The sequence below is a fragment of the Odontesthes bonariensis genome, chromosome 2 (genome assembly GCF_027942865.1).
Source record: "Odontesthes bonariensis isolate fOdoBon6 chromosome 2, fOdoBon6.hap1, whole genome shotgun sequence".
Classification (NCBI taxonomy): domain Eukaryota; kingdom Metazoa; phylum Chordata; class Actinopteri; order Atheriniformes; family Atherinopsidae; genus Odontesthes; species Odontesthes bonariensis.
The window spans coordinates 6,870,129-7,117,140 of NC_134507.1; the positions used below are offsets into that span (position 1 = coordinate 6,870,129).

The following is a 247,012-nucleotide window of genomic DNA, read 5'->3' on the forward strand; positions in this document are numbered from 1 at the left end:
ACCATATCGGTGACACTCAGATTTGACAATCAGGAGACCAGACCTGCATAGCATGTCACTGACAAACTGGCTGTTTGTCAATGGCACGCTGTGACACGCTGGCCCAGTGAGTGGAACGGCTGCCTATAATTTACAACCCGGGCCCTGAGGTCACGCTGGATGAAATACTGCTTCCATTCAGAGGTAAGAATGGCCTGTATTGTTAGGCTTATTAATCTCTGCTTCAGTATACATGTCATTGTCTGTGGTATCAAATGGTCAGATTCAGATCAGATTCCCCTTTATTGTCTTGTATGTTCATGGGGTTTTCCCCATGTTTTTGGTTTTGTGTTTTTTATCATACTTAGTCACGTCTTAGTTTAAGTCCATGTTTAGTTAAGTTTGCCATTGCTTTTTTTCTCACTTCCCATGGCAGGTCATTAGTTCACTCACTTCACCTGCCCATCGTTCTCCAGCTGCACTCATTTGTCAATCACTCAGTTCACTATTTAGTTTCCATGCTCCCCTTTCATTTTGTGAATTTGTTCTCCGTCTTCACCTTTCATGAAGACGGAGCCACAGCTAAGTACCTTTCTAGTTATTCTAAGCCATAGCCATAGTCTGTTTTGTTTAACCCTTGTCATGTTTTGTTTTCGTCACAGTTTAGTTTTTGGTATCCGGCTCAGCTTTTTGTTTAACCTTTTTTTGTGAATAAACCAAGTTTTGTTTTCTACTTCTGGAGTTCGCATCCTTGTCCTGTCATAAAGAACAAAACAAAAATGGTTTTCCACCATGACATTCTAAGCAACCCTGGAAAATATATTCCAGTTCTGCTTGGAATATGCAAGTATAGCCTGGGAAGCCAGCTGGTGGAGCCGCAGAGAGAAAACAAGCCATGCATGTTGTGTTGGAGATGCCAGAAGGGCTAAGAGGACACAATGTGATGTGTGACAACTTCTTCTCCTCTCATGAGCTTGGTCAGGCACTCCTGAAGAAGAAAATCCCAATGGTTGGCACTTTGAGGCGGAACGAAACCTTAACTGCCACCAACAAGTTTGCTTTCACTCACGACATCACAGTTATCTCATACATGCAAAAGAAGAACGAGAATGTCATCCCTCATGAGCACATTACATATGGCTGCAGAGGTGAGGAAGAGCTCAGGAAGACAGAAAACCAGCCATCATCCTTAACTAAAATGCCAACAAAGGAGGATTGAACAACCTCAGGCACAAACAGCTGCAAGAGAAGATCCGCCTGCCTGCCTCTTGCAATATTCCACAATATCATTGATATATGGAATTAGCTGAACCCTACCTGGAGGGCCATCAAGAGGTTCTTTTTGGAGGAGCTTGGAAAGACTCTTGTGACTATTTGCATGCAAAAGCGACAATACCTTCCCCACATAGCATCTTCAGCAGCATTGGTAAGGTTAGTGCAGCAATCTGAGCCTGTCCCTGACCAAGAACTCACACGAGAATCAAAACAGGGACAACCTGCTGTGTGTGTGGGAAACACATGTGACACGTAAACTTTCCTGCCACCGCTTTAAATGCAGAGACCAGTTTAAGTATTTTATGATTGAAAGTTTTGTGTTCAAAGTGGTAAATGTAGAGTAAATATTAATAATTCAGATTTCTTACGATATAGCAGCGAGGACAGCGTTGAATGATTAACTATGATTATATTATTAATTCCAACAGTTCCAGAATGCTAATGCCATCTTCAAATCCAAAGAAATATATTCAAATCATTATGGCTTTTATGCTTTATGTAAAACAGGACATGATACTATGTAATGGTAGACTTTTTTATCCAAAAAGGAGTGGGAAATACACTCTCCCTGCTCTCTGAAACACGTATTAAGGATTAATTATACATTTATTAATGTGACACAGAATATTTAGACATTCTAAACAGGTCTATTGTTTAAAATTTGGTACAGACATTTTCTATGAGGGAATTGTTGTGGACCGTACTGTGAAGGCATGAAATATGAACAGTTAAGAGTTAAGTGAAGTCACCCAGAGGCATTCACAGACACTTTCAGGGCAGAAGGCAGAAAGGGGAAACTTGACTACTGCAGCTATGAATCTGTCAAGTGTCTTTCTCAATTGTATGAAAGTGTATTGGATAAGATAGCCATCTTGGTCTCCAAGAAATAAATAAATGAAGTGAAATTAATATTTGAACTGCACAGGAAGTCCCTGTCCTGTGTAACTGAAACACAGGCTGCTGTTTGCCCCTGTCTGTTGTGCACTGCCTGCTCTTTCATCCATTGTTTCCCCACTTTCAGCACTGACATGTCGATAGAGCAGAGAAAGAGAAGCTGCCCCTGGTCGGCTGTAATTGACGGCTAGTGGTCACGTACAGGGACCACTGTACGTGACTTTTTTTTTCTTTCTGTCAAAACTTCTCCATGCTCTGCCACTGAGATTGTCTGAATTATTCTGACATAACTCAATAGATTGGGCAGTCCGAGGCTTTCGTTAATCCATACTGTCAAACTTAATTTTCATTTGATTTAGTTTCACGAGGAAAGATTAATGCAAATCTCATGACATCTACTTTGCAATTGTCCAAGATTTAAACAGTAATCTTCAAAAATGTCCATCTTCTTTATAAAAGACAAAGGTTGTTGAGCCTTAATGTTTCTGACTGAACTTTTTTGTTTGACTTTTCAGTCTAAAAAGTGTGGCTTTTCATAGCATAATGCTTAAACATCAGCTACAGTATAGTATGCAGCTGTACAAGCTGGTGTTTTCTTTTAAACTCACTGATGATGTCAGCATGCATACTTTGGTAAGCAAAACTTCATTATGGATCATAAGGTTTGTCATGTTCATCTATGTTAACCGTGTTAGCATGCTGCTATTTGCCATTTAGCTCAACAAGCACTGTACAGCTAAAAGAGATGAATTTTTTTTTATTTCATTGGTTTTTGCCACTGACTCGAAATCAGAAAGTTTATGAAATGCATTGATTTAAATATTTTATCTTAATGTAGAAGTCAAAAGAAATTATTTTCAAATGCGAACACCCTAAAATAATTTGGGACAACGGTCAAGTAAGAGAAGTTTTCAGAATATGCCTCTGCATTTTGGAAGATTCTTATTCAATTAGCAGATCAATTGGTGACAAGTAAGGGGGCCAGGATTAGACATAAAAGGAACATCCACCTGAGGTTTAGCCATTCCTAACAAGGATGGGCGATGGCACACCACTTTTTGCCTTTCCAAAAAAACATTTCTCCATTGCAAAGAACTTTGGTCTGTCAGCGTGTACATTGCATACCATTGTGCACAAATTCATGGAAGTCATTGCACAAATCTTTCTGGGGAAAAATCAATTTATAAAAGTGAAGGACGAAAATCACTGCTGAATGTGTGTGACCTTCGAAATAGTCCCATTGGCTCCGGAGTAGCTTGGAAAACCATTTTCATTCAACACAGTCCAATGCTGCATCTGAAACTGACTTCCAGTGGAACAAAGGCCGTTTCTCAACTCTGCTCAGCAGCGCCACTGAGTTCTCTGGGCACAAGTTTGCATCAGGAGCCTCTGCCAAAGATGAGGGAGACGATCCAGGCTGTTGTCAGAGAAATGTGCAAAATGGGGGCTCATGAGCTGGATAACTAGCATATGTGTGAAAATACTACTGATGGAGAGGTGTATACCAGAATCTTTGAGAGACATTTATGCTACCATCTTTTTCTACGAGGTCGATAGTTATTTCAGCAGGACAATGCCAGAGCTCCTTCTGCTCAAATTTATAACAGCGCGGCTTCATAGACACAGCGTGGGTGTGTGCTTGACTGGCCTGCCTGCAGTCCAAATGCATTATGATTAGGGGAGAATCAGACAACAACAACTTTGAGTTTTTATCTATTGAGTGTTTAAAGCATTTGATTTGTCGTGTAACATCATTTTTACTAATGTACTTTTTTTTAGGAACACTCTATCATAAGTAAGTCACAAGTATTACACCAACAGATGCTAAGATATTAGGATTCAACAGTAACTGACTTATTGTGAGAAAACTTTTGTATCACATCACTCTTTTAAACCACAGCAATTTATTCTTGCTTATTAGGAACAACTCAGTGCTTTAAAAAAAAGGTGTTTTCTCATGTTGTAAAATATAACACATTTGTAATTAGAATTAATTAGAAGGTTAAATTAGACCAATCTGGTGACAATGAATAATACTGAGGCTATGAAATGAAAGCATTTTGCTGTGAGCTACTAATTTTTTTTTCCATTTAGTTTTGGTTAATTTTGTTGTGTTGCCATGGGTCTCCAATCATCAGGCCTTAAGGAATTTTTTACCGGACTGCAGGTTGTCCAGTAAAGGAAGAAACTAAGCAAAAAGAACCCTTGAAATAAGCAAACAATGCTAATCAAATCAAATTAAAGTACTTTATTAATCCCGCAAGGGGAAATTCTTTTGATGCAAACAGTAAGCACACATAAACCTCGGAGTGTTGATAGACTCAGATCTGACTTTCAGCAGCCACATCAAAGCTGTCACCAAGGCAGCTTTTTACCACCTCAGAAACATCAACAGAATTAAAGGTTTCCTCTCCCAAAAAGACCAGGAGAAACTCATCCATGCATTCATCTCCAGTAGACTCGATTACTGTAATGCTCTTTTAACTGGACTTCCCAAAAAGAGCATTAAACATCTGCAGCTCATCCAGAACGCTGCTGCTAGAGTTTTAACCCGGACTAAGAGATCTGAACACATCACACCAGTTTTAATATCTTTACACTGGCTTCCAGTCAGTCACAGAATAGATTTTAAAAGCCTGCTGATGGTTTACAAATCCCAGAACGGTTTAGGCCCAAAATACATCTGTGATATGTTCAGAGAATATAAACCCAGCAGAGCTCTTAGATCCAAGGACTCAGGTCAGCTGGTTCAGTCCAGAGTCCAGACTAAACATGGAGAAGCAGCATTTAGCTGTTATGCTGCTAACAAGTGGAACAAACTGCCAGTGGAGATTAAACTTTCAGCAAATGTAGACATTTTTAAATCCAGGTTAAAGACATTTCTGTTCTCATGTGTCTATGCATGAAATATCTTTTAACTTATCTAGACTGTTGCCTGTTTTTAAATTCATTTAAATGATTTTATTTGTTTCTTTTTATATTCTTTTATGTATTTTTAATGCTTCTTGCACTCCCTGCTGCAATGCTTTTATTTTATGTAAAGCACTTTGAACTGTTTGTACATGAAATGTGCTATATAAATAAATTTGATGATGATGATAAACCAAGTTATACTATAGACAACAAAAATAGAGAATAAGACGAAGAAATATATACATAATGGAAAAATAATCTAAAGAAATATGCATTCACAGAATAAAGTAATGTGATTATGAAACTGTAAAGCAATATGATTGGTGCAAACCAATATAAAACTGTGCAAATCAATAATAAACAACAAAATAAATGGTAATTGTTGTGTAATGATATTGAACATTTGGTGCCTTGGTGACATTGAATGGTTTGACACCCTTTTCACTAAAACAGCTTTCCTGCAGTACCAGAGGCCAAAGTTTGAAGACCCTCATTCAGGACGCAAATCTTTTTTTTGTGACAGCGCCCTTTAAAGGTTTGGATGGCAGGTACCAGGGGCTAGTTTAGGACCGTGGGCTCAGGAACAGAAAAAGGGCAGTTTTCATTACAGCAATTCCAGGCCCCTAGTTTTAGACCGTTATTCCACCCAAAAATACCATTTTCTCCCTCACAGCTCAACTTGCAGTTCTTTTTAGAGTTGTAATTTGGGCAGTTTCTGTAAGTAGATATCTATCTAACACTATGTATATTTTATACACATCAGAGGTAGCAGCTATTTGGCATTAAATTACTGATGTAATAGAACGTATACACTAGAGATATTGAAACGAGAGAATGGGTAAAAATGAACATAAAATTCATCACACAGGCATCAGCTGTTATATAGAGAAACAGTAAATGGGAGGAAATTGTTTTCCTGAAATGTTCTTTATGAGAGCAGAGTTTCCGGAGTCTGTTGAAGAAAAGAATGTGTCATGTAGGGGATGTGATGGATTGTCCATGATTGAGAGCTGCTGGTTCAGTGACCTCTAACTGTCCCCAGGTTAAGCCCAATGATTTTACCAGCCTTTCATCGGACTTTATTGATCCTGCTGGTGTCCCTGGCACTGATGCTTCCCAAACAGGCCGCAACATAGCAGATGACACAAGATCAAATCATATGCTGTGGCTTTTTCAGTAGACCTCAACCGGATATTTGAACACGAGATTTTTTTTTTTTTTTTTGATGAATAAATATTTATCAATCGATTTTCTGAAACAGCTTTTTTCCTGTTAATTCAAATTCAAATTCAATTCAAAAATACTTTATTTATCCCAGAGGGAAATTAAATGTTGATTTAACTCAATTAAATCGAGGAGTTATTATAGATGCTGATGGCTGTGGGCAGGAAAGATCTCAGGGTTGCAGGGAAGGCGAAGACAGAAGGCGAAGCTTCTGATACTGGACGAGATGAGAGAGCACACCCTGCATGCATCGCCAGTCCATCACAGAACAAAAGTTTCTGGCGTCAGCTCTTCATCAACACATAGGCTTTTGCTTAGAAAAAAAAAAAAAGAATTCCATTCACATATAGAAACAAACACAAGGGGGCAGATTATAACAAAACAAATTAGTCTGCACACTAGCCTCTGGTGATTTCTATTAAAGATAGACCTGCTCACCCTCCTGCAGTGAGAGGAATTATATGATAGCAACAGAAAGTTCTCAATTTAAAGATAACAAGGTTCGAACACATTTTGTTCAATTTGAAAAGGCTAAATGTTTCATCTAACATTCCAAATAAACACCAATACATGTATGGTGAAAACAGCTGTTATAATGTATAGTTATCAGACTGTCCCGGGCAAGTGAAATACCACAATCAATGGCTTTATAAACCTAGAAATGACCTTGATCGAGTGAGATCTGAAAACATTCTGTCGATACGTGATCCGTTTGTTGACCTTTGGAGACCTTTTTTTTGTTGTAGAGGAAGTTTTTCTGCCATTTTGAAGGCTTGAAATGAAACACCTTTTCATAAACATGCTTTTTATGGTTTTGTAACAAAAACAATTGTTTTGCCCTTTTTGGTTTAGATGGGCGGAACAGAGACGGACCCGCTCAGGTACTCCCGGATAGGTCGGAGTGTAAGTTGTAATGTAGCCTGCTTTTTAAATAGTAAGCTACGACAACAGCTCCACTCTGGGTCAAAAAAACATTGTTAACCAACAACTTTTTTTAACATATTAAAATCAATTTTGTGGGCAACATTAATTTCTTATTAGTATATTGAAGCTAATTATATAGTGACAGCTGCTGGCAGTGCTTGTGTAGGTGGATAGTTCTGTGCAATTAAAATAAATTAGTAGTTCACACAGATTTTTATCAGGTTTTACGTCAGTGTTGGTGAGAGAGATGCTAATTCCAAAATATTTTCAACCAAAAACAGCAACTTTGTGCTGTCCATCACCTCAGATTTGGTGTGTAATATTTAATATCCTGCCAGCGTTGGTGCATGTGAATATCTGACGCATCAGTTGGAAGCACTGCTGCATTCATGCGGCGTCCGAAATCTCTCAGCAGCTGCGTGGCCTCATGCTTTTGGAGGTGAATAAGTGGACATTCTGAACACAGCCTTTTTAACAACCACTTTTCTAACCTGTGATTATGTCCGTTTTTTTCCACACAATGTTTGCAGGAATGTCAAAAAAATTTTAAAACATTTGTGACTGATTTGTGGGGGGTTTTTCTCCTTAATTTTACAGCTTTTCACATGTGTGTGGTTTCAGAAACCCATCTCGTAACTAAACTAACTTGCCTGCTTGAATGTTTCTTCCAAAGATCACAGCTGACAAGATATTAATTAGAGGAGGGTTGTGAAGAGGATTTACTCCTAAATGGGTTTTTTTTTTTTTTTTTTTTTTTGCACGAAGGAGCAGCACAGGCTAAGCTATCAATGGATATGAGATCATGAGATTTCGGCTCACAATTTGAACTAAGTTAACTGATTAAGGATTAGCTCTTTAGCTGGGAGGAAATTTCATGACAAAGGGTAGATGATCAGTTCTGAAACTGAGAATATCCTCATTTTAAGTGAAATGATAATGCCATAGGGAGCTAGTTATGTAAAAAGTGTGGCACTGCAAGTTCCACTGTAAACTGTCTACTCTCCTGTGGGACCAGTAAAGATGTTTGTATTCATCCTCAGGAAAAAGTTTGGATAAATGGCTGGATGGCTTGCATTGCTTTCTTTTTTTTTCAAACAGGCCATTAAGGGCCTGGCTTTTGTGGTGTTGTAACACTATTCATAAATTATGCAAATTCATCCACAGTCTCTCCATTGTGAAGCCCATCCCAGAAGGGTCAGGGTTACGCAACACCCTGCATATTCTTCCTGAGTTCTTTTGAAATACGAAAAAAGGAGGCAATAAACCTTTGAACTCAAACCGCAAGAGGGGTTTGTGATCCTGTTCTTTTTTTTTTTATCTACAGACAGCTCTGAAAAAGAAAAAAAATCTTAAAAGAATAAGTTAGTATTTTTCAGATTTCAATCACGATGGTTATGGCAGATGTGGCCTAAAGGTAGTGTAGCTTCTGCATACAGTAGTTCTGCATTGCATCATTATCTTCAGATTGCTTGGCCACTATTTCCGAGTAGATATGTACAGATGTGGGCGTTTTTCAATCAGGAAGCGTTCTTCAATCACAAGATGAGGTTCGCAGATTAGAATGGAAGCACAAATCAACTAACATTAAGGACAAACCGTGGCTACTTAACAGAGTAGAGAGTCGCGAATGTTCCCCCGCGAGGGCAGGCACAAGTTGTCTGCTGTGTGTGGCTCCCACTGGCAGACAGACACCACAGAGGGGAGGATGTGAAGAAGCACAGACTCTGTGCCAGTTATTTCTCAGGGTGACCATTGTACATGCGAATAAAGCTGAGATCACAGCACAGATGTTTTTAACGTAAGTGAGGGGTGGTTTTGTCAGAGGATGCTGCACTTAAAAACATCAGGATTTTGCTGGTGCATAGCTTGAGCCACACAATGGATGAAAAGGGACCAGACCCCAGTGAACAGTGGGCCACTATTCATTCTCAATTTCAGAGTCGTTTCATGTGAATGAGAGCAGCTTTCCGGGAATCTGGCCGTATTAGAAGGCAGTAAATGTGAACACACACTGTGCTGCTGCTGCCATGTTTTGCTACATCTGGTTTACTTGAGATGGTAACAAGCTCTGTTTATACACAGCGAAACTGGTTTGAGGTGGGAATGTGTATTACTATCTTGCCACTCTGCAAAGTCTGTCTTCACGTTCACAAAGAAATTACAACTCTTATCTGTATAGTTTTGCAAAGACTATCCATGACGGAAGAGCTTATTCTGAATAATCTTCTCTTAAGAACTAGTTATTGCAAAGAGTGATTCTAGCCAATTGTGTCTTGGGATTGAAGAACATCCATCACGTTTCCTTTCTACAGAGAACCAGCACTCGTTTTTTCTTCAGCCCCAGCTGATTATAAATCATTACCTGTCCGTCAGTAGCCTTCATGTAAAGTGGTGCATCATACTGATTAGTTACTCAGAAGTCACTCGTTACTTTACCATTACCTAATCATTCTGTGTACCTTTAAGTAAACTGAAATCCCCTTTAAAGCGTTTGTTTGTAGAAATCCAAAGATCGTGCGTGACTCCTAAATCCTTCATTAAGTGTTTCAGAGCAGGCTTTCTGCATATTAAGGCAAGATAGATTTTAGACTTTTTAATGCCTCTCGTGATTATATTTAAGACCAACTTCATTATCACACAAATTACCACAAAAGCGTGTACTACTCAGATTTAGGCTTTGCACTGTGTGACTGGTACTCTGTTCCAGAGTGCAGACAACATTACCTTCACTTTTAGTGGAGCTGTGGAGCCGAATGTTGTTCTGGGATTCTGTTGCTGTGGTTATTGCTACAGTTTGCCTTCTTCTAACACAGACTTGAACCTTGAACTGTTTCAAGTAGCACAAAAACCTGGAAATCGCCTGCCACTCATCCTTATGTTTGCACTTCCCAATGATGTCGATGGGTTGCGATGAACATCACACCAAAACAGAATCTTGTTTAGTTGCTTGCTTTGCTTTTTGAAAATTGCTGAAAATCGTAAATCTTTTTGTTATCTGTGGCATTTCAAGACTTTTTAAGAAAAAAATGGATTCATTCATTTCAGTTTAAAATATGGCAATGTTTTTTATTTAAAAAAATAAGACACAAAACGATCTTTCTCTCTTTTTTCATGCATGACTTTCAAAGAATGCAGGGTTTTTTATGCTTCCCATACTCCTATGAGCCAGAAATAACAGATGTGAGGAGACATAATGACAGTGCTGATGTTCCACCTGTGTTGTTTTTAATGCACAAAGCTATCCAATTAGTTTTTATTGCTCAAACGTAATAAGAAAAAAACTGAAAGCACAGTAAACTGCAGCTATAAGAAGAAAAGTTTCCGACTGAAGTAAAAAAAGTGTAAAAGGTACTGGGTCATACAAGGGATGAACCAGTCTCCTGTCTGACAATCATGTGTATAACTGTCCCAGCAAACCCCTTCAGCCTTTAACTATGTTTATTTATTTTTTTTACCCTTTTGTGACAGTTGCACAAAGTGCTGGGTGACAATATGTCTATATGCAGTCGTTTCCTTGTCCATATGGGTGAAAACAAATGAATAGAGTGCCTGTGACAGTGACATGAACCTGCATGAGACCGCATTGAATAGTGGTCTTGACAATGGACTCTTTTGACTCAGAAAGGTTGAGCTGACATGGTCATAACAGTGCTTTCCAGATATAAAACTGGCAATATTTTTACTCTGGCACCTGGGCAGTTACAATTGTTGTGGCTGGGCGGCCTCAACAGATAACCAGGAATAAGTGGTACAAGTAACCTATCAAATCATTATCATTTTTTTTTAAAAGAGAAAAATTTCTATCAGCAACTGTTTGATAATAAACTTGTTATGGCTATATAGATATGTATGTTTTTTCATTTTTCTAACAATTCATTACAGACACAGATTGTTTTCTTCTTCTCAGTCAAATTTGCTCACAAAAAGTTGAACATAAAATGTCTGCTCCTCCCCTCAATGCCCGTAGGCTGCTTTATGTCAAATTTTCCTGCCGCTATACCTTTATCTAATCGATCCGTTCCTTTAATATGCTGAAGGTGAACCTGCCCCTTTTGCTGATCTGATCATGAAGAATGTACCGCAACAGAACCACAAGCATATATGTGTGTGCAAACTGAGCAATGAGAGCGGAATAGCAATGTCTAACATTTTCAATTCAATCTCAAGTAAATTCATTCTGTTTGTATTGCACCGATGCCTAATACAACTCATCTCCACGTACTTTACAAAGTATGCTGTTTCAATACAAAACCAATTTGATGCAGACAAATTACATCAAATGAATTGTGTAATCCAATTCAACAGATCCTATCAAATATCCACTTTGATTCAACCCTCCGTCCTGACCTCTCACAGGGTCACACTTCTTTACCTCAACACGAGTGACCTTTCAGTAACAGTGTGTGTCCCTCCCTGATGAACTTTTTTTCTTCATTTGAACCGCTTGTTCGTTTGAATCTAATCTTCGTTTAAACTCACAAAGAGAACTAAGAACAATGTCAAGCTGCAATCTCTACTCTTGTGAGTTAGCAACACAGCATAGCATCGGCTGATGGAAAAAAAAGAAATTCCAATATCCCCAAGTCCCATATGCACAGAACAGCTTCTCTTATACCAAATTATGCCAAACTGACAGAGAGGCAAGGTGTTTAACTTGGGTGAGCACGGCTTTCTGTAGATCAATTGTAGCTGCTAAGGAGACAGTTTCTTATTTCACAGCAATCAGGGAGGATTTCACACCAGTCACCGTAGCTTGAAAAGCAGAATTGAATTTTTGGCAAATATCATAAATGTGCACCACTCACTGGGGAGTGATGGGAGTCTCTTCTCTTCAGCCGCTCCTCTTTGTGCTGTTGCCTGATAAGACATGTGTAAATGTCCTGCCTCCTGCAGGTTTCATTAAGTGGCAATTTCAGCATGCTAAATTTGAATAATTGCTAGCTTCTGTGTCGCTAAATTTGCAAGTCATTTTGGATTATTGTGGATAATTTTTTATCTTATTGCATCTTAATTAAACAGAGGATGTGTCTGAAACACGTTGTAAATATGCTGTGCGCTGTTTAGCTAATGCTGATGGGTTATATGAAACGGCAATATTTTATATGAGTCTGATGCCTGGGTTATGAAATCCTATAAGATGTGATGCTGATATCCTGTTTTTGCTTTTCAGCTTCTTTTCATCCTCCCTTCTGTCTGTCTGGCTTATTTACCGGCTTGATCTGTCACCAGGCTGCAAGATTAGTAACCACCCCAAAGGGTATGTTCACGGACTTCTGGGGGACTAAGTCGGTGTGATCGCTTCCTCTCAAGTCTGTCCTATCCCTTTGAACGCATTTTATCTTCACATCTCTTTTCTCCCCTGCAAAATTAACACTCACGGGTTCCTTTGACATAAATTAGCTATAGGAAGGTGCTTAAGTAACTGGTGAAGCATACTTAATTTGCTATACATTAATGGTCTGAAAATAAGAGGCTCATCAAGCCTTTGAGTAGGCTGATAGTAAGCTTAAACCAATGTAATCCAGACAGTGATGAGTGGCGACACTGACATATTAGTGGAGTCAAAATGTCACCTTCCCCCTGAAGTACTGCAGCTGATCATCCATAAAAAAAAATGCAGATAAAGAAGATTAATGAAGGAAAGAGGCACTGAGCAACATCTAATTCCGTCTGATAATCTAGATGATTGAGAGAGCAATGTGGATTGGTTCAGTTCCCTTTGTGCTATGCCTGGAAATAGCACTCGTGTGACACTTGGCTCCTGTGGGCTCAGGATGCTGCAAGCCAGCATTAAAATATGATGCTTGCTGTCATGGCTGTGCACTCTGTTGTTGTTGTTTTATTTTTTGTTGTTTTTTTTTTTTTGTTGTGGAGGAATCAGAGCAGGGACTCATGGTTCTACACCCAAAGGAGAGTAGATTTCATATTCCACAGTGAAATGCCTTCTGGCACTGTTCCGCCAGTCCTTGATTTGAGTAGACAGGAGCTGCTGGGGAGGATGAGGGATAAAAGAAGCTGAGGGAAAAAAGTGACAGGAGCCGCAAGAACAGAAACAGAGTCTATGCTGTGTCAGCACTCTAACATATGGGAAATGGAACACTCAGTGTGGGGTTATACTAAAGCGGAAGATGCACGTCTTGCTAAGTTAACACCATGAAAACTCATTTATGGCTTCATATGATTAAAGTGTATTTCCTTTTGCATTTGAAGCAGAGTTGTGTGTGGAACTTATGAGCAGTCACGGTCTTCCCTGCAGTAGACTGTGGTCTCTTAATTTGGAGAGTCAGAGTTTAACTGTGCTGGAGTTTAGCCCTTTATTGGCAAAGGCTTGTTGCTCAAGAGGCCTGACTCTGACTCGCTGACCCCATGGCCTCACTAAGTGTCAGCAAGAAACTGGCAGAGCTGCCGTTAAGAGACCTCATCGCGCAAAGCCCCACTAACTTGCTGACTTTGCAGACGAAGAGGCAGAACTGCAGAACCGGTGACTTTGGCTTTGAATATATTTCTTTTAAAACTTGATTCTGCTCTTCTTGCATGACTACTGAAGACAAGGACAGTGTTCCAATTAACTGCCCAAGCCAAGCTGTATCCATAGCTCGATTCAACATTACATATTAATAGATCTCCATCAACTGAATGAGGAAGAACTTGCAGTCATAGTCAATGTGTAATTAAGGCCATGACTTCCACATATACAGTTTTCAGGACATATATACGTTAATAAGGATTACACCCATTATGACCTGGAGTAACATGTCGTTTTACCCTTCAAGCCTGGAGTGACACACATGTCACATCAATATTTAGATTTTATTTTATTTTTTTAAGTATTAAAATGGGGCCCTAGTCAGTAATCTACAGTAAAACATGAAGGCCTAATCTCTGAATAGGTTTTTGTCATGTTCCTTCAGAGGCTGAAAATAAAAAGTTTAAGTAGATAGTTTAAATTTTTCCAGAAAACGCTCAAGTTTTAGACAGCTGTTTAAAACAAAGCCTTAGATCTGAATGGGTATAACTGCTAGAATGCCCTGTTAACAATAAAAAGCAGCACTTCCTAAATGTTTCAGTGTGTGGCCCTTTATAAGGGGGCAAAGTTAGATTTGTTACCTTGAACAGTGTTTTCCTTTTATATGTAAAAAAAAAAAACTGACTTGGGTAATGCAATAACACCGTAGGTTTATGTTATGACCGCCAGACTCCCCAGAATGGTAACTTTTTGGGGAATTTTTTCTGGCTTGGTGATTTCAGTTCAATTAAACTCAGTTTATTTATATAGAGCCAAATCCCAACAAATGTCATCTCAAGGCACTTCAATTATACAGTCCAATTCAAGTTAATTAGAGTCCATTTCATTGTAATCATAATCCAATCAAATCCAATTAATTAAATGAAAAATCTGTCCAATTTCTTTCCGGGCTAAGGAAACGAACAGATTGGACCAAAACTTGCACGGAGTGCAAACCATCAGATTGCACCCCGTCCGAAGCATGCATGAGGCGACTGTGGAGAGAAACGACTCCCTTTTAACTGGAAGAAACCTCTGGCAGAACCAGACTCAGGGAGGGTGGCCATCCACTTGGACCTGCTGGGGTTTGAGAAACAGAAAAGAGGAGATAACAAACATTATAACACCATTCAAAGGATACCTGTTGAGACAGAAAAACACAAGTTAATGACACCAATAATGCCAAATGTACATAATGTCATATGAGGAAATAAAAGGGGGAAAAAAGAGAGCAAAGTGAGGAAAGGTGTGCCTGGGTCAATAGCAGCTTAACTATGGGATGTTTCAGGATCACCTGAGTGATGCCTAACTATAAGTTTTCTCAAAAAGTAAAAGTTTTAAGCCTAATCTTAAAGTTAGAGACTGTGTCTGCTTCCCAGACATATGCTGACAGCTGGTTCCACCAGAGAGGGGCCTGATAAGTGAAGGCTCTGCCTCCCATTATTCTTTTAGAAACTCTGGGAACCACAAGTAAACCTGCAGTTTGAGAGCAAAGTGCTCTGTTGGGGAAATATGTAACAATGAGATTTTTCATATATGATGGACCTCGGTCATTAAGAGCTTTATATGTGAGGAGATTGTATCCGGAATCCATCTTTCAGAGTCGGCAGAGTTTACTCAACGGTCTCCACCCCCCTCTAACCCTTGAATTGTCATTTGTTTCTTGAAACGAAGCAATTCAAAATACATAAATGTCAACTCTGGAAACATTAAGATTGCCCTATACTCTTCACAGTCTTATGACCATCAGCCATTGGATTCTATCAGATTGATATCTTGGGGAGTTTGGAGGCCGGGACTGCTGTTGCCTTGTTGGGATTGTGCTGTGTTAGCAAAAAATGATTTAGTAAGTGGCAACTGTCAACAAAAACAGAAATGTGAATGCCAGGCTGCAGTACATTGCACTGTAGATGTGTCACTCCTGTCACCCGCCAGAAGTCGCAGTGCTGTGGTTGATCAGTGTGTGTTTCCATGAATTCTAAAGACAACATTTTATCCAGTGAGCTGGGTTGAAAAGGGCCATTAAGTTGAACCAAGACCTCTATGAAACTTCCACCCTTCCACGCATTCTCGATGTGAGCTTTATCCTGTTCAGGGTTTCGCTGTAGATTGAAACCGATCCCAAGTGTCATTGGTCCATCGCAGGATTTGTGCTTATAAATTGGCACCTGAGAGTATGGAGCAAGTCAATTTTGATGGATTTGAAGTTTTCATGTCCCTCAGTTATGAATCAAATGAATTGTTCTGGTTCCATGTAGGTAACAAACGACTATGGAAACAGGAGCATTCAGTTGCACAAATAAATTTATATTTTCACTATAAAGATCAAATTTCAAAAAAGGGATCTTAGATGGAGTTTGTTAAAAGTGGCTGTGAAAAACTGCACCAGTACTGATGTTCTGTCTCCTCCTGAAAAGCAAGAAGTCAACGATCAGAGAACTGGAAGGAGCATCAGCATGTGGAAGTTGTATTTCCTTTTGCTTCCTCTCACACATGACTGCACTGGTAGTTTTTTTTTCAGCGAGCTATGCATTTGGGGCCCTGATCTTGCCCTAGCTTTTTTTTTTTTTTTTTTTCAGATCCTTTTTTTTCTCAAAACCTCAAAGAATTAATCAGCGTTTTTTATAATTCGGCTGCTAATAAGTCGACATGTCTCCTCCTCCCTTTGACCTGAATGCAGGAACAGTCTTCCTCCCTCTTTAGTTAAGATTGCCATGGGAACAGATCAAACACATGCCCTCTGTACCCGAGGCAATGAAAAAATAAATCAACAAACAAATTAATGAATAATCACAAAGGGGGAAAAAACAAGGAGCCTTTAAAATAAGTGTGAGAAACGCATTTATCTGCGCAGTGTTTCTCAGACTTTTGTCTTTGTGGTAATCCTACGTGTATTTTTGGAAACATTTTGGGTCCTTGATCTCATTACATTTATGTTCGTTGTTCTCTTTTTTAAGATTGATATAAAAAGGCTTGAGTGGGTTGACTTTTGATTAGAAGGTTTTGTGTTGGTTATATAGCGTGCATCATTCCCTACAGGCGAGTTGCATTTACACCAACAATATAAGACTAAAAATACCTCATTGTTGTGTTATGTCCTTGCTGGAAGTGTTAATTTTCTTTCTTTCTTTCTTTCTTTTTTTGATTCTGCAGTATTCATGAGTTAAGAAGAAGAAAACAACTCATGTTTAAATTTGAGTTGCATACTGATTCATTGACCCGAGCTGTTTGTGGCTTATGTCTCTGCTGAGCCATGTCAATCAACTTTAATTGTGAATTTAGTTCTGCGTCTAATGTTGACTCGGAGGTCATTAATTCAGATCAAGGACACCTCAGTAATGGACTTGTGCTCTGCACATACAGTGGCTGTTAGTTTGCAAACAGCTTAGCAAGCAGCAAGTGTTCCCTTTGCTTTGATTCGATGCTAAGTGCTTCATCAATCACAATCTCAGACAGATCATTAGAGGCTTCTAGGATGACAAGACCAGCCAAAGCATCTACAGCAGATTGCTTCAGACCTCCCCTCAAACCTTTAATTACAACCAAGGTTGGCAGTTATCAGAGACATACAGTGATAAGTGACTCACTCAATATCAGCCATTAGTGAAGATAACTTGTTAGAGTCAGAGTTTAAAGTGACTTGCATCACAGTTGGCTCAAAGCAGCTATTTTGAATGACAGACACTCAGGACGATGCATTCGACCATTTACCCGCTGTACAGTGCAGTGCTTTATAATAAATTAACTGTAATTGATCGGATTTATGTGGTAGGAGAAATGTAGGCGGGTCTGTCAACGTGCTCTTAAACTGGCTACCTACCGGAAAAAAATGAGAAATAGCAGCGATGCTTTGATTTTACTCTTAGAGCGTTTTTTGGTTCGGTTCATTTTCACACTGCACTTTTAAAAAGACGCCTGGACAATGTAACGCAGTTACAACAGCTGCTCGACTGCTGCGGTATTGCCCGAAATGAGTACTGACCAGGAATGAAAAAAAGCTTGAGGAGGAAGAAAAGACAGCTCATCGATTGGCCAGGACCGAAAGCAGAAAACTATCCCCTTCACAAAAAAACAAAAAAACAATGAAGTAACACCAAATTTATGCAGTTTTGGGGCTTCTGTTTTTACTTTGGTGTTCAAACCTAACTGATTTTTCACAAGAAGCTGTCCAGTATGAGCAGTTTCCCGCCATAAGTGAAACGCACCACAGCTCAAATGAGCTTTCATACCTGCCCAAACGAAGCAGGCTATCTAAGGGAAACAAACTCAGGTCTGGTGTGAAAGTTCCCTAGTTAACTGTTAATAATGCCATTATGAGACATTTCAAGTTATTTTCTGCAAATAAGATGATGCAAGTGTTAATAGTAGCCTCCTGAGTATTAATAGTTTTCTTTTAATTACATTCCAAAGCACTTGTAACATTCTTCTTCAGAATTAGTTACTTAAAATTGTTTATAAATGTCCATCCATCCATTTTCTATACCAACCTTATCCTGTCGAGGGTCATGGAGGGTCTGGAGCCTATGCCAACAGCCATTGGGTGGGTACACACCCTGGAAGGGTCCACGGTCCATCACAGGACCACATAGAGACAAACGAGACAAAACAACCATGCGCACTCACGTGTTACACACTACAAGACCTCACAACCATTCTCTCTAGCACTGATGTACGTTGGTTAAAGTAAGCATAACATTAGTTGTTGTTTTACTGCAATTCCACCTTGCACTTAGTTTTAACCCTTGTGTTTTTCCATGCAGTTAGTTTTACCATACATGTGATTTAATAAGCTAAAGACAATTGCATTAGCCTGTAGTCGTGGCTTCAAAGTGGTATTATGCCATAGACTTGATTATGCAAACAGGCATATTTTTGTGCCTTTCTTAATCACTGCCAGATTTTGTTGCAAAAATAGCAGCACCTTTGTTTGACGATTCATGCTGGAGGGCTGCACTGGGACTGAGACGAGTCCTGCGGGACCCAGCGCGACTCTCACAGGAGCAGGTGGTATTGGTCAGAAATCCAGCTGGAGCTGCTTGGAACCACATTGAGAGTCCCATCTCAAGGCCTTAACACGTTCTTTTTTGTGTATTTATTATCAGTTTCACACATATTACAGCTGCCTGTCATCTGGCTTGAAAATCACAATATGTAAGAGTTGATAGATGCAAAACACTTTTTGTTCCCGCCATCATCAGATACATCGCTGCTACATCCAGCCACAAACACGGAAGAAAATTGGGTCAAATAATTGTAGATACATTATTAAAAATCAGTGTTTCTGAATGCCTTATAATTTTAAAAGATACAATGATGCTATTACTACTATTTTCTGTATATAGTCTTGTATATAGTAATGAATGCCATTATTAGTGTCTCGTAAGGGCTTCTAAGAGTATTATAACCCATGAACTCCGTCTTTCGTATAAAAAAAACCATAATATAAAGTGTTACTGTTAAGCTTAGCTTCAGTTTCATAAGATCACACTTTTCAATTTATTTTCATGTAGATTTAATTTCCCCAGAATGACATGCAGCGACATCTAGCGCCACCATTGGGTCAAAATACAAGTTTCTCTATATCGTCTGTGTTACTTTTTATGAGTGAAAATGTTTGAATGCTGAACAAGTTAATGTGATAATGATTGGTACTATGGTCACTATTTTACTCTGACACCACTGTGCTATAAGCTGACTTACTGCTAACAGAGCTGTAGCCAAGGATAAAGGGGTAAGACCAAAAGGCACAATGATTTGCTAAACAGAAAGATTATCTCATTATATTGACAAGTCAGTGTTATTTTATCATTTTATTATCAACTATATATTAAAAACAAGACAAGACCGGATTATCTCACAGAAGTTTGTGTTATTTCTTGACATGCCTACTGAAATCCATAATAGAGCGAAAAGGTTGGCTCACATGCATTTCAGTGAAATTAAAGGATAAAAATAACTGTATCCTTAAAAGACCCTTTTTTAATAAACTGCATCTCCTCAGAGTCCACGATCAGACTGCTGCAGATGCACTGTGCAGCTCCCAGCGAGCAGACTCAGTCAACTTTACCTTGAAAAAATAAAAGCTTTAAATAAGAATTTGTTCACCGTGTACTCATATTGTCGGCCTAACGTGCCCTTTTGTCCTTGCTGCCCACCTGCCTAATGAAAATACTGTGCCGTGCCAATGCAACACCTTGGGGATGGTCGGTAATGTGAATGTTTATGTGTCTGTTGTGCCGTAGGACAGTTTATCTTCCAGATGAGTGGCGGGGTGATACATATCAGAGAAGACAGACATCAGCCAGAATCACAGGGTAGCTATCCCAGTCCCTTCACCTTTGTGTGCACCGACCGGCAGAGGGGAACCCAGAAAGAACATGTCTAGACATATTTTCCTCACACGATTCCCTCGTGAGTTACTCTGGAGTCCAAGTGCCCCCTGCTGAGCAGAAGGTAGAAAAGTCCCTGAGCAAAATGAGTTTCAGGGTGATTTCATTTCAGCTTGAGCTTTGTCATCAGACAAAGTTTGTCTACACATATCATTTTCCAGTCTAATTATAATCCAAAACTTCAGGTAACCCATGAACCACACTTTATATTCAGCATATTTCTAAATTGCCCACAGCTTTACACCCTCCTCCCATGTTCAGTTCTAGATATGGGTCCAGTGTAGCATCAATGACTGTTTGCCTCAGGAGTGTAGTAGAGCTTATTCCAACAGACAGAGCAGGGAGATCACATGAATATCAGATCCCAGTGGAGCTGTAGCTTTGGCTGCTCTTTAAATCCAATCAATGAAAGAAACATGACCCGTGTCTATTTGTTGTGTGGAGGACAACAATCTGTTTCTGGGAAAACTGCATGCTGTGTGCAATTCAGGAAAGAGATAATGTGCAGAAAAGCAGCTATACGGATACACTAACATTTTTAGATAATTCACAGCACTGTTACATATAATTCAAAGACCACATTTAACTCCGGAGCAAATTGTTGAACACCGCAGCGGCGAAATGCGACAGAAGTTCTGTGGATACGAGCGTGCTGACTGTGGAGGTTTGACTGATTTAGCTGCAGGCACAGGCTACCTTCAATGTCCAAAGCTATTAGTAATTCCTGTACAGCTAAAGTGCTGCTCCAGGGTAGCCATTTCCTTTGATTTGGTTTGTTACACCACAGAAAGCAAATCAAAGGCTTATCCTAATGCCTCTGCTTACTTTAGGGTTGGGGAGGGGGGGTTGAGGTGCATCTGATGGTCATAATGAAACAGAGAGAAATGGAAACTTCAAAACAGAACAATTTATTATCAAGAACAAGAATATCAAACCAGAGAGGGAGAGAAAAGTTCATCAGTTTCGTTAACTTGTTTTCACTGCAGTTTGACAACTTAAATGCTTCCAGCACAGAAGAAAAAAGACTTAAGCTTTGAGGTTCCATTTGATTTTACGGTCAACTTTACAGTTTTCCCACCTTTTTTTTTTTTCTTTGCCTTATCATGTAAATAGAGAGCTGTTCTGCTGAAACCAAAGATCACAACAGTTGTTAATAAGAGGCCATTCAAACTGTTTTTGTCACGTAGGTAAAGTGCTGTATGTTTTTGTCTTCATGAAAGACAAGATAGTGGCTCGATAGAGTTCTGTTAGTCTCTTATTGCCAGCTGAAGGTGCGCTTCACCAGCCTGAAGAAGGTTCGGTTGTGCTCCTGTAGGTATGAGCGGAGCTGCTGCAGAACGGTGCTGTTGACGGCAGGGTGGGGACGTCCTTTGGACTCGTGCAGACAGCGCTCTCGTCCGTCACTTCGGATACAGTAGAACCCCTTGGTCTGGTTAAAGTAGAAGTTGGAGGATACTATCCTTGGAGGCAAGTTCAGAAAGTGCTCCACCTTCTGAAGCTCTGGCAAAGGATCATGGATCAGAGCGTCCCCATCCACTATGTGTATCTGTTCCAAGGGGAAGTGGTTCAGCCAGTTACGCATATGGATGTCATACAGGCTCCTCTGAATAGCCTTGTACCGGATATTCAGGGCTCCATTGCGCACAAGCAGGTTCTCAATGGCTTGAACTGGCTTGTGGCTCTCCAGCCGGTTGAAGTACACCTGGGTGTAGTCGGAGATGACCCGCTCAGCAGGGTCTCGCAAGATCAGTAGCAGTTTTATCGATGAGTTCATGGCACAAATGCGTTCTGGTGCAAGAGCTGATGTAAAGTAACCTGGAGTTTTCTCGATTGTGATCTGGTGAGGGTAAGAGTAGGGCATCAGGTCACGGTACCACTCAAGGCCCTTGGCATAATTTTCATCCCAGTCAAAGTAGTGCACCTCGGTGGCAGCAGCAGCGACTTCAGGGTGGATGTCTAGCATCTCCAACAGTGCTCTCGTGCCCCCTTTGCGTACCCCAATGATGATACTATGTGGGGTTCGTTTGCTTGTTCCTGGGGGCGGAGAGGTCACATCTTGAGAGACATTGACTGGTAGTCCAGAATCAATGTCCATCGGGTCAAGTGTTATGCCAAAGCCTTCCTGAACAAACTCAGGTGGGGCAGCATATGTCTGGAGGATGAGAAGAAACGCTGACGCCAGGAAACAAGCCATGGCAAAGGACTAAAAAGTGGAGACTGGCAGAGAAGTGAGACAGTGGCTTAGCTGTGGATGACACAAGTCTTTGTGAGCTCAGTGGTAGCAAGGGCAGTGAGAAATGCAGTCTTTGTCTGCCATTGAAATTTAACTGGAGGAGGAAAAATCATCAGCAGTCCACAGTACATCTGTAGAGAGGAACAAAGACAGAAAAAGAAGAATAGACTTTCAAATTTCAGGCATATAAAGCAAAGTGAATGTCACTATTATTCTGAAATGGCACTTTTCTCATGCCTCTGAAAAAGAAATCCAGCCATAAATACAATCCATATCTGTTATAAGTGTATCATCTCAAAAGGATAATCTCAATTCATCTGTCTTTAAGTCTCTTCTCACCCCTCTCCTTCCCATCTGCTTTTTCTTCTCACTCTATCAAGTCTCTTTCAATTGATTCTGTAATTTCTCTTTCTGAAACACACTTTGCCAGACAGCTCATCAGAAAATGTGTCTGAGAGAAATGCAAGTGTGGCTGAAGGCCAAAAGAAAAGTTTCCACAGCTAGGTGACTTTGATTTTTCTATTCATACCGAGAAAGATCAATAGCAACGCAATGAAATTCAGCAAACAGAGAAAGTGAAGGATTTGGGGTGTTAAATATGACTTATAATAATTCTGAAGAGCCTTTCAAAGCCCTGGGAAAATTCTAAATCACCACCTTGGCTTTTTGACTTTCAATATAGTTCTCCCTTTCTTTCAAATAGACCTGTCACAGGGTTTGCATTCGCAAAACCAACATCTGATAGAATATGTTCGCTAGCTGTGAAGCAAGCAGCCGTGAGTTGAAAGAGCAGGACACATTTTTTTCTTTAAATGTCATGGAATTCATTAAAAAAACAAAAGTCCTCAGATACTTACCCAAGGAAAACCGGCTGAGAGAGCTGCTGCTTGCACTGTGCTAGTCAAAACAACAGGGCTCAGCTATGCAAACACCCAGCTTCAACAGCAAAGGTCACGGTAAGGTAATCTAAATTTTCCCTTTCTGGGAGGACACTGCCACGCACACAAGCAGTGTTCTGGATGCACGTAGTAGACAGACAGTGTGCTCACTAGAACTCTCTCATTCCTCTGAAGGTAGGTTACAAAGGGGTTACAGATCGTCCACATTCATTTTCAAAACTGTCATCCTTAAACACATGGATGGGTGTTAACCTACTAGGGTATTTGCCCTGCAACTTTGAGTACAAGATCCTTGCTAATTTTCAGCAGATGACTGTATATACTTTGGTTTTTATTGATAGGAAAGGGTATACTTTTTTAAAAAAAGTCATTCATTCTTTTCTTGGCAATCTTCTTCATGATTGTCTTTCGAAAACATAAGAATGCTTATTCTATATTTAAAGTTTAAATATCCGAAGAAGCACATTCCATTTTTTCGAATATGTACGGTAAAATACCGAGGTACAAAATAATACCAAAAGTGCCTAAATTTGTCAAGTGCTGCCATTTGCATTTACATCAAGAATGTGTAGCCATACTAGGCATCAACCTACCAAATAAGATAAAAAGAATATACCGTAAACTTTTTCATCTTCTAAGACTTACTGCACTAAAGCAAATTTCAAGATTATGGAAACAAAGTAAACAACCAGAGGTTCAGCTATGGTATAAAACAATAGAAAGTGTTCTGGAAATGGAAAAAAATATATTAATTTGTAGAAATTGCTCAGAAAAATGGAAGGAAATGTATCCAGACAATATGTGCAATAAAATGCGCTTATATTTTGAAAACAGAACAACAATATAGGCTACCAAATCTTTTATGAAGATGTCCACAAAGTTTATGTATACCCCTACACACCAACTCACTATACCGGCACATACATATTATTCAATACAACACCTACACACACACACACACACACACACCTACAGGTGCGCCACTAAATATTTTCATTTTCTTTTTTTAAATTTTTTTTTCTATGTCATGTCCCCCCCCCTCTCTCTCTCTCTCTCTCTATCTCTTACTTTTTCTCTCTCTCTCTCTGCCCCATTTTCTTGTATGCTTATGTGTTTGTCTATGCGTCAACTGTCTAGTGTCATTTGTGTATCTTTGTGGGAAAAAAAAAAAAAAAGTTTATATGGTGGCATGTTGAAATATAATGGAAAATAACTGTAGTCGTGTATGGGCATACACTGTGAACTGGAGGAAGAGAAAGAAGAAAGGGAAAAAAATTAAAAATTAAAAAAAAAAATATATATATATATATATATATATATATATATATATATATATATTGATGATGATGATGAAATTGTATATGTTGTACAACTCTACCAATAAACAAAGTAACAAAAAAAAAAGAATGTGTAGCCTAAACTTGGCTTAAGTGTTCGTATACTTGCCTCTGTACAGCACATGCCAGATAACTCAGACCACACAGAGCTCTGCACAAAGCTCTGTAAATAGAGAAGATGAAGACAATAATGAAGTTTACTATTTAGTTGAAGTTGAGATTAAAGCAGAGGAACATACATTTCCAGAACTGCAGATGGGGATGCTGTGGCTAAGGAGTGAATGTCTTCAACCGGAGGAGAGTTTGACTCCCCAACTTCTGAGTGTGCAAGCTGAAAATATATATCCTGAGGCAAGTACCCCACGTTCCCCCCTAACGTGTTTCTCATTTGTAAGTCGCTTTGAATAAAAGTTTCTGTCAAATGAATGCAATTTTATGCCATTTATTTCCTGTAAATCAAGGATGTCAGATATTCTGCCATATTTTTCCCTGCACAGCCTCTGCTGGTCACCTCCTGCATATCAATCATTTCTGAAGACGTGCACAACCAACGAATGCAGGATGTGTGAGGTGGCCATCAAACATGTATTTAGAAGCAGATAAATGTGCAGCCTGAGTAACAATGATCAGTCTAAGAACTGTGGCCTGCGTGCTAAGAAAGTGTAACATAAGGTTCACCTTGGCTAATCATCATGTCAGTGTGGGAGCATCAGTTATTGTCTCCCCATGATTGCGGCTTCAGATATTCGTGCATTAATTCTCACTGAAGCTCCAAAGCCCCAAAGATGGTATTCAGGACGTCCATATATCTGTCTGCACATGAATACTTAAAGAAGATCAGCAATTTGTGAAGCATGAATAGAAAATCTTCGCTAAAATCTGTGTACTTCTGTGTTGCTTTTAGTGACCCAGTGTAATTATTTATTCTCTGCTTGTGGAAAAACTCTGCCTTGAGTGCAAATTATTAGTCACAAGTCGTTCCTCTAATCAAGCAAACGTGAAGTGTGTAAATGCCAACGTGCCCAGCACATTTCTATCATATCATCACTCTTCCTTCTCTCGCCATGGAGAGTCTTTCAACCATACAAAGGTGATGACACATGCCCCAGACTTCACACTTGAATTGGGGGGTTGATTGTGGTACGGTTCTTGTATGTGCTGAGTGCAGGAGGGACGACCTGCCCTACAGGGCCTGGGGTCGTGCAAGGAGGCACTTATATGCTGCGACAGGCACGCCTGCCTGTCAGCGTTTCCCAGGCAGAGAGATGCCAAGTCCAATGCCTACAGCCTGGCAGCCAGACGAGCTTTCTGTCTCATCCAATCCCCCCCCCCAACCACCCACCCACCCACACCGCTCTCAGCACAGCACCACCTGGAAGGAGTCGTTGTTTCACATGGGTCTTATTGCTTTATTCAGCATGAGAAGCATATCTTTCCAGCTTTCCACTTGGCCCCCGGCAGCCATGTCATATGCTACTTAACCATGAAAATGTCCATCGAATACTGTGGGACCAATGGAATGTTACACAGCTCAGGTTGGCAGAGAAGAACTACGGCCCCACTGAGAGCAGGATAAAGCATTGTCATGTTATGGCTCACTGCAGCTCTACGCCATGTGACTTAAGATTTCATTCTCAGCTCTGGGCACTTTTTTTTTGCTTGTGGAGTTAGCATGTTTTACTTGTACATGTCCTTCAGGGACTATAGAGGTGCACAGTCATAATCCTACTCATGAGCAAGAAAGAGCAGTCAGGTCAGATGAACCAAGCTGAAATTCAGATAGCACGGACACTGTTTTATAAAAAATTCACTGCATTGCCACATTTCCCCTTAACTCTTGCTTGCAGTATTTCCCAATGCAGTAACACAAACTGAACTTTAAGCTGGCAATATGATGGTCCTGTGGGCTAAAAAGATTTTGCCCCCATTCTGATTTCATAAGGTAATTGTCATGTGATCAGTCAAGGTTCGTTTTTGGTGCCACAGCAGCCCCCTAGCTTGCTGTTATAATAACTACAAATTCACCTAGGTATAGGATACACTAGTATAGGATACTCCGTTTTGGCAGAATTCCAGAAAAACAGGAATTATGTTTTGCGAATGTGGAAACAATAAAAACTGAAAAAAAGCTTTCTCTTCCAGTTTGTTAAAAGTTAATGTGCCACCTTGAGGTGATTTCTTTTTTGATATTGGGTGCACACGAATGGAAATATTATTGTCAATCTGATCTGGAAAATACTGAAATGACATGTTTATATGTTTATGGATTTGGCAGACGCTTTTATCCAAAGCGACTTAGGGGACATGCATCTCTTTTATTGCGACTTTTTAAAAATATCAATGACAATTTGCTTCACTACTGAACAGAAGCCTGACTATAGTATGATTGGATCCGTAAAATGAGCAAAGTAATACCTCCTGCATTACAGATAGTCCCCCATTCTCTTTCAAAATGGCTGGAAATCTTTAATTAGACTGAAAACGAGAAGGACAAGTTTGGAACAGTAAAGAGGGACCACACTTCGACTAAATCAGTTTTTATACAAGTATTAGCTCCGTTCCACTCATGCACAGATGTTTCCCTGCCTGGGATTTTATCCATCACTTTGTTTGACACTGATTAATGGACATTGAATTCAGTACCGTCAAAAGCCCATTGCTGAGAAAACCAAATCAAACCTATCCCGCATTCCTACTGAACCCAAGTTGTGGAGCCTCAACACTCACGAGAACCGCACTTGCCAATCTATTATATTGTCTTTGAAGTCGTCTGGCACCGGACGCCTCGGCGAGAGATCAGCACGAATAATTTTATCCCACCAGGCTAAGAGGCCACACAGGTTCCCAGCACCACAGGAGGCCACGCTCCCACTAATTAACCCAAACAGCCGCCTCTGTAGAACAATCCCTCATTCATATTCAGCAGCATCCCCCTGAAATTAACTAAGGCAGCTAGCAGGTATTGTACAGGGCAGCTTTGTTTTTGTTAATGTGTGCTCATTAAAGATGTTAGTACAACATTATTATTACAGCAATAAAGTTTGATTACAAAGGGTATCTTTATTAAATGGATCAAGTTAGAATGTTATTCATCATTGTTCGATTTGTTCTTTTGATTGTGGTCCTTTACACATATACATATACTGTATGTTACCTGAGACCATTGCTCTGCTTTGAGCCTTGTTAAAGGCAAAAATATAACCTGAAACAGAGCTGAGCAGCGTCTCTCGATTCTCTGCTGTTTCTCCATCTCAGCCGGTTGTTCACGGCTTCACAGCATTGTTAGAAAGTCTTTTGTCAGATACTCTGACCCGTTCCATTAAAAAAAAAAAATCTCTTGGGACACAGAAATGCACACGCACCTTCACTCTACACTTTCCCTTTTTTCTCCCACTTCTTTTTCTCAGCCATTCCCTCAAACAGACCTTCAACAACCAGCACAATATACTTCCCACCCACACACATTCAACTGCTTCTCTGAAACTTCACTCCCACATACGGCGCAGGACTGACTTTAAATTATGGATGAATTTTTGGTTCACAGTGGGATTCCTGGCTCGCTTTATTAACTTCCGTTACCACAACTTAGAGCTTCATAGGCCAGATATTGTCTTTTCATCTCTCGTTATCCTTGACGATCCACTGATCTTTAACACCAAGGCAGTCCAGAAGCCAACAGTTCTAACAGAAAAGAAAACCAGTTTTGTACATCAGGTATAGTCAAGAACAAATCCTTCAAGTATCCAATGCTTCATTAAATAATGGGAAGAATTACTGATGTGCATTTACTTGATTGATGGTGAATGTTGGTGTAAGAAAAACGGAGTTTAGTTGTAAGTAACAGTGAAGAAATAAGCAAGACATTCCCTGAAAAAGGGAGTTTTCTGGATAGCACCACATTTTGCATTTGTTCATTTTGATCCATCACAGCAAGGGAAGTTTGTTTTTTTCTTAGTCTAGAACTTCTCTGAAACGTGTTCTGGCAACATATTGAAACGAGTACATGCAAAAAAAGAAAAAAAAAGAATATATATAAATCTTGCATCTTCATTTATATTTAGACTGTTGTAACAAGGTTTAAGTTGTAGAGTTCCACTTGCTTTGTGTATGGGTACAGTGGGGAAGTTGCGCCCCCTCTCGGTGTGGCTGGTTATATGCTGCTGGCTCCGGTAATCCGCGCCAGTCTGTGAAAGCTGCGTCAGAGGTGAGTCGCGATTTTCAGCACAGAGCATAGAACGATACATCCTAACGCTAAATGCTAACGTGACGCTCTATTGCAGTGTGCTGTGTGAAGCTAAACCAACTGCACTGATGCAAACTTATGTTCCCACGCAGGAAATAAAGTGTCCACTGTCCAGAAACTCCTTGTCTTCATTAAAAATACACAACGCAGACAGAGTCAAGGAGTAATTTGGTCTGTCCTAACACCGTGGAGTGACGCAAGAATCGGTTACACTGTGTCTCTACTCTTTTAGATACAGGGTTAGACATTGTTGTGTTTGTTCTGTAACCTGCTCTGTGCGGCATAAATGAGATAGAGAAATTAAATGATCAACTGTAAGTGAAACGAAAATTAATTTAGAGAGTTTCCATTCAGGCGGGTCAAGATCTCTCTAGTGGATAAATAAATAAAAATAAAAAAATAAATGAAGATGAGTTTAATGCAGAGCTAGTGTATACGTATTGTGGAGTTTATTCATCTGAACCAGGAGAAAATAATAAAGTGGCAGCTCTATAAGTCACTGCAATACCAACAAAACCAGCAACAGGGTAATTCTCTCCTCTGGGGCCACCTGGTGGATAAATATCTGAAACTAATTTCATATAGTATCAACACCTCCTGTGTTCACCATTACATCAATGCTGCCATAACAACAAGACTGACACAAGCGATACCTTCACACCCCACTGAAACCCTACAGTGGTCTCTCTGAAATGTGTTGAAATGAACTGCATAAAAAAATGAATATGTTGCAAAAATCCACTAAAATGGTTTGGACAAAATATGGCGAATTGACTTTAATGACTTTAGCCAAAATCTTAAGACAACAAACCCCCAGACTGCACAGAACAATATTGGAATAGTGACAAAAAAGACCAATGTAGAACTTCAAATCAGATGCAAGCTAGTACCAACAGCAAAACGCCATCGGTTTAAAAGTGAATATAGGTGCTTTCAGACTGCAGGAACCTTTTCATAGTTCTGAGAACTATTGGAGAAAGTCGCTCCTTTTCTGTGTTCGTGCTGCAGCAATTGCAGCTAATAATAATCCACAGAAATTCTTTGTGAGGCCTTTTTAGATCTTATCGTCAGCCTCTAAAAGCCTAAATAAGGCACAGGAATACATCAACAGTGAAGGGTTTGTCAAATCAATATGCAACGGAGGAATTAGAGCGAGATCTGGACTCTTCTAGTTTCACAATAGAGATTCAGATATCCTCGATCACTATGCTTTTGGGTCTAAAAGATGGTCGTATGCCTTGGTTGGCCTTTCAAGACCAAGAGTAAATAATATGCTTGCATTACATGAAAATGTCGTGCATGCTCAAAAATGATAAAAACGTATTCTTTTTTACGGGCTTCAATAGTGGTGCATGCTCAAAAATGATAAAAAGTTATTCCTTTTTCCGGGCTTCAACGGTGGTACATGCTCTCAAGTGTGATATAGTATTAGATCTCCCAAAATGCTTCTTAGGAACAAATGTGTCCCAATATGCTCCAATGACTTCCACTTTGCTTTAAGTTGCAGTTATTTACGGTCAGACATGAAGAAAACATGGTTAAGGTTAGATATCAATAGAATTATGGTTCAGAATAAAACGCACATGGTTTGGACTAAATATTAATAAATACATGATTGGGGGGTTTTTACTGCCAGTTCTCACTCACTGGGCGACTTGGGCGAAAATTAATTTTACACATCTGGCACCTCAGCAGAATTTCACATAATAACACTGATAACAGATCAGTTTTTCCTTGTACTGGGAGGAAATTACAGGGCAGCTCTTGGTAAGCAATATTTGGCTATTTGTGGAGTGCATGAGTAAGACAATGACCAAATCCCCACCCACATGTCAGCACAGGCATTTATTAACAGACCTGCGGAGGGTGCAATTTGTCATTTGCAAGTACACACAGACACATGTGGCCTCGGACGCTAATTACAGTGTTTCCACTGTGATCTTCTATACGCTAAGTTAAACTTTCCCTCTATAGCAATCTTTTCAGCTCTTTTTCCCCCGCTCCTGCAGAATGTTTCAGTGTGCAAAGCAGGCTCTTCCAATTACCAATCCTTCTGCCCACTGCCATCTGTCCACACATCGAGCATGAGCCACCCAACTTGATGAGAGCTTGTGCCTCATAAACAAATATATGCTTATGCTATACTGGCCAAATTTGAATAAACAAACCGACAAACATCATGTAACACCATTCTACATGACACTAAGGATGAGAATACTCCGAAATTACAATGCTGAACAGTGCCAGTGGCAACAACCCTTCAGTTACCGAGCCAAAATCCATCACTGTTCACTCACCCCTGCTTCAACAGCCTCTGCTACTCCACTGCATACTTTGGCCCAGGCCTCCTCCCCTCCAGCGCTGACATTTGTCAGTGCTCAGAGATTTATTTCAAGCATCAGCTGACTTTGTCTGGAATCCCAGAAGGCATTTTCGCAGATAACATGGGCCGAGTTGCTCATCGCCCTTGGATGCGTGGTGGCAACCTATCTCAGGGACGCTGACTTACTCAGGAAAGCGTTCCGCGGTCTGTCAGGACCAACAACAGACCATGAGAAGGAATTCAATCAGAGAGTGGCCTGATGAGCCTCATTCAGCCTGCCACTTCTGATAAAGCACCTATGCTTTCCACAGCATCAAGATCCCCTCAGTGCAAAAGCCTCCTCATCACCAAAGATAAAGCTAATTTTGCTTTGCCAGTTTAATGCCACTGTAATTCTTCTCGTGCTTCTCCCATCACACCTTCCCAAGCTCTCACAATGAGTCTGATCTTCTCTGTGTAAAGTAATTATTTTACGGTTTATCACAGAGGGAACACAGCGAAATGCCGACGTAATCAAAACAAACGTACTAACCTCATTCTCCAACCCCCCGCCTTCACTGCAGGTCTAAGTCTGTGGAATGCCGATGCGTTTCTCCAGTCTCGCAGGCATCCTGAAAACTCCAATATGCACATGCATTATGGATGAATTGCTTCATCAAATAAAAAGCAGGGCATCTTGTAATGAACTGTGAGGATACTTTTAATCTTTGATGAGGCCGACGTGTTGAATAGTTTAATGAGAAAAACTAAAGGGAAGGCCTGCTGAGTGCTGACAAAGATATCACTGCTCTGATGAGTAAATGGGAGAAAAACGAACAATGTTTAGAGATTTAACTCTCTCGCACTGATGTTTATTAAATGGCATCAATCTTTTAGTTTATAAGCAGCATTAAGAAACACACGAGTAATCAAACCTTGGCCGTGAATTATGCACGAGGTCTATTCCAGAGTATACATGTAATACATTTTAACTAAGGTATGCTAACACTATGGGCATGATATTTACTTTGAGGATGTCAGCTTTGATATCTTCTGCTTATTTCCCTAAATTACGGCCAGTATGTGCAGTCCTCCTTAACTTGGAAAACCACTCACGCTCTGGCACAAAAGCATCCTATTGGAGGGCTCACAGCACAGATCTGCCAGCGTTTTCCCGCCATCACAAATATGTATTCAACACTGCAGAAGTCAGCGTTTAGTATTTGGACCTTCTGTGATGTGCCATTGGCTGCCAAGTGCTGCAGTTAGCAAGCTAATAATAATGCTTTCACCCTAAAGCCGTTTCCCACAGGAGCATCCCGTGTTTGCTCCCCTCCCTGCTGCAAGAGTGGGATATTACTTGCATGCATTCAGTAAATACACAAGAGTGAGAACCCATTGTAGCCACTAGAAGCTAAGCATGCTAAAACAGAAATAGGACTCCAGCCAGAGACTGTGACAATGCTCTCCTGAAGTTCGACCAACATGACTTGAATGACAAATTAGCATCAGAGCAAGGATTAGCTTTATTTTTCTGTGCAGTGCATGCGAATGACAAATCAGTCAAGCGTAACTGCGAGATGCGGAGATGAGAGATGGCTGAGACTGACAGTGACGGCCGCACATTTCCGGGACGTCGTTTAGCCACAGCCGTCGACCTTGGACTGGAACTTTCACAGTATCAAGCTACCTCATCTGCATAAGTAATTCAAGTTGTCGCTTCACATGCTGGTCATCGATTGTAACATAATCAGAGGGATCCGACCCCGTGGGCTGTGGAAGACTCAGTCATTTATCAGTGCTAAGTTTAAAACTCGCTAAGTCATTGCTTTAATGAAAGTGTCTGTATCAAACAATCAACTTCTGATTAAAGGAGAGGTGCACAGTTATTCATGTATGCCTCAAACCAACCCATATGAACCTGGAAGCAGATTAACCTGCTGTAATCATTGTTCATACTGGATATAAAGAGACTTTCTACCTTAGTGTGCTTTTAGTGTGAGGGGGTGGCCACCCACTGCAGTCTACTTTCAACATAAAAACAGGTTTCAAAGTTTATTGGAAGTTAATGCGATTCTTACTGGTTACAGAACTTTAAGTGCACATTTTCATGCTTTTAGCCTCCATCCAGTACAGTTAATTTGAGGTGATCAAAATAATTGCACTTTTTTGGACACCGCAGATACTAAAGTTTATGTGGGTCATACTAAAAGGTGGAAAAAGCAATCCAACTGTTATTAGTAACTTAGAGAAATGTTGTGTTCAGCTGGCTTTTATTAGCAGTTCTACTTATTGTTCCCTCTCTCTTGACACATGAACTGCAGCGGCTGCAAGTCTCCGTCCTGCTGCTGTTAATATTCTGCATTATCAAACTACAAAGTAGCTTCCTTTCATAATACTAGCCGATAATAAGATCAACGCAATACCCTACGCAACTAATATATTTTGAAGGTTGGTTGGATCAGATTGAATCTTTCATTCAAGGGCTCCTGATCTTCAGTGGACCAAGTGGCACAGAGTAAATAAACTGTTGAGATGTAAAGGTCCATCACCACTATCCACCTGCATATAGATAACAGTAGGTTATCGGGGCATGGTCCGTTGAGTACGCTGCTTCATTGGAAGGAGGGTCAGGAATTGTTTGCAGGACCCGATACGGCTCAATGCCGCTGATCCTCCTCTACTGGATTAATTGGATAAACAAACTTTTTTTTTTCTGCTTTATCTGCTGTAATTTACACAGATCAGCAGGCAGGTTGACTCTCTGCACATAAAAAAAAAAGAGTTACGGGCTAATTACAGGCTGTGAGGTGTGTAAACACACACTTTATCAAATCACCTTATTTGGTGCCAATATAGACGAATAAGTTAGAATATCTAATCAGAATGTTTTCATCTGGACTGAAGTGATACTTTTCCAGGAAAGAATACAAATAAATGGGAATGTGAGATTGGAGCGGACAACTGGCAAAAGCGGTGGAGAATATCCACCATCTGCACAAAAGTAAATTGGCACCTTTCTAAAGTTATAGAACCTGCGAACCTATCATCTATAATGCGATGTGAACATATTATAAGGTATCTAAGAAAAAGAGCCATTTTTTCCCATCAGTTAATCTTTTCCTAAATAGAACAACTGAAAACCTTCAGTACGTAACTGAAATGGTGTCCCATTAATTTCCTGTTAACCAAAACAGAAATGTTCCTTTAAAATGACCATCAGTTGTACACACACCGCCCAGCATCATTCGCTGTTTGATTGTAACTGTGCCCACTGGCACCTTGCACGCAAATAAAATCAGTCACCTCTGTGCTCATCTTTGAGAAACAGCCTTGTAATTTCCTTCTTGCAGGGCAAACTAGATCGAAACAGAAGTGTTTATCTATAATAACAATCTCCAGCTCCATTAGCTCTCGCCAAGGTTTTGCCTCTCTGGCAGGGAGTGCTTCGGAGCCTTGACTGGGCAGAGACGAAGAGGATGTAAATCATCGTAGTTCCACGTCACTGTGCTGTGTTGTGCACTCTATCATTATTTGCAGCATTTGCCTTTGCTTAGCTCCGTGCCACTGCACCACGGAGCATCAAGCTGCTTTTTGCTGTAACTTTTTCTCTTGCCCGACAATAGAGTAAAAACTCTAGTGCCAGCTGGACTTCACATCTGCTTTGAAATCGAGATATCACTGGCAGCGAGGCTCTGTTCTCAGACATTTCCAAGGAAGCCAATCCCCAAGTATGAACTCTTTTTCTAGTGAAGAAGTTTGACTGCAGTCCTGCACCACAATTCATGTTTTCAGCCTCCCTAGCAAGTTGGGATCTACCATTATTTTATATTACTCGAGCATTTCCCAAACTGAGATGAGGTACGGCTTTAACTGACTTGAATTCATGTGACAAGAATACCAGAGTGGTGAGGAAAGGGACATGTAAAGAATTCAGACTCATTTAAATAGCTGAAAAGAACCTGTCTGTGATTTAATGGCACCACCCAAGCATGTGCAGCTCCTGGTCTGTGACAGAATCAGGTTAAGAAGATGGAGGGAATAAAACATTTCATTTCAGCGGGGTGACTTTCAGAGCAGAGAGGAGCTTTGTCTCAGCTGCTGTGATGCTAAACCCACAAGCTAATGTCAGTACCCTGGGAAATCTAATGAGTGTGTACTAATATTTTTTTATTTCTCTCCCCAAAAGAGCTCGAGCACTCTGTATCCTCTCTTTGGAAAAAAAGAAAAGAAAAAAACATCTCGATGCATAGCCCAGTCAAAAGATTAATCAACTTCAAGTACGACACAAGTCCCACCAGAACTACATAACAAATTACAGAGTGAGGAGTTCTCACTGTCAATTTCATCAGCACCCTCTTGTTGCACCATTATTCATGAATAAGTCATCAGCAGCCCTCACTCCCCCCCTTTGGGCTCATTGCTCGTTCCGCCGCCTCCATGGCCCTGTAAAAGCAACAGAAGTGTTTATAGGAGATAAGAGGCAAAGGAGGTCGTAGGCCCAATAACTCCTTTTATCGCCCCACGTTCTGCAGCAGGCGCCATTTTATGGGTGAACTTGCTGAAGACAAATTCTTAATTAGAGAAGTTTGTGGACCCAGCAGCAGGACCTAATGGGAGAATAAAAAGAATCAGAGAGAGGGCATCTTCAGAATCACTTACGGGCCTGCTTTGTTACTGTGCCGTGTAGCAAAGATGAGAAAACAGCCATGGCGAGCAGTATCAGTGAAAAAGGTCCTTCTTTAATGTTTGTTTAGGTGCTGTGTTTGTCTAGACAAGTCTGAGTCCTTTTGCAATGAGTTCAGGTTATTGATTTTCTTTGGGGCTTATCTTTATTAAAGAAGTCTTTGTCAATGGAATTACCGCCTCTGCCATCAAGGTGAGCGGATTCTATTTCCCAATATTGTAAAGTCCGGCCCAAGAGACTTTAAATGGCTTAGGTTAATGGGAAATGCAATGTTTTGCTCTGTGCTTATCTTATTAGTCTAGTGTTTTAAAAAGACAATATAAACCTTTAACTTCTAATACTTTTAAAGTGTACGCTTCAGATGGATGTCATGAATATTTTACTCCCGTGCTTGACCCTGTTCTTAAAGAAAATAGCTGTCCAACTGACCTCCAGAAGTCATGTGGTTTGTTAAGATGCTCCTTTGCGAAACTAAGCCGTGTTGCTCCTGTTCCTTCTGGAAAGACTTTCTCCTTACAGTCCTTCAAAATAAGCCATATTTGTTTAGTCTTTTCTAGTTGTACTGTCAAGAGCTTTAACATTCAACATGCTAACTGAGGCCCGTAGAGTCTGAGATGTAGCTCCAGGGAAGATTGGAAACTGTCTGGAATGTGGAATGATGGACTCCAAAATGTCTGGATCCAGCCTTCTAACCCTGCCCAGATTGATGAGCAGCAACAATTATTTCCTTAAGATCGTTGCAGATGTCTTTCCTTCTTGGCATATTAACACACACTTGACTGCTCCAGACCTGCCACTTTATTACCTGCATGTGAGTATAACTTTATTTCAGCTTTTAAAAGACTTTCTGATCATTTTGTTCTGCTATCATAAAGTGATACCTTTGATAAATGTGGGCAGTGAGGGATGGAAGGCTACTATAACTCTACTTTTAATTAGCCAACTTGGCAGGCATGTTTAACCAGACCAGAGCAGATAATGACAAGAACCCTGTGTTCCAAGTCGCCTGCATACAAAGTGAAACTAAAAAGGGGAGAAAATTAATTACTCACTTTCCCAGACTCGGGGAGGGGGATCTTGTCCTTGATTGCATAATTCTAAAACTCCATAATTATCCCAACTCCATAGCAACAATGAAGCACGGGTAAACACATGTGAACTGCAGTTTCTTCAGCAGATTCCTTCTTCGGCAATTGTTGGGCATGGGGGTTGGGGGTGCTTGCGTACACTAATTCTGTTTAAAAGCATGGAAAGAAGTGCTATAGTCGCTGAAGTTAGCCCTGCAGAATCGACAACTAAATTTAGCAAACTGTGGAACATTAATCCAGACGTGTGGATCAGTCCTCCCCCTTCCTTGCTCATCAGCTCCTGCTGTAAAGCCTTGATTAACCATCTTTCATATCATTTAGATGGAGGATTGTTTTGGGGTTTGCCTGATTATGTCTGTCTCAAGCACAGACCATGCTTCTGTTGGTATTTAACAAAGATTAGCTTTAAATTGATGATTAACCTTTGTAATCCTCCGCACATATTGAAAATGGCTTGCTTGTCTTTACCACAGCCACACAAAAGAGATGCCGCATTATCGTTCGGCGAAAATTCAGGCTCAGAAAGCAAATGAGGCAGTGTTATCTGCCTGGTGCTTGGCAGGATAATGAAGACAAATCTTCAGGCTAGAGAGCCATCTCATAATGAATCCGAGCAGATGAATTCTTTTGACTTCTTAGTGTACATCTTTTAATAACACTTTGGTGTGACCCTGACAAGCAATTGCAGGCCTTATCTTAGAAAGAGGCAGACTTTACTCATGGGAATGGGTTGTTGACATTGTTTAGATTGCTGTATTAGGGAGTAATCAGACATTAAATGAGTCATTTCTCCATATTTAACTCCAACTGGGGAGAAAATGGTTTAATTTGCAAGGCAATGAGTTTCTCCATGTGGAGTGCTCCTTGCATTAAATCACTGGCAACTGCAACGGCAACCGCATCTGTTGCTCCAGAAAACTTCTCAGAGCCACAGCAAGAATTCAGTTTAAAGTGTTTTTTCACCTGAACACAGAAATCAAGCATACCTCACATCAAAATAGTGGAGAGCAAGGAGCCTTAGGGCAAAAAAGCATGAGCATTCACTTATGTAACATTTTCCAATATGAACCTTGGTGGCCATTATCTCCTACTTCCATAATGTTCCATAAAAAAAGCAGCTAATTTCAGAAGAAAAACATTTAAAGACATCCGGAAGGTCTGGATAACTAACGCTGAAGACCACTGTAAAAGATTAAAGTCTGGCTGCTTGAAAGAAAAATGTAAAGAAATGAGGGGTGGCTTAAGATTATTGCACAGTATACTGTATGTTTAGCCAATGAAGCTGATTATGACAGAACACAAAGTTGGGGTCATGACTTAGAAAATGCCTTAAATGTGGGTGTTACTACAGAAGAATATACAATTTTTTTGAGCATTCATGCTTTGGAATCATTGAACCTTTTATCATCAACTGTCAACTGACCCCAAGAGCAATAAACCAAATAACCTGGGCACACGTTCAGAACAATCTTGGACTGCCGAGCAGATGACAGCTCACACACAGTTTATTTAGAGGATTTAATATAAAGAGAGGGCCGTGTGACAAAAAGTCACTCTGAAGGTGAGGCCCAAAGTCTGTTCGGTTTCATCAGGTTGTGGCAGGCTCGAGTTATTCTGATAAAGAGGGCAGCTTTTATTACACACTGACTCTCCAAACCGAGAGGAAATTCTGATATATGATCAAAAAAGTAAGCAAAAAGACCCCCCAAACTATCTGCACAAGGAAGACTTGATTATTGAATACTCTGTACTCAATAATCAATTTTTTAGGATCCCAGCGCAAAACTAAAACATGAATTGTGTTAGCAAACTGCCCACAGCAAAATGATCTGAAATACTAAAATACTAATTCCCTCAAAAACATGAGCATATGTTCAGCAGAGTGCCAATAAAACATTTACTTGACACTAAAGCGAAGCCTTGTAACCAGATTAATTCACATATTCATCAAAAACATGCACGAGATGCAATGATAACTGCCTCCTTATCTAAACATATTGGTAAAGTGATAAATAAATCCTTTTTTAAGCATTTCAGGCTGTAAAAAGCAAAAATGAAAATAATCATCATTATCCTCTTACAACACAAATCATGGCTTGCATATTTATTAACTGTTTAAACCATAAACACTTAATAGCAAACAGCTGCTACCTACATAGTATATATTATGAAAACAACAAATTATCTAATTACATGATTAGAATTAGTGGACAAACTTCACATGAAGTGAAAGGAAAACGCACAAACATCTAAAGAAAAGATGGAAAAATTGAACAGTAGCTAATCTGAGTGAGTCTTAGATTATCATTATGCATGCTGGTTGTGTAATCATATGCCCAGATACGACCACACATCGTCACAGCCAGTTTGGTATAAAATATGTTGATCTCCAAATGGATATTTTGGTAAAATGTGACAACAAAAAGAAGCAGGACAAACTTTGAGCATAAAGGTTCAGAAACTAATACAGCAAAAAAAAAAAAAAAAAGACAAATACACTATAAATGAAAAAGGGTCATTTAAAAAAAATGTATTTATAATATTTATTTATTTGTAAACTATTATAAATCTTTTTTTTTTTAAAGAGAAGATCCTGATTCTGCTAACTGATGCTTCATATACATGACAGTTTGTTCATGCGTGAGTTATAAAACCATCTTATTTAAGGTGGAGCTGCAGTGGAGGAATTAGTCCAAAGTCCAAGACCTACATGGGACTGTTTGTCTGTTTATTCATTAAGTTTAGATGGTTTTGCAACAAAGGCTGCAGTTCAGCTCCTGGTTGAGTCTTACACTGTTCTTTTAGATTAACTCTCACTGGCTGTTTTGTCAGGTTTAGGTTAAATTAGTTAGGTTAATAAAAACATAGGGGGGAGGCAACATTCAGGGTACCCAGGGCAGGTTTTGATGCAATCTATTGGTATTAATCTTTTTTTTTTTAATTGGCATGAAATTTAGACTAATTTGTATATTAATATAATTTAATATAATATATAATATCATTTCCTTGGTTTATGATTAAATTCTAATGTACTGGATTATGATTGGTTTGAATTGGACTGTATCATTGAAGAGCCTTGAGATGACATTTGTTGTGATTCAGTGCTATATAAATAAATGCTGAACAGAACTGAATTCCTGCCAATTGCTAAACATCTTTTGGAGTGCAGAGAATCTAATCCCCAAGACATTTATTTTTCAAATGGTTTGCATTCTCCCACACACTTGTCACCTTTGCATTGATTTGTTAGCAGAAGTTTGACGTGGTAGTCAGAAGAAGAAAAAAAAACTTTTTCAAGATAAATCAATTATAAAGTGGCACAGTGCTGAAATACAACCTCTATTCTTGCCCATAATTGGAGAATGTTTAAGGTGTCATTTTATGGTTGCTATATCTTGAGAATGATATTTGAGATCAAAACATTAAGTCATTAACCCCCTAACCCTTGTTTCTTTAAATAGGTGAAGGAAAGGATGATGATTTGGCTGAAAACACAGCCTTTCATGTTAACCCCAGACAAAGAAAGCATCCGATATGTTATAGTGTTGCCAAGTGCACAAAGCAGCAATTTGTGACTTGCGAGTCAGCCCTATTAGCAGACGGAGCAAATATGAACCATTTTTATTTGATTCAGTGTATTGATACCAGAACTAAGAGAAGGGGCCACAAACATTTTTGTCTTTTTAACAGGACGCAATAGTTTTTATGCAATATGAGGTCACCAACAATAGGGCGAAGCAATTACATTTTGTAAATCCTGTTTTTATATTAGCAAAACCACCTTTGAGAACAGCTGAAACACTGACTGCTCCAATTCAGACCTACATGTAATTCCACAATTCTTTGTGCCACTCCTTTGCCTTAAAGCCAATATGAAAGGGAGCAACAACAAAAAAAAAAACCTTAGGCAGATGAATAACATCTTTCAAAGTTCAATTTCAAGTTTGAGATGAGCAGAATTCCCCTTGGAGGTGGGGAAAAAGAGAGGTGCTCATCGGGGCGTTCTCCCTCCAAAAGGCCAAGATGAACAGCCACATTCAGCACCATGGACAGCTCACTGCACAGCCTCAAGAGACTGTTGCTCAATCGTTCTTCAACAAGCATGAGTGAGACATCATTAATACTGGTCAGACAGCTTTCTCTGTAGCCTACGGTGTCTTTGGTTTTTTGTGAAATACCCACTGTTAACTGTGTATTATCTTGCAAAAGATATTTGGATAATTGAAGCTTACTTCCGTTCAAAGCTTAACAAGGAATGAAAGGTTTGATCTGAGGAACTCTGCAAGGACATTTTTTTTTTATCCCCCGTGCCTAAATTGGTAATCAAAGAACAGTTTGTCCATACGTCCTTCATTAGATGCTTCTCACAATACACCTCAGTCAAAGTCTCTACAAGATCAAATTTCATATTTGGTCAAAGATAGACCTTCAATTGCAGAACAAATGTCAAGAGTAGCGTAGGGGTCCGAGTCGGGAGAACCAGCCAATGCTTGACATTTGGTTCTAATGACTGTTTAGCTGCTCCTTTAGATGGAAAATAGGAAAATGGCTTCAACTATCTTGCAACGATTTAATGGTAACAGACAAAAACATAAATATATTTTGGGCAATGGGGGAAAAGGGCACATTATCCCTTTTTTGTCACAAGGGAAAATATAGAATCTCGTTCTGATTACTTTGAAATTTCTTAATTATTAATTAAAAAATGCTGTGTAGTATAGAAATCCTTTCGTTCAAATGTTCTGCTATTTGGCCCCCAAACACATTTCACACCCAAAAAAATCTGTATCCATCTATCCTTATGTATATATATACATGATAAAAGATGTATGATACGCAAAACCATAAATGAGGGATGGGGCTGGCATCTGCCTTCTTATCCGTGGCATGCAGAGAATAAAAGTAATGAATAAATAACTTAGCCTGTCATCAAGAGGAATGATAAATCTACGTCCTAACACTAGGCTATGATGGCAGGCGGCGTTATGCTTTCTTGAACCTCTTGAGGAAAAAGTGGCTCATAACATCTGTCCCCGAGAAGGTGTAACCGCTCTTTTCCGCCACCTTTTGCACCACCTCCAACCATGTCCCATTATTTCAGAAAGGGTGTAAATTAAGCAGCAAACAACCAGTTGAATGGCCCTGTCATCAGATCCTTTGTGCCTTTAACGAGACAAAGGTTGAGTTCAGACACCGAGACTTTTTCTTAACGAGGACACAGCTCCTGAGTGCTTGGCAAAGGCAGTTTCTGTGCAACCTTTTTATACTGTACTGTTGATGGACATGCTGAGTATCGACCGCTGATTTGTAACAAAAATGTGGTTCAAGGTGGGTCTTTGCTCCCTGGATCACTGCTGAAAGCGTACTCATGAATTATGGAATGTAGCACAGATATGCAAATCTGAGCATTAGCCTAGTTATGCCCCTGTACTGTAAGTTACAGTGACTTATCAATTATGAATGAACCGGGGATTGGAGTGAAGAGGTCCTAGCAGTCAGCTTCACGGCCCTCTCCCAGTTGCTCACTTTCAAATCATGAAATAACATGAATAGCAAGGGAAGCAGCTCTGCAAGTCCGAAGACTTGGGAACATTAGAGCTTGCTTCCATGCTCAATTGCCAAGCTACTTAAAATAACAATGCCTTCCAAAAGGATTTACAAGCCTGGAAGATACGTAGGGAATAAGCATGAAGTTGTTGCTAATCCTCTAATTTTGCTCCCAGAAGGTTGATATGAAATGCTAGATCGGTAATCAGTCCACGGGCCAGGCAGGCAGGGGGTCCAGCAAACTTTGTTAACACACACAAAGAACAGCTTCTGTGTGACATTACCATCAAAATGCGGAATGAGCGATAGTACTCAGGTGACCTAATCACAGTGGTGGAAATTTCCAAACTAAAGAGGCCAGCACAAGTGAGAATCTGCAAGGTCAAACAGCTCAGTTTTTATATCCTCCACATACTCCAGTCAGAATGCAAGCATGACGGCTTGCCCCGAGGTCCCGAGATGAACAGAACGATCATTAACTGGATCAAAGTCAACCATCAAACGCATGCCAGATGACAACTTCTGTTTAACTGGGGGCACAAGAAATAATGACACCTGGTGGTTCTTGTGAACCCCGTAGCTATGGTAACAAAAGGAAAACACTTTCTCGAACAGCTGCAATGAGAGCGGGCCTTTATGCAAGTGTCAGTGTATGTCAGAAGAACAATATACAGCTTTCTACAGTAGCCCAGAACATACGTGCCAAACACTAGAATAAAGACTTTTCATGGTTTTTTGGACACCTTAGATTCTCCTATATGCAAGCAAGGGGAGGATGAGACAATATGTCTTCAGTTGGTTATAATTTGAAACTTTACCTGCAAAACTTGACTAATCTTATCATATATATATATATATATATATATATATATATTTATATATGTGTGTGTATGTGTGTGTTTTTCCCATGGTCAGTTTCATGTTAGTAACCCAACTAAAACATTGTCCTCAGCCATACTGACAATGAAAACATTTGAACAAATTCTCTACATAAAACAGCTGTTTTACTCGTTCGGACAAGGCTGAATTGATGGTCAGAATAGAATCATAGAATCATAGTCCCATGATCCTTTGCATTACTGATTCAAAAACGGTCCACATTCGAAGTGACAGACTCTGTAGTCTGCTGCAGTATAATTATATTAAGATTTATGAACCACACACCGCGCCAGCTAACCGTGGAAATTAAACCACAGCGCTGTTTGTCAACCCCTCTGCATATCAGTGAAAATAATTCATCTATATTCTTGAAACAGTCAGTACCGTCAGAGGCGCAGTTGAGTTGAGCTACAGTTACAGCTTGACCATTTAATTGGTCTGTCCTTGTCCCAGTCTACATGGATGGGGGTAAAATCAATTTATCGACTGAAGTATGTTCAACACAGAACACGGTGAGGGACATTTATCATATTATCGTTATTCTACATCCTGAGCCTAGAAACAACCAATTATACAGAATCTTATACGCTCTGCCGGTGTGCTTATTTTTTTAACATGTGTTTTTCTCCAAACCTTCCAGGAATACAGAAAACAATGCAAAGCTCCTAAAGCGGGAGGTTTGACCAGTAAGAGTATGACAATTAACACTCTAATTTATGGGTACGATTGAAAAAGATTCCAGAGATTACCAAATTAGATTAATGTTTGAGATTAATCTGTGATTGATTGTAATTATCTGAAAAGTGTCACACGATTGATTGCGATAACATTTATTTTAATAATTCAAAAGCTCAAAGATCTGTGTGAGCAGTGAATAACTTTCAGATGACACGAGCATGGCTCATCAATAAACAGGGGTCTTATTAAACTTAACTTGGCTTGTTAACATAAATGCTGCTTTTCATTCATTAGCAGCTGCACCTCACTCGATGCTGTTTTTTTCATGTTGCACAAAGTCCGTCACCACTGACACTCAACATGCAACTTCAACATTCAAAACACCAATAGAGAGATCAAAGATCAAAGCTAATGACTAACAAGAGCCACAAGCTGCACACCTGTCTATCTGACAGCTGTACAGCCGTGTTGTAAAAAAAACTACACATTTGAGTCTAATCTGAGCTATTTTGGGCACCACTGGGGCTCAGTTAAAGCACTGGCAAGTGTTATATGTTTATGAACTGAGCCTAACTTGAGTAAATGGAATGTATGCATTGGCAAGCTGTGGGTTATGACAACTGTTTTTGGACCACATCTGGCTCAAAGGCCCAAACAAATGTGGACTTTTGGCCATGTATGGTGGCGATATGGCTGAACCTGGGCAGCCACACTCACTCTGAACCAGCACCGTCATTCAAGGCCAAATATGAGCTGTAAGAAAATAGCAGGTACAGACCATTTTTGGCCAAAATATCTTTGCTATCTGATAAGAAACAGTATATTCCTGTAATTCCTACAATATATTTTGATTTCAGTGGGATTTTAAAACAGAATTTAAGGACTTGGAAATGCACATTTTACAGAAAATGCTGATCCTCTCATGAAAGCTATTTAGTCTCTCATCTCTTGAGGGAAATTCAACCAACCCCCACACGCCGAAAATAAAAAACAGAACAACTCTGGAATTCATTAGTATTTTAAACAAATCTCTGATATGCCTCGGATAATAGTTTTCATCCTTCAATTCAGAAAACATAATCTCATCAAATATTAATCCACTTCTCCTGTTACTTTTGATTTGGAGAACTTGTGGGGAAATAAATGCACTTTTGTTTTGTTACTCCTCTCTTCCTCCCTCCTCTTTGCCCAAGCGGGGACAACTGGATAAACCACATCAAACACAAACCTAATAACAAGAAACTGTTTCCCCTCCTCAGCCTCTTTTTCGTTTGCAATCATTCCCATATGAAACTCTCCTCACATTGTTGTGTAGTGTACACTGACCCTCTGCATTTGTTCGGTCATACATCACAGAGACACCTCAAGGTTTCTCTGGGGGATTTAGAAATCATAGAACCGCTCAAAAACCGCCACCGTATTTTTGCAGCCAGACTCGGAAGCGCTCTTCCACTGTCAGAATGATCTCCCAAACCATCCAGCTCCGCTTTTTCATCTCTCAAACCCAACTTCTGCTCGTGTATTTTGGTTTCCGGGCAAGAAAGCCAAAACAGTATTCGACGTGATTTCAACGATAGAGACACAGTGACCCCATTTAAGTTGATGAGTCAGGTATAGAAATAATGAGGGGGAACCCGCTTTCATGTTGACCTTTTGCCCATTGTTGTCAGTCTGTATCCCACTTTTCTGACCAATTTAGTTCCTCACTAAACCATGTATTTTAAATATATATATATATATATATATTTATATATAAATAAACTTTTAACACTTCTGCCTTTGATTAAAAAGTGCAAACCTATTCATATATTTAGCTCCTATTCAGAAGATTCTCCATATCTCGTGCATCAAATATCTTTAAAAAAATTTATTGATTAAAATGTAAAAGTGTTCCAACAAGAGGATGTTGGTGGAGCTTATAACTAAAAACTGCAAAAAAAAATTGAACCCATTTTAAATACAAACCTGTCAGAACCTACTTTTAGCCAAGGAATAGGATGGAGCTGCAGCTGATAAACAGCGCCTTATGTTTCCTTTGAATGTCATTACAGAACTTATTCCAGGCAAATTCCGACTAATGCCTCTGAGAAATTGTGCAGCTAAAGGCTCGGGCTTACACAAAGCCAACACCCCCACGCTCATAATCAAAGGTGAATTCCACAGCCTGTGGCAATTTGCATCCTGTGACGATTGAAGCAGCTGGAACTTTGCCTGGCTTGGTCTGATGGCAGATATAGGAGACGTGATGCTGGGGGTGGAATGGGGTGGGGGTGAAACAACGCTACATCAAGTCTACATTTCACCAAGAGCAGGAGAGTGGCAATTATCATCAGCTGCTCTTGTCTGATGGGGTCTACTGTGACTTTAGCATCATAATAGTCTTTTTTTTTCCCCCTCCCATACATGTACCAGCGTTCAGATCTAAATCTAGAACTTAAGTGGGTGAAAAAGGAAAAACTTTTAGATGAGCTGATTTTTCTGTCACACTGCAAAGAACAATGTGCCCCAGGGAGCTTCCGGAGCTAATTTATTGGATGAAGCATTTTAATTAGTTTGATCAATACTCCATTACAGAGGATTTAAATGCGAACTGCAGGGAGAAGACAAAGCGCTCGGTTTGAGTGAGTGATCTTGTTCCAAAATATGAGATTCGGCTCCCTGCAAGACGGTAACTGGATTAATTCCTGCAAATTAACTGTTTAAATCAATTGCGCATGAATTCAGAACAAAACATCTTTTTTTTTTTTTTTTTTTTTTTTTTTTTTGCCAGACTGTCTGGAAGTGTTGGATAAAAGCCGCCGCGTCTCTCGGAAGGGGCGCATTTCACCCAGGCAAAAGTAGAGAAATTGTGGTTACCTCGCACGGAGGGTTCGGCGGGGGTCTCAGCGAGCCTCGTGGGTTTGGGTCGATCTCAGGAGCGGAGGATGCATGATGCTGAGGCTTGGAGCGCACTCCTGCGCACCTCCTGCGCACACAGATGAAGAAAAGCGTCCGTCTCTCCTCGCACCCGCGCGCTCATCACTGATTCATTTGAAAGCAGACACCAGCAGGAGGGACGGAGTCCCTGTTTATTCACAGTAGATAACTCGACTCCGGCTCCGGCTCACGCACATGAGCCTGTGTAGAAACGCAGGCAGAGTTGTGCCCAAGCTGCTGCTTTGCGTAGCAGACAGCAGGGAAGCGGGGAGGAGCCGTCTGCCGTCAGATGATCAGGGCAAGGTGCTCAGCTTCCAAAGAGCTGCGGCTCACACTTCAACACAGAATTGAAATATTTACTGTCAGCCAGATATACTCCTTACCCTGTCATAAATCATTAGCTGTTGTTTTATCATTATACTTCAGCCTACTACAATAATAATTAGCCCATGCGCATTAAACCAAGCCATCAAGCTATTATATAAATGCTGTAACTACAAATTATACAGACACTTGTGTTGGAATCAGACCAAAGTCTCCAAAGTCCATCAAGCCATCTGCACCAAGTGTCACGGTTACCTCAGAGATGTTAAAGCGACAAAACTCAACTCAGCCTCATTTATTTTTGGACTTTTCAAGCACAAGTGTTTCATGAAGCGCCTTGATGAGTGAAGGAAAACTTAAAAAAAGACGCACAAAATGTGAAAGTCAAGAACACTGATAAAAGCTGTATGCAAACGGGAGTAAAAATGAGCATGAATAGCAAAATAAAAACAAAAGAGTTTTTTTTTAAAAAAGACAAAGACAAAAATAGAAAAGACAAGGACAAAAGTGTTTAATAAAAAAATAGAAGAAGAATGATAGAAAAAGAAGAAAATGAATTACAAAATATGCTTATTCAAGGAGAAATGTTTCCAGCTTAGTTTAGGTACACGTGTCAGTGCCATTTAAATGGACCGTGGTCCCTGTCCCATTATATGCACAGGAACAGGACTGAGTCACGGTGAGAGTCACTGTGAGAAAACTTTCTAAACTATCTGCCTTCTTACTTTCTCTGTGGGAGATCATCCTACATGCAGGCATAGCTGAATTATTTGTGCAGACATTGTTTTTAAGTTATGGTGTCTTGGTTATGGGGATTTTGTTTCTGATGCTGCAGTCATAAAATCTGCATTTTACTAGAGCAGAGCAACACTTTGGCTTTAAGTAACCTTAAAGAAAGACTCTGTCATCACAGACAAGAAAGGCTTTAAGTAAGCTCAAGTTGATATGTAGTCTTAATGGCCGGATTTTCAGTCACACCTTTTAATGCATGTAGCTGCCTGGAAACTGGGAAATATGTGAGAGCAGTACCATTGGGAAGCTGGCTCTATTTATATACAGTTGTGCTTTACTGTTTTAGCAAAAACAAAAATAATGGAATTTTAGAGTATGTACTGAGTACAAATGTGCACTTATGTGTGGTGGTGTATGAGGGATGGTCGCCTTCAAACAGCCTATGTGTTGATGGTACAGGAAGAACTCTGCTGTCACAGACTTGGTCAAACACAGAAACCTTTTATCGCCAACCAGGTCCGTGTCCGAATTACAGATTGATGCATCAAATCTGGAGAGATCTTCAAAGCCCAAAAGTCCACTGCAATCTCTCCGGCACTGTGAGTGCTTCTCCCCTTATGTTGGGTAAAACCTTCCCATATTTGGTAACCCTGTAAAAGCTGCGCGTTCCCGTCAACAGCCACAATAGTCAGTATATATACATAGCTTGTGACCCTTGAGGCACTTAATTGAGGAATGTGTTATTCTCCAAATGTTTAAGTGTGTGACCATTGTTCATCTCCTATCTGGACACATTGAACCTGATGCCATTCTGAACCTCTGTGAAGTAAAGTCAGATGAGTCAAATTAAGTATCAGACACTACTGTCTCTAAGACAAACATGTATAACAGTGCCTGATTAGTTTCCTCAAATTTCATTGTTAAATAATACTGGGTGCCTTTTTTGTGCCAAACAAATCTTTTTTAGTTTTAAGGCAAAGTCAATGTAATAGGATGACATCATGATGTCATCCTATTTCACTCTAGGTCGACTGCAGTCAACAAGCCAAATACCGGCAGACACCAATGCTTGGCAGGCTGCACAGTTGCCTCACAGCATGAAAGTTCCTGGCTCAAATCCCAGCTGGTGTCCTTCTGTGTGGAGTTTTTATGTTCTCCCCTTGCATGAGTGGGTTCTTTCTCTGCGGGTACTTCGGTTTCCTCCCGCCGTCCAAAAACTTACATGTTAGAGTGAATTGGTGCTTCTAAACTGACCCTAGGTGTGAGTGTGCATGGTTGTTTGTCTCGATAGTGATGGAGAGGCAACCTGTCCAGGGTGTACCCTGCCTTTGCCCGGTGGCAGCTGCGATAGGCTCCATCTCCCCGGCAACCCTGAATTGGATTAAGTGGGTATAGAAAATGGATGGATGGTTGGATGGACCAATGCTTGGATGATAAAGCTGTTCATTCCTTCAGCTATGTTCCATACTATCTTCATCATACTCAGGGTTGGGTGGGGGCCGGAGCCGGCTTCTTGCCTGATGGCAGCCTTCACCCCCTACCAGGGCCTACATCTGTTCATCTCGTGTAAATACAGTAAGTGACAGAAATTGTTGGACACTGATCCCTATCCTTTCTCCTAAAGAAAGGGAGGGGTCACCTCTTAGCTGCAGTAAGTATATTGTATCAGGGCAAAGTCAGACGTGGTGGATATGTGTTTCCCAAAGGATGCACACAAACATCCCTGCTGGCATTAAAGAAGAATGCTGGTCTAATAGGCTGAATTGCATACCTCCCCCAGATCTCAACAACTTTTCATGCAGCCCTCCGGGCCTTGAATTCCAAACAGAAACACAGAGAAGACAGTTGTTCATCAAGCACAAAAGAAATACATCCCAGAGATCCTCCTGGATGCTTTCTGAGCAGAAGTGAGATTTGAGCTCTGCCTTGCCCTGCCCCCAATGCTCCTATTGATGGGGTAATTGTCATCCCCATCAATATAAGATGTTTCATTATAGATGCCACTCTTATAGAGGAGACTCTTACAGAGGAAATGTGCTGGAACCAGGAATTTGCTGAATGTGCCGAGACAAAATGTGATAATATACTATAGTTGCTTTTCTGAAGCATAATCATCTTTATCATTATAGGCACCATTATTGGGGATTCAATCCATACCAGGAAATGCTCCCATTTGCAGTTTTCCACTAATTCTCTCCAGTTTATGCTTCAGTAATACTTTGGTCTCACCTGTATATTCATATGGTATACAGGAATCTCTGTGCCACTGCACTTTATGAACGAGAAACCTTTAAATCCCCATCGTAAGGCCGTTTGAGTCTAACTTTAATCATCTTCATGAGCACGTAAGACTAAAAAATGTCTCATCATCTAACAGGGGAGACATAATGCTAAAAAATACAAAGCTTTTTCATAAAGAAAGGGTCAGATATAACTAGGAGCAACATTCAAATCTCTATTCATAATTGAAGTGTGTGTGTGTGTGTGTGTGTGTGTGTGTGTGTGTGTGTGTGTGTGTGTGTGTGTGTCTAACATCCCTACTGAATAAGCTACCTACAGGAGGCCTTCTCTAAATTCTGGCTGCTGCAGTTGGATACCTAAAATGAGAGCCAACGAGAGGGCAAAGTGAAGGGCGCATTTGTATTCGAACAGCTCAGTCTACAATTGGGAAAAGTGAGCCTGACGGAGATCATATTTCATCACTTAAAAATGAGTGGTGTTTTCCTGACCAAAGATGGCAGCTATATGTAGATTTTTTCAAACAGAGAAACAGGGGAGACTGATAAAAGTCATAGCCTAGTCAGCACAAGTGAAGTTGGCATGAGGATCTGACTCTGTCAGAAAGAGGTTTTAGCTTTAACTGATCACAAAATAATACTTTGAAAAATCTTAGGGTAACAGTCCGGGGAGTGCAATTAAAATTCTGTCCTCCTCGATAGAATACAGTGCTGTGGAGAAAAAAAAATGGTTGGGAAATGGGATATCTAGGAGCCCAAGGGTTTCTCAGCCTACTTTGAGAAGTGCTGGGGTGTGTGAGATGGGAATAGTTGCAGGCGTCAGGATGTATTTGATAATTTATCAGGTGTCTGAGCAGAGCAGAAGTGATAACCTAAAGCCAAAGCCAGCAAGACACCTTAAGTCACAAGGGCTCAAATTTACGTATGATGCTGACTCAAAAAGAAATTTAGAAGATAAAGGCAACTCGTGCGTTTCATTTCATTAACTTTTCAGATGAAAGCTGCATGCCATATCTGTAAAGTAAGCTATCATTTAATAAAAGGGAAATTATCATTTCGAGTGTATTCAAGCCTTTGCCCCACTCTGGCTTATAAGATGGACTATTTGTGACACTGACCCCTACACAAGTTAAATCATTCACCAGGAGCTCCTCTACAGGGTTTTTATGTTGTTTAAGTGCACAGGGTTTGACACTTTTTCTGTGGCACATCCAGAGCACTGCAACAGTGCTGTTCACACTTGTCCCATCCTGGCCTGGAAAAGACTCCGACTGATTAAATTTTCATTGAGCAGATAAAGCTGAGCGTTGTTTCACCCTTCCCCAGCGAGTTGCATCAGCTCGCACTGATACTATTCTATCAAGACCCTAAAAAGCCGAGGGAACTTATTCTGTTTGAGGGAAATCCGTCGGGGCTTTGGATTGCAAGTAGCATGATTGAGATATTGTTTGAGGTCGAGGTGGCACTTCTGTCCCTTAAGTGGCATTTCATTGCCTCTTAACTGTCAATACATGATGCTCTCTTGTTGATGAGACTAAAGCATGGCTAATGTTGAAGAAAAGCATCGGGGACTCAGCTGATATGGATCCAGATAATTTGACAAGAAGGATTTTGTTTAATTATTTCTTCTAGATTGACGTATACAAATTTAAAGACTGTGTTCCAACAATCTGATTCATGGATTTTCAATTAGTTGTTCTCACTTGCTCTAAAGAACCAGTTTCCCAGCAGGACAGTTAGCTGCCAACGGTGAAACAGAGGAAAAGCACTGGCTGTACATAAGAAATACATATATCTAAAACTATTACTCTAAATAATAGTATAAAAAGGCTATGTTACCGGTTACACCCATCTATTCTTTGACTGCAACTGCATTCGCATCAAAAACACAAATATTCTAAGTGCTTTCTTCATAAACTGCAGTAGTTCAAAAAGACATTATTTAAAAATCTAGTGATATACACAGAACACAATTAAAGAATTGGCAAGCATCCCGGCTACCAAGGAGCATATAAAACATACCTCAGTTCCATGTGGCTTGAAGCAGCTTATATAACAGTTGTTTCCCAAGTTATTGTGATTCGAATGACAATATCTGTTAGGATTACCTGTGTTTCTTGAATATTATGCACTCTTTATAAGTGCTTGCATATGCTTTTAAAATGCTGAGGCAGAAGCCAACAGAAAAAATTAAATGTACGCATCGGCCGCATGATAATGTTGGCATTTTGTTTCTGAAAACCAGGAATGCCTTTAATCTCAGTGTTTCTGAACCAAAAGATCTCAGTTTCCCCTCACCACATAGGGAAATTTTGCCAGGCTCTATTTTAAGCCAAACTGCCTTTTCTAAACACTAACCTGGAGGCTTTGTTGCATTAACCTAACAAAACAGCAAAGGTGAACCAAACCGAAAAATGATTTGGATTCAGCTCTGCACATCCTGCACGAAGGGATTGCATCAACACCCCATTCAGTGTTGATTCTGTTGCTGGTCGATGAGGCATGCACTTACTGGAGCAACAAATGTTGCCATGGCACATGCACCAAGAGACGCCGCATGTGTACAGACAATAAGAAACAATGAAATGAAGTGTTTTGGAATACGTGGCTCTCAGCTAAAGCATTTTAGAGTTAGAAGTGACTCCAGCGAGGAAATAACAACTGTGGCCTGTGAGCCCGATACGCATTTAAGATGTAAGATGGTAGATCTACGCTACTTTGGAAGATGTGTTTGCTGTCTTGGGTTGGTGTTTATCGGCTGTGAACCTGAGTAGCTCATTCTGAGATGCACTTTAGGTCAGGTAAGAAATGAGGGGATGGTCCTCTCTTCATTTTTAAGGGCATCTGGGCACACAGAGGCATGTAATGACAGTGGGTTTTTTTTTTTTTTGGGTGTACTTTTCTCCAACTTTAACACTAAAACTGCAGAGTAAAAGACACACAAAAAAAGGCACGACTCTGAATCCAAAATATTTAAGCTGAATGGTTGATCTCTATGAGAGGTAAAACCAATGCCCTGAACTGTTCATTTTCACTGCTAATTACTGAATATAACTCAGTGAGCAGAAGCCACCACCTGGTGTGAGGTGATTCAGTCACCATGGTGACAGGGGAGGGAGGGCTGCAATATCACTTCCTGGCATGGCAATGAAATATTATATCTGCCTGACAGATGGCATCAAGAGTTGTGACCTCCCACGTAACTTTTCAGTGACCTGCCTCTGAGGAATAAATATGCAGTGGGTTGTGATTATCCAGCGAACCACATAAAATCGCACAGGTGAGCCAAGATATGTTTGAGACCAACTATGTCTAGTTTGAACTGCAGGAGCAACAGAATATACTGAATTGCGGAGTATGGGTTTAAATCATTTGGGTTTAAGTTCTGAAGTCTTGGAACTCCTTGAAAAAAAAAGTTTTAGGAGAAAAAAGCACTGCTACATTTGAAAAAAAAAAAAGTAAGAATAAAATCAATAAATAATACAATTAAATGTTAACCTGGAGAGGTTTGGAGTCTCAGAAATATTTTTTTCCCCTCTGAAAGGAGCCAGGCTAGCTACAGTCTTAAACCTTAAACTAAGCTCATCAGCTGATAGTTTCAGCTTTATATCTGCGGTGTCCATTTTTCTAATTTGGTTTAAGCAAAATATATATGCTCTGCACAATAACACAAATAAATTATGGCGGTCTGTGCTTGCAAAAGACATATCTGGCTTTAAATAATTTACCTTTTGTATGGCAGAAATAGTTTCCAAGCTGTCATTTCCTCTAAGTGTCCAGTGCCACGGATAAATCGAGCATTGGCTGCGCTAATTTGGAGCAGGTGATGTGGGAAAGTTATAATTGTGCTTTTGTTAACACATTCACAGCTGACAATGTACCACCTGCTGCAGTGTGAATCACTTGCTGATATTATGCCTTCTGCACTTGGCAAGCGGTTTTCACCTAGAATTAGTGTTTTACATTTCTATCAAGCACTGCAATATTTCAGAGCTCCGTTGCAAATCAGCTCATTAGAGATTCACAACATAATACTTGCTAACAGGGACATATGCATATGACACTTTAGTGTTAGTGCCCATTATTTTGAATATGAATTTACAATCAGATTGACATTATGTATATTATGGCAAAGGATTTAGCAACTGAAACTGGAGGTTTTAACATTTCACTGTAATGTGAAATGCTGGGGTGCAGTGTGTCAGGTTGGGTGGGGGTGCGAGGCGCGGATAAGGAAAAAACAATTAAAACAATACTTGGTTTATTTTCAAAAGTTCAACATAAAGCGCGGCTGAGCCGGGTAACAAAAACTAAACTGTGAACAAGCAAAACATGACTATGACTATAGCCGCTTTCGGACAGAGCCGTTCTGATAACTGTCCTTCCCCAGCGGAACTGTTTCAGTTTGCATTCGCACATGAGTCGGGACTAATGCGGCGCAACGGTCTGCGACAGTGACGTGCTACTTTAGCGCCACACTCAACAACAAAACAAAACAAAATAAAACCCGCGAAAAGTAAGGAGAGAAGAAAAAAACACCACAAAGAAGCTAATATGGAGAGCGGGGAGGCCACCGTGTTCATGGTCTGCATGATGGTGATATTAATCATGGACAATCACATCAGGCGTCTAATATCGAGGCTGGAAGAGCTCACAGAGAGAGTCAGGATCGCGCGCAGGCCATACTTCTTTGTTTCATGAAGGAAGGAGAGCAGAGCGCCGCAGACAAAGGAGACGACGTGTGAGTTTAACTTAAACACGCGCCGGTTGTGTCCGTGTCCTATGAGGAAACATTTCAGTCGTGACAGCATGACAAGGGGCGTAGCTACCGACCACCACACACCTCCGTCAGATGTGTTCCTATAGAACCCAGAACAGACCCAGCTGAGGAGAAGGAGCTACAATCGTTATAGGAACTGAGGGCAATGGTCCCGAGTTCCTGTATGTGCGAATGGAGAAAACGGCCCTGTGGATTAAAAGGTTATAGGAACTGCCAAAGGTTCCTACGGTCCGAATGCGCCTATTGACTATGACTATGACTATGACTAAAACTAACAACTAAACAGGAACTAAAAACATGACGAACTCAGAGACGTGACACAGTGTGCTGCTATTAGTCTGGTGCCTTTCTGAGAGAAAATCTCAGGATGGGTTTGAGGCTTCACTTACAACAGTTTGCTGCTCAACAAGATAGGCACCCATTTCCGTAATCAATTTAACACACAAATTCCAGAGAACCAGGTAGAACAGCCTGGTTTCACGTAAAATAAAGATGTTAATTGAGAATATTTTTTCACAATTTTTACAACTATCGATTGGGATTCTGCTTTACATCAACCAAATAAAGTCAGCATAATGCACCATGTACGGAAATCTATGCTTGTGCTCTCTCTTACCGACGGTCTCTCCAGTTAATGTCTGACAGAGTTCAGGGCTGTAGTGAATATGTGCAGATTTAAACTTGCTCTCAGTGGTGCGCTAAGCCTCTTCATGTGAGCCAGTGTGTGACAGGTATTTTTACTTGATAACCTACTTTGATGAAAACTGATCAGTCCAACTACACGAATGACACTGCAGTGCAGTGTCTGAACTAAAAAAAACAAACATATGAGCTGAAAAAACCTTCTATTTTCTCATAAGAAAAACCTGAAAACGGAATACAACATTGACAGTAAAGAAGCTGACAGGAGTGTGATGTCGGCCAACTGAAAGCAAATCCGACAAGACCACAGCAAATGTCTCCCTCCTCACTTATTAGCATCCTGAAATCTAGGTCAAACAAATGAGGGGAAAAATATATTGAAATGACACACTTTGTCTCAAAATATTACTGCCAAAAGGACACCGATATCACAAGAAAAAGACCGGTCACCGATCAAAGTGAAAGGGTTTGAAACAAACGTTTTGTGGTATTTGCAAGAAGTTTTGACAAAAAGTTGTAAAGGAATTTTAAAGCCATCTTTACCAAAGTAATTACATTTAATTAGCATTATACCGCCTTTGTTCTCAGCTCACTTTGGTTTCTTACAAGTTAATTACCAATTATTTCTTGTAAGAGGCTTCCGGATGATTCACTTCCAGTGGAATCCATCATACTTTTACCAGGAACTCAGCACAGCACGGTACATCTGTCTCAGAGTCAGCCTGGTCGGACTCCCTTGGATCTTTTTCAATGTGTGATTATATTTAACTATACCCTGATGATTCATTAACAAATGAGAAATTCCTACACGAGAATGATCAAATGAATAGTAAATAAGCCAGTCCTGTTGTATGTGATATGTTTAAAAGTATGCAAAAAGCGCAAGGAAACAGGAAGATTTTTTCACAAGGCAAGCTCATCATTAAAGAAAAGTCACAACTGTAGCTACATTGTGACAATGACAACAGCAGTGTTGCTCTGTTTGATTTGCAGCCAGCTTGAAGCCCATAAATCCTTGCATCATTAATAATGGTGATGTCATCTTCCGCAAATGAAAAACAGCACAGATGAAGAGAAAAGAGGTAGGTAAGAGGATGAAAGGCCAGAATACATGTACAAAAGACCCAGTGAATTAATTCTATGGAATTGGAATGGGAAATGAGAGTATAGCTGAGGATACGTACATGTGTGGGTGTTGTGTCGGTTGGTGTCCATTGTTTACAGAAACTATAACAGCTTTATGAGGAGCTTCTAAATTATTAATGGCATGTAAAGGCTTTTTTTTATTATTTTTTTTTATAGATGTGCTGTGCGTGCATATTTATATGCTTTTAAGGCTCTGCAGACGACAGTGTTAATGGCTCACAGTGGACTCAATAAAGTTGTGAATATGGGAAAGTATCGGCATTTGAAAATGGTCTAGTATGTTTATCACTCAGTTCCCCGAGACTATAATTCAGTTTTGGGCCTGTAATTCAAAAACATAATGCACAGCACATAACGCAAATGCAGACATTCCGAGCGGAGGTCTTTGATGGATTTCTGTTCTAAAATGCATGCAAAATCCTAATTATTCTGGCTGCTGGAGGGCCTGGATTGCCAAAGAAATGCAAGGCTAAGTCATTTTGATAGTATAGTTAGAGACCGCCCTGGGAAAACTAACTTTTCTTGTCTCCTACAGTCAGATTGTTCACATGGCAAAGCTGAAAGCTGTCCGCACTGACTTTGATCACTTATATAGTCATGACTGAGGAGAAATCGCCAAACATGATATTTTTGTTCAGCCTTCAGTTTTGCCATCATCCCTGGAAATAAAAGAGGCAGAAAAGAAGGCTGAGTGGTAGTTTTAGGGCAAAAGTGCTTTTTTTCCTGTCTGAGAGATCTTTGAAGTAATTTGTGTCAGCAGGCAAAGTGGGAAAAAAAGCACGATAACTTATTATTCTTCTTGCATTTTTCACTTACTTTTCTCAACTTTTTTCATCAAGCATAACATACTCCAGAGACGCTGATGGAAGCTTAGCCTGATGCCGTTACAGCCTTTCTGCATGCAGACTGCACTTGTTACGTTCTCTAGGTTCTAGTGCTGATAACCCAAAAAATACTGTCTGAGCAAAAGTACAGCGAAGTGCTGTAGATAAAAGCCTCCTGATTGTCCTGCCGACAATATGAAGAGACTTTTGCTTTTTGTTTGACTGAACATACCAGCTGTATAGCAACAAATATTCACATTTCGCATGAAAGTAGAACTTCTTTTAGGTAATTAGGTTTTAAAAGTGTCACAGAGATGTGAAGAGGAGGAGGCTTTCTCAGTGTTGTGTAACATTAGAAATACAGGACTATCTAGGATAATGTAATCAGTAATCATATATTGTCGGGATGCCATCAAAGACATCTACATCTTTCACTGTATAATGTATTTCACTTTATGGTGATCAAACAACAAAGCGTGTTCAGCAAGAGGCTTCTTCAGCTCCCCTGTAACAAAGAATAATACAGAAGGTCACTCCTGCCCAAGACAGTAATTCTACATGATGACTTTTTCTTTTCTTAACTGTTATTGATTTTTCTGCTTCATCAAATGATTTTCCTCTTTGGGTTTACTAAAGTAATATTCAGTTCAATTAAAAGAGTGAAAACTTCCCAGCAGTCATTAAACACTTATAGAATATACGAGGACTAAAACAAACCATCGTGTTAGTCTGACTAAGACAGGATATTTAAAATGCCCGTTAACATGTTAGTTCGCCTATACTCGTACAAAATCGCAGCTCTCAATGCCAAATAATGTGGTCGGGGTATAGATGTGTACACTCAACTCTCTGAAACTGGCCCAGCTGCCCTGTACATGCTCCCCAGCTCCATTTGTGTAAGAGTATTTTCATTCAGCCAAATTCCTCATGGAGCCGCTTTTACTCACATTTTTTCTCCTTCTCTTGCCAGGCAGCCAATTGCGTCAGAAATTGTCACTAAAAAGAAGACTGTTGCTCAGCTCTAATAAATCCTGATTTTATAGCTGCACAGTCATCTGACAAAATCAACACTGGGGTGGCTTAAAGACAATGTCTATATTTACACGTACAAAGATCTCTGACAGAGAGAGTTGGAAGCAGTGGAATGTATTGAACATTTCTCACACAATCAGATATACTTTGGGTAAGAATTCAACTTTCCTCTTGTGAACATATACGTCACAATATGTCACAACATCAATTGCTGTCCAGTCGTATTCATTTTCACCAAGATCTTGTTTTGATGATGTCGAGAGTCAAACTATTTTGTGAAGTCTTCTCCAGCACATCCCAAACATTCTCAAAGGAGGTTAAGGTCTGGACTCTGTGTGAAGATGATGACTCAAGCTTCCTGAACCACTCCTACACAATCTGAGCCTGATGAATCCTGGCATTGTCACCTTTTAATATGCCTGTGTCATCAGGGAGGAAATGATCAGCTGGTAGAAGAAAGTGGTCATTCAGAATCCGCAGATGAATATGCTGACCTTATAATGTTGTATAACATTGCTGAACCTAAACCTGATCAACAGAAGCTACCCTCGGTCACGATGCTGCCCCACAGACTTGTACAGTGAGCGTTTTATTCCCTGCTCTTCCAACTCTGATGGATCCATCTCTCTGCAGCAGTGTAAAACTGGGCTCATCGGCCCACATGCCCATTTCCCACTGCTGCAGAGTCGACTCTTTATGCTCCCCCGGTAAATTGAATTTTATGAAATTATTTGTTTATTTATTTGTGGAGTCTTGGAGTTGATTTTCTGACATTTTGACGTGACAAAGGACATTTCAGTGCTCTTCAGTCAGAACCATTCAAGATTTTCTTCCAGCCACATTTCTTTGTCAAAGATGAAGCCTCACATCTATCCTTCCAGGCTTTGGTAATGCGTTTCAAAGTTCCTAACCTCATTTTAGTAGTTTCAGCAATCTCTTCAGTCACTTTGTTTGCTTGATGCAGAGCAATGATTTTTCTCTTCTGTAACAGCTCCTTCTCAACCACAGAATGTGCGAAGATTTTTGCTGTCAACGGATCACTGCATTGTTCTCACTACAGAACTTTTTTTTTTTCAGATGTTCAGGAGTTTTAAGGTCCTAATTTGGTCACACCACATGGGTGATTTTGATGGGGTGTCACACATTACGAGATTTCTCTCCACATTTAACCCCAAATTAATCATCTGCCTGTTGTCTCCTGGTTATTCAGTCTGTTTTGCTCTCATGGTTGTTGAGGAGAAAGTGACAGTTTTCTCTCCACAGCTTCTTTCACTCTGTCTATATATTGAATTCCGTAAACATCCAAGACATGTTGAGGTTCTCACCAAAGTTTAACCAAATTCTGTTCAGCTTTTTTAACGGACACCATGGGTTGCGCAATAACAGGAGGGTTGGCGGTTTCATTCCCACTCAAAGATTGGCGAAACCGACAGCTGGAGAGGTGTCAGCCCACCTCCATTCCACGGCCAAGGTGGGCTGCCCACCGCTCCAGTGTATGGCAAATGTCTCTATGACCGTGTGCATGTGCAGGTGTGTGTTCAACAGGTGCCAACGTGGATGAGTTAAATGCGGGGGACAAATTAGAAAATAGTATTCATTCATCAAGAAAATAGTAAGTTTCTCGATGAATGGGTAAAATATCAGTCTTGAGTTTGACTGGTTTCCATCCATCCATTTTCTATACTCTGTCGGTTGGGTCAATTCAATTCAATTCAATTCAATTACAAAATACTTTATTTATCCCAGAGGGAAATTAAATGTTGATGTAACTCAATTAAATCAAAGAGTTATTATAGATGCTGATGGCTGTGGGCAGGAAAGATTTCCTGTAGCGGTCCGTTTTGCATCCAAACTGAAGAAGCCTTTGACTGAAGAGACTCTGTTTTCCGATAACAGTCTCATGGAGAGGATGTTCAGGGTTGTCCATAATTCTCTTGATTTTATGCAGAATCCTTCTTTGCATTCATGTCTCCAGAGGTTCCACAGTCGTCCCCAGAACAGAACCAGCCTTCTTTATCAGGTTGTTGAGTCTTTTTAGGTCCCTGGTTCTGATGCTGCTGCCCCAACAGATGATGCAAGAGGAAATGACGCTCTCAACAACAGACTTGTAGAAGATCTGCAACATCTTGCTGCAAACCTTGAAGGACCTTAGCTTCCTCAAGAAGTACAGTCTGCTCTGTCCTTTCTTGTAGATGGCTTCACTGTTGTGTCTCCAGTCCAGTCTGTTGTCCAGATGAACACCAAGGTATTTATATTCCTCAACCACCTCCACTTCTTCTCCCATGATGGAAACAGGGTTTGATCTTACGCTGTTTCTCCTGAAATCTACAATCATCTCCTTTGCTTTAGCAGGGGAGCCTATTCCAGCGGTCATCGGGCGAGATGCGGGGTACACCATGGACAGGCCGCCAGTCCATCACAGTGACAAACGAGACAAACAATCACACTGCCTGCCAATTAACCTAACATGTGTGTTTTTGGACAGTGGCAGGAAGCCGGAGTACCTGGAGAGAACTGACACATACACAGGGAGAACATGCATATTTCACACAGAAAGGCCCCAGCCGGGAGTTGAACCTGGAACCCTCTCGCTGTGAGGTGACGGTGCTATCCAACAGACCACCGTGCAGCCCAGTTTCCACACAGTAACAATTAAAACAGCAATGTTTGTAGGTGCAGTAAGGGGATTCACTTTAGCGGATTGCACCACCCATTCCGACATCCCGTCATTCCAACGTCCCACCATTCCGACAAGGCTTACTATATAAGGAAATGGTGCGTTACTCAACAGGTGAGTCCCTTCTTTCTGTTCATGCATTTTACATGTTTTAAGACGTGTGTACAGATGTGATACAGTCTTTAAAAGCTTAATTAAAGCCTTTCCCCCTCTCTCTCTGCCTGTTATTATTCAAAGCTTGTGATATTTGAATGATACTAAATTGATACTGATTGATGATTTATGGGTCAAATCTACAGTCAGAGAGGAGGATCAGGTGGATGTGGGCTTATTTTGGATTTTAAAAATATAAATAAAAGATGATGGCACTCAGGATCCATCCACAAGGGCTGTGTTGTTACTATTTCACAATAAATTAATGTAAAACACTTTTAAATTGTGAACTGGTATGAAACATCCCGCCATTCCCGACAATGGGAGGAAAAAAGTGTCGGAATGGAAGGATGTTTGATAGAAAATCAAGTGTCGCCATTCCGACAATTGGGGGGCCCATGCCGGAATGGCGACATGTAACCCACTTTAGCTGCAGCTCAGAACAAAGACCGAGCTGCACACTATGGTGCATGTATGTCACAATTGAACCCATACTGTGTTAACAACTTAAAAAGTGCATTCATGGCCTGCGAGCCTTCCAATCGAGATTCTCTCCACCAGCGTGATCTATTTGTAGTTTAAGCTATTTTCGCTCTCTGAAAAGAAACATAATTGCACTGCTTTCATAAAGGACCATTGAGACTTTTTGTGTGTCTCAGTGGGTTATTTGGCACTCTACATTAAACAGCATTTTCTGAACATACTTGCGTGACTGCTCTATTTATCAGTGGTGAGTGTGGGTGTACCTAAGAGTGGGTATAAATGCATTCTTTTTAAATTACTTCTAGATGTGACACCTAATATATTGGAACATTTGTGTTCCCCCAAGGAAGCTTCTATTACTGTACAAGCCTATAGGGAACATGTGCTTTGTTTGGGGTGACTGAGGAGATGCCTGATTATCATCAGTCTTTAATGTAGGTAATATAGATGTTTGTTTCCTTTATATTTAAGCTGCACATTATGCTGTAGGCAGTATCACTCCCTTAATGTACAACAACAACGAAGAAGTTAAAAGCTGCGAGCAGAATAGCTCCGCTGTAAGAAAATCATCATGTCAGGTTTTATTGCTTCAGAGTCTCGATGTGGGTGTGCTGCACTGTGGGACAGCCTCTTTTTTATAACACAATACTGAAGTTGAGGCACAAGGCAAATGAAACTACTCAAAGAAAGGCAAAGCTGCTTATAAACTACTCCAAGAGCTGGGATGAAAGCACCACAACCAATGAATAAAGAGACACACACTACTAAAGAAAAAAGGTAAATGCACATTTACCAGAATTGGGCAGAAAACAAGAACGGACAAAGCATTACAAATAACTGGAGAAAAATAAACACAAAATTGCTTCAAATGGGTGCGAAACTTCGAAAAGAAACAAAAACTACGAACGGCTAGGCTGCAATTTGTGTCTTTACTAGTAGTCTGAGGGGCTTGCTCGTTTATGTACTTGGTTAGGTAAAAAGTTCAAAAAGAAAAAAAATAGTTAATGCTGAGGGGAGTGCTTGGGCCCTGATACTGCTCGAAGTACCACATATTGTTCAAGTTCAGAACGATCTCCGTCTAGAGTCTAGACGATGACGAAGATGTAGCGGCAATCTCAGACACATTCCAACATGGGCCTCCAATTGTCGGAATGGCGACAGGTAATTTTCTATCAAACGTCCCGCCATTCTGACACTTTTTTTCCTCGCATTGTCAGAATGGCAGAATGTTTTATTTTTTATAAATATCCCGCCATTCTGACAATTCCTTTAAAGCTGCGGTCGGCAACTTCTTTTTAGTCATATTAGCTTGAACTGTCATGGGATTCTGGAAGTAGAATATTAAATAGGCTGTTTAGGAAAAATAACGAAATCTGTAGCTCCCTCTGAAGCCTGTAATCATGCTTGCAAAAACCGAGCGCTCCCGGCTGTTTTTAACCAATCACGTTAGGGTGGAGGAATCCTACCTGTCAATCACAGCTTGTGCACACGCTGCTGAGCGTGAGTCTGCCCCAGCTTGTGTGCGCTCACACTGGTGTGAACTCAGTGCACAACCTCGTCCACAGAGGGGGAGGGGTTTGGGGGGCGATTCGGAGCTTGTTAGAGGTTGGGGGAGGGACCTGAAAGTTGTATCAGTTCGAATTTTCCGACTTTAGACTCGCAATTTTGAAAACCTGCCGACTGCAGCTTTAATAGCCTATGAAAGCCTATTTTTGTTTTTAGAGGAACTCCACAACCTCGCAAACCAACTATAATAAATTCTTATCAAAATCCCCTGAAATTTCAAATATCAAAATACAGGTATTAATGTAAATCGGGGGAGTCTGGAACATGTTAGATTAAGCAGAAATACAGCGTCAGTGACCTGTCACAGCAGCCAGCTGGAGTGGAGCTCTCCTCAGAGCATCGTTTGCATGCTGGCATCATATGCAACATTAATAATTGCAATTACAGACATCAATGACAGCTCACCTGTGTCGGACGTCCCCTGGTACTGCAAAAAACATAATAAAATTTCATAAATTAGGCTACCCAAAATGTATTATTATTATTATTTTTATTAGTTTATTAGTTTTAAATCAATAAGTGAACAGTGTTTGTCTATGTTTGTCGCTCCTTTTTGTGTGCATTTTAAATATTACCATGTACTCATGACATTGTCAGGATCTGACGGTATCCGACACACCTACATGTGTGTTACATGTGATGATGGATCCTGAGTGCCATCATCTTTTATTTTTATTTTTAAAATCCAAAAAAAGCCCACGTGCACCTGATCCTCCCCTCTGACTATAGATTTGACCCTTAAATCATCATTCAGTATCAATTTAATATCATTCAAACATCACAAGATTTGAAGAATAACAGGCAGAGAGAGAGGGGGAGAGGCTTTAATTACGCTTTTAAAGACTGTATCACATCTGTACACGTCTTAAAACATGTAAAATGAACAGAGAGAGGGGACTGTTATCTGTTGAGTAACGCACATTTCCTTATATGGAAAGCCTTGTTGGAATGGTGGGACGTTTGCTTGTCGGAATGGTGGGATGTCGGAATGGGTGGTGAAACCCGGTTATAATAGGCAACATACACAATGATATCAGGAAGTATGAAAGGATCTCACAAACTAATGTTATTGGGAATTTCCGTGCATGCTGCAATGTACATGTTTCTGTGTTGTTAAAGGAGAACTCCGGTATTTTCAACATTAAGCCTTTTTTCTGAGTCGTCTGCAATGTTTTAGAACCCCCCTCACCGCTTTTTTGATGTTTACTGTTGTCTCCGGTATTTGCCTAATTTTGATTCTTCTCAACCTGCTTCAGAATGGCAAGTCAAGTGCATGTCTTAAAAGGTCCGTAAAAGCACAATAAACGTCCGTTTTCAAAATAATCAACTCACCGGAGTGGTTACTGGTGTGCACTGGTAATCCAAATCAAATTTCGTGGCGAAAAGTTGCTTCTGTCGTGTTTTATTTGACATTTTGTACTGGATGTTCGTTGATATTACTCCGCCACCGCTAAGAAAATAGTGCGAGCATGAACGAGCTGCCAAATAAAACACGACAGAAGCAACTTTTCGCCACGAAATTTGATATGGATTACCAGTGCACACCAGTAACCACTCCGGTGAGTTGATTATTTTGAAAACGGACGTTTATGGTGCTTTTACGGACCTTTGTAGACATGCATATGACTTGCCATTCTGAAGCAGGTTGAGAAGAATCAAAATTAGGCAAATAACGGAGACAGCAGTAAACATCAAAAAAGCGGTGAGGGGGGTTCTAAAACATTGCAGACGACTCAGAAAAGAGGCTTAATGTTGAAAATACCGGAGTTCTCCTTTAATAAATTCCCAGCAGCACAGTCTAAAAAAGGTAGGATAGAGGCATGTTTTAATCAGACTTTTTAATGGTTCGGGAACTGGGGATACTAATTCACAGAGTTTTGTAAGAGGCATCTGTATCCATTTGTGCTGAATACAAGATTTCAACAGGTCAGAAGTCCATAGATGCTTTCAGATTCTCCTCCTTATGATGGTCGTACGAATTTAAACAGAAGACACATCTGGACTGCAGGCAGCTCACTTAATCACACACTCTGTGTCTATGAAGTCACAGTGTTGTAGGTTGTGTAGAACAAGGTCTGGCATTGTCCTGCTGAAATAACCACTTACCTCCCAGGAAAAGCGGGCACCTTGATGGTAGGACTTGTCTCCAACATTCCAATATATGCCTCTTTGGCAATGGTACCCTCACATATGCATATCATCCAGGTGATTGGCACTGATGCACCACCAAAGCATAAAAAAACTTTTGCACCTTTTGCCCTTAACTCTTTTTCATCACTGACACGAGAATGGGATGCAAGATTTTATTTTTTTTCCCTTAAGCAGCCGAAACAGAGACTCAGACCACGGAGCACATTTTCACCGTCTTTCTGTCCATCTGAGACGAGCTTGTCTCCAGATAACCCCTCAGCTTTTCTGAGCAGAGTTAACATTTGACTTCTGGTGGACGCTCCTTTTATATAACCAATCCTGAACTCCTCACCTGTCACCTGTTAATCTGCCAGTTGTAGAATCTTTGCATCACTCTCAACTTTCTTTTGATATAAGTGTATTATGCGTTGCTTGAAACAAATTTAAGTTTGTCTAACTCGTATAATACAATGAAGTTGGCCGGTTAAAGCTGCCGTCGGCAGGTTTTCAAAATTCCGAGTCTAAAGTCGGAAAATTCGAACTGATACAACTTTCAGGTCCCTCCCCCAACCTCTAACAAGCTCCGAATCGCCCCCCAAACCCCTCCCCCTCTGTGGACGAGGTTGTGCACGTGAGTTCACACCAGTGTGAGCGCACACAAGCTGGGGCAGACTGAAGGCGCTAGCATGGTTGCCGCGTCTGTCACGGCGGTGTCGCACCGTGACGTCAAAATGACGTTTCAGGCATGGCGCTTGCCTTGAAAAGACGGCGCAGCGCGTTGTCGTGCACCAGTCGATTTTTGTAACTTGGCGGCGCCGAGAACAATGAACCGGATGGACCGATGTGAGACCAGGCTCAGTGAGGAGGTGCGTTTGTACAGACAGCTGTACGAAACTGCAGTGAAACAGCACAGGGAGCACGTAAACTCCCCAAACTGGTGCACAGAGATGGGCAGAACTTTGGGGAAAGAGGGAGAGTTCTGTAAGAATGTGTGGAAGAAGCTACGGGACAGATACGTGAAGGCAAAGAATAGGGCAGAGACTCTGTTGATTTCGGGGGCTTCAGACCTTCACCTCTATTAACTGAATTAAAAAATTAAAATGATCCGAAAACTGCAGCAGTATCATTAATTACAGTATTCTTGCTTTTGACAGCGGCATTGTTTTCTTCTCCACTTTCGTGGTTGTAGAGTAGCGGTAACCTTAACGTAGCAGCGCCACCTCTGTGACGGAGAAAATTGCAACTACTGGCGCAACGACTTGCGCCACTATACATGGCGGGCACGAAATCGTGACGTCATCAACACTGCTCGCGCTAGCAGACGCGGCAACCATGCTAGAGCCTTCACGCTCAGCAGCGTGTGCACAAGCTGCTGAGCGTGAGTCCACAGAGGGGGAGGGGTTTTGGGGGTGGTTTGGAGCTTGGGAGAGGTTGGGGGAGGGACCTGAAAGTTGTATCAGTTCGAATTTTCCGACTTTAGACTGAAAACCTGCCGACGGCAGCTTTAATACATGTTGAAGAAAACGATTTCTTTGGACTTTGATGAAAGAAAGGTGTAGATAAATTTTTCTTGAAATGAGGTTTGCATTTTTGTTGTAAATAACAAAACTTTTAACCTGGTTGATAGACTCTATAGGCCTACGTGCTTATTGCACCTTAATTTCTTATTTTTTATTTATAGCTTTTTGCTCTCTATGCATTTGCACTGTTGTAACCTGGAATTGAAATATATTTAATGTGAGCAGGTTGCCGTGCTCTTTCATCAACTTGCCTGCTAACTTTTTTGACCAAGAAACTTTAAAAAATTGATTTGCAAGAAGAATTTTATCCAGAGGGAGAGTACACCCTAAACAGATCACCAGGCCATCTCCAACACAAACAAGCACACTTGTGAAAGGTCCGTGTGGACCCAATTAGTCTAAAATGCATGTCTTCAGAATGCGGGAGAGAAAAAAAAGCTCCTCTGAGAAATCCCACAAGGACAGACATTCTACAAGTAAAGGCAAAACCACTATGGCATCACTCTGGTAAGTCATTTGATTATAAATCAACAATATTTCCATGTGATCTTATCTGGAAAGCTTGTGTCACTTCTCAGTTTTATATTGATAGAGTGCTTTTTCTTCACAGCCTTGCCTCTGAAAAAGCAGAGCGACGTAGAAACATGTCTCTGTTGTATCTGCGTGCATCGTTCCATTCTCTTTGGATGTGCTGCCTTGTGCTTTAAGCGTCCTTTCTGTGCTCGCATGAGACGCCACTTTTTTTTAAAAGGAAAAGGCGAAATAAAACAACCACAACTGCTTATGGCCTATGCTCTCCATTCACAGTGTTTGACGTGAAAAAAAAACTGTATAGCCTGAGTTTGCCTGCGCAGAGAATGACAGCCCACACAGTTTTCAATCAAAGGATCCTGTTCATTAACTACAAATGTGTGAAGGCTTAAGCGGGCGCTAATTATTTTCAGAAACTATATGAGTGTTTCTTTGTTTCCTATGAATTAATCTGTCGATAAATTCGTGGAATTCACAGAACAGATTTTTTCCCCCTCTTTTTTCTGTATTGAGTTCCACCTCTGGGAACTCTATGGAAGTAAGTGACTCAGCCAACCGCACACAGAAGCCTGTTAAGATTTTTTTAAACGAGTGAGGGTTTTAGTAAGTGTGAAAATTTGCATGAAAACATGAGAAAAGTCGATGAAAAAATGATAAATCCCACGAGGCTCTTTGAAATGAGTTTAAGTGATGAATAACATGGTTGACTTAGTTAAGTCAAGAGTACTTGTGGTTATACAACAGAGCGGAGCTTCTGATTGTTTTGATTGGTTTCTAGTTGAGGGAACAATCACTCTAATCAAGTGGATTACATTCTGTGGGAGTCGGTTTCACTGGAAATTAAATCTGGATAAGAAATCCGTCTTTCAGCGGGCACAAACCAAATTGCACAAATAAAACATTTTGTCACTCTTTCCAGCTGATTTACCACACCACATGTGGAACTGTGTATAACCACTGAACAGAAAAATGATTGTAACCGCTTGTTTGTTTAAATGCTCTGTGCAGGTTTCCTCTTCAAAATCAAGCCAGCAGCCTTGAATTTAGTCCACCTGACAACGGCGACAAAGCTGTTGCTCAGACAGGTCCATCAGGCCTAATGCATGGCCCGGTGAACGAATAATACATGTGAAGCAGAATTATGCCTGCAAGTCTCTCAGGGTACTTCTCTATACATTTGGCACATCAAGCACCAGGGATTTTTGCCAATTCCGCAAGGCAAAATGTCAGCTGGATTTGGTTCCAGCCTTCTGCCATTGGCAGCGCTGAACAGAATAAATGAAGTGTAGGATAGGGTTTGGCGATAAAAGGAACAAAATTAGATCCCCCAAAAATTTAAGTCTATCTCAGTAGTCAGCATGCAAAATTGTCAGTTGATCCATCAACAGAGCCAGCTGTATGAACAGGTCCAGTCCACTAGTTGGCGCAGTAATGTGCCGCTGAGGAAGGAAACTGAGCAGGAACGTAGGAGAGAATTAGTGTTGCCAAAGAGCACAACAAAAGCAGGGGTGAGACTGAGATTGAACTCGTGTTATCTTCCTAAACTGTCGAAGTAGTCCACCAAAAAGTCCCACTACGTCAGTGATATGGATTCAGTAAAAATAATGAAGAAAAGATTCATACAATGTGCAAACTCTGTTGTTGGTCGATGAACGCCAAATTGGGAAACACAACTAATTTGTTTTATCCCCTGAAAAGGTTCACAATAAAATGCACAAGAGTCTTGTGATCCAGACTTTTGTTTGGTTTTACATTTATAGTTTTTCTTTAACTACAAGTGTGTATCTTTGCACACTTGAGTGTTCACATGATGTCACTTAACTTTGGTTAATAAACTTTTTTGTAGCGGTCATCATTAGTATACATTTGAAATTGACAGCAATAGCAAACTATATCATCATTAAAGGTCCCATGGCATGAAATTTTCACTTTTTAAGGTTGTTTAACATTAATATGAGTTCCTCTAGCCTGCCTGCGGTACCTCAGTGGCTAAAAATGACGATAGACCTAAACCATCCACGGGAAATTATTCTCTGCCTTTGGAAATGTGACCATGCAGATGGCCTGATCGAGAAAGCCGCCGCTTATGACGTGTGCCCGCTTATGACGTGGAGGTTGTTTCCACCCAGAGCCAATAAACTGCCTTTCCCCGCCCACAGCTCTTTGGCCAGCTCATTGTAAAATCAGTTGAAAGTCTGTGCAACGCCATCTTGATTTTTCTGCGTAGGATATCTAACACACCATGGCTGATCGAAAGCATAACATTTGCTCTGTACATGGATGTACAACGGATCTAAAAAATGTTTTTAAAGCTCCTGCATCAGAACCTCTAAAGAGCCAATGGACAGATTTTGTTTTTTCTGGGAAAGTGACAAAAGAACAGAAGAGATTTGTGTATGTGTGCGCCAAACATTTCAGACGATTGTTTCCAAAACTTGGCCCAATACTACGCTGGCCTTGCCGAACGTCTTAAAATTAACCCTGGATCTCTCACACCCATGGACTCACGTTTTTAGTTTCATGTTTTAGGTTATGTTTGTGTGTCAGTCCATGTTTAGTTTTTAGTCATGTTTTTGGCTACGTGCCCACGACAGCGCTCTGAAGCATAAACGCAGATGTCCGTATTTTTCCTCCACAATTTATCTGCGTTCTCACGAGCGTCTTGGGGTGGATATCTGTCTACCCATGGGAACAGGGAAAACGTATAAAACTCGCAGTTTGCCGATGTAGTATGCACGCCCCGGACGTAGGTGGCAGTAGCAACAATACCTTTGGTATTGTTATATGAGTTATATTGTTATATATTAATAAATATGAGAAATACCTGTTTTGTGGTTACTTCCTCCGCGTCAGTTGGAAGAAAATGGCGAAGCGCGGCAGCAACAACAGTAGGCTACGCCTTCAAACTTTGTTTGGACAGATGATGAGGTCCAGTTGCTCCTGAACACGACAGTGAACTACAAAGCCAGGCAGGCAGTGGATAATGTGGATTGGGAGAGTGTCCAAAATAAATATAGTGAGATATGGGAGTCGTTCATGGAGAACTACCCACTTAACGTGTGCAAAAAACGCACTTCTGCGTTTTGAACTGTTCCTACGGCGACGAGAGGTTGGATCGTTTTCAAGATCTCCACTCTGGAGGGCGTTTGCGTTTTCTCCGTTTTGAACTCCTAAAAACGCCGTCGCCGTGTGCAAGATAGGCACATCTGTCGAAATGTTCTGCGTTTATCTGTCGTTACCGTTGTCGTGGGCACGTAGCCTTAGTTTCCCTGCACTCTGTTTATCAGTTTCACTCACTTCACCTGTGTTTTTTTCCCTCAGCTGCACTCACTCTCCAATCACTCTCACTCCCTATTTAGTTTCCAGTCTCCCCTTTCAGTTTGCCGGATCTTTGTGTTTGTCTACCTACCTGACCTGTTGCCATTCATGCCTTACCTGTTTCCTCCTTGTTCCACGATTGACCCAGTTAAGTACTTATTTATTCCATGCCATGTCCTTCTGTTTTTGTTCCTAGCTACGTTTTTCTCCGGCTCAGCCGCATTTTATGTTGATACTTTGATTTTGCTTTAATAAACCAAGCCTTTATTTTTTTAAAGTCCACATCCGTGTCCTCCCTCCTCACCCACACTTGACAGGATCAGTAGCCTACCAACTCTCTTTGGCCCAACTACAGACCTCGGACAAGTAAGTAATTTAACGCTCTATAATTGTGTTGCTTTTATGTATGTACAGTATAGTTAAATAACTTGTTACCACAAGAAAGTGTCCTGAAAGTATCGTTAGCTCTGCAGCTAATAGCTCAGTCACTGTTGCTAATGTAACAGTAAATAGCATGAGGTATGCGAGTGGACACCTCATTTACTGTAACGCCAGTGTTGTGTACTTATTTGTTGTTTTGATAGCCGTCCTGCTGTTGGTGTTATGGCGCGCACGATATCTGCCTTTCCCCTGATTGAAATGACTCACGCTACGTGCATCTTTGCAAACCAGAGGAATCAGCTGAGACTGTCAAAATCGCGATTAGCATAGGGCTAAGTCTTCAAACTTGCATTTGGAAGATATACAAAGTAATAACTTGTACTAATTTGACCTTGTTGTATCTACACAGGCCACCACATCAAGTGTTTTTATTCAGCTGCCTCTCAAGGGATGTTGCCTGCCAGACAGACCAACTGGAAACAACGACGCTGAAGTTGGCATCCGATTCAGCATAACGGGCCATTTCACTTCATTTTTTGCATTTTGATCGGCCAAACAAGGGTCCTGTATGGAAACTACATTACTTAGACTGCTCAAATCTGGATGGAATTATTCTAAAGAGGCTGTAGATTCATTAAAACCTTGTTTGTGATTTGTGAAAATGCAGAACAGGGCCATTTTACTGCATTTTTGTTATTCTGCTCAAATTAGGTAGAAAGAGGTGAAGAGAAGCAGGGTGTGAAATAATAAAACATGTTAGCCTAACGACAAAGGAAAAGTTTGTAATTGTCACAGACTGCTCGGGTTTGGCTTTTGTTTTGTACATTAAGGTTTATTTTGTATAATAGTTTTCTGTGTTTTTTTTCATCTTATATTTTTGTGTATTACCTGTGTCCCTTTAGTTCTCTTCCTAGGTTGCTCCCTTATTATCCTGTCTTGATTTAGATCATTTCTGTTTTGAGTTTTACTTTCAGTCTTTTTATTGTGTAGTATTTTGGTCATCCTTAGATTCTGTGCATTTCTAGTTTTCTCCCAGTTCCCTGTTATCTATTTTTTCCTCCTTGTCCCTTCTCTCTTTAGATTCTGTGTATTCCTAGTTTCCTCCTAGCTCCCTTGTTTTCTAGTCAGCTTTGGGTCCTAACCCTAATACCTACATCATGACAGTAATTTACCCTGATGAAAACGTGAAGTTATTGTTGTTGTTTTTTTTTTGCAAAGAGTCTTACAAATTAAATATTTGTATTTCATGCAGTCATCGATAAAGGCCCTGCAAGAGAAAAAGGGACTGAACAGGGCAGAGGCAGTGAAAAAAAAAAAAATTTGAGTAAGGACACATGGAGGAGAGGTAACGGTAGCCGTCCACTATTCCGGCACGTCAACTTAAAGCCCCATACACACACGCATAGGCGTCGATTACGGGGGGGACGGTGGGGACATGTCCCCCCCACTATTTATGATTTGAATTTTGTCCCCACGACTTTTAAAAATGTGCTCTGATGCGACCGAAAAAAAATCCCCACATACTCAACCGAAATCGTCCTGTCTAAATCATGCGATAGGCGCGCAGGAACATGTGAAAACCCCAATTTGGTATTTAGTCGTTTGATTTGCCGACTGTGAGCCACTGTAGAAACATGAAGTTGTAAAATGACAGCGGAGTCGGTGCATTCCAATGACGTCACACCAGAGGTCCGTTTCACGAAGCAGGTTTAGTGAAAACTCTGAGTTGATTAACTCTGAAATGAGAGAAACTTTTACTCAATAAACCTTGAGTTTCTCTCTGTCTCCGCCCTCTTTCAGCCATTTGATTTCCTCATTCATTCAGTCAGCAGAGCGAGTTCTTCTACTTCAAGAAGTCCATCAGGCACAGTAGGAGGCGACTGTTTCCACCAAAATGTCCTTTTGACAACGATCCCGTGGATGAAGGTGCAGCATTACTGCGCAGAGAATTAAATATTCCTCAGGAGATGGTTATCAGACCGCATAGATTTTTGCATTTCCAGACAATTATCTTTTTGATCGGCACCATCAGAATGTGTTGGGACAAAAGAAAAAAAAGACATAAAATACAAATAAATATTTGTATGAATAGGCTTAAAAAAAACTATATAGGCCTATTATATTTTATAAAGACACTCGTGTCTTGGGGGTGGACTCTCTCAGCCACTGGCCTTCCGTTAGAGGTGGCGGTGCTGGGCACCACCCGTTTTACGGGCATCCCTCTTTCTGTTGGCCTAGTAGAAGTCTGTGATAGTTTAAATAGGCTTAATTATTTAACAGAACATGATATAGATGAGAAGACATAGTTTATGTGTGTGAAAACAGCATTATGTTGGGAATAAAATAACTGCACAGTCAAATAGCCACTTAATATTTAAATATAGCACATTGAGTTGCCTGTAGTATGAAATGCGCTATATAAATAGATGCCTTGCCTTGCATTGCCTATTTACTTTACAGTGTAAAACATGATCAGAATGAGGTACCTCCATGCCGAGGTCTCACCTGTTTGAACAATGTTTTTATATTTCATCTTAAACTGCTGCCAACTGCGCTTCTCCCCCGCGGGATTGCACCTAAATGAAATAAATGAATGGGCTACCATTCAAGCAGTTTCTCTGTAATATTATTGTGATTGCAAAGGACTACATTTAAAATGACACTTTTACTGCTGCAGCGGTGTTGCACTTATTTCTAAAAACGTATTGAAACTCGCCGTATGAGCGCATTCGAGGTTGGTGAAAAACGTAGCCCCTCCTCTTCCCCGTTGCCATGGTGACTCGTCGAATCGGGGCTCCATTGATGCTGGCTTTTTAAAGTTGTAGTGCACACGCTAAACTCAAGGTCCTACTCAGAGTTGATTAAACTCACTCAAATCAGCGTTTCTGGAACCGAAAACTCAGAATTTTCTATCTCAGAGTAGATCAACTCAGAGTTCAGGAACAGACTCAGAGTTGGTGGAACCTGCTTTGTGAAACGGACCCCGGGTAAACCGCTTTCCCGGCGAAACTCATTCAGAGCTACTTCTACACAAACAAAAATGCAGCGTTTCTTCGCAACTTCGCTGGTGGTTCTTCCAAGGATAACTTTAGAGGATATACACAGGGTCGTGGAGTCACACTCACCAACACCACAGTCCAGGCTGAGGAAAGGGTACAAGTTCTTTGTGGAGTATAGACACAGTTATCAAGGTAAATTGTCTAACGTTTTATTTTTATCAGTAGGCTACTCAATAGCCTTCCACATTCATGTTTTGTAATGATAAGCAAACCATATACGATCCATAGAAATCATCTGAAATATTGTCTGTGTGTGAAATGTGTGTTAAATATTTGTCATGTGTAGACTATAATATTATGAATATAATTTGCCATGGTGGCTATGAAGTCTCCGCGTGCAGCGTTAGCATTTTAGTATTAGGTTAGCCAAGGAAACGTTAAGCTAGTTATTTGCTTGTTTTTTTTAGCAACTGCTGAAAATAACATTCTGTATATGCTCAGTGTCAAATGTAGTTGATGGAAAGGTGGTAGTGAGAGGCTCGATGAGGAGGAATGAGGAGCCCCACAGACTACAGGTTTCTGCTCGTTGGCCGAAGTCTGTGTTTGTTTTGATAGTCTGTCCGGACTAACAACTGCAGTTGCAGTTGCACTTTTCCCCTTTTTCTGTTGTTCAGATCATTTTCACTGTTCTTTCTTACAAACAGTACAGTAGCGTAATTAATTAACAGTAATTAATTCATGAATAAATACATAATTTCGAATCAGATCATAATGATATGGAAACATGAAATTAAAGGATATATTTTATAAACTCTGTATGCGTTCATAAAAAAAAAGGGCAGCTTATTAAACATGACGCTGGAATAGATCTAGAATGCGTTACTTTTTAATGTCCTGGTTGGTGGGTGGTCCGTGGGGGGCATAGAATGCATTACGTTTTTTGTCCCCACCACTTCTAAAACCAAACTGACGCCCTTGCACACACGTCGCTGCTATTTACTCGCTACTCGCTCACTCGCCTACTCGCCACTCGCTTGGGTGCTTTTGCTGACTTGGTGTGTAGAAGTTGGGTGGCCACTGTTTGGAGAACACTGGGGGAACGTCACCTGTCAATAATCTGTATTCTGCATTTTAATTGGCTACTCGCTTTTACTCGCTTTACTCGCGTCGCTCGAAGTTGAAATATGTTCATCTCGGAATTCGCCCACATCGCATCGCTTGTACTCGCTTGTACTCTCCTCGCCTCGCGTGAACACATAGACATTCTATTGACTTCACTCGCTGAGCGAGTAAATAGCAGCGACGTGTGTGTATGGGGCTTAACTCGCCGGATTGGATGCCTAGTCTCGCCGTGTTGCTACTGCAGTGGGCGTGTACAGAGGGGCTTGTATACGAAGTTGTAGATAGAACATACGGGCTCCGGGGGAAAGTAAATAACTTGTGATTTTAACCAACCGAAGTTTCTCCCTCTAAAAATTTGAGTTTTGGAGGGAAATGAATGTGTATAAATCGTCAGCAATGGAACATTATTTCGTATTTCACCATGGCTGTGGATCTGCGAGCGAGGAGAGCTGCTGTGCTGCTGCTGCGACACAGGAGATCACATGATCTACTTTCATTGGATAACGCACTCCGTCTGCCGTGGCAAATTTGCATAAAGTTCGGCCGAGCCCAACTTTTGACGTGCCGCAGGTCCCCCGCTCGCCGTGCCGGAATCCCAGCATGCTTTGCGAGCACGGCGACAACGATCGGCCGGATTTCATTGAAAATGAATTGAATGCGTTGGATACGGCTTGACGTGCCGGAATAGTGGACGCCTACCGTTAGATAATTAAAGGGATAGAAGCAACATGAAATAATATATATGAATATAGAAAATTATTTTAAGTTATTCATAACAACATTTCTTTTTTTGCAGCGAAAGGCAAGCACTACTAATGCAGATTCAAGGAGAAATTGAGAGATGTAAAAACACCTAAAATTAAAAATAGCAGTGAAATAAAGCTATTCCAAGTTTCAAGTTTGACATTTGTTATTTTTAAGCAAAGACATGTCATACCAATGGCCTATTTTGATTTTTTTGTTTCATTCTGCTAAAAATCTTTAGCCAGGTATATAGATATAATCCACTCCAGGATTGAAGACTAGGTGTAATTTTCAGGAGCAGTTGTCATGTGACCGAGACCTAAAAAAAGGGTTAAAATGTAACTTTAATGAGTTTTCACAAATCAGAAAATGGGTTCACAAATCCAAATCATGGTTTTAATCATTCATCTTGAAGAGGAGAATAATGTAGTCCAGGTTGAAGTGTGTAGGTGCAGTAGTTTTTTAATTAGAGCAGTTGTTATGTGACCGAGACTTAAAAAAGGGTGAAAATCTAACTTTATTGAGTTTTCACAAATCAGAAAAAGGTTTCACAAATCACAAACAAGGTTTTAATGAATCAACAGCCTCTTTAGAATAATTCCAGCCAGATTTGAGCAGTCTAAGTAATGTAGTTTCCATACAGGACCCTTTTTTTGGCCGATCGAAATGCAAAAATTGAAGTGAAATGGCCCTTTATGCTGAATCGGATGCCAACTTCAGCGTCGTCTGGAAACACATACTGTAGCCACACAGCTATCCTTTAGGACTTTGAAGGCCCACATCAGAAGTGAAGGTATTTTGACCCTGTATTTATTTTGCTTGAGAAAACAACAGAACAAAACTTTACTAAAGACCAGTGTTATATTTTGCATGTCTTACTAATGATCGCAAGAAAAATTATTACAATGCGTTGGATGCAGCCTGAGCCTCCTACAGTGGCTCAATGGAGACAGAGGTGTAATCAAGTCCAAGTGATGGAAAATATGACTGGCATCCTACAGTTAAAATGACCCCTATTCCTTAGGAGATGGACACCTGTCATTCTTTATATTGGTTAAGCATATAATTGTATAAGACGAATGTAACATAAGCTTGCAATCAAGGTGAACCTTTTTTTTTTTCTGTATTTTTATTTTTATTTTAATTTTTAATTTTATTTATATATGTGTGTTTTATGTATAATATTGTTATTATTATTATTTGTCTGTTTCTGTGTGGTGTGTTTGTTTGTATTGCTTATACGTTATTGGCAATAAAGTAAAAAAAAAAAAAGAAGTGAAGGTATGTTCTAGCCACCTTCAATAAGATGAGATTAACTTTATTGTCCCACATGTGAAATTGGTCTTGGGTTAGAAGAGTGCTGTCACTGTATGAATACATCATATGTCATACACATGTATGACTTGACATATCAAACAAACATACATCCTGACGGTACAATGGTGATATTTGTTGCAGGTGTCCAGGCAACTGTCTCCTGCAAAGACTTTGGTGTTGGGACGTCCAATGTAGACCCTTTGTTCCTGTCATCAACACCAGTAAAGAGACCATCCAAAAGACCCCGATTGGATCTTGAGGAGGAGCAGGAAGATGATACATTGGAGGGAAGCTCTTTAGTGGATACCCCAAAGGGACAGGATTCCACTTATGATCCTGCAGACTCTGTCACAGCGTCGGAAAACTCTACACTGAGGCTGTAAGTTATCATTATCTGTGTGTGAGTGTGAAGAAAATGGGATTGTGAGTACTTTCATAATTTTTTTTTAAATTGTATGGCATTCCAACATGAAGGATTGGTCTCAGCGAGACTGTTGTTGTTTATAGCATTACTTTTAGGATTATTTATGTGCATATTTATGTATATATTAACAATAATAATTAGCTACTGAGTAGCATTGTAAATACTGTTTATTGTTTATTGTATTTTTGTACATATCGATATTTTTATTTTTTCCCTATCTTATTCTTATTAATCTTTTCTTTTTCCTGTAATGAGAGCACTGCAACAAAAGAATTTCCCGCAAGGGATTAATAAAGTTATTCTGATTCTGATACAGATTATTCATCCGGCTTCAAGGAGTGTGCTGGTTTAAAGTACTGTCCAGATGAAAGCTCAATCTGATTAACTCAAAATGTGTTTTGCTTTCTTTGTGGTTTTATATAGAGAGAAGTCCTCCACTTCCACACACATCAAAAAGTACATAGTGTACGAGAACTTCATCATGCAGTTGTTTAATGCATGTCCGGTCTGCACACGGGCATGTGATGTGAAGACTCAAAGGCTGGGGACATTCCTGTCTGTGAAGCAGCGGTGTCCCCACTGCACATTTAGAAGACAATGGAATAGCCAGCCTATCCTGGGTAGCACGCCAGCTGGAAACCTGCACCTTTCTGCCGCTGTGTACCTGAGTGGTGCATCTTTCATACAAATAGAAAAGGTAAAGTATGTGCAATTGTAGATACCGTAACTGAAATACTTGTATTTATATCAAATTACATGTATTATTTCTCCCCTCCACACCCAGGTCTTCAAGGCAATGAAGCTGGAGTTGTTTCGGTATGAAACATTTCGCCGGCATGCCAGAGCCTTCATTGAACCTGCAGTTATTCACCACTGGAAAGTCACACAGGATGTGAATCTGCAGCGGCTTACTCGGGAGGAGTATTGTATTTTGTACAGTGATATTATTTGAAGTTCAAAGGAATGACAGCAGGCAGGGGGTGGTTTGATCAAGGTCTTTAGCTCCAACTATCTGTAGCCAAAGGCCAGCAATCGGAGTGTAATAGTGCTGGCTCTGAGACACACAAAAGCCAGGGACCAGGTCTGATGGCTCTAAGCAGTGTGTTGTTATGTGAAGTTATGAATTGCACCTAAATATAAGTATACATAATATGTATTGAATAGTGATTCCAAATGTCATTATTTAAACCCAATTTTTAACAGGTCACTCTGCAAAATATGGGAGTTACACACTGATGGATCTCCAAACTAACACCGTTGTGGACATTCAGTTGGTCCAGGTGAGTTGTTGAAATTGACTCTGTAAAGGGGTTATTGGTTGTAATTTAAAAATCAAGGTCCATAATACATTGTCTACTAATGTGTTTTTTTTTTCTGTGGTGACAGAGCAACGAGGTTGGTGGTAGCTGCTATATGGAGAAAGAGGGCCTGACGAGGAGTCTGGCCTTGCTCGAGTCGCGTGACGTCAACCTGGATTGCATTGTCACCGATCGTCATCCTCAAATGCAAATGTTCCTCAGGGAGAGAAACATCACCCAGTACTACGATGTGTGGCACTTCGCAAAAGGTAACTTTTCAGGTTTTCAGGTAACCTAAAGTACTTATGGCATCTGAGGTGGAACGGATGCTGGCGTTCACCAGTGAATCAACATGTTTGGTCAAAGTCAGATGTTCAGAAATATCAACACCAAGATCTACTCTTTCCACCTCAGAGTCGTTAATCTGGACTGGTTGGTAGACTTTCTGCTGATATTGCCTGAAATCTATATATATCTCCTTAGTCTTGGTAACAATAGGAGTAGGTTGTTGTCTCGGCAACAGTTTGAAAGTCTATCTACCTCATTCAAGTAAGCCTGCTCATTGTTCTTAGAAATTAGGTCAACTACTGCGTGTCATCAGAAAAATTGACAGCAATGATGTTGGACAGTCAAATGCTGACATTATGAGTCAATATTATCAAATGCTTTGAAATAGTTTTTGAATTGCTACAGCATAATTGTCACTCTTACTCTTTACTAAGTGGAATGTTGTTTGCTTTCATTTTAGGAATTTCAAAGAAACTGGAAGTCCTATGTAAGATGAAAGACTGTGAGAAACTGAACAAGTGGATGAAAAGCATCAACAACCACATATACTGGACTGCAGCTAATTCAACCTCAGGGCCAGAGAGAATTGCCAAGTGGAACGCCATGTGCAAGATATCCACACGCATGAGAATCCTCTTTACCCCAAGTGTGAGCATGCAATCCGCACAACAACGGAGAAAAAGAAATGGCTCCAAGCAGGTATCTCAACCAATATGCAGGCAAAATGTTAAAACAGCAAACAGACAAGCAAACAACGAGGTCATTGCTGTGATATTTGTTACTGTATTGTTTTCTAATAAGATATTTTGTTATTGTTTGCAGCAACTCCAGCTTTCTACAAGTTGGAGTCTCTGCTGACAAAGAAAAGAACACTGAAGGATGTGGAAAAACTGAGCCCCCACCACCAAACGTCATCTTTGGAGGCTTTCCATGCAGTCAGCCTTCGTTTTGCTCCAAAAAATGTAGTGTTTCCCTTTATTGGAATACTGTGCAGGTAAAACAAATCTTTACTTAATACTTTTAGGAATTTTAGTTTAAAATATCTGTCAATATGAACAAATATTTTTATCTTGTACTTCCAGACTCTATCTGGCTGCTATGCATTTCAATGAAAATGCGGATCGACCACAGGCCGAAACGGAGGAAGGTGTACCCCTCTTTAAACTCTCCTTTCCAAAGTCTCGGAAGGGAGAGTGCAGTGCTAAACCAGTAAAGACGAAGGCGATCTTTGGTAATGGTTCAAATCAATTAAAATGACACATTGTTTGGAATTTGAACATTTATTTCTCTCGAAGAAAAATGGATTACATACAAATACACAAATTGCACAGTAAAAACAAAACTCGACCAATTAAATGGAGACACTGCTTGTGCTTTATGATACAGGTTATGTTTCTGACATGATGTACCTAATCTTCGATGAAGTTTTTTTTAACCCGACACCATACAACGATGCACTGTTGGCCATCTCTGTCCCAGAAGACCTATCAGCGCAGTATGAGAGGCCGGACAAGGAGGAGGTCATTGCCAGCTTTGTTTCAAGGTTCAAACAGGGGGCCGTTTAAACCCAACATAGTGGCCTTCCTCATCAGGAAACTCCGAGTGGATGCGCAGGACCACACAGGCTGGAATTACAACCCGGATTCTGCGTCCCAAGAAGCCCCAGCACCAGCTCACAAAACAGCGACAGGAGAGATACCTGTAGCGACTGAACAATTGATTAAGATATTTTAGATATTAAATTCTGAATGTATCATTGTGTGTGTGAAAAAATTATTCTATGCACCAATGGATCATATTCGGTCTGTTTTGTGTTCCCCCCATCACATCCCACGCTGTAAAAAAATAAATAAATTATTGGAATAAAAAGTCAAAACTCTAAACTTCTGTTATTAACTTATCTAACAATGCACAATTTACCAGTGTATTTCTCTGAACTGTAGAGGACCATAGTCTGCTCTGTATATTTGGCTGGCATTTTGAAGTGAGTAGACATTTAGGCAGACAGGCTCCAATCCAGAATGGTCTACCATGCATGGGAGCTGTTCTTCGACCTCCCGAAGTCGTGTAGTAACCTTTTTAGAATTAGAAACGGTAAGTAACATTTCTTAGTAAAATAAGTTGCCTAAAGAAGAGACAAATTAGTTTCCAGTGAGGTGGTGAGAATGTTACCTGTGGTATCTCAAGGCAGCAAATATTCTCCACTTCTGTGGGCATAGTTGCACATTTTCCACAATGGCACCTATGTAAAAAATGTAGGTGGATATAAACAACATAAAAAGGTATAATGGCTTGTGAGTGTCTAGCTTGTGGCTGTTGAGTAAGTAAACATCAAATGTGCTCTGGAGTAAATCAAATATTTTTTATCATACGGTGAACATTTATCTTCAGGAATAAATCATGAGTAATGTGCAACATGATTTACATGGATGTGAAGGCTGCATAGCTCTTTTTTATGACAAAGATTACTGATATAACTAGACATAAAACTACTTCAGCATAAGTAGCTATAGCCTGGGTGCCAGCCGAACTTAGCCCCGCCCATAAATGTTTTGGTCGGGAAGTTCGGTCTGGCTCTGCTCAGTTGGGAAATCATTATGCCCGACCAAGAATCGGTCGACCCAATCAGATTGCCAGGGCGGGCTTTATACGATGACGGACAGATGATGAACAGGGACATTATCGACTATCGACAAATTATCGACAAACATGGCTGCCGCTGGAGAGCTAGGGTGTGTAGATTCTGCCATCGAGTCTGTTCTACAGGATCTCCACATTGCATTCATTTTGAAAGACGAACAGAGGAACGCGATAAAGGCTTTTATCAATAGAAAAGATGTTTTTGCCGTCCTTCCTACAACAAGTGTGTGTTGCTTAATCTACGTCACATACTACGTTGCTCTGATTGGTTGTAGGTCTATCCAATTGAGCGAAGAGGCATTTTTTCTCCTGGTTCGGCTGAAACACGCCCCATACTCAAAACCCTATTGAGCGGTATCAGACTCACATTCTGACTAGAATCGTGAGGATGACGTAGTCAGGCTAAGGTAGCTAAGCCCACATGATAATATCTGTCAACAACACATAAGCAAAACAAACTAAATTAACGGCAAAATACTTAACTAACTTAACTAACCATTCAGAGACGTCCTGCTGTAGTCGCTGATTTTCAACTTCTTCAACTTCTTCTCCATCTGGATCAGACTCTGGGTCAAATTGAAAAGCTTGAACGACTGCTGTTCTACGTGCCATAGCGATTCACAAAACATTTGCGCATGGTACCAAGGGCGGAAGTAAGGCCACACCCCCACCCTCCGCTTTGCCCCGTCTTTCTCCTCCTAATTTGCATTTAAAGCTGCAGGCCCTAAACAGCTCATTCTGAGGATCCTAAGAAAAACTCATTTTGGGACTGGCTGTAATTCTGCACCAAGGCAGAATGTTGCCTATATACAGTATAATACAGTATAAGGGGACCACTAAAGCCTCTAAAAATATATAAAAGCTTCCATTTATTTTCATGCCATAGGATCTTTAAGATTGAGATAGATTAATATATTTTGCCATATTGCCCAGCCCTGGGAAACATATAGGATATTATAATAACACCTATATTGTTTAAAATAATGAGAATCTGCTGTATTAGAAGGGCCAAAAGAAAAAAATAGTTTAAACTAATGTAAGAGGGGGGGGGGGGGACATTTTTGTGCCCGCAAACAAAAATCTATTATGCTTCAGTGCTAAGCCGAAAAGTTGTATACAGCATAGCTGGCAAAGAGTCCCAATTGATGCATGAAGCAAAATTCAAATTCTGCAAAAACAAGTCCGTCTTCAAGGGAGTGATTCACGGAGGCAAGGCAGAGGACTCTGAATTAATGCTGCTTTAATGTGCTTTAACAGTGCATTTTCTCAGGGCACATTGAATTTTACACACCGAATCATTTTAAAGCCTCCTCTTTTCCTTATGGAGTTAAACCCTGTTATACAACAAATGGGAGTTACGATTTGATGAAATTTAACATTGACAGATAAATTGTATTTCCCCTTCGATCATGCTGAATGCTTTCAATGTGTCACACCCATGGACTCACGTTTTTAGTTTCATGTTTTAAGTTAGGTTTGTGTGTCAGTCCATGTTTAGTTTTTAGTCATGTTTTAGTTTCCCTGCACTCTGTTTATCAGTTTCACTCACTTCACCTGTGTTTTTTTCCCTCAGCTGCACTCACTCCCCAATCACTCTCACACCCTATTTAGTTTCCAGCCTCCCCTTTCAGTTTGCCGGATCTTTGTCGTTGCTTGTCTATCTTCCTGACCTGTTTACCTTCCATGCTTGATTCCTGTTTGTTCCTTGTTCCTCGACCCTTCCCAAGTTAAGTATTTATTTTTTGCTGTACCAAGAGCTTTTGTTTGTCTCCAGAGTTATGTTTTTTCAATCCGGCTTTGCCGCGCCTTTCGTTCGAACTTTGTTTGTTTTTGCCTTAATAAACCAAGTCTCTTTTTTTGGAACTCCGCATCCGTGTCCTACATTCCCTTCACCCCCATTCCCCACACCTGACAGAAAGATCCGGCCAAAAATGGACGCGGCGGATTTTAAAACCGTATTAAGGCTGACCGAAGATCTCTGTTCCTGCTTGGAGCAGGACAGCACCTCCTGGAGAAGGTTGGATGTGGCCAATGACATCATTGACTTCTTTTTGGCAAAGAAGATTCTCCAGACCTGGCCTGTGGACCTGTCTCGCATCTGGGGAAAGGCGAGGACTATGCAGCGCGCCGCAACGCTCGACATCTTTGGCATGGAGCCGGAACAGGTAGCTGCACTGTACTCATCCCCCCTCACCTCTTCAACCTCTCAGTCCACAGCGTCCAGCGACCCAGCACCCCCAGCTACAGCGACCCAGCAGCCACAGCATCCAGCACCCCCAGCCACAGCATCCAGCACCCCCAGCCACAGTGTCCAGAGACCCAGCACCCCCAGCCGTCCAAGAGCTGGCCACAGAGGCCTCAGGGCCTGACCCCGAACCTGACCAAGAGGCCGCAGGGCCTGAACCTGACCAAGAGGCCGCAGGGCCTGAACCTGACCAAGAGGCCGCAGGGCCTGGGCCTGACCACGAGCCTGACAAGGAGGCTACAGGGGCCGACGAAGCCTCGGAGCCCATGGACTCACCTCTTCGGGCCTCTCCCTCCCACCCCCAGACGTTGGGGATGTCTGGGATCCATCCCTTGAAGGGGGGGCTCCCCCCACGCCGGATGTCCGGCCGACCGTGGGACGGTCCCCGGCTCCTCCTCCCGCCATGCAGACGGAAGTCTGGGTGCCAACCAGACCACCGCCTGCTGCCACGTCATCGGGGATCCGGGCATCCGCCGGACCGCTGTCTGTTCCTGCCACGCCGTCAGCAGTCTGGGCGTCCGCCAGACCACCGCCTATTCCTGTTACGCCGTCAGAGATCTGGGCGTCCGCCAGACCACTGCCTCCTGCTGCCCGAAGCCGGTACCACATGCCCGTTTCTGGTCCCCAGCCTGACCGGCTTCGAGCCCCTCCCTCCCACCCTCAGACTTCTTAAGGGTTGTCTGGGATCCACCCCTTGAGGGGGGGCTCTGTCACACCCATGGACTCACGTTTTTAGTTTCATGTTTTAGGTTAGGTTTGTGTGTCAGTCCATGTTTAGTTTTTAGTCATGTTTTAGTTTCCCTGCACTCTGTTTATCAGTTTCACTCACTTCACCTGTGTTTTTTTTTCCCTCAGCTGCACTCACTCCCCAATCACTCTCACACCCTATTTAGTTTCCGGCCTCCCCTTTCAGTTTGCCGGATCTTTGTCGTTGCTTGTCTATCTTCCTGACCCTTCCCAAGTTAAGTGTTTATTTTTTGCTGTACCAAGAGTTTTTGTTTGTCTCCAGAGTTACGTTTTTTCAATCCGGCTTTGCTGCGTCTTTCGTTCGAACTTTGTTTGTTTTTGCCTTAATAAACCAAGTCTCTTTTTTTGGAAGTCCGCATCCGTGTCCTACATTCCCTTCACCCCCATTCCCCACACCTGACACAATCTGAGCCAGTGGCAGCAGGAGTAGTTCAGTAACAGTAACATGGGAAACTAAATCTCTTGTCAGTATAACAACTATCTGAATCTGTAAGGGAGGTGTAGATCAACAATCATGACATGTACAGTGGACATATAATTAGAGAATGTAATTATTGTGAGGCTTTTGTCCAATGGCACGAAAAGTGTCACGTTTGTCCTTTTAAAAAAAAGTCGTCTAATGTTGTATACTGCATGTTTTACTACTTACTGTTGAATTTAAAGCTTGCACCGACTGACCACAAGCTATTTAATGTGACTCATGCAAACCCAAACTCAGTCAAATTCAAATTAACAGGTGCCAATAGCCCCTCAGGCTATCTGCAGAGGTGCCAGAGTCCACCCGAGCAGAGCTACTAGGTTGTGAACTCTACGTGACTCCGTGTGAATGCACCTCAGCATCCACGCCTGAATTATTTGTGCGCTGCCAGCTCACCAGGTCTAGCCCCCTTGGACATGTACTCCACTCTGCAATCTCAACTGATCCACATACATTTCATGCATCCGGGGCTGCTCTGACGATAGAAAAACAAGGTCATAAAGCTGCGGCTGCACGACAAATTTTCCAAATGACATCTTTAATAAATTATATGCTATTAATGTTTTCCAAACCACTCAAGTTAAACTGATTTATTCAGATTCTATCAACAGTCATATAATCTCTTGAATGCTGTCATTGGAGATAAACGTAGGAACTACTGTGAATTGCATAAACCATCCTTTGAGCCTGTAAAACTTTATCAATTTGTCTTTCTTAACCTCACTGAAAAAATATACTAATATTAAAGTAATGAATATTACTTTGAAAAGTCCCATCTGCAGCTTCTCCTTTCTCTATAATAATATTACATCCTTTACATTGAGTTACAGTGCAAGACCCTGACACAGAAATTGAAAGGAAAAAGCATGGCAGGAAATATCAGAGCCATTTGAATGGCGTATTTCTGAAAAGGACCAAAGTAAACCTAAGAAATAATGATGATGATAATTTACAAAAGTTTGGACTTTAAAACAGTGTAGCATAATTTCCCCTTCTTTAAGACTGATTTTTCTCAAAGCTCCCATGAAACAGTGCAGTGCTGTTTATTTTGACATAATTACGCACAAACTAGAATGATTTTCCTTCTTAATTAAAAGAGTCCTGGATGAGTTCTTCATTTTTTAGGGAATGACTAACTCTTAAATACTATACATATGGGAAAAAAAAAACATTATTTGGCCCGATGTTACTGTATAGGCAGGATGCGTAAAAAACAATAGAGCATCAAATTTAACTTCATAGGGACTTTTTTTCTTTGACAAAATTCTAAAAATGTGAAATATGTTTTTTAACCCTGTAGTGAAACACAAGAACAAGCTCTTATGGGGTTTTTTTTTTTTGGTTTTTTTTTAATAAATAAAGTGTCAGGGCAAAGTAAATAATTTACAATAAACACTGAAGGTTTAACCTTGTCATATGTTTTTGTTTCACATTCCAGTGCCTTCAGAAGCTGAGAAACTAAAGGTGGACAATTATTAGTTTCCCAGAAAGTTTTTGAAGACTTTTAGATCAAACCTTTGGTTGTTGGTTGATTAGCATTCCCTTAAGCCCCCTTCCTGCTGGTGAAAAACTTGCTAAAACACGCTGGCATCTAGCGTGGAGTGCAAAGTGATAATATCAGGAATATTCACCCATGAATATTCATGGGTGAACATCACATTCATGGGTACTCACCAGCTCCTGCTTCGATCGTCATAGATAGAAACATCACAACAGGGTGGATGCACTAATTTTCAGTTGAGATGAGACTGATCAATTTTGCTTGTCTCCAAGACAGCTGGCAGCTTACTCTGTGGCCTGCTATGCGAGCTGACTTCCAGGGTCTGTTAAAAAAAAAAAAAAACTAGCCTCATTATCTCTTATAAAAGTCATGTTTACCAGAAACTGTGGTCCGGCAGAGTCTTCAGGATACAGTGCGAAATCATCCTTTCATGGCACCACGGCTTACAAGCTGTCCCTGGGGAAGTTGTGCTAGTTACTGGATCTAGCCCCCCTTGTATGGTACATTGTAGCCCTTTGAGCACCGAGGGTAAACTTACTACTTCTGGAAATTATGAAGGGTTTAATTGACTTGTTTTAATTGTGTCCATGTATTTTAAAAAGGGAAAAATGTATATGCTACTTTGATGTAAAAATGGTTACAGGGTTACAAATTTAAGCTTAATGTCTTGATACTTTTCCTTCTGTTTTGTTTTCCACCCAGTATTTGGAGAAATAACTAGCTCTTTTGCTGCTACATGCTTCACTGGCTGCTGGGCTGTAGTGATGGGTTCAGTGGGTTTATGACACTGATAAGAGCAGACCCAGTGTTACTTCCTGGAAGAGGCTACAATGTTTGGCAGAGTTTGGGTTTGGTCAGACAAGAGACATCTTTAAGATCATACAATCTTTTTTCAATGAAATACTGACACATAAATACCAATGAGCATGCCTTAAAGATGCAATACACAAAAAGCAGTGGGTATCACATCAGAGCAGCAGAATGCTAACCTAAGGCAAGAAGACTCAAAACTGAAAAGTGAAGTCTAATTTGGAGCATTTCAAGAAGACGAGATCTCAGGAAAACCAAACTGAACTGTCACTGCTCTCTTTGTGTGATGCTTTGGACCTGCTCCGCATGGCATGCACGTACTAACATGCACAAACTGCAGTACATGCACTATGTTTGACCTCTAAAGTCAAGTTATCAAAATAATGTAGCCGTCCATGACAAGAAACTGTAATCAGAATCAAGTTCAGCTCCATCAAAGATACGTCACAAAGTAAATTAAAGGCGCAGGATTTTATATTTTGCAAATTATATCACATTAATAGCAAGGTCTTTGACATTACTGATCCATGCTTGAGCATGTGGGATCAAGAAGTGTATTAATTATAGAAGGGGCTGATCCACCTGCATGGATGACTGTTCAGCCTGGGCCATCGGCAGGTTTAAGTCGTCTCACACACAGATTATCCAGTGAGCCAAAGCTTAGGAGAGAATGTTGGATCCACGTTTCTACATAAAGAGGTAAACATCCCTTCTAGACAGAACTGTAATGGAGCTCAACAGCTCTGTAGTTTCGTCCTTTACAGCTTCTATCTGTTTTTTCCCTTAACAATTTTCCTTTTTTTTTTTCTAATCAGAAGGAAGAAGTCCCAAGTTTCACTGTCCTGCGAAGAGAACTAATTTCTAGTCAGAACAGGATTTGTTTTCACCCAATATGGTGTCATTTAAGACGCAGTAAGGGAACATTCCAGCTCTTTTTGCATGGGCCTCTACACAAACAAACATCTCGCTAAGCCTAAACACCTGTTTTACCTTCCTGAACATTTCTGTTGAAACTCCCAGTGAATCCATTTTGAAAGACTTTGAAAGCTTCCGGCTGCCAAAGACTTGTTTTTTCAACTGCAAACGTCGGTGGCTTGTGTTTGAGTTATGTGTTGTTCTGTCTCGAAAACTGAAAAGTACAAACTGTTCAGTTCACTTTATTTTTTATTAATATTGCGCCAAACTACAGCAAATGTCATCTCAAGGCACTTCAAAGATATAGCCAAATTCAAGCCATTTGCAAATTCATTAAATTCCAAATTCTTTGCTAAGCAAGCCGACAGATTGCACTGAAATTACTCTTCCATCCATTCTGCTGTCCTGAGAAACTATGAGGTGACGGTGGAAAGAAACTGGACTTGCGCATTAGAGCGCTAAAAAACGTAACCTTTTTAAAATTCTATTAATGTGCTGCTTGGAGTGTCACGGTTTAATGAGTGGTAAAGGAGGCTCACCAGGGGCATGCAGCTGAAGAAATAAAAAAAAACTTTATTTTAAATTAATCACAGAGGGAGGTAAAGGCAAATGTAACACACAGGTGGCAGAAAGCATCTGAAAACTGTGGGAAACACAAGCGGGAAGCAAAACTAAACTGAATGCACGAGGGAATAATCTCTGCAAAGTAAAACAGTAAGTAAGGCTAACAAAGGCCCGGAAGGTAAACCCGTTTCAAGGTTAAAACGAGAGGAGGTTTAATGTAGAATATGGGAACCAAAGGAAAGAGGAAGCAAGGAGCATTGCAACCATGGTTAAAAGTGTGTACTGCACCTTGCATGTTCATGTTTGACCTGAGCTCCAGTCCCCCCAACTACCCTTAAGAATGTGTGGATAAAGCTAATGGATGGCTGAAATCCAACTTTACCGTGTTTAGTGTCAAAAAGTATGTCACCAGGTCTGAACAGTTGGTAAACCGCTGAAAGAAACCTTTCTGTGTGGTTTTACTGACTTTACTGACAAAAAAACCCACCATCTTAGAGTTATTGATGTCTTGCTTACTTGCTACTTGCATTTAACTGTTACCCAGTGAAGCCACGTTTCTCTTCACCTTTACTAACTCACTTCCTTTAAATGTGAATAAAAGCGGCTATTCAAACCCGTCTACTGGGCTCTAGAAAAAGCAGAAATATCCTTTATCATGACACGCTGTAACATAAATCACTTCAAGCTTCATTGGATAAAAAAAAAAATAGGGAGAAAACAATCATTACTCATGTGGGAGTCAAGAGTGGTCAACAATATAGGCAAGATGTCAGCAGTTAGAAGGATAGACAATCGAGGGCATTCGTCTAAAGGCTTGTAGTAAAAGTTTTGAAGCCCCTCAGTCTTGTGGATCAAACACTTGCACAGCACAGTATTACTCATTCTGCTCGGCAGTGGTCTATTTCCTCATGTCTCCCTTCGAATGTACAACCAGGCTGTGTATTCTTCTATTCTTCTGCCTGTCCTTTTCCGATCCATAAGAGGGTTCAATGCATTTCACTCCATATTAAAACTTCTCTAACTGCCGTATCCCATAAAAAAAAAGAGGGTAACCTGATCTTGCAGCAGATCTATTCACATATTCCATTTCTCCCTGGCCTTGCTTTGAGAACAGAGAAAAAAAAGGGGTGGGGGGGGGGTGCAGAAAAGCTTTTATTCTTCCTTTTGAAGGTCTTCCATTAAAAATTAATGGTCCTCTGATATGGTGAAAAGAGTGAAAAGAAGGGATCGTCGGCCAGATGAAGACGGGCAGAGTGAAGCCATAATGAGTCCAAGTTAAATATCTTCTCCCCTTTTCTTTCGGTGTAAGGCGTCTCTGGAAAAGAGCAAATGCGCTCTGCCCACTCTGGCCGGTTAAAGGTTTAAAAATGTAGTTCTTTGTGACATTTATGGCTTGGAAAGTAACATAGGGGACTACAGCAGATTGTTTCTTCCTCTTCTAATTGTAAAACCGTCCCGCAGTCACATTAATGCCACTCATTTAAAAAAAAAAAACTTAACAAATTCTTAATTTGTATTGTCAGTGACAAGCCAGTAGATCAGAGGGCCGTGACTGTCACAACACTGTGCTTTGATTAATTTCACTGTGTTCCAAGCGTCACAGAAAACTGTTTCATCTCTGATGCAATGGAAAGAACACTGAGATGTCAAAAGAATAATCACATACTAAAACAATCCCCGAGTATATTTTATTTGAGCAATGTTTGCAGTTGGCAGTGAAACTTCGGAGATGAGTCACCTGAAGAAGATCATCATTGAGTTGAAACAGCAGGGCTAAAGTTTTCTCAAACAGGTAAAAGTAACAGCAAGTTTATTTTTCTCTGATATGTCTGTTCTTGTCGGCAGGAGTAGATTTACTTTCTGACTTTGAGGTGCCAGTGCTAACCGCTGCATCAGGAATAAACCAATATTTTTGGAATTTTTGGAATTGGGCTATTTTTGATGATTTTAGGCAATGTTGCATATTTGCAACTGTGGGCTTTCCTGATTAATTTTGTTCACAAAACCAAGTCATTCTCTGCAGATCGTTTGGCAAAAAAAGGTATAGTGAAAGTTCACCAGTAACTGCTGATACCACAATGAAATGTATATAATAAACCTTTATTGAACATTCTTAATACAAAGTGCGGAACGCAACCATCATAAACTTTCCATTCAACAACAAGTCAAACAGATTTCACAGATCTTTGTTGTGAAAAAGTGAAGCACATATAAAATGTAAAAAAATATTACACGTGAATGTGAATAATATGTAAATTTAAAAACTCTAATAATGCAATGTAGATAAAAATATAATGTAAATAAATAAAACGCTTCTTGCATATCTGGAACTGTGGGTGCTACAAGTTTAAATGGTGAACAGTTATCCCTTATAGCATCTTTTAACCTTGGCTAGGTTCTGTATGGCGACTCATAATGTGTTTCTCATTCACCCATCCGACACAGCTTCTTACCCAATACATGCTGTGCTTTTTAACTGTCATACACACACAATGATCAGCAGATCAGAGGGAGTGTGCGGCTCAATGTGTTGCCCATGAGGGAAATGGGGATCAAACCGCCAAAGTCACAAATCAAGATTTTGTGACATCAGATTCAAAATTATGTGATATGTTGATATGATATGTCCCTAGGCCATTGTCAACCAAATGTAATCAAACATTAACCATGTTAATAAAGTGAAGGTGTTCTGAATGGTCTCTTTTTTTGTTTACTCAAAAATATGTTTTTAATATCTGGAGCTTCTCTATCTCAGCGTCAGCTCCCTTGCTAGAGAGAAATATTGTCATTTCAGGCTTCTAAAGTCTGCATGTACGTGTTACATCAGTGTTTCCTCATCATATATGCATGTAATGTGCATGTTTCTGAACAAAATCAGCGGGATGTCTCTCAGGCCTGGTCACATATTGAGGCCTTGAGGGAAATGTTTGTTTGAAATAGTTGTAATGTAGTTTTTGAACAATCATCATGCCTTCGGGGCTCCTGGCAAAACACAAGAAATCATCACACTTGGAGGAGTTATTTATTTTGCAAAAAGAAGAAAGCACAGATATGAACATGGCTGAACATTCTGGATTTGTAAAACTTTCCTAAAAGAATAAAAACCTTTTTTTCTTCAAAAAATGTTTTCAGATAAAGAAAAGGTTTAAAAAAAAATCCAGAATCACCTTGCAAATTGCATTTCTAAAACAACACCTGCATAAGCCTGAATATGCAAATGAGTCTGCAGTTAATACAGAGAGCTTGTAGAGCTTAATGAGCTGTTGCATATGGCTGATTGGTCAGAAACATGGCCCCAAGAAGAGAGCTGTCAGTGGGAAGAATGGAGAGAATTCTGAAACTCATTCAAGAACGTAATACAACTTGGAGTGTGGGAAAAGATGCTGGTTGTTCCCAGACAGCTGTGTCTAAAATTTGGGACAAGTATTAACAAAATGGGAAGTTTGCCAAAGGGAAACATACGGGTTGACCAAGGAGGACGTCAAAAAGTCTGGACGGAAAACGCAAAGCATTGTGCCTGAAACTAGAAAATGTGCAGCAACCAGTGGGCAGAAATATGAGTCAGTGTTTTTAACTGGAAAAAAATAGCTGAAGGAAATGGGATCTCCATAAGCCAAGCAGAAATCATCTAAAAGCTAAACAGAAGAAAAGAAAGTTACAGTGGACTAAGAGATGCAGTCATAGACTGCGGGTGATTGGATTAAAGTGATATTCAGTCATGAATCACCAATCTGCATTAGATGAGGAGACGATGCTGGAACGGGAAATTTTGGACACTTTTCACATTCCATCAGTTATGAGGTGTGGTGATGCAGAGGGATTATCACCCATTATCATCTATTATCATCCTAAGGATGATAATGCATCTTGCCACAGAGCAAAGTGAGTTCAAACTTTTCCACAGAAAAGACATGTCAGCTCTGACATGACCGGCAAACAGTTGGTTCTCAATTCAGTTAACAATTAATGATGGAAAGTGAAGAAAAAGGTTCATGACAAGGCTTATCCTGCAAAGCTTAACAAGGAGAAAGTTGGAATCTGATTGATGATAGCATATCGTTTTTCATTCGAGAAGTGCATCAAATAATTCAAGCTGTCAAGAAAGCCAGAGGAGCTGCAACGAAGTTCTGTGATGTATTTTAGTTCATCGTTCAATATCATTTTCTCTACTTTATTTCAAGTTTTCATCTACTTCATCTGAAACTCACATGTGGCGGCTGGAGCTCAAGAGAAAGAGCAGTCGCCCACCAATTGGAAGGTTGGTGGTTCGACTCCGGCTTCCTGAGCCACATGTCGAAGTGTCCTTGGGCAAGACACTGAACCCCACATTGCCTTCTAATGAGGGTCACACACTCATGGAGACAGATGCCACACACTGGACAGCCAAAAACAGGGCTTCGAGCACGGGGTACGGTGCCTTGCTCAAAGGCACCTCAGCCGTGATAAGGAGGTGGACTGACATCACTGATCTTTTTGAGTGGCGAGAGTGGGAATCGAACTGCCAACCTTCCCTGTATTGGACGACACTCTGTAACCACGGCCGGAGTGAGAAACAATGGCCACTCGCTAAAGTGGATTACAGTTCTCACAAACAAGACTCCTCAGACTTTCCACCGTGCAAACCTCTGAATGAGTGATGACTGGGCCAGCCGACAAGCCTCACACCTTTTTTTTTCTTGCAGAACAAGACAGCCTCTGGTGCATGTTGTTGGGGAATTTCCAAGAAACCTTTAAGCGCAACATGAGCTGTTACATGACAACTTTGTCTGGCAGAATATCTCAGCGTAGTAGCCTAATCGTCACGTGGTTTCAAATGAAAAACAAAACATTTACAGATCCCTTTGATGTAACCACCATGACCATATCCACATACAAAAGCACACAGGGCCATCTACATGCACATATACTGACAATCAGATGCTGCCAAAGCATATTTGCAGCTGTGAATAATTCATATATTTTGAAGATTTAATGATGTGTACACGGTAGCGGATGGAGTATTCTTGGTCAGCCAAGGTCCCAAGCTCTGCCTTCATCAGGACTGCAGCAGAATGCCAAACAAGACTCGCAGACTAGAGTTTTGATGAATATATGTGCATGCATGCATGTGTGTGTACGTGTGTGTGTGTGGCACTGGGGAATGGTCCTAAGATCACAGGCCAAGGGATGCAAGCAAAATGCATCCTTAATTCTTGCCTTGTTTATCTTTCCTCCTTTTAGAAGTGCAAAAAAATCTGCAAGATGTAGAGAGCCTCAGCAATAATTACACTCAATTTCAGTTGATGCATGGAGGAAATAGATCCCTCTAAATCCTGACAACAATCTTTAACACCCTCGGAGAAGAGTGTTTACATCAAAGCGGCATCAATAAATCCTCACCGAGACTACGAGACTAATTTCCTTCCAGTTACACTGGTGTTTGTCCCTGGCAAGCTGGTGGCACAAGGGTAAATCACACAGAGAATTAAATCATCCCCAAGTATATGAAATATTTGTCAGTTGTGTAATTTATTTATTCCAAGCTCTCATGCAGGGAAACGTACATGCAGTGCTATAGTGGAATACGCATTAAATCCTTGTTCACTGTCTGTACGAGCAGCAGTAGGTAGGGGATGGAGGGGCTGAAGCCACTGCGCCTGGTGCCGGAGTTACAAAGCATTTGCTCCAGCCTTCTCTATACTACATTAGGCAGAAAGTGGAGACAGGCCTAATAACATGAGCCCCGTCTTTTACAGCGGTGATGAGCTAATTTCAGCTATTCCCCTGGAGAAATCTTTTTTTTCATTTTTCCATTACCTTTAAGGAGACTTTGCTGAGCTGGCATGGTGTTTTTCAAGTTCAACTTTCTACCACAGGAATCGTAACACTTTGACTCTTGGCAAGTAACCAGAGAAAGCACAGTGACACTGATTAACAGAGGGCGAGGCTGGGTGCCTCCCCGTGGTTTTAAAAAGATACCTAATCTCTCTTTGGGATTTTTTAGGCATAACTTTAAGGGCTGACACCATTAATGACCTTTTAGGGTTACCCTGCAGGTTTTAAAGTGACATAACCATTTTTATTGTGCTGGCATGCTACCTGTTTTGATGAGTCGTGGTTGACTCACGTTATGGAGAGCAATATGTCATTTGCCATCGTACAGCTGAGGTTGTATTTACCCAGTGCTAAAACCCAGTAAGGACAAAAGGATTTTCCACTATTTCTTGATATATGATATCTAAAGATTTACCTTAAATCAATTTCTAGTTGCTAGCTTGCAGGTATTTCTTTTTTTTTTCCCCGGGCAAAGAAAAAAGGTTTTCAACAGAACTTGCAATGAATATCGAATGTTACACAAGCTACCCACTCACTAGGATAGATGGATGAGTGAGTTGTTAAATTTTTAAGCTTAACTGGTACCAACAAACACCAGAAATGTATTACTCCAAGACAAATGCTGCCCAGAACACCGCCAACAAGCAAACCTTGTTGTTTTTGTTGAGCCACATTGAGTGGAAGCACCTGAGTGACAGAGTTATTTGGCAATAAAAAAAAAAATTCTTTGTACACTCAGGTGGTCACACACTGTTGCTCCGGAGAAATGATTTATGTTCTAACTGGGCTCCGATGTTAAGTCTTTATCAGGAAGGTCAACATAGAAATGAAGCAGAATGGAATAGTGCCAAAGTCAGTGTTGGATTAATGGAATCACTGCTTTCTGCACACAGGGCTCCTCATGAAAGTGACAGATTACACTAATATTAACAACTGATTGAATGTAATGGAAAGTAATGGCACCCAGAGAAGTACTTATCTCCATTCCCAGTGTGCAGTGTGAAGCTAATGTATAATAATTGCACCGTTACGTACCATCTGTTTTGCAAGTGGATTACTAAATTCTTAAACACCTACTGTATGCAATTCCCCAAAAAGCCTTCATTTGACACAGCTCTTTTTGGACGGGAGCAATTTTGCATTTTCAGTCCAGTCTTTAATTAAAAGTTGCATTTCTGTCCATTTCTACCTGATGTATGGTATCCAGTGGGGGAAAAAATGGAGGAAATAAGCAATCCAGTCTAAAATATCTTTTGAGATTGTTGCCAAATGTTGGGTCATTTTTCTTTTGGAAAGTGCTCCTTCTTCCCATCTGCTTAAACTGCCAGCGGGATTCAGCCAAAAGAGAGTGCTGACCCAAAGTCTCAGCTCTCGTCTGGTTGTGACTTCATTTTGCTTTTCATCCTTCAGCAAATTGGACATTAAATAGTCTGGCTTAGCAGATATCGTCCTGCAAACATTGACGGGTTGTGATATCTTTGAACAGTTTATAGAATCCCTTTTGGTGTGTGTGCGCAGCACAGTTCGAATTTGTGCAATAAAGCACTCAAAGCTCTTAAAAAAACTTAATGGACCTCAGACTTTTTCAGTTTCTGTTTTTCATGGGGTCTGTTTTCACTGAAGGAGAAACATACAAACACTTGAGGAATTTAGAATGACTCCTGATAGAAATTTGATCACGATTAAATCAAAACAAAGGCAAGATTTTTAAGAGGTTTGAAGCTTTTCGATCTCATAGCGCTTGCAGCACAGTGCACTCAACTCGGAGCAAACATGCTTGTTACTGAAAACACCATTAATGCCATCGTCTCACTTTAATTTAGTGTCACCGAGAGGCTCAGAATCAGCCTGACAAAATGTCTGTGGACAGCTTAATGCCTGTCAAATTGACAGCCAAATATGTAATTACTTCAGTTAAATAGCATACTGCCGCTGAATTAAAGTCATAACACAAAATGAAAGCTGCAGAGGCCTCTCTGTTACACATCAATATCAGATAAATACATTGAGAGACGGTGCTGAAGAGGCGGGTGAGTTTATTGCTGTCGCGGCTGCGAGGCTGTGTGTATGCAGCAATAGAATCAGTAATTCTTCTCATTTTAGTCAATACAGCAGGCTCTCAATGTGATAAAGTTTATCAAAAACGTATTAAAATGCCATCGTGTATCAATGTTCATGATAAAGTTTACGCTTTTGCGAACCTATTACACAATAGTTTTGTTCAGTTCAGTTCTACCTCATCCAGTGTACGTGTGAACGCGCCAGTGATGCATAACGTACGCTAAAAGAATTTAAGCAAGACTGTGTTTCCCTGCTGGATTTATTCAGATTGTTTTCCTGCAGATTGATTTGTCAAGGAAACCTGCTTAACTCCTAAACTGCACAACTGAAAACAGGAATTTATTTTTTCTTCCGCTACAAAATGACCCCCTACAAAAACATAAAGCAACATTCAGGCTTTTTCACGCCAACTTCTAAATATGGCATTCTAATTCAGTGGTTAGTTTTTAGGGCTTTGTTTGATGCATTGTGGACAGTTTTAATTCTGTCACTGAAATAAAATGCTCGAGAGAAAAAGTCAAAACATGTGCAAGCTATAACGAAACTGACGGTATAGAATACCTTGGCAGCTTTGGACAACAACTGGTTTGATGCGATGTGACCACAGGTCAGTGCCACCTTCGGTGCCACATAGAATGACTGTGGACATACAAGATTGGCCATTGAGTATATTTTCTGCTCATACTTACCATATTGAACGTGCCAGTCACTGATGTTTTATGATGATCCTCATGTAGACCACAGGGCTAAACACATTGATCTAATAATTAAGCTGCAATAAAACATTTTTTATCATTATGAAGGACAGTGGGTCGGGATAACACTCATTCAAATCTCTTTTTATTTGATTATAGAATCAAATGGCCAACCATAATCCACTTACACTTACAAAACAAACTGTAAAACAACCAAAGATCAAGTTGGAGAAACTGCATGCTGCGCTTTTCTGTGGCTATTCTTATTATATGCCCTATCATGAGAGGGGGGGTTTATCAGGACAAACCTTGATTCTTTGTCATTTTTCTAATAGCACTTTGTCTCTCTTTTGGTCACGGACGTCACAAACTTGTTTGCAATCCTTTTTCAGTCCTGTGCCATATAATTTTTAGGCGTGATCAAAGGGTTAAAGTACTTACTTGAAGAGTGAGCGCTGCTCTAAGTGGGAACACAGTAATTATTGTTCATCGCTGTCAGCGAGAAACATTCCATTTCTCAGAACCTTCCTTCAGCAAATAGGAAAAAAAAAACATTTGTATTGCTCCTATGAAAAGGTTAAATTCTTTGAAAATCCTTGCAGAGCTTATAAGTGCGTTGCCAGGCAATTTGTATTGATATGTATCTGCGTCATTCTCATTTGACTTCATTCAAAAGCTATACATTCAATCCACCAGCAGTTCAGGGTATATGCTGTTTATTGAGCACTATGAGTTTGAGCGACCAAATACTTTATGTGCAAGGTCTCACCCTCGTTTATGCTCCTGATTCAACTCGCCATCATTTTTCCGACCTATCCATCACTTTACCTTTCGGTGACAACAACCGTTCCATAAATTCAACCCGGGCAGACTGACGTCTGGAGTTCTTCACTCTGTAGGTCCCGGTGTATTTTCTTGACGTGTTGTTGCAGGGTTGTGTTGGTGTAGGTCGGTGCTGCAGCAGCAGTTTGATTAACACGTGAGGTGCAGAAATTTGTCATTCATTTGCACCGATGTTGGAGTAATATTAATTGGATACGTGAATGCCCAACGGAATCAAACTGCAGCAGCTCAAATGATGTAAAGTGATTTTCACGCTGTCGAAAATAAATCTTAGTAAGTTTTAACCCCATAAGTAACAGGCAAGATTCATCTGCGCCACGTATGGCCCCTCCAGCTAACTAATCTCTGCACCTCAGATTGCCTGTATTATCTGTTAAAAAATCCCTCAGGGCCAGAGTGCCTGAGTCAGGTGCAGTGTAATCATCGGATTTAAGTGAGAAACTAATACAAGCTTCATGGTAAGCAATTTGTTTTTGCACCTTTGCTCTGATTTTCAGGGTGTTCCAATACTTTAAGCCTTTTATACCCGTAAAGGAACATACCATTTTCACCTCCAAGTGTCTCAACTATGTCACACAAAGAGATACTCATTACATCCAAGCAGTTGTTTCTATTCCCTCCATATCTGCAGCCACAATGCAGCGTAAAAAACAGTCAGACACTAACACAATCCACCTCAGTGCCCTAAGAGGTCGGGGGTCGCATTCATGTGCGAATATTTAACAGCTCAGTATTTCCTTTTAAATGATCATGGATGCCATGCAACAGTTACTCCTAATTACTGAGGCATCTTTAGGCTCATTTCAATTTTCTGGGCATTTTGTGAACTTGCCCTCTCTGCCCATTAACTTCTGACCTCGAGCATCGGTCATGAAATTTCATTAAGAAATGTCAAAAACAATTACCAACAATCCAGCGGTATAACCTTTTAAAGGGACAAATCTTTGTGTTATTAGGATAAATAAATAAATAAGAAGACAAGGTAATTGCAGTCCGACAACCTTAAAGAGTGACATTTACAAGTTCCCATGGAATCTTCTGCGAAGTAAAGCTGCGAGAATAAATATTCTCACATGGTCGTGTAAGTGGAAATAGGCAGCAAGTTTGAATGCCGTAGTGTCACCTCAGTAAGTGGATTTTTGCCACACTGGTAACCAAGGAAATGGAGGAGAAGCTTGCTGTGAATGGGAGAAATCTGCCTCATCATATAGGTAACTATGAGAAAGGATTTATTGTAACTCAACCCATTGAGTTCGCTAAATGGTTCCTACAGATTTCTCACAGTTGCACGTTGTGGTTCAGTCGCTCAGCCTACTCATTACAGTGGCAGCAGGCTGCTGCTCCTCGCTGTGTGAGCATTTAGCCACCGAAGTGCCGGATATTTTCTTCAACATTGTTCTCTTTTTAATTGAGTCAAGACAGTCAAATCTAAAATAAGGGTCAAAACTGGACTTCTTTTTAAGCAGCTCACTAGAAATGTAATACTTCCGTTTCCCAGCGTCTGCTTTAGGCAGCTATTAGCTAACAAAATAGCCATAATCAACGTTATGAAATAACATTATATTTGCTATTGAAAACATGTTACCATGACCACAAGTGACCAAAGTTCTCCTTTGATACATGAGGGCACATTAATTGATTAATTTCCCTCACCTGTAAAATGTTATCTGATGTTTAGGATTTCTTACGGTTGCTTCTACAGTCAAAGTAAGACACAAATAAAAAAACAAGTACAAACATTCCAGGCTGTATTTGTATCACTAGATTATTTAGATGTCGAAACCAATGGCCTTTTTTTTTCCAAATAATGCCCATTCTGATTCTTCGAAGTTCAAACATCCATTTGAACAAACTTTGAACACCACAACCTCTTTCAAATTCAGAAAAAGCATCCAACAGACCGTTGGATGCGGTTTGCCTTGTGATCAAGCAATAGGCGCTCGTAGTAATGCTTGATGTAATACATAACCTGGTAATCATCTTTGTAAAATAGGCAAAAGTTATGTTTGCTAAGCTCCTCCAAAAATGGACAAAGAAGATTTATTGCAACTTTGTTCGAACAAGACAAAAAGGCAGTTCTCGTATGATTCTTAGCTGTTTGGTTTTGGAAGGGAATGCACTTATGTCTTGTGACCTGAAGTTCTTTTGCCTACCGATGTTGAACACACTTATTGTAAGTCGCTTTGGATAAAAGCATCTGCAAAATGACCGTAATGTAATGTAATGTAATGAATCCAGTATGAAAAATTGCAGTGCGAAGGTGCTGAGCTTTGTTTGGATAAAACTCCAAGAGCTCATAGAGGATTGGCTACCGGGGGAAAGGAGCTCCCATAAAGACCTGGGATGATGTCGGCGGGCTCACTCATCTCCCTCTCCTCCCAACCAGCCACTCTGTCAGCACAAGTCATGTTTGAGTGTACCTTTATACCTTCATAACTTGCTGCCATATTATTTCCATTCGTTTTTCTCCTGTTTTGACCAGGGAGGTAAGGAATTATTTTCTTTCGATTTGCTTTGTTTAGGTCATCTTCCCTCCTGGCATAGATAGCTCTGTTTGTTGTTTTGGCCTTGGCCCATTCTGAAGCTTAACATTTGACTTCCCTGTATTTCTCAGAACTTGTAAATGAAACTTCATGCTGGCGCATCTAAACTATGTGTCACGTCCATGGGGTTTACCCCATGTTTTTAGTTTTATGGTTTATTATGTTTTAGGTTGTCATGTCTTGGTTTTTGAGTGAATGTCTTGTATTTAGTTTTGCCATTGCCTTCCCCACAGTTTCTGTTTGCTCATTAGTTCATTAGAAATCATTTTCCCTGATTTTCACCCCTCATACCACGATTCCACGTACCTAAAGATAAGTGTTATTCATGTTATGCCAAGTCATGTTCTTTTTGTTTTTCCTTAGCCATGTTTTAATTTCCAGGGTTTAGTTTTGATATCCGGCTCAGCCGCGCTTTTTGTTTTGTCTTAAGTTGAATAATAAACCCAGTTTGCTTTTTACACCTCTGAGACAGCATCCGTGCCCTGCCAACCCACCACCACACGACACTATGCCTCTGTGTTTGGTTGAGACCTGTGGAAGATGGCTCATTTTCACGTTGTGCCTTGGTTACCCCTACACAGAGCATAACAAAGCCAGAAACTTAAAGAGAAAACTAAACAATCAAACCAAACCTAATCCTCCGACTTGAAATACCATTTACCATTAACTGATTTTGAACCAACTAACATGCTTCTGCTAAGAGATTAGTCTCATCAAATCCCTTCATAAGTCTCAATTCTAACACGCGGCAGAGTTTCCTGGTTTTCCTGCTGATCTTAGCATCTAACACTTTTCCAAGTAAAGAAACCGATCTGAACATGTAAAAGAGAGATGAGCCTCCTGTGCCACTATTGAGCCTACAACTGTATACTTGGCAGTAGCATTTGGAGGAGATAAAGACAATTTGGGAGAATTAAACACATGTGGTTTGTACAGCATGTGGGCAGTTACGTAAAAATGTCAAAGAAATTCTAATGTTTTGTGGGATTGTACATATATGCTTTTATCATAACCATTTCTTGATAGAAACCATGGCGTAGTATTGTAGCATTGAGCTTTAGTAGCATGAAACCAATTTCCTAATAATTTTGCTGAAGTGAATTTGCCATTCTCAAAAATGTTTTTTTTCAGCTGGAAAATGACCTGCATCATCTTGTGCAGGTTAATAGATGAAGTCTGAAATACTATGTCGTTCTATTATTCTATTATTAGAGATTCAGACATGACCATGCTCAAGTAACCTGAGTTACTTTGATAAATATATCCTGGAAAAATTGCACTTGAATTTGATATGTACCAGATGTGATATGACAGATAATGAAAGCAACATGAAATTATTTCTTTTTGACGATGCAGAGCTCTGTGTCAGTGCCCTTCTGTTGGCTAAAGGCACGCAAATGAGGGAAAAAAAAAACTTAAAAACAGTTAACTGCTCACAAAAAGCAACTCTACAGCTGTACTCTGACAGTGGTGACTTCTAATGCAGTAGCAATAGTTAGCAAAATATTCTGTATGTGCAGCAACCGCTTTTCTTTGGAGTATTTTTTAGAAACTTGGACCAGTTCAACACTGCACATGCAAAGAAACTGTGCCACAAAGAGGGATCATTTCCAACTCTCGGTGCTTGAAGGTCCACAAATGTTTAACTCTTAGATTAACATCACACTAAAGGTAACCTCAGCATCTGTGCGACAAAATCTGATATGGGAGCACCCCCTGAGATAAAATCCTGCTTAACAGCAGTCCATGACATAGATAAAGACAGAGTTTCGTGAAAACGTGGCTTAGTGGCACTGCAGTTGCATACAGTTGCCGCTCACTCACTCGTCCGTAAGGCGCACACGCACAGCGGACACCTCAATGCTGCCTTGCAAGGGTAATATTGGCCAACCTCTTGTGTATATAATGTAGCCAAGGTTTATCCTAAAGTCACAAGATATCTGGGTTTTGTTTAGTTTTTTTATGAAAAAAAGCCAGTCAGAGATTCAGCTTTAACTGGGAGACGTCCACTTCCTTTCTGCAGAGACCTCTACTTGTAACACGCAGCTGTCTGCATCAAGGCCAAAACAAAAGTTCAGCTTGCTTTACAGGTGTTCTGCTCTGGCTTTCCATCATGCAGAGCAGTCTGTCATATCCTTTCAGATTCATCTGGCAGGTCCTGACATTATAGTTCTCTAATGAAACCTTTTGTTTCGGTATGCCACTTGTGTCAGTTTCTGACTTGCTGGCTCCTGTGGGAATGTTCCACTACAGTTCCACACGTGCACTGGGTGAAAACATCTGTATCCGGGTGCATGAAATCCCTGTTCATGTCGGAAACAAACTCCGCTGCTGATGAAGACAGGCGTGTGTTCAGTGGTAAATCTGCCAGTCACTGTCACAGTGCCCAGATGTGAAGAGTGCAGACCCCTACCATTACATTAGGAGATTGCTCCTGATAACACAGAGACAATAATCGGAAATTTTCAATCCCGGATACAGCTGAGCACTCTCCCACTTTCGTGCAGAGCAGGCTTCTTTTCTGACCGTGAACTTGGATTTCACCTGCCTGGACTGCCTTGTTTGGTTTAAAATTCACACAAGCTATTAAAACCGCTCATGAATCGCCTGTTTTTATTGCACTCATGCACAACACTGTGCATGTAAAATGTAGAGTTTGTTTGTTAGCAAGAGCTTTTTCTGTAGCAATTTATGTCACATTTTCCAGTAAAACCTGGAGTAAAAGTGCTTTGTGTGTGTTGATAGAAGTTTGACACTTTACCAGATAGATGTTTAAGTGTATGGGTTATGTTTACTGATTGTTTTGTTTGTTTATTCTTTATTCTCTCATTCATTTGCTGTCATTGCACACTCAGGTACCACCATGAGTGGCTCTCTAAGGTGGAATCATCAGAGGGAGGCAACACCTCTGTCACCTCCATTTACGCTGATGAACAGACTCATAATGATGGCCCTTCAGTTGCCATTTCAGCTCCCGGAGCGTGAGCCACTGAAAACCTACCTGCTGCTCACACAAATGGCTCTGATGGAGTCTTAGCCGCCTGCTCCGGATTCCTCTGCAGAGCTCTTTTTAAACGCTGTGGCTCCACATCGTACATGTTGTTATGTTATTCAGTCTAATCATTTACCACTTTTCATTTCATCTTCTTCTCCTGGCGTGCCTTTGTTCTGACTGGAGATGGATTCAGGCGCATGTGCAGTTTGGGCAGCATGCAGTCAGACAAATAGGAACATGTTGGTCCTTCATGGACTGGTGAGCACGGCCAAAAATGATGTCACATAGATCCCTCGCACAGTTGAATGTAGAAACCATGAATTGCCTTTAAAGGGATAATTCGCCTCTTTTGACATGAAGCTGTATGACATCCCATATTAGCAAAATCATTTATTAAATTTGACTTACCCCCTGCTGCGTCCTGTGAACCGAGTTCCGGCCTCGTTTTGGCGTTAACGAAGGTAGTCCGGCTAGTAAAAATAAAGTGTTTTGCTTCTCAAAACAATATGCGTTCAAAAGAGTAATATTATCCAGAAAAAGTCAGACCTCACAATCGCTTGGCGCTATTTTTTCTGCCTTGTATCACTGCGTGCTGCCACCTGCCGATAGCCGCGCCTGTTACGGTGTTTACTGCTCGGAAGCAGGGGACTGCTTGGTCTGCACAGTTTACACAGCTCGTAGTGATACGAAGGGAGAGAAAATAGCGCCAAGCGATTGTGAGGTCTGACTTTTTCTGGATGGACGATTTTGTGATGCAAATGTATTACTCTTTTGAACGCATATTGTTTTGAGAAGCAAAACGCTTTTTTTTTGTGACCCCAGCCAACTAGCCGGACTACCTTCGTCAACGCCTAAACGAGGCTGGAACTTGTAAGAAAATGTTCATAAATGATATTGCTAGTATGGGATGTCATACAGCTTCATGTCAAAAGAGGCGAACTATCCCTTTAATTAAGTGGAAGGTCTGCAAATGAGTAAACTGCATCATCTGCATTTGATTTCATTTATGCAAGGTCTATTTTCATCATTCCTGTCAATTCATAAAATAGAGTAAAACTAAATTTAAATCTGATGAATTAGCAAACTGAAGCTGCTGCTGTCATAAAGCACAGATTATAAGAAAAACTTATTTACTCTAAAGGATGCAATAACAAAGAAAGAAAAAAAAGACCCTGTTTCCTTGGCCTTGGGTATTGACTGTGTATTCCTGTCTTCACCCATGATCAATACCAGTGTATAATGTCTGCCCTCCACCATTCTTGATAATGAGCCTCAAACACAGCCAAATTCTCATTTTGTTCGGCGTTGAAAAAATAACAAGGCTGTTACGTACGAAGGCTACATTGATTAATATCCATTCTTGCCCATCGGTGGATGAGTAATTCTTGGTAACAGAACATGCTTTGCTGAAAGAATCGATCGGGGCCTATGGAGGCGATGGAAAAGTATCTGTCTAAAATCAGAAAAATTAATACTCGAGGACAATCACTGGCGGGGGAGGAGTGAGCTCCTGGTGTTTCTACACGCATTAACTTGAGGGAGTAGAAACAGAGATAACAAGCCAGCAGGGGACAAACAAAAATAAACAGAAGACGTGCACTAACAGTTTCTATTTTCTGCCCAAAAATGCAGGAAAATTCCACTACGGAGTTTGATGTAGAGAACTGAACTGTATGTTGGCACCTTGATTTCAGCCCACATCCTGCTTGTTGAAAGATTTATAATGAGTCATCTGATTGGTATCCAAAAGTAATTATACATGTGGCAGAAGATGTACCGTACACCTTCAAATAAACCTCCAGCCACCAATTAAATTCAGCTGGAGCCACATTTTTATTAATGTAAAAGAAAAAAAAAGAGAGATTAGATTTTTCTGTTACCTTTGTAAAAGTTAAAAGAAATTAATAAATAAATAGCAAAGAAATCTGTTTTTGGTGGCCATTTAGCATTCCTCTTCAGGTGAGAAAGGAGATACCATTCTGATCATCTATTTCCCACCTCCTACCCTTCTATTCGCAGTTCCTGCCTATCTCTGCGACTGATGCAGACACTGTTGGAGTGCCAGATGGTGTGTGTTGCACTTGTTTTGCTCTCGCGTTGTTATTTATACACCACAGAGGTGGTGGTGGCGGCGGTGGCGGCAGCAGGCCTCCTCAACAAACACTTTTGTTTTCGAAGCTTGAAGAGGAAAGGAGGAGCGAGGAGCAAGCAGGAGAAACTAAAAAAAACACATGTCCCTATTAGATTATCACCTCAGCCTCTGTGGAAGAACTCTCTTGTCCTGTCTTGTGTGTGTAAGCTCTGCTGGTGTGGGCGTGTGCCCCCACTTCCCCGCTGCCAGGAACAGAAAACAGCATTCTGATATCTCAATATCAGTGGTATTAGCCCGGGAAAGAGGCCATGGATCATTTTAATGCCACCCCATGTACAGGAAACCTCGAGTAGCAGATCGATGATATGTGTCCCTTGGCCTCCCATGACACCAACCAGACAAGCACACATACATCCCTTCACCCCGCCTTGCCTTTTTACCGACACACACAGAGACACGCAGACACCCCTCCCTCACCCACTCAATAAACTGAGAAAAAGCAATATCTCTCTTGGAGACAGAGGAATATGATTAAAGCTCCTGTGCCGCCATTATCATCCCATGAACTGTTAACGGCAAACTAAACGAGGGAAAGTGAATTACGTCCAGCTGTCACCGTGTATCCTGCAGATCCACAGGCAAGGGACTATAATGTTCTAAGCATTGTTGACAATTGCAGTGACAGAAAGCCGTCTGAGGCTTTATAAAAGACACTGTTCTACTGTGGCAAAACATTTATGTCTGCGTTTACACTGAGAGGCTTCCATTGTTACTGTACTGACTTTGCAAGCAACTATACATTGAGTGTTGATAGGCCATATCTCCTATGTACCAGAGTTTTCTCACTCATGGTTAGGTTAATTAAATAAATAAATCAATTAATAGATAAAGTTCATATGAGGTATATGAAGGGCGTTAACTCGCTAATTATTTAACGCCGATAAATATTTTATCGCGCATTTTATTGCGGTTTTATTATTTATTTTATTTTATAAAAGTCTGTTGCTGTCTGCTGCAGAACCGGAAAAGAAAGTAATCGGCGGATCCACCAAACATGGAGAAAGGTACGGAACTTTTACTCGGCCATTTTCATTTTAAAGTTCTTCCAGACGGCGGAGTCGACAGAACCAAAGTCATCTGTAAACACTGCCAAGTTGAATTGTCTTCTCAGCGTAGTAGTTCCAGTCTAAAATATCACTTAAAGGCAAAACACACAACTGATAGCAGCAAGTCATTCAAGGAAACAGACAGTGGAGCGAGGCTTCTACATAAAAACTACAGAAAGATGCTGATGTTAAAAGTGTGTTTGCACAACAAATGTTATGGCACTTTCATTCATATGGCAGCACATTTAAAATAAAACTAAATGCTAAAAGCTATACACTACTTTTGAATTCATTTTTGGATTTTGCGTACAAACGCGATTAATCGCGATTAATCAGGGAAATCATGTGATTAATTAGATTAAAAATTTGAATCGTTGCCCAGCCTTAATATTATTGTTTATGCTCTTGTGTTCCTTCTGTGGCATATGCAGCTGTTTAAAAAAGCTCTAGGGTCAGGGCAAACATTTAGTTATACACTTTGTTTGCTCGAGTGGAAACATTGTAGGAACACTGTAGCACTCTTACATATGTTGCACTTTTTTCAAAAATCTTTTGCTTCTAACTCTTGAAAAAGCAAAAGATTTTGGAATGCCTTAAAGACACCATGATGGCTCACCATCAAGCAAAATACCTGCTCTGGCTGCTTCTCTAATTGGCAGATGGAATGAGAAGAGTGGAGACTCCGAGAAGAATAAAGAAAATGAGTTGGAAGGAAGAGGAAGAGCAAATACGAGACTGATTGGTGGCAACTGTTTGGTCGCTGTCGGTGTTCTTGTCTGATTGCACCCTTGTCATTGTGCCTGAGATCTGCTTTGTTGAAGTCGATGGACTATGTAATGCTTTGTTCTGTGATCAGCACTGAACGTAGGAAATGAAACGGGGCAGGAAGAGACATTTTGTCAAACCTCAGGAAACATTAGTGTTAAAGGTAGTGTGTAGTAGTGTGTGGACAGAAACCAGTGTTAAGGCTACAAACTCCCATGTGAATGGCAAGTCAGTGTATTGATAAATTAAGTCACATAAATTAGGACAGGGGCTCATTTTGTGCCAGACTGATGATTAAAGATGCCTTGGGATTTACCCAGTGATAACATCCATTTACTCTTTCACATCCACTAAACAGGCAGCAATCAACGAGATTGACACAATGAGTGCTCATGAAAAAAAGACCTCAGACATGTTTATTCAAATTTATCTTCAACTGTTCTTCTCTCTTTTTAAATGAAATATTTCATATTTGGAAAAAATGGTTTAATCCTTTTCCTGACAAGTATTAGATGAAAAGACTGATACCAGATATGGGCATGAGCTACAGCCAACACATATTGTTAGCTTTGGTTAGCATCACTGGAAAGAAGAGGAACAGCTAGCCTAGCCAAACTTTAATCATAGAAACCCTAGAAAGTTCTGTAATCACCACTTTATATATTATATATAGACATGTGCTGCAGTTGACCAGATTTATATGAAAAGACTGACATCACACACGAACATGTCTCTTGCATGTGGAGCTACTGCCAGCATATCGTTAGCTAAGATTAGCATCACTGGAAAGAGGGGGAAATAAACACCTTTGAACGTTCTGTACTCACCGCATTATATATTGTTTATAGACTACATAGAAAAGCTTTAGTTTCGTGCAAAGTTTCTAAGCTATCTTTGACCACTACCTGGGACAATTTTCAAAGAAAAAGATGTTTGAGCACTACTTTCATATAGACAACAAATTAGCAAGCATGCTGCTTCATAAGTGGAAGTCTTTTCCACTTTGCAGATAAATTTGAGTGTTGTGCAGTTCTTTCCAAAGCAAATGTTTCACGTCTTACTATGTGTTCTCCTTTGAATAGTTAAAAGTAAAAATGACATGAAAGAAAATCTAATGTTGGTCGTTGCTCATTAAGTGAATCAGGGCATAAAGCCAGCTGTTTCCTCTTGGCCCTAGCTGTTTCTGGCTGTAGATTCATATCAAACTGACACTTATGAGAATAATTTGAATATCCCCATAAGAATTCCTCAAAATGTCAAACTAAAGATAAAATTAGATATCGGTAGCTGTGTGAAACACTTGGATGCAGACCTTTTACATCAAAGAAGCATTTCTTGTTCCCTGCTGCAAAGCTGCATTCAAAGAGGAGGCTGTTTTTTTTACTATGTGTCCTTATCGTCAGGATTTTAGTGCCAAGAAATACAATAATTTGAAATGCTGTCTGATTTCTTTTCTTTTTTTAAGGGACAGAAACCATTTCAGCCCTTACAGACATGTTATTCACGTCACATGACAAGACCAGGATGAAACAGACAATAACAAAAGAGAAAGGAAAACAAGTGAACGTGACTTTTTCTTTTGACGGGGATCAAAGGGGGGTCTCCATGTCAAGAGTATCTGGGCAAACAAACAGCCCTCAAACTTACCACCAAGGCCACGTACCACTGCTATCAAGGATATACCATCAATATCAGTTTTTAACTCTCCAGCACAGAAGGTGCAGTAGTTTATTTATTGTATTCAACAAGGGACGCTAAAAGACCAAGTAGACAAAAACATTAGGCAGCAGTGTTGCCATAGTTACTTTGAAACAGTAATCCGACTACTGACTACTGATTACTTCTTTAAAAAGTAACTTAGTTAAGTTACTGACTACTTGCTTTCAAAAGTAACTAAGTTAGATTACTTTTAGTTACTTTCAGCAGAGGCTGATCCCCCCGCCCCTATAACATGAAAATGACTACCAGTTCTGCCAATACTCACTTTATTGACATGCATTTTAACCGGAACATCAAAAATGACACTGGCATTTGCAAACTTTTTCTTGAAATAGGCTCACATGTTTTTTAAATAAAAAAAAAATAAGACAGTCTTTCTTGACTTTACTTAAAATATAAAAAAAACCTCTTACGTTAAAAAGTAATACATAATACCTATATTGAACATCCCTTGAACCTGTAGTTGTCTAACATTAGAGCAGCAAGAAGTGGTTTTATGAAACAAAAATCAAAATACTCTTTCTTCACTTCATTTAACTGAAATACTCATTACAAATTAAATGCTTTTTTGACTTCATTAAATCTAACTTAAATACTTCTTATAAAAAATAAAGCAGCGTTTCTTGACTCAATTTAACATAAACACTTCTTTAAAAAAAAATACAATAGACGTTCTTGACTCCATGCATTTAACTCTAATTGCATCTATCTATGAATTATGGTAACACTTAAGTTATATTGAACATGTAGTTGTCCCGCATTAGAGCAGCAAGGAGTGGTTTTACAAAACATCAGTCATTCACTCGCAGCGATGCAGACAAACGGACGGTCATAACACGTAACCTGCTGATAATTATGGGCCCAAGCCAGTATCACAGTCTAGTTTTTGACCGAAAAATGTCACGTTTATCCACTCGTTGACCAATAAAAGTTTAAACAAACCTGATTGATCGTCAGACCCGTCGCTTTGCAGAAATGTTTGTATGCTAGTCGCCTACAACTGCAGCTGTTACTGGATTACCCAAAGCTACACCTGACGAAGTATACATATAGATAAACACCCGTACACTCATTCAGATATCATAGAGGATGTAATACAGTACAAAGACGTTAACAGGTCATCTTTGAGTCATCAATTGCGACCAGGTAAGATAAACAGCTAGCTAGCCCTCTCCATAGCACTGCCTGAAACGTAGGTTGTTATAAAGTTAGCATGAATAGCTAAACCTATCAACTATCGTCTGTGACAGGCACTGATGAAAACTGTGGCTTAGATTGGTGTATTTATTTAAAATGATTAGGGAAAGTGAGTAAAATGTAACAAATGATATCGCTGGTGTTTAACATTTTAGTGGGACAGATCACTTTTACTGGGTAGGTAGATGTAAAATAACGAGTGACTTCAGACGAACCCCGCTCCCGTCGCGGACACTGATATAACTCATAAGAAAACGAAATTATCCCAAATTATTTAAATACAAATGGTTGGTTGTAATAATCGTGAATATATGTTGAAAAAAGCCAAATATATGTTCCCCTGAAATGCAGAAATAGTAACGCACGATGTTTTAGATAAGTAACTTCAATCGGACTACCAGTTTTGAAATAGTAGTTGCGTTAGACTACTCGTTACTGAAAAAAGTAGTCCGACTACAGTAACGCGTTACTAATTAACGCGTTACCGGCATCACTGTTAGGCAGTGTTTGCTTATTGCTTACTATTTTAGATTTTTGGGTGCACTTTGAAGTTATGGCTTGTGAGAACTTTAATTTGGGAGAGTTTAAGGCAACACTGATCTGCCAGTCAGAATGATGATAAAAAAATGATCTCAACGGGGTTAGAGGGTGAAGATCATTAGGAGGGCAACAAGGGAGATAGGCATTTTCAGAAGCTTCAGACATTCCCAACAGTCAATAACTGGCTCAGTGTATAGGGCATTTAAAGTGAATTTTCCATTTTTTTGTTTGTTTCTACGTCTTAATCAAATTCCAGATTTTGTTGGTTTATAAACATTGCCCTGCAAGATGGTAACTACTATGACCCTGCACCCTGAAAAATGACCGATGGGGTCCTTAGGGCTTTTATCAAAGGACTCCAAGTGCTCCAGACTAACTTGTAATATGTGGAGGCTCGGGACTGAAAGTGTGTTGGAGGTCTTGTGTGACCGCTGTGCAGTAGCTCATTCCTCATCACTGCAAGAGGCCAAAATGTTCTGTATACATGAGCTGTTAACCTAATGGAGTAATAGAGCAACAGAAAGTACTGGTGCAGGAAAGTGAGGAATAAAGAATGTGATATTGCTGGTCATGCAATATGTCACAGCAGTTCGGGGTTAATTCAGATAAGTGCTCATACTGACGCTCTGGTAAGGACAGTCTGAGACTCTAATTTGCTCTGTGGAGAAAAGGTGAATGTTCCTCTCAAAGATCAATATGAAATTTTGAGCTCATGTCAAGCCAAACTGGTGTCATCATGACAGTGGCTGTAAAATATTTAAAACTGTTCTCACTGCCCAAAATGCTAAATTGACCACTGCACAGAGAGGCTGTCAATCACCTTAACTGTGATTTTAGTTTGCAGTAATAGCCCTGAAAATGATCCTTCACCTCTGTTGAAATTCCACACCGTCACCTCCGCCAACTAAGAAAAGTAAGTTGCAGAAGAAGGAAACAGTCAAAAAACACTTTGTTCTTATCTAAAAAGACCAAAGGTTCTACTTGTGCTGACTTTTTCCACCCTGCACCATAAGACCAGCTTTTGCTGAATACGTTACATTTTAATTTTTTGCTCAATTCAGAAGGAAGGCATGGGGTCCGGCCCCTTGAGGGTGACCAGACGTGGGTGTTTATTTAGCATGAAATGAGGTGAAGCCTAAAAACACATGGAGGTCACAGGGTGTGCTGGGTGGGGTTAAATGGTTGGCCCTCCTTTCAAAGAACCACAGAATGAACAGCACCGCCTCATTAGCAGCATGATAAGGAAGCAGGTCCATCTGGAACAGGAGGGAGAGCAACTGTAGAGACTGGGACTCAGTACAGAGACAGAGGGGTCAGAAAAAGCTAAAAGAAGAGCACAACGACGGTAATACACACACACACACACACACACACACACAAACTAAAGCACAGAGGCAAGAACAGGAAGAAAATTATATAAAGAACCCCACAGTAAAACTTAAGGTCAGAGACAATGTCAGAATCACGTGAGTTACAACAGGCGCATACCGCACGGAGATGCAACTAAACACACAAACAGACACTTGCCGGAGTTGTTTTTGACGCACCGATCTCTCTGCATTCCAGCTGCAACGTCAATAAAGTGACATATCTGAAATACTTGGGCTTGGGGTGTGCTTGACTGAATGTAAGCTGTAAGAGCTGCTGTTGAGAAAAATATGCAAAACTTGATGGGAATTCACAAACCACGGGTGAAACCTAGGTAACGACATCAATCTTTTAAATGCCCTCCATTGTTTTTCTTTAGTTTTCTACAAAACTTTTTTTCTGACTGATGTAACTGTGAGTCCCCTCACAAGTTTTGTACCAAGTGGTATTCCTGATACTCCAACATTAATGTGTCATAGATATGGACCTGCTCACAGACACACCACCAGCTGGCTAATGTTACAAATTCAGGTGCACACCAGGTTATACCAAATGGAAGGAGCACCACCAGCCACAACAATACCAAAAACACACCAGGCTACCCAACAGTCAGCCATATAGGTAATCTATATGTTGTTTTATGGAACACTTTATGATGTAACAACTGTATAGCAACAAGAAATGTATGAGACTGAAAACACCTTGTATTTCAAGTAAATTTCAATCTAGTTCAATAACAAAATGACAGAACAATGAAAAATTATTTATTTATTTTTCCAATAATTGGGTGTGCCATTACAAATTGGACAAGACAATTCAGGTGGACTGCAGAGTGTGAATTGGTAGAGCTTGTTGCATCTTTTATATTGTGGGACAAGAGCCTTCCCATCCCGTATACTGTGTGGTATAACAAGTGGGTCTTCGTATATAAAGACAAAGTTGCAGTTGTACAACTTTCAATTATTCAAACATGGCTGAGTTAGAATTTTATGACAGCATGTATATTTTAAACCCCAATAGTATGCTACAATAATCATGTAAGAAATATGTGTATAAGATGTATTCTCTCTCTGACTGGTCATAACGATAGTCAACCACTACATGTCAGTAAATGGGTGGTATCCCAGGAGATAGATATTTTTTTAAAAGGGCTGGTCAAAAGTGAAGAGGGTGAGATACGTCTCTTCATGTGGATGAAACCCCAAATGTAACATTGCCCTCATTATCACCCATGTCTTCTCCTTGGCCCCAGTTTTTTTTAACACAGGTTATCTGCAGCCCATCACTAGTCTCCAGACGCAAAACCAACCTGAACTTCTCTATAAGTTGACACTTGGAAGTAGAAATGTAAGAGCAGTTAGGTAAGGGTCACAACAACTTTTCTTTGAATTCTGATTGTGCTTGAGAATTTTATTTTCCCCCATTTCAGGGATCTACTCAACAACCATTACCCCCTGTGGACTAAATATCTACAACCCCAATTCGAATTAGGTTGGAACTATGAATAACTATGAAAAACCAAACCATGAATAAAAACAGAATACAATAACTTTACATAAATATACAATAGAACAAAGAGAACATATTGAATGTTGGAGGTGGCACATTTTATTATCCTATGCGAAAAGAAAAAAAATTGATGGCAGTAACTCATCTAAAAAAAAAGTTGGGAAAGGTCCGAGTTGATCGGGATGTAGCATCCCCTTTTTCCTTTAACAACAGTCTGTAAACATCTGTCCCACTCTTATCCAATATAGGGTCTAGTTGCTTCTTTGGAATATTTTGCGTTCCACGATGTGCCAAATGGTTTTTAGGCAGGCAGGCCAGTCCAACACATGGACTCTTCCACTTGGAAGATTCTGTATGTTGTTTGGCATTGTCTTGCTGAAATATGCAAAGCCTTTCCTGGAAAAAGGTGTCCGGGTGGGAGCATACACTGTTCTAAAATCTGTACATACCTTTCAGCATTGATGGTGCCTTTCCAGACATACAAGTTCTTGAATTCCATGACACTAATGCCCCCCCCCATACCATCAGAAGTGCAGGGTTTTTTTTTTTTTATCTGAGCATACATACGTGTCCCTTGTGCTCAAAGCACATTGAGACATTTTTTTTGCGGGTTGCTAAACCTTTATCCATCTTTACTCCTAAGAGACTCTACCTCTTTAAGATGCTCTTTTTATACCTAATCATGTCACTTACCTGTGACATGACTATCAAACCTAGTCAGTTGCAACCCGTTTCTCCAGCTGTTTCTCCCAAATTTTTGGAGACATTGTGCTGCCATCAAATTCAAGCAAGCTAATATTTCATGAAAAAGTAAAATGTCTTTTTTTTTACATTTTTCACAGCCTTTTTGGAGCTGTGGGTTGTGCAAGACAGCTAAAGCTATTCCTTTTGGACATGTACTATATAAAGAAACCAAATATTTTCAACAAAGACATGATGACACATGGACAGCATTATATAAGCTTGCGCAAACACATGCAACCACACATAAACACGATGGGAGCCTTTTAGTCAGTGTATGGAAAGCTGTGCATACACAGTCATACAAAGACAATCAGATCAAATCCTCTCCTGGTACAGAAAGCACGGAATGAAATGGAGAGCAGTGACATGTTGCAGCAGATGGCCCATCTCCTCCTCCTCGTCTTCTTTGTCTCTTCCTCCCACTCCTCTGCCACCTGTGGAGGAGGACACACACACACTCCGAAACCGCCCATCCTCCCTAAAATCGAGGATGTAGGTCATTCATCATAAGGGGAGCAGGTGACCTCAAGGTAAAGTTTGCTGGGAGTAAGTGCACGATTTATCTCATCCTCTCTGTGCATCACTCCTAAATCTGCAGACTGAATCTGAAAGTCACCGTGACTCTGATTGAAGTTTGTCTTTGCAAGGGAATTATGCCTCATAAGTATATCTGTTGACTGTGCCAAGTTTCCCAAGTTTCATTTCTGATTTTGAAGGTAGCTTAAAATGGCTCACGTGATACAGAAAGTTTAAGTTCATGAAACTTGATTTCTTTATGCTTTTTGTCTGGATGTTTACTTATTTAAAGGTTGATGAGAATCTTGTTTCAAGCGTCAGCTTCTCTTCTCTCAGGCCTGGTGGACATTGTGACAGGCGTTGAGAGGCAGGGGTGCACGGTGTCCTTATTCTGTCACCGTCCCCTATTTGACTGGTCCCAACACTTGCATTCAAGTCTCCACAGCACAGCCAATAAATCACTGTCTTCTGATACAATGAAAGAGAAAGTGCTCAAGGAGCTCGGCTCAGACATTATCAGTGTTTGGTCCCGATCTATTTTGGTCTTTTTCTTTTTCAACTCGCTGGTTGTGTTGACATGAAAGGATAAATATGCCAGTGGTAGAGAACTGAGGTTCCTCGCTGCAACAGTTGTTCGGATAATGAATTGGCTCCATTCACAGGTTCTTGTTCTCACCTCTAAAGTATGTATCCACACACTCATTTACATTACACGCATACCCGTGGCTCATCATGACCTTTGTTGATGTAACTTTGAAGGAAAGTGGCACTTCATATTCCATCGTCAATGCGTCTCTTGGGAAGCTTTATGGCTGATGCATGTTCCCTCAGGTACACGTGTCCTCCTCAAAGAGTCACCCATTAATCTTTGAGCGCTCCCTATCAATGCAAGCGTGTCCTGGTATCATCAGCACTCTCAGTCAACCCCATAATGTATGCTGTGACAAATTGACGGAGCCGTAGAGTGACCATATGTCATTTTACATTGTAGCGTACCCATGGATGAATAATGAAACATGAACAAGCAAAATATTCAACAACCTGCCTTTTATAGGAGCGGGACATCCACACAGAAAATGATTTTTCAGTTTAGAGTTTATACAATAATAAACACTTTAAAAACAATCTAAGAATTTAAAAAAGTGTTTAAGAATATAAAATATAAAAATATAAAGTGACATAAAGTGAAGTGAGACGAAAGTGAAATATAAAGTGATCCGTGAAATTCAGAAGCGCCATCACTGAGAGCTGTTGTACAGCCTGATGGCCAGAGGAACAAAAGAGTTTTTGAGTCTGTTGGTGGAGCAGGATTGAGACAGCAGTCTGCCACTGAATACACTCCTCTGCCTGATGAAGGTGTTGTGCAGAGGGTGGTGGGCGTTGTCCCATTATGGACAGCAGTTTGTCCAGGGTCCTTCTCTCTGCCACTGTCACCAGAGAGTCCAGCTCTGGGATGGGATCCTAATTGTGTTCATATAAGTATTGCGTGAGCTATCTGTAAATAGCTACAATATTGGGTAGCGAGAGCACACAGGTCAACTGAAAAGACGAACACTCACCAGAACAGACACACAGTCCTTCGCACAGCGACAGCAAATGCTCCCAAATATTTGCTAACATGTTTGAACATAATCTCACCTACTAATGTTTCAGACATTTTACTTGGGGGGCTGGTTGGAAAATCTCCACAAGAAGTCCAGAATACAGTTTGCTTACATTTCCGTTCTAACATGCCACCATACCAGAACATCTCTAATATCTCCACCTGGCTTGGCTCGCTTCTCATTTCATCAGTTCCTCACTGTGCATCCATAGAGCCCCAACCAGCAAGTTTTCAGCATTAGTTCCTCCAATATTTTACATAAAGCGTAGGGGCTGTTTGACCTCGGCCATGGTTTGATGGCTGATTTTGCTCACGATATGTCTTGTACCACGTTAAAAGGAGTGGGGATTTAAGGGAATCAGTGAGGAGAAGTGAAAACCTTCTTTCAGTGTAGAAGTACTCCCCAAGTCCAATAGAACCAAGGCACTGCAACCTCCATTTTAACCGTTTAATTAGAAAATTGGACTGTATCCTCTTGAGATGCTTTGCATACCATTGTTGTAGTATGAAAGGGCTTTTTTTAGTAGTAGCTTTTTTATTTCATTGTTTGTGCCAATTTTCTGAACCCTTATTTGCTTTCTTTGGGCCTGTGTCCAGTAAGCCCATTTAATACTCCATCCGTGTATGTATTACAGTGGTCACGTTTATAAGAAGGTCAGGATTGAGGCATGCGATGCTGCAAACGAGTGAAATTTGGTTGGCACATGCAAACAAGACGACCACATAAAACTTCTGTGCTGTAATGGATCTGCCTGATTTAAAAGAATGGGTGTCTGCCGGCGATGATTGAAGGCTTTTGGCGCTGGAATGTCACTGAAAGAGAACCGGGGAATGGAAATGATTGCATAGGTAGAAATGAAACCCGATTGGATGGCAAAATACATTTTTGTCAGCAAATCAAGCCCTTTTATGCAAATTCCTGCAAGTAATTTTTCATTCATTCACACATCTGTCATCTGAGTCGGACCTCAGACATCAAGCACACAGAAAAAATGGCAACGTTTGCCAGACAGCGAGGAGCCAAAGGCAATGTTTTGCATAAAGGAAAAAAAATGGCCATGTGTGATTGGCTGAAAGTGATGGATAAACAAATGAGTTGGATCTGCGGCTTCAGAGTAGCAATCCTGCAAAGCCAGTCTCTCAGGGTGAGGCTGAGAGTTTTACAATAACGAGTGAGTAGAATTTGTCTTTTTTACCCAACAAATATATAGTGTGTGCAGCCCAAAAAATAAGCACTGCAGAGCACTCCTTTGTTAATTTGCTCCATTGTAAGTTGAAGCCCAACAATGTGCAACACAGACCTTTAATGGTTGAGAAAATGTAGTTACCGTCTGACACAAAAGGGGCATGGTGTGACAATCAATAGTATAGCTCTTGGTTGAGCTGCAATGACATATTGAGACAGAAGTTGTTTTAGAAGATAAGACACTCATCGCTCATAAGAACCTAAAAAAAAGAATATCTTTTGAATTCTGTCACGTTTAAATAATTCATAGCTTTTAGCGAATTTTATTACCTTCTTCTTATATTTGCCCCCATTAGTGCATCCACTCAAGTGCTGGACTTTAAGTACTTTCATTTCCATTTTATGCTACTGTGTTATGTATTATTTACTCAAAAGTAGCCAGGTATTTGCATGGACGTTACTGATCCACTCATTAACCTTTTGATTTCATAGCAAAATGAAATCTGAAGCAAGCCCTGATCAAAATGCCGCCCCCACAGGCTTGTATAATAGGCACTATGATGGGGGCAGTTCTTTAAGGCTCTTCTGACTCTGAAGCATGAACCTTGTCCATTGCTCCAGGGTCCAATCCTTAAAGGGATAATCCGGAGTAAAATGCACTTTAGATCAATTTACGGGATGTTGGGAGTACATACGTTGAGTTGACATCAAAATCATGTCATTCGGATGTGTTTTGAGAATTTCGATTTGACCGTTTTTAGCCAAAAGTCGTTAGCCTGGAAGTCAGAGGGGCAAATCATGTCACCGCTACAAAACACTATTTTTATACCTCTTCTACAGCTCCAAACAACATAACACTTACGTGGTAGTGAGTAGAGGGTCCCCAAAGCCAAACCGAAGTGTCCCGAGGTCTTCATGTGGTCAGATATTGAGTCCAGAATGAATTAATCAAGCCAGTATCTTTCCCGAAATGTGTCTGCTGCACCTCCGCTAAGACCGTGGTGAAGTTGGTTTGATATTGGTTTGAAAAAAAAGACACCTTATTTCCTTATTGTGAATATCTGTCGAATATCCAATATCAAACCAACTTCACCACGGTCTTAGCGGCAGCTGCAGCAGACACATTTTGGGAAAGGTACTGGCTTGATTAATTCATTCTGGACTCTATATCCGACCACACGAAGACCTCAGGACACTTCGGTTTGGCTTTAGGGACCCTCTACTCACTACCACGTAAGTGTTATGTTGTTTGGAGCTGTAGAAGAGGTATAAAAATAGCGTTTTGTAGCGGTGACATGATTTGCCCCATTTACTTCCAGGCTAACGACTTTTGGCTAAAAACGCTCAAATCGAAATTCTCAAAACACATCCGAATGACATGATTTTGATGTCAACTCAACGTATGTACTCCCAACATCCCGTAAATTGATCTAAAGTGCATTTTACTCCGGATTATCCCTTTAAGCTTGCTAGCAAACTGCAGCCCCCCACCCCCATCAGACTCACTGACTAGTGTTCTTTTTCTTTAGACTATAGAGCTCAGCTGTTCAGTCCCATTACTTTGAGACTGTGTTGTGCATTTTCGAAATATTCTTACTTTCCCTACTAGTTCAATCGCTGAATTTAAGTGGTCTCCAGTCTCTATCACTGAAGATTTTCTTCCGACAAAATTTCCTCCTTGATCTAAACCTTTGATAGTGTGTTGAACAGGGCTGGGCAACGCTTAACATTTTTAATCTAATTAATGAAATGATTTCCCTAATTAATCGCGATTAATCACAAATTAATTCAAAAGCAGTGTATAGCTTTTAGCATTTAGCTTTATTTTAAATGTGCTGCCATATGAATGAAAGTGCCATAACATTTGTTGTGCAAACACACTTTTAACATCAGCATTTTTCTGTAGTTTTTATGTAGAAGCCTCGCTCCACTGTCTGTTTCCTTGAATGACTTGCTGCTATCAGTTGTGTGTTTTGCCTTTAAGTGATATTTTAGACTGGAACTACTACGCTGAGAAGACAATTCAACTTGGCAGTGTTTACAGATGACTTTGGTTCTGTCGACTCCGCCGTCTGGAAGACCTTTAAAATGAAAATGGCCGAGTGAAAGTTCCGTACCCTTCTCCATGTTTGGTGGATTCGCCGATTACTTTCTTTTCCGGTTCCGCAGCAGACAGCAACAGACTTTCACTGAACAAAAGCCTGTGAGCAACAGACTTTTACAATAATAAAATAAATAATAAAACAGGGGTGGTCCGTGGCATAGTGGGTTGAGCAGGCGCCCCATGTACACGGGGCTACAGTCCTCACTGCAGCTGGCCCCGATTCGAGTCCCGCATCGGATGGCCCTGTGCTGCATGTTGTTCCCCCTCTCTCTGAACTTTCCTATCAAAGGCACAAAAGCCCCCCAAAAAAAATAGATATATAAAAACAAAACCTGCGTTAATGCGCGATAAACTATTTATTGGCGTTAAATAATAAATTAGTTAACGCGATAATAATGAGTTAACTTACCCAGCCCTAGTGTTGAACAATTCTTAAACCTATTTTAGTAGTCTCAGCACACTCTTTAGTTGTTTTGTTGGCTTGATGCAGACCAATAATTTGACCCTTCTGAAACAGAATAACATCTTCTTCATGACCACTGGATGTGCATCTTCTGACATGGTAGTAAAGATGAATGAGAAGCTCCTCACCGCATAAGTAAGTGTTACATAACCTATTAGCATTTGAAACACATTAATCACTGCCGTACTTTTCCAGTGGGAGGCTCTTATCTATTTGCTTAGCTGAATCCAGGTGGTGACTTTTTTCTTTGGCCACACAGCGTATGTCACAATGTAGCATACAGAGCGGCAGAACTTGGGAGCACAACGTGTTCCCAGGCGTCATTTAAATATTTTATTTCCTGCGGTATGTTTTTATTTTAGCTTTCGAAGATGAAAAACAGCAAAGTGTGAATTTGAAATTGAGTGCCGGAAAAATGCATATTCATTCAGGTCAGCTCCATTCGATTTTTCTCTGGAGATGTGGGGAAAAGAAAGAGATCCTTTTCCCTTTTTAAAAGTGAAAGGGTGAGGGTCCAACTGGTGAATGATACAACTCGGAAGCTTTAAAGTTCGATTTTGCGCCGGTGAGGTAGAAATTGCAGCACTGCAAGAAGGAAGAAGAAAAAAGAGAGCAAGAGGGGGAAAGATGAAAGGAACTGTAGAGAAGAAGGCCTGGGTCAAGTCCTCGAAGTGCCGGACTGTTCTAGTTAAAGATCTTTAAATAGGGTGATTCACTAGAATGCTTGACTCTAATCTGTCTCGGCTGTTGTTGAGGCACCATGGGATAAAGTCAGGGCTGAGCATCATGGGAAAGTGGGTTGGGGTGTGGACAGCATGGCTTATCTCGCCATTGCTCGATGAAGAACTCAGACTCGCTCACAGTGCCCACGGGGATCAACAACGTTTCTTTATTAGTGGATCACTGTCCTCAAAAGCGGGACACAAATCTCAATAAACAACCGTCATGCATAAAACATAAGCAAAGTCAGAACAATAAGAACATCGAAGCACTGGAGCCAGAGTTGTTTTGAATGCCAGGACCGACTCGTGAGGTTAGAGGACTCGTTTTTTCCTCTTTGTCTGAATTCTTCATGATTTCCCGGAGCAGCTGATTATCTTCCATTTCAGTCGACTATCCGAGGAGGTGGATTCATTGTGGGACGATGAGCAGAGACTGTGGATCCTCAGATTTTCAGGATGCCAGTTAAAAGATCTCCAGTGGACGTAGGCTTAAACAGAGGCTAAATGGCGACGCCGAGCACTCCTCTATCTGATGCTCATTACCCGCCTTTGCCTTCCCCGGAGACCTGGCTCAGCTTCACACTGAGCACTTTCCTGCCAGGAGGAGGGTGATTACAACATTTTGCTTGACAAAAAGCTCCCTTCCCCCTCACTTCTCTCATCGTTTCCTGTTTTCGCCCTCACCCTCCTTTTCTCTCAGTGGTCCCCCCCCCCTTACTGCTGTGTTCCTTTCAGGCTCCTTCTCTCCTGCATCTCGCAGGCACTCCGGGCGATTCCTACGTCAACTAATTTGTCTTTTTGTCCTGCCCGTGATTGCAGCGCTCAGAGACAGGCAGGCCACAAATGGCAGCGAAGACTGTTTATTTGCTGGCGGACAATAGCAAATAAGATGAATTATGAATCACAAATCAGCATGTAATCCAGAGAGCAACAGCAACAACAATGATATTGGCAACAACAACACAAGGGGGGAAAAAAAACGAGCTGGAAATGAAAAGCTGTTTGAAAGTGAATCACAGCAAAGCTTCAGAACAGCCAGCAGATGGGATAATCACTGATGTACGCGCAGGGTACCATCCATCCAGGGAGGAGCAGAGGCCTACGCATTTCTCTGCCAAGGCTCTATGTACTCGAGACCCAGATGGGCAAAGATGTCCTTCTCAGTCGTAGCTGCCAGGAACTCCTTCTAGAGAGAGGACAAGCAAACACACAGTCACTGACTTAAGCGGGAATTTGTAATTTGTCTTTGTGACACCAGTGCAAACCCACCATATCTCAACTTTAGGCCTAAATATTCTGGAAAATATTCTTCCAGCCGAATCCTTTGCTTGTATTAGAACTGCCGCTTCTGCTGCAAACTGTCAATGTCAGTCTAAGACTGTATTCACTCACTTTGTGGCAAGGCTTCGACATATTGTGACCGAGCAGATTTACATTTGAGCTTCCGCCTCCCCTCCAACCCATAAAGACTCTAACCTTGCTCTAAGTGATTGCTCTCTTCAGCAGCTGAGAATTTCCCTGACAAATCGCGACAGGGTTATTAACTACTGGCCGTCCACCAGCACCATGTGATGGGTTATGTCTCTATAGGAGTTGTGATGCGGCATGACTCACCTTGGGAGCGAGGCAGCCTGGAGGGAGAGGGGGCTGCGATTCTGACACGTCTTGCCTTCAAGTGCTAAACTGGACCTGACACAAGGGCTTGTCAGCTCCCACTGCCAGCCAAAAAAGCAGAGATAACCGAGAGCAACTAGTCGGCACGCAGGAGACGGAAATCACTACAAGGCACGTCTGCCTTCATACCGGCTTGTTATTTTTAATGCAAATGACAGGTTGGCAAAGCAGAGGGGGGTTTGGCTGCACATTGGGAGAAGCTCTGTTTAAATCCGACCTCTTTAAATCTCTTTCAAGAAAGATTTGGGTTATGATCAACTACAGTTATATAAGCCGAAGTTTTGGCTGCAAATTTCTATCAGTCATGGTGACATTCTGCGAAGTAACAGACAGAGGAACGTGGGAACATTTCTGCGGCAAAGTGCGGAAAACCGGAAAACAGCACGGGCTGTCACTTTGTCTTTGAAGATGTGAACATCCGTTCGAATGAGGGGAAGCTTCGAACATTAGTACCCTTTTGAAATTCAAAAACCAAGAACTGTAAATGCCATTGTAATTACACATGCCCATATTTCATCCTATTCAGGGTCACAGGGTGGTGGAGACCATCCCTGCTACCACTCAGCGAGAGGCAGGCCACAACCTTGATCTCATGAACATCTTTTAGTCCTGTCTATTTTAAAAGATACTTTACACACCTTGGGCATTCGAGCCTGTAGATGACAACAGTTTTACATTAATGAAATGAATGATTGTGAACTTTCTTTGAGAAATAAAACCCCCTAAATGTTTTTTGGTTTGTAAATCACTGCACATGATAACAATGATTACATCTGTCCTTGGATTTTTGGATTCACATGTGTTTGTCATGTATTTGGTTGACAGTGACTGTGGACTTTATGTTGTAGAGCTGGCCCTTCACCAAAGCTGACCAATGGTGGTTCTGAAAACATCTGACTCACTCACTTTGAATAGTATGTTATGAACAGAGCTCGATCTTTTGCTGCGGAGCTGTTTAACCAACTTTTTTTTTTTTTTTGGTATGCCAGTAATGAAACACCATCATCACAGAGAAATGTGGATGCGAGAACTGGGCATTTTAAAGCTATTTCCCTGAGTCTTCAGTATCACCTGCACTGATTTCTGATAAAATGCAGCGAGTGGTGTCACTGGGATTCTGAGCTTTTAGTCAGTGACTCTTTCAATGTAATCCATCCATAATCCACTCCTCTGTAGCATACTTTGGATGCTTTGCAGAGAAATTTGTATATCCGTGCTTCTGAATAAGCCCTGAGAACACACCACAAGTTGACTTTTGACACATTGTTCTTACGCTGAGTCTCATCCAACACTGGAAAGGCATTAAAGGTGTTGTTGTCCAGAACAGCGAAGCTGAAGGGGAGTTTTCTGATTCCCGCATCAAAGGGAGGGTACAGAGCAAAGCGCTGCATTTGATTACTTCACCTGAAAATGGAAAACCTTTTTTCATTTAATTGTGCCCCCGTTATGCAGGGATTTACTGCACTCGTTCGAAAAAGTTGATATTAAGTAAGTTTTTGTGCCTTATGAAACTCAACATAGTTTGCTTATTACTTTGATTTTGCACCATGCCCATGCTGACCATGACACCCAGGGGAGGTCTGAGCCCCAAGAAAGAGCCAGGGACTAGAAAAAGGTTTTAATCAGCTTTAAAAAGCATGCATACTAATGATGAAGGCTTTAGTAAAAGGAGCTCTGAAGTTAGAGGGTGCAAGATGATAATCATGATCACACCTGGCAATAAGTTCCCGAGAGATTTCCAGCTGCGGTAAAAATTAAACTGAAAAAAACCCACAAAGAAGTAAGTGATAATGTTCTTATAGAAGCGATCGTTGCTGCCCATAAATCTGGGAAGGGTTATAAAGCCATTTTTCAAACAATTTGGAGTCTATCATTCTACAGAGAGAAGAAATATTTCAAAGTACTAAAAACTGAATCAGCTACCAATCTTTCCATCGCAGTGACTTCACCCCAAGGCCAGGCCGCGTAAAGCTCAGAAAGAGCTACATCTCAAACTCTACAAGCTTCAGTTAGCATGTTAAATGTTAAAGTTTATAGCAGCACAGCTAGAAAAACACTGAACAAGTATGGTTTGTTTGGAAGGGTCGCCAGGAGAACACGTAGTTCCTATAAAAACATCATGGCAGCACACCTTAGGTTTGTAGAATTGTATCTAAACAAAGCACAAAACTTCTTGCACAATGTCCCATGGACAGACCAGACCAAAGTGGAGATTTGTGGTATAATAATAATGCACAGCAACACATGAGGCAGGAGACTATTTTAGCATATTTGCGCATAACTCTAATACCAGCTGTGAAGCCCAGTGGTGGAGGGCTGATGATTTGGGCTTGTTTTGCAGCCACAGGACCTGAACACATTGCAGTCATTGAATCGACTGTAAGGAACTCCTCTGTATACCAAAGTATTCTAGAGTCAAATGTGAGGCCATCTGTCTGACAACTAAAGCTCTGCTAAACAAACACAAAAAAAGAATCAAGGTGTTGCAGTGGTCCAGACCTCAACCTGATCTAAAAGCTGTGGTGGGATCATAAGAGAGCTATCCATCCATCCATTATCTTCCGCTGGTCCGGGGATCGGGTTGCGGGGGCAGCAGCTTGAGCAAAGAGACCCAGACGTCCCTGTCCCCGGCCACTTCCTCCAGCTCTTCTGGGGGGACCCCGAGGCGTTCCCAGACCAGCCGAGAGACATAGTCTCTCCAACGTGTCCTGGGTCTTCCCCGGGGCCTTCTCCCAGTGGGACGGGCCCGGAACACCTCACCGGGGAGGCGTCCAGGAGGCATTCTCACCAGATGCCCGAGCCACCTCATCTGACTCCTCTCGATGCGGAGGAGCAGCAGTTCTACTCCGAGCCCCTCCCGGATGACCGAGCTTCTCACCCTATCTCTAAGGGAGAGCCCAGACACCCTGCGGAGGAAACTCATTTCGGCCGCTTGTATTCGCGATCTCGTTCTTTCGGTCACTACCCACAGCTCGTGACCATAGGTGAGGGTAGGAACATAGATTGACCGGTAAATCGCCTTCTGGCTCAGCTCCTTCTTCACCACGACGGGCCGGTGCAGAGCCCGCATCACTGCAGACGCCGCACCAATCCGTCTGTCAATCTCCTGTTCCATTCGTCCCTCACTCGTGAACAAGACCCCGAGATACTTGAACTCCTCCACTTGGGGAAGGATCTCATTCCCAACCCGAAGAGAGCATTCCACCCTTTTCCGGCCGAAGACCATGGTCTCAGATTTGGAGGTGCTGATGGTCATCCCAGCCGCTTCACACTCGGCTGCGAACCGCTCCAGTGAGAGCTGAAGGTCACGGCCTGACGACGCCAACAGAACCAAATCGTCCGCAAAAAGTAGAGACCCGATTCTGAGGTCGCCAAACCGGACCCCCTCAACGCCCTGGCTGCGCCTAGAAATTCTGTCCATAAAAATTATGAACAGAATCGGTGACAAAGGGCAGCCCTGACGGAGTCCAACCCTCACAGGAAACATGTCCGACTTACTGCCGGCAATGCGGACCAAACTCTGACACCGGTCATACAGGAACCGAACAGCCCCTATCAAGGAGTCCGGCACTCCATACTCCCGGAGCACCCCCCACAAGAGTCCCCGAGGGACACGGTTGAACGCCTTCTCCAAGTCCACAAAACACATGTAGACCGGTTGGGCGAACTCCCATGCTCCCTCCAGGATCCTGCGGAGGGTATAGAGCTGGTCCACTGTTCCACGGCCAGGACGAAAACCACACTGCACCTCCTGAATCCGAGATTCGACTATCCGGCGGATCCTCCTCTCCAGTACCCCCGAAAAGACCTTACCAGGGAGGCTGAGGAGTGTGATCCCCCTATAGTTGGAACACACCCTCCGGTCCCCCTTTTTAAAGAGGGGGACCACCACCCCGATCTGCCAGTCCAGAGGCACTGCCCCCGATGTCCACGCGATGCTGCAGAGGCGTGTCAACCAAGACAGCCCCACAACATCCAGAGCCTTGAGGAACTCAGGACGGACCTCATCCACCCCCGGGGCCTTGCCACCGAGGAGTTTTTTGACCACCTCGGCAACCTCAGCCCTAGAAATGGGAGGTCCCACGTCCGAGCTCCCCAACTCTGCTTCCTCATCGGAAGGCGTGTCGGTAGGATTGAGGAGGCCCTCGAAGTATTCCCCCCACCGACTCACGATGTCCCTAGTTGAAGTCAGCAGAGCCCCGCCCTCACCATACACAGTGTTGACGGTGCACCGCTTCCCCCCCTGAGCCGCCGGATGGTGGACCAGAATCTCCTCGAGGCCGTCCGGAAATCGTTCTCCATGGCCTCCCTGAACTCCTCCCAAGCCCGAGTTTTTGCCTCCGCAACCGCCGAGGCTGCGTCGGTACCCATCAGCTGCTTCCAGAGTCCCACTGGCCAAAAAGGCCCGATAGGACTCCTTCTTGAGCTTGACGGCCTCCCTCACCACTGGGGTCCACCAGCGGGTTCGGGGATTGCCGCCACGACAGGCACCGACCACCTTGCGGCCACAGCTCCGGTCGGCCGCCTCAACAATGGAGGCATGGAACATGGCCCATTCGGGCTCAATGTCCCCCACCTCCCCCGGGACATGGTTGAAGCTCTGCCGGAGGTGGGAGTTGAAACTCCTCCTTACAGGGGATTCCGCCAACCGTTCCCAGCAGACCCTCACAATACGTTTGGGCCTGCCAGGTCTGACCGGCTTCCTCCCCCACCAGCGGAGCCAACTCACCACCAGGTGGTGATCAGTTGACAGCTCCGCCCCTCTCTTCACCCGAGTGTCCAGGACATACGGCCGCAAGTCCGATGATACGACTACAAAGTCGATCATCGAGCTGCGGCCTAGGGTGTCCTGGTGCCAAGTGCACATATGGACACCCTTATGCCTGAACATGGTGTTCGTTATGGACAATCCGAGACGAGCACAGAAGTCCAACAACAAAACACCACTCTGATTCAGATCGGGGGGGCCGTTCCTCCCAATCACGCCCCTCCAGGTCTCACTGTCATTGCCCACGTGAGCATTGAAGTCCCCCAGCAGGACGAGGGAGTCTCCCGGAGGAGCACTCTCTAGTGCCTCCTCCAGGGACTCCAAAAAGGGTGGGTACTCTGAACTGCCGTTCGGTGCATAAGCACAAACAACAGTCAGGACCCGTCCCCCCACCCTAAGGCGGAGGGAGGCTACCCTCTCGTCTACCGGGGTGAACCCCAATGTACAGGCGCACAGCCGGGGGGCGATAAGTATGCCCACACCTGCTCTACGCCTCTCACCGCGGGCAACTCCAGAGTGGAAGAGAGTCCAACCCCCCTCGAGGAGGCTGGTTCCGGAGCCCAAGCCATGCGTCAAGGTGAGTCCGACTATATCTAGCCGGAACCGCTCAGCCTCGCGCACCAGCTCAGGCTCCTTCCCCAGCAGAGAGGTGACATTCCACGTCCCAAGAGCCAGCTTCAGTAGCCGAGGATCAGACCGCCAAGGTCCCCGCCTTCGGCTGCCGCCCAGCTCACATTGCACCCGACCCCCATGGCCCCTCCCACGGGTGGTGAGCCCGTAGGAAGGGAGAGCTATGCATAAACAAATGTTTGCAAACCCCAATGAACTGAAGCAAACCTGGAAAGAGGAGCAGGCCAAATGTCCTCCACAATGATGTGAGAGACTGATAACTTCATAGAGAAAATGACAAGTTAAAGTTATCGCTGCTGAAAGTAGATCTACGAGCTGCTGAATCATGGAGTGTGCTTAGGTTTTCACACACGGCTTCTACATTTTGGCTTAGATCGTGTTAAATAAACACTGACGCTGTATGTTATTTCAAATGTTGTTCATGTCAGGTTGCACCTCATTTTAAGACCTTGTAAGTAACATACTACTCTTTACATCCTTAAATGTAGATCCTTACATCCTTACATGCTTAAAACCTTAGAATTGACAGAGCTTGTAGTTTCAGGGCTGAGGATGACAAAAATCTATAAAGCAAACATCAATAGATCACTTTACTAATCTTCTTAAGAAGACATCTAAACAAAATGATGAAGCGAGCGAGATTGTTGCAGGTGTTTTATTTTGGTCTTTTGACGGATATGTGAGACACTCGGATCTCTGAGAGGACCAAATCGCACGCAAATTGAATGCATCCGTTTGGCTCGGGACTCAAAACCTCTTTTATTTTGTGAACGCTTGTGTCCCTGACTTGATGTTGCAGCTCATTAGGAATAATAGAAAGCAACAGGCAACAAATAAAAAGAAACACGAATAAGATAAATTGTGATGAGATAAGTATCTAAAGTTAGTTTGGCTGTCATTTTCTCTTGTGCACACAAACACCTTTCAGCACCACTGTTCCGAGGACTGCTGTATTCCTGATAAAAGAACAAGGTATCGTCGGTGAAATTTCTCATTCGATTGAAACCATCCTGAGGTCCATTAAGGGGTCCACCACTGCCTGTAGTTTTCCATGCTCCCATTAACCTGAGCTTGTGTATTGCTTCAGCCACTCAAAAAACATGAAATGCAGAAGGAGGAAACACAGGAAAATTCCAGAAAAGGGCAAATTGAAGCGGAGTACATATAGATTTTTCTCCATCACATGGCAAGGCTTATTGTTTAGAGGGAATGGTAGACAGCTCAAGAGATCCAGCTAAAGGAGAGTACATGGCGTTCAGATGGGATTCTCAGCATTTCCAATTTAGCCATTGTCCTGGCTCAGAACTAAAGTCCTCTGTCCACTGCGCTCTCCACTATCCTCAATTCCTTACATGCCCTCAGGTAGTTGCTGTTTTATTTACTTGCCACAACACAGCATGGGCTCTGAGGGAGATAACTCCACAAACCTTATACATCTCCAAGTTCTCTCCTTTAGGCAGACACAGGGAGGCTATTCTTAAAATGGCCAAAAGTAGCTTTGATTGTAAAGCTTTATGGTGTATCAAAGGGAGCTTAAGGGAGGCAGTTAATTAGAATGAGAGCCCTATCTGTTAGAGACACTCGTGACACTCACGTTGTCAGCGACCAGCACCACAAGCCAGAATGGCAGCGGTGTGTGTTACTGCCAGCCTGTGTCCTTGACTTAATAAGGCGCTAATCAGCTACATGTTTCTCCGTCCGCCACATAATGACATCCCTCATGGACGTGAACACATATCAGTTCCTGCCAAACATCTGCCCCTTCTCTGCTGCCCGTCATCCTTTCTCTGCCACCCGGTCCACACGCTTGATGAATGGAGCTGATGGACATGGCTGCCTGCCCGACTCTGGCCCGACTAGACTGACACATCAAAGACAAAGAGGGAGACAGAGGACGGAGGGAAAACCTGGATCTCTTTTCAAGCCAAGCCTGACAGGAATTACTTTGATGACACAAACATGGAGGATGCTCAATATCATGAGTTTATCTCACCAGAGATAAAAACAAAAATAAATAAATAGAAAATGTACTAGCAGTAGGACAGAAAATGCGTATGATAACTATTAAAACAACTAGATAGGGTAAAATCCATTAATATTATGTCATTAACTTGATTTTCAACTAAACTGATTTTTGGATTTAAACAAATCATTTTCTGTTGAAAAAAAAAATTAAAAAAGAAAGAAAAATAGTAGGCTACATTAAGTAAAAAAAAAATAAAACAAACATTGTGTGAATGCACGAACTCTACGTTCACAAAGCTCTGATCTGACGAGCGCAGACCCATCCATTCATAGTAGTGGCTTTCAACAACAGGAGACGAGTCAGATCAACTGAGCTCAGATCAACTCAATAATGTTTTTATTAGTCCTGGAATGGAGATTATATTGCTGCAGCATAAATGATTAGTAACAGATATGCTACTTGTTATGGATGGATGAGAAAATGAACTAAACGTCAGCTGACAAACACTGAGAAAGCTGCAGTGTAGAAGAGAGAAATCTGGATGTAACACAGGTAGACAATGGACGGAATCTGATCTGTTCTAAGGATCGAACAAGGATCAGAAATTGTCAGTCCCAGGTAAATCAGAGCACTTGTCCTTTCAGATGCTACGTTTCAGCGGTGAGTGCAGATATGGATACAGAGGTTTTCAGTCCGTGCTGGAGTCCGTATGAATTAGTATGAATCAAACCAAGTGCATCTTCGTTCATGTTTATACCGAAGAGCGTGAGGTCTGAATCTGCCCATGCTTCTGTATGCAGAAACGGATTCACCATCAGCCATTTGCACTATGTGGAATAGACATTTTCATTGATTTTATAGGCTTTGAAATGTCACTGTTATTATTTACTGAAGATGTTGCATGTGTGGCTTTCTATTCGGAGCACAAACCTAGGTGAGGAGAGTATTTCAAATCATTCATTAAATGTGACTCAGCTTTGCACTAAACGCGCACAGTTGTGCAATTATATAAGGCTGAAAAACATATGCCTGAACTGTGAGATGGACTGGAATCTCTAAGCCTGCTGCACCAAAAACGTTTTGCAGGACTTGACATGTAATTCTTTGTTTTATTTGTGTGTGCTTGTTGGTTCTGCTTTAATGCACACGCCATAACTTGTGTATCGTACACATTTTCACCTGTGTTGTCCCAAAATGCCGGGGAATATAACATTACCAAATGGCGAGGAGACAGTGACACACAGGCCGGTTTGTATCAGCACGCTTTTATTTTCTATAGTAGCCACTTACAGAAATCTAGCTGGGGTTAGATCAGACTATTAGCTAAGTCCAAAAGGTTTTCCTTATTTTTGTTATTTGTCTGCATGTAAGGGTTTAGTAACTCCCATGCTCATGTGTGCTCTGTGATCCTAAACCATAACCAGTAATACATCTGAATGAAGTCAAACTGAAGATCATCAGGTTCGTGCTTATTTGGCCCATGCTGTGACTAAACAAGTTGCTGCTGACTCAGTGATGAACGACAGGTTCTTGGATATCAACATGTCCATTTGCTAACAACTGTAGGAAATGTGCGCTTCTCCCGGGAGACATTAAAAATAAGCTGTGAAGTTCAGTTTCGTCAATGCTGTTTATGATTCGCAACTACATGCTCGTTTGCCCAGTTTAGTAACTTTAGGCTTTACCGCTGTGGTTTAGAGTCGCCTCTCTCATCGATCCAGTTTTTGTGCTTCAACTATCACCTTCTAGAAAAGTGACTGTGTGCCTCCAACTCAACAGCAAACATCTAACACAGAAAGTTAGGAACATTTGGTTCCCGCTTCAGTTGTGGCCTATAACCCACTGTTGTTCAAATCTCTGTCCAAGCCCTGTACATACATGTGAATCTGTTGTCATGCTGAAGAGGGCGACAGAGACACCCCCGAAAGCCACAAAAAACGTCAAGCGACAAGGTAGGGAAACGTTACGGGGTCGATCCATATGCAACATTTTTTGCATTCTATTCGTTATAGTCCCATGTGTTCCAGGTTAGAAGGGCACATTTGGAAAAGTTGCAAACTGGACTGAGGTGGCTGACTGAGGCTTCATTTGTGATGCTGGGATGGTAACGATAAGGTAAGAACTTGCGTTTCAACCTCTGATAAAGGAATTAACAATGAGGAACTATAGCAATGTTGCGTATTTCCATGAGTCATCATGCAAAACACTAAAGTAAATGTGTGGAGTACATAAACATGTTTTAAGTTGTATGAAAGGAATCAGCCACAGCTTCAATCCCATCTGATTCACAGGCTACCCAGAGTAAAGGGAGAAATGTTCACGGCCGTGTCTTTTTTTTTATTATATATATTATTATTTATTTTTACTTTTCCAACAGAGCCAGGTCACGCAACTGCAACACAACAACAGGAGAACTAATCAGGTATTACTTAGCAACAGCAACTACAAAGCTAACCCAGCATCCATCAGTCGTCCTGCTTATTTTCTCTAAGCTCTCTCCGGCAGTAAAAGCTAATCTGATGTTTGTTCTTGTTTTGAGTCTTGCTTGTACACTTGATCTCTTTTTTCCTCACTTATCCTAACAGCAATGTGTCGGGTCTCGTTTGTTATGATGAAAGCGTCTTTTCTTTTTTAATCAGTTTTACTACGACTCTTCAAAATGAGTTGTTTATCTCGATGCTGGTGCTGGACGTGGCACCGTGGAGGAAACTGTTACGGTGCTGGGCTGGAAGACAAAGAAGTGAACTACAGAATCTCAGCCCCCCCGACACTCCAGGGCTGTTTCAGGCTTTGGAATGCGCAAAAAAAAAAAAGATCAGTGTCCTTGAAAATGAGTCAGAAGAACATCATTATAAGGTTAACACAATTCTCTGGAGCTGCTTTAAGCAGCTAAAGAAATAATTTGCCTAGAGGGTGACAAATAAAAAGAATGAAAAGGACAGTAAACATAGGCCTCACATTCACTAGGTGTAGTGAAAGGTTCCTTTTATTAAAACTCTGTGGCAAATGATAACCAAATAATTAGAGATATTCAATACAAATACAAGGTGATGACAGCATTTTGTTCCTTCATAGCACAGGAAAAGATCTTGTTTCACTTCATTCTTTACTTGCTTATTCAAGTCTGGCACACATTCTTAGTTGGTATCTTTTTCCCATGGCTCTAATGTAGATACAGTATCATAGGTGCTGTAATTACCTTTGACCTGCATTGTGCAGCGTGTCAGAACTGGTCATCATGTTTTGTCTTCACCTCATGAGCAACAGTAGGTGAGTAAATGCCGCTTTGGCTGCAGTCAGAGAGCTGTTCAAGTTCATTTTTCATGTTCACATGCATTTTGTTGCAATTTGATCTATTCCAGTGATTGCATTTCGGAATGTTGCTCGGACAAGTTTAACTGTTGCAGTGAATGAAGAGCTTATTATATTGAAATTGGTCTTATGTAAGACTGCAGTGAGATATATGCAGAAAACCACAGGGACTGAGTTTGAATAAATCTGCAAAGGGAGTCGAGCTAAAGGTCACGTAGCTAAGTATGCAAACTCATATTCACACATGCAAAGTCTTTAGCATGAAGTGGTATCTGCACTGAGAGTGCTGCCATGTCTGACTCTACTCAGCCACATCAACAATGACCAAGCGACGATAAAAACGAACAAGTATGGAGGTCAGACTTAATGGTAAACACACATGAAGCATTCAGAAGCTGAATGCTTTACCTTGTTGTATTTTCATGGCAATATATGTGCCAGTATATGTGTGAATATATTCACTTTTATTCAAAAAGCACAAGCATACATTTCCATCAGAGAAGGGCAGAAGGCGCACTCAAAGGCAGAAAGGAACCTGATGTTTTTTTGTACACCCTCGGGAACTTCAGATGATAAAAAAATCAGGGTATGTCGTCAGTATACTTTGAAAATTTTCTTATTTGGCCTTTCTTGTTCTTCTCGAACAGTTAGAAATAGATTACTTTATCGCCAAGAGATTAAGGAGTGAAAAAAAACCTTTGATTGTTTCTAAGTTAATCTGGCTTTATTGCAGTACACAGGAAATGGCTGACAGGGGCAGAAAAAGTGGGAAGTCGATTATGCCCCTGTGTCCTCCCCCTACAACGATCTGCCGCACACCCACACTTCCCCAAAGCTCCAGTCTGCCAGAGCTCAGCTCACAGGACAGACTGAGCAACCAAAGAGGGCACGGACACCTCACTAATCACACCAGCAATTAGTGCAAGCGTCATAAAGCACCGTTGCCTATAAAAGAGCTATTGAGTTTAGTGTTATCGTCATTACCTATCCTGCTCCGTCTTGCTAATCAGCCTATGCGCTGGGCAGAGAGGCAGATAGGTAGAGAATAATGATTTCCTAATAAAAAACAATGGGATCTTCACTCGGCGTCCCTGGTGTTACGGCGCTTTGCTCCCGTGAACGGGTAAACATTTGCAAATGGAAGTTATTTAGCTGATTAGGCTGCCCAAAAGCAATGAAAAGACACATCAAAGAGTCTGAGAGAGGTGTAATAAAAGCAAAGTGGGTTATCTGTGTCCTTATAGTGTTGCCAGAGCAGTAGTGTCACACTTGAAGATTCATATTTCTATTTGCATGGATTGTCACTGATTAAAGGAGCTGGAACGAAGCAATGACAGTTAATGTCATGTTGCAGCGTGTCACGCTGTGACAAGCATTTCTTTCTTACAATTAATGAAATGAAAAGGGAATAAATAGGTATTTGTTCACGCAAAAATTCACACAATTCTACATCTAACGCAATACTTGTATAACTTTGACTGATTTCTATAATGTTTTTGAAGCAACCTTGAAATGAAATGAAGAAACAGCTTTTCAACTCTGAGAAGACTGGCTGAAATCTTTGTTAGGCTGTTTTCACATATGAACACCCACACTTGCTGTTCACATAATGTGAGGAGGGGGGGGGCGTCGGTCCAGACCGCAAAGGAGGCGGCACATGATACAAAAATCTCAGTACCGCATGTATCAGAACATAACATTCAATTGGAATTAGAATTACAAATGAGAATTAAGCGGTTAGTTTTACATGCATGCACACTCGTCTTCTCGCAGAGCGGCAGTAAATTCTCCAGAACATTTGCTGCATCGCTTATTAAGTGTGTCACCCGTGAATGATTTGGACATTTGGGCAGAAAATCTCTGGAAGAAGATCAAAGCGTGTGTTGCAGACATTTACATTCAGACCAGAAGATTTCAGGAGTCCGGTGCATGTATGATGATGGCTTTGGGGGTGATGAGCATTACATGAGTCCACATAACTTCAGTGTCTCCATTTTGATGTAATTTGCCTTTGTCGAGCACTGTAAAAATGCCACCTAATACATGTAATGTGTGGATGCAGGAGTACAAGAAAATCTTCAGTGTATTGCATTTTTGACACATTCCCGAGCTTGTCCATTTATGACGGAAAAGTTCTGAACAGTTTTTTTTGGTATTTTTTTAAACTGAGTGTGTTGTGATAATTCTTTAATATCAGTGAGTTTTGGAGATTTTTTTCCCCTCTAGAAACAGAAACAGCTGACATTCATTCACAAAACACATTTGCTACCTCATAATTGATACGCATCTGCCCGCCTCCATCTGGCCTCAATCAATCAATTCCATCTGGTAAAAAAAAAAAAAAGCACCTCAGTTGTGCGTGAAAATCATTTTATGAAGTTGAGGAATGTTTGTTTTGTTTGTTTTTTTTTTTTCACATATCGCTGTGTCTCTCAACCTTTTCTAATGCACAACGCATCTGTGAGGTCAGACACTGATATTGGACGAGAAGGCCTGGCTCGCAGTCTCCGCTCTAATTCATCCTGAAGGTGTTCTATCGGGTCGAGGTCAGGACTCTGTGCGGGCCAGGCGAGTTCTAGCCACACCAAACAAAACTCGCTCATCCATGTCTTTATGGACCTTGCTTTGTGCACTGGTGCGCAGTCATGTTGGAACAGGAAGGGGCCATCTCCAAACTGTTTCCACAAAGTTGGGAGCATGAAATTGTCCAAAATCTCTTGGTATGCTGAAGCATTCAGAGTTCCTTTCACTGGAACTAAGAAACAATTACAGTTAAAATCTATTTAGTTCAACTAAATCCAGCAGAGCAACAATAGAACATCCAGCAGTGATGTCCAGAAGGCATGTCAATAGTAGAAATCTGTCAAACGCTCTTTTTCATCTTAAAGGGATAGTTCGCCTCTTTTGACATGAAGCTGTATGACATCCCATTTTAGCAATATCACTTATGAACATTGACTTACCCCCCGCTGCGTCCTGTGAGCCGAGTTCCAGCCTCGTTTTGGCGTTGATGAAGGTAGTCCGGCTAGTTTGCTTTTCAAAACAATATGCATTCAAAAGAGTAATACATTTGCAACACAAAATCGTTCAACAGAAAAAGTCAGACCTCACAATCGCTTGGCACATTTTCTCTCTACCTTCGTATCACTGTACGCATTGATATAAAGGGAGAGAAAATAGCGCCAAGCGATTGTGAGGTCTGACTTTTTTTGGATGAACGATTTTGCCGGACTACCTTCGTCAACGCCAAAACGAGGCTGGAACTCGGCTCACAGGACGCAGCGGGGGGTAAGTCAATGTTAATAAATTATATTGCTAATATGGGATGTCATACAGCTTCATGTCAAAAGAGGCGAACTATCCCTTTAATGTTGCTGCTCTCTAAGACTTTGCGGCTGATGAAATAACAGATTGACACATAAATCCTGTACATACAATATTCTCATTGTCTTTGTCTGTATTCCCATTCAGTTTAGTATCAAATGTCAGGTTTTTAAATTGTCTCCCCCTTTGTTGTTAAGCAGTGAAAATGTCAATTGTGTTTAAATATCCAATTTACTAAAGTACTGGATTTAGATCACGCTGGTCTTTTTAACCAGAGCAGCCTCCGAGCCCAATCCATATTTCTTAACATGGTGTAAAGAGTATGAAAAATCCTTAGATTTTCATAAAACTTCTCAAAACTGTCAGAATGCATGGATATCAATCATTGACATTTCTTGTGAGCCGCTGAAACTTTATTCTGCCACAGCTGTGCTGGGTTCTCTCAGATCTGCAGAGCCTGTAACCGCAGCTCGACTTTTACACATATGGACCCAAACAGAACGGTCTTCTAATGATAACAATAAATTAACTTTTCTCTGCTCCACTGAAGCCCATAAACAGTTAATTGGTTTGTTGAAGAGGGGCTAGCTTTGCATGACCAATTTGCTTCCTGCTCCAGACAGTGTGATCGGATGCTGCCATCGTCAACCCTCCTCTCACTTTGCTCAATTAAATTTGGCAATACTTCACATGAACATGAGCTTTGTTTGTGAGTTTTCGTGTCACAATTTAATGACAATCTTCTGGGTCATTAAACGAGTGGCCAAGCAAAAACAGGTTTTTGGGGTGCGTTTATCATTAAAAAAGGGAAATATCCCATTCACACTTAGATTACAAGTTTCAGATTCTTAGGCTACGGCTACACGAAAACGTTTTTCACTGTAAACGATACTTTTTCTTATCGTTTGGCTGTCGCGGCCACACGGAGCCGGCGTTCCCACTACCCCAAAACGATAGTTTTTGAGAATGGGTTCCAGAGTGGGAAGATTTGAGAACCGCGTCGTTTCGTTTCCATTGTTACAGCAAAAACGGATTTGTTTACATCTGCGTCACAGCCACATGGTTAACGCAGTGACGTATACACATGCACATACGTCAATGACCAGAACAAAAAGCGGCTTCCATTCAAAATCCGGAAGAAGAAGACAACACAACAAGGACAGACAGCGATCATCATGGACCCCACAACATTGATAGTAGCACTGCTGCAGACACTGCTAACTACAGCGGCGTTGTTGAAGGAACAACGTGAGCTTCGCGCTGGTAGAAGTAGGGGCGTACACGCATGCGCATTGCTTCTTCTATTGTTCTGGTGTAACTGGTGGGGGTGGCTTACAACGCACCTAGAGGTGTTTCGTGTGTACTGCATCGTTTTCATCGTTTCCATGAGGACACGTGTGGTCGCAATAATTTTCGTACCCGTTTTCAAAAAAACCCTCGTTTCGTTTTCGTGTAGCCCTAGCCTTAAATTGGTTAAAACACTTGGCAGCAATGGTCACTTCCAAGTCTTCCGGGAAATAATCCTATAAGCCTGGAACTCCTTTCTTCTGGGAGTTTCTCATGCTCTCAGAAGAAATCTTTGATTTGAACATGTTGGAAATGTCAGAACTTGCACATTTTCTACTTGATCCCACTCTAATCATTTCTTAGCAGCATACTTTGGATCACTGAAATGGCTTTCTCCTTCGCCTCAGAGTGCTTTCACACCAAGATGGTCTGGGGGACTCGGTTCGGTTGGGCGGGGGATGCCGAAAACTTTCACACCTTCATTTGGTTTGGTTCACTTTCACACCGCACTTTTGAAAGCGGACCAAACTGCCTGGACAACATCACACAGTTACGACACCACTGACCAGGAAGGAGAAAAGCTTGAGGAAGATGAAAACTCAACTCGTCGTTGACCATTGGCCAGGACCGAAAACAGAAATCTATCCCCTTCAGCCGGCTTGTTCACAACAAAAACAAACAATGGAGCAACACCAAATGTACGCAGTCATGGGGTTTCTGGTCTTACTTTGGTGTTCCAACCTAATTGCTTTTTCACAAGAAGCTGGCCACCATGAGCAGCAGGCGAGGCAGCGAGTTAGCCTGCTTCCTCTCTTTAGTTCGCTCGATAGTCTGCATTTCCCATTGTAAGCAAAACGCACCCACGTCACCCACATTTTCAGGTGGACCACAGTTTGCTTGTTTGGTCTGCACCAGATGAGCTCAAATGATGCAGACTATCTGAGTAAACAAACTCTGGTCGGTTTAAAGTGGACCAAACAGGTGTGAAGGCGCCCTTAGTTTCAGATCTCTCTGTCGAGGCTCTCTGTCAATACGTGGTTGGTTATATCTATATAATTTATATCCATCTTTCTCTGTATGCTGACTAGTCTCTCAGTCAATGCTACAAAAGAATATTCCCACATAACGATGCTGCCATCACCATGTTTGAATGTGTTGGGATAGTAGCGGTGGGAATTCTGGCCAAATACTCCAGTCTTTCTTTCATGAGATAAACCAAGAGTTCGTCTGGTGTCTTTTAGCAAACTCCCAGCACGCTGTCGTTTTCCTTTTAGTGAGGAATGGCCACCATCTGATTACTGTAACAGCAATCTAACAGTCTGTGCTCTGTAGTCTTCTCTTCTTCTCAAAAAACTCTGAATCTTATTTATTGTGACCGTTGGCTCGTTGGTTACATGTCTGACCAAGGCCCCTTGTTATCCATGACTCCTTTTGGCCATGCAAGCCACATGTAGAAATTTTGTTGGCGTTTCCAAACATCATTTTAAGAAAGAGGGAGGCTGCTTGTGCTTTTGGGCATTTCAAATACAGCAGAAACTTTAATATTTTTTGCTGAAAATGTGTGCCCTAACACCTGTCTTGCTGATCTGCTGAGAATTTCTTTTAACTTCATGGCTTGGTTTTCACTCTGACTCACACCATCAACTGTGAGACTGTAAATAGACAGGCATGTACCTTTTCTCATTATATCATAGAATTCAGGCGAACAGAAGAAGATGAGACAAGAAGCTGCAAAGGCATCTCAAGGACAACTGATAGAAGTGGGGTGCACCAGAGCTCAGCTGCATGTCAGTGGGGTAATCTAAAGTCTTTTATTTTCAATCAATCAATAAAGGGCATCAAAAACCTGTTCTTGCAGTGCAAAAAATCTTTAAAAAGGTATGAAAATTCTATGTCAGCCTCGCAGTACTCACTTCTCTCACCCCTATCTCAGTTGTGAAACCCAAAACATGTTTTTTCTTGTTGGGATCTCGAACATAGCTACAGTGAATGCACCTATAGGCTTACTTACGAGTCGACACAGAACTTTCACATACTGCCGAACAAAAGTTGGACAAAAGCCTGTTTTCTAATTGCAAACTTGAGTTCTAAGAGTGAAAACAAAAGGGAATTTTTATTAGAGGGGCGTCTTGTCTGTGGCGTCTGTGAAGTTTGATTCACAGCCGTAAGGGGACTCTGCTATTTTTGAGACGATGCGCTGTTGGGCTTTGTGGCGTTTTCCTTTTTTCTCCTCTTTTATTTTCAGATGCGCAAGGCTGTTTCTTTCTTAATGGCACTCATTTTGTATTTTGGTAATTCACTGTAATGGTCTATGTGTCATTGGGGAGTCACTCCCCAATGACAGTGTGCTAGTAATAATCAAGCTGTGTGGGGTAGTTTGGGCCCCAGCAGTTATAGGCTACTTACAGAGGATCAGGGTTTCATGGGAAACAAAGCAGGGATTTTCAAGGATTTTCAGGGATGTCAAGCAGACGAAGACCAAGAGACCCTAAACCTCTGAAATAAACAGCTGAGGCTTTTTTTTTGGTTCCAAGCAGAACTAACCTGGAAAATAATCCTACTTCTAATATCTCTGCCTATTGCACAGAACTATTGAACATTATAAAATGATTCTCTTGGGAACTCTCTGGATGGTTCTTTAACTGATTCTGCCGCACAATGCCATATGGAAGTTTTGCCAAACCTTCTCAAAATTTCTACTACAGTAAATACATAAGATTTCCGATAGGCATAAAGCTAAGAATTACACAGATATGTAGTATTTCCTGCAATATTACCTCGTTTAAACTCTTTAAAGTTTACAAGTAACAGAAAAGGAAAAGGCCCTTAAGCTGGATTTTGGGCACCGAGCAGCTTGTAAACCCTTATAGGCTTTGGTTGCTAGGAGTCTTTCACTTTTAAGTTTCTTTCAATTTACTCTAGAAGAGCTTCAGGTTTTGTGAGGTTCTTGATATGTTTTGCTTGCACTGCTGTTTTGTGGCCTATTCCCAGATGTTTTAGTCAAGGGACTGTCCCTTTGTGGACATCCACAGCAATATTCTGACTGTTGACCTGAATCTAAATAAGATCAAATTCAGGCTAATAGTTGCAGATAGGACACTCCATTCATCTTCCTGTTAAATCTTACAGCGCATAGACCGCTAATAGCTTACACCCACCCACATTGTGTCATTCTATGTCTGCGATGTCTGTACTAGGGCTGTAGCGATACACTAATCTCACGATACGATACGATACACGATATTCAGCCAACGATACGATTCGATACACTTACATCATTTTCTGTGGGAAAAAAAGGGACAGTGTGATTTGACATGAATCGTCGCTGATTGGACTGGTGGTCCAACCTTTGAACCAGAAGGACAACACAGCCAGACAAACAGAAACAAACGAACATGTCACAAACGTGAGAGCTATGCACTTTATATAACATTTTTATGAACTAATTTATCACTATTTTGTATAATGTGACCCCCTGGCATTGTATTGTATTACCTTAATGTTCTGTGTTTTCACTAATTGTAACGTCTGACTTTTCAATAAAGTTTGCTTTAAAAAAATAAAAAATTTAATTTAAAAAATGAATAAATAAGTAAAAAAATCAATACTCGTGGCTGAAAAATCGATACTTTTTTTCGGGAAACGAAATATCCATATACATATCGCAGTAACGATAAAATTGCTCAGCCCATCTGAAATCACAGAGCATTAGCCTACTGGGGTGTGTCCCTGAACTCCCTGACCTGCTACCTGGAGGCTTAAACATGAGTTGCTCAGCCTGAGCGCAGCTTACATTATGATGACTTCAGCTTATACCTCTTGTGGTTCTTCATATTAGATTTGGAAGGGTGCTTAGGATCAAAAGCTTGTTATTAAAGGTTATCATCTCTCCACCATCAGCTTTTTTTTAAAAGACAAAGTGATGTTTTGTCTCCAGAATCACTGGTATGAATCTACAGCTCCAAACCCTTGTTTCTGGAACACATCGGGTTTGTTTGGGTCCTCATCTGCGAGCTGATGTTGAATTTTGGAGTGAGAAAACAGAAAGGGTTTTTTCTTCAGATGACTTTTTTTTAATGAAGGTCAGATTTGCACAGGTGTCAGGTCAAAGTTGAACATTCCAGAGTCTGATCAAACAAACCATCACCCTCTAAAGTTACTAAAACTTTCAGATCTTCGTAAAAATTTGTCAAGTTAGGTGAGGAGGGAGGACACGGATGCGGACTTTTCAAAAAATAAGGCTTGGTTTATTAACAAAGAAACAAAGTGCAAATAAAAGGCGCGGCAAAGCCGGATTCAAAAAACAAAACGTGGCAAAATAAACAAAGGACTCAACATGGCATAAATAAATAAATACTTAACTTTGGCAATATCGACGTGGAACATGGATCAAGAGTCTTGGTATAGAAGGCAAACAACATACAACAAAGAACCGGCAAACTGACAGGGGAGGCAGGAAACTAAATAGGCCCATACTTTTAGATTTTTTTGAAAGATAGTCCTTAAATTTTTTCCCACTGGGAAAGGTTCTGATGAGAACCAACAGGAGAGATCATATTTCTCCAGTTTTAGCTTCTCTTCATTAGCTCCCAGTTAAGTTCAGAATAGAATTTAAGATTCTTCTCCTCACATATAAAGCTCTAAATGACTGAGCTCCATCATATCTTAAAGATCTCATTGTAAGATATTTTCCTAACAGAGCCCATCACTCCCAAACTATTACTCCCAGAGTTTTTAAAAGTAGAATGGGAGATGGCAGAGCCTTCAGTTATCAGGTCCTTCTCTTGTGGAATAAGCTGCCAGTAAATGTCTGGGAAGCAGACACCCTTTCCACTTTTAAGACCAGGCTTAAAACTTTCCTTTTTGATAAAGCTTATAGTTAGAAATGGCTCTGGTGATCCTAAAACATCCCATAGTTAAGCTGCTATAGGCCCAGACTGCTGGGGGAGCTCATCTGTCACACCTTTCCTCACTTTGCTCTCTTTTTCCCCTGTTTAATTTCTCAAATGATATTATGTACATGTGACATTATTGTGGTCATTAACTTGTGTTTCCCTGTTCCAACAGATATCATTTGAATGGTGTTACAGTGTTTGTTGTCCCCTCTTTTCTGTCCTCTCAAACCCCAGCTGGTGGAGGCTGATGGCCACCCTTCCTGAGTCTGGTTCTGCCAGAGGTTTCTTCCTTTTCAAAGGGAGTCGTTCCTTTCTCCAGTCGCCTCAGGCACGCTCAGGACGGGATATTGGACTGAAGACAAGTTTCGGTGCAATCCGGTGGTTTCCTTAGCTAGGATATTGTTTTTGAATTGGATCTGTATTGGATTATTTTTAAATTAATTAATTTGATTTCATTGAATTATGATTACAATGAATTGAACTCCAATTGGCTTGAATTGGACTGTATTATTTAAGTGCCTTGAGATGACATTTGTTGTAATTTGGCGCGATATAAATAAAACTGAATTGAATTGAAAGGTTTTCATGGCAGAAAATCTTTTGCAGTGAATTTTTACTTTTATTTCTTTTCCCCCGTACTTCTTCTCTGCGTTCTAGTGGAGCGCAGTTGCTCGAAGCCTATTTTCAAGAGAATGAAAGGAAGTGATCTCACTTGTCGTGACTCATGTCAAAGCCCACACAGCCTGATTAATGTATTCCTGCTAATCACTGCCGGGTTTCAATGGTGTGTCATTGTGGCCACAAGGTGACAAGCCGTATCCTGTGAGCCTGAATCATTCCAGAAACAGAGGCCTGGAGGAACTGTGGCACCTCATCTTCAGGAAGGCTCCATTCAAGAAGCAACGCTCAGAATAGCTCCTGTGAAACCTTTTTTATATGTTGTTTGTGAACCGGGTACAGGCTGAATCACCGCCTTGTGACATGAACCGAGGACAGGGTTGCTAAATAGAAAACCTGATTTGAAATATTCACGTGCCCTGGCTCTGGCCTTTATGTGCTCTTCATTATGAGTTGCAGCCAAACAAGTCAGCCATGATGACAGTCCAAACACTATGTCACATTGTCACAACTTGGAAGAATTAGATATTTTTAGCTTACCAACTGCTACAAATACACTTTCCTTAACTGCGTCAAATGCACTTCAACACGTGCATTTTTACAAGATTTGGCACTAGTTTCTATTTATTTTTTTTCGTTTATTAATTTTTGACCAGGTACTTTTTGTCGACTACAAAATGTGCCTCAGCTGGGACGTTCATCTGAAAAGGAGACAGCCCCAGATGCTTCCCACAAGAAAGCTCAAGGAGGCTGCTCTGCACTGCTTTGTCAGCTGCAGAAGGTTATTTAAACATGCATATGCCAAAAGCAACCAGTCAGTGTTGTCCCTCAAAACTTTTTTCTCTTGTAAAACCAAAAGAAAATGACTGAAAACACAGTGTAAAGAACAATTGCTGTCTTTGTAGCAATTATACTAGTTTGTGTGCAACTATAAAACTGGCTTAAGGTCCCTGTTCTCCAGCAACAGGCTTGGTTTGGTATACAGGAATAAATGCACGCATCATAGTCAAAGTATTTCTTATGCATGAGCTGCTGCCCAGTTAGATCGTCAATGCAGCTTAGGCTGAATATAAACTAGCTTGAACTTGTCCAAACAGAGCAACACGTGGGCCCAGACAGGTCATAATCCAGTCGTATATAATAAACTTGCCAGGTGTTTCCAAGTACGAGTCATGATGTTTATACCTCAACATGCAGCCATCTTGTGTGCCAGAAAACAAGTTCAATAAAGTCACGTTTTTTTTGTTGTTGTTTGTTTTTAGCTGGCTTGATAAAACCTAATATTCAAATCAGAGATAACGGGGTACTCTTTGAAATCCAATGCTTGCGCACAAAGAAAGGGGCTTTAACGCATCATATCTTATATAAAATAACATATATTGACAGGTGTGAAGAATACACATAATCAAGGCAACAAGCAGCAGTGACGATGTTTTTATAGCCTGACAACTATCTTTCAAGAACCGTGTCTTGCTTAACAGAAATACATTGAAAAAACGAGATCAATTTGTTGCTTACAAACTGTAAATGCATAGTTTGGAGGTTTCGTGTTGCACCGCATTCCTGTGCTGATCTCTGTGAGTAAAGTTGTCGGTTTGTGGGTTTATGATCACATAAAGATAATCATTTGGAGAGCTCACAAATTCATAAGGTATGTTTTGCTTGGCATCAGGTGTTGTTTTTGTCAGCTTCTAAGGCAGAAATTTGTTTTTACGACAGTGGTGTTACATCCCATAACTGTAGGGGGAGCCCAAGAGCAAAATAAAAAAACAAAGAAACATCCTCTCCAGTGCTGCTTTAAGACAGGAAAAGACTGCATCCAGAAAATTATGAGTCGTGCAAAGTAGGGAGCAATGAAATTGTGACACTGATATCTTGCTTCAATAACACCCCTCAGGTGTTATTGCTTCTGTGAATGTTTGCAGAAAGTAAATAATGACGTTAGAACTGACGATAACTCTGTCGCCCGGTGAGACATTTCACTTCTCATTCACTCAGTAAATCAGTACAGACAGTTTAGTATTGGAAATGATTTCACACATGCAGAGACAACACTTGCAGGCATTCTACCATCATCCATTTTTGACAGCACGGCAGCACATAGACTACAGGATAAGCTGGAAACCATACTAATGACGGTTGGTTCAATCGAATGTTAGTGTAAATAAATCATGCGGCAAACTGAAACCGGAGTCCTGGACTGACATGTGCCAGTGTAGCAGCAAGAGTTGTGTCAGTTAATGTTACATGACAAGGAGACACAGCTCAACACCAGGCCTTCCTAAAACCTTCTGCCATTCGGTTTCATCAATAATAGAGGAGGATCTGTCTGCCGAGTGAGCGGATTCGTCCTGGTTCAGCCCAAATCCAAGCCTCTACCCACATATCTCTCAGTATGTTTCCTTTTTGCCTCCCCCTTCCATCTCCAAGTGAAAGACTCAGCTCACTTCCCCTTTTCACACTGTAATTCCAGAAAAATAGACTGCAAGTGGAAAGATTCAGAGGATAATAACCTGCTATTTAATTCCATTATTTAGTGATGCAAAACCCAGGCTCAATAGAATCTATAAATACTTCCCATCCTTTATTTTAACCATTAAGCGCTGGTAACAGGCACTGTGTGGGTGGATGGGAGGCTGGAGCCGTAGAGACAGAGGAACACTGGTTAGGTGGGGGTGGTGACAAGGGAAAAGAAAACGGTAGAACCTAAGTACATTAAGTGAGCAGATAATATTTGTGCAATTAACTCGAACGTGCTTCTTTTCTTTTCAAAACTTCCGCTCCTCTACATCCGTCCATCATTCTTCTTTGGTTCGTAATTCTCCTTAATTCGTATCCATTTTTCAACAATGCGACATTCCCTCTTCTATCATTACCTCCCTTCCGCCAGGCAATAGCTGCCAATATGATTTATGGTTGATGCTATCTGGTGAGGTTGGCCCACTGTGAAGGCTGATTAGGCGACCATCCTGCTGATATAGTAAAAAATGATGGTCTGAGGGAAGGGCGACAAAACTGTCCCCTCTCGTTCCTTCTCTCCGTGTGTCACTACTTATTTTCTTTTATCACTACTTGCGTTCCATTGAGCACCTTCCAACATTAAGTATCGCAGCCTCAAGCTGGCCTCTTAAAGCGGCGCAAGGAAACTGTCTGAAAATAATCTTGTCTCGTAAGCGTATCAATTACGGCTTTTTTTAACGTGTGTTCTCTTCGCTTTGACTCTGGAGATTCACCTTATTTGCCCCAGAGAAACTGTGCAACAAACAATGTTTTATTCTTTTTTCCGTTTCAATCGCTTACCGTCATTTATTATGTTAAAGGGCATTTCCTACTCAAGAAGGCATTTTGATTTGCTTTTGCAGCATCTGTTCTACAGAACAGAATCGGCCGTCAGAATAATTCTTTTTGCAGCCTCCTCAGTCGTGTTTGCTTCAGTTTACTATGATCTGTGATCCCGGGGGATGAATCCCGATGATCTAATGAATTTGGTGATGTGCTGGCTGCTCTTTTTACACCACGGTTTGATTTTGACTCAGATGTCTGAACGGAATGGACTGTCAGGAAAGTGGATACACACTGTGCATCTGGAGTCCCGTTGAAACCTATTGCCATCAGCTGTTAATGTTTTTTGAGTATTTAGTGAAATATTATCAGCTTCTTTTAGCTGGGATGACACAGTTCTCACAGAGATATTTCTTCTGGGAATCCGCTCTAACTGTTCCTCTAGTGCCACTTTGGGGCTGACATTTGATATTTTGAAATATCACAACAGCTTTTTGGTGCAGGCATTTGTTTAGCCCTCATCATTTGGGTTATTCTCTTATATCAAGTTTTACCCATTGTTTGAATTATGACCAAAACTGATGACATTTCTTTTGCTTCAGCTGTGTACATATATGTACATGTTTTCAAATGTCAGCGTGCTAAACAAAGTGGAATGGCATGATTTTACCTGTTGAACATCGGCAAGTCCTCATCAACAGTGTGAACATGTCAGCGTTTGACTCAAAGAGCCACGAGTTTGTCAGTGCAGTCCCTTTTTCATTTACGCTAGTCGTCCATTGTTCCGTCAACGCAAGCCGTATCCAACGCATTCAGTTCATTTTCAATGAAATCCGGCCGATCGTTGTCGCCGTGCTCGCAAAGCATGCTGGGATTCCGGCACGGCGAGCGGGGGACCTGCGGCACGTCAAAAAGTTGGGCTCGCTCGAAGTTTATGCAAATTTGCCATTATGGCAGCCGTAGTGCGTTACCCAATGACAGTAGATCATGTGATCTCCTGTGTCGCAGCAGCAGCAGCACAATAGCAGCTCTCCTCGCTCGCAGATCCAGATCCATGGTGCAATATGAAATAATGTTCCATTGCTGACGATTTATGCACATTAATTTCCCTTCAAAACTCACATTTTTAGAGGGAGAAACTTCGGTTGGTTAAAATCACAAGTTATTTACTTTCCCCCGGAGCCATTCTACCGTATGTTCTATCTACAACTTCGTATACACGCCCCTCTGTACACGCCCACTGTACAGGCAACACGGCGACACTAGGCATCCAATCCGGCGAGTTAAGTTGACGGAACAATGGACGACTACCCTTATGCGCTCTCTCTAGGTTGTGTGTTATGGTGTATTGTTGTGAACAGTATGGCTGGAATAATGCCTCATATATGCATAAGTGTGTGTTATTTTTGCAGGTCAAACAAAGGTCCATTCATTGCTATGGAAACTCATGCAATCTCCCACATGTGTGCAAAACTTTAAAGTATGTTTCTCCTTTACAATTTTCCACAAATACATTGAAATATCGACTTTTGAGGTCAGAAGTTTTATGAACATTTTATGAACACTGGCTTTATTGTAACACTGTTCACTGTGGCTTGAACACATTGAAGCGAAACCTTCATAGCAGTTCTTTAGCTAACATTGGTATTGAAATAATGGGGAGCTGTGTAATGTATGTGGATACTTAAAGTCTTTCAGAAAAACCCTGATTATGCAAACCAATAACTTGACTTACCTCTCCCCTTGTATTAATAGTGTCAAGGTCATTCCATGCACATAGCTATTCCATAAAGCTGGATGGGAATACAGCTAACATTAGCCTCCCCAGTTGCTAAAGAGAAGTTTATCCATTCGAAATTCCTTTCCTTTGGACACAAGGGATATAGTTATTTTACGAGATGGAATTACAGCCAAATTGCACACAAATGTGGAAACCTGGTGTAAGTCCAAGAGCTCACACTTGACAGATTTAGGACGAGTAAAATTAACTCTGGAGCAATTGCTCTGTTAATGCAGACGTATTAAAGATGTATTAATGCTGCCACCTGAATTTTTGGTGTGTACCAAAAAAGCAGCCCGAGCAGCACCCTTGAAATGGTACATGGCCTGTCACCTCTGCTTCCCAAAAAAAATAACTTTCATTGAAATATGCGCACAGAATGCCCCAACAATAGCTTCCAAACTAACTTGATTTCGAGCTTACCTTGTTTTTCTAAGAATCGGAACAATGTTGCTCTTCACAGTTCGGAGCGACAGTTTCATCGAAGCATATCTTCCTTTATGTGCGCAACACAAGTATTCCTGGCACTAATTTGATTCCTTTATGCTTTTCCAAATTGGTTTGTAACATCAGAAAACATCTAAAAGAAAAAATGCCTCCATATACCTTCTCAAATCCATTTATGGCATCTAGACCGACATACAGCAGTGCTTTGGAAGTTCCATCGATAAAATATACGTAAGAGAAGCTGTCAAATTGAGGTGTTAACTTATCTTTAGTTCTTTTGTATACCAATGTGAAAAGCAAAGTGAACCGGGACTAAACTTTGAACAAGAAAACTACAGATGTGAACACACCCCAGGACTGCACTGTATAACACCAGCAAAGGAAATATTAGACCAAAAACCGGTGGATCTTTTTTTTTTTTTAAGTGGCTCTGCATCACCGGGTTTACTCCATCACAGTGAACCATTATTACAACAGCTCTCCCACTTCACACTCCCCAAATCATTCTCATTAAAGTCCCTTAATTGTCTCTCTAACCTCTATGTGAAATGACCCAATCACATGGCAACTGTATCCTGAAATTAATATCCATATTTCCATTGTTCACCTTTCACGAGAGCACAATTTCTTGGGTGGCTGGAGCCAACGGGCGTCTTGTTCAAGGGGAAGGGGGACAACGGAAGGCTTCACACAAAGACTGCAGCATTACAGTGAAAGATCATTTTGAAAGATAATTTCAATTTGAAGCTGATCTGATATGAAAGCTACCTTTTTTTTATAAGAATCTGCGAGAAAAAGCTAACAAATAACCTCACAAAAATACTCTTTCGTGCCACGTTTTCTGTAAAAACAAAATTGCAAAAGTGTACAACATGCCAGAGGTGGAATGAAACATCCCTGCAGAATAACCCTCATCCTGCAGTAAATTAATGCTGCCAGTGTATAAGCCATTCAGCACCCACTTTGATTTACCTGCCTGCAATCATTCCACTCGCCTTCTGTTTTAAAGTGAGAGCCTTCGTGACCGACTCGGGGACAAACCAGAGGAAAACGTCCGAACTGGCATGATGAAAGCAAATCCCTGTAATGAAAAATTCCTTGAGCTGTTTTTTTGATTGGCAGAAGGGAAGAAAATATTAATGTGCGCCGGGCTTTTATGGCAAACCAACAAACTCTGATGTTGTTAATGCTGAGTGACAGTGCGCTTTGAGGAGAAAACAGGGTTTGTAAATGCAGTGAGGAACTCGGACCATGTTTGGTGGCTATGGCATGAACACGGAGAGCAAATTGCAAACACATTGAAGCTTTGTTGGGGAAAATCCTAATGGCGCTGTCTTGACCGAGGTCGGAGGCAAGTGAGCCCGAATTAGCGATAAGATCGAAGCCAAAGTGCAGCAAAAAAATGAACGGTACAAAAAGTAATCACCTCTGTCGTCTACTAACTATCACAAGAGTTTCTTTGAATAAAGCGCCTGTTGAACAAGTATGTTTAATTTACACTTGGAAATATAATGTGGATCCAGATGTATTTTCCTAGACAATAAAAAAGTCTGATGGTATTTACTTTATCTCTTTGTATTGATTAAGTGCTTTTGAGGATGTACACCATTATAGGCAGGGGAAGAGATTAAAAAGCCTAAGACGCAGTATAAGCTGCACCGTAAACATATTTATCATTCATCGTGTAGCGCAGCAGTTCAAATGTCCTTTTTTAATGATCTTTTTTTCTTTCTTTTTTTTTAGATGTAACTGACATTTTGTCATTACCGCAGAAAAGTCAGGAAGCCAGTCAGTTCTCCAAATCCATTATTGACACGTGTGGCGTGTCCAGATAAGGAGGTGTCATTGGCACTTATTGACCAGAAAAAAAAAGGCAAACCTTATTCAGCACTGCATCTTGCCGCCTTTGGCCCCTTAATATACTGTCACATATCTTGTTTAGTGCCTCAGCGAAGGACCTGGAGTGTCCTACTGTTTAACTGATATTGCAGATATGATGGGTAGATGCTGCTTCCTACAAATGATGCATTCAGTTCATCCCCAGTTGTGCAATGCCACTGACAAAAGGAAACTGTGATAGCCAGTTCAGACTGGTTCTTATACCCCACAAGAGTGTTGTGATGCTACTTCACTTCTTATGACCCGAGCAGTCGGATCCATTTATCACATTTATCTTCCTGAGGCGGAAACCCACACAAGTAGAATTTTGAGACTGCTACCTTGAAAACCCAAGGAACTCCACAATGCTGTAATAATCGGACTAACTTTCTGGCACACATATTCGAGACTTTATCAACTCACCCAGACGCAGTAACCGTTTCATGTGGAAATTGAAAAGAAATTTCTTCTTATTTGTTCTTTTTCTTTTCTGTCAATGAGGTATATCTTCCAGGACGAGTTAGAGACTTCATCTTTGTAAAACTGGTCTTCTAGTCGAAATGACCATGTGGGTAATTTGTTCCTGTCTGTCAAAAGAACTGATAATGGTGTCCATTAAAGTATCGCCCCAACAAGCGGCAGGAGGGAAATGACAGTTTTCACAGACAGAGGGAGGGTGGATGGGGCAGTTGCATGCAACAATTTTGCTCCACACTAGGTCAAGACAAACGTAAGATAGCTGATTGTTTTTTTGTTTTTTTTTTCAATTTCTGAGTTATGTTCGGTCACAACACAGCAACACTTTACTAAAACACTGTTGTCACCACCTGGTCTTTTTTTTGTTTTTTTCACTACGTTGGGGTCAAACAAATGATCATGATTTGGGCTAAAATGCCCTCGCGGACACTATTTTTATACTTTACTTACGGTTTCTCACAAAACCACTAGAGACTTCATATTATTTGAATTTACAATGAACTTATGCAGATAAGCCACTTATAATGACGAACTGCTTCAGCAAGATGGCATCATCGCCTCCTTGAAGCCACTCTAGTATAATGTAACATTACAGTGTTAGGGACAGGGAAATGTTAAATTCATAATCTGCTGCATAATAGATTCGGAATTTCTAACTCGCACCCAAAAAAGACTGTATACAGGAAATTTGTGAACTTTTAATAAGCCTAGTTCCACCACTGACTCAAACATTGTGCTCACTCTGAACAGGTTTGTAGAAATTTATTTCAAAGGCTTTCATTGTTTTTCCATACAAAAGAATTTACTTTACAAAGATTTCGAGCCTTCGTGAACTTACCTTATTAAGAACCTCATCCAGCTGTGCTGCTTTGTAGCAGTATTCTCAGACAAAAAAAAAACCTGCAAGCCTCTAGCTTTTAATGAGCTTTGTTCTGCGCTCTAGTCTCTTTTCTACTCGATTGCCTACCTACCATGCTGATCATCTATTATTCCCCTGAGTCTTAAACCAATCCTACTGCAAAAGCACTGCAGTGATGTGAGCTAAATGATGACCTCAGCATGCTACACAATGACAATGCTAACGTACTGATGCTAACATTCTGATTTTTACCCATTAGTACTTGATTATACAACAAATAAGGCTGATGGAAATGTCAGTTTTGTAGGTATTTGGCCATCAGCTAAACTGCAGGGTAATCACAAGTTGAGCCGATGCTACTGGATGAAAATTTTACATAAAATTTCAGAAAACTATTTTGAGAGGGACTTAAAGATACAACACATCTATTGCTCACTGTTGCTCTTGAGGAAAAGCCAGACAATCATTAGTATCTATGAAAACCCATCCAGTGCAAACTTCTTCCCACACTTTTGATCACAGAATAGAAGGGCATGCCTGTGCACTGATTGCACTGACTGGCCAGTGGAGTGTTTCACAAAAGCAATTTACAAGCAATGCTTTGAAGCAACTTGCGAAGCTAGAAGCGTCACATTTCACAACTGATTGCCATTTGTTAGTTGCAAATAATCTTGTAAGTCGTGTATGGTCCAAAATGATAGCATTTGTTCCGATTCCAAAAGACAAGTGCAACATCATTTGCGTCCTCTGTTCCAAAGCGTGCACAGTTACAACTTTCTGTATATTGTGAGACATTTTCTGCACCTGCAGCCATTCTGTCAGCTGCCTATGTTGTTCTTCTCAATTTCCTTCCAAGAAATTTCATATATTTATACTTTTTTTTTTTTTTTTTTAACTGTAGAAATTTTAGTGCTGGCATAGCACCATGGTTGTTTTGACTTTTCCACAGCACATTGCAAAAATGCACATGTTTGCAACATTCAACATGGTCCCATTCTCCAAATCCCATTTACAAATCCGAGGGACTCTTGTAATCTGTCATTTCCCGTCTTATCTCACCGGTAGGTGGAAGCTTCCCGTGGAAAATAACACAGGGTATTATAGTCGAAATGTGGAGCGGACAGCCTGAAAATAGGAGATATGTTGAGATTCTTTAAATCCTGCAGTCTGATCCCAGCTTAAGAAGCCATTCTTCATCCACCTCTGCTCCAAGACGTCTTCATGCAGTGTATTGCTTTATCTCTATAACTGCCCAATTTTTGCCAAGGTAGTGGTGTCAGATCACAGAACCATATTTCCGTGTCTTGTTGGCTCCAGGGATGATAATTGGTCATTTTATATGTGACCGGGAGTCAAGGGTATGTTATTACCCAAGATGACATCTCTCCCCGCTGTGATGACATTGATACCTGCGGTGATGACATTTCTATCAGTGATAATATTTGAACTTAGAGTGATGACTGCTCCACTCCCTATGAGGATGTTTCCACTCATGATGATGGCATTTCTACATGTCATTCCCATAGCAGTATTATTATGTTATTTACTGTATGTTATTTATATACTAAACCTATTTTGCTTTGTTTCACACAGTGATTAGTATCCATTTACAGAAACACGCGGCTTTGCTTCTTGATGCGGCTGTTCTGACTGATATAACAGGTCGCATGCATAGAATGATTCTTAAGTTTTACTTGTTACTTTCTGTGACTTCATTATGTTGTAGAGTTACAGCTACAACATAATAATCTATGTACAGCCAATAACCCAATGCAACATTGAGACTTTTACAAATAATTACAGAACCAACAAATGGAGTAGCCAAAGTTTCTTATTCATAAAACCTTAGTTCAGTGCTTTGTGTGGTGGATTCACTTATGGCAGCAATGGTAACTTGAAGTCTTCTTGAATAAATGCTCTTTAGAGTCATAACCTCAAGCTTTGTCTTTGGCTTTGTATCCCTTTTGTACTGAAAAGTGTTTTTGACGGGTCTAAACATACTATCAAAATAATGTGGAATGATCTGAGCTGTGGGCTCCTCTTGGTTGTAATAAGTGATGTTGTTTTGTTCTGATTTGGGAAACTAGAGAAGATTCCTTTTGTATTTTGCGTAGATTCGCCCTTCCCTACAGAACGTAATCAGTTTCTCTTTCCCTTCAACTCCAAAGTCCTGGAACTATTGAGTTCTTGGCCACTCCAGAGCTTATAATCTAGCAGTATTACAACCAGAGCTTATTGAATAAAAACAGTATATTGAGTCTACAAAAAGTGCATTAGCCTTAGATATGTTTTTTTTTTGTTATATGCAATATGACCTGTGGCTTCTCATTTACCGCTCACAGCTGTGTGGCTTTAAAACTACACCACAAGAGAAGTCTTGAAATCAAAATGTGTTTTCATTCCTATCTATTGGCTTTCAAACTCATGTTTTATACATGTGCTTATGTTTATACACCAGGCTCTATTTATGGTTATGAATCATGTATTATTTGTTTATATCCTTTCAGTAAATTTTAAATAGTAAGCAGCTTTATATGTATGGAAGAGATTGTGTTACTATGTGTAAATTACATTGAGTCTAACGCTGCTCTGCACACAAACATTTACTCCTTTTGTCTACTCTTTATACCCCCTCCCTCACCGTGTGATTTTATGTGCCTGGAGAAGAGGCAAAAGGAGAACAATTCAATGCTGAGGGCCAAAATCAACCACGAATTAACCACACGCATGCTATCATAAAATAGACCTTCCACAAACTGGAGGAAGTCTGGAAGATAAAGAACGAAGGTAGATGAAAACTTTCAATCAATTTCTGTTCCTGAGAACAGGTCAGCCAGTGGAGCAATTACCAGGGAAATGATCCTGGAAAACACGACTTATGCAGCAATAATAAACAGTGACAATAATTCAACCTGGAATCCTCTGAGTGTGCTAAATAAAATGCCACATATTGTTTAAAGCTATGTCAGAGAAGGAAGAAAAAGGAAAAATAAACTTACCCTCGAGCCCTTAACATATCCTCTACACTTAGCCCTTATCGGCTCTACTTTATATGGATGACATGAGGACAAAGCAGAATTAGATACATCCAGTATTTCAGCTATATGAATATTACACTCAGTGCTATGAGTGACTGAGAAGTTCCTATGGATAGTCTGTGTTTTATGAAGTCAGAGTTTTCTCAGTTTGGGTCATTAGAGGAGCAATTTTTTCACCATCTAAAAGAATTCAAATCTCAAATATATCATAGTGCTTTTGTGTTTTTTCTAAAATGTCACTGTGGATTGTGTCCGCATTATATGATTATATGAACAGCACAGTGTTACAACACAGGCATTCTGCTGTTAAAGGGACACTATGTAATAAATTAAGTTATTTATTAGCTCAAATCAACATATTCATTCATAAGTTAGTTCTCATTGGTGTAAAATGATCTCTGTCAAAAATCTCACTTATCCTCCTGAGTGAAGAATAACTTGTCTGTATCTACATAGAGCAGGTAAGCTCTATGGAGGCTGCCATGTCCTTCCGCTCTATGAAAAATGACGAAGTGCCGAGAGGGACATAAAGCACTTCGAATCGCGATTTCCCCACCAGGCCTACAAGCAGAAATGACGTCATTGTGACGTCATTTCCGCCAAATGGCTTATTACAGCCGCTAATGCTAAATAGATTTTATTCCTTGGCACATATGTCTTTGTGTTCATTAGCTTTCTTTTTGTAAGTGCATCATCTTCTTCTTTTTATTATTATTCCTATGCTCCCCCTGGATATCTTCTTTTTGGCGTTATGCTCACATTTGTAAACTGTTATTTTGTTGATTTACTAATAAAGTTTAAAAAAAAAAAAAAAATGCTAAATAGATTTTATCTCGTAAATGATCCCACTAATACTGCATTGATTGTTACCAAACTTCTGCCGTAGTACACATAGGCTCTTAACTCACAAAACGAGGCATTAGAAAGTTTGTAAGTTTACCGGGAGTTTATTTACCGCTGCTAATGCTCCTATTGCTAACACAGGCTAATGCTAACGCTGCGTCAACGTCACTTCCGGTAACTCCCGGAATATGACTAATTGCACAGATTCTATAATAGTACAGATACGCCACTCACGGTGCATTTCCGGTTTCCAACGAGGCGATTTTGGTTGCAGTTCCACCCTTTTTCCACGTGGGGCGCTCAATTTTGGAGACCAGAATGAATGGAGTCCTATGGAGCTATACGCCCTTTCGTGCCCTTATCTCAAGATATAATTTTTTCTCTAGTAATTCGAATGTTGTTTTCGAAAGAGAATGTTTAGAAAATACCCATGGCTGAGTTTTAGATTTTTAGAGCCACTAATTTGCTTAAAAAAAGGATTTGAAGTGTATATGACGTCATACATAGCTTACGACCGGAGATGCCGCTTTACGGCAACAATCCTGCTTGTTGTTGGTCTCAAAGGCAGCAGCGTTTTCAAGGAAGAGCTGTAGTAAGAGAGAATGTGTGGTAACATCACAGATTCTTAGGCTGTGGTAACATAAGCGGAAAAAGTCCATCTTAATTCTGTTGTCGCTTGGTATGGAGCCAGCCGTCAAGCGATACCTCTGGTCGTAATTCTGGTCGACCAGCTGTCATTAGCACAATGCTAGCGCGTGGTGGACAACAAGAAGCCAACCTGTAAGAAATCAAAGGGATATATGTACTCGTTCGGTAGATTTTTGACTTGAAACCCATGTTGAGCTCTCAGAAACTACATTCAAATCTGAGCGCTCTTGAGGAGACTTAGGTGAAACTGACCATTTGTAGCATCTAGCTCCATTGGGCCCCATTCATTCTGGTCTCCACCGACGCCCCCAGTGGAATTCTGGTGTAACTGCAGCCAAAAAGCCGGTACAATGGGGCTTAATAGAGAGTGGCAAGGCTGTTCGTTATAATGGCTGTGCTAATTGCATTGCTTGCACACCAAAGGAGATGTTATGTTATCTGACATGTTATCTGTCATCTGTATTCATAGTGTTGTTGTATGTGTGTTATATAATCCTTTGTACTGTGTGTCTTGATTTCTTTTTGTTTGTATGGACCTTGAGTCTGAAGCTATAGCTTCTTGAATCTTGACACATTCCGCTTGCCGTAGTTCAAGAAGTTGCAGCGCACATTTGAAAACGTGAGGCGCTAGAGAGCGAATTCATTCAACTTTGCAAAATAAAATTGCACCACTATATGGGGGAAGAAATTACATAGTGTCCCTTTAAGAAAATGTAGTGACAAGATAAATAACTTAAAAAAAACCTCATTGATGTTATCTATTCATGAACTGTGAATAAATTCGCACAAACACACTTAAAAAAGCTGAATATCCCTTTGAAGTGTGCTCAATAAACAGGAATAATTTCTGGTTTTTATTTGGTTATTAAGAGCCTCGCTGGTTCACATTGTTACAACATCAAAGAAACGTGAAATTGCAGCATGCTTTTGCATTCATTGCATTATAATCGCAAGCAGAAGGGTTGGCGGTTGGGTCAGTGTGAATCTATAAGTGTAATCCGGAGAGAATAGTCCCCTCACACTTTGTCTTCCTATAGCCTGAGAGAGATAGAGGAGTACGAAGGTGTACAAATTAGTGTGTGAATAGCTCAGAAGCTCAGTTCACTTTGGATTTCCTATCTACTTTGAGGTGTTTTTTTTTTTATCTTTTCTTTAGTTTCCATACCATAAACCCATTCTTTCTATTATCAACAATTTAAAAAGATAATAAAAAACTTTTTCTGATCAATAGGCTAGGTAGTAAGCACATGATCTCGTAACCAGCCACACAATGAGGACCAATTGAATTAGATCCACTTCTGACCTTGGAACAAAAAAACAAAAACATCACAATGTATTCTCCTTCTTTCAAAGATGCGTCTATTCACACGTCTATCCATCTATCTCTTTTAATTAAAATTCAGACGTGCCACCGAGGTCAAGAAGAAGTATTTGCAAATGTGACCAGTAAGGGAGGTACTCACAATCATCCCAACTCCACATTTGTCTCTGTTAAAATGGCACGTTTCCCAGCTCATGCCGCCTGCCAGCAGGATATTTAGAGGACAGAGCCCCCACCATAACCCCCATTTCGACTCACTTGTCTGTCACAAAATACGTTCAGGTACGTATGTGTATTACTCTTTGTGACGCCCGGAGGGTACACGAGCCACCATCCGCAAAATTAAATTTCTCCTCCGTCTTTTTCTGCTCATGACAGCGGGCCTCCGTCAAGGCGGCTCCTCGTCCTCAATGCGAAAACCGCCTGTGAGCGTCAACCAGCCAGCTTGGGAACGTTCAAAACCAGTGCTCCCCAAAGCCCAGTGCAATTGCCCTGTTATTGTCAACTCATCCACTGCTCAGAGGGTGGAGGAGGATGGGGGGTTGTGAGCACTTTACATCCAAGATATAGTAATTTGACAGTGAGCTTTGTATTAGATTTTTCTCTTACCCCTGTGGTCAGGCAAGAGAAAAAAAATGTGCATACTGTGGATAACTGAACTATCTTTAATTTGTAACCACTTTTTAAATTAAACATTTTATGCTTGTCAGGGAAAATTTAGAGAAGACCCAGCAAAATGGCTTTCATTGAGTAATGCATTTGAAATATTTCTAGAGGAATCTCCTGTGGCTTTCCTTTCATACGGAATTAAATTGTATTGTTGATACAGCCGAAAAGTTCACTGATCGGCGTTTACTGAAGCCCTTCTGAACTAAGAGAGCTTTCCTCTATTGCTCATGCTTTATTTGCAGTTGCATTCTTGCATTCACTTTGACTTTCATTTCATTGCATAAAGAAAACTTGCAAGGAAGCAAGAAGATTTGGATAAGCCATGGATAACAAAGGGAATAGTGAAAGCATGAGGAAAGAAAAATGTACTATACAGGAGATTTAAAAAAAATACAATGATAGGTTCCGTTCAAGGTTCTTTGCTGGGCCGTAAATTATCTACTGTACATAAAATAACATGTGCAACGTGTGTAAGATGTTAAAGGTCACTTTATTTGCTGATGACACTAATTTATATTGTTCTGATAAAAGTTTGGAACAGAAAGGGAATTGACAGTTTTAAAGGGACACTATGTAATAAATTAAGTCATTTATTAGCTCAAATCAACATATTCATACATAAGTTAGTCCTCATTGGTGTAAAATGATCTCTGTCAAAAATCTCACTTATCCTCCTGAGTGAAGAATAACTTGTCTGCATCTACATAGAGCAGGTAAGCTCTATGGAGGCTGCCATGTCCTTCCGCTCTATGAAAAATGACGAAGTGCCGAGAGGGACATAAAGCACTTCGAATCGCGATTTCCCCACCAGGCCTACAAGCAGAAATGACGTCATTGTGACGTCATTTCCGCCAAATGGCTTATTACAGCCGCTAATGCTAAATAGATTTTATTCCTTGGCACATATGTCTTTTTGTTCATTAGCTTTCTTTTTGTAAGTGCATCATCTTCTTCTTTTTATTATTATTCCTATGCTCCCCCTGGATATCTTCTTTTTGGCGTTATGCTCACATTTGTAAACTGTTATTTTGTTGATTTACTAATAAAGTTTAAAAAAAAAAAAAAATGCTAAATAGATTTTATCTCGTAAATGATCCCACTAATACTGCATTGATTGTTACCAAACTTCTGCCGTAGTACACATAGGCTCTTAACTCACAAAACGAGGCATTAGAAAGTTTGTAAGTTTACCGGGAGTTTATTTACCGCTGCTAATGCTCCTATTGCTAATGCAGGCTAATGCTAACGCTGCGTCGACGTCACTTCCGGTAACTCCCGGACTATGACTAATTGCATTGCTTGCACACCAAAGGAGATGTTATGTTATCTGACATGTTATCTGTCATCTGTATTTATAGTGTTGTTGTATGTGTGTTATATAATCCTTTGTACTGTGTGTCTTGATTTCTTTTTGTTTGTATGGACCTTGAGTCTGAAGCTTCTTGAATCTTGACACATTCCGCTTGCCGTAGTTCAAGAAGTTGCAGCGAACATTTGAAAACGTGAGGCGCTAGAGAGCAAATTCATTCAACTTTGCAAAATAAAATTGCACCACTAGATGGGGGAAGAAATTACATAGTGTCCCTTTAAAGAAATTATTTGACATGAATAAATTATCACTAAATTATGGCAAAATAAATTTCAGAATATTTAGCAACAGGCAAATAAAAAGAAATGAGGTCAAAATGATGAGGAATGATGTTAAAATAGAAAGTGTATGAAACCAGATTTTTGGGTGTGATACTTCGCAATGAATGATGTAGGAAGTCTCACATAAACAATGTTAAAACAAATGCTTTCTAATAGCTCCACACATGACCTTCTGCGTGACGGTTTGGGGAAGCACATACAAAGTCAACACTAATCCAGTTTATAAGATACGGAAGAAAGCTATAAGAATTGTAAATGGATCATTAAACTGCCCGCTTTAGAATTTTATGATTTAGTTGCACTCAGCAGTGCGCTGATAATGTGCAAAGTACAAAATGATCTCCTTCAAAACTGTATTCAGAGGTTGTTCTAAATTAGAGACAAGAAATGTGAACTCAGAGGAAAAAATCAAACATTTAAAAAAAGATTTTTATCTAGGAAATAAGATTGTGTTCTTCACTATGTATGTAATTTAAAAAAACGTTCAAAAATCAAGTGGTAAACAAATATAAAAATGAGGTATGATTATGATTGTTTATGAAACATTTGTTTTTTGTCCAAGTTCAATGTTTAACTCTTAATTGCCAGCATTTATTCATTTATTTAACATCTTATTTTGTGGTTTATGACCAGTTATTTCAATATCCTCTCATTCTACTCATTTGTTTGTTCATTTATTTTCATTCTATTGCAGACAGTTTCTTATCATTTTATTCCTATACGCACGTCTGTATTTATAAAAGTTCATTCTTCAACATGTTTTTTTCACAAACAACAGGAGAAACTGTGGGTTGAACTTGGTCTGATTGACTCTTGTTTGGATTTAGTTTAAAAGCCACAACATGTGAGAAGCAAAATATGATATCACATCTCTATCACAGCGTTCTCTTTGGGTGACTCTGAGTTAACGAAGACCTAAACTGGAATGTGGCGCAGAGCCTGAAGGTGTCATAGAGAAAGACAGGGAATATAAATGGTCCTCTCATATCTGTATCTGTGCTTCAGGACCAAAGCCCGGACATCTATGCTCACAGCCTTTTGACCAGAGCCTCATTAATCACACTCCTTCACGTGGCATAGAGTAATTACCCTCTGAGAAAGACACATATAGATACCCACACTAAAACTCACAGGAAGGAATACGCTTCATGTAAATAGTTTGTGAAAGATAAATTGTCCGAGCAGATGACAGTGAATTTGATTTACATGAACGTATCTTTAACAAGTTTATTTTGGTTTGGATCTTGGGCACACCTGAGCTGCACCACTGAGCATCCAAGCAGTAACTGACAAACACGGAGAGTTTCAAGGGTACATCCAGCCAAGTATAGTCGGGTGTGTTTTTTTCGAGGTGTTGGGCAGGGTCATGGAACCCTCTTGCCCAGGGAGGGAGTCAGTCTGTCTAGGAATGATGAAATCCTCCACCTGTCCTCATTCATCAAGCCCAGTACACATATTAATTATCACAAACCTTCAGACTAACAGCAGAGGACACACACACACACACACACACACACACACACAAACACACCCACACACACACAGGCCCATCTCTTTCACTGGACCGCTGCCCTCGCCAGTACCATTGCCCCATACCTTACTTTTAGTTAAAACTCAGCTACACTGGCAAAGTACGGAGGTTTGTTGTAAGTGAATACTCACTTGAAGTCACTTCAAGTGAGTTTTTTGGGAATATTTTTCTTATCGTCTCATCTATCCATCCGTCCATTCGAAGTCCATCTTAGCAGAAAAGGGAACATTAAAGCCTCGCCCTCCAGTGAGTTCCTCAAGTTCCTCCTGGTCAATCCCTTGCCACTCCCAGGCCAGGTGGGAGATGTGATCCCTCCACAAGTTCTAGGTCAGTTCCATACTCTCCAACCAAATGAAGATGACAAGTAAACATCTTAAGAGAAGTGTTAAGCAGGCATCTGAAAACTATGATCTCCAATTTAGAGGTGATTCTCCCCATTCCAGGCTCAGCACTCTCAGCTGCAAACTGCGTAAGTGGGTGCTGAAGGCCCACCTGTGATGCCCAAAGGAGCTGGTAGATTCTAAAACATCAAGGTCATGGTGATCCTAAATGGTTAAATGGATGGCAACTGGACTTCTTGAGGATGTCCACCTCTAAGGATACCCACCACATTTCACCTCTTATTCAAAAGGCTTCATTTGGTCACAGTGAAGTGGAAGTTCCAGGTTCTAAGCTACCGTTGGGACACTTTCACCTTGAGAGTTGATAAATACACTTCTGTACCAATAAACCTGATCATCCGGAGGGTGGTTTGGGTTATCAGCTGTGAGCTGCTTACCCACCCTTTGGTAAAATGTTTCAAGATGCTAATAAGCGAGCTCCGCATGAACTCTACAAAGTACGGCACAGATATTCCTTTAGCGACTACTGCCCCTGCTGTTACTTATACACTAAATCCAAAATTTACCCAAGACACTCCAGTGCGGAAAGAGCTCAACCTTCCTCAGCCAGCTTCCCTCACCACTGGCATCCACCACTGGGTCTTTGGGTTGCCACTATCCCAGGCATCAACGAGCTCTAGATCATAAGAAAATCTGTCTTGGAGGTGAGAATTCATTTCACACCATTGCACCACCTTTGCTAGATGTTAAGATGTGGCTTTTTAACAAAGCTTTTAATGATGTCCTAAATATGCAGTAAATAACTGAGAAAAGCATGGACGGTCAAAAGAGAGCAGAACAGAGCAGCCACAGTTAGTTTTTCCGACTAATCTGGAAATCGTGAAATATGCAAAGTTCAGAGGTGTTGTAATTTATTCCCATGCATTGTGCTCAGAGGTATCTAAGTCACCACTTAACCTACCAAAGTATACTTGTGTTAAATGCAATACAGATAGAGGTACTCTGTTCCATTGTATGTGGCAATGTACAGAACTTCAAATTTTTTGGAAAGAGGTCACTGGGCTTATCTCTTGCTGGATTGAACAAGACGTACCAATGGACAGTGGACTCTGCTTGCTGCATATTTTTCCAGATGACTTTAAGGGTTCCACAAAGAGGAAATTAGTGAGTTTTTGCCTTTTACGAGCTAAACATCTGATTGCGCTGAAGTGGAAGAACATAGAAAGACCAAAGATAAATGAGTGGATTAAAGCACTGAGCAACAACCTGGCAATGGAAAAACTGACGTACATAGTGAAAGGGAAGCTTGAAGACTTTAAAGATATGTGGTCACCCTTCCTATATTTTGTCAAATATAACATGTAAACTTAAATTTTTATTTTTTTCTTTGTTTGTCTGATCTGACAGAGTGAGCTCTAGGCGTTCGGGTTGGGGGAAGGGTTATAAGATGTTTATGTTTTCTGTTTAATTTTGTTTTTGTTGTTTGTTTGTATAATTGGAAAATTTCAATAAAAATATTTAGAAGAAGAGAGAAAAGAGGCATCAAAAGAACAATCATTGAGTATGGACGGTCAAAGGAGAGCAGAACAGAGCAGCCATAGTTAGTTTTTCCAACTAATCTGGAAATCGTGAAATATGCAAAGTTCAGAGGTGTTGTAATTTATTCCCATGAATAGTGCTCAGAGGTATCTAAATCACCACTTAACCTACCAAAGTCCCTCTAGGGCTACAAAGTGTAACATCTCTGCTCACAGTGCAGATGCAAGCAGGTGTTAGCAGGGTTACTATGGTTATAGGGACACTATAGGTCTCTGTCAATCTAAAAATTCTATTGTGGTTCCCTGTTAAAAGTTTGTTGCCTGTTTAAATTATGTATAGAAGTACTTCAGGGCTGACTTTCAGTGAAAAAGCATGCGTGTTCTGGATGGGGTATGGAACTGAAATGAAGATTCTATGCAATCTGTTGGTGTCCTTAGATAGGCTACTTTTTCAAGAATTTCTATTGTTTGAGTAAGATTATGACAAGTTGGACTGAACTGGATAATAATTAATTGCTTGAATGGTATTATAATTAATTGGATTAATCTGGATTACCTTGAATTGGATTTAGTTGGACTGTATCTGACTGGATATGTTTCCAACATGTTTAATTCCTCGAGACAATGACTGTTATAAACTGGCACTGAACTGAATTGCACATTTTCAATTAACACACAGTTATAAACACAAGTCTCTCTCAAATCATTCTCTCAAACCTCCAAGCAAATAAGTGGAAGCCTGAAAGCCTCTAATGAAAAAAAAATGTAATTATATACTTTAAATAGGTTTTCTCTCCACACAGGGGGGAACTGAACATCGGCCTTTCCCCCTGGGTTAGAAACACACTGTTTTATGACTTTAGATGACAAAGAAGCACACACACACACACACTGCCTCTAAGTAAATATAACACTCTTCATGTAGGTCAAAATTTGCCACCCTTTGCTCTTCAATTTCACGTCCATGAAAAATTAAAACATCCATTAAAAATGCAGCTTTTTATGTGAATAAGACAGGTTAAATAGGCTCCTTGATAATGGGATGTCATAGCTGCTACAGCAAAATCGTGTTCATGCACTGGGATTTATGTCTTATTTATCATAAATAGCTTAATATAGCTTCCCGTGTGTCAGAAAATCGTCTTTGTAGTCGTCAGTAAATATGCATAAAACGACCTCTGACATAATCAATGAGCAAATTATAACAAATCCAAACCAAATAGTACAAATAACATCTCTTTTCCCATCAGAATCCTTTTGACTTTGCCAATTTTGGCATGGTAAGACAAACAATTATTTAAACATCAAAGAACATCGCGGGTATACCTTTAATTTTTTTCAGTATGAAGCAAAAAGAATTATTCATAAAACGCTCATAAACCTCTCAGATGTTCTTGTTTGAGCATTCTCGTTTTTGCAGTGTCTTTCCGTGTCTATCTCGCAGGTCATGATGATTCACACTAAACCACCGAGGGGCAACATGACAACTCTGTCACTGTGTGTGAAAAATACCCCTCATACATACCGCCTCATCTAAATTTCACCCTTATTTTCTCAGGACTATCTGGTTGAGAAAGGGCAAACCCCTCATTCTGACCGTTCAGAAGATTCGGAGGCAGAATGGACAATTGAGGGAGAAATTAAATAATGCAGAGGGTGAAACAAACATAACTAAACATCTAAAAGCAGCTGGGGTTTCTCATCGGGAAGCGGGGAATGGTGCTCAGCCCATATTCGCAACACAGGTCAAAGCTCTGCTCACTGTGTTATGTGAGGCTGTGTGAGCATGAGGGGCTAAAGCTTTCAACATCCATCTCCTTACACCCATAAACCCTTGTGATTCGGAGTTATTTTCTGTAAAAGATTTTGATTATGCTCCCACGATGGCCCAGAACCTGCACTTACTGCCAAATAACTTCTCACCTTAGCCATCAAAATGACTCACAAGTACATGTGTCAGTCTGGGAACAGAAATTGGTGTGTAGGAACCGGAAGCCATCGTGTTTCTGAGGTAAGTTGTGAAGAGCTCTCCCACTGCGATTCAAGGATTCCCCCAGAGCCTGTTCCTAATTGGGAGGAGATCATTAGTATACAGTAGCTCCTAATCTTTTTTAAAGCATTTTATAATAAGACAGAGACGAGCTTGTGTCCGTTGAGAGTCTCTCAGAAGCACACAAGATTAGAGTCCTCTAAATGACCGCCTTTGGTTCTTAGCTGAGATGTTTCCCCTTTAATCAGACATCAGTCCCCATCGCTCCCCTGTTCCTCTGACACCAGTCACACGAGCGGAGCAGAATCTCTCCAAAACTGCTGGCCAATTAGAAGGGACACGAAAAAGATGAAAGCTCTATTATCACGCTATCCTCAGCCATACGTCGAACCAATTAACGGCGGTGAGCGTGGAATAAAAAAGAAAGGAGGGCACTTGCTCTCGTGCCCAAGGCGGGGAGTGAGTGAAGACGCCGACAGGACAGACACCGGGACACTTAATTGATCTTCATTATGTTAATTAGCGCTGTGATGTCGAGCGCGGAATGAAAAACATGGCACAGGCTATGCGAAGCCTTTTGCTGACCTTGAAGCTGCAGACTGGGATGTGATGGCCCTGCCTAAGCAAAGAAATATAAAGTATGTGCAAAAGGAGTTCAGCTGGTTTCACTGCGATCTTAAAAGGCTGATACTGTATTCGCTGTATCCATCTCCTCTTGGGGTTTTATTTCCTCACAATGCCACAATTCCTTGAATCTGCATTTTCTCATTTGTGTGTATCAAACCTTTAAAACTCTAGTGCACGTAAGGTTTCTGCAAAAGGACCGTTTGTGTGTGATTCCCCCCTGTCCACTTCACAGTCCACGGATGGCTGCACTGTCAGCAAGCCTGGCTCTGTCCTTGCATTTGAATAAACACCATCTGAGTTGGCTGGCTGTGTATGTGACAGGAAGCTGCCACCCAGTGATCTCGGGGACTCTGACCTATGTCCCCAGGGAGGAGCTGACAGGACATTGCAGTGACAGGGTGTCTTCCCTGTCGATCCACACACTGATATGCCTAACACCCTTATCCCGCTCAACTCAAAACTCAAGCGGCTTGACTGTTGCCCTATGCATAAGAAATGAGCCCGAGCTGCCTTAGAGGATGCAATGAATGGTAGCACAGACAGGATAAACACGAATTTCGAAGATGCCCGTCACTAAGATTGATGGTTACTTGGAATTTTTTGTTGTCCTCTTGTCAGTACAATAAACTTTTCCTTGTTGAATAATAAGTCCATCAGCTTAAGAGTCACGTCAGTTTCCTTTAAGTCGACACTGCGGAAGTCCTGCTTTCAGGGTTGTGTCTCAAGGTCTGACAGCACTAAAACTAGAGAGTGGCAAAAAAAGAAGACAGAATGTGTATTTTCAGCTTGTGCACAACATAAAAAAGTCAAACGGATTAACCTGAAGGCCTACAGCCTCCCTCACTTATCAACACATTTCAAACCTTAGATGGGTGTCATTTTAACAACAGCCCCAAGTCAGAAAAAGTTGGGTCAGTGTGGTTGATGTAGGGATTCTTACATTTACTTTGACTTATATTTCATTGCAGACAGTATGAACCCAACATATTTCATTTTATTGTCTCAACAACCTCATTTCCTTTGTTATTATACATACATTTTTGCATTAGGTCTGCCATACGTTAAAAAAAATGAGTGTCTTTTAAAAACAGTTCAAAAAATATTCTGACTTTGAGGATCCTAAGTGATTAATGGAGTCAGGTGGGTTTTTTTGTCCCATTGTTCCTGCAAACACGTCTCAAAGCGTGCAACAGTAGGGGATCCTTGTTCCTTGTTGTGCCTCAAAGTCCTCCACACATTCACTGTTGATAACAGGTCGTGACTATGATGTGTGCAGAATGTAGTTTTGCTCTGTCTTGTTGAAAAATACAAAGATTTCCCTCGAAAAGATGTCTTAAAAGCAATATGTGTTGCTCTAAAATTTCAATGTACCTCTCTACATTGATGCTGCCATCAAAGATGTGTAAATGAGCTTTGCCAAGGTCACTACTACAACCCCAAAACCGCCACAGGGGCTAGCTTTGGGAAGGTACTCATAACAGTCTGAATGGCCTCTTTTGCCTTTGGTCCAGAGCACAGGGTGTCCATTTCTTCCAAAAAACGATGTAGAAAACTGACCTCACAGTAATCCTTTGCCTATGTGGTTACATTAGCTGTTGGTGAATGACGGTTCTTGATGCAGTACTGTCTGATGGGTCAGAGATCATGGGTGTCCAAAATGGACCTGCTCCTCTACTATTTTTGTACTAATTGCTCTAGATTCCGTAAATTGATGATATCATGCTCTCTGTGTAAAAATGTAAATCTCTTCCAGTTAAATAAAATTAAAAAGATTAAATAAAAGTAAATGCGAGAATCGCAGAAATATTCTTTCTATTTACATTTTCCATATTGTGTCAACTTTTTTGGTCTACAGTTTAAGTAGAGTCTTCAAAAACAAGATCCAGTGGAAACTGTACTGGGGATTTTCAGCTAAATAAAATATGGAATTAACTGTGTGCCCATCACACAAAATGTCGAAGCCAATTCTCACATGTAGAAAATAACTTCTCTGCATGGCTAAAAAGATTTCAAGTGCCCAACTGTGCATCATACAATGCCAAAATGATGTGGCATGAAAACATGCCTGTCTATTGTTTTATCCTTCCCATGGCTTATTAGGTGCACAGTTCCTATAAAAGAACAACTCCTCAACAACTAATTAGCTTTAACACTGTAGGCATGCAAAGACTGCGTGTTATTTTGTTAATAGGTTTTCTCTTCTGTACAGGGCAGCTGTATATCAAAGTGTGAGGTAAAATGTGATTTATTTATTTTGTAAATATGTATTCCCCTCTGCAATTACATTAACAAGCTTTTGCTTTTACATACTGCAACACTAAGATGTGTTTTGCTTACACAAGTTGCTCTGAACTCATGCTGAAAATTTGTTTGTATTTGTGTGAGAGATGCCAGGAGACAACCAAACCCTGCCCACTTCCTACCGAGCACTGTGCTATAATTAAACTTATTGCTCCCTTACCAGTATCATCTTTCTGCTCACTCAGAGATGAAACACATATTGCACTAAATAGTTTGAGCTAGGTTTTCTTGACTGAGGCCATGTTTCCAATAGTCTTGGAAAACCAGAGGTTTGTTTTGAATTCAGTCTTAAGCCATAACCAGGCATCCTGCGTGTACGTTTGCTGCTTTTTTAATTTGCGTGGGCAGTGTATTCCCAGTCTAAGTGAATGGTCATGTGATGTGTTTTCAGAGATATTAGTTTTTCATATTTTGAGTTTTCTTTCAGGTACAAAAATAATTGTGTAGTTATCCTTGCGGAGACAGACGAAACTACTGGTGACCTTTTATTGTTTTTGGTGTGGAGTATGTAAATTTACTATCCTCGTGCACGTGCACTTAAATACGCACGGGTGACATTCATCATTTACGCAGGTCGTTTACACACTTTTTCCAAAGTTAAGAACGTTTGGTGAATCTGACGTGGCGTGTTCGTACTAGACCTTCTTATGAAAAAAGTGAGAGAAATTTAGAATGTGAATACGAAAATGTTCTTGCATGAGGCCCAATCATTTAAATGGTATAAATTATCTCCATGAGTGACATGGACATGGACAAACGAGCAACGAAACTGGATAATTTCTTATTGATTGACATCAGAATTTCCGTCGAATCATTCCTGGCTAAATCATAAGCGCGTCATGTCTGATTCTGCCGAAAGTCTCACAGAATCTCGCAAACCAAAGCGTCTCTGACTTTCTGATCTCTGCTAATGTGTTTTTTTTTTATTTTCAAAGGGATACACAACTTACACACTGTCTTACTCCTCTCGTGATTTTTAAATGATCTTCAGACGTATTTGAAACATTTTCTTATGCTGGTTTGGATGCTGTGCTGCTGACACAATTTCTGCTGATAAACGAGCCTCTTTTTAACATCTGTTATGATGCATAGCCATGCCAGCGGGGAAGTTGTTTACATGTTGGAGCAACTAATTGGGCTTCCCAATGCACAAGAAATTCTTGGAATTGGAAAATCCTGAATCCAGATATGATGAAGAAGAGACTTAGGATGGTAGGAGCTAAAACAGAGAGCAAGGAGGGAGATGTTTAAATCACTTCCCTACTTGCTCATCATAGGGAATATGGGATCACAGACAGATAAAGTGCATGAACTTAGAGAGCTGACAGGGACACAACAGGTACATCAGAAGTAGTAGTATTACTTGTTTCAACAAGAGATGGCTGAAGGAACTAATTCTAGACTCCCAATGTCTCTCCATCTGGCTCTCAGACTATAAGGGTACAAAGAGACTGCAGAAAGAGTAAACAGGTACCTTTACCTGTAACAGTAAAGGAGAAGGGATTGCAGATTTAGATCATTCTAAACATGCTAACGAGAAGTATATCGTGTATCTCCATGCCAGATATAGAACTGTTCACCGTAAGTTTCGATCCATGTTGTTATCTGAGAGATTTCATCTCTGTGTTACCTGCCGACAATGGATGTGATGTCATCTGCTTGCTTGTTGCCAGGCTGATGACGGCTCCCTGGTGCATTCATGGTGGTCATGGCATTGAAGGCCAATTCAAGGCCAATTCTTGATTACTGCTGCATTTCAACAGTCCAACAAATTCGGGTTATTTTTTATACATTTGATCTATTCTATTTTTTTTCCTCAATAATGTATACTGCAAGGATATTATTTTGCTTTGCTATTAATAAAGTTTAATTGAATTCAATTTGCATACTTTTTGTTGGGTCAAAATTAGCACTTTTTTTTTCTTATTTATTACATTTACAATTCACCAGGTTTGATATGTTGACATTTTCATAACCCAGTTGAATTAATGGTTTTCATTACTTAAATACTGCACTCTTTTTGCACTGCACTGTAAACACTTTGACAACATTTTTTGATAGAAAAAGAAAGCTGACGTGGAAGAATGTTATAAGTGTAGGGAGAAGCAGGACACTGCTCGAACCACATATTGTTTAGGACCAGAATGAACTCTGTCTACACAATGACGAAGATGTAGTAGCATTCTCAGACAGCAGGCGCCAGATAGAGATTAGGATTGGGCCACATACACACAGAATGATATCAATAGGTATAAGAAGATCTCACAAACTAAGGTCATTGGGAATTTCCGCGCATTCTGAAATGTTCATGTCTGTGACGGTCTGTTCAATAAATTCCCCATAAGAGGCTACAAAGGTGAATCTGACTCCTTTTTCTCCACAACAATAAGTTGACTTGCTAATTTTCAAACAAGAGTTTATCAGCCTATGCTGCAAATGTTTCTTTAGAAAATAGAATTTACAGAAACCGTTTTGATGACATTGGTAAAGCTGTGAAAACAATAATAATTCCAAAAAAAATGTATTGAATAAGCCCATTAATGAAAAGCAAGTTTTAACCGTTTTTATTCCTATTTTTGCACACAGTGACCACAGAGGGCACAACAGCACAAAAAGACACATAACTACTTCTATCAGTATCTTTACTCAATAAAAAACACAAAGAAATCCTTTAGAAGATCTGCATTCGGGTAATTTTGTTATATATGTGTTCTCTGGTTTCCTTTTCACTTCTTGCCTATTCATTTTTCACCTTCCATCACCTTAGATTTGGTGAAGATTTGAAGTAAAGAAGTTATTCTTTAAAACGTTTTTTTTTTCAACAATAATTCGGATTTTAAGTTTCTTGATGGTTAGTATGAAATGCAGGGATGTGCATGCATCTGCTCAGATGGCGTGGTGCCAATGTTTCAGGACTTCAGGGTGCTTCGTAACACTATGTACCATATGTGACGGATATTACAGAGCAGTTCATGACAACAAGTGCAAAAATTCATGTGAACAAGATCATTTTGGTTTGGTCCATTTTAGTTCAGAATCTCAAATGGTGAACAATGAACATGACATTGTTCAGCTTTTCTAAACTTTAAACTAGTTCTTGAGAAGTGTGAACTAGCTTGCACAACCCTGTCAGAGAGCAAATATGAGTTGGTTCATTATGTCTTCGCCACCATTGCCGTTAAAGTTCAGGTAAGATCCCGAGTTTTCGGTCCGGGTACTACAGTATAATCCGTTTTGACAGAAAAACGGATTATACTGTAGTACCCGGACCGTTTTCCCCCAAAAAGGTTTTTCGTTTCACAGCCATCTGCAAATATAACGATCCACAGCCAACCCAAAGAAAATTCAAAAGACAGAAAAACACATTGATTATTCTGTATCAGATTCCAACACTTTTTTGTGATTCGGTGCGCTGGAAAAAATACATTAATTCATCTTGACCACAACCACTGACTTCAACAAAGGTGAAATTAGCAACGGGCTTTTTTGAGCATGTAGAGGGTATACTTTTCACACTGGAAATACACTTTTTATACTTTCTTGCAAACTTCTGACCACAGTGTTGAGAGCTTTTTCTTTTATTACAGCATCAGCTGTTGTTAGTAAGACAGTACCTTAGTCTTGTCATACAAGGCATGGTTGTCCAGCAACATCCGTCGCTCCGATCGAGCATACCTTCTTAGGTCTCTCTCAAACTGCTGTGAAAGAGAAAATCAATAGTCTCAAATCAATGATCTTCTTTACTTGTCTGTTTTATGGATTGGAAGAAAACTGTAAGGCCTAAATGCACAGTCATCGTGAAGGACACCTATCCTTTTTACATAGTTACCAAGATGTTCTTTGGATATCAGACCTTGCAAAAATCTCATTCTTAGTTTGGTTGTTTAAAATGTGCGGAATGTCTGATTAAAAACCATTTCAAAATTAAATGTCCTTGTGTTGGAAGAAAAAAGTCTGCTTAAATGTCATTTAGTACAAACTCTGTTTTATTAAATGATTAAAGGTATAAGCAAGAAATTATCATGAAGTACTGCAGCTACTGCTACTGTCACACAGTCTAATTCTTCATACCCTGGAGCCAGTCCAGCCAAGAAGAGTAAAGGCATAACGATCCATAGGCGGTGACACTAAGTCCACGCGTACTGCTTTCCAGCCTCGGCTGTCCCCTGCACAGCTCTGGAGACCCCCCTCAACTTGGCTGCCTTCCAACCGCAGGATCAGGAAGCACTTTGCAAAGTGGTCCATTGCCTCAAACCTCTGGCTGGGAAGCTTCGACATATCAAAGGTGGAGGCTTGGTATTCACAGAAGAGAAGAATGCCCTGGTGTAGAGAAAAATGGAGAAAAAAAAGTCTGTAATTTCAACATCTCTTTTTATCTAAGATACACAGCAATCTATCCAATATTATCTAGCCATTAATACGAGGAACACTTTCTAGCCTTAACACCAAGCAAGGGCATTCAATTGCTTCAAGGGCATAATATTCAAAGTTTAAACTTTGGTCTGAAAGCACAATTAGAGCAAAATGTTTTAGTTCATGGTGTTTGTTAATGAATAGAAAGATTCTCTTTTATCCGAACAATTAAAACTTCTGTTTAACGGGAAGATTTGGCTGAAAATCGTCGGTGTAGCAGTGATTATTTACATTAGCCGCTTCCCTGTCTGAATCCATGATGCCCCATATTGGAAAACCAGTGCAACTGGTACAAAGCTGTAGCCGTACTTTAACGCAGCAGCCCTATCACAAAGCACTACACTGCTTCTGAAGCCTTCACAAGTTTATTTTTAAATTTCAACACGGGCAGTGAAGTGGATCTGTCAGAAAGCCAGCTACTTTCTCAGAAAATGGTCTCAACTTCCACAAGCACAGCGACTTGCTTTAGAGCCAGACTTTTCTTAATCTGGCAGATAAAAGGCAGCTTAAAAACAGGGCTGGAGGTATTGAGAGTGGTTGAGTCAAGGTTACATTTCTTCAAACAAGGCTGGATATTTGCCGTCATAAAGCGGAGGGAATGAGCGCACTTTTCTGGGGATGATGTCACACAGGTGGATGCTCTGATTTGAGGTTAATTTGTCCTTTCTTTTCTTGTGCGAGTGTCGATGAATACAGATGACGGGCGGCTCTGCATCCGCTTGATAGCTGTATGTGTGTCTGGATTCATAGTTATTCTGAGCAAGAAAAAATAATAAACTTCAACAACTATTGCCATTGCCATCAAATTGAATTTATTCCTAGAGGAAGAACACAACTTTGATCTTCTGACTTTTGGGCCAGCTCCACCAGTTAATTGAACATTAATTTGTCCAGTGGTTATCTGTGGTTCTCGGGCTATTAATTCTCTTTTTTCTAAATTTCTTTTATTCATTTAGCGCGACCATGAAATTGCATTTTGTGGTTTTGAGCAGAATTATTTGATGGACTGCAACTAATTCTGACACCTAGTTTCCAGACTAGACTGGACTGTGCTATTTCTGGAGGAAATACATTAGGATTGCTGAGACTACCAGTCCCTTGTCTCTTGCTAACTGCTAAAAAGTTTAAGCTGTATTTACAGGAGTGTATGCTTAGGTTAGGTATATATATATTCAGCGTACATCAACTGTAAGTGGCACCATGCACACATTGGTGTAGCATATGTATTTTGGCTGTCTCAAAAGCTCTTAGACTGATGAGGTGTTGAAGGCAAAGGGGCAGCTGGGCATTTTTCTGTCGTTTGGAGACTTCTAGCACAAAAAGCGTCTGAGTCAGTCGGCTGAGAAAGTTGCATCGTTAGAGGGGGGACAAATTCTCTCAAGTTTTGATGGAAAAAAATGATCACAACTATGCATGTACAGTGAACACTGTGGGCACTCTCACTCTGTATCAGCTACTCCCTTGCTCTGGGCATTCCGTCATTTTAATGGGCATTCTTTTTTTCAGATGAATTATTTTGGAAACGGTCCAACTTAGCTCTGAGAAAAGTCATGGCAGTTGTCATGCGAATGAGCTGATCATTTTGCCGTTTGAACTACATTTCCACATAAAACAGAGCACGAAACAGAGAGAGGGAGAGAGAATAATGATTTTGTTTTTCTACAGTTACGGCTGTACATTTGGTGGGATTAAGCTCCAAACAGAGACTGTTAGGAAGAATACAAATTCACTGCAGTTTATTACACAGTGACTTCATATTAACCAGGGAAAAAAATCAACTTAGCAAGGAAAGTTAAAATAACATATTGTATTTGGAAATTGCATACACATTGCAGGCCTTAATGATAAACAACTTGAGCAATTGGTTGCCAATGCCCCAGTAGAGCTTTTTGTCTGGCGACACCCCAGTTTACAGGGACGATCAGTGTCCATCACTATGACATAAAGCTCTCTGCGATTCTCAATAACCAATGTGCAAAACTGTGAATCTGAGTACTGAAACCTTTGCACATATATTTACACTATTCAGTAAATGTTTAGTTTTTTTTCTAGGTTCACCGCGATCTATTATATGCTGTTGCAGATTAAGATTAGATTTATTTGTCATGCATACACATGAAATTTGTCCTCCGCTTTTAACCCATCCAGGTTGGCACCTGTTGACACACACATGCACATGCACAGGGTCACACACTCATAGAGACAGATGCCAACCTGGAGCGGTGGGCAGCCATTCGCAGGGGGAGCATGGGGGTACGGTGCCTTGCTTAAGGGCACCTCGGCCGTGACAAAGAGGTGGACGGACACCCCTCCAGCTGTCAGTTCCAGCGATACTTTGAGTGGCGAGAGTGGGAATCCAACCAGCCAACCTTCCGGTTATTGGACAACCGACTCTAACCACTGAGCCACGGATGGCCGTTTCTGTAAAACGAATGAAGCTTGATCACCAATCAAGTCTAAAGCAAAGCCTTGAGTGGTTAAATAAAGTTTTTTTTGGGGGGGAATGATTTCTTTAACCAAACAGAAAAGTAACATCAAATTGATTTGTATTATGTTCGAAGATTATGAGCCCTTTATAGAATTGATTTTAAACTTTTAATGTTTGTTTTTAAAGCTCTTAACGGCCTCGCCCCATCATATTTATCTGAACTTTCAACAGTCCGCAATCCCAGGTCAGAATACAAACCCTGGGGTGACCGAGCCTTTTCCGTCGCTGCCCCCAGGCTCTGGAATAAGCTCCTCGTCGAGCTGCGTCTTATTTCTGACCTGGGCCTCTTCAAATCTAGGCTAAAAACCTACTTATTTAGGATTGCTTTTAATACCCAGTAGTATGATGACACTTTTATCTTATTTTATCTTATTCGATTTTGTTGTATTTTATTGCTTTCACTGTTCTTTTATTGTTTTTATTTGTTTTTACTTATTCTTCTCTTTATCTATTACCTGCTGTAAAGCACTTTGGTACATCGTAAAGTCTGTAAAGGGCTGTATAAATAAAATACATTTACATTACATTTTGTGAAAAGATTTGGACAGACTTGTAATTAGTGTTGATGTGGATCAGAAGTGCTAACCATTTGTTAAGTGTTAAGTAGAATGATAGTTCCACTCTTTGTGTAAATAAATTGATATGTTAGCGTGCTGAAGAGCAAGATTAGGAAAGGTTTTTCGGAGTATAAAGAGTTCAACCTTAAAGAGAAAGTGAGACACATGGAGATAGAGAGACAGAAGCAAAAGACAGAAAGTCCATGAGCTGATTTCCTTAGGGCCTCGTCCTGGCTCATGATGCTTGTCCCTGGCTTCGGGAGTGTCAAAGCGATTAAGATTACAAATTGTAAATTTAATTCCAGTGCCCCGCGTAATTGTTGGAATACCACTTGCTTCTCAAGCCATAAATCTGTCTCACTCTCCTTAAAGAGCAATAATTGGGGGAGTGAGTCCAACTCTGCCTGTCCAGCAGATGAAGGAGGTTAATCACAAAACATTAAACACATTGTCAGCAAGCGTAAATTGTCACTGCTGAGCAGTGCCCGACAGGAGGTCATCAGATGAGGACAATGTTTCCCAAGGGGCTTTTGAGAAATCCAAGGTGATGGCGGTTATGAAACCTTGAGTGACACATCGAGAGTGGAGCTCAAAGAAATCACCAAGCCCCTCTTTGCTTTTCCTCCTTTAATTATCTTCAAGGATGGAGTCTTTCCTTGTGCAACTGCAGGCAAAAAATTCTCATCCGTGTCAGCACCGCTGCTCTCCCTCTGCAATTACAGATAACCATTCACCCTTCAATAATAGGCAAGGGATCGGGATTCTTAAAGTTCGCTTAACATTTAGTAATAACGTCGCTAAAGGCAGTGACAGCACCCACTTAGATCAGGCCAAGATGACAGCATAAAAGCACTTAAATATGGACAAATCGGAAATTTAAATCCCCCGGAACTATACAACAGACAAGTAGTGGGAGAAGGTCTGCAGTCCATCTGATACAAGGGGCCACAAATGGTAACATATTCCAGAGACTATTTCAGTCCCTCCTGTATGTGGATTCAACTTTAAATCACATTGGTCCCTTCAGGGAAAGAAATATTAATGAGTTAAGGTGACAGTAATTTGGTAAACTACAACCCCAGCTCCAAATTGGCTTGAAAGATTTGTGAAATGTTAATAAAACAGAATATGGAAAAATATCGTTTCTCTGTTTCATGAAAGAAACAGAGAAATAGCTCATCTTGACTTTTATGGCAACAAAATGTCTCAAGGAAGTTGGAACAAGGGCAACAAAAGGCTTGAAAAGAAAGTTGTTCTAACAAGAAACGGCTCGAGGAAAATGTAACCAGGTTAAGTGGCAACAGGTCAGTAATATGGTTGATTATAAAAAGAGCACCTAAGAGATGCCGAGTCTCTCAGAAGTAAAGATGGGGTCCAGCAATCTGCAAAGAAACGATTTCAGAATATTGTTCCTTTTTGTAAAATTGTAAAGACTTCAATATTTCATCATCAGCAATACATATTGTCATCAAACGATTATATACATACACATCTAGACATTGTCTTTTGTCTTTTTCAGGGAAAGCCTTGCATATTTCAGCAACAACGGTAAAATGCATACTGCATCTTTTAAACCAGCATGACTCCATAGTCCAGACCGATCAAAAACATTTTGCACATCATCCATCCATCCATTTTTTATACCCACACAGAGACAAACAACCATGCATGCTCACGCTCACCCTAAGGGTCAATTTAGAGTCACCAATTAGCCTGATATGGATGTTTTTGGGTGGTGGGAGGAAGCCAGAGTACCCGGAGAGAACCCAGCATACACGAGAAGAACATGCAAACTCCACAGAGTGGTAAAAATTACCCTGTTCAAACATTTTGAAGTGTGTTGCTACCATCAAATTCAAAATGAGCTAATATTTTTCATTCAGATATGTTCAATGTTCAATTGTCAATCAAATATTGGTTTGAGAGATTTGCAAATGAATGCCTCTTTTCTTACATTTCATATAGCGTTCCAGCCTTGGGGTCATAGCTGCCTATGAATATGCCAATATAAAGTATGTCCACTGGTTACACTGAGAGCCATGAAGCATTGACAGTTTACCCCAGAAGCTACACACACAAAGCTGCTCAATTCCCAGATTGCCGTGGCACTTGCACAGACCATTAAGTAACTAAATGAAGATCCCCTTTGTTCACTGAGCTTCCTGCCTACACACACATGCAGCACAGTGCTGCGGCACAGCTTTTGCTTTCTCACTTTTCGTCTTACGCACATTCACTCACAAATCCACAATACGAAAACAAGATGTCACAAAGTTCCCCGTCTCAGCATTTCCACTGGCTGTTTAGCCCAACAGCAGTCTGTAATCATCACCTACGCAGCAGGTAATGTCAGCGAGCATCTGAGAGTAAGCTTATTCCACCAGAGCTGTTTACAGAGGGAATTACAGAGGAGGACGGCAGGAAGATAATCTTTTTCCCTAAAGCTCTCCCTGTAAGTGGTGTGAAAAAAAAAAAGGTTTGAGTGAACTTGTTTTTTCAATCTATGACCTCAAGGTTGAGCTGCATTCGTTTCTATTAGATTATTATTTTATCGGGGTCTTTCCTTGAGAGTGTGACAGGCCGCCACCTGCATCCAGAAAACCAGCGCAGTTTTGGTCAGGGGCCTGTAGTCTGATCTCGTCTCCCATTCCAGCTGACTCACAAGAAAGTGACCACAAGACCTCGAGCCGTCACGTTGCAGATTAGCGTGTCTCATTTGGGATCGTCTGAACTGCGCTGACTTTGATACGCAGCTGTGCCAGAATGAAAGAGACTGATTACATGAAATGAAAATGGAGCATTTTATGTCTCCCTGTACGTCTCCCCTCAGCAGCAATCAGAGTAGCCATTACTGCTCGGCTTTTATTTAGGCCTTAAAGTGACTAACTTTGTTTGACTGTGGAATAACCTCAGCCGTATAGGCAGTTCTTTTTGAGAACACTTATCCACTAAAGGCAATGCTCTCTAATCCCTAAACCCCGTTGACTCAGACAGAATGGGGAACAATAAAGCCTATGCTGAATGGCACCATAAAGACAGCGACACGTACAGAGCTCACCCTTCAGAAAGTAGTGCTTATACAGTATTCAGAGGCAGATATGATAGATGGCCTCCTCTGTCTCTCCATTGCTATTAGCAGAGGCAAGCTGAATCTCATCTGTCTGCCTCAGAAGCTTGTGACTGACCTTGCCTCTGCCCCCAAGTTATGCTTCCTGAATATCAGCAGTAGAGGAGGGAAGAAAAAAATGATGAACCCCTTTTTACAAGGACATTTCTGGATAGATGTATTTTTAACTCCCTGCAGGCTGGAGAAGCATGCAAGATGGATAGGGGAGGGGTGGTGTCCAGGGGCTGGCTATGATACCAGGCCTGGATGAAGACACTTTGCCCCCAAGGGGCTCGATTGCAGATGACAAGGTTACACGACTTAAAGTCAACCTTTGTTACCTCCACTTAATCACAGTCTCTTGTGTCCCCATCCCCGCAGACCGGTCCCCTCTCCGTCCCTGTTCCATCCGCCCCGCTGAGAAGAAAGCTCCCAGTCATATCACGTTGTCCCTTCTTAGGCTCCTAAAGCCTCTTTAACACCTGTGATATCTATCTAACTCACTGTCTCGCATCCATCTTTGCACACTGTCCCCGCACATGCTTTCACACTTTCACCCGTGTTCCGTCTGCCTATAGTGAATGTAAATGCAAGAGGTGAGAGCTCCCCGTGATGAAGCACAGAACGTAGGAGGTAATTATCATAAGGACGGACCTCTGATGGGGTGCAGGCACGAGGAGGTGTGGATGGAACAGGGGACGGAAGATCCAGGGATTTATTTTTAAACCCAATGATGACAAAAGAAGTCCGTAACTAGACGCTGTGATCCCACACATCATGCAGTACTTGTCTCCTCTCACGACCCTCTCCAACTATGATTAGGACAATGTTCAGTCCTTTCCATGTTTTCGCCCCTATTTTTTTCCCAGAATGTCACGTACTGAACCTTTTTACACAAATGGCCTTTTGAAGCTTTCGTTTTTAGGTAACTGAGTGGACTGCAGCTGTCTGCAAGACATTAACAGACACTTTTCACCGATAGAGCTCTGAGGGCAGACATAATGAATGGTGTGTCATCAATGCAGCCTTGTTCGTCTAAAATCTCCCCTTTGTATTTCCACGGATAGCGTTTCATTGCTGAGAAGTGCCCGATATAACCCCTGCGATAAAAACTTAATTTAGCTCATTCAGGCTACCGAGGCCCTCTAGCCTTGAAACTTAATGAGCAGCTATTGTCCTACAGCGTGAGGGGGGGAGGGGGGGGGGACGACATAAAGTATGAAAATAAAGTATTGTTTTGTTTAAGTCTTTTTTTTCATTCGACAAAAAAATATTGCCAATAGCCTCCGGTTATTGGCTCTTGTCAGCTGATGGTTCATTTGTGAGATCTAGAGCCATCAACGGAGGCCAAAAATGAAAAAAAAGAAATAAAAAAAAACTGCTTTCCCTCCCTAAGGGTAATACACAATCCATCAGGACGTTGTCTGTTGTCAGGGGAATTTTTGTAACTATGACTAAATCTGTACACAGGCTAGCCTTTTGACTAATCACAATCCAACTGCTCCAAATGCTGCTGTAGGGACCATATTAGCACAGCCTACTAAAGCTAGTGCAAGAAAACCTCCATCAGGGGAGGGGGGCATACTACATCATCGGCAGGGCGATATATTTTTTTGTTTTGGAATTCAACTTTGAACACCTGCCACAATCGAGAAAAATCAAAGACCGGCTCCTTGACCGAACTCAAAGTCTGCATATGAAGAGAAGCACGACTTTGTTGGCTGTTTGCATTTAGTTTTGTTAAAGAAGCGGTCTGATGACGTGCTCCAACTCCCGAAACTGTTGCCAAGTATTATATTTAGCAAGAGTCTTAAACTGACATGTTTAGTCTGACGTTTAAAACAGGTGAAATCATGCCCAACAAAACACACGAGGGCATGTAGACTGATAATCTGGTGATTATTTCTCTAGAGACAGTTTTAATAAAAGAGTTTAAGAGAGAAAAGGAGGGTGATCTTCTTTACATCTAACTGGTGAGTTTGAATTATTTTTCTCCTTCACACTGGCTTGCAAAAGGCCCTACTTTTCTGTATATGTCAAGATTGAAGTGTTGAGCCCTCAGCCCATTGCTTGTGTCATTATTTAATCTATAGCCTCTGTCACATACTTGTCATGCCTTATAGGCAAAAAAAAAACACACCTCGGAAAGTCATACATGAAAGAAGGTAACCATTTGGATTTTCATGTCGGCTACTTTTGTTTTTTATTGACAGTGATCGTTGAGGCCAGATAATACTTCTGACACGGGTCTGAGTCTGTGCCTCAGCGCTGTAGAAGTACATTACTTCTTTTGTTATCTGAGTGAGCCTTCGATAATTTCCGTCCTCTTGTGGGTTACGCTTATAGGAACAAGATTGCATGTGCGCGTGGATGTGCACAATCCCTCTAATCAGATGCGGGACCAAATCAAACTCGACTCTGCCTCTTTTAAATGTTCTCTTGGAGGACACAAACTATGCGTGTACACTATAGAACTTAAATTATCCCCTTTTTGTTTAAATACAGAACTTGAAAGCTTAAAGGCAAAGCAATCTACAGACAAATGAAAGAAAAATAGATAAATGAATGAGTGTGGAAACGCAACACAGGCAGGTCTCGGAGAGAGGGAATTATAGAAAAAAGATCAAATTTTATTTCTTTCAAACTAAATTGAATTAAAGATCAGTATAAGGTTCTAACAGTTCCCTCCTACTTATTCAGTTCAGCTCCTGAAAATGAAAAAAAAAGGCCTCTCATCTGAGCCAGACCCCAATTTAAAGTCTTTTCTCACACCGCACTGATCTTCATTTGTTTGGATCTACCAGCTCTCAAAATAACATTAAGGGCCAAATGAAAGCTTGATTTGCTGACACATGGCCAGAACAATATAGGAAAACTGTCTCAGACAAGGTCTCAGCTCAGCATATTTCATCTGCTGTCACAGTTATCTCGTGTCTAACATCTATAAACTGAGATCTGTCATGTGACCGGGCCCAGTAGTTAGTGAGTGTGCATGTCCGTGCATGCAAATAACCAAACAGTGCAGAACGGTTCAAATATGACACAGACAAAGGCCTACATTTATAAGGAAAACGGCACCGATGTAAAAGAGTGAGCTCGTGACTTTTATCTGTATCTGATCTTTGCTCGAAACCCTCTGCTCTGAAAGAGGCAAATAAAACATTGCTGTATCTTTTGCGCTCTCCTGCGTATTTCATCAACAATGCGTCAGAGACTTTAGGTCACCAGAAATGAAAAAGAGAATAATAACATGAATCAACAGCACTAATGCAGCTGGTGACTCAAAAACATTGGTGGTGAAATGAAGAAAAACAACTTAGCTGTGCTAGTTTTGGACCCTCATTTTACACAGGTTGGCTCCTCGTGTTCAAGGAAAAATGAAAATGTTTTAATGAAAAGAATAAGCACTAAAACTTCATGTTCTTTCACTTCCATTCTTAGCATCCAAGAGGTGTACTTCAGTCTTCTTTTTTCTTTTGGGGTCATGTGAAGTACTGATGAGTCTTCAGTGTCCCACCTTCAGCAGATGACAATCAAAGCGCTCTCAGTTTAGAAAACTGAGTTATGCCAAAAGCTGCTCCCAAGGGCGCAATGAGAAGAGCACAATTTTCCCCATACATGTAATGAAAAAGACTATTTTAAGAACAATAATGTTCTGCCTTGTTGATCAAAACAACAAAGTGTAGAGAGATACAAGCTGTTGTGCTGACTCATCACGGCACGGGTCAAAGCTTTCAGCCTTGGCTCGCTGATGTGTCTTTGTGAGGCTTTCACATGCCCGAAGACATCGATCAACAGGCAGCAAACACTGACGACAGTGTTAAAAACATGACTTATACAGCCAGGTTTTCATACGTAGCCAACTAAAGAGCCAACCTCATGAAGACTCGTCAGGGCTGGTGATAAAAGAGTCTGTTTCATGCCCAGCTGATTACCCGTGAGCCAGTGACGTACCCTTGTGAAGTCAGATGTGCAGGCTTCTCTTTGCTGTTGACCAAATATTAATAGGAAGTGTTGCCGTGGAAACATTGAAAACAATGGCAAAGCCTGTATTTTCATTATGGTTTTTTTTATGATTTTTTCCAAACCAACCAGGAACGCTCAAGCAAATAAATGAAGACAAAGAAAAATGGAAATCCCAGCATTGATCTGGAGTCCTGTGGTAACCACAAATCTGAGAGCAAATCTGAAGCTGTATTTTGAAAAATTAAAAAAAAAAAAAGGAAATGTGAATCAGACATATTATACTCGAGTGGTTTGGAATTACATTACATTACATTACAGTCATTTTGCAGACGCTTTTAACCAAAGCGACTTACAGTAAGTGCGTTCAACATCGGTATGAGATCCTTCCCCAAGTGGAGGAGTTCAAGTATCTCGGGGTCTTGTTCACGAGTGAGGGACGAATGAAACAGGAGATTGACAGACGGATCGGAGAAGAAGGAGCTGAGCCAGAAGGCGAAGCTCTCAATTTACCGGTCAATCTATGTTCTTACCCTCACCTATGGTCACGAGCTGTGGGTAGTGACCGAAAGAACATGTACAAGCGAATACAAGCAGCCGAAATGAGTTTCCTCCGCAGGGTGTCTAGGCTCTCCCTTAGAGATAGGGTGAGAAGCTCGGTCATCCGGGAGGGGCTCGGAGTAGAAAAAATATCAAATAGGCAGTAGCTGTTAATCAGCTACCTCAAAGTGAAGGAATCCATTTGTAATGGTAGTTTATACTTTGGTGCTTTTTGATGGAACAAATCATGATGCTTGCAATTTTACAGTGAAAACTCTCTTAAAGCGATAGTCCGGAGTAGATTCAACCTGGGGTCATTTGAACCGTGATATCCAGCCAAGTAGCCCACCCGCAGTTTTTTCGATATTGGCTGAACATCAGCTGAGTTACTGAGTTATCCCGAATAGCTTTGTACAAGGGTTAATGGACCCTGGCAGTATCTCCAAAATTACCACACTAAAATCACATGCCATGACACCAAACTTCTACAGTAGTACAAATATGGTCTGTACTCACAAAACGATGCATTTGGAAGTTTGAAAATAGTCCAGGAGTTTATTATTATCAACACAAGCCTGATAGCTTCTCTGCAGCTAAAGCTGCGTCGACGTCACTTCAGGGAGCTGGGAGCTTCAAAGTAAGATGAGGGTTGATCTACTACTGTAGACAACAAAGTATATGCTATATTCTACATGTTTTTTTTATGAATCTTTATGTTGTAGAGTTGTGAATTTATTTTATCAATGGAGAAATTGAGCAGCCTTGCTTTGTTGTCTACAGTTGTCTACAGTACAGAAGTTTTCAAACTTCCAAATACATCGTTTTGTGAGTGACTGTGGGAAGCTCCAATAAAAAATGTAGATGCTTCTCTGGGTGCCGATGTACAGGGCTGTCATATATCTGGTCTCCAAAATCCAAATGCCTTTAGTAACTGAATTAAATACCAATATGTAACCAGTATCTGGGTTTTATAGATCTATATGTTACCCATGGTGCTTGTGTATGTGCGTGTCTCGTCAGGTATCCTCTCACATCAAGAATAGACAAAACACCCCCTGAAAAGTCAAAGGGACCTTTGTGGGAAACTAACATAACGGTGTGCGGCGTTATCAGCTTTACTTGTTCTTCTCCTGGTCCTTTGTTTGGTTTTTATAACCCTGTTTGCCTCCTTTTCCCTCTTCCTTCGTGTATATGCTTGTCTTTCTTCCCCTACTGTCTCTGTGCGCTGTTGGTGTGGTCCCCAGCTCCCTGGCAGTCACTCTCCTCACCTGACTACAATTATCTTACCAGCCTGCAGTAAATCAACTCTGATCCTTTCTTCACTCATCATCAGATCATTGTTCATGCCAGCCTGGATTCCACCCCCAGCTGATCAGCCAGTCCTGCCTGCCATAACTCAATCTGCAGCCTGTCTGTCCCCCTGCCTGCCTGCCACCTGCTATCAGTCTGCCAGAGCAAGAACTGTTCTGGATTTCTGGAACTGGAACTTGTCGCATATTATGTGAAACATTAACACCTATTTAACCGTTTTGGTTTATTTACGTTCTTCTTTTGGGTCTCATCGTTAGGTTTTTACAACATTATGCTATGATGAAATGTTTTTTTTTCCTGACAAATTTCTCCAGGGAGGCAATAGTAGCGATGATGACTAAAGTGACACGTTCAATGGGTAAATTAAGAAGTAGCAAGTCAGCTGTCACCATTAGTTTTAATTTCTGCTAGCCCAGTTTTCCGCTCATACCAGCTCTGCAGAAATCCTCGGTTATATGATTTCCCTCCCTTAGTAGAAATTTGTTTAATATTTAAATTTGTCCTGATTGTTTGGTTGCCAATTTATCCTCATTGCTACGCCGACTGAAGGGGATTTCTTTCAATGAAACAATTGAGTTACTCCGTACACTCCCCTTGAAAAAGACGCTGACCTTGAAAAGGACTAGCACGTGGTGGCTACGCTAGCTATCTTCACATTACGTATGCACAAGGCACGTTGGGGCGAGCCCTCCCGGAACCCATAGAGATTGTATTGTAACGCCAGAAATTAAAAAAAAAAAAAAAAAAAGGATTTTACACTAGAGTCAGTGGGAGCAGTTGGGGCGATTTTCAACCTGACCAATCTTCATTTTTAATGTATTATAATATGTTTGTGTATGATAGGAAATGTACTGGATTATTTGCACACTTCCTAATAACACCTCAGTTCAGGGTTCTTAGATAAACGCGTTTTCATGCACTGAGATTTAAATTGGACACTTTGTAGCACATTACTGTGAAATTAGTAGCAAATAGTTGTCATTATTCAAGTACAGCCATTAATTACACCATTAAGTGTATGTCAACAGAGCCTGCCATGAACACTGTCTCAGTGTTATCTGTCGCTCACACATTTTCTCAATTTTCTCACTTTTTACTGGCTTTCACGCTGCTTTCATCAGCTGAAATCTGTCTGTCTCTCTCCTCTCCATTCACCCTCTCCTTTCATCCTCTCGCCTACCTCTCTTTTCTGCCCATTCTTCATCGAAGGATCCATTTTCCATGAGAACGTGCTCATAGCTGTCTGTGGTCCCTAAAAGCCCCTCTAAAAGTTTGTAATATAAACCAATTGTACTATTTTCCCTTTGTTGGATTGCCTCACCTTTTCCTGATTTCTTTCTATGGAACATCTTTCACTCTTTCTTCCTCTTCCACAGTAAAGTGCAACAAATTGGCCGACTCCATTAAACGTACGACTGAAAAACTACAGGGGCAGAATCCTTAGGCAGCCGACCACTCCAGGCTACAGTGCGACAAGACATAGTTTGAGTTTAATTAAAAAGTGATTGATTATGCATTCAGAATACGGCAATGCAGATGGCCAGATGGACCCAAAAGTTTAGTCTCTTGAAACTCTGAACAAATTTGAATATTTTTACTAGATAAAGCATTTTATAAATGTCTCCCTGCACTGCCTGCTATTACTGAAAGCCCTCAAATAATACAGGTTTCTAAGAAGATGTTCCGGTGCTGTTTTTTAAAAATTATTATCATTATCATTGTAAGGTTTATTGTTATTATTGTAGTTTTTTTTTTTTTTTTTGTAGAATTGTGTTTGTGTATTTACCTCCACCTACGGTACATTTGGCCATAAATAAAAAATTTCATTTTTCCAAAGCATATTGAAATTAACTTTTTTATATAATATATATACATATAATGAACATACATAATGAACGATATTAATATATATATATATATATATATATGTATATATATGTATTTTATATAGCTTAGCAGAACCAAAACATTCTTTCAGTGATATACAAATACTACTCAGCAGTAAAAAAAAAATTAGAAAAATTGTTGCAGCTACCCAAGTAAAAGATTACCACATTTCCCACAGGCATAACATTAGGAAAGACACATTCCTTTGATGCTATAAATATGAAAATAATCCCCCATTTCTTTTTTCCAGATTTCTGTTTTAAAAAGTGAAATAGAAGAAAGTGACTCCCGAGCTAAAATGCAGTTATTCTGCATGGTCGGTGCTTAGTGCTATCACGTTTGGCAGCAGCAGAGATTGTAAATGTCTAAAACTGAGCTGAGAGTCTTTCATCTCTTTTGGGGGGCAAATTTTCAAAAAACAGGCAAACGTGGGGCGGTCGGTGGCGAAGTGGGTTAGGTGCCCCTTGTACAGAGGCTACAGTCCTCGCTGCAGCTGGCCCCGGTTTGAGTCCCGCATCGGATTCCCCTTTGCTGCATGTCATTCCCCCTCTCTCTGCCCCCTGCTTCCTGTCTCTCTTCAACTGTCCTGTCCATTAAAGGCATAAAAGCCCAAAAATAATAAAACAGGCCAATGTTCTCTGAGATTCTTGGGCCTGACGTGCATGCTTTTTAGGGTGTCCCCGAAGATTTTGTATGAAATTTCTTTTCAGAAGCTTCTTTTTTGGGGGAGTTTTTCCTCAGAACAGAATCTCTGCACAGAATCAAGAGCAAAAGTATGCAAAGTGCTGACACGACTGTTCAAAATAAGTTGTTATTACATTTTATTCTACTGAATAAAATGATGGCTTCTAAATAACTGGGTGAGTTATGTTGTCCTGGAAGGTCGCACTAAAACAGAATCTGGTGTTTGATCATTTTATGTAATTTGTCTAGCATAATCTGACATTTTAAACACCAGATTCTAGTCTAACAAAAATGTTCTGTTGCTGTCCTCAATTGTATTCTCGTTTGTCAAACTTTTTTTTTAAACTATTAATGACTCATCCAGCCCTCAAGGATGTATTCAAATGGTTCATCAAACTAAACACTCAAGTTTAGAATTCTACCAGAGCTGATATGAAACTGGAGGCAGATCCTGATCGGACCATTGTGGTCTCCCTGGTCCACTTGTTACTTTAATGGAAACTTCAATCCTTCTTTTCAACATTTTAAAACCATTATATTTTTTTAAACGAACAAACCGTGGGCATCCAATAACGATTTTTGTTTATGTCCTTTGCACACAGAGATGTCTCAAGATTCTCTTAACCTTACAACATCATGTACTGCAGATAATTCAATATTCAAAGTCTTTACAGTTTCATGTTGAGGAACGTTATTCTGAAATGTATCCACAATTTTTCGTTTTTTGGGTTTTTTTTTTGCAGATTTTAGGATCCGTGTCAATCTTTACTTCCAAGAAACTCTGCCTCTCGAAGGTGCTCTTTTTAGTCGTGTTACTGACTAGTTACCAATCAACCCAATTAGTTGCAACATGTTTGTAATGATATGATGTTTAGCCACTAGATGTCAGTATAACTTGTGGTCACATGGTGTAGTAAAAAGTGTATATAAATGAAGAAGACTTGATTGTAAACAGGTGTCACACGGCAGAATAAATTGGGATTTAAACTACATGCTGGACTTCGCTTCATGGTCTTAATACAGAACACAACAATGTTCACACTTACTCTTCCAGGAATTTGTTGATCACTCCCAACTTTTTAAAGACACGTTGCTGTCATAAAAAAGCGAGATGAGTTAATATGTTAAAAGAAATAGTCAAATGTGTCACTTTCAACATTTGATTTATTTTCTCTGTTCACATGTGAATATTGGTGAATTGGTTTATGAGAAGTGCAAATCATTGTATTCTGTTTTTTTTATTTTTTTTTATTTACATTTTACAGTTTCCCAAATTCTTTGGAACGGGTTTTGAAATTTCAATGCATACTAATTCTGCTGTTTTAGTTGACGCTACAAATTGAACGAAGGACCTTTCACAGAAAAAAATTAACATACGGGTGAATGAATTCCACAGTCATCTTGACCTCTCTTATAGACACTAAGTTTATTTGCATCATATGTTCCATTGAAGCCATCCTTCCGTCTGTCAGTTAAATGTAATCAATGTCTTTCCTGAGACACAAACCCTGTGGCCAGAAAAAGTTCTGTTATTACCTCCTCACACTGCAGGACTGGTTTCCAAGATGCCTTTTCTGCTTTAGTTATTCATTTTTAAACCTCCTGGAAACATTGTGCTATCCTCTTGGAGCTTTGAGGGCATAAAGTGTTTAAATTTCATGTGTTTGGCAACTTCCTGGAAACAGAGAATTTATAAAGCTTTGAAATCTCCTGGCCTTTTTTCTAACAGAGATTATGAATTTAGTCCTAACCACCTGAGTTCAGAGAGCTGGGTAAAAGTTATGAAAGCTCAAATCTTTTGGCATGCCCAAGGGAAATTCAACGATTTTGCTTAAAATGTTGAAAAAATATTCCTTTTTCCCATTTATGTAAATCAGTTCATCTTTCTCACACTTAATAATTCCAATTTTTTGATCATGGGTTCCCTAACTGTTGCATATCATTGTACGAAACAACTTACAATACTTACTTGTTCTTTAAATCCTTCAATAATGTCGAGGAGTAGTCTTTCCTCCTTTCCAAGCTCTGGTGTGGTCACTATGAAGTCTACATCATGACCAAATTCCTTCCCCCTGGAAATAAAGGCATAAAGCAATTACAGCGCCCACTCATTGAGGCCCGAAAAGAAAAGAAATGATCGTTTAGCCACAGTCTTTAACGAACAAAGTGAGAATTTGGTGGATTCAACTATTAAAAGCATATTAGCTAATGGCACAATTTTTGTGCCATTTAGCTCCCTTCTTGTTTCCGCAGCTCTCAAAGTTTTCCTTTTTGATTGGATCAGTGTCATAAATCACACCCAAATGGAGCCTGACACGGATCAGTACAACTGCGCTTAATGTGTCTTTTCCTGCTGAAAGTTATTACCTGCCATCACATACAAGTTTTTCCGATTTCCTTTTTTTTCACACTTCCAGAATAAAATCAACTTGTCAAGAATGAAGTGACAATTTCGAGAATGAAGTTGAAATACTATTTCAACATAAAGTCAAAGTGATGAAAATGAATTTGGCATTCCAATCAGTTCAGCTATGTTGAAATCTGTAAAAAGAAAGAAAAAAAACATTTCAACACTAAACTGAGATTAAATCATACCAGCACTGACTTACCATATATCTACAAAATGTCTTAATCAAAAGAGCTTGTGTTAAAATAATGTCTGTTTAGAAGAAGAAACCATGCTCACTTTGAAATCAAGGCTGCATTCCTGCACTGGAATGTATGCAAGGCCGTAGATGCATGCTGTTGCCTTCCAGACTTGATTTCACAGACCAGAGGAGTTTATTCTCAACATTTCAGTTCCCAAAGCTAGCTGCACACAGCGTACCGCTGGATATAGCAGCTTTACCTAACAGTCATGTTCACAAACTCAAAAAAGAGGTCCTGTCTTCCGAGAAATCCATGATTAGAAAAATACATCAATGTATCCAGACATTTTACCTGAAAAATGCATCAGGAAAAGCAAATTGCCCTGCAGGAGTCACCTATTTCCATGAACTTCATTAGTTGCTTGAGTGATCAGCAACCACAGTCTAGCAATACTTAATTATATTCATGAAAATGAAGATGCAAAAATTATATTGAACAAAATTCATATGCAAGATTTTTAAAGATGCATTATCATATATTAATAATGCAAATGTGCTATGTTCAACGGGTTGTATAGCATGAAATATTTACATATACAGTTACTACTTACATTATCTATAGGTTTTTCTTTATCTTATATTTCTTTTTATCCATTTTTAGTATTTGATATTTAACTCCAGCTAGCTCTAGTTATTCTCTTTTGGCATTTCCACCTTTCCAAAATGAGTTATCCAAAGAGATTAATAGCTCCGCAACAACTTTAGACAGAAGAAACTCTTCGAACTCTTGGAAATACTATATAATCAAATCCCTCTGTCTCCATCAGGTCAGAAGGGGGATTTTCAAGGCTCCAGAGATAACTGACGTTTTTACTTTTGTCAAAGTTTTTCAAGTTTTACAGAAATAATATGTATATAATGACCAGCCAAGACATGTTTATCACCAACCAACGGGGTAAGCGGAGAGTTGCTGGGTGATATATGAGCAGTCACCTATGTGTAATTTACCTGCATTGACTTCTATCATAGCTGGCAAGAATATAACAAGCAGAGTGTTAAACCATATTCCACTCCATTTTAACCATTGTACCAGACAGCCATTTAATATGCCACACAGAGCAACCTGGCAGCTATGAGCTCCTCCTCAAACAGGAACCTCCAGGGTGGGAAGAACCCCCAGAGGGTGTCCAACAGATGGCCATGTAACACAAGCACAGTTTCTATTGTATAACCATAACAACACATCTTGACTGGCCACTCATACAGCAGTTATTCAACTTCTGATGAAATTTCCTCCCAACATCTCAGTATCTCCACACACGTCTCAATGTGAATCTACCGGTTGTGAAGACTAAAGGCTGAGTTATACTTCTTTTAACTGCCCTTGCGCTTGCGTCTTGCGCGTATGTTAATGGCTCGAAACGTTTATACTTCATTTTGTTTTGTCGGCGGTTGTGTGTGCTGCGTGGCGATTCACCGCCAGGACAGTAGGTGGAGTAGCGGGTTTTTTCAATGACAAGCTTACTACGATGAAAGGAAATTCACCGCCAGGACCTCTTCAGCAAGTCTCTCTTTCATAGATCTCTTCGACTGGATTCATGCTTCTTCTTCTTCTTGTAAATAGCCGGTATTTTGTCAGATTTTCAACACCTTGGGGGTCTAAACGAGTACTTTCTCGCCTGAAAATGTTTCAAATGTTGCTATAGTTATATATTTACAGAGTTTAGCCTATAGCTTAAGCGAAATCAGCTTTTCAGGCCGGCTGATTTCGGCTCGGGCAGGAGTGAAGTGCACTGTGTGTAGACGCTCTGTATACTGTCAGATCGATCAAGTAGTAGGCGGTTTCGACCACAGCCAGTGGCTTGCGCTTGCGTCTTGCGTGAAGTTTAGAAAATTGAGGTGACACGTGCAAGCACGCAAGGGGGGGCTTGCAACCGCGCAAGGGCTTGCGTTGCGTCTTGCATTACCGACTATAAACCAGGCTTTACAGTCTCTTTCTATGTTTGTAGTTCTGTATGCTCGCTAGCCTAGAAATCTAGACGCCCCTAGCGGCCGCAAATGGAATTTGCTCCGGGGCTAGTCTAGTCACTTGCGGTCGTTTTGCGAGGTTCCAAATCAAAACTTAATCGAGCCAATCAAATCGTGAGGAGCGGGGTCAGAGGCCGGGCTACCTAGTGACGACAGAGGTGTGACGTTTCAGTGTGTAGTTCCAGAGAGAGGTAAAAAAAAAAAAAAAAAGTCCCAGAGAGAGGTAAACAATGGCTGCGCCCGGCGAACAGGCTTATTTAACAGCTTTATTGCCTTCCATTAGCTAGCTCTCTTTAGATTTATAGGGAAACGAAGTAAACTTACATCTGAGAGCAATCCCCTGTCAATTGCGAGCATGATGTACCGAAGACGGCGGGCCGAACGGCAAAACCGGAAGTACGTTGCTCACTGCGGCTAGCTTTAGTATCGACAAATTCGTGGGAACAAAATTGTAAATAGCCGGTATTTTGTCAGATTTTCAACACCTTGGGGGTCTAAATGACTACTTTCTCGCCTGTAAATGTTTCAAATGTTGCTAAAGTTTACAGAGTTTAGAGCTTAAGAGTAATCAGCTTTTCAGACCATAGACTACAAACCACAATGTAAATTCCGTCGCGTTGACTACAGAAAACTTCTTCATCGCTCTGATTGGTTGTTGCGCCATCCTATTGCGTGGCGTTAAACTTGACAGACAGCCGTTTATCCCGCCCACACTGCTATCCAGCGCCACTAGACCCCTGTACAGCTTTTTGCTGTACGGGTCTGGCTTGCTAGGCTATATGCTCGCAGCTATTCAAGCAAAACAACAAGAAAACCGTACCTTCTAAGAAAAGTGACAAGCACATGTAATTCGCATAAATTTGACAGAGAGTGTGCCTGTGTGTGTGTATAAGCCCTGTGATGGATTCACCACTCGTCCAAGGTGTTTTCCTGGCTGTTACTGCCTGCTCGCAGATAAAAGCTGCTGGATGACTCAAAACAGCAGTCAGATGGAATCATAAAAAGACGCAGTGGGGTCCTGCGATTGTAGCAACCCTCACAACTGCCTCCTACAAACACAAACCACCAGTTCGGAAGTTAGCCATAAAATGACAGAGTATTCCCTATGCTTCGCTGAAGGGAGGCGCTGCCTCATCTTGGGCCTACATCAGTGCTACTTACCAAAAGACGTGCCATCATATAAAACTAATCATCAACCAGTGCCCACACCCACATACGTACACTCACAAACCTTTGACAAACAATAGTCAAACCCTTACAGACGTAAGCTCCAGTGTCACTGCGAACTACAAAACAATATAACAGTGACTGTCGGGGGCGATGTGTCACTAAAAAAGCCTCTGCAGCCCCAAGGTTCTATGTTTGATCTCCCCTCTGCCACTGACAAATGAGTGATGGCAGTCAAAGTGAGCGATAATAAAGGAATGAAAAGATGATATGAATGGCTCGAGGGAAAAAAGCCACTATGGCTAATTCAGGGAGCAAGAAAGTATTAGCCAGAAAAACATTAGACCTCCACAAAGCATAATAATACTAATGGTTAGTGTTTGAGGTAGCGATTATGAGTATGAGTGCCAGGGTCATAGGTTGATGGTCAATTAACCCCAGCCCCCTTCTCTCTTTTTTTTTATTTTACATTTTTACTTATTCTTGGTGGCATTTATGCAAGCATCTGTTAAAAAAGTTGACACTTCTTTATTGATTTGACCGGTAGGATACGACTTTCCCAACATTCCTAATTGGTAAAGCTGAGATTCCCCAATGTTTCCAGTGTGCCTCAATTGTCAAATGAATCTCGCTAACCTCTGCTGCGCTGGCAAAACTCACTCAGGTGCACAGCAAAAATATGTGGCATGATTAACAAGAAAAACCTAAGCTGGAGGCACATAAATAGATCATAGGCATGGATTTAGTTCCAATCAGAGCTTAAGAACATTGTGATTCATTGCGCTTGCATGTATTTGATGGGGGCTATCAAAGAAATAGGTTGATATTTGAGGAAGTAACAGTATGGCCTTACATTTTTCATCTTATTATGCACATATCAGTGCAAATACCTCCTCTCATTCAATCCAAGTCAGTAGAAAAGCAAACAACAGCACATCAGGCTCATTCTCTAGAAACAAGAACTGTTTTCCATTCCACTGTGTACATGAAATTTTTTCCCTATCCGTTGCTTCCTGCTGTGGGAATGTCACCGATGTAGATAGCACTCTCATCAAGCTTTACACTGGTCACTGAGTCACCTGAAATATTTCTCCTTACTACTGCAGTAATATTAGCAAGCAAACATTTGAGTAACATTAACGTTTGTTCTACATATAGCTAGCCGAATCAACGTTAGCTTAACTTGCTAATATGCTATATTTACTGTCAGAGATGGCATGTTTTGCTTGAGAAAATTTTACCAGTAATTTTACTTTAATCACTTCAATAGTCAATCTTGAGAAGATGAAATACTACAACAAAACATATTTACACCGTCTAGTCATCTTTTCTTTTTGTTGTTGTTTGAAATTCAGGTAAGACACACTCAGCATGGTAACATCCAGGGTTGGGTTTAACTGGACCACCGTCCTCGTAAACAAGCATGGAAGTCTAATCAAGTGATTGATTGATGAGTGTTTGATACTGCAACTCTATGTACGCTGTGAGATTATCATTATCTGGATCTGATAGTCTGATTTGGAGACGCTCAGTTTCATATGATTTCAAAAGTCAGTTTTGGTTGAACTAAGGCAATCATTTGTTTGTTTTTCGTGTAAGAGCGCCTGCTGTGTAATGGGTAATCTAGCTATTCAGTTCAATGTGAAGCGATGAATCACTTGAGCTCCTTCCTACACGCTCCGAAGTTCCCTTTGAACTTAACATTTGCGATCCCTACGGTTTGGAGTCTTACTTAACATGGCTGAATGAATACTCTATCTATGCAATCCACTTCACAGGGAACTACTCTACAATCAAAACACAGCGAGGGTCTTTTTCTTCTTCATCTTTCTCATCTCTTTCCCTCTTTCTCCAATGAACAGGTTTTATTTTTTCCTTTGGCGTGCACTTCTGCTCAGTGAGTCACACCCGTGAATATTCCTCTTAAAACAGAAGCTCTGATGGGTCCAATAATGCCGTGTTCACGGTAACAGACTTGTGTTTATTTGTGTTAAGTGCAACACGGAGCAGAGCTGCACATCAACAGCATAAACACCGGGTGTGAACTAAGCCACGCCACTTTTTTTTATCGCGTGAGGGAAAATGTTAAATTATTAAGAGTTGTGCACAAAGCCTATGAAATATACATGGTTATTTACGCATTTGTGTGGACGACAAGGCGACATGTATGAATAATACAGATGTGGGAAGTGTTGCTGCTGCTGGAGAACCCTCCCAAACGAATCCCTCTGCAGTGAGGTGCAGCTGTACCTGAAAGAAGCTGGTCAGGAAGACGAGACAACAACTTCTGCTGTGATGCATTACTTCTATCACCCTTGCAATCTAAGAAGCAACGGGATAATCGGGAAGATATGACATGAAAACAGCAAAATCCACTAAGTGTGCGTGGGCTATAATGTCAAGGCCAGGCGGCTTGTTTTGCTCTTCCAGCCTGTAAGCCGATAAGGGAGTTGCTTTTAACAATCACGACACCCTGAACTAAACAGATAAGGCATACTAATCTCAGATATCGTTCAAGGGAAACAAAGCAGTGAGATTCAGACCCTGTTTGGGGATATGAGTGCAGACACCACTGGCCCCCTCATCAGTGTCACTTTGAGTTATATTCCAGACAATCTGATGTTAAAGAAGATCCACAGCAGGGACTTTCTGGCTTCACACTGAAATAAATATGCTGCTCTGCTGACATCGTGTGAGCCTCATTGGCGAGAGAAGATGCATTTTCACATCTAATCTATTTTTAATTCCCCCCCCCCCCTCAAAAAAACAACTGCTTCATGACTTGTCACCCGCCTTCCACAGCTGTCCTTTCAATGAGGCTAATGTCAGTGGCATCAACAAATCCCCGCCATGCTGTTTGTCTCTGAAGTGGATGACAGTTTGAGCTAAAGAAGCCCGGTGGTTATTTTGCGACATTTTTGGGAGCAGAGATATCTCTTTGTGTATCTCATCCACAGATGAAAGATCTGCTGGAGCCAAACATATCTATTTAAGGAGGTATATAGTATATGCCTATTTTTGACAAGGGTTATCGGATTTGAAGACGGAGCTAATGAGGACCTCAACAGAACGCTGGAAATTATAGGTAATTAAATCAAGCTTTGACAGGACTTTAAAAGGGAACATATTTCGCACTGAAGAGAATTGGTAGATTATTAGTGGTGCTGGCATCTCAGACAGCATTTGAAATTTTGAGTTCGAGACCTCCATATCCATGTTTAAACCATGACTGGAGAATCTTCTTTTCAACAAGATAAAGGAGAAACACTTTCTTACTGACTGTTAATGTGCAAGTCATTGTCCTTCCATTAAAGCACAACATGATTCCAATTAGGTCTCGTGTAATACTCCCCAAGTCTTCACAAACACGAAATGAGGCAAATGTGCGCTTCATCTCCCTCAGTTTGAATCCATAATAGCTCTCTCACGGGCTCCTTTACACTCTGCCGCAGACTCCTGGCCCATAAATCTCAAACAGTTCCTCCCCTTCATTCTTGATGTTAACTATCCATGATGCTCTAATCACTTTCCTCATCTCACTCACCACATTTTCCCCTGGAGGAGCTGTTATTTACATAATCAGATATCTTCCCAGCTGTCATTTATCCCTTTTCAGATTGGAGATATTGGATTTCTTTTCTTTCTTTTTTTTTTTCTTGTGATGTATGATACGATCCTTACTTGCGAGAGTTATAAACTTCTAACCACAGAAACAGATTAAACATAGACCACAGTCCAGAAGCCAAAACACAGTTATGAAACTTCTGAGCGAAGAAATAACCTGATTTTGATCTTTTACATGAGCAAGCATTAAAAAAACAGACCTGTTTTTTAAGTATGCACGAATGTGTGAAGTACTTATGAGCAATTATTGTCGTGCCCGCAGTAGACAGCAGTCAGAGCTCTCTCAGTTTGGAGAGCAGGGTGGAATTCAGACAGAGAGGCTGAGCTAACAGAAACTCTGCAGCGTTAAAAGAAGAGCAAATTTTCACCGTCTAAAACAACTCAAAAATGTCATAGCAGTTTCAGGTAAAGTTCTAGATACTGGAAACTACACCATTGCATCAGGCATTTTTTTTTTTTTTTTTAAGCATTTTCTCAACTGAAGAACGTCCTTGTTTCTACACATCATTGCATGCACTTGTACAATTTATTCTCACGCTTGTCAGCTGTAACTGATTGTCCCAAAGTACCAATTATGAGACAGTAGAAATGAATGAGAAGCCTGGAAAGGCACAAACACGTACCATCTTTTAAATCTTTGAAAAAAGTAATGCCGAGCAGTAAGCTATCCAACAGGTCTGACACTAGTTCTAACAGACTCAGCTCGATGGCAAAAATGTGCTTTAACAGTGAAACTATTCTGAGTAGATCCCCATCAGGATCCTCCCCGATTCTCTGACTACTCAGAAGTACTTCATATAACCTCACATCATATAAAAAGGACTTTCCCTTTAAGTGTACTATGCCATGGAAATTAGAGAAAAGGGAGACACTAAAAGTCAAACTGACACACTTTTTTGAACCTCAAAGGGGGGAAAGGGTGAGCAACAATGAATGACGTCACTTTATGTACTAGACAGAAAGCCTCTACAACAGCTTTGAACTCGAATAACTCAAGATAATGAGTATACATCTCTTTCAGGCCCACTTACATTCTCAACTCGCTATTCACAGCTAGCTTTTTTGGCTATATGGCACGAACTGACCTGCTGAACAAAAATGTCATCATATGATAGCTTGCAGGCAACAACTTAAGTGGTTACTTGGACTAGTGACTGTACTACTGCTGAGTAAATGCTGTGTTTTTTTTTCTGTAAATGGTATGCTGTCAAGTGCTGCAGAAACAGCTAACCCTGTAGATCAGCATATCTCATTAAACACAAAAAACAAACAAATAAAATGTTATATGGAATATGGATGGAGTTTATAACCATTCCGATTGTACTATTGTTTCGATAGAATTTTAGCTGTTAGCATCATCCCACAATTCACCTGTCAGCTAAAGTTAAGTAGCTTGAAGGTTTTCCTTTTTTTGTTCATTTTTGTTTTCCAAGTGGGGCTTTTTGTAGAACTTATAAGTAATTTGCGTCTCATCCGCAGTATACAGTAGTTAGCACTAACAGTTAGAATTAGAAGGAGTTCTCGCAGGTGCACTGAGCTAAAGACGACTCAAAAGGGGACAGTGAGAAGAGCAGACGTTTCTCCATCTAAAGCAATTCAAACCTAAAAAGTTTCATAGCCCTTTAAAAGAGAGCTGAGAGCAGCATAATGTGGATGCTGACATACTTCTGCCTTACAGTTACAGAGGCAGGGTCTATGTAAAAGGTCCATGTTCCCATGCAAAGTTGTGACCCATGCCGCAGACTGTGGCATGTGTAATGTGTAATGATAAAGTAAATAACTGTCTATTGTTTAAGTAAAATAATGTAAAAATCCATAATATATCTTGAAAAGCCATAGCCTTTTTCTTTTTTTTAGGTTTAAGTTGTTTTAGATAGCATACAACTTGTTCTTCCCATGGCCCCTTCCTGAGTAGCTTTTAGCCTAGCGCACACGACAGGGTTCATCGCTGATTCTCTACACTGAGAGCACTCTGAATGCTGTCTACTGCAGGCGACTGAGTACTCATAAGTGCACACAGAAAACAGAGCATACACAAAAGAGACATTTTCATAAGGTTTATAAAGAAACCCAGAATTTCTGGTTGCATAGTGACGTTTACAGGCCATCAGCTAAGCTGTGGCAGCTCTACGAGTCCTGTTGAGAGGCAAGTGCCCGTCTTCACGGGCCAGACTGCTTTTGAATTATTTACCTCACACGCCACTGGTTATGGCTGGATTTTTACAACACCACAGAGCAGAGTGCTCCGTGCTTACTCAGGCACTAAGCACTACTCATAATAAAAGAGCCACACAAAGAGGTGGCAACAGAGGGAGGTGCCGTCTCTGAGCAAATAGTTGCACTCAGCAGGTTGCTTAACAAGAGCACTCATGCACTCTGTTATCGACGGTGTAATGCATTTGACTGACTTGATGTTAAGGCAATACATAGCTGACTTGTATGTTTTCTTATAAAACCAAGAACCAAGGAATGAGGCGAGGGTAATCTGCAGCTTTAAATGAAATTTAAATACATTTGATCAAATCATTTGTAGACACTAGCAACTTTAATAGATATTTGGGAATCAAATGGACTCCTTCAGACTTGTATTTTCCTGTGCATTGCAATTATGAATTGAATAATATTGGGTGGGAATGAGAAACACTGTTCAATTTTATCACTGAAAGGAGGAGACAAGTCTTGTACCTGCGAAAGCCACCTGTCAGTGCTAGTATGGCATCCGGGGTGATCGCATGGACAGCTTCGTCAATAATGTTCCCCAGGGCCAGGGCCTCTGCTTTAGTGACAGCCCTGGAGATGTCTCCATAATGCAGAAAACCTGCAGGGAAAAGACCACGTGGTTATTAGTCTGGCAGCCAGCCATCAATCATAGCCATTTGCTCTGGGGAAGCGGAGAGTCGGGGTGAATTAAAAGTAAGGTAAAAATGGGATATGTTCCGCTGGCTGATGGAAAGCGACTACCAGCGCTACTCTGCCTGCAGACACAAGAGGATAAAAGCCTCCAGAAACTGTGCTTCATTATAATTGATTCATTGATGGATATCTAGTTTAATGCATCTCACTTTGCCTTTTTTTTCGCTCGTTTGAGCCACATAAAAATCAGTAATTCTCTATTCCTTTTCCTTGATGAGCACCTCCAATTAATTACAAAATCTTTAATTATATTTCCGTCTGCGCTTCTGTAAAATTAATGGGATGATTCTTGTTACTTGGTTCAAACACGCTTTCCATGTCAAAAACTTGCATTATTTCTCTGCTTGGAGTGAAGACTGCAGTGCTCCAAATGACGGATTACGAAACAGTTTGATAAACATGTGCGCCAGCATAATAAAAATGGAGAAAGGAGTTTGAAATTGAACAGCGCAATGTAAGGTTTTGAATCATCACCTCGTGCAGTGTAACAGTATGTGTATCCCAGGAAAACCACAGCAAATTAAAGCAGACAAATGAAAAGCGGCATATCAGTATTTAATTTAACCACATGCATATTTTGTGGTTAAACAAATGTGTTTAAACTGATGTTTTCTGTATGGCTGGCTTCTCCTGTCTTCTGGTATTTCAGTTCACTCAGCGAGTTCTTTCCAAGTATGAACTATAGCAAAACCGTGCAAGACATAGAGTTTTGTAAAAAAAAGAAAGTAAGTATCACAATGTTTCACCGTGTCATTAATCATTTAACAAATGCGAGACACAAAATACCAAAGCAGAGTGTAAAAAACCTAAGTACTCCGTTACTGCTTCCATTAAAATTACAAGCGTAAGCAGCCGCTCGGTGCTGCTAATCAAATTTGCTTCATATACTAATCATCAGCAAGTGTGAGCGCCTCTATAAAAGCAGACGTTTCTGCAGTTTCTTGGTCTGGAACATTTGCAATACCAAGGAGGAAAGAAATCAGCAGTAATCTTAGAGAAGCTGTTGCTGCTGCCCATCAGTCTGGGAAGGGTTAGATGGCCATTTCCAAACAATTGGGGTCCGTGACATTACAAGTGGACAAATTTCACAATAGTTGCCAATTTTCCCAATGGTGGATGTCCCAGCAAGTTCCCTCCATGCTCAGAGTGTGATCTAATAGCTACATCTCTGACCTTTCAGGCCTCAGTTTATGTGTTAAATGTCACAGTTCATGACAGTGCGATTAGAAAAAGGCCGAACAAGTATGGCTTGTTTGGAAGGTATACAGTAGAAAGGCGTCTCTCCCTCTCTGAAAAAAAACAGGCTGCACAGCTTAGGTTTCCAAAGTTGCACTTGAATAAACCACAAAACCTCTGAGATAATGTTCTTTGGACAGATGAGACCAAAGAGGGGATGTTTAATCATCACGTACAGTGCCACTGTTCGGTGAAAACCAACATATCAGCACCAACAGCTCAAACCAACTCTTAAACACGATGGTGGAAGGCAGATGATTTGGGGTTTGTTCTGGTGCAATATGACCCGGACACTTTGCAGTCTTTAAGTCGACTGTGAGCCAGTCATATGTGAAGACATCTGTCTGTTAGCTAAAGCTTGGATGACATTGGCAGACAACGATTCAAACGCACAGCAGAATGGCTACAAAAGAAAAGATTCAAGGTGTTGTATATTTCCAAGTGTTAGTCCAGATGTCACCCTGACTAAAAGGATGTGCCATATGAAAGCTTTGTATGAATGAATGCCTGCACATATCAATGAAGCAAGTTGTAAAGAGGAGGAGGCATAGATTACTCCATAACAGTGAGATACTGACAACTTCATACAAAAGACTGCTGGAAATACTTCTCCTAAAGGAACAGTTCATAGTCTTAAAAAATATTTTCTAATACTGTAGTGAAATTTGATAGATTGACAAATGACTGCCATTACTCTTCCTTAATTACATACATTAACACAATTATGTGTTCTACTTTCTGAAATTGTATGTCTGTGAACGCTATATAATTCGGCTCCCTGCTTTTACATTAGTTAACGATCTATTTCATTGACCCTTTTCCTTCCTTTTACTGGAAATCGTCTCTTAAATCTTCAGCCAAACTCTCTGATTAAACTAAATGAATTCATTATAAAAGCAATCACGGATAAGTCCTGGATGGAAATGAGAGCCAAACATCTTCCTTTGTACTGTATATACCAGTTACATGTGACCCTAAACAACATCAAAACTCTCCATCTCAGGGGAGGTCCTTTACCCACAGACTGATGAGCACTCAAAGGAGTTCCACAGCAACAAGTCAAAGCTATTATTCATGGATTTTTTTTTTTCCTTTTGTTATATATCCCTGCTGCATTTTCCATTGTGTGTGTGTGTGTGTGTGTTGTTTTTTTTGTTTTATATGCAAAAAGTTCTCTGTCTTTTCACACCTTATTCAAAGCCAGCTTGAAGTAGTTAAAACCGAGCATAAGGAGCTCTATTTGAACAAGAAGATGTTTAACGATCAGCTCTTTAATTCTCTCTTGGAGGCAAATGTGTTGAAATCTCCACCCTGTAATTTGTTAGAGTGGCTGAGTGAGGATGGAGGGATGTTGATGTACCACTTTGTTGCATCCGGTTCAGACGAATGCTGGGCTCTGCCAGGACGTCGCCGAATGAGCGCAGCCCTCGGCGGTGCCACTTCTCTGCCGTCTTAGGTCCAACCCCAAACACACTTGTGAACAGCTGGCAGGAAACGAGGAAAGGACGTAATCAAGAAGACGTGCTATGAAATGACAGGCCCTTCTCAGAAGAGGTTGGCATTCAGAGATTCAAAGAGCTCTGTGTCCTTCAGAGATTGCAAATGCAAATGCTTTTCCCGACGATTTCAAAGCTCCACAACTGAGGAGAACAAATGAATGACTGGGTTGTTTTTCATCCACTGACCTTAAGTGTTTGAAATCTTTCATCAGAGAGGAGTTTCTCGACTTCAAATGAGCGGCCGTGTTGAAGGATGTCCTGCAAAACATAAAAGCAGGTGATTTCAGCGAGGAAAGCGCTATCTGTGTCAGCATCAGCATGTTTTTCCCTGCATCCTGCTCCATCTGCTATCTACAAATGGCCCAAAATTGCTGCTCATTTGAAAACCATTTCCACTTAAATCAGGTGCGCTCATTTCCATTTGGTTTCCAGAGATAACGACTTTGTTGTTGTGAAACCGGAGATTAATACCAGTTTAATGGCAATCATAAAAAGCCTAAGGTATTGTTTTCCTCAGATTCTATTGTTTTTCTCTGCATTTAAATGTGTGCGCAGAGCCCCCCCCCCCCAACTTACTCGTCACATTTTAACTGTCTTCATTAGGTGAAGGTGCGAAATAAAGTCTCTACGGGGAAATTGTACAAATAAAGAACATAACTCGGGATAGTTGTGCTTTACAATAGCTCTCCATGTGTTTTGAGCTTGAGCATGAAGGCCAGAATAGATTAACCATTGATCCTAAGTTTCAGACTGTGAGTACAGAGCAGTTTGAAGCAGCCTTCAGTGCTCAGCGATGCATCCACCCGTCCACCTCTGCTTTTCAACCCTCCAGCTAAGGCTAACCTCAAACTCAAAAAGGATCATGCTTCACCACACACCCTGCTTTGGGAAAGACACACTTTCACACACACACACACACAAAAAAACACATCGAGACTATTCATCCCCGACTCTGCCTCAGTGCTCCCACACTTTCATGTCAGCGCATTTATATCTTTTCCTCACTTTGGATGTTCAGTCAGCAGTGAGCGGTTTAGCCGCTGCTGATATTGTCACTCTGATGTTCACAGGCGCATCAAGCATTTGTTTTTACTCTGTTCTGTTTCGCTTTAGATTTTCGTGTCATGTCATTTTCTTGTTTTGAGCGGCAATCTGCACAAAGCGACAACCCGGTGAAATGAAACCCTCGCCGCCGTCTGAATGGTGAACAAACAACGAGGAGGAGAGGTCATTCACAGACAGTCTAATTCGGTCTCCCAGGGACATTTATGTTACTTTGTTTAATGAATGTGCCTCAGCGCTGGCAGATTTGACAGATTCGCAGACTGGCTCTCAGATCCTCGGTGTGTGTACGTTAGGTTTCACGCGTCAGAAAGTTGGCTTGCAGAGCTCACCTTGTTTTCCTGCAGGGACTCTGCGTTCTCTCTCCAGGCAAACATTTTTCAACTCTTTGTCTGACAAGCTGCCGTGATTTCTGACCTGAGCTTCACTGTGGGTGAGAAAATGAGATAACCCCAAAAGCCTTTTTTTTTTCTCTTCTTCTCAAAACAAAATAGATTTGTCTCATGCCTGTCAGTGTGTTCTGCAGATGTATGGTTACTATGCTTTAATATATATGTATATATATATAAAGCATTTGTCTACTTGAAAAATTCAAAAAAGAAAGATTAACCACATCATGTTTTTTTTTTCTTGAAGTTGAAATTACTTGTAAGATGTGTTGTGCAGTCTGCAGCAGCCATTTTTGATTACACAGTAAAACACTCGAAACTGAATCCAGAGAACTCCACAAAAAGATTGTTTTCTTTTTTCTTTTTCAAATGTGTAACATTTGGTTCTTTAAGTGGGGCCTTATTGATTGGCTTTGAAATGAGGCTGCCCGCTGTGTAGTGCTTCCAAGGATGAGGATGGTCTCTTATTTACTTTTTTCTTTGTGGGTTTGATGTAATCCCAGAACATTTTTTATTCCATCTTTGCTTGTGAACTTGCAATAAATGTGCATCCCTTTTTCTTTTTTTTTTCTATCCTCGACTGATTGCATGATTTATTCAGGATTTCTTTTGAAACATATCTGGATGTGCTGTGTTCTACAATCTTTTGCTCCTTTTCATCTTTCCTTTGGCTAGAACCTCAACTCCGTGTAGCAGGCAGGAGATCGGTTGCAGTTTCAATCACCACAGTTCCAGTTAAGCTCGATTTATCAATTTTCCAATTTTCCCATTTAGCACTCTGAAAATCTAAAATTTTGTCGTCCGAACAAATCCTTAAGAGACTGAGCAAATCTAAACCAAACTAGACACATCTAGAGAATGTTTTATCGAACACGGTGCCAAATAGACTCAAATGGGTTCTTGTGTTCCGTTCATGCTACAAAGTTCCATCTTTTGGCACCTTTTTGTAAAAACAGTGAGGTGCGCACATTATTTCAGCCAAGTTCCGAATTACGCTGTCACTCACGTATTTCTCTGGCTTGTCTGGCAACTAATCGCGTCAGAATCCTTGCATTGCCAATAAACCATCTGCGACAGTAAGTGTCAGGTGACAACTACAAATGAAACAAATCCTCCAGTTAAAATGATCATATAGGTCATTTGATCGTACCCTTTATTACAACCCGTGACAGTGGCAGGAGGGAAAGAGGACTAATATGAGGGCTTCCACATCAGAGCAGGCGTCCTACTTAACAGAGTTTGCTTCAACAAGCCCCAAAATCCTCATAAATAGGTAAGGCAGGCCTTGGTGCTCAATAACCTGAAGCACTTTCAGTTATTCATGTATTCATGACACGTGTTCAAGGACAACAAATGAAAATGGCTTTTTCCCTTCTGATTTACATTCAGTCCACGCACATCCACAGGTTATAGCATGTTGCTGCCAGCAGGGGGCAGAGTAGGACATTATGAGCTTGTGTTGGCGCTGCTGTTGGTCCTTTAGCTTTGCCCGGCTTTGGAAAAGACAGAAGTCAAAGTGGATAAAGATCTACTTTGTGATGGAGAGAAACTAAAGCCATTTTTAGGCAAGAATTAGCGTATTCAAATAGTGTTTTTTTAAATATGGGTGCATCCAATCAGCCGATAAAGCCTTTTCACATCAGCACAATTAGCATGTTTACTCTCAGTGCTCTCAGGGCTACATTGTGGCTTGTCCAAAGAGCCCATAACAACACCAACAGGAAGGAACAGCATTACATATTATATCTTTCAGGCAATCTCGACGCAAGTGGGCTGTAAGTTAGTTGAAATATTAGTAAATTTGCACTATTAAAATTTAATTCAAATCTGTGAACTCCAGCCATCTTTTATCCTTTGGAAGTTGATTGTTCTCCAACTGAGAAACACCTGATTCAAGTGTATACAGTTGGAAGAAAGGCAGTCTTTTGTTTGTAATAGAATAAGTCACCATCATGGTGAACATCTCAGCTTTGATTTTGCATTCAAATTGGAACAATCTTTCGGAATCATTTTAAGACTATTTGTTTTACAGTACAGATGTCAGGTCAGCTGTCAGTTTATATTTGCATGCTGAATGATAAACTATTGCTGCTGTATTTTAGAAGTAAACCTAAGTTCATGTTTCAAATTGATCATTGCATGTGGTTGCCTTCCAGATATCTATATAGTGAGTCTATAAAACTGGTTTACAACCACTGATCAAAGAGATAGTCAAAATTAGATTTGGATGAGGTGTGTAATTCATCAAACACAGTTGTTACACCCAGAGGTTTGTGGTCATGGTCAAGTGCTTGTGCATTTTATGAAAATGAAAGAAAGAAATGTGAAATAGCACATTTAAAACCATGTAAACAGCTGACGGATGTATTCTAAAACTGCACAACAGACGATAACATCAACAAGTGAATGTAGGGTCCTAAATTAAACTACGTGTCGTGCAAAAATGTTCATCATGCACTGGCCGAAGTGCAGAGTTGTAAAAATTGTCAAACAAAGGAGGCACAAAAGTTTTCCCTGTAAAGATAACAGTCCAGTGGCACCGTGGACCTATATGCACATACTTAGCACCAATTAGCTCACCAATATTCAACAATACAAGCATACTTCAGTGCAACATTTCATATTACAGGTGTTGATGCCTACTGTACAAAGGAATCATGTGTTGGACTTCTACATTTCCAGTGTCAAGCATTCAGATACCTTGGATCCTTTATGCAGTCTCACAGTTGATTCCCTCAGTTCATAGTGTCGGAAGATTTTGTTGCTTCCTTTAGAGGTATTGCTTTACGTATCCTCAAATTATGATCAGTATCTAGTATCCTGTAGGATTTAAGTCCCAACAATAGTTTTGTCCTACCGCAAGGCTTTGTGAGGTAGCATAGTTCAAACAACATACGCAGCGCTTTTTGTACAGTCTCTGTTGGACAATTTCTGAGCAGCATGGCTTTCTCAGATAATGAGGCTACTTTATTATTTTTGAGTTGACGACAGCCACCAGCCTCACACAGCGAGACTCAGAGTGAGCTGCCAGCTGTCTTGCAGTAAAATAATAAAAACAAATCAATCAATCTATTCTCTTTTGTCTTTTGATTGTTTCCATCAGTTTCAGGACCTCTTTGGGAGTCATTTATTTTGCGTATTGTTTATTTGATAGGGGCAGATGCCTCACAACAGAGAGTTGTCAATTATCCAGTGGTACACAATGCAGCATTTACACCGAATGCTGATTTCCAGTGCCTGTCCTGTCGGTAAATGTGTGTCTGTGGAGAGAAACTGAACTTCAGCCATTCTATTAGCCTCTACTGAAATATCCTCAGTGAAAACTAATGTGTGCTCCCAGCACCCAAAAGAAAAATTGCCATTCAGACCCTCATCAGATGACTCCCCAGTAGACGAATGCCAATTAAGGACTTTCTCACTGCGCCGACGAGTCCGATGTTAGCAGTAGTTGGCAGCTTTTTTTAAGCAGTGTAAAAATGGGGCTCAGGTGTTAAAACATGAAGATTATCCAGAGCTGTTATGTGTGTTTAACACCGGTGCTTCTTTGCTTTTAATGGTTGTTGGAGCTTTTCCATCATGGAGCCTATGCGTTATTAGATTTTTGAAGGACTGCACATCTCTCTGATCTGCAGGGGCTGAGGGAGCGACTGACACTTACCTCCTTGAAGGCATAAAACAGCTTTTAGAAAACAACCGTGGTTAGAACTAAAACACACCAACGAAACCGTTGCCTTTATTGACACCACTTTCACAATTCACGCATATTCATCCTTTGAGGATGCATATTCTGCAAATGTAAATATTTTGACCTGCATGAACAACACCTGCAAATGAAACAAATCCTCCAGTTAAAAATGATCATATAGTTCGTTTGATCGTACCCTTTATTACAACCCATGACAGTGGCAAGAGGGAAAGAGGACTAATATGAGGCCTTCAACATCAGAGCAGGCATCCTACTTAACAGAGTTTGCTTCAACAAGCCCCAAAATCCTCATAAATAGGTAAGGCAGGCCTTGGTGCTCAATAACCTGAAGCACTTTCAGTTATTCATGTATTCATGACACGTGTTCAAGGACAACAAATGAAAATGGCTTTTTCCCTTCTGATTTACATTCAGTCCACGCACATCCACAGGTTATAGCATGTTGCTGCCAGCTGGGGGCAGAGTAGGACATTATGAGCTTGTGTTGGCGCTGTTGTTGGTCCTTTAGCTTTGCCCGGCTTTGGAAAAGACAGAAGTCAAAGTGGATAAAGATCTACTTTGTGATGGAGAGAAACTAAAACCATTTTTAGGCAAGAATTAGCGTATTCAAATAGTGTTTTTTTAAATATGGGTGCATCCAATCAGCCGATAAAGCCTTTTCACATCAGCACAAATAGCATGTTTACTCTCAGTGCTCTCAGGGCTACATTGTGGCTATATTTGGATGAAGTAGTCTTAAATGGCAACAGGAAGTCATTATCCTATAGTGCAGGTCAAACAATGACATACATTCATCTCAAAACATGTTTAAAAGCGACATTTTCGGCATACCCTCTGCATTCAAAACCAGCAGGTTCCTGGCCGATCGTCAGAGTGTGATGAGTTGAGCGTGAGAACGGGTTGGACACAACCAGCCCTCTGGCTTTGACTATTTTGGCTCAACGATCACATAGGCTGCATTTAGCATTACCACTCACTACTATCTTGGGTTGTCCTTCGATCCATTTTCTACCAAAAGACAGGCGATGATTTGAGAGGAATTTACAGTAGTATACAGAAAGGGGACTGAGAGAGCTGAAAGGTGCTGCGAGAATAGGTGAGAGGGGTAATCAATCATAATAAACATTGTATCATTTATTCTGACAACTCTGCATTTAGAGGAGGTTCTTCTTAGAAAATCTATCCCAGAGCATAAAAACAATCATGGAGCTGAACCCGTGAAAATAATTTAAAGTCTGCTCTCCTTTTCCTTCTGGTATTGCTGAATTTAATTCAGATGTCTTTTCTTGACAACACAATAAAAACAAAGGGTGTAGCCCTTGGCGGCACTCTCTGTATGCAGAATCTGGGCCTTACCTCTATGACAGCCTTGGCATGTTCACCCAGGAAGGGTAAGTCCTCGGTTGCCCTGACACATCGCACCACCCAAGGCAGACTCTTCAGGACAGATGCAGATCTCCTGAAGGCCAAGCATGGACCCTCCATCTCATTGAATTCATAATTCTCCACCATTACTTCAAACGCATCCTACAGAGAGAGGAAGGCAGGACCAGGTGAAGGCATATGGAAGGATAGCATACTGTAGGAGGGTCGATTAGATTTCTTCCCGCACAATATGATGTAATAAGTATGCATGAGTCTGACTTATAGACTAATCACAAGTCATTTGAAATATCTAAACAGAATAAAGAGAAAAGAGGACAAATGGTGGTCAGGCAAAAGTGTGTCAGGTGTACGTTCACATGTGAGACTCGCTGACCCGTCGAGAGAAACCAGACAGAGAGGGGAGCTCCCTCCATTTCCCCTCTCTACCCTCTGTCTTCCATCTCTATTCGTGTCCCTGTTACTGTTCCTGTACAAGACCTTTTGATTGCTGCTTTTCTTCTGAATGACCTGACAGAGGCATTAGAGGCTGTGTGCACCAGACAAGAACCTGTCATTTTCCACTTGTTCGCAGCAGGCTTCCCAGGGGACACCATGGACTTTCCCTTTTCAAAGACAACATCCAGTTTTTGCTCAAATAGGCTGCAGCCAGGATTTTGGATGACTGAAAGACTCCACTAAAGAGAACACACAGCTTTCCAATGTTAGACTGGAACTCACAAGCTTTTGATTTAAACTGCTGGATCATATGTTCTTTGGAGAGAATTCTATAGTTTTTCAAGAGACATTTTTGCTTTTGCGGCCCTAAACTTTGCTCATCATCATTGTTTCCACACACAGAGATATTCATTGCAGAAAATCAAGTTAGCGTATCAGTTTTAGCTGTCTGATATCTGAACCAACCTCCTCAGATGTGACGATGGGCCAAACTGAAAATGTGCATGGCGTCCATCTAATCCCAACCATTCATACTTTTTTTGTGCCAAACTAACTAACTCAGTTTTGAGCAAAAGTTAATAGAGCAAAATCAAGACACACCAGATGAATATGAGCCACTGCCATCAATGAAATCAATGAATTGGAATTATTTAATGCAATGCTATATGCTGATTGGCCGATTGGTGTCAGTGCACTGAATACTGGCTGATACTGATGTTTTTTATTAATATTCAAGTGCAACTATGTGTTTTTCATCCCTACTCCTGACTGTATTTTTGAAATCTCTTAACCTAGCCATGTTTCTTTTATCCCTGAATCTAACCTACTGTGACTGAAAGCGAAGTAGGAAGTCGTGGATGCTACTCAGACTTGGTTGGACTTTGCACGGTCCACTGCGTCATACCATCCTCTAAGCCCTCCTACCTTCTTCTAGGCTTTTTGTAAAACATAGTCGTGCAGCATCTCGTCTGTGACACTTTCAAGTTAAACTTGAAAGAAAAAAAACAGGCACGTAACATTTTGAAAGCCTTGAAATGTAGTAATTTTACAAATTTTGTTTACTTCCGTGACAGTTTCACATTATGCCAAACGTGGGCATGTCCCGGTGTTGGAAGGCAGACGTAGGCATATTAAGATTTGTAGCCCAGAAAATGTAGTGATTTCACAGTTTGTGAGCTTTTAAGTGCCACATTTTGCAAAGGGAACCCACGTAGTTATTTTATTCTGGTGGGAGAGTGCATTGATGGTAATCCTCTCCATTACAAGTTTTGCAATTCAATGCAACCGCGCTGCCATTAAGACTTTTAATGGCGCCATTAGAAGTCTACTTTTTGTTCACATGGATCAATTTAACCGTGTCAGTGAGATTTCAGTTGGTGTTGTGTATGATTGCAGTATATTGAGATGCTTATGCACACAGAGAGAATAGGTTTAAAAATGGATAATGGACAATTACACAGGTCATAAATAAACTGTCAATCAATAGGAGCTCCAGTTATCTCATAGCTCAGGAGTTTATTAAATCCTTATTACAGACCTTATTTCTCTATTTACACAGTTAGACTTCAGATCATTCCAGCGGGGGAGACGAGGACAAATAGACATGGATAATCTTGTTACTGTCTGTTACCACTCTACATGTGTCACATTAGAAGTTTAAAACTTTCTTGAGGGGGAAAAAAAAGACTTAATAGAATGAAGAGGCTGTCATAATGCAATGTCGCAGTAACTTTGTCTATTAAAGGGGAACTCCGGGGCATTTGAAGCGCATTTCCATTGCTAGAGGTTGTCAAATACTGATAGTAGGACACAGACAGGTGCAAATCGGCACTCCCTGTGCGGCGATTGCGCTGTTTGCGCAGCCTGTCATGCTAGCCAAATATTATTGGGCATGTATTGTTGTAATGTTTTAAATACTTGAACGCAGTTTTTCTAGAGAAGATAATTGTTTTGTATATGGGATTATCGTCCATTGACTCTTTTGGGCTTTCACATGCGCGCGCCTACCGACAAGAGGTAAGTGACATGCTGTTTATAAAGTTGTTTTGTAACGTCCCCATGCCAGTAATGTGAGAACCATGCATATGGTTTTGATGGTAAGGCTTGTGACTTTATTGTCGGATGGTTTATAAAGTGGTGTGACGTTTCTGCAGTGTGCAAGTTGTTGTTTTACGTGGAAGGTTTAGCACTTGCCCCTTAGCCACCACGTATTTGGTTAGCATGACAGGCTGCGCAAACAGCGCAATCTCCACACAGGGAGCGCTGATTTGCACCAGTCTGTGTCCTACTATCAGTATTTGACAACCTCTAGCAATGGACATGCGCTTCAAATGCCCCGGAGTTCCCCTTTAAGAGAGTTAAGCTGGACTGCCTCACGGTTTGTGCTGCTGCTAAAGTGATGAGCCGCCGTTGCAGAACCAAGTGAATGAAAGCATGTCGCTGCAGGAGGGGTAGATCGTCATCACCGCAGCTGTTCATTATCTAAACAAGTAATTCTGTCAGAAGCGGCGTGACAAATGTCCGTTAGATGGAGCGGAGTTGTGCAGTGAAAAGACAGAGCTGTTCGGGGGGGTTGTGATATTACTTCTGACGGGCAGCACTCGTTCACGCAGTGAACTCTTTCATGTTGAACCAAGTCCGAAATAGGTGTTATGTGTAGCTCTTCCAGCAAGAAAAAAAAAAAGCAGTAGATGGGAATATTATTTACCCAAGCTACGCTTACAAACACACGCACAAGAAAAATTGGGAATATACGCCGGGAAAGTAATGTGACTAGTTTATGGAAGCACATAACCTGAAATACAAATAGGTTGAAAATGTTCACGCCAGTAGCCTAAAGGGTTGTTTGACATGTTCCTCTAAATAACCAAAGTTTAAGAATTACATTGTCCTTTTTTTTTATGTATAAAACCGCATTGTGTTTATTTGCTGTGGTTTTACTCTGTCGCCTCCAACACCAATTCTTTAATTTCTTAGTTTAGTTGGTAGCTTCAGAGAAGGAATCACCCCGCCTGTCATTCCTTCGCTTGTTAGAAAACCCATTATTCAGTCTGCTCCCTTCTCTCTGCTTTGTTTTCAGCTTCTGGACATTTTTTTTTTTTTTTTGTAATGCGACTATCTCTTTTTTTCAAAAGCAGATTATTTTTCTTGCAATAGTAGAGAGAGCACAATTTTTGCTTGTAACATTAATAATTTTTCTGCTCGATTCAGTGTCTCGGTAGGGAGGGATGTTCATTACTCAGTCTGCTTTATTATCTCTTTTTTATTCTTCGTATTAGATTTTTTTCTGCTGCTTTACAGTTTGTACAACACAGTTTGTGCCACTGTGTGTTTGCTTCTATGCATTTGGCTCTGAGCACTATATAAAAAAGAATAAAAAATGTTTCAAAATACACTAAAGAACCATGGACACTTATGGCCACAGATGCAGCTGATGTCCAGTTGTTGTTATGCAGGCAATACCAACAACTCCATATTCCACCATTAGTAACAGCCTAGCAAAGCTGCATGAGAACCAACTACTGAGTGTTAAGGGCTGGGAGATAAAACAATTTCAAAGTTAGATCCAAATTAAATCACCTAAAGGCCTGTCCTTCAGCACAAACGAATGCGATAACAGCCAGTGTGTCTGGCCATCGTGAACAAATACACATCCCTTTATTACAGCAGAACAATGTTTGAGCTGCCAGCAGGGACGAGGACTGAGTGCATGTGGGGGAGAACGAGTGGACTGGCAAGGTTTGCTGAGTTACACCGCTGCTGCTACCTGAATGCTTCTGTCGCAACAGGTGAGCCTTTTGAGTAACTTATTCTCAAGAAAGCAACTCAGGGAAAAACATTGCAACTACAGTGCTGCCTGTTCCCGCCGCACGCAGAAAGAAAGAAAGGGCTTCGTAAGTGGATATGGAGTGATTACGGAGCCGATTTTACCAAGTGCAACAGACCTAACTGCAGTCTTAAGAGGAAATGCAGCAGCCTGGCAGCTGATAAAGACACTGAGATTAAGATTAAGACTTTATTGTCAAGTAGATACACGAAATTACTCCTCCGCATTTAACCCATCCAGGTTGGCACCTGTGGAACACACATTCACATGCACAGGGTCACGCACTCATGGAGACAGATGCCATATACACTTGAGCGGTGGGCAGCCATTCACAGCACCCAGGGAGCATAGGGTACCTTGCTCAAGGGCCCCTCGGCCGTGGCAAGGCATCTTTGAGCAGTAAGAATGGGAATCTAACCGGCAACCTTCAGGTTATTGGACGACCCACTCTCACCACTCTCACCACGGCCGCCCTATGTGACTGAGATAGGCAATATTAAAGCATTGTGTTGCTTATCTAATGATGTGTAATGTAAATATGAATGTAACTGTTAACATAGCTCAGAAGTATGTTGTTAGGCCTACACATTGACAGTGTGAGCAAATTCTATATCATGATGAAGATCGAGATCGATCAATACAGGCAATTACATCATGATATTATTTTTTGGCCCTACAGCGCAGTGTCTTCTGCAGGAGCTGCTAGGTGTCCGTAATCGGATTCTAGGTCAGCAAACGTGTGACAGCTCCTGCTATCTGTGGCTATCAATTATATATAATATAATAATAGAAATGTATGTCAGTTAAATACGATATAGTGCACTGTGCTTGAATGGCAAACACAGAAAGCTACTGCAAATCAATGAAGCTGAGGAGTGCTAAATCAGGAGCATGAACATTTCTGCCTTCATTTCCTCCCCTCCAGCCAAGCTGCGATCTGAGGTCACTGCACCACCCGTAGTCCTGTGTAGACACGCAGCCTCAGGTCAGTGAGCAGCAGACTTCAGTCCAGCTCACCCAGGAGACGCGCTGACCTGTTTACTGCGACACGTGGAAAGGAAGGACCCTCTACATCACACAAACAAACACTCACAAGCACACAGCTGGGCTCTCCTGACAGCGTGCAACAAATAGGAAAGGCAAGCTTGTTACCGGATCGGTTACAGAGCGCGCATGTGTTGTGCGAGTGTTTAGAGAGCAGAATGTGTTCGGATCAGTGGTTCGGAACACCGAGAACATCCAAAATAACACCGGCTGCAGGGTGAGCTTTTGGGTTGCTTAGAATATAAAGAGATAAGATATTGTTCAACAGGAAGTAGCTCAAGAATTTCTTGCACGATGAACAAGCAAAGGACTCTTAACAGGGACAATGGAAAGAGCTGGTCTTCCGCAGACCAAACTTCTATTTCCATTTGATAATCAGGTTGGGGGAGTCCAAATACTGCTGTCTGTATTTGGTGGAAGCGCTGGAAATGTTGTGGACTAGAACAATTAGAAGGAAAGTGAGTGTTAAGGGACCAGTGTGGGTTGTTTTTTTAACACATAAACACAACATGTTATTAAAAAACTTTGTAATTTCCTTGTTTGATTTAATTTTGAGGTAATAGCATCACTTGGCTGGGGTTAGAAAATCGAAACTAGGTAGGGGATAGTCCATGTGGAAATTAGCATAAAGGTCAGAATGAAGGTTTTCCATGAATGATACATGTTTTGGGTTTGGAAGCTGAGTTTGCAAAAAAATATAGAATTATATAAATATATATAAATATAAAATATAGATGTATTTTTTTTAACTTTCTGGCAGAAACTTTGCTTCTTGCTTGGTGTAATGTCGACTAGTAAGTGGTCCTTTCATGTGGCCTAAGACACATTTGCCTTCGGGCTGTTTTAAGAATGAGACCACAAGCCACCAAGAGCACCTCTGTCCGGATCTGAACGTGTCCTCAATCCATCCTGGGCGGGTACACTGCTGTATTTAGGGTTTTCTACTTGTAATGCAATGCAGTCTGAACATACTCAAAGTCCCCTAACTCTGCTTCCCTTTTACATGAAGAAGTGCAGCAGGATAAAGACTCCACAGAGAATCACCCAAAGCAATAGTGGAATGAGTTGAAATGAGTGAATCAATGAAAACAACCCATCAGTCATATTTACTAGGTCTGGGCGCGTTAACTCGCTAATTATTTAACGCTGATAAATATTTTATCACGCATTAATGCAGTTTTTTTTGGGGGGGGGGGCTTTTGTGCCTTTCATGGATAGGAAAGTTCAGAGAGACAGGAACCAGGGGTCAGAGAGAGGGGGAACAACATGAAGCACTGGGCTGTCCGATGCTGGTCTCGAACCAGCTGCAGCGAGAACTATAGCCTCTTGTACATGGGGCGCCTGCTTAACCCACAACGCCACGGACCACCCCTGTTTTTTTTTATTATTGTAAAAGTCTGTTGCCGTCTGCTGCGGAACCGGAAAAGAAAGTAATCGGCGGATCCACCAAACGTGGAGAAGGGTACGGAACTTTTACTCGGCCATTTTCATTTTAAAGTTCTTCCAGACGGCGGAGTCGACAGAACCAAAGTCATCTGTAAACACTGCCAAATTGAATTGTCTTCTCAGCGTAGTAGTTCCAGTCTAAAATATCACTTAAAGGCAAAACACACAACTGATAGCAGCAAGTCATTCAAGGAAACAGACAGTGGAGCGAGGCTTCTACATAAAAACTACAGAAAGATGCTGATGTTAAAAGTGTGTTTGCACAACAAATGTTATGGCACTTTCATTCATATGGCAGCACATTTAAAATAAAACTAAATGCTAAAAGCTATACACTACTTTTGGATTAATTTTTGGCTTTTGCGTACAAATGCGATTAATCGTGATTAATCAGGCAAATCATGTGATTAATTACGATTTAACATTTTAATCGTTGCCCAGCCCCAATATTTAATCATCTCACTTGTGGAAAAATGCTTCTTTGAAACCTCATACGGACGAACGCCGCAAGTCTGGCGACTACCTTGTTGTTAAGCAGCTGTTTGGAGTCAGCACTCCAGTCAGGATAATCCACCCTGCAAACGCATTCATGTAATTGATGAGGAGTTGAGGCTGGTACTGGGTAACTTGGTAGGTGGGGACTTTGATATAGCACGCCGATTTACCCCCCACCACCGGATATTACGGACATGCCTGCGAGTCATGTTCGCACAGCAGCCCGCCTCGCCGCATGCACAAAAAGAAACCAAGAAAGGAGGTCAAAGAACCCACTGAGAAGAGTTTTAACGTGGTTAGCATCCCAGAGGTGGACCTATCCGTCCCATTTGGAGGGAATGAGTAGTGGTCGTGATTCTGGATCATATTTATCCCTACAACATGATGACAAAAGTGAGTTAACCCATTCTCTACAAACACCATCAAAGTAAATTTTTATGGGGAAAGTGGCAGTAGCTTTGAAGATCTTTAACTTTAACTTAAATCCACTGCTTGAACTTTCACAGAACTCTTTCCTTTGAGCTGTGACCTCTACACGGTGAAGGAATCAGTCTGTGTGTCAGGGCCCCTCCACCCATCTGCTCGTCCATGACATTTCTTTGGTCAATACACCGGAGGGCTTGTACTGCGGGCTGTTTGCTCAATTGTATCTGAGCTTATATACTCTACATCCGTGTTGCCATTAGAGAAAAGGCATGCCGGGCTGCACATCAATCAGCCAAGACATAAACATCAATTTTCGTCTTTCTGGACGTCAGGCTTGTGGTGGAATTATGACGGCAGTAGACTCGAGGCTACGCAGATGAAGAACAAAAGACAGAGTGGGTGTTGGATTGACTTGTGTGTGTAAATACGGTGTAGATTTCCTAGTCACGGGCTGAGGTGGTGTTAGACATAGCAAAAGGGCAGGCAGGAATGATAAGAGTGTGAAAAAAAGGCAGAGAGGGATAAAGACGAGGCAGGGATGAATAAATCAATAATGCATGGCTGTGGAATGAAGGGCCGCTTGCTGCCAGTGTGTGATTGACACCTCACTGGGGTGCTGTTGCTGGGATGATGCTCATCCACTCTTTCTGATCGGAAAACCACAATATCCCACCGACTCCCTCCTTCTGCTCCAAGAGATCAGCGCCACCTTAAGTGCGTTGTGTCTTAAAATCAAGAAAATACCTCTGACCCTTTCTGACATTTAATGGCAGCAAAAAATGTAAATGTAAAAGTATTTTATTGATACAGCCCTTTACAAACAATCATTACGATGTACCAAAGGGCTTTACAGTAAATAATAAATAGAGAGGAATAAGTAAAAACAAATAAAAACAATAAAAGAACAGTGAAAGCAATAAAATACAACAAAATTGAATAAGATAAAATAAGATAAAGTGTCATCATACTACTAAAGATAAAATAATTATTATTTTTATGTATTTATTTCTTTTTCTTTTTGCTTGATATTTGATGATTTAGCCAAAAGTGACCGAGAACTCACAGAAAATGAATATTAGACATAAGTCCCACCTTACTTCATATTCCAGGCCAGTTTCGAGCCGTATCCACTGAAATGGATTTTAAAAACACTCGGGGTGGGTGAAATATGGGAAAAGGGTGAAAAACTTTAGAGATCTGCTGCATAGTAAAGACTGAATCTTATTAGGGATTCATTGGCTTTAGCTCAGTTAAAGTATGTGCCAGATCAATATTCATTCAGAAAAAAAAAAGTGCAGCAGTTGTAGAGGATGAGGAGCGGGGAAGGCAGAAGCTTGTTTTAAAGAGAGAAGATAGCAGTTATCGACGCTTGTACAGTTGGGTGTAGACTCGATACATGCCTGTGCGTGGGAAACTTAAGCCAAGATACACAGAAACCCAGACCTAAGAAGTGTGAGTGTGTGTGTGTGTGTGTGTGTCTATTTCTGGCTGCCAAGTCAGTTAAAATGAGAAGAAAAAGAGACATCCATTCAGCTTTTAAGGACAGCAAAATGCCAAGTAAGTAGAATGTCTCTGGTAATTTCAAAGACATTTTGAGGCATTACCATTAGAAAGAAGTGAAGTGCTGGTGAAAATGCTTCATAATGGCCTCATCGGGATAAAGTAACAAATAAGAACAGAGCTGCCCTCTGAGAGACAGAGACTGCCGGTAATAGCGGCTCCCTCAGCATTTGTTCTGGGGAAATGCTTTAGCTTATTGACCACTCCATCACTGAAACACAACTTCTGCTTATGTTGGCTGTATTACTGCACTAGCCTATTGGCTACTATGCTAATAATGGTCACTTGACTCGGCCTCTTTCCCTGCTACTCAGCAGGAAGGTTTTCGTTGCAGCATCGTAAAAGTCTACTGGAACAAACTGGAAGCCAGACTGAGAGCTGCCAGTTTCTCCCGTGCTGCTGATACGTTATGGTCTCATGGTAAAACATGGATTGCTCAAGTGCAAGTGGACGCTTCACTTTTTAAAAACTGCATTGAAGCTGGTTTATTTAGTGCCCGAACCGCTTTTGCAGACGAGGTCGGACTCATCAGCTGGTAAGCCTCGAAATGAAGACTGACCTTGTGAACCGAATAAAGAGCGAGCACCAGTGAAGTTTGAGGGGATAAAAACGGTAGAAAACATCAGGAATTTAGGTCTCCTGGATGACGGTCACATATAGCTCCACCATGACACCCTTGGCTGAGTAAAATCACTTCTTTAATGACGTCTTCACCAATTGCAGCTGGGCCGTGTTCCTATGAAGTCATTTATATGTCAAAAGGAAACACCTTTATAAATCATGCTTCATGGGCTCTTCACAAACTTCGGTGGGATTTGTTGTGTTCATATCTCCGTGGGGTTTTTTTTCTTGACATAGTGATTCATGTCTGGCGGGACAGATGTTAGACAGATGAACAACAGTACACCAATAAATAATGATAATTACTAGGGCTGAGCAATTTTGTCGATACTGTGATATATATCGATATTTCGTTTCCCCATAAAGTATCGATTTTTCATCTGTGAGTATTGATTTATTATTATTATTTATTTTATTTTTTTTAAAGCAAACTTTATTGAAAAGTCAGACGTTACAATTAATGAAAACACAGAATTAAGGTAATACAATACAATGCCAGGGGGCACATTCTCCCAAACAGTGATAAATTAGTTCATAAAAATGTTGTATAAAGTGCATAGCTCTCAGGTTTGTTTCTGTTTGTCTGGCTGTGTTGTCCTTCCGGTTCAAAGGTTGGACCACCAGTCCAATCAGCAACGATTCATGTCAAATCACATGGTCCCTTTTTTTTTTCCAGAAAATTATGTAAATGTATCAAATCGTATCGAATCGTATCGAATCGTATCGTTGGCTGAATATCGTGTATCGTATCGTATCGTGAGATTAGTGTATCGCTCAGCCCTAATAATTACCCTGAACCTTGGACAGCGATGCAATGCATCACCTCGGTGTAGACAAACTGAATGCAATGCAGAATAGACGCTCACATTTCCTGTTTTCTGTCCTCTAAATGTTAACCAATGAGTCAGATCCTCTGTTTGTTGTTGATTAGACACAGCTGAGAAATTCCAGACTGACTTTCTGACCTGCGTTTGCTTCCTGGTGATTAATCTCAAAACCAACAACAACAAAATACAACAAAATTGCTTCCTAATTTAGAGTCTTTCAAAGTTAGAAAGACATAAAACACAACCTCAAGGGGGCTCTGGGATCAATTATTTTTTTAATCTAAAATCATGCTACTTATCTGCGGATCAGCATGACTCGGCCTCTGAAGCTTCCGTATTTGTCTGTAGATTTATATATTATCTGAGATAACTGTAAATAGGACTTAGCTCTCGTGGTGGCAGTCAGATATTAAGATTTTTGTTTTTTGTTCTTTTTTGGACACAAGCTCATATTGTTGTGGTTGCTAGGTGACAGTGGCAAGTGGGAAGGCAAGACAGTAGTTAATGTGCCACATACAAACTAAACCGCCTCCCTCTCTCGAGCTTGGTCCAAAAAAAGCCTGCCATATATTCAATTTATCATTTAAAGAGTGTTTTTCATTTTGCGGTGTTTAGTTGTGTGGGTGTGCTGCATATTGATATGACATATTTTGTAGTTACTGCCTTCAGATGTGTATGTAGACATTCACACCACAGTGATGCCGCCTGCATCATCCTCGCTAATGAGTGAGAACGAGCTCAACATCCACAAAAGGAACAGCTGTAATCCATATTTGGCTAGGTTTTTATGTGACTAACACGACTTGAAGGCAAAACTCCCTGCCAGCAAATAACTGCAAACGTACAACGTTGAACTTAAGTTCCCCTTCTCATAAGCAGACGATGCACGCGATCCGATGAGGTCTTGTTTGAATGAATCACTTTGGGTGTTCAGTTAGGTTTTGTCGTTGCAATGAGAGAAATGAAATGAAAGTTATCATTCTCAGCCACTTAAATCTGCCTCTACATCAAAAAGAAACGCAAACATACGCCGTGCACCTCTGTGGCAATATGACAGATGAACTCCCGGTTCCCTCAAAGCTTCTTCGTCAGATGTGCATTCGCAGGGATTACATCAGTACGATCTCTTGCAATCAAGCAGACAAGCAGGGCCCACATAAAGGATTGCTTTACCATTATGGATCAATTTTGCTTGCTGCTCATTAGAGCTGCCACACTACAGTATCATGTGCCATGTCTGTTAGTGTGCTGGCTCTTTTCTCTTTTCTACTCGGGGACTTGGTTTACAGTCAGAAGGCGATGCAACACATTTTCTATTTCGGGCTGACATGGATAGTTCAAGTAATTGCTTTTTTTTTCTACCCCAAGTAAAGCGTTTTACTCGGGGTCTTCTCAGCTCCGCAGATAGAACAACCCTTTGCTCTGATCAGAAAGTCTCTCTCGGTATAGCTTTATGTGGAGATAATGAGCTAATCACGGGGATAGAGAAACTAAGCGGGGTTGCTAATTAAGGAGTTAATGCCGTGGAAAAAAAAAGCAGGGATAAGAAACCGAACAGCATCCTCCAGCTGAGAGGCGTGATGGTGTGCACATCTGTATCTGCCCATCCGTGTAGGCAAACACGTGTGTGTGCATGTGTGCTGCTGGGAGAGTTTCAGCGACACGCTCGGAAGCATATGTGGGCAAATATCCAACTGCATGCGTGCATCTATTAGGAACGTTTAATGTCACCGGGAAGTAAAGGCTCATTACAAAACAGATGCCTCACAGGCCCCTGTAAGCTGCGCTTAATAGGTTTTTACAAAAAGCCATCAGCAGCTCCTCACACTCCTACACAGGAACCCACATAGGTTTGCTTGTCAGTTCACAGTTATATATTACTCATCTCGTACCTCAAAATTCATATTTGGTGTAAAATAATAGCAGAACACATCATGAAGAGTCCACTTGAAGAGAATGTGTTTTTGGGGCATATTCTATGCATTTCTTCATGTAGAAATAGTGTTAATGCCCCTTTAGGTAAATGCTATTTTCACAGAGCAACCTACCTGTTATTTTAGGGTTATTTGTTTCAGCTGTCAGAAAGTGAATCATTTTCACTTGTTTGACGATGTGGTTTCCAGGATTTCCAAAAAGAATCTTACTGTAAACCAGTTTTCTACTATTCCTGAGTCCATTTTAAGTTCGCTTCTGCCCAGAGAAGATGGCAGCTTTCCTGTTCTCATTTGGCTTCTTTTGCATTCGTGGAGGACGCAGTGAACTGTGTTCACAGACAAGAAATTCTGGAAGTGCTCCTGAGCACATGTGGTGCTTTCCATGACAGAATCAAGCATTCATATTTTTTGGAATTGGCTTTGTAAAACAGAAATGGTGGCTTAGACTTTTGTTCACGCAATTGGAAACACATTGGCTGTGTTCGAAACCGCATACTACATACTACATACTACATACTACATACTTGCAAACTGCATACTTCCATTCTGCATACTGCATACTCATCGATCAGACAGTATGCAGAGCGTTTACCCACAATGCATTTCGCTCCTGCCTGAGCCGAAATCAGCCGGCCTGAAGCTGATTTCGCTTAAGCTCTAAACTCTGTAAACTTTAGCAACATTTAAAACATTTTCAGGCGAGAAAGTAGTCGTTTAGATCCCCAACGTGTTGAAAATCTGACAAAATACCGGCTATTTACAATTTTGTTCAAACGAATTCTGCGCTACTGAAGCTAGCCGCATTGAGCAACGCACTTTCGGTTATTTTCACAAAATAAAATACCCGTTGCCTTTTATCATAGGGAAAGCCATTACGATACAATTGGTGCTTTTGTTTTGAAAACAGGAAGTGAACCTACCCTCGTTGTAGCTAGCTTGAAACTGCCGTTTTGACAGGAAATGACGATCGGCGACGTCACGTTACGTTGCATCTTGGGTAGTTTGAGTATTGAGAATCTAGTATGCATCCGGGAACTTCTCGCTTACTAAAACTCACATACTAACTCAAAAAGTTTGTATGAGTAGTAGGAGTAGTAGGAGAAGTATGCGGTTTCGAACACAGCCATTGACTTGTTCCTATTTTCTTACCAGTTGCTTGACACCAGCAGCTAAGATAACCCAAGATAAGATAATCAGCACAACATCGTTTTCTTTTTCTTTCACGCTCATCAACACCAAAGTCAATTAACAGCTTTGCCATTCTCTCGGGGAACCTGAGAGCCCCCCCCCCACCCTCTCAGATGCCGACACTACCCTCCGCTCCCCTTCCACTCTGCCCAGCAGATGGCAGAGAGACAGATCCATCATTGCTTGAGAGGAGTGTCACGTCCATCGCCCCTCTTGGCATAGCGCGGCAGCACCTCAGGGCTCGTCCAAGCCGGCCCCCCATACCACGGATCGTGGACATGTCAGCTGTTACGTCTCTAAACAGCCGCAGCTGCAGATGTTACTAATTTCCAGGTTAATGTATTTTGGGGAGAGCAGTGTTAGGGTTCTGGTGAATGTAGGAAGCCAGCTATCCAATTAGGGCAGAACAGAACAGCAAAGCAAGAGGGCCAGCATCTGCTAGCTGAACACGGATGTGGCCAGAGTGGGGTGAGAGCAGAACTTTCTTACTGTGAAAATCTTGTTGTGGTTTTCTGTGGTTGTTCGTCTCTGGCAGGCGTATTGAGACACTCTGACCACAGGAGTAGATGAAGTAACTTCTGGCAAGGCGTCCTGTGTAAAAAAAAACAAAAAAAAAAAAACAAGACTCATACAAACTCCCATAAATACACACAGACGTGTGAAGAAAAAGGGATGCGTTTCTATTCCGAGGTTTTATCTCTCAGGACATAAAAAGAAATCATCTTCTCTTTTAACAACTCTGAAAAAGAGCAACAACACACGACATATGACATGTTTATGACAACCACCTTTACCGGCAACAACTTGAAGTAATTGTTTTCCTCTCACGTCGTTGCGGAAGAATTTAATCTCACTCTTCTTTACAACATTGCTTCCGTTCATTGAGCTCTGCAGTTACTTGAGGCCCGTAGAGTCTGAGACGCAGCTCTGGCAGTCTGTTGTGCGGTTTCTCTGAGCATTACTCTGACTTTAAAGACCTGATATGGACCAAATATTTGAACTTTGAATTGGAAGAAGATTTCCTTTCTTTTTAAATGATTTTATGTACATACAGTACCCAGCCATATATGTATGTCTATCTATATGTGAGCCCAAACTGTTGTGTGTAAAGCCATTCCTGATGAGCACAGAGCCAAGAGTTCAAACTGAATTACATAAAATCCAGCCACTTGCCTTGGAGAAGTTATTTTTATGGCTGCGAGTCTCCAGGGCAACAGGCTAATGACACTCATCTCACAGACTGGTGGCACCCAAATCCATTACACTACCTAACCCGTGGCATTACAAATCTGCTTGCCATCATCCAATTTGCCTCCTGTGAATTGCCTTTTCATTCTATGAAGAAACGGTTCTCCATTTGTGATATATGTGTCAAAAGGATTAACAATGTAAGATTAATATTCTCGCAGACGATTAGACATTACAAAACTGTAGCAGTGTATCTGTGAAATTACCCACGGATTTGGTGGGAACGTGACACAGAGTAGGGAGGAGAAGGGAAAGATGAGGAGATTCTGAAGGAGGAACCGGCTTACTCGTCTCACACTGCTGGGCTGAATCAACAAATGAGGGATTCAAAAATTCATTCTTCGTTGTTTACTTTCCTGATCCGTAAAGAGGAATCCATTTTTCTTTTTTTTTAAGAAATACAGAATATATTTCAAGGCGCTATTTTCCTGCCAGTCAAAAGTAAAAAAATCCTTATATGCGTTCCTTCGAAATACAACAGCGGGCTTGCTGTCACTTTTCCACCTCAGCTGCAGTTTGTTTAATCCAACATGGCATCGTGTGTCCATGGAGACAAACTTCTGTGCATCAACATGCAGAGGTTGGTTTTCTCCATCTGGGCTCAATTATTATACAGGCATGCTGTATAACTGTGTGGAGGCTGAAGCTCGGAGACTGATCTCAGAGGAAGAATATCCCCTCTCGGCCTTCTCTCCTGTGTCCTCTCCACCTTTGCTGTACGACTTAGACATAAATGAGCAAATGAGTTCAGCCTGCACGCTGGGGCTTTGTTTCTCACATGCCATATGCTGAAATGAAAGGGTACTGTAACCGTTTCCAGACCTTGCCCGTTCATGTGCTCTCTTTTAAACCATAGAGACACTCCAGGTTCGTACATCCCTTTATGTTGATGCCCTTCGCACAGGCAGAGGAGTGGAAATCCTCTGAGGCCACGGAGCAAGCAAAGGTCAGTGAGGTTCCACTGACACTGCACCGACGCACCTCCCCCCTGAGACAAAGCCCACATGCCTCCTCAAGCAGACGCACGTTCAAAAAATTGATTTTCATTCCTTTCGAATCGGGCATTCCTGCATCTCACCGCATTTCAGCTTAAACAGGCTGAACAGCTTCTCTGCGTGTTGGAAAGTAATGGGGGGAAAAAAATTGTATATTTGAATAGTATTAATTCAAGAAATTCCTCCCGACTTCCTGCAGAATATTTATGACTGTAAAACAGCTCCGAACCAACGTGAAAAGTGGCGGGCATATGTGCCCAAGAAGTGGGCTATTTGGGAGACATTTTATCTCTGCGTGTGAGCTTCTTAAACAGATTTATGACTCATAAAAGAACAATCCGGAGGAGGCGCCGCTGCATAAATGCCACCATTTCCACATCTGATTCCAAGAGGAGCTCAATCACAAACCAAGCACAGGGGCAGGCATGTGGTTACCTAGGGAGATGGGTCAATAAATGTCAGCATGGCATTATTAGCCTTGTCCACTAATGATGCAGCCAACTCGAAGCGTGCCACTGCTGTGCCACTCGTACACAGGCCTGTGGAAACAATGTCACCAAATGGCAAAAAGGGGTTGTTTCACACGGGGGGGGGCACGGATGATTTAATTGTCAGCGCAGGCAGTTCAGAGAAAAATAGATGTGGTCTGGCCAACTGGTTAAACGTGACCGTTTTTCTCTCCTCGCTGTGGAAGGCAAAGGAAACAGCATATTTCTTCATTCCGGAGCATATGCTGCCAAGCTATCGTCATGCCATTCACAGGGGGAAATATGCGTGCTTCTGCGAGAATATGTGTGTGTCTCTGTTAGTGGACTGCTATGAGCCCTGACATCCAGCTGATGGGTTCATTTGACACTCCCACGCAGTATGGAAAATGTTTTTTTTTTCTTTTTTTGCTATCTGTGAGGTGAAGTGTGGGAATATGAGCAGAGGCAAAGAGAGTGAGACATGCCCTCCTTGTAAGAGCTCCCTATCAGAGTTGTCATTATATGTTTGCAGAGGGAGAAAGAAACACATAGATGCAGAAAATGCAATATATAGCTTTACAATGTTCGTTTTCTGTCAAAAAAGAAACATTGAATGATCGCGTTTCCTTTAATCATCAATTTCCATTTGGTTGGTTAGAGCCATTTAGCGCTAACCTTTATCTGTCTTGATAATTCGTCTTTGTTTGAGACGCGCACAAACCTGAATGAGGTGTCTGGTCTCCACAGTAACAGGTCTGCCTTCCCTCATGCTTTCAGTGAACCAGCTGATGTCCAACACATGTATCATGGACAGATTCCTCAGAACGCTACCCTTTAGCCACGTCCAGAGGGATGAAGCCCGGCTGTCCTCAGACACCACGTGAGTGACTGCATCGCTGTGGAGGGAGAGAAAAAAGCTGTCATTTCACTCAGGAGTCATTTTATGGGTTGTGTTCGCCTCAGTCAAAGCTTGAGGAGGAAGGTAGAGCCTATTTCTACTTGATAAACAGAGAGCTGAGTGAACCTTTTCAGAGATTGACATGTTCTTGTAAAAAATGTATATGAAAACACTGGTGCAGTCATGCGAATTTGTAATCTCAGCAACCTGCCTGACTCATAACTAATCTGAAATTAATTTAATTTTGTCCTATGTTTCTATTTCACCCAAGTAAATGCTTTATTTCTTTTTTATGCAGATATTCTGAATACGAATGTGCTGTTAGAAGCCAAGCTTTCCCATTTAAGAAGGTTGCTGTCAAGCACTTCAATTTGTAACTGCAATTAGTCATAATTAATCATGATAAGTACTTAATTTTGCCTTCGTGTGTCTATCTGACGTGATGGTAATATATTTATGCAAATACATTCCAGCCCAATCTCAGGTAAATATGAGAAATAGTGAGTAGAAATAGTACGAAATAAAAATATTCGTATTTGTCTTGATAGACACAAAGTCTCTATTTTATGCCACCCAGCATGTCTTTTAAAGTCATGCATTTAAGTAGGAAGTGTGCTTTGTGTATCCAACACATTTTGTGTTTACCTGAGGGGGCTGGAAAATCATTTATTTTGGTGTGATATGAAAAATAAAACTCTTGCTGTCTCAAATCAACCTGTTGCTTGATTCCATAACATTCATGGAATTGGGATCAAGAACATGCCCACGTAAAATAACAAGCTTGCGCAAGCTAGGCTACAAAGGTGACATCTGCCAGGGGCTAGCAGGCGCTAATGACAAGCAGTAGCTAGCGTCTAGCAGTCGCTCGCTTGGCCCAGTCAGAGTCCTGGCAGGTAGCAACTGACTCGGCCTGGGATGCAGCCGCTAGCTGTCATTTGCCCACAGCTAACTTCTCTATAGAGGTTTTCCTCGTTTCTCATTTCATCTTTTCCTCGCAACATGCAAACCGGCTGCACAAGCTCAGCCCAAAAGTAGTCAGGATTGGGTTCCTCTAAATATCTGACCGTGCTTCCGAGCAGTAAACACAGTAACAGGCGCGGCTGTCGGCAGGCGGCAGCACGCAGTGATACGAAGGGAGAGAAAATAGTGCCAAACGATTGTGAGGTCTGACTTTTTCTGGATGAACGATTTTGTGATGCAAATGTATTACTCTCTTGAACGCATATTGTTTTGTGAAGCAAAACGCTTTCTTTTTTAAACCCCAGCCAACAAGCCGGACTACCTTCGTCAATGCCAAAACGAGGCTGGAACTCGGCTCACAGTACACAGTAGGGGGTAAGTCAATGTTACTAAATGATATTGCTAGTATGGGATGTCATACAGCTTCATGTCAAAAGAGGCGAACTATCCCTTTAAACATGTGGGCTGTGTGACCTCGCCTTTCTGAGACTGTCGGTGGTGCTTTTCATAGTCAAAGCATAAATTCCCATTCAAAGCATTGATAGCTGATTTTGCACATGTCTTCTCACACATAAAACATATTATCTGCATAAAAGTGAAAAACTTTCTTTTAAGTGGAGGGGAAGTTTAACAGCTGTCACCCATGAGTGGCTATGTAATAAAGTAACAATGACTATTGTCAATTAGCAAGGTTGCTGGTATGCCATGAACTGTATGAGTGATCCTTCTCTGCTCGATTTAACAATGAGAGCATTCCCGTGTTCATCTCGGCAGAGTGCAGGTTTGCACTCTGATGCTTTTGAAATGCAGCTCAGATCTCAGCATCACAGCCTTACCAGTGCTGTTCAGGGATCAGCACTGGGTAAACAACAATCACCACAGACCCTCAGAGCCTCCCTTCGCTTTTTGATAGCTGAAATCATTCAACCAGTGCCTCATTCATCTCCGCAGAGACTTTCTCAACAGACTTTTTATTAAGGCTTCCTCTCTCCTGCTCCCTGTATGGCATCTAAGTACCATACCCAATCAGGGCGCTCAGCCGTGCATAATTAACCCCACTGTGCTCCTCCTCCTTCCTCTCTCTTGGCCTGGGTAAATCAGTCAGAAGACTCCTTATGGGAGGTCCCAGCAGAGCTCAGGCTGAGCCCTAATTGGCCAAATCACTGGCGAAACTAATCCGCTGTCTTCTCGACGTACCGGTCTGGCCTCTTGTTGGTGGTCCACGTATTAAAAAAAAAATTCCTCTTCAGCACAAAAGCATAGACAAAAAGCTTTTCAAACAAACACACATGGCTGAGGTACCCAAAGGCCACAACTATTTTCTGTCAATGCTTAAAATGCTTGGTGTGCACAGTAATAGATTGGGCTCACAGGTGGATTTCCATGTAAGACCATCAGGGGTTGAGTTTACACAAGAGTAGTGATCGTGGAAAATCATGATCAAGTTTACCAAGACGTAATACATCTCCTCAAATTTGAATTCTCGCCATTACGTGGGGCTGCACAGTATGTGAAAGAGCAGATTGATGTGCAAATGAGGGAGAAATTAAGTCCAACACCACATTGTATTTCCCTGAATTCGTGGAACTCCAAGCTCAGACACAAGGACAGGCTAAAGTCAGTTGGCTGGGATATGAAGTACTCTTTCGAGTTGTTTCTTGGCCCTGGTCCCTGTCAGCAGCTTCCCTGCTATTTCCTCCAAAAAATGAAAACCGACAGACTGATCAAAGGCTGACTACGTCCAGAACAGATTGCACTCCATGACAGGGTTTCCTCTGTTTTCTCTTTCACAGCTGCTCCCTCATCTTCACAGATCATTGTAAAGTAGTTAAATATTTATCATAGCAAAGAAATGAATGCTTACATTGACTCATATTAAACTGTTATTAAATTAACTCACTAAGAGCTGCTTCAGTGCCCACTCAACCTAAATGTCATATTAAAGATAAATAACAAGAGGAGGTAGTTGGTGGACCTTTAGTTAAATGCTCCATTTAACAGCGGTAGACTAATCAAAGCAGTCAAACGCTGGGTTTCTTAGCATGTTGAATCAGTGCGCTCTGGGCGGCAGTAAATGCTGTTTCAGTGCCAGGCAAAGCCGTGGAGCCCTCGGCAAACGTCATCACTGACTTCCCATAGAATCAAAAGCTACTTTTATTGTATACTAATAGAAAGACTACCTCTAATAAACAGATGCAACAAACCGAAAACAATAAGTGATCTTCAAAAAGGTGATTGAAGAACAAGAGTGTGGAAAGAAGGGAATGTCTAACATAACTAAAAACATTACACGGTACATTAGAAAGAGATTTATTTCGACTTAAATCTATTCATATGGATGAAAACTGTCGATATCAGTTGTAATATGAATAGATTCTACGACTTTGTAACACTGAAATATTAAAACACATTTATGTGCAACACTTCATATAGCCTATGTACAGATTTTTTTGGTCATATTAATTCATTTACAGAAAGTTATAATGTGGCTTTTCAGTTTTTGGAAATAGATTCTTGTGTTTTAAAACTCCATCTATAAATGTGGGCACTGAACACAAGTTGTAGTACCTCAATAAAGCCGGCCCAGGTTCTAGTTCTTTGCTGCATGTCTGTTTGCCTACTGTCGAATAAAGGCCGCGAACACTCAAAAGACCTTTTAAACAAAACAAACACATCTCCTTTTCACTGCACAGACATTAGTTATTAACTGGATTAACAACTAAATGATATATAATGGGTTTAAAAACAAAAACTTTATCAAATTCCTTTAAACTGCTATCTTTTGGACAACAACACAGACTTAAAGAGAAAATTTTAAAAAATTAGGATGTAGAAAAGAAAGCAACAAGTAAGCTAACAGTCAGCTTTAGCTGCCTATTTAGCGGATGTAGTTTCTTACACAAACAGCGCTACTCTCTTCTCTCGCTGTTGGTCTTTTTCAAAGCTGGGCACCAAACAGCTTTAACATCTTCATTTTGAATATCTGTAAATATCTGATAAATTTAACTCATTACAGTGGTACCAGTCGGTAGATGGCACCCTAGGTGTGCGCTTATATCTGTGCTATATTGTTCGGGATACTGCGTCATGAGGCGTTGGGGTAAAAAACATGAACTGCCTTATTATTTTGAGGGATTTTGAAAAAGGTGATATGAAGTATAGTTTGTACATTTTGAAAATTACTGGCTAACCATGGTTGTGATATGATCTAATTTAGCATCTTTACATCCATAAAACACAAGGATTTTCGGACATGTGTGCTATCACTGTATGTCTGTTGTAAACATCATCAAGTAAGGACACTAACACCCCTGGAAGTTCTTTCTTCAGCTTCAGTATCCCAGTAAAATGCAATTAAAACCAATTTAAAGAGTTTTCCTTTATAATCATGACATTGTTTTTTTTTATTAGCATTAACTAAAGAGATCGTGCTAGCTTAATTAGCAAACACTTGATAGATGTTTCAGCAACAGTCACTTTTACCAACAAAATCAGCTGTCGTCACCCAGAATGCCTTTCTTACTGAATCAGAAATCAAGACAGAATTTTGCCAAAATGTGTAAGAATTTTGTAAGAACATACATTCTAAACTAATGAAGAAAACTGCTGACCTCAATAGCCTTAAGTATCAACATATTTCAGCTATCAAAGATCCTCAACACTGACAAGACGATGCATTACAAGCTGTGCTAATGCTGTGAAATTCTATGTATTTCCAGTTTTCTGAGCATCTGATTGGCTGGAGGGTGTAGGTTAAAAAGTGATAATGGACACTTAGGAAAGAAATTCCGGTCAAATCGCCTGATGGCCCAACGACAAGACAGACAAAAACACGAGTGATTTTATCATTTCTTTTAACTTATTTGGTGAATTTGATAACTTTGAAGACTGGGGGTGCAGCAGAAGAAAAAGAGAGAAGAGAATATGAAAAGAAAAAGAAAAAGAAGAAGCGACACAAGGAGGTGACACCAGAGGAATTGAACAAATTAGAGAGTGACAAGGACGAGATGCTCACAAAGAAAACCATGACATCGGCATTAAAACACTAAGAGACTTCCTGGCTGACAAAGACATGGGCATCAACTTTGAAAGCTACACTGCCCCTACTCTCAATGGCATTTAGCGACTGTTTTATGCGTCTGTCCGGTCGGGAGATATTGAATAGCCCACTCAGCTGTGACTTTTGTAAAAAAAAAAAAAAAAAAAAAAAAAACTCACTCATTTTAACTCTAAAACACATTAAAGTATCAATGATTGATCGAATATTTATTTATTTCATAAGTGACCATGGTATAAGCGGGATAATGCCCTCGCAAAGTCCATTTATTTCTGATAATGGACACCTCGCTGGGTATTAATCATCCCTTACATAAATGAATGCTAAAAGTTGCATGTGCCTCAGTTATATTTGCAGTATGTATTAATATTAGTGGTGGGCATAGATTAATTTTTTTAATCTAGATTAATCTCACTGAAATCTTGAAATTAATCTAGATTAATCTAGATTAAAATGGCTCATTCAGGGGTCCGACAATCCGCGGGGTTCGCGGAAACAGACGTGTAAACTTTGGTTCCTATCCAAACAAAAGTCGTTTAATCCTGAGACTGTTGCAATAGGGCTCGGGCACACGCGTTGCATTCTGGGATATGGTCGCCATATTGGAGGCACAATCTCGTAAACAAACCCTGAGGCAAGACGGAGATCAAGGACCAAACAGTGAGAGAAAAGTGAGAGAAAAGCATGTTAAAATCGAAGAAAGGATGTGGGATATACCGGGATACATTACAGAAGGAAGCCAGAGATCGGTACATACAGAAGATTGGCGTTATAAACGGACTGGACCCTTATGAAATACCGAGCAAGGAATGGATTGTCGACGAAGATTTACTGCCTAAGTTCACCCTTTCGGACATAATTGCGTATATAGTATGTGGTGTCAGTGCTTATACTTCGCAACAGTTTCAATTATAATGACACTTTACACTTTTGTCATGTTACTCTACTTGTAAATAAATAATGAAACACACACACTTGGCTGTATCTCAAAGCATATTTATTTCCGACGACTTCAACTTTGCAACGAGAAGACCTACGCAGGAAATCTAAAACGTGGTTTTGTTTTATACTGTTTGTAATGTATGTTTTCGTTCGTTACCTTTGGAAAATTATGTTTGTTTGTTGTTTTTTTTAGTGCTTCAACCGCAACCCGCCCGAATTTAATTAAAATACGATTTTTCGGCGTGTCATCCGCCCGATCCGCGGTTCATCCGCGGGCTCCGCGGATTCAACCGCCAACCGCGCATCTCTAGTAGTAACCCCACGTATACCTTTCTCACTGCAATTAAGTTTTATTTCGGATTTTATTTCGAATTTAGTTTATTTTCACAGCTGCCTCTGCTATTCCTGCTCTTCTCAGGTGTACCTAATGTAGTTTTACATCATTTGTAACGTGATGTATATCTTGTATAACAAATTGTAAATAACAACACGTTTATAGGGCTCGGGCACGTGACGTCACTACGTGAGCGGCGGCCATACTGGAGGCTCAGAACTGTTTTGTTTACATTGTTTTCCACTGCGCGCAGACGTACTCCCGCCTGGTCTCGGAACTTTCTTCGTTGGTTTATCTGTTTTACTTATTGTCTTTGCCACTATGGTCGCACGTTGCTGTGTCGTGGGGTGCAATAGCGTAAGCCGTGACAGGAATGGGGGGGGAATCGTAAATGGTTTATCTTTTTACCGGTTTCCTGCTTGGAGGCGCACCCACGGAGACCAAGTGTCCGAGATAACAAAGCGTCGTTGACTAGCATGGATCGCTGCTGTAAGACGACCAAGCATAACTTTCCACTCAATCCCGGTGTCGATGAGAGTGTGTTCTCTGCATTTTCATTCTGGTAAGTTACAGACTTTTGTGTGCTGAGGTAAAGATCCCCGCCTTCACAAGAGGACACTGTCAGTTGGAAGCAAGGGATGTCTCAATGGGTTAAAAGCGGAGGACACATTTCGTGTGTATGCATGTATACATGACAATAAATCTGATCTTAATCTTAATTTAATGTGGAAAATACAAGGAAAATTGCCCATCTCCAAATTCACATGGAAAGGGCGATTGGAACTGTCAGAAACAATACACCTTTTTATCAGCAAAAGTACCTATCAACATAGTTCTGCCATGCGAAGGTGAAGACAAAACATTCTTTGACAAGATTGTGTCTGTATGTTGTACTCTGACCACCATGAGCAGGAGTGTTGTGCAAAGTTGAAGTCGTCGGAAATAAATATGCTTTGAGATACAGCCAAGTGTGTGTGTTTCATTTTTTATTTACAAGTAGAGTAACATGACAAAAGTGTAAAGTGTCATTATAATTGAAACTGTTGCAAAGTATAAGCACTGACACCACATACTATATACGCAATTATGTCCGAAAGGGTGAACTTAGGCAGTAAATCTTCGTCGACAATCCATTCCTTGCTCGGTATTTCATAAGGGTCCAGTCCGTTTAAAACGCCAATCTTCTGTATGTACCGATCTCTGGCTTCCTTCTGTAATGTATCCCGGTATATCCCACATCCTTTCTTCGATTTTAACATGCTTTTCTCTCACTTTTCTCTCACTGTTTGGTCCTTGATCTCCGTCTTGCCTCAGGGTTTGTTTACGAGATTGTGCCTCCAATATGGCGACAATATCCCAGAATGCAACGCGTGTGCCCGAGCCCTATTCGTGTCCCTGCCCTCACTTTCCTCATGTTTTTTTCCGCGGGGGTGCTGCACTGCCGCGGTGCCTTTAAGAATTGAACATTCTAAATGTGACGTCACGAGCTACCAAAGCTACCAAAGCAAATTCTCAAGCGAAGCTTCTCCAGCGAGGTCGCTCTTGGTGTACACGCAGCAGGCAGACCAGCTTATTCACATGCATGGCTCCAGCAGTTTCTCTAGCTTCGCCAACTTCTCATATTCAGCACTTGTTGGGAGGGCCAGGTGGTGCTGCTGTTGCATTGTGTGCAGTGCGTCTCTGTTGCGCCACACGCGCAGTATCCTCCCTGCGGCCACCATATTAGGAGCGCTGTCTGTTCCTACAGAGCAGATTTTGTCAACTATCCCCCACAGATTAGCGACCTCCATAAACTGCCTAGCACAGGCTTCTGCAAAGTGGCGTTCTTCTGTTTTCATCACACCTAACGGCAGACAAAGTACATCAGCCCACACCCGAGCTAAAATAGCAAGGTACAAGTCATCACAGTTTGCTTAGGCTACCTATTTTGACCCAGTTCCCAACCCAACTTTGAGAATAGATTAACGGCGATATTTTTTATATCGCCCGATAAGACTCTCAAATTGTCGCAGCACGTTAACGCCGATAACGGCCCACCACTAATTAATATCTTTCTTTACTAACACAGATCTGTGTTGCTAGCTTTTGGTGTGCGGTTAAATCCAAGACAGGCCCAGAACAACGTAAATGAGTTGCTTGTGCAGTATGTGTCCCATTTATTTGTAGAGCACAATTCGTACACAAGGCGACTCAAAGTGCTTTACAGCTACATAAAATCACAAGAAGACAATTAAAATCATTCCAAAAAAACATGAAAAATAATCATTAATTTATTTATGTATTAATGAATGGACCCCCCATTTTTGGGGGTCCATTCACATTTCTTGCATTTAAGGCACAAGCCCATGGATGAGCAGCTAAGGGCTATTAAGGTAAAAAAAAAAAACATTCTTTTTTCCTATTGTGACTGTACCATCATGGACCAGTTTTTACCCATCACGCACAGTTGTTCTCTTGACCATTAGAGGTCCCATATTCTCTGAACTTATCTATTAACTATAAAACAGATGACCTTATTTGTGATGAAGCATCTATGCTTGCACATGATGTGGTGGTCAGTGACATAGGAGCTCCGCAGGGAACTGTGCTTTCTCCCTTTCTCCCTTTCTCTTCACCTTGTACACCAATGATTTCCAGTACTGTCACCTACAGAAGTTTTCTGATGACTCAGCTGTTGTCGGGTGTATAAGAGAGGGAGAGGAGGGGGAGTACAGGACACTGGTGGACAACTTTGTGGAGTGGTCTGAACAGAATCACCTAAGGCTGAATGTCAGCATGACCAGAGGTCCGTTTCACAAAGCAGGTTTTGTGAAAACTCTGAGTTTATTAACCCTGAAATGAGGGAAACTCTTGAGTCTTCCGTTTCACAAAGGGAGCTAACTCAAACCAGAGAAAGAGGGGTAACTCTAGCCTGTTTCACAAAGACAGGTAACTTAAAGGGGAACTCCGGGGCATTTGAAGCGTGTTTCCATTGCTAAAGGTTGTCAAATACTGCTAGTAGGACACAGAGAGGTGCAGATCTGTGCTCCCTGTGTGAAGATCGCTCTGTCCGCACAGCATGTCATGCGAGGCTAATACGTGGTGGCTAAGGGGCAAGCGCTAACCCTTCCACGTAAAACAACAACTTGCACACAGCAGAAACGTCACACCACTTTATAACCCATCCGACAATAAAGTCACAAGCCTTACCATCAAAACCATATGCATGGTTCTTACATTACTGGCATGGGGACGTTACAAAACAACTTTATAAACAGCATGTAACTCACCGGTTAGTTGTAGGCTCGCGCATGTGAAAGCCCAAAAGAGTCGATGGACGATAATCTCATATACAAAACAATTATCTTCTCTAGAAAAACTGCGTTCAAGTATTTAAAACATTACAAGAATATTACTGGGCATGTATTGTTGTAATGTTTTAAATACTTGAACGCAGTTTTTCTAGAGAATATAATTGTTTTGTATATGGGATTATCCTCCATCGACTCTTTTGGGCTTTCACATGCGCGAGCGTACAACCAGCCGGTGAGTTACATGCTGTTTATAAATTTGTTTTGTAACGTCCCCATGCCAGTAATGTGAGAACCATGCATATGGTTTTGATGGTAAGGCTTGTGACTTTATTGTCGGATGGGTTATAAAGTGGTGTGACGTTTCTGCAGTGTGCAAGTTGTTGTTTTACGTGGAAGGGTTAGCGCTTGCCCCTTAGCCACCACGTATTAGCCTCGCATGACATGCTGTGCGGACAGAGCGATCTTCACACAGGGAGCACAGATCTGGACCTCTCTGTGTCCTACTAGCAGTATTTGACAACCTCTAGCAATGGAAACACGCTTCAAATGCCCCGGAGTTCCCCTTTAAGCTCTCAGTCAGTTACCGTAGTAACAGACTTTATGAACCTAACCAGCTTTTACTGAAGAAACCTCGAGTTTCTCTCCGTCTCCGCCCTCTCTCAGCCACACACGACATTTGATTTCCTCATTCATTCAGTCAGCAGAGCGAGTTCTTCTACTTCTAGAAGTCCATTAGGCACAGTAGGAGGCGACTTTTTCCACGAACATGTTCTTTTGACAACGATCCCGTGGATGAAGGTGCAGCATTATTGCACAGAGAAATAAATATTCGTCAGGAGATGTTTATCATAGATGTTTTAGCATTCACAGACAATTCTCTTTTTGAGCGGCACTATCAGAATTTTGTTGGGACTAAAAAAACAGCTAGAGCACCTTCTCACACAGGCTGCTTCAGCTCGGCTGTAGAAGGTAGGCCCTCCAGAAAAACGTGATTTTGCGATCGCTGATTTCATTGCAAAATCAGCTAAATACCGCTGATTTATGCGGGGGTCAATATTTTTCAAAAAAGCCGCATATTCACCGCAATAATCACATTTTCCACGCAAAATATGCAAAATATGCAGGACTCGCTTGATTTCACAATCTCCGCACTTTTCTGCATAAAGTTGGAAAGAGAAAAAAATGTCGAAAATTAACGAGAGACAAAATGAAAAAAGCTAATCGATCTCACCTACCGACGCACATTACTGCCAAAGACCGGGCAAACCAGTACCCCGATGTCTTGCACAAAAGCGGGGGGAAACTATTCTGCACCCCGTGCAACTGTGTGTTGGAGCATAAAAGAAAATCGTCGGTGCCACTTTACCAGCACGAAACATTTGAAAATGCTTTCTGCAGCTGCGGAAAGGAAACCCGAAGCCAGACAGCTGACGTTCACCGAGGCATCAACCTCCAAAACCATTGCGAGGGCGACCAGAAACGAGGTGAGTAGCGTACAAGCTTGAAATTGGCCAAATAAAGAATAAATGAAACAGAATGAGACTGAGAAGTGTGTGTGTGTGTGTGTGTGTGTGTGTGTGTGTGTGTGTGTGTGTGTGTGTGTGTGTGTGTATTGTGAAACTACTATTGTTAAAATAAAAATAAAAAACCTTCTGTGAAGTAACTTGGTTCCAGTATGCTTGTTTATCATAGGAGGTCTTTAAAATTACTCTTTTTCATTCAGTAGCAGTATATTTTGCAACTTTGCATAATTCACAACTTTTTGCATAATTCACAAGTTCCGCAACTTCTCACAATTTCACAGCATAAAATCATTAAAAAACCCGCATATTTAATCGCAAAATCCAGGATTTTAGCCCGCAAGATCAAGGATTTATGCCCGCGTTTTTCTGGCGGGTCTAGGGACGGATACAGAAAATCCTTCCTGCCACACGCCATCCAACCACATGCCATCACCCTGTATAATAAAGATTCAAAGCATTGGTCATTATTTCTCTATATGAACTGTAGATGTATGTTTACACATATGTTAAACATACTGCTATTTGTACATCTGTTCAATAATTGCTCTTGGTACACTTTAATACTGCACAACTGGACATTTTGTTGTATATATGTACCATATTTTTTACTTGAATCTTATTTTGTAATTACTATTTTAAAGGTTGAATTTTATACTTTTATTTATACTACTACTTAATAGTAGGTGCTTTGTGCTTTCTACGTTTAATTCATTGTCTCGGGGGTGTAAATGCTGCTACTGCAAAGACATTTCCCAGTTTGGGATGAATAAAGTACTTCTATTCTATTCATGAGTCACAAAGACACTTACACCGATTAGATAGTCACAGTCATCCTGCTAAAAATAAAAACATGTTGCTCTACATCCTCAAAGACAGGACAGTGAGCAATAGAAAAAATTCTCAGTTTCACTTTGCTGACACAATGAAGTCTGTTCCCGATGTAACACAAAAATGTCTCAAATAAAGAACTGGCTATGTTTTTTTCTGAATGTAAAGAGCAATTTCCTCTATATAACGTGCTTAACATTGTGCTCCTAGTCTCCTGAATAAAAGGAGTTAAAGGAGCAACCTGTGAATTAATGGGATTCCAGAAGATGCACATCGTTTCAACTCGACTGTAAAACACCAAAAACTGGACGCTTTGCGTTCATCATCACGGACTGTCAACTGACAGAGCTCAAACAGTGGCAGCTTTAAATTCAATGTTCCTGTCCAGCATTAAAAACAATTGCATTTACATAGATCAACATACCAAAATACTACTGAACCTACATTTAAGACTTCCTTTTTAGGAATTTTTACCAAAAAAAGTGAATTTTTTGTCGAATGTGAACATTAGGACAACATTCCTAAAATCCAAGCATCAACTTAAAAGATGTAAATTTGTAATATACTGTGCATAAAGTATAAAATAACGAAGCAAAACATCTCGTGGTCACACCTCATTTTGAGGAAAACCACCCAAGTTGCGTATTTATTCACCCAAACACGCAGCTTTATAGATACATTTAGAACTGTAATCCGAGCCAAGCTGATGGCAAAAACCGAGAAGAAAAAGCGTTGAGATAATCGGAACTGGAGGCTGTAACATAAACTTAGAGTGTCATTACATCAGGGCGCTATGACGTGTGGCTTCTTGCCATTTGTGAAACAGCATTTAACGCAGCTCATCAGTCAACAAGGAAAAAACATGTCGATATTTGGATCCATGTTCATGTGCATCAGACTTGAAATTCAGGCCAGGGGGCACGTGTGTGTGTGTGTGTGTGTGTGTGTGTGTGTGTGTGTGTCCGCGTGCGTGTGTGTGTGTGTGCGTGCGTGTGTGCGTGTGTGTGCAGATGCACATTCCTTTATGCACAGAGGAGCGTGCGCAGTGTTTCTGACCATATGCTGGAGGCAGCCTGCCTATAACTTGTGTGAGACTAGATACGGGAGGTGTTGCTATCAGACTGCAGCTGATGTCAGTTTTGTCGGCTTGCTGAATTAATGTCAGTTTGAGGCAGGCACGCTCTACTTCCTGTCGTTGGTTTCAAACAATTGTATCAAGCCAAGTGTAACCGTAGGAGCGCTCAAGCTGTGTTTCTGGGAATGCTGCCATGGCCAAGCTGGCACACGGCTGGCAGGCAAGCTAAGAATTGAATTCAAACACTTTCTTTCTTGCACACACACACACATAACTGCTCACCGGAGAAGCTTAAAATCTGAGTGTAAGCGTCCGGGCCCTGAAAAGAAATTCACATTTAAGAAAGAGAAGGTTGTATCAAGAGGATCACTGGCCTTAAAGGGAACCGACTCCGAAATGCGGCTGATGCCAATCAAGGGGTTTCTGCTGTGCTCACAGTTGAAAATAAACATGAATTCAGAGATGGAAAAACATGGAATCGGTTGCTCCCATAATCATCACTGTGAGTAGCAGACTCTGGAAAACTTCTTTCTGACAAAAAAACTTTGGCCAGAGTCATGAAAAAGAAAACTTTGCTTTGTTACCTTTCTTCCACCGCTTGTAGTTTTCTCACTGCCAGCAGGCGCAGTTGGTTTAATCCACTTTTTTTCCCCTCTTCGTTAAACGTTTTTATGTGGGAGCTTTATGGCTCTGGGCAAATTCACCAAGGTGAAACAGAGGCACGATGGATGCCCCAACCTTTCTTGATTAGCTATTCGTGAGACAATAGTAGCTATAATCAGCTCATTGAACCCTAACTTCTAAAAAGAGGTGGGAGTTGATGAGAAAACAGAAGAAACCAACACCAGTTACGAGAGTTTGTCTTTTCAGAATCCTTCTGAAACACTTGTGCATGTTTTTTCAAGCTGTGCACAGATAGGGGATCTATACTACTGCCCATAAACATTCATTGCATCACAACTTATCTACTTCCAAAGACTATGAATTCTATAAATAAGTCTAACTAGACATAGAACAAAAGTCAAATACAAGAAAATATTCCTGCATCCACCTGCGCTCTGTGTTGTGTGTCACATTCAGAAAAGAAGCTTCAAGATGATACAACAAAAAAATGCCAAGCTTTCTCCAACCTGAGGATGTCTTCCACAATGAAGCCCTTTGACCTGGCCAGCTGGGTCAGAAATCTTCTCCTGCTGCTGCCCATCTTCCTCTCCACCAGGAACATTCTGACGTCCACAAACTTTGCCTGTTGGTGCCCAGAAACGCTGGCTTCCTCTGGCCTCGACCTCTTCCTCGGACGAACGTGGAACATCTCTTTTAAGAGGAGCCGCCTGGACTATTTCAGCACCTCTAGGAATCTCTGCTTTAGTGATCTTTCATTTGTTGTGATGTGTAATTGCCTTCAGGGAAAAACACCCACTTTGGTAAGGGTACAGCTGTTTATTTCACACTTTTAGCTCTCCCCTTTTTTTTCTCTTTTTTTTTTTTTTTTTAATCCCCCAACTGTGGGATGGTGCTTAAACTGGAGAAGAGTTGGTAAGAATTGGCAGTTTGAAAAAGCCTCTGGCAACAGGTGTTGAGGATTTGGTGTTTACAAAAAAAAACACCTGCCAAGATTGAATGATTGAGTGTTTGGGAGGGGGGTAAAAGATAAAAAAAAAAAAACGCCCTGTTGGCATGATATTATTTATTTATAGTAAAAGTTTGTCAGTAGAGACACGTTCGGGGGAAAGAAATACCTCCTGATCCGGAGGCTTCTTAAAAAGCTGCTCTGAAGTTTTTCATGGAGTTGTAATACCCCTCTCTTGGCAAGAGCAAACTGGACTCCTGGGAATCGCCTGAATTCTGGTCACCTCACAAACCCTTCACAGCTGTCTTGCCATGTCCGGTTCGTCTCACTACTCACCGTCTCATCATGTCCGGACCAAGTCTGTGCCATCTGCTCCACGGCTTTAATTAGTTTACTGCCTAAAATGAGAGCCTTTGTGGGCATTTCCCCAGAGAGCCCACAAGCTCATGCACGGCCTTTACACACATCCAGGTACTGTATGTGCAAGCCGTTGATGATTAGTAGCATTCATCAGGGGAATAAAGCTGCATATGCAGTGGTTAGGAACGTAAACTGAATCTATTGCAATCTAATGCTTTAATTAGATCTAATTACAACAGGAGACATTCAGCGGCAGTGATCAACAAAGCAAAAAGGTTTAAATTTGTCCTGACTGTAATTAATTCATCTAAGAAAACGTATCTGCTTCAGTAGACCAGACAGGAACGATTTGCTGATTTGGGCAAAGGAGATACAATCATTGCACGCCTTGATTCTCTTTCTCACTTTAATAAACACGTCATGCTTCTGTCTTGTAGAAATTATCCCACGTCTCTCATTAGCATGGAGCTCCGAGGGTTAACGGGTGTCAAAGGGCAGCACAACTAATTGTTTGACTATTCAACCCCCCAATCAGTCAGCGGTGTATGAGGGTGCTGGCCCACATCCAAACTCACACTGATGAAATTCTACCATTACTGTGACAAATGGCTCTTACACTGCCAAGATGAATCACAGCAAAAGTACAGGATCTCATACTCATCTGACTTTCTTTAGGTGCCTAAATAGTTTTCTTGTGTTGAAGCTGGGAAGCTACGTAAAATGTAAATAGAAACAGAATGCAATGATGTGCAAATCTTTTAAACCAACATTTTATCCACAATAGGAACTCAGAAAACATATCGAATGTTGATTGGGAAACATTACATTCATCGTCATTCATCATCTTGAATTTGATGATAAAATAGGCGGGACAGGGGCAACAAAAGGCTGGAAAAGTAACAGGTACGGAAAAGAAACGGGTGGAGGAACATGTGGCAACTAATTAGGTTAATTGGCAACACTTCAGTAAAATGGGTTGAGTATAAATAAAAGCACCTTAGAGATGCAGAGTCTCTCAGAAATATGAGATGAGTAGAGGTCAGCAATCTGCAAAAATAAACTGTGAAGACCCTGACTATCCCATGATTTACAGTAGCCTACCAAATAACATCAAAAGATTCAGAGAATCTGGGGACATCTCTGTGTGCATGGCCAGATATCAATATTGGATGCCCATGAGCTTTAAGCCCTCAGGTGGCACCGCATAAAAAACAGACATGATTCTGTCATGGAAATTACCGCCTGGGCTCAGGAACACTTCCAGAAATCATTGTCTGTGCACAGCTCACTGTGCCATCCACGAATGCAGGTTAAAGCTCTATATCATGCAAAGAAGAAGCCATATATTAACATGATTCAGAAACACCATTGTCTTCTCTGGACCAAGGCTCATTTGAAGCGGACTGAGGCAAAGTGTAAAGCTGTTCTATGGTAAGACAAATCAAAATTTAATAATCAGCTTGTCATTGTTGTTGTTATTCATCTTAAAAGCCTGCATCTCTAAAAGTACGGGTGTCCATTACTACCTATGAAACTCGCATCTTGCACATGTGGAAAGGCTTCTTAAATTCTTAAAGGTATATACATGTTTAATAGCAATATATGCTATGATCCAGATATAGTCTTTTTTGGGGAAGGCCTTGCATATTTCAGCAAGACAATGCTAAACCACATACTGCATCTATTCCAGCAGCATGGCTTTGTAGTAGAAGAATTCAGTCACTGGACTGGTCTGACTACTGTCCAGACCTTTCACCACATGAAAATCCTTGGCATGTCATAAGATACAAAAAGGGCTGCATGGGGAGGTCATCACTGCTGTCTAACAGCAAAAAGGTTCCAATTTAAATCTCAGCTGGTGCCTTTCTCAATGTTCTCCCTGTGACCTGCCCCTGTGTTTCCCTTACAGTCCAAAAGCAATAATGTCCAGTTTATTGATGATTCTAAATGAACCACAAGAGAAAGTGAGTCTAATTTGTTACCGTTCCTCTTACCCAATAGCCGCTGAGATAGGCTCCAGCCCCATGCAACCCTAAAACAAATGAACCCAGAATGGGCAGTGAATTATGAATGAATGGAATGCAAAATACAACAATAAATAAGACCCAGGACTGTTGTGCAACTAGAATCCTACATCAGATGAGAATGGGAGAACATTTCTCTCCCAAAGTTTCAACAACTGATCTCCTCAGTTCTTAGACATTTTACTGTTGTTTGAAGAAGAGGCTATGCCACAATGTGGTAAACATTGCATTGGCATTAATGGGAAATATGTGATATTAAATATATATATATATATATATATATATATATATATAGATAGATAGATAGATAGATAGATAGATAGATAGATAGATAGATAGATAGATAGATAGATAGATAGATAATATTGGTCCTAACCCTAGCACTTTGCATTATAATCATCTGAAAAATGCCAGCTTTCATGAGTGGGCTGCTTCTACTTTATGTGATGTGTACATTTTGTACAATAATACTAATGTATTTCAAATGCATTTCTTCAAGAAAGTATCTATCATTGTTGTTTTATTGGTACTTTAAGTAGGTGGCTTTTGAAACTGGGTGAAACCCAAATTACATTAGTATTCTAATTGCAACGACAGTATAAAATATCAAATGTTTAATCATTTAAGCTACTGAAGGAGAGAGAAAAGTGAACATGGCACTGTTAAAGTTCTTCAATCTTCTCGGGGTAAACAGTGATATTAAATCAGAACATAAATGCTTCAAGCTGCCAGCAAAGTTTGACAATGCACTTTTCTTGTGCCCGTTAAGGTCTCAAAAAATGTCAAGTTCAGTAAGCTTTCAACATTTTGAAATAAACAGCCAAGAGAGCATCAAAAGAAAAGAAAAAAAACAGCCTCAAGGTAAGTCGTACTATCCAGGTTTCTTGCTGAAGTGTTGCTTTTTTGTATCATCAATATTTCAGGCTAAGAATGCTACCTGAGAAAGTAAAAGGCTGCACTGAAGAAGGACTACTAAACCAAAAAGGTGTAATGAACCCATTTTGGATGACAGTGACATGCATTTGTTATGGAATTGTGTTGCTGTGTGTCAAGCTACCTTAATTATATACCTAATTTTATTTTGAACAATAATATAGCAGCAAACAGCCCTAGCAGCTTAGCAGTTGGCAGCCTGGACATGCCAATAGCTAGCTGCTCCATGCTAATGCTCAGCTGTAGTAATAGACAATCTAAACTTTAGATATACAAGTTATCGTCCAGGTTGAATGAGTAGGCGTTTTCTCATTTGTCTCTCATCTGATCTGTCATGGACCAGATCAGTAGCTGTCTTTGGCAGCGATATAGCCTATAACCACAACCACTGCTGACTGCTAAGTGGTCAAGATTATCACTCTTACTGCACCAAACTAATACCCCTTCTCAGAAAAGAACTGCTTTCCAATACTCTAGAGGCAACTGATTGTGTCAAAAAAAGAAACACTACAAAAGACTGCTCAAGCAAAAAATGCAATGGTGAACTGCTTTAATAAACAACAATAAAAGGATTATACTTATAAAAATAATCTGATGTGTAATCGTTAAAGTTCTATGATGTCCTACACTTTGCCGTCAATCAGCGCACATCGAGTTTAATGGATGCAAATATGAAATACTAACCCGTGCGTCATCACTGCATTGCCGACAAAGTTAGCAGCTAGAATAAGTACATTTTTTACAATACAATGGATGATTTCTAATGATTACTGTCGCTAACACACTGTGTGGCTTATTCACTCATTAGATTTCTGACCATGACTTCCCATTGCACCACCCTCTGTAAGGGCCTGCCTTAATCTTATTCACAACTTCAGTTTTTGACTTAATGAGTGTAGATCAAGCCAGCTAAGTGGTGCCAGAGGTGCCCCACCGGGACCCACAATTTACATTTAAAAAAGTTAAAAGCACCAGCTCCCACGGGACTAAAGGGAGGTCCTGCAGGACCTGTAAGTGGAGGTAAATGTTGATCAGCAGTTATTGTTTGCATAGATGTTAGAACTCATTGCGCTTTACATATAGAAGTGTCATGGCTTGAAGAAATCAATAGCTCTAAAACCTGTACCCATTACTGGATAGTAGCATGATGAGCAGACTTTGGTTGGGTTTGATTAAAATAATGGGTCTTAGTAACCTTTGTGCTTTGCACAGATTGTGGATGGATGTGTAGCATCGCTGTTGGGGATGGTTTTAATGACCCACAGCAGAGCCCTGCCATACTGAGATATCTAGGCCATACTGCAGTAATGCCCCTCAGTATAAATTTACAAGCGCTTGTTACAGTAGGTTAAGACTGTTCACCTGCTCCATCTCAGCCCCACCACTGTAAATAGGGA

The 247,012-nt window shown here is 40.9% G+C and overlaps 2 protein-coding genes and 1 long non-coding RNA gene across 4 annotated transcripts; 1 reads left to right on the forward strand and 2 right to left on the reverse strand.

The window, feature by feature from the left end:
• Window positions 1-21,021: 21,021 nt before the first annotated feature.
• Window positions 21,022-47,156, reverse strand: hs3st1l1 (heparan sulfate (glucosamine) 3-O-sulfotransferase 1-like1). Of its 2 annotated transcripts, XM_075483603.1 has the most exons (3): window positions 46,853-47,156; window positions 24,682-24,735; window positions 21,022-22,467 (listed from the first exon to the last, which is right to left on the reverse strand). In XM_075483603.1, exon 3 carries the CDS (start codon window positions 22,295-22,297, stop codon window positions 21,359-21,361), a length of 939 nt encoding a protein of 312 aa, XP_075339718.1. In that variant the 5' UTR covers window positions 22,298-22,467; window positions 24,682-24,735; window positions 46,853-47,156; the 3' UTR covers window positions 21,022-21,358. The 2 variants fall into 2 exon arrangements, with proteins under 2 accessions (XP_075339718.1, XP_075339726.1); XM_075483611.1 differs by lacking the exon at window positions 24,682-24,735.
• Window positions 47,157-122,757: 75,601 nt separating this feature from the next.
• dntt (deoxynucleotidyltransferase, terminal) lies at window positions 122,758-242,040 on the reverse strand. The gene is made up of 11 exons (XM_075482906.1): window positions 241,859-242,040; window positions 227,540-227,714; window positions 224,598-224,699; window positions 210,277-210,447; window positions 203,950-204,021; window positions 203,625-203,748; window positions 200,801-200,933; window positions 190,678-190,780; window positions 173,831-174,079; window positions 173,374-173,457; window positions 122,758-123,251 (listed from the first exon to the last, which is right to left on the reverse strand). Exons 1-11 carry the CDS (start codon window positions 242,038-242,040, stop codon window positions 123,165-123,167), a joined length of 1,482 nt encoding a protein of 493 aa, XP_075339021.1. The 3' UTR covers window positions 122,758-123,164.
• On the forward strand, window positions 133,336-144,531 carry LOC142389725 (uncharacterized). The gene is made up of 3 exons (XR_012770411.1): window positions 133,336-133,525; window positions 140,721-140,822; window positions 144,156-144,531. It is a non-coding gene; the product is annotated as an uncharacterized LOC142389725 (long non-coding RNA).
• Window positions 242,041-247,012: the final 4,972 nt, after the last annotated feature.

What these genes read in the sequence shown, in the direction of transcription:
- hs3st1l1 (XM_075483611.1), bottom strand. Translation starts at nt 22,297, where the DNA reads ATGGCTTGTTTCCTGGCGTCAGCGTTTCTTCTCATCCTCCAGACATAT.
- dntt (XM_075482906.1), bottom strand. Translation starts at nt 242,040, where the DNA reads ATGTTCCACGTTCGTCCGAGGAAGAGGTCGAGGCCAGAGGAAGCCAGC. An exon ending in ATGCCAAGGCTGTCATAGAG is followed by an intron (nt 204,022 to 210,276) that starts GTAAGGCCCAGA and finishes TATGTTTTGCAG; the next exon opens with GACATCCTTCAACACGGCCG. An exon ending in CCTTGTATGACAAGACTAAG is followed by an intron (nt 123,252 to 173,373) that starts GTACTGTCTTAC and finishes TCCTCTCTCTAG; the next exon opens with AAGGAGTTCCTGGCAGCTAC.